The sequence below is a fragment of the Taudactylus pleione genome, unplaced genomic scaffold, assembly GCF_031769625.1.
Source record: "Taudactylus pleione unplaced genomic scaffold, aTauple2 ptg000519l, whole genome shotgun sequence".
Lineage (NCBI taxonomy): Eukaryota > Metazoa > Chordata > Amphibia > Anura > Myobatrachidae > Taudactylus > Taudactylus pleione.
Window position 1 is genome coordinate 2,274,093 of NW_028284921.1, and position 288,358 is coordinate 2,562,450.

The following is a 288,358-nucleotide window of genomic DNA, read 5'->3' on the forward strand; positions in this document are numbered from 1 at the left end:
TGTGCTGGGAAAGAGGTGAGGCCAGGGGTGCTGACTGTGCTGAGAAAGAGATGCATACTTAATAAGGCCAGATGTGCTGGATGAGGGGTACTGACTGTGCTGGGAAAGGGGGTACATAATGAGGCTAGGAGTGCAGTGCTGGATGAGGGTGCTGACTCTTCTGGAAAAGGGGTGCTGGAAAAGGCCAGATGTGCCTGGTGCTGGACGAAGGGTGCTGTGAGGTGGGCAGGGAAGGAGGCAGTATGTGGTGCTTTCAGGAGGGTCAGTATGTGCTACGAGGTGGGCAGTAACTGGATCAGTGTGTGATATATATATATATATATATATATCTATGCAGCTATATATCTGGGGAGAGATTTAATATATATGTTAAAATGGGAGCAAATGAATCGCAATTTTGCGTCCTCTGCCAGACACCTAAAGGAAGAAAGAAAAGTGAGGAACATCTAAGAGGTAAGTGAACATTGAGTATCATGTTTGAAGAGTTGGGGGAGAGTGTTTGTAGAGTGTAGTGTGGTGGGATTATCTGCTAGGGGGCACTAGACAAAATCTTGCCTAGGGCACCAAATTGGTTAGGGCTGGCTCTGACTATAAATGGAATTGACTTGATCTGTAATTTTTTTTTTTTTCGTATAAGCAAAAGAGTTCACGGCTCTCCTCCAATCAGCAAAGTTCTGGAGCAAAGGAAAAGAGACACGATTGTCAGGAGACGAGAGTTAGAAGTTTCCTACCAAAACACACTGAGAACACTTGATTGCTTTTAAAGAAAATACAATGTTCTCCTCTCTTTTTCCTATAATTGTCAAGAACACAAAATAGGAGGAGACACAAAAAATAAAATAAAGGAACAAAACGACCCCCCAACAACAGTTTATAACAGAAATAACCCAAAAGAGAAGGCACAGAAATATTCAGTGTCAGGATAGTGGTGACAACGTTTTATGGACACAGGATATAACAAGTTAAAGTTTTGCATAATTTAACTCAAATGTGAAAATGCAAATTCTATTAAAGCTAATACTACAGAACACACCAACACAGTCTTGTCCAGTGAGATTCAGGTCCTGAATGCCTTGTATAAGCCATGTTGTGTTCTATTTGGAGACAGTGATTAACAGTCACGTAATACAGTCCACAGGAAGTCCCTGAAGCGTTACCAAGGTGACAGAATTCTTACACACACACTTCACAGACTTGTAGTATACTTTGGACTGGTTTAGTGGCAGACTCTTACTGCTGGTAGGGCCCTTCAGTGTCCCAAGCCCTTGGCACAGCAACAAAACATTGAAGACACATTAACTCAACTATAACACTAAGGTTTCATTTTGTGGCTAACTATTTTCCTTTCGCAACTTTTTGTTTACTCAATTTTTTTTTCTTAGTCTTCATTTTTCATCAATCTCCAGACCCATCATGGGAGCCTCTGTTGAAAATCTCCTCTTGACATACTTGGTGGTCAATGATATCATAATAGGAGTGTCCGTTATGGAAGAACGTTCCCACTGCACGCCCTTGACGTGCATGTCCTACAGCATCGCTAAACACTTTGTTGATCTGCTCCTCAGATGGCATCCACCAATCAGGGTTTGACGTGCAGTGCATCCTAATAAACTCTGCCCAATAAACAGAACAAAAAATAAAGATATAATATTAGTAATTAATGAAGACCATTGTGACTTCTCTTGGTAAATTATGGTAATCCTTAAAATTTGACCTACTAAACAGTCTTATGGGGAGATTTATCATACCTTCTAAAGAGGACAAGTAGAGCGGCACCCAATCAGATCCTAGCTATCATTTATCTAGTGCAGTCTATAACATGATAGTCATAGAAACCAATCAGATGCTACCTAACACCTCTACTTGTCCTTGTTAGAAAGTCTGAATGAGCCTGATTTGCTCTTCTGATTGTATAATACATCTAATGATTACCTAGAATGACTATGGAGATCATATATGGCTGCAGAACAGGCAAACCGTACAGTTGCTGAGACTGCTGACATCATTTCATTGATTAGTGATACCACTAGCTACTAAAGAATCATGATTACATTCTACTATACAGACCTATATGAATGTGTACATATATTGTAGCAGGATATGGAAGTGCTTACATTTCAAAGATGGGGTACTGTATATTATCATATATGTCTAAAACAGAATAGAAACACATTATGGGTCACACACAAAACCAGGAATTCCGTGTGCTGGTCAGAATCTGAAGGCTACAGGGACTGCACCGCCCGCAGGCCTCTGTCCGCTAACACAGCCATCATTATTATTATCTTTTATTTATATGACGCCACAAGGGTTCTGCAGCGCCTTACAAAGTACAGAAACAAATGAGCACACAAGACAACAGTTATTAACAGTACAGACAATGCAGGAAAAGTACATGATTTATAAACAATGCTACATAACACCTAAATAAGCAACAGGGTGTCAGTAACACAGTTTTAGGTGCCATTGTAAATGAAAGTAAAAGTAAGGCAAGAAGAAGCACGTGAGGGAAGAGGGCCCTGCTCGCGAGAGCTTACATTCTAAAGGAGAGGGTCAGACAGAAAGGGGTGACACAGATGGGCTAGATAGTGAGGAAGGAGCATAGAGTAGTGGGTTAGGATGAGCGCTGGAAAGCATTGAGGAAGAAATGGGTCTTGAGAGCCCATTTGAAGATTAAGAACCAGGAAGCCAAGTGATGGAGGCATTTTGAGCGAAGGCCAGGGAGACTAAACATCACCACTAGTATCGGTATTTACACCTACCCCATACTAGTTGCTAGAAATAGGAGCGAAAAATGGCGTCCACACGGCATATGCATGATACAATAGGATGCAAACTCTGGCTACCCGCCTACAACACACCCACAAGATTGTTCTCTTTCACCCCAATCGTTGCCTAGTAACGCCCATTTTCAGACGGAGAGAAGCATCCGAGATCCGTCCAACTCACAATCACTTGGAAATACATACAGATGCGTATGCTCAGATGTGTATGTTCCCATGTGGTACATGCTTAGTTTGCTAATATATACTAGATGTGGGAGCTTTCGAACTTACGTGCAACTCAGAATGACTGTATTATGTATCGAGTGCCTGATTCAGAGTTGGATGCTATTGCACAGCTGCAGCAACTTTGTACGCAGCGGTCGTGCAACATTAAAAAGCTAAAAGAAAGCGTCTTGTGTAAATAGACGCCGTCTACCGGCTTCTGCGATCTGCTTCTGCGTGCGAGGATGCAGACATGGGATCACTCTGCTTGAACATTGACCATCTGCGTAACACTCAGGTTACTCGGGATAGGTGTGAAATTCACGCTTCGGGGCCAGTGGGGGTACTGCAACCACTGGAGCTGTACGTAACCCATCGGGTTTGCATACAACTCTGACCGGGCCCTTTGTGTGGTGTAATCTCTTGCTGAAGTAACTAGAATGGATGAAGCAGCTAAGCCTTAGGAAACACACTACCATATGAAGAACTGGGAAACATATTGTAATCCTTGGCCCCACCCCTCACCACAGGCAAAATATTCAACAGGTATAAATGTGTTCACACCACTAATGTACTAGAACTATCTTATGTAGATCCCACATAGTCAGTATGTACAGTGGTTATTTCCAGCAGACAGAATAGTGGTTACTACTGTAATGTTGGAGACTCACTATATAGACAATACAGCTATGCGCAGTACATGTACACAGTGGTGAGGCAATATTTAAGTGGTATATTTTATTACATTTACACAGCTAGGCTAAATGGCTAACTCTAATGTGAAATTGCTGACCTGGAACATCAGGGGCTTAAACGATAAGCTTAAAAGGGCTTTAGTATTGGAATACATTAAATACATTAAAAAACAGGTGCCTGACCTGATATGTCAGCAGGAAACATATTTACCAGGCAGCACGCAGTGGTCACTGTGTAGGGACAGAATGCCTCTTGCTTAGTGTTCTGTGGATGTAGCGATCCTCATATCTTATGGGACTATGGACATTATGCTTCATACAATGCACAGCTCTTTCCCTTTACTAGGTATTTGTGTGCCTCTTCTGTGTGATCTGTTGTGCAAGAGGACGTATCCTTTATTGTCCCGCAGGGTACCACCCACCCCAGCAGTGTGAATAGAATACTGGGTATACTTACTAGTCCTATGGGCCAGATTTAGTAACTCTGATGTTAAAGTAACTCTCAGATGATTGAAGATCTGCGCAGGAGTCGTACTGTGCATGTGCAAATCAGGTCCCGCGATGACGCTCGCAGTGCCCCAAAAGCCATAGCATGATTGACATGCTGCTGGCGTTTGGGAGCAGCGTTCCATAAAACGGGGTTGTCCGCCCCATTTCTGGGTGTGCTGAAGTCAGTGGCCTCGGCAGTGTGATTTCACTGGACATCCTAAGTAACCTGAGGGTTACTCAGATGTCTGATGTTCAAGCAAGTTATCCGATGGCTGCGTCATCTTCTAGACGGTGCTAGATAAATGATAAGTAGAAACTGATTGGTTGCTATGGGCAACATCTCCACTTCTAAAACGTCCACTTTAGTAAATATACCCTTGTAATGATTACACTGGCGTTAATGGATACATGGCAAACTGTGGACCTTACAAAAAGTAGTCACGTCCTTTTTTACATGCAATAGCAGTAGAGCCTTTTGCGACCTTGCTCAGACAATCTCCAATGGTGCACGTCCTTTCCAAAGGAGCTCCAATGAAAAAAGTTGGTCCCAGCACGAAGAACATGTTGTCACTTTGAGGGCCCAGACCCTTCTCAGTATACAACAATAAAACGGATCAATAATTTTGAGTTACACTCCAGGATTAAAATAATCTGATTAAAAAAAAAAAAGAACTATCATTCCAATAGACCACTGGGTTCCGTTTGCCCTACTGGAGGACCAGGGCATTCATAGGTCCCCACAATATAAAAATCTGATTATACCATGACAAAAAGCCAAGTTTAGTTCAAATACATGATTACAGAAAAGCTGCAGCCATTCTAAAATTACTTCTCTCAGGTGGTGATTCAGCACGGAATTGCAAAGCTGCTATTATGTTAAGCAGCATCTAAACATCTGCGAGATCCTTGGCCGGCTGAGTGACAGATGTTCAAAAGAGGCCAGGAAATCTCCATCTGCTGACAGAGATCCTGGCCTCTCCCCCCCTGCCAACGGTGGCACCACGCCTCTTTTTTGGAAACCGGAGACCATCACTGTCCCCAAATGACAGCAGGCTGCCAATCACTGACAGTCTGCTGCCGCTCTGTGTCCGATCACGCAGGACCCGTTCTGCACATGCACAGAACGGATCATGCACACGCGCAGTTTCTATCAAGAGTCTGCATTCAGCAGCGCACTACCGTAGACATTCCACAATTCTCCTTCTCTTAGAAAATGGATTGGGGTTTGTTATAGTCACCCTCCAATGTAAAAAGTAGAGTTATTTTTTAAGGTATAGTAAATGTAGGTGAGTCTCCATTTACACCATCTACACAAATGATGTAGTGCAAGTAAGACTATTAGCAGGATAGGGGTTAGGGATAACCGAATGATTAAAAGGAGAATTATGGTATACTTAACTTTGTTAACTCTCTTTCTTCGAAGTCCATAGGGTCCACAGGGAGACAATGGGGGTGTAGTTGGTGGATAGGAGGACCGGACACCAACAGGGTAAAGCTTTTGCTATCCCAGGATGCTCCGGTCTTTCCTCCCTATACCCCCCTATGGACTTTGAAGGAAGAGAGTTAACAAAGGTAAGTCTACCATAACTCCCCTTTTCTTCTTCAGGGTCCATAGGGCTCCACAGGGAGACAATGGGGATGTCTCAAAGAAGTTGTTCAAGGGCGGGGACGCTCCTGAGCTGAGAGGAGAATCCAGCATCCAAAGGAAGTATCCTGAGAGGCAAAGGTATCAAAGGCATAGAACCTAAGAAAGATGTGGACAGAAGACCACAAGGCCGCCTTGCATAGTTGTTCGGCTGCCCATGAGGGACCCACAGAGTGAGTAGAATGAACAGAGACAGTATCTGGCACAGGAAGGCCAGCCTGTGTGTATGCCATCTGGCCAGAGTCCGTTTGTTAGCTGGCCATCCCTTCTTATGCAATCCAAATAGGACAAACAGTGAATATGTTTTCCTAATGAAATAGTATGGTCCACGTAGATCCTCAGAGCATGGACCACATCCAAGGAGACCTCACCTGCCAAGAGGTCTGGTGATTGGAAGGCCGGAAATACAATTACCTCATTAAGGTGGAAACAAGAGACCACCTTGGGAAGGAAACCAGGGCACGTTCGAAGAACAGTCCTGTCCTGATGAAAGATCAGAAATGGGGAGCGACAGGAGAGCACCCCTAAATCCGACACCCTATGGGAAGACGCGATAGCCAGAAGAAAAAGAGTATTTGCAGTGAACTATTTGAAGTCTACTGATTCCAGGGGTTCAAACGAAGGGGCCTGAAGTGCTTGGAGAACCACTGACAATTCCCACGGAGCCACTGGAGGGACAAAGGGGGGTTGAATATGGAGGACACCCTGAAGGAACGTGTGAACATCCGGTAGTGGAGCAATTCTGCGCTGGAACCAGATGGACAGAGCAGAGACTTGCACTTTCAGAGAGGCCAGGTGGAGTCTGAGATCCAATCCTGCTTGAAGAAAGGCAAGGATTCTAGAAACTCGAACAACCTGAGAGTCAAAGCTTTTGGTAGCACATCACAGTAAGTGTTGTATGCCACATCCGGTGACAGATCTGGGCGGAGGCCGGCTTACGTGCTCTAAACATGGTCTGAACCACAGAGCAAGAAAACCCTTTCTACCTTAGGAGGGATGTCTCAAAAGCCACGCCATCAAAGACAGACGGGCCAGGTCCGGATGTAGACAGGGATCCTGAGACAACAGGTCTGGTCATTGAGGAAGTGGGAATGGAGCATCTATGGAGAGGCTCTGAAGATTGGAGTACCAATGGCATCTGGACCAAGCCGGAGCTACCAACAGGACAGTGCCCCCATCTTGCTTGAATTTCTGAAGGACCCGAGGAAGAAGGGAGACTGGAGGGAAGAGGTATGCCAGATGAAAGGTCCACTTCACTGACAAGGCATCTATGAAGGCTGCTTCGGGATCCCTTGTCCTGGACCTGTAGACCAGAAGCTTGTGGTTGTGTCGTAAGGCCATGAAGTCCACATCATGTAGGCCCCATTTGTCCACCAGGAGCCGAAAGACCACGGGGTGTAGCGACCACTCCCCGGCGTGCATGTCGTGACAGCTGAGGAAATCCATTTCCCAATTGAGAGTCCCCAGGATGAACACCGCGGTGATGACCAGGAGATGCTGCTCAGCCCATGTGAGAATGCATGACACTTCTGCCATTGCTGGCCGAATTCGAGTGCCTCCCTGGTGATTGAGGTAGGCCACCGCTGTGGCGTTGTCGGACTGTACTTGTACTGGCCTGCCCTGAAGTATGTCCTAAGCCTGAGTAAGGGCTCTGTAGATGGCTCAGAGTTCTAGGTTCTAGGACGTTGATTGGTAGGATCACCTCAGCGGGAGTCCAGCGTCCCTGGAAGGAGTGCTGGCCGGTCACTGTGCCCCACCCACAGAGGCTTGCATCCGTGGTGAGGAGCACCCATTCTGGGATCTAAAAGGGGCAATATTTGTTTAAGTAGGACATCTGTAACCACCAGATAGGGAAACTTCTGGAGACAGGACCATTGTCTGGGATATGATTAGATGGGGCAGCCCATTCCACCTGGAGAGGATTAGGTGTTGTAGGAGCCTGGAGTGGAACTGAGCAAACTCTACCATGTCAAAGGTGGACACCATGGACCCCAAGGTCTGCATTTCTGAGTGAATTGACACTCGGCGACTGTGGAAAAACCAGCAGTCTGAGCCTGAGAATCCAGAAGGGCTCCCAGATGTACCATAATTTGCGAAGGGGTCAGGGAAGACTTTTTCCAGTTGTGCCTGAAATTGAAAATGTTGTTGTAGGACAGCAAAACTTGTTCAGAGACTTGAGATTGAGGATAGGCCGATGAGACCCATTGGCCTTTTGAACCAAGAAAAGGGTGGAATAATAACCCTTCCCACACTGTGACGACAGGACTGGAATTATTACCCCTGAGTGCAGCAAGGACTGAATGGCCATTTGGAGGAGCAGATCTTTGCTCGGGTCTGATTGAGGGCCTGTGTAAAAGAACTGCTGGGGGGGCCGTCTCAGGAATGAGAGGGCATACCCGTGAGAGACCACTTCTTGTACCCAGGCGTCTGTTGTGGTCTGACACCAGAACTGGACAAACTGGGGGAGGCCCGCCCCATCAGGCTGAGGTTTGTCCTCAGATTTAGCAGCTGGACATCTATTAGCTCAGGCTTGCTTGGTCCTGGGCTTGGAGGCCTTTGTGGATGCCGACTGCCGAGGAAAAGACTGATCTTTAGCCTTTCCCTAGGGACGAAAGGACCTAAAGGATGACATCCAAGGCCTTGGTGAGGATGCTGAGGGGCAGGAAAGCCATCTTAGAAGCTGCCAAGGTAGCCACAATCTTCTCCAACTGTGGTCCAAACAGATTCTCCCCAGTGTAAGGCAGTGATTCCAAAGCTTTCTTAGAATTCGTGAATAATATATTCTTCCCTATAGAAATAAATCTCTGTGGAAGAACCTGTTAGGCAATGTAAAAATGTAACTGCATGCTTGGCTGTCCCAATATCCAGAAGGAAAAACAGCCAGCAGGGAGTGTCTTATATTGTAAAGCACTCACCGCTTCACCATGGATGGTTAATTGAAGTTCCAAGGAAATGTCCCATATAGTTCCTATTAAATGAGTGAAATCAAGCTGACTGTTATGAAAAGACACAACGTAGTTTGTTCCGGCAATGTTTGATACAAAGTAGCCACTTGCCGTCAATCGACTCCCCAATATGATCTGAGAGCTCTGGCAGGTATTTCAGCTGCGCTGGCTGCAGTATGGAGACACAGGGCCTGATTCAGAGCCGCTCGTAAGCGGACGCTCGTTCGCTCTGAGCGATGTTTGCCCAACTGCGCATGCGTACGGATTGTAATACGCATGCGCGAGCCAGTCAGTGCGGTCGAAAATCGTTTGTTCGCTAAATAGCGAATGCCTGCTATTTTGAGTGACAGAATGAGGCGTATGTGGGTGGTAACAGGGGAAGGTGCTTGAAAACGGGGAGTGGAGATCCGAACGCAGGCGTGCTTAAAGGTCAAAACGGGCGTTTTAAGGGTGTGCATAATTAATACAGCAGCGTCACTGACCACGTCACTGGGTTATTTTATAGCCAGAACTGCTCGCAAAATTGTGGTAGCAAAAACCAACCCCAAGAATAGCGAGCAGTTCATACCCTGGTCGATGTACTCGATTAATCTAATAAATAGCGGACATGACATAGGATGCGAGCGCCCAGGGGGCGTATTCTTTAAAAAAACGACCGCAAGTTTTGTTCGCTCATTCAGACATAGAGGCGTGAACAGACCGCAAAGAGCAAACGGTTAATTTGAATAGCCACCCCTATTTTCTGAACGAGCGAGCGCAAATAGCGTCCGGCTCTGAATCAGGCCCACAGTGTGCAGTACTCCGGTTCTCGTGCTGGTACTGTGACCGCTGGCCGTCAATACATTTATCAGGAGATCTGTGGACTCCAGCAGACTCTCAGCTGTAGGCACATGCGCAGGATGAGTGGGATGAATAGCGGCAATGTATGCATTCTTTCAGCCGCTAATTGCCGCTATTCATCCCACTCATCCTGCGCATGTGCCTACAGCTGAGAGTCAATTTAGACTGAAGCTCTTCATCCCCCCGAGGGGGACTCAGTGAGAGAGAAAGATTTGCGTCTTCTGTCACCCCAAATGATATTCAGAATCTGATAGCTGTGTAGACTGTGAGGATAGCACAGTACACTTAGCAGTTTTAATGAGTAAGAGTTTCTCACTCTGCAACAGTTGTTGAAAGGCTGTAGAAGTAGCCGCTAGACTCTGCACTGAGATAGAGAGCATGTCTACCCATGGAGGAGGCATAGGAGGTACTGGTATCGCTTGTACCTGTTGTGGCAACTCCAAGGGGGAACTACTGCAGGGACTGTTAGGCGGTCCGCAATTGTAGCCAACACCTGTGAAAAGGAAGCCCAGGGGGGTTCCTGAGCAGGGGCTGGAGGGGCTGACTGGCCTGGTGTAGTATAACAAGATACACATAGACCATCTTGAATGAAATCCTCCTGGGTTAAGCCTGCTGAACAGGACCTGCAAGAGAGCAGTATAGCTACCCTTGCCTTTGCTAGACATAGCTGCAGGATAGTATAGCACAAAATATGGCACTGAGCAGCGTGCAACCACACAGTATGTGACAGCCTTCACAAATACAAGTAGATGTGAAGTACAGTGAACCCCTATACACCGGTATTTCAGGGTTATTGTGAAAGAAAAAGGAAAAGGCATTAGCTGACAGAGTGAGAAAAACACAGACAGAAGCGCTAGTATAAGTCACATACAATGCAGAAATTAAATATACCTGCAATGGGCACTAATTTAAACTACACAGACCGCAGTGGCTGGTAGGAAACAGCGCTACATAACCTGGCTCCTATGAGAGGTATGTGAGGAGACTGGACCCAGCGTTTCTGCTATTGAAGAAAATAACCACTGCAGGTCTCTGAGGGGGCTGGGGTGAAGGAGGAGTAGCTCAGGGCGGCAAAACCGCAGTGGAATAGCACTCTGAGCTGGGTGAGGGGCCGCAGGGAGAGAGCTGACCTCCCCTAAGAAGACATTAACCACCGGTTCCCTGGCCTCTCGCACCAGTAACGTTAGCCCTGGTGGTCTAGTGGAGTCCCGGACAGACCGATATCCACATCAGCAACTCCGGCCTGTCTCCAGAGACTGGAGGTAAGACTGCACAATGACGTGGATTCCCGTGAAGGGAACCCATCTTACCTGTCCCCTGCAGTCCCGGCTGCGGTCTGAGGTCCTCCCGTGGAGCTTGCTAGCGTGGCCCCCCGGTGCCCCGCCGAAAGTACCAAGCCTATAGCTGGAGTTGCGGCGCCGTGGAGGGGTGATGGAGAAGCAGCACAGATGTCCCGAACACTGCCTAGAGCTGTTTGCTCTGTCTTGAAGTAAAAAGAAATAAAGTAAAACATAAAATAAAGTTTGGGCTGCTTAAAGCAGCTCCACTGTTCTAACGGTGATCCAGCTCCTGCTGGACACCAAGACAAACTGATTGCCTCAGGCTGTGGGCGGGTTATAGGGGGAAGAACCAAAGCATCCTGGAATAGCAAAAGCTTTTGCTATTGGTGTCCGGTCCTCCTATCCACCACCTACACCCCCATTGTCTCCCTGTGGAGCCCTGTGGACCCTGGATAAGAAAGTAATATTATAAAAATCCTGCAACTTACAAACATTACTTACAGCACATAATAATTTGTACTGTAACTATATAGCACTTTTTGGGTTCGATATGATTGGTTAACACTTATGCTGTCGATAGTCAAAACGTCGACAGCGTAATGTTGACGGGAAAATGACGACACTGTAGTAATGTTATCTAAAGCTTTTTCACTGTGTTGCATTATAACTGTAAACATGAGCATTGGGTTTATACTGTAGTTATAATGCCGGCACGGATAACATGCTGTGAATAAGATTACTATTGTTTCTGCATTCTCCTTTCGACATTACGATGTCGATATTTTAACTGTCAGCAACTTAAGTGTCGACTCTATAACTACCTCCCCACTTTTTGCCCGTCATCTGTTATCAATGTAAATAGCAGTGATAACAGATGAAGTTACAAAGCTATATAACAATATACACCAATACACGTGCTAGTGTCTCCGATAAGAGGCTGTCCCAGCAAAGACTCTATAGTAGCGGCTATAAGATGCACATACACTGACACCAATAACAGCTACAGTAGGGAGAAGAGTGCAGCCCTGACAGTGATGCATCTGACTATCCCTCTCTCCGGAAATGCTGTAATTATAGGTAAGACCTGCTAACACCATCTTCAGATGGCATTGGCTATTGGAGTTTGTTAACCTTCACCACTTCCATGGAGTACAATGGTGACAGCTGCTGTGATCGCTTTAGTACTGATCTCAGGTGCACAGGAGATACTGGAGAGTGAGCAGTAAACATCCAACTATATGACCGACACAATTCACCTTAATTAAAATGCAGTAATCAGATTGAATAAAATACTTTCCACAGAGCATTTTAAGTGTCGTAATTAACACTGTCTTTTATTTATCACCACTTTTGTGATTTTGATCCTGTAATTTAATAGAATACCTATAAGAAGTGCAACATTATGTATTTGTTTTTCTTTATGACCCACACAATCTGATAAGCAAAAGGTTAGAACATTATGAGAACCATAAATAATTATGTCTTAGTATGACTGTCTCAGGACAGAATAAATATGAATTCTATTATAATTAATACCAGTCATAATAGTCTTCCCGCATTGCCAGGAAAATCGGGCCACGTTCCCTACATGACATCTCTCCAACCAATTAGATCAAACAGGAGATCTTACTCTTTATAATACTATTATTCTGCTTTACAGTGAGCTGCGCCTCACATTTCAGTTTATTAGTTTATGCTTTGTAATCTCCACTGGTTTCATTTATATAGCTGTAACATCTGGCGGGGCTTTAAATAGTGATCAAAAATGGGGCATCTGTTAATCTGCATTTAAGGAATGATATGATTTGTTCAAATGATCATTGACTAAGGTTTGCATACTTTAATTAATGATCTCTTAGCTACCGCCTCTTTTCTAGCAAATGGATATTAAAATGATTCATTCAAATCACCCAGAGGCTATGAATAAAAACTCTCTTATAGTAAAATGAATGCAAATGCAGCATACAGGGAATGCACAACTTCCAATATGTTAATAAGTGAACAAAAAAAATTATATATATATAATGTATAACCCAGCTATCTCATACAGACACCAAGGGCCAAATGTAATAGGGTGAGAGTTTAGAAAATGTGAAAGTTTAGCAGTAAACTGTCACATTGGTCGAGTTTTATCTTCAAATGGGAAAACATCTGGATGAGAGTTTAAATCGTGAGAGTTCTTTGAGTTTAAAAACATGGAAGTATGCCTGTTCTCGGATTCTAATACATTGGCCGAGTTTAAAAAGTGTGACCGGTTACTGCTAAACTCTCACATTTTCTAAACTCTCAAACTTTTACATTTGGCTCCAAGTCTCCTGATGCCCTATCCTATAGGGAGCCTCTCATTCTCCCACATCCCCACACCGATGACCACCATGTTGGAAATTTCAGAGCACTAATATCCCCCAACTGCATCTTATATGTTATTCCCTAAGAACCATCTCTAATTCTACTCTTTTGAGGTCCACTCAATCTGCCTCTTCTATCCACTTATACATTGCCACCATTTATTGCTCCCTGGACTGATCTCTCAACTTCTACACCTGGCTCTGACCCCCTATAGCTCATCTTGGGGAACTTTAATATGCTGATCTACGATTTTGCCAACCATGCTACCTCCAAACTGCTCTCCCTGTCCTCCTTGATTGGCAGCTCCCAATTGATATCCTCTCTCCCTGGTCACTCCCTTGACACTGGTCACTCCTTTGACCTTGTGGTCCCTCATCTCTGCTCTGTTTCTGACATCAACTTATTTCACCCTCTCTCTGACCACCACCTACTCTCCATCCATACAACTGCCCCACTACACCCCCCACCCCCACCCGAGACCACTATTACTTGGCAAAATCTTAATGCCACTGAATCCACCATCTTCTCTTCCTCTCTAAAGTCTGTTATCTACCGCATTACTACCTTCACCTGCCCTGATCAAGCTACCTCCTTCTATGACTGTTACAATCAATCTTTGAGGCTCCACTCCTCAACCCTGATACTCTTTTTCTGATCCATGCTCTCGCTCTTCTCTCTCATCCTAAAGCTCCACTCTCTTACTCACTAAACAATTGTACTTCAAAGTCCTCATCTCCTCACAGACCTCCAACCCTTGTCACCCCTTTACTATATTAATCTCCCTCCTTTTCCCCCTCTATGCTCAATTCCTCCTCCTTCAGTGTGCTTGATTTTGCCCCCCACTTCACCTCCAAGACAGTCATCTGATATGACATCTTATCACTTCAAACCCCACACCCTATCCTCCTCCCCCTCTTTTGAGTGGTAGGTCATTGCATAACATAGCTCTGCTTGTGAATAGTGGATCTGCATGAATCTAACAGTAGTTATTTTAAGTTGTCTTAAAGGGGTTGGAGAGTGGCCTCCCACTGACTAAAATTATAGTGACTTACCTGATGGTCATGCCCACTATGGTGGCATGGAAATCTCCCTCTACATATTCTTTGTTTGCCCCTGCCTACCGAACTGTCCGCGTGCACATTAGGGGTGTGCACCGGCCACTTTTCGTGTTTTGTGTTTTGGATTTGGATCTGGATCTTTCTTCGTGTTTTGGATCTGGATTGGTTTTGCCAAAACCACCCTTCCGTGTTTTGGGTTCTGGGTTTTGGATCTGTATTTTTTTGGAAAAAAGCATCAAAACAGCTGAAATCACAGAATTTGTGGGTTTTCTGTTCCTATGCTATTATTAACCTCAATAACATTAATTTCCACTCATTTCCAGTCTATTCTGAACACCTCACAATATTGTTTTTAGGCCAAAAGGTTGCACCGAGGTAGCTGGATGACTATGCTAAGCGACACAAGTGGGCGGCACAAACACGTGGCCCATCTAGGAGTGACACTGCAGTGGCAGACAGGATGGCAGTTTGAAAAACTAGGCCCCAAACAGTACATAATGCAAAGAAAAAATAGAGATGCAAGATGAAATTGTCCTTGGGCCCTCCCACCCATTCTTATGTTGTATAAATAGGACATGCACACTTTAACACACCAATCATTTCAGCGCCAGGGTCTTCCACAGGACTGTGGCTGAAATGATTGGTTCGTTTGGGCCCCCACAAAACAAGCTTGCAATTAATCTGTCCCTGCACAAACTGGCTCTATGGAGGCAAGATGTCGCCCTCATCCTCCTCATCCACCGATTCCTCACCCTCTTCAGTGTTGTGTACATCCTCATCCTCACAGAGTATTAATTCACCACCACAGGTCCCTCTGTACTTTCTGGAGGCTGGTCTCCCAAGAAGAACTGATAATTAATTTTGATGAACATCATCTTCTCCACATTTAGTGGAAGCAACCTCCTATGCCTTTCGCTGACAAGGTTCCCGGCTGCACTAAACACTCTTTCGGAGTACACACTAGAGGGGGGGCAACTTAGGTAAAATAGAGCTAGTTTGTACAGGGGCCTCCAAATTGCCTCTTTTTCCTGCCAGTACAGGTACGGACTGTCTGACATGCCTTGTTTCCTGGCAGCCAAAGTTGCGGGAGAAAATGAAGAAGAAGCTGTTTACGTGTCACTTTCCGCTTCAGCTGACTGTGTTTTCACCAGCAGGTCTTTGCACCTCTGCAGGTTTGTGTCGGCCGGAAAGAGAGACACCACGTAGGCTTTAAACCTAGGATCAAGCACGGTGGTCAAAATGTAGTGGTCTGATTTCAACAGATTGACCACCCTCAAATCCTGGCAAAGCAAATGAAAGACTTCATCCACAAGTCCCACATACTGAGCGGAATCGCTCTGTCTTAGCTCCTCCGTCACTTTCTCCAGCTGCTTCTGCAAAAGCCTGATGAGGGGAATGACCTGACTCAAGCTGCCAGTGTCTGAACTGACTTCACATGTGGCAAGTTCGAAGGGCTGGAGAACCTTGCACAACACGGAAATCATTCTCCACTGAGCTTGAGTCAGGTTGTAACGCAGTGGAACTTAACCCTCTATATGCTTCAGAGGATGGAAGAGCAGCAAAAGGCCATTCAAGCCTTTACATCCACCTTTGCCTATGTTATAGGTGGATGTATAGGCTTGAATGGCCTTTTGCTGCTCCTCCATCCTCTGAAGCATATAGAGGGTTGAGTTCCACTGCGTTACAACCTCTTGCTTCAGGTGATGGCAGGGCAGGTTCAAGAGTGTTTGCTGGCGCTCCAGTCTTCGACACGTAGTCGCTGAATGGCGAAAGTGGGCAGAAATTTTTCGGGTCACCCAAAGCGTCTCCTGCACGCCCATATTGTTTTTCAGAAAATTCTGCACCACCAAATTTATTGTGTGAGCAAAACATGAGACGTGCTGGAATTTGCCCAGATGTAATGCCCGCATAATATTTGTTGGCGTTGTCATATTTCACAAATCCCCAGGAGAGTCTAAGTGGGGTAATCCATTGGGCGATGATTTCCCTCAGTTTCTCTAAGAGGTTGTCGGCGGTGTGCCTCTTACTGAAACCGGTGATACACAGTGTGTCTGCTTTGGAACGAGCTGGCGTTTCTGAGATGCTGCTACTGGTGACGCTGCTGTTGTTGTTGCATAAGGCGATACATGTACCCAGTGGGCTGTCATAGTCATATAGTCCTTAGTCTGCCCTGTTCGACTTGTCCACATGTCCGTGGTTAAGTGGACATTGGGTACAACCGCATTTTTTAGGACACTGAGGACACTTTTTCTGACGTCTCTGTACATTCTCGGTATCGCCTGCCTAGTGAAGTGGAATCTAGATGGGATTTGGTACCGGGGACACACTACCTCCATCAATTGTCTAAATCCCACTGCACTAATGGCGGATACCGGACGCACGTCTAAAGGCCCCCATACATCAGAGATTGATTGCAGCAATCGTGCTATTTGCAATCCATTGTGTATAAAAATCTTTCCCTTTTTCAATCGATTGCAGATTGCAGAATTGTCACAATCGATTGAAAAAGGGAAAGATTTTTATACACAATCGATTGCAAATTGCACGATTGCTGCAATCAATCTCTGATGTATGGGGGCCTTTACACCAACATAGCTGTCAAGGCCTCAGTTATCCACTTTGCTTCAGGATGAATGCTGTCGTACTTCATCCTCCTCGCTAAGGACTGTTGGAGGGTCAATTGCTTAGTAAAAGAAGTAGTGGTGTTCCTACTTCCTCTCTGGGATGATGAACGACTCCCAGCAGCAACAGCAGCAGCAGTAGGCGTAGCAATGCAGGATATCCCGAGGAATCCCGGATAGGAGAGTCAGTCATGCCAGTGACATGGCCTGCAGGACTACTTCCGATCCTGACTGAGGAGGAAATTGACGAGGAGGGAGTTGACGGTGTGATTTGCAGGCGCTTGGATACAACAGGACAAGGGGATTTAGGTGTCCCTGGACAGCTTACGGTCTTAGCCACAGTTTCTGAACTTGACGGTAACTTTTTATGAACGCGCTGCAGGTGACGTATAAGGGAGGATGTTCCTAGGTGGTTAACGTCTCTACCCCTACTTATTCCATCTTTACATATGGTACATATGGCAAGACAGTTGTCCGGAATTGAATAGAAATATTTCCAGACCAAAGAGGTGGAATGTTTGGTCTTCTGCCCAGGCATGACCGTGATGGGTTTTTTCATTCCACGGACAACTGTCTTTCCCTGGTGCCTGATTTAAACAAACCACATTACCATCAGAATCCTCCTCGACAACTTCTTCCTCAGCGCCAGTTACACCAATATCCTCATCTTGTTGTACTTCAACAGTGACATCTTCAATTTGAATATCTGCAAGTGGACTGTGGGTGCTCCTTCCAGCACTTGTAGAGGTCATGCAAATGGTGGAAAGACCCACCTCTTCCCATCCAGTGTTGGGAAGGTCAGGCATTGCAACCGTCGCCACACTTGGACTCTCCATGGGGATTTGTGAAATCTTAGAATTAGAAAGCACAGTTCTTTGCTGTGCTTTTGCCAGCTTAACTCATTTGATTTTTGTAGCGGAAGGAGGGCTTCCATCGTCATGTGAAACTGAACCACTAGTCATGAACATAGAGAAGGACCTTAGCCGTTCTTTGCCACTCCGTGTTGTAAATGGCATATTGGCAAGTTTACATTTCTCCTCAGACGATTTAAATTTATTTTTTAAGGTCATTTTCCTGAACTTTGCCATTTGAGATTTTATATGCCCTCTACTATGACATTGGGCATCGGCCTTGGCAGACAACGTTGATGGCATTTCATCATCTATGTCATGACTAGTGGCAGCAGCTTCAGCACTAGGAGTAAGTGGTTCTTGACCTTGCCCTATTTTATTTTTATCGGACAAATTTTTGTCCTCCATTTATGTTATATTGATGCACGTGCGGCTAAGGCGCACACAAACACAGAAAAAGATTTTTTTCTTTTTTTTTTGGAGCGCACTTTGGGGGTTACACCACCCTTCAACAGACGAGCTAGCCGGCCCTTGACCTATGACACAGGCGCACGCTTGGTGCTACTTTGTTGATGCACGTGCGGCTACAGCACACACAAGTCACAAACAGAAAAATAGATATTTTTTTTTTTCAGGCACTTTTTGGGTTACACCACCCTTCAACAGACAAGCTAGCCAGCCCTTTACTTATGACACAGGCGCACGCATGGCGCTACTTTGTTCATGCACGTGCGGCTACAGCACACACATATCAAAAACACAGAAAAATATATAATTTTTTTTTTGGAGCGCACTTTGGGGGTTACACCACCCTTCAACAGACGATCCAGCCGGCCCTTGACTTATGACACAGGCGCACGCTTGGTGCTACTTTGTTGATGCACGTGCGGCTACAGCGCACACAAGTCACAAACACAGAAAAAACACAAAACAATTTTTTTTCTGGCACTTTGGGGGTTACACCACCCTTCAACAGACGAGCCAGTGGGCCCTTTACTTATGACACAGGCGCACGCTTGGCACTACTTTGTTGATGCACGTGCGGCTACAGCACACACAAGTCACAAACACAGAAAAATAGATATTTTTTGGAGCGCACTTTAGGGGTTACACCACCCTTCAACAGATGAGCCAGCCGGCCCTTTACTTATGACACAGGCGCACGCTTGGCGCTACTTTGTTGATGCACGTGCGGCTACAGCACACACAAGTCACAAACAGAAAAATAGATTTTTTTTTTTTTCAGGCACTTTTTGGGTTACACCACCCTTCAACAGACAAGCTAGCCAGCCCTTTACTTATGACACAGGCGCACGCATGGCGCTACTTTGTTCATGCACGTGCGGCTACAGCACACACATATCAAAAACACAGAAAAATATATATATTTTTTTTTGGAGCGCACTTTGGGGGTTACACCACCCTTCAACAGACGATCCAGCCGCCCTTGACTTATGACACAGGCGCACGCTTGGTGCTACTTTGTTGATGCACGTGCGGCTACAGCGCACACAAGTCACAAACACAGAAAAAACACAAAACAATTTTTTTTCTGGCACTTTGGGGGTTACACCACCCTTCAACAAACGAGCCAGTGGGCCCTTTACTTATGACACAGGCGCACGCTTGGCGCTACTTTGTTGATGCACGTGCGGCTGCAGCACACACAAGTCACAAACACAGAAAAATATATATTTTTTGGAGCGCACTTTAGGGGTTACACCACCCTTCAACAGATGAGCCAGCCGGACCTTTACTTATGACACAGGCGCACGCTTGGCGCTACTTTGTTGATGCACGTGCGGCTACAGCACACACAAGTCACAAACACAGAAAAAGATATATTTTTTTCAGGCACTTTGGGGGTTACACCACCCTTCAACAGACGAGTCAGTCGGCCCTTTACTTATGACACAGGCGCACGCATGGCGCTACTTTGTTGATGCACGTGCGGCTACAGCACACACAAGTCAAACAGAAAAATATATTTTATTTTTTTTCAGGCACTTTTTGGGTTACACCACCCTTCAACAGACAAGCCAGCCAGCCCTTTACTTATGACACAGGCGCACGCATGGCGCTACTTTGTTCATGCATGTGCGGCTACAGCACACACATATCAAAAACACAGAAAAATATATAATTTTTTTTTTGGAGCGCACTTTGGGGGTTACACCACCGTTCAACAGACGAGCCAGCCGGCCCTTGACTTATGACTCAGGCGCACGCTTGGTGCTACTTAGTTGATGCACGTGCAGCTACAGCGCACACAAGTCACAAACACAGAAAAAACACAAAACAAATTTTTTTCTGGCACTTTGGGGGTTACACCACCCTTCAACAGACGAGCCAGCGGGCCCTTTACTTATGACACAGGCGCACGCTTGGCGCTACTTTGTTGATGCACATGCGGCTACAGCACACACAAGTCACAAACACAGACAAAGATATTTTTTTTGGAGCGCACTTTGGGGGTTACACCACCCTTCAACAGACGAGCCAGCCAGCCCTTTACTTATGACACAGGCGCACGCTTGGCGCTACTTTGTTGATGCACGTGCGGCTACAGCACACACAAGTCACAAACACAGAAAAATATATATATATTTTTTTTGGGAGCGTACTTTGGGGGTTACACCACCCTTCAACAGACGAGCCAGCCGGCCCTTTACTTATGACACAGGCGCACACTAGGCGCTACTTTGTTGATGCACATGCAGCTACAGCGCACACAAGACACAAACACAGAAAAAAAATAATAATTTTTTCAGGCACTTTGGGGGTTACACCACCGTTCAACAGACGAGTCAGTCGGCCCTTTACTTATGACACAGGCGCACGCATGGCGCTACTTTGTTGATGCACGTGCGGCTACAGCACACACAAGTCACAAACAGAAAAATATATTTATTTTTTTTTCAGGCACTTTTTGGGTTACATCACCCTTCAACAGACAAGCCAGCCAGCCCTTTACTTATGACACAGGCGCACGCATGGCGCTACTTTGTTCATGCACGTGCGGCTACAGCACACACATATCAAAAACACAGAAAAATATATATATATTTTTTTGGAGCGCACTTTTGGGGTTACACCACCCTTCAACAGACGAGCCAGCCGGCCCTTTACTTATGACACAGGCGCACACTAGGCGCTACTTTGTTGATGCACGTGTAGCTACAGCGCACACAACTCACAAACACAGAAAAAGATTTTTTTATTTTTTTTTCAGGCACTTTGGGGGTTACACCACCCTTCAACAGACTTCAAGACGAGCCAGCCGGCCCTTTACTAAGTTATGACACAGGCGAACACTTGGCGCTACTTTGTTGATGCATGTGCGGCTACAGCACACACAAGTCACAAACACAGAAATAGATTTTTTTTTTTTGGAGCGCACTTTGCGGGTTACACCACCCTTCAACAGACGAGCCAGCCGGCCCTTTACTTATGACACAGGAACAACGCTTGACGCTACTTTGTTGATGCACGTGCGGCTACAGCGCACACAAACAGAAAAATATTTTTTTTTGGCACTTGGGGGAAGCACCCCTGATGGACAGAGCACCCGCTGGCCAACACTACAGCACCCCTTTAGGAATACAGCCTTTATGGGACACTGCACAACACAGCCCAGCCAGCCCCTATGGACTTGGAGTGGACACAGCCCCTATGGACAACAGACTGCACAACACAGTCCAGCCAGCCCCTATGACAGCAGCACAACACAGCCCAGCCAGCCCCTATGGACTTTGGAGTGGACACAGCCCCTATGGACAACGGACTGCACAACACAGCCCAGTCAGCCCCTATGGACTTTGGAGTGGACACAGCCCCTATGGACGACAATAGCAGCACGACTCCCACCCTCCCTCTTTACTGTCTACAGCTGGAGTGAAAAATGGCGCAGACGCGGGGGACCTTTTACAGAATCCAAAACCCACGAGAATCCGACAGCGGGATGATGACGTTTTGCCTTGATTTCAGATCCGAGTCAGGCGGGAAAACTCGATCTTATCCCTACTGCACATGTACATGTACGTGTACAGAAGTGATGATAAAAAATTACATGTAAACTTACTACCTTCCAAGCAGTCCAGCTAGACTATACAACCTCTGTCGGTGTGTCATCCATACACAGTCCCCCTCTGGTGGCGTGTCACCCATGCACACTCCCCTTCTGGTGGCGTGTCACCCATGCACACTCCCCCTCTGGTGGCGTGTCACCCATGCACCCTCCTCTCTGGTGGCATGTCACCCATGCACACTCCCCTTCTAGTGGCGTGTCACCCATGCACACTCTCTCTTTGGTAGTGTGTCACCCATGCACAGTCCCCCTCTGGTGGCGTGTCACCCATGCACAGTCCCCCTCTGGTGGCGTGTCACCCATGCACACTCTCCCTCTGGTGGCATGTCACCCATGCACACTCCCCCTCTGGTGGCGTGTCACCCATGCACACTCTCCCTCTGGTGGCATGTCACCCATGCACACTCCCCCTCTGGTAGTGTGTCACCCATGCATCCTCCCTCTCTGGTGGCGTGTCACCCATGCACTCCCACTCTGGTGGCATGCTGTACACTGGTTGATACTGGACATACACTTAAGCAGTGGCGGCTCCAAAGGTGTGACTGCAGCGCAGTTCAAAATTTAAATAGGGTCCAGTCATACTGCAGTGTGCGGCTCTATCTATTCACACCGCTTATAAGGGCCGTAGCTAGGGTAGTGCGGCCGGTGACATCGCGCAGGGCACCACAGATCAGGGGGTGCTGTTTGGGCCTGTCACATTTCTGTTTATTATCATTCTCACTTGTAGCTTCCTCTTATTTCATCCCCAACATCTCCTGGCCTCCCCTATCTCTTCAATGGCCCTTCCCCATGAGGCCATTCCCCTTTTTTGGGTGCATTATGTCCCTTTGAAAAATGAGGGGGCGCCAATGCTCTTTCTGGCACAGGGCACCAAAAAGTCTAGTTACGGCTCTGCCTCTTACTATCTGTTTAGGTTTCCTTTCCTAGTTATTACTTATTACTGCAGGGTTCATCATACTCACCCTATATTGTTCATTACAGATACACAATTTATTTGTATCCTTTTCACATGCACAGAAAGAGCTGAAAGTAGTATACAAGATATTCAAACAGTATAATTGGAATTTACTATCTGTACATTAGAATATGTGTCTTGACAGTATGGGTCCATAAAGTAGGCAACTATTAGCACGCCAAAGTTTATTTTTTACGAAGGCGTGGGCCGCAGTGAAAATTTAAAACAGCACCCGCAGTCAGTGTAAAGCCCGGCGTGCCTTACAATGACTGCAGGTGACGTTTTACATTTTCTGCTGCATTCCGCCGGGAAGCAGCGTCATTCATTTAATAATTTATTTGTAGAAAAGTTATTTACTTATTTTTTTTATATATTTTATGCTGTCATTTATTAATTCAATATGAATCAACAGGTGATTACATTTTTTATTAAATTGGGTATATCACAAGCAGCACCCATCTCAATAGGACACACCCCTCTGAAAAAATCCCGGTGACGGGAAGAAACGCGTCAGGTACTCATTATCTTCTTTTCTCCAAAAACTCTCCATACAGCCGCAGCCCTTGCAGTCGCATATACCTGTATATGAAACTGGGATACCAGACTGGGTGATTCCCTGTTAGCTGATCATTGATCAGTGTGAATTGAGACCTGGCCATATTAACATTGGTATCCCAGCGAGAGGTTGAGCACCCCTACTTCTCACTAGTAGCGGAGCAACTTCGGCTCCATCGTTCTGCATTTTCTGACACCACACCCACATGCGTGAGAGACGCAGCAGCATCCAAACTGCAGTCGCGGCCAGTTGGCACATGCGTGAGAGACGCAGCAGCATCCAAACTGCAGTCCCGGCCAGTTGGCACATGCGTGAGAGACGCAGCAGCATCCAAACTGCAGTCCCGGCCAGTTGGCACATGCGTGAGAGACGCAGCAGCATCCAAACTGCAGTCCCGGCCAGTTGGCACATGCGTGAGAGACGCAGCAGCATCCAAACTGCAGACCTGGCCAGTTGGCACATGCGTGAGAGACGCAGCAGCATCCAAACTGCAGTCCCGGCCAGTTGGTGCATCTGATTACAGTGTTCTGAAGACGGGCACCGGGTTTTACATCCTGCATTCACCATTCTGGGAACCTTCTCATTCAGCATGTCAGGAGGCCCCAGTTACAGATCTATTTGGATGCCCTTTGGAATTCTGAGCATCAGCCGTATTTGGTCAGATCTCATTCATTCATGACTTTCACCACTATGTATACAAGTGTATCAAGCACTGATTCATTGTTGTTACTCATATGGGCTTAATAACGTTGACTACATAGTAGTCACTTGAATTACGGCTGCCTTTCTGCTCATTGCTCCAAAAAACATATACGCCATAGATTTCTCATATCAAAGGGTTCAAGGTTTTCAGCAGCATTTTATCACATTATGGGTTGAATTATTGCAGAACTATTGGATTTTCATTTTAGTGTTTTCAGCTATCATGATCTTTTAAATAGTTTTTTTTATTGTTTATTGCATTTGTATATATTCCTCCCTGCATTAGAACTGTTGCTGCAAGTTTCTGGTTATTGTTATATTACCATCTGTTATAAGGATTTGTTTTCTTTTTTTAAATCGTTTGACGTTGTTTTATTAGATTGTACACTATTTCAACATAATTACAGCAGTAATATTTTCATTCTTTAATAAGTTGGTATTGTTATTAAGGGAGTTGTTAAATACCGACAGTGGAACCCCGACGGACCTACATCTCGACTGGGGCTGGTAAGTAACCTAACCCGGGATTTCAATGCCTATCTTTAGTCCCCTGTCGCAGTGGCATCACAAGGGGTGTGCGGGCTGCACCTGGTATCACCCTACAAGAGGGTGACACCAAAATCCACACACTCATGCCCGCCGCCACACTTCTGCCTGCCAGGGCCGCCATCAGGAGAGGGGGACAGTCAGGATTACTGTCCCGGACACTTTGACACCTCCTTCCACCCGCCCGCCGCTCCCTCCACCGCCACCGCTACTACCTGTCCAGACAATCTGCCTTACTGGAGCCCTCTGTCCACCGTGAAAGAGCTGGGTGCCTGTCATTCCTCCTCTGCCTCTGTATAATAAAGTTTATTACCCAGCGCACGTGACGTCATGACGTCACACGCGCCGGATAATAAATTTTATTATACAGAGGTAGAGGGGAATTGACAGGCACCCAGCTCTTTCACGGTGGACAGCGGCACTGAAGAGAAGAGAGAGGAGCCGCAGTGACTATGGAGCAGCAGCCTGGAACAGAAGAAGGGTAAGACAGCATTGCATAAGGGGAACTGCATAATGGGCACTAATGGGGGCATTCCATAATGGGCTCTAATACAGGGGTCATTGAATAAGGGGCATTACTGGGAGCACTGCATAATGGACAGTACTGGGGGCACTGTGTAAGTGGCGCTATTACGGGGGCATTGCATAAGCAGCACTACTGGGGCACTGCATAAGGGGCATTACTGGGCGCATTGCATAATGGACTACTGGTGGCACTGCATAAGGGGCTCTAATACAGAGGGCATTGCATAATGGGGTCTTATACAGGGAGCATTGCAAAAGGGGCTCTTATACCCCCAGTGTATAATGGATACAACTGCAGTGGCATTGCATAAGGGGTTCTAATACAGGTGGCATTGCATAAGGGGCACTATACCGGGGGCACTACGTTGGTTTTCATTAATAATCACCCTTTCAAAATTCCATATAAGACTATTTTTTTTTCTTGTGGCTCACACTCTCTTAGACCTTGAATATTCGGCCCGGTTGGTATTTTGAGTTTGACATGCCTGGTACACACACACACTAAAATCTATAGATATACAGGGCCATAAGCAGAGGTGTGTGCGGCCACAGGGCTGGTTTGCCTGGGGTCGGTACTAGCCGTACCTGTAGTCTGCTGAAGACCGCACATCTGACTTAAGGTTTCTGTACTGTGTGGGAAGAGGGAGGGGACACTATTGCTGTGGGCATTGTATAAGGGGCACTACTACTGTGGGCATTGTGTAGAAGGGGCACTACTGTGGGCATTGTGTAAAAGAGGTCACTACTGTGTGTCGTAACATAAATAAGGGAAACTATGGTGTAATGTGCATCAGCAGCACTATGTGCAGTGTAATGTGAATAAGATTGTGCTACTGTGTGGCGGAATTTGAATTGGGGATAGTATTGTATGACCATGCCCCTTTCTTTTGAGATCACGCCCCTGTTTTGTGCCATGTGCCTTAGGCGCACGCTGTCCTTTTATTGATATATTGCCAAGGAAGGGAGGAGGGGGGTTCGTTCCACCTCTACGAACATTTTAAGCACTGCTACCAAGTCATAATGTCCGCCGGGTGCGCCCGGCATTCTGGGAGGGGCACAGTGTGACTGCTGGACTGGTAACGGGAAGAGTTTGTAGAGCTGCGCACCTTGGTCCCGATTTTTTATTTTGTTTGGTGGGGGGGGGGGTGTCACCATGCATTACAGCACCGGGTGACACCAACCCTAGTGACGCCTCCGTCCTGTAGGGCTGTCAGTGTCGGGATATCCCGCCCGCCGGTATCCTGACTGCATCATGTTAGTAAGCGCTTGCAAACTCACCTCTTTAATCAGCCATTTTCACAACCTCTTTCTACCTTATTACCACAACTGTACGCAGATGACTGAAATTTTATCTTCCTTCTATATTCAAAAAGCCCATGACTGGATCACATTGCCCCACCGAGCACTTTATTTTATTGCCTATTGGCTGCACCGATATGCACTAAGTCGCATTTAGCTACTTGAATCAAAAGTGTTTCACTATAGGTTATAAGGTTGCGAGCAGGGTCCTACTACCGCTCTGGCTTTTAATTCCCAGTCTGGTCTTATTGCCGTTTTTGTCTCCAATTGTAAAGTACTACAGATTATGGCCCTCATTCAGAGCCGTACGCTCTGAGCAGAGCGCACGCTCTGAATGAGGGCCGGGCTCCATTTTCATGGAGCGTCCTCCTGGACGCTCGTATAGCTGTGGGTCACCACCCACAGGCTATACGAGCGTGCTTTTTGATGGCCGCGATGGTCGAAACCATCGCAACCATCGAAATTGCGAGCCGGAGCCTGCGGATGAGGTTTTCAACCGCAAGCTCCGGAGTGATTTTGGCTCTATCAGAGCCAAAATCACTCCCACTGACATCACTAGTGATGTCAGTGGGCCGGCTTCTGACGGGAGGCGTTCCCGTGGGAACGCCCCCGTCAGGGAGGCACGCCCCCGGCACGCCCACCAAAGGGGGCGTGCTGTCAATCAACATTGACAGCACGCCCCCTTTGATCGGACACAACGAGCGAAGAACTTTCCTTCGCTCGTCGCGTCTGGCGCATGCGCACGACGGAGCTCCCTCCGTCGTGCGCATGCTCAGTGCATAACATCGACCCACTTGCGAGCGGACAGCCGCTCGCGAGTGGGTCTGAATCAGGCCCTATGTTAGCTCTACATACTGTAAATTTTGATTATAATAATAAATAATAATAATAATAATAGTAGTACAAAAATGTAAAAATAATTTTATTTAAACTTTCTCCAGTACAAGCCTTTATTAAACAGCAGGTGCATTTTTGGTTTAACTGATCATTGTGTGGTTTCAGTTATTCCTGTGGTTTCATAGACAGTTTCATATAACGACAATGACTATCCTGACAAAGTAAACTATCTACAATGTATAATCATGCTTCCGGTAAAAAAATGCAATGTCTCTTAGGAAACATATTACAAAGTTCCCTTTCTAACCTAACTTTCTTACAGTCAGTCATGACCATTGAGCACTTCCATATTGCTCCATGTAACAGGACAGTAGGAGGGATCTAGCCACAGCTGTAATCTTAGGCTGTTATCAGAAGCTTGTTAAGGGATACACAGCTTGTAATGGTGATTGATGTTTCCCTATCACACAAGAAAGTTTCTGTGCCCGTGCCACCATTGGGCAAGCAAGGTTTCTCATGTGACAGGGATACAACAATTTAATTGAAAGCTTTGTGTCGGGATTGTTTCAAGGGTAGAGATGAACCAAATCACTGCAAAATATCACACTAATCAAGTTTTATGACTGAATATGCCATTTCCCAGAGCTGACACAACCTATGGATAGAGCTGGGATGAAGATAATCAATTCATTCTTTTGTGTGGTATAGCTGGGATAGGCCTGGGAAAAATTCTGGGTCACATTCTGGCGAACAAATGCAGAATGAGGCAAATATTTGGTTTAACATGTTTCAAAATATCTCTAAAGGTGCATACACACACAACAATCTTTTGAACAATTATCGTTAACGATATCGTTTATCGTTCAATCGTTGAAAAAAATCGTTCACTTTCTGAGTGAAAACGATTATCGTTCATGCGCGTTCTCGTTTGTAGTTCAGTCAGATTGGCCAACTCAACGATTTTTATTAAGTTAATATGCAAAAATCGTTTGTAGTACAAAAAAATCGTTCATTACACTTTAAAAAATCTGACAGATAATCGTTCAGAAAATCGTTGGTAACAAAATCGATGTGTGTGTATGCAGCTTAAGTATTTAACGTGGTGGGCCCATCATTCAGTAAAGCTACACCAATGGATTAGCCAAACAAAGGTTGTTTTTTTTTGCAAATAATTTTTTTTCTAAATCTGTAAGTAGAATCATAATGATTCCAAGAAGCCCCTTTGACACAATAGTGTTCAGCTATCAGGCTAAAAATATTTGTTTCTCTCCAATGAGTACTGAACGATCGCATGCAGCCCCTTCTATGCATTGGCACGCCTGTGTTTTGCCAACCACTCCCCGTCACAACCCCCAAACGCTCACTTCCTGTTAACCACTTTACAATGGTCAGCGTAGTCACTGCGATCGCAGTCGAGTCTTCGCGCACTCGCACTGCGATGCATATGCAGAACGCAACAATCGGCCGATTGCGTGCATAATCGCAGTTGTAATCGCTAATGAATCAGGCCCATAGTTTAGGCTTCTGAGCAGAAAGTGTGTATTGTTTCTCTAAAAATGGAATTGACTAGGGGGTATATTTACTAAAGTGCAGGTTTGTAGAAGTGGAGTTGTTGGCCATAGCAACCAATCAGATTCTACTATCATTTATGTAGCACCTTCTAGAAGACAATAGCTAGAATCTGATTGGTTGCTATGGGCAACATCTTCACTTCTAAAAACCTACATAATAAATATACCCCTAGGGGTCTATGTACAAAGCCTTGGGGAGAGATAAAGTGGACGAAGATAAAGTACCAACCAATCAGCTCCTAACTGACATTTTTCAAACACAGCCTGTAAAGTGAGTTAGGAGCTAATTGGTTGGTACTTTATCTTCGTCCACTTTATCTCTCTCCAAAGTTTAGTACACAGACCCCTTAGGAAGAGGTTTATCAAACCTTCTATAGAGGACAAGTGGAGATGTTGTCCATAGTAACCAGATCAGGTTCTGGCGGCTATCATTTTACAGAATGTACTAGATCACATGATAGCTACAATCTGATTGGTTGCTATGGACAACACCTACACTTGGTCGCTTTAGAAGGTCTCATATTCACCCCCATAAACCCTACTGCACATAACAGTACCTTGCACAGTTTTCAGGGTACACAAAGCATGTACATGAAGTAAAGAAATAACGTAATAATAAAGCCCACACGTAAGCAATGAGCTTAGCAGGAAGCCTGTAGGAGAAAGCGAGAGAGTGACGCTGCTAAATATGAAATGGAGGAAGATGTACACTGAGTGAAAAGCTGCAGTACCTCTGAGACATGTAACTTTAACAGGATCCAGAGGGCGTCTTTCAGGACCAGAGTCTCCTGACTGCACTGACCTTTTCCTTTTCCCAAGGCCACATGAGTATTTAAGCTCATCTGTTGTGAAAACAAATCTTATGAGATATCTGAGAAGCCGCCTTCCATCTTTCTTGGAGGAGTTGACTGCCTCGTCCCATTGCTTACTAGTGATGAACACTGGGTAGTTGTTCAACAGCTGTTTGCTGCCCTGTAAAGTGAAAAACATATAAGAATTATTGACAGAGATGAAGGGAGGGAGAGAGAGAAAGCGAGAGGGAGAGAGAAAGCGAGAGAAAGAGAAGGCGAGAGAGTGAGACAGAGAAAGCAGGGAGAGAGGGCCTAATTCAGACCCGCTCGCGAGCGCTGAGCGCTCGCAAGCTTGTCGATGTTGCCCAAGTGCGCATGTGCACGACGGAGGCGGCTCCGTTGTGCGCATGCGCGTGACCCGAAATAACGACGGCCAAGCCGTCGTTATGGGTTTCGCACCAAAGGGGGCGTGCTGTCGATGGTGATTGACAGCACGCCCCTTTTGGTTGTCGAGCCAGGGGCGTGTCTGACCAGACGGAGGCGTTCCCATGGGAACGCCTACCGTCTGGGGCCGGCCCCGCTGACATCACTAGTGATGTCAGTGGGAGTGCTTTTGGCTCTGATAGAGCCAAAAGCACTCCAGGGCTTGCGGCAGCGAGACCCTACCGCAACCATCATTTTGGCTGCTCGCTATAGCTGTGGGTGGTCACTCACAGCTATGCGAGGGGCCAGGAGGCCGCTCCAAAAGGTAGGAGGGACGGCCCTGATTCAGAGCGAACGCTCTGTCAGAGCGTCCGGCTCTGAATCAGGGCCTGAGGGAAAGTGAGGGAGAGAGAGAGAAGCGAGGGAGAGAGAGAGAGTAAGTGAGGGAGAGAAAGGGAGGGAGGGAGAGAGAAACTGAAGGAGGAAGATAGAGGAACTAAACAACCTACACAGCAGTATACAATTGCTGGCACTGTCCGCGAAGTGCAGTGGGTACTTTTGAAACAATAAGGCTTCACGGCCAGTAACATCGGCAATTTTCCCCCGCACCATATAATTGTGCACAGGAAATTCGCCAATGTTGGGGTACTGTATTCTACCTCTTAGAACATTAAAATATATTAAATTCACCAAAGTCATGTTAAACAAGAAAAATGCTGATACTTTTAATGTGTTTTAAAAATTTGAAGAACTATTCACATGAGATTAATGCATCTTTTTACAATGTATTCTACACTTTAAAAAAAATGGGCGTGGCTATGAAATGACATATGTATTTGCTGTTTATTAGCTCTATTTATGGGATGTAGTTATTATACCAGCAGGCGGCATCCCGGTTGAAGAAATCCTGGCGCCGGAATGCCACTGCACGGCTAGAAGACTGGTGCTGGAATACCGGCAGGAGGTGACATCCCGACGCTGGAATCCCGACAGCTAGGACGCCGAACGTAAGTATAGCAGGGCTGGTTAGGACTTAGCCGTGGGGGGGGAGGGTTAGGTTTAGGCATTAAGGGCAGGGTTAGGTACCCCCAGGGTGGGTTTGGCACCAAGGGGGGACGGTTGGGTTAAGGCACTAATGGTGAGGGTTAGGATGGGGGGGGGGAAGGGTTAGTGTTAGCATGTAGAAACGGAGGGTTAGGGTTAGGGGGAGAAGGGTAAGTATCCTTACCCGACCCTTGTCGGGATCCTGAACATCGGAATGCCACTGTTGGTATATTATACCCATTCCTCTATTTATATACAGAGCTGTCAAACTGAAAGCATCCCTACTTAGGGCACACTGTAGCGAGTTCTAAGGCTCATAGGGGTCTACGGGGGTGATACAGCTTTGGACGGAATTGTAAAGCTGCACGCAAAAAGCTTTGCAAGTCCATCCTTGCTAATATGCAAATGCAGCAGGAGGTGTATGACACCCCCTGCTGCATTTGCGATCACAGCACTACGACCGAAGCTGAGGCTTACTCAGGCTGCCCGGCTTGCAAGGCCAGGAAACTGCATCCATGGACGCAGTCCCTGGCCTTGCCACTCCCGGAAAACGGGGCGACACGCCTCCATTTCTGGGAACGTCGGTAGTCCCCCCCTGCACCGCCCCTTAAATGCCTCTGCCTGTCAATCAGGCAGATGCATAGAAGGGGCTGCATGCGATCATTCAGTACCCGTTGTGCACATTCGCAGAATGGGTCTTGTGCTCACACGCAGATTCCTGATAATCAGGAATCTGTGTTTAGCATTGCACATATGTACAATGCTGAATCAGGCCCTATATCTCAATTAATATTTGCGGGATATAACAGTTGTTTTCTGGGTACCGCAAATATTAAGGATCCCCCAGATGTACCATGGAGGGATCACAGCAGATATTTTCCGATATCTGCCATGGTCCTTCCATTTCCAACTGCACATGCAGCCCCCATTCTGGAGCTTGGCATCCTCTCACTGATGTATGCACCACCAGACGACCACTCATGCGCAGTACACACACAGGACGCAATGCAGTCTGCTTCCAGCTCTTCATGGGACGGGCATTTCAATTTGCATGAAAATTTAATGTTGTGAATTTAGGCATAAGATCGTTATCATATCCACAAATAATATGAGGATTGTGATAGATATGCCCCATAATGAAGAGAAATTAGGACAACAAGTACTTTAGATTATGCCCTAGCCATTTATATAAATAAATAAAGTTACACATTTTGTCACCAGGTGGTAACAAAATCACATCACTTGAAATGCTAAGAACACAGGGTTAGTGTACAGTAGCACACGCAGGGGGGGTTTCTGAGTACCCAGAAACACCCCGACAGCCTCGAGATCAGACACCATGTTATTAAGCCCCGCCCCCCTCGCAGCAAAATGCTGCAAGACGCGGGTTAATAAAGAGGAGCCAATATGACACACTTCTATTAGAATCGGGTCATTTAGCTCTGCCCCCTCTCGATTGACCCGCGAATCGCGGCATTTTGCCGCTAGGGGAAGGAGCCTAATGACATGGTGCCACCCTGCCAGGTCCCGTCCCCACAGCTGCTGCAAGGTAAGTGTAATGTATGTGTGACATATGTATTTGTGTGTAAGGTATGTGTGACGTGTATACATACATGTATATGTGTATGTGTGCGTATATATGTATGTATGTGTATGTATATATGTGTGTGTGGAAACCCCCCTGGAAAAACCCTGCGTTTGCCTCTGGTGTAACAGACCTGTACATATATTTATAGAATTTTGAAAAATAATTCCACCACACTTGTGAATGTAATTATATCATGGAAAGTTTAATATGTGTCTACCAACTTTATCTATGTTCACGAATAACCAAACATGCAAATGTATATGTAATATCATCCATATGCAGTATGCTCCTTCTTATACTTTTCATTATAAGAAATATTTCCCATATATATGGGTTCCAGTCAATCTACATTAAGCAGATTGACAATTTCTAGATAGGCACCACATGGTAGACAGTCAATAGGTCGACAGCAACAAAAGGCCGACACACAAAATTTCAACATGGGTGAGCATAGACAGGTACAAAAGAAAGACAGGATCAAAAGGTCAACACTGAAATGGTCGACACAAAAATGTTTTCCTGTTTTTTAGTGTTAGGCAATAGGAGGGACAGTTAGGGTTAGGCATTTACCCCAACGGTTAGGGTTAGGCATTAGGAGGGAGGGTTAGGGTTAGGCATTAGGAGGGAGGGTTAGGCATTAGGATGGAGGGTTAGGCACCAAGGGGAGGATTAGGGGTACAAAACCCTCAAAAAATGTTTTGACCATTTTTGTGTCGACCTGTTGACCCTGTCAACCTTTTGTACCTGTTTATCTCAATCCATGTTGATCAATTGACTGTCTACCATGTGGGATATATCTTTTTCATGTAGATCTTTTATACCAAACCTATTATCCCGCTTTTGGGTAACAGAAGGAGAACTGTGCCTTTAATATCCAATTAAATTTCTGATAATACACTGTCCCTGCAAGTCCCTGATACATGTTTGATAATACACCGTCGCTGATACATGTGCTGTAATAAACTGTGCCTGCATGTTCCTGTACATGTCTAGTAATAAGCTGTGCCTGCATGTTCCTGTACATGTCTAGTAATAAGCTGTGCCTGCATGTTCCTGTACATGTCTAGTAATAAGCTGTGCCTGCATGTTCCTGTACATGTCTAGTAATAAGCTGTGCCTGCAAGTCCCTGTGACTGTCAGGTAATACACTGTCCCTGCAAGTCCCTGATACAAGTCTGATAATAATTATACAAAGGGTTGAAAATTTTACTGATAAGACAAAAAACACAGTATAATATTATTATAAGAGCAATGTGATATTAAAGCAATATAAATTTAAAACATATGCTCTGAAAAAACAAGGCAGTTTAACCATTGAATTAAAAAACTGTCAAACTTTATGAACACATGTTGCACATCAAATAAAATGCACAAGCAATTAATACTTGAAGATGCTTAAAATTGCAATACAGCCTAATTATATACTAATGAGCAAAGTATAATACTAAGGACAATAGACAAACCTGCATAAAAAGTATCCAAATCATCAAGATATAAACAATCACTAAATATTATGATGATCGAGGGTGGGATGTAGCAAGTAATAAAGTGTGGTAAAACCTCTGTTAACTGCAGTTTTCAGAGGATTACTGCAATACATATGGATCCAAATATGTATTAAAAAGGTCTGCAACTGATATTGAAGACAACCGCTACGGACCAATGGCACATAGGATTCTATGGAGCTGCGATGTTACCACATGCATCAAGCTCTGAAAAGTGGAACTTTCCACAGCTTATGCCCAATAGACTTCTTAAGCAGAAAAAACACTCCGTACCCAGTGGCTTACACATGTGCATTATGACTCCATGGGCAAAGTGCTCAGCAGCGTGAGGCAGACTCCGGGGAATAGAGTAGGGAGGCCTTGTTGGTGGGAGAACACAACCAGTTTGGCCCTCAAGATGTCCACCACCGACTAATGAGAGGCCCACCCGCTGGAAGACCATCTCAATCTTTCTTAACAGGTTACGTAGGGATAATAATGGTGTAAGGAGTTTGTTTGTATTCCTTGATTTTTAATCGCAGCACCAAAGATAAATGTGTTTCTAAAGATTTAAGAGGCAGAGATCCCATAAAATGGGTGACAGCAATGGGAATAATGGGCACACATGCCTCCTATCTTTTGTATATGAATTATGGAGCTGGAGTTGCCTGCAAGCTATAGAGTTACTGAAGGGTCAGTGCTGGGATTCCCATGTAGGCTCAAAGACCCCAAAACTCCAAATAAGGTGATCAGAAATGACCAGGCATCCCCTGCAATATTCATCCAGTCTAACAGAATTTTGCAAACATTTTAAGATTTGAATTGATCTGCAGAATAGGGAAATAACTGGTTGATGTAAGGGTCACAGTAATATGTTCTGGCAACATTGTGTTAAGTATTGTTCTTTTGTCCATAGTAAGATTAAATAGGTGTGTGAGATGCGGTATGAGAAGATATTGACATTTTTGTAGCATAAATGTTGAAGCCCATCTGGGACTTGGGGCCTGATTCAGACCCGGTCGCTAGAAGCATACGCTCCCTCCCAGCTTATACAAATTCGGAACACACCCAGCAAGGCAGGCGATCGCACGGCAAAGCATAAGCACACCCACTATGTCTTGGCGTGTGATCGCTTTGTGATTGCAGACGCCCACCAGCCTGTCTTAATAAGCCCACTTGCGCACTTCATCTCCAGGAAGAGTATGCAACCATCGGTACATCGGCTACCATCGGAAGCAAACGCAGTGTTTGTGGTTGCTTTACCCTACCGCAAGCACTGCGAGCAGTTCAGTGTAAAAATCAGCCAGGTGACGTGTACTATGACGCTGCCTATTAATTATGCACGCCTCTGAAACGGCGTTGAAACTCTCAGGCACGCCTGCGTTCGCACCTCCACTCCCCCGTTACTACTGGCCTGCCCCTGTCACCACCCACAAACGGTCTCTCCCGTCACTCATTCCACTGGGCTGTCTTTGCTGGGCGAGCGAGCATTTACCGATCGGTCGGACTAGTTCGCGCACGCACACTGTGATGCATACACATGCGTACATTTGCAAACATCGCCAGCAACAAGCATACGCTTGCTAGTGAACGGGTCTGAATCAGGCCCTTGGTTGATGTTCTTTAGTTCTTTTATAACTTTTGTTGTTTCCTTGGTGGAAAAAGAATCATCTAAAAGATATAGGGACCCAATTAACAACGATTCATAACCTCTTTAGCACCTGCTACAGGGGCTATATCATCCTTTCTGTATTTAACAAGTACAGAAAGGATGACACAACCCCTTTAGGCTGCCAGCAAATGACCGGAGGACCCCGCTGAAAAGGAGGACGTCGCTGGACCTCGCTAGAGGGGTAAGTAATGATGTATATCAGTGGCATATTCATTTGTATAATTGTGATACTAAACAAAATATGCCGCTGGTATTAAGAGTGGTATTCATGAAAGCTTGTAAAGAGATAAAATTGTGAGAGAAAGGACCAACCAATCTACTCTTACCTACCACTTTACAGGGCAGTTTTGAAAAATGATAGATAGATAGGAACTGATTGATTGGCTCTCTCCAAGCTTTCATGAATACCCCCCAAGGTTCGTTAATAAATGGGACCCATAGTTTTTTGCAAGCTATTCTACTAAAGGAGCACAACTTAAGATATTTATGAATCTCTGCCACATTGTATTCTATGCTGATAGAGCTTCCTATGTTGTATAGAGATTATTCAGTCTACATTTTCAAAGGCACCGGTTATACCTGACAAATCAAGATGGAAAAACAAACTGTTTACTTTAGATTAGACTATGTAGATAGTAAAGTTTTGTAAACTCATTTCTGGAATAGAAACTGTAACACAAGACTGAGAACAGTTAGGGGGAGTGAGAACACTTTAGAAGAGAAAGTGAAAATGAGAATCAATTAATTAGAGGGCAAGTGGCTGGAAATGTTGCCGACTAATGACATTCTTGTAATGATTTTCCTGTGTGTTTTTGAACAACATGTCACTGCTGTGGCAAAAATAAATATTAAGCAATTTACATGGTGTATGCAGAGTTCACCAGGAGCGTGACACCATAACCCCAATAATAAAGACAAAAAAGTAATTCAAAAGAGTTTAAACGTTACATAAACCGACTTGCAGAAAATTATCAGATTTAATATTTAAAGGGACATCTGTCTATGTTCTCTTTACTATTGTGGTGGATAACTTAAGTATATTTTATTTTACATTTAATGCACTGGACATCCTCCAAGAAAATGAATTTAAATAAAAATATGTATTCAACATTAATAATGATATTTACACAATATTTTATTATGTAATTGCAACAAAAAAAAATTATTAACAAAAAAAGGAAAAAAGGAAACTGAAATTTCCAAATGCAAATGTCACACCTAGAATCAACTCCAGACCTTTTACCTGCTTAATTGATAATGAAATAACGAGGGAATAGCCCACACCTGTCTATGAAATAGCTTTTGAGTTGATAGTCCCATTACTTTTGGCCCCTTAAAAAGTGGGAGGGACATATAGAAACCGTTGTAATTCCCTACACCGTTCACCTGATTTGGATGTAATTACCCTCAAATTAAATCTGAAAGTCAGCAGTTAAAGCACATCTTGTTTGTTTCATGTCAAAGCCATTGTGGTGGTGAATAGAGGCCAAAATATGAAAATTCTGTCAATGTCTCAATATTTATGCACCTGACTGTACATCCAGTAATCTCTATGTGTAAAACAAGTTAACAGTGGGCCTGATTCAGTGCCGCTCGTAAGCGGCCGTTCGTTCGCTCCGAGCGATGTTCGCACATCTGCGCATGCATATGGGTCGTAATGCGCATGCGCCAACCAGTCATTGCGGTCGGAAATCGTGTGTTCGCAAAATTGCGAGTGCCTGCTAATTTGAGTGACAGGATGAGGCATTTGTGGGTGGTAACAGGGGAAGGTGCTTGAAAACGGGGAGTGGAGATCCGAATGCAGGCGTGCCAAATGGTCAAAACGGGCGTTCTAAGGGTGTGCATAATTAACAAAGTAGCGTCATCGGCCACGTCACTTGGTTGTCTCTTAGCCTGAACTGTTCGCATGATTGCGGTAGGAAAATCCTACCACAAGCACTGCGAGCAGTTCAGACGCATTTCGATGTACTCGATTAATCTAATAAATAGCGGAGATGACGTATGATGCGAATGGCCAGGGGGCGTTTTTACAAAATAGCGAGCGCATATTTTGTTCGCTCGCTCAGACATAGAGGCGTCAACAGACCGCAAAGAGCGAGCGCTCTATTTAAATATCCATCCCCTTTTTCTGAACGAGCGAGCGCAAATAGCGTCCGGCTCTGAATCAGGCCCAGTGCCCACTAATGATTGTGTTAAATGCTCTCCTCCAATGTTTCAAATGCTAAGACAATACCACATAAAAAAAAATTGAATTGGCATCATCAGAGCAGTCAGTGTAATACAATGTCACTACGGGCCTGATTCAGAGATAGATGCGAATGCCGTCGCGAGTGAACTTCGGCTGCGCAAAATGGAAATGTCGCAGCCGGCTGGGTTTGTATCAAATCCAAGCAACTGTGTAAAAAGATGCAGCATTGGTGGCAGATCAGTCGGCAATTGGCCTTCTGAATAACCCTACGGTCGCGCAGAATGACTGCCGGAACTGAGGCGCTGGAGTCATTTTTACTGCGCATGGGATCGCAGTCGCAGGTTGAGACCAAAAACAATTGATACATGTCTGTATTTCAGGTGCCGCCCCCCCTCACATTATTGCCACCCACAAACGGTCTCTGCCTGTCAATCCTCATTGCGAGGAACAGCGACAATGAATCTTGATACACGCAGTGTGACTCAGGCGCATGGCAGATTACCGATAATCACTCAACTGCGTAAACATCGGCATTATGTCCACCTGTGAATCAGGCCATAAGTAAAGACAGGGTTAAAGAATGTTGACTACTCTAACAGGGCCTATGGACGGGATTCAGGGATGCGCGCAATGCCCGTCACTGCTGCGATCCTGTTTACAGGAGACTTACAAAAATATGCTAATGAATCAGCCGCCATCTTGTGCACATCACATACAAAAGCGGAAAACATTGGTCGCACACTGAACCTCTGGAGCAAGCTTATACTGTCTCCGAATATTCGTCTCATCTAAAACCCTGGGGCCTCTCCAGCTGTGTACACACTCACAGAGGCTCCTTAGAGCATGTCCAGAAAACTATCCCGACACCTGCGTTTATCTAACCACCGCCCGTCACTTCCTCCAAACGCTGACTACCTGTCACTCACTTTGCGAATAAATCCTCTCTGCGACCACCGTCGCTAACCAATGGCTGCGTGTGCGCAGTGTGGCTTTGGCGCGTGTACAGTAGCAAATAATAGCTCCATTGCGTCCATCTCTAAATCAGGCCTTATACGATGGTTTCTTCCACCAGTCCATATCACTTATTCTGCATATAGAAGTTTGCTTTACATCATTTATGAGTCTCTGTATTCCTTCAGGAAGGATCCCATAGTAAATTGATAAAGGCACATTGACTCTGAGCCTGGTATGAAGTCAGATTACCATCGACACATGCAGTGGCGGGCTGGGCCGGGGGGCAGGGTGCCATCTGCCCCCCGGGCCGGTACACTAGGGGAGGTTCCTATGCTTGCCTCCCGGCTGTCACTGTCAGCAGTGCAAGTAAGGAAGGTGCCGGCAGACAAACAGGCACTGGGGAAACTACTCGGGTGGTCCGGGGCTGCACCGCACCACCCGTCCTGGCGCAGAATTTTCAAAGTGTGCCGAATCCTAAAGCTGCCTGGAGGCTGTTCTCTCTGCTCGTGTAAGCGGTGGAACTACCGGATACAATGGAGGAGGGAGCCTCCATTGCTCCAGCCCCTGGAGGTATGTACTGCTGACTGCCGGAAGAAGGGAAGTCACGGACGGGAGGGCGGAGGGTTAGGGGACCACCTGCTGGGCCTGCATTAAATTGAGAGGTCAGTGCTTTCAGTGTGGTGTTGTATGGGCGGAGTGGCACTGATCTCAATGTAATGCAGACTCAGCAGGTGATCTCCCCCCGTGTGTTCTGTGTTAGGGGCGGGGGAATCTATGTGTGGGTGAAGCGCCGTGTGAGGGGTGGGGGGTCCTGAGTGAGTAGGGAGAGGGTTTGTGTGAGGAGGTTCTGAGAAAGGGGAAAGATCTTTGTGTGGTGCAGATCTGTATGGGTGCAGCACTGTATGTGTGAGATGAGGTGATCTTAGTGATTAGGGAGAGCTGTGTGTGGGGGGGGGTCTGAGAGTTGGAGGCTGTGTGTGATCGGGGGAGCTGAGTGAGTGGGCAGAGAACTGTATGGGGGAATATGAGTAAGTGGAGAGAGCTATGTGGTGGGGGGTCTGTGTGTGAGGAAGGGAGAGCTATAAGAGGGTGGGATCTGTGTGAGGAGGGGAGAGCTATATGAGGGGAAAGATCTGAGTGAGGGGCGTGAGCTGTGGGGGGGGGCGCTGTGTGAGGGATATATATATATAATGTTTGTATATATATATATATATAATGTATATATATATATATATATATATATATGTATACACACACACATATATATATATATATATTATATATATATACACACACATTAATATGGGGCCCCAAAGCAGCATTTTTATTAATTATCAGTTCCTAGTCTTGATAATTATAATTTCTTGTAACCAATATTGCACGTTTGTTTATTTAGAAATAGAGTGTGCTGCATTGCCGCGCCCCTTCCCTCCCCCTCAGTGTTTATACAGTAATGCCAGCGGGAGGGTGGGGGTGGGGTTTTCTATTGATGGTGCATTCTGACATTACCCTTTTGGGGCCAAGCTGCTAAATGTTTCACAATATGCTGAAAGAAAAGCCGGGGCCACTGGCTTGTGTTTGCCCCCCAGGCTGAAAGTTGCCAGCCAGCCCCTGGACACATGCAGTATTGATAAACCATCATCTTACAAATGTTCTTAAAAAGCTTAATAACTGCCAAGAGATCTTGTACTCAACAGAACAGATGGGCTCACTATCTAGCTGGATATAGGGCCTGATTCAGACCCGGTCGCTAGCAAGCGTCCGCTCGCTGCTGCCGATGTTCGCTAATCTGCGCATGCATCGCAGTGTGCGTGCACGAACTACTCATAGCGATCGGGACCCGCTTGCTCACCCTGCAAAGCCCAGTGTAATGAGTGACAGGAGAGGCCGTTCGTGGGTGGTAACAGGGGGATTCCAGTGAAAACGGGGGGGGGGGGTGTGAAGGTGCGAACGCAGGCATGCCTGTGTGTCTCAACGCCATTTCAGAGGCGTGCATAATTAACAGGCAGCGTCATAGTACACGTCACCAGCCTTTTTTTTACACTGAAATCCTCGCAGTCTTTGCAGTAGGGTAGAGGCAACCACAAGCGCTGCTATCGCTTCCAATGGTCCTCGATGTACCAATGTTTTATAACACTTCCTGGAGATGACATGCGCTAGTGGACGTTTCACCATACGTTAATGGGCGTCTGCATACACAAAGTGATCACTCGCCAAGACATAGTGGGCGTTATTATGCCTTGCCGTGCGATCGCCTGTCTTGACGTCACTTAGCTGAATTTGCATACGCAGGGAGCGAGCAGCCGCATCTAGCGAACGGGTCTGAATCAGGCCCATAGTTTGCTATATCTTCTACTCAGGTTCTCGGAAACAGAAAGCAGATCTCCATTCTGATCCAGTAACCACTTATCTCAAGTAACTTTTTTATCAAATAAGTTCTGTTATATTAGAGGGAATTCATCAATGGGAATCTAGATGTTATTTTAAAAAACAAGATTTACCTGTTGGGCTGAGTAAACACAATCGAATTTAATGTATTATGATAAATCATAAAATTAATGATAAATGAATAAGAATTGTGAAAATATAAGCTGTCCAGGGGGCGGGGCATCAGGTTGTCTGTACAGCTGGTCTTTCTATATATAATAATACATACCTTGTTAGCTGACAACTGTACCCTATACTTCTATAGCCTACCACCCGTCGTCCTAACTCTCCAGCCTCTGCTCTCCCTGGTATGCAGTCACCACGTCTCCATTCACTATGTCTCCGTTCACAATGTCAACAGCAGAAGGTTGAGTTTGATGATGTCAACATGGTGAAACAGTCGATATCATTAACATCAACACTTGCAAAGTGTCTTTGGAAATGTCGACATTGTCATAATGTCGACATTTCCACGAGGATTAGGGTTGCTGTTAGGGTTAGAGACAGAATTACAGAAAAACAGTATTTTAACAATGTCCACATAACATCAAGGTTGACATAATGATGTGTCATTGGGAATGTCTAACAAATATACCAAACCCTCTCTTCCCTACTCTTTTCCCTTTTGTATCCAGGTCTGTAACCGAGCAACTGGTGCTCACTGGTGAGCGGCTAAAGATACTGGATGCCTCCCAGCCCAGGTGATACAAATCTGGTCTCTAGGCACTGCCATCTGTGCCACAGTCATTGAGCAAATCTGACTACTCTGGTCCAGCTTACTGGCTGCTGTGAGTCCTGATCTGGCTGACTATTCCCTCGCTGCACTACACAAGGAGGCCCACTTTACTTACCACACATCCGTAATGTTTACCAAGACCGCAAAACCATCGGTACAATCGAGTACCATCACAGCCTCACGCACACTTGCACAAGCCCTGACCTTACTCAGAAATTGCCAACAACCACACACGCTATGAGGCCTCAGGCTGCGTAGGCCATCGCAGTGAATATTTTATGCACGTCCCTGCAACGGCGTTGAAATGCACTGGCACGTCTGCGTTCGGTTGACCACCCCACCATCACCACCCACAAACGGCATTTCCTGTCAATCACTTTGTGATGGGTCTGCGTAGTCACTGTGATCGCAGTCCTGATCACAATAGCTAGTTCGCGCATGCTCATGGCGATGCATACGCTTGCGAAGAACGTGACAATCGGCCAATTGCCTGCGTAATTGCAGTTGCATATCATAGTGAATCAGGCCTACAGTTCACAGTGCTTCCAATTGGGAGCAATTGGTAATATAAACTGAGGGCTGATGCAGAGCTGAACATACACTGTTTGCAGAGCGCCTCGTATGAATTTGCATTTTGCATGCTCCAAAAAATGGGCGCACCCCAGTGCGGGCAATGTAGAGTGGTATGCATTTTGATTGCATCTACACTAACAACTGAAGAGGCGGAATTTGGCAAAAGATGGGTCATTCTCACTTAGACAAAGATCAGTGGTGCAGTCCGCACAACTCCGAGCTATGCAGAGCCAGACCAAAGTACGTCTGTTTGGAGATTCACCTGTTAGTATAGGGCAGGTACATGTGAGCACTGATGACTAGTAGCAAACTGGCACATGCGCTACAATTACACATGTGGTCACATCTGAAAATGTATAGATGGGATGGGTATGGGATGCCAGCGGTCATAATCCTGACGCGTGTATCCCAACCAGGTTACAATCCCGACGCCTCCAGGCAAGCATGCCTAACCTAACCCCTAACCATACCCCTAACCCTTTCTCCCCACAGCCTAAACCAAGCCTCGCCCCCTTGTGCCTAAACCTAACCTTCCCCCATGCAGCCGAAACCTAATCCTCCCCCTAGTGCCTAACCCTCCCCCTAACCCCAGTACTTACCTTGGGGATCCCGGCGGTTGAGATGCCGGAGCCGGCATTCTGATAAGTGTCGGAATTCCGGCATCAGCATTCTGAACGCCGGAATCCCAGTGGTCGGGATTATGACCGCAGTCCATATAGATAGAAGATATTTATAATTATGACACTTCTTGAACCTCAAAACCATCATACGTTCTTATGCCTAATTGTGTTAAACATTTCCACACAACAGAATGTTGGCTCCAACCCTGCGACTGCAATGCACATATACATGTTCCCAGGACAGTCTATACGGAAACAAGCACACTATTACACTTACTATAAAACAATCACTGAAATGAACAAGTAATTGCTCATTCTAAGGGCTGACACATTTAAATTACATTTGCATTTTCTATAACAAAACCCAATGAGGTATAATGAACACCTCTGAGATAGACGTTATTTATAAATTGCACTTTAGCGGGTAGGAGCAAAAGTGTCAATAATCCAGTGACTGCGAACATCATTTAAATATAACCTGTAACCTTTCTATTCCTTTATTAACATGTCAGGAGCCTGGGATGTGTCTGAAAGAGTCGTCTTTATGACGGGTGACAACGGCACAATACATAGATGATGTTTTATCATTAGCTCCCTAAATTAGCATTGAGAAGTATAAAATTTGTCGCTCATTGTACAGTAAAAGTAAGAACAACAACAAAAAAAAGAGCTGCTCGAACAAACAGATCGTTAAACCATCTAAAAAGCTTGATGTAAATGCAAAGTATATTATTTAAGTTTGCAGCATTAAGCGAATGTCACAGTGTCAAGCTGCAATCTTTCTCACTTCATAATTTACACGAGCTGGAAAACTCTAGAGCTAACTAGAAGCATTGGAACTAATTACTTGAATTAGTACGACCCACATACCATTTATAGCGATGATCAGTCAGTAACACATCTACGCCACTGCATACATTTCCGCAGATTTAAGCTCATCATTGGTCATTTCATTTACTTAGCACATCACTAATACTCAGTCCATGGTCATTAAAGAACATAATGTAAAATGTTCTAAATGCCTGTAGAAATTGTATACGTTTAGAAATAAACTGATTCCCTGCATTCACTAAAAAATGTATCTGACATTAATTAACTGAGGTGAGGCTCTGCTTCGTTATTTCTCTATTATTGAATCAGACCGAATCAATTCCAGATGAAGCACATATTTCGATTTAATATACTTAAAGCGAAGAACTTGTTTACTGAGTTTTTAATGAGTTATAGACATTTGAGTGCATAAATAAAAGTCTAGATTTACTCCTATGGCAGCTGCAAACATGGCGGCGCGTCTGGACGCAGCGGCTGAAAACACTGCCAGACAGGATAGCACAAGCAGATTTCTCATAGCCTTTTTCATGTTTAGGATGTTGTAATACTGCTTGTTTTATTATATGTTGTGTGTCTTTATATGAGAATTTCATTGACATTCCATGGAGGTTGTTAGTGACAATAAATTATTATTATTATTATTATTATTATTAAAACATGCTGGGGCTGATGTAGGCTTGAAGACAATATAGGTCTAACATGAGGGCATACATTCTGTAGACAAATACGTTAATAGATACTCTAACAAATACGCTGAAAGTGTATGATATGCATGTATTTCCCGTGAACTGACCTCAGACTGTGGGAAATCCCCACTGTATAAATAGATGTGATCTGCCACTTCTACCTCATTCGCATTGCATCTTCGTAAGGTGCGAGTTCCCGCCTGACATTATATGATGGTTTCTTATTTTTAACCAATTAATTGACAATTTTTGTTTTGACAAAACCACAAAGAATTTTTTTTTTATTTAATAGAGTTTAAAAACTATTTTTAATTTATTTAAATATTTTATTTAAAAAAAAAAAAATATATATATATATAAAATATATCTACAGTAGGATGTGTTTTGCAACCACCCATCCCCCATGTCCATAGGCCCCCATTATAAAATATCTTCCCATCCCCCATTGGCAATAGACCTCTCAGTGACCATAAATTCATATAACAGTACCCCCCACACCCCCTTAGTAGTAAAAAAAAAGTCCCTTTTTTATAAACCAATGCCTCTTACACAAAGGAGACGATAACAACCACATAAAGAAAAAATAGGAATGAAAGATATTACCTTCAAAACTGCAAAATTAAACAAATCACCAATAGGGAATGGCTATTTTTTCATTATAAGGGATGCATTGGTTAGAAAACAGAGAAGGGAAATAAAAGGGTGAGAGGGTAACCTCTCAGCCCATGTGTATTTTTTTTAAACCAGTTTGAATGGAGTACTACAAACATGCTGGTATCAGTAGCACACCATATAAATTATTACTGCACCATGTAAAAATGCTGCAATATGACTTTAAGTCTAGTAATGAGCCCACACCCAAGGCAGGTGGATGAACAAGTGGTGCAGGGTGTGAAGCTGGGCAATGAATAACAGGAGTGGGGGGGTTAAAAAGTGCAATAAGGCTCACCCTGACCATGACCCCTTAGGTCATGTGGTAGCACTCCATTGTGGCATATGTACTTTTGTATTAATGGGGATTGGGTGTCTCACCTTGCTAGACCACTGATTTCTACTAGCTAGAATGATACTGAAAGTGCTTATGTATGCCCGGTCTTTTTGCTTGGCCTGAGCTCCAGAAATATCTTCCAAATTTGGCAATACGCTGAAGCAGAGGTTATGGCCAAACCACATAGAACACATAAGGGGGAGATGTATAAAACCTTCCACAGAGATAAAGTGGAGTCGTTGCTCATAGCAACCAATCAGCTGCTAGCTAATGATCTAGCACATGGTCTATAAAATGACAGTTAGAAGCTGACTGGTTGCTATGGGCAACTGCTCCACTTTGTCTCTCTTGAAGGGTTGCTACATCTCCCGCATAGGCCGTTGACTGCACACACAGGCTGACCACAGTCATCTGCCAATAGAATTTATAGGATTCATGTCCAAAAATGATTTAGGAGATTTAGCCAAGATCTTTCTCAGGCATTGGAGGGGGTGTATCAAACCTTCCAGAGAAATAAAAAGAAGTTGCCTATAGCAACCAATCAGCTTGTAACTGTCATTTATCTAGCGCAGTGTTTGAAATGCAAAAAGCTGATTGGTTGCTTTGGGCAACTACAGTACTCCACTATATCTCTCTCCAAGGCTTGATACTTCCCGTCCATCGTGTTAATCTCAGGACACACATGACAACAGATCGGTTTCCTTGTATAGTCAACATTATCACTGGGTGTGTAGCCAGCATTGAAGTCAAGCCATTTTAGATAACTTATCCTTCAAAGTTGGCAGAGATAAAAACAGAGATAAAAACAACTTATTTTAAATTTGAATAAACAAAAATGCTTCTCTCAATATAATATATGCATAAAATATGTAAAATAAAGCAATGAAACATGCTAAAAATAAATGAAAAGCATGAAAGCTAATGACAACACCACTGCTGCAGTGATGATATTTTAAGAACAATCTCTAGATAAACTGGTATCAATCAAAAGTTAATAGCATCACCTGATACACATAATTATAGGTACTTAACATCATTTGTGTGTATAATATTATACCCATTTTGCATAAATTCTAAGAAACTATATTTATGAGGAATAGGAATACAATGAACACGACATATAATACAGGGGCATAAAACATTCATGATAGTGATTAAAAGTAATTTGCTACTGTACTATATTGATTTGCCAAGATAATTAGCACACATTTGAATGAACTTGTAATAATGGGCATACATGTCACAAAACTCATAGAGCAAAGATTATGTTGTAGAAAAAAAAATATTTAGCTGTAAGTGTTATTCGGAGCTAAGGAAAATGTATTTGTCAGAATATAATTTCTCTAAAGGGTTTCAGAATAAAAGTGAGCATGTTCAACAGTATTAATTATGGTTTGTTTGGTTTAAAAAAAAAACATTAATAAGAATTTAGCAAATTCACAGATTTATCTTTTATGGTTTCATAAATGGATTAAACTCAAAATAGGTATTTTGAAAATAACTGAATAAATTGTTTCTTATCCTGTTTGAAAAGTTACACTACACGGCCACAAGTACGTGGATACTCTTCCTAATAATACTGCTTTTACACCTAAATCCTGGGTCTGACCCGAGATTTGGAACGTTCTAAGCTCTGAAAAGTGATAAACTGGAGAGTGATAAACCACCAGCCAATCAGCTCCCAACTGTCACCTTTCAAACAGCCTGTAACATGACAGTTGGGAGCTGAGTGGCTGCTCGTTTATCACTCTCCACTCTTTATCACTTTTCAGAGCTTAGTACATCTCCACAGTTCCAAAACGGGTCAGACCCAGGGCAGACCTTTTCTACTGCGGCGCCGATCCGGATTATTCCCGGATCGGCGCCGTTCACACTGCACACGGGTGCAGTGGAACACTTCTCCCGGCGATTGAAGATGACATCATCTCCAAGCGCCGAAAAATCCGGAAGTCCCCATGCTGTAAACGAGACCCGGGTCGAATGACCCGGGGTACTGGTTTATTCTGCAGGGTTTCACGGTTGTTCTCGTGTAAAACCCTGCATGTTACCTGGGTTGGATTCCCGGGTATCCAACCATGGCCCCTTTTATACCTAGGAGCAACACGGGTTAACCCTGCAATAACCCAGGTTTTAGCTCAGGTGTAAAAGGGGTATTAGTGTGTCTGGTCATTTCAGCCATACGCATTGGTAACAGGTGCATAAAATCAAGCATACAGACACGCAATCTCCATAGTCAAAAATTGGCAGAAGAATGAATAGTACTGAACTTTCTACATGGCACTGCCAGAGGATGACGCCTTCCGACAGATCAGTTCCTCAAATTATTGCCCTTTTAGATTTGTCCTGGTCAAACGTAAGTGCTGGTATTGTGGAATGTGTAATTGCGGAGGAGTGACAACAGCTCAGTTGGAAAATGGCAGGCTACATAAGCTCACAACTAAGCTCTGGAAAGTGATAAGCTACCAACCAATCAGCTCCTAACTGTCATTTTTCAAACATAGGGGTCTATTTACTAAGCTGTGTTAGGAGATAAAGTGAACGGTGATTAGGCACCAGCCAATCAGCTCCTAAATGCAATGTCACAGGCTGTGTTTTTAAAATGGCAGTTAAGAGCTGATTGGCTGGTACCTTATCACCGCTCAGTTTATCTCCTAACAGCTTAGTAAACAGACCCCACAGCCTGTAAGATGACAGTTAAGAGCTGAGTGGCTGCTAGTTTATCACTCTCCAATGTATCACTTTTCAGAGCTTAGTACATCTGGCCCGGAAAGAGATCGATGAGTGCTGAAGCATATAGGGCCTGATTCACTACCAATCGCAACTGCGATTGCAATAGTGATTACACACACAGTTCAAGTGCGATAGTATTCTAATCCATTGTGATCGCTATGCTGTCGCAGCATAACATAAGGACACCCAATTTACCTTACACACATCCGTTATGTTTAGCAAGACTGCGAAACCATCGGTACAATCGAGTACCATCGCAGCCTCACGTACACTTGCACAAGGTCAGACTTTACTCGGAAATTGCTAACCTCATCGCACGCTATGAGTCCTCAGGCTGCTTACGGTATCGCAGTGGCTAATTTATGCACGCCCATGCAACGGCGTTCAAACGCACTGGCACGCCTGCATTTCGCTGACCCCCCCTGTCTCCACCCCCAAATGGTACTTCCTGTCAATCACTCTGCGATGGGTCTACATAGTCACTGCGATTGCAGTGACTGGCTCGCGCATGCGCACTGTGATGCATACACATGCGCAGAACGCAACAATCGGCCAATTGTGTGCGTTATCACAGTTGCGATCGATTGTGAATCAGGCCCATAGTGCATAAAACTTGTCTGACTTTGGTCACAACTTTCACTATTAAGTTCCAAACTGCTTCTGGAAGTAAAGTCAGCACAACTACTGTTCACCAGGAGCTATATGTATTGAGTTTCCATAGCCAAGCAGTTGCACATAAGCATCAGATCACCAGGCCCAATGCCAAACTTCAGATGGAGACTTGCAGATGAATCCTGGTTTGGCGGATGCCAGGAGAAAGTTTCCTGTCTGAATGCACACTATCAACTCATTGGTGGAGGAGAACTAATGATCTGGTGCTTTGTCACAGGTTGGCCTGGGTACTTAGGATTTGATGTATCAAGCAGTGTAAGGAGTGGAGAAGCGGACCAGTGGAGAAGTTACCCACAGCAACCAATCAGCTTTGAGGTAACATTTATCAAGTACATTCTGTAAAATGATAGGTAGATACTGATTGGTTGCTATAGGCAAATTCTCCACTGGTCTGCTTCTCCACTCCTTACACTGCTTGATATATGAATGAAGCTCTTAGTTCCAGTACATGGAAATCGTAATGCTGCAGCATACAATGGCATTCTAGAGAACTGTGTGCTTACAACTTTTGGGGGTAACAGTTTGAGGAAGGCTCCTTTCCTGTTTCAGCCTGACGCAAAGCAGGGTCCATCAGAAAATGGTTTGCTGAGTTTGGTGTGGTGGAACTTGACTGGTCTGCACAGGACCCTGACCTCAGCCCATGTGGCTGAATGAATGCAAATCCCTGCAGCCATGTTCCAACATCTAGTAAGACTGGAGGTTTTTATAACAGTAAAAGGGAACCAACATCATATTATAGCCAATGGCTTTGTAAGAAAATATTCATAAATCACATATGTGTGAGATTTTGGAATGTCCACATACTTTTGGCCAAGCAGGGTGTGTAATGGCTTGGTCATATCATAATAAATAATAATAAAAAAAAGAAATACTGTTCTCATTGTAAATTGATTTCAATTATTTAAGTGGATCTTCCTTGTTACGGGCTAGGTGGTGCTAGTTTGCCACCTGTTCAGATTCTAGAGTATGGTATTCTCTCTACAGAATTAAAAAGATGTGTGACTGTTTATTTTCAGCTCTGTATAGGGTTTGACGAGGAGCAGATTAGAGGGCCCAGTGTGGGGAAGGTATACTGTATGTGTCCTGCAAGAGACAGGAAATCTGATAAGCCTACTTTAAGGGCATATTGTTCCTGAAATTGCTATCTTAGAACACTGTCTGGACACAAATATTTTTTTTTATTAGATTTTTTTTTATTACACTGCCCAAAGTGTTTTATTTCTTTTTATATCTGCTGGTGAATTTACCCCCTTATAGGAATACCCCTAAAATGTGGATTTATCTTACTGAATTACATACATCTCAACCACCACAATTTCAGCAGTTAATGCGAGCAATAAGCATTACTGAGTTTGAGTTCAAAGATCAACATTTGTTTGGAAACAATTTAATAATATTATAGAATGAAGCCACTCAGCTTGAACATGTTTGCCTTACATGAATTCAGCTCCCACGTTAAATCTCATCTAGAGATGGAGAATTTATTGGAAAGTTTGATCACCTCTTTGAAACATTCTAGAGCATCTCAATCACATTGGGGTCTATTCATGGAGCAGAGAAAAGTCCTGTTTTGCAGTAAACGGCTTTTTCGCTGCTTGGTGCAATTCACAGAGCGGGTTACAGTGGAGAAGTTCATTATTTCTCCAGCGGCACCCCCGCTCCGTGGCCTAATTGCATCACTATACTTTAGTATATGGAGTGCGATTCATTAAAGGACGGAAAGCTCTGCTTTCCGCTTGCCCTGTGTGTTCAGATTTGCCATCTCAGGATAGCGTAATCTGAACACCGTCACGAAGCGGGCAGGGAAGTTGCTTACTTCCATGTCTTCTGCCCGACACCCGATGCTGGCTCCGCCCCCTTGATGTCCCAGCAGCCACTGCAGCCTACCCTGAGCTCAGCCGCCGGTGCATTTGCAGCAAGGACCTGCCTTCGCCTCCCAGCTACTCACCCTGGACCGCAGCTGAAGACCGGATTGCCGGACCCCTGGATACTGGATCGTATCGCCGGATATATAAGTATACATGAATTGCTACTTAACAAAGCTATATGTCGCATGGAACCGATGCGATATATAGTGATAAGTAACAGTTCAGTTTTCATTTTCTTTATGAAAAGACCCCATTGTGTCCGATTTATAAATAGATCCAACTAGAAGGTACAGCTCTGCGTATTAGCAAAACCATGTTGTACAGCTCGTGGGATAGTATAATATAAAAAATACAGACAGATCTAGAATTGGGAGCCGTATCCTATCTCAGCTCTACAGTGAAGTTAAAATAAAAGTGGCAAGTATTTGCGTGAGACAGTATATCCCTGCATGCATAATAAGTAAAGATGGATTTCATCGCAATATAATTTCTATGGGTAAAAATTGACTCCATTTAGCTGGATTTGCTCTGCTCTCTAAGTGGGGCCTGTTGTGTTTACTTTATGTGTAAGATTTGTATTCCACACAGTGGGCCTGATTCAGAGCCGGACGCTCTGACAGAGCGCTCGCTCTGAATCAGGGCGTCTTTTTTTTTTATGGAGCGGCCTCCTGGCCGCTCGCAATGCTGTGGGCTCCGTCGTGCGCATGCACTCTGGGCCACCATCGACCCGGTTGTGAGCGCTCAACGCTTGCAACCGGGTCTGAATCAGGCCCTGTATGTCAACAAACTACAGTACATGTGGACAGGAGAATACCGATGAATCGCCATAATTGAGTCAAAATACAAAGCACACTGAACAATACTGTCCTTACTGCATGAATCCCAAATTTTACTCTCCTTTCCTTTTTCTCCGACGTGGTTATATAGAACAAAGAGAGATGATCATAGTATGATAACGTTTATAAACTTCTGGATAATTCATCCAGTGATTATAAGGAGCACTTGTGTTGGAAATTCCTCCACCTCATAGGAAATAGATTCCATTCAGATAGAAGGCCATTGTATTTGTGGACGGCACCTCCTGCCCGCATGTGAGGCCAGTAAAGTAAATCTGCGTTGGAAGACACAGACACTGGCCTCGGAACTCCCAGAAAGCAGGCCGTCACTCCGTTTTCTGGAAACGCAGGCAGCGTCTACCCGCCCCCAAATGGCCCCAGCTTGTCAATCATGCTGCAACTTGGGGGCACAGTGTGCGAGCTTGCAGGACTTGTGCTGTACATGTGCATTCCACCCACCATCAGGCCTTCGGGTTTGTGTACAACTATGAATCAGGCCCACAGCCTTTTAACAGCTGGGGGGCCAGGAAACAAATTAACCTGCCTCTGTCACCTTTATTTCGCCCTTATGGTGGGTACACACTATATAGATATATTGTAGATGATGGTTGTTCGTACACACTGAACAACTATCATCTGTGTCTGCCCGCAGGTCCCGGCGGCCAGGAGGCGTGTCCCGGCGGGCTGGGGGTGTCGGGGGCATGTCCCGTTGGGCGGGGGCCGTGTTTCGCCCCCCCTCCTTGTTGCTGCCGCTGTCCATACACACCTGCCGATGGACAGATATGTCTGCATATCGCATTGGATGTTCACCAACATATCGCGGGTACACACTGCCCGACGAGCAGCAGATACATTGGCCGATCAATTGATTGGCCAATGTATCTGTCAGTGTGTACCCAGCTTTAGACTGTCACTGATAATGGTTGCAGAGGCGTGAATGCCATTAAGAGACAAGATATGGAGGAAAACTGCCTACTATGCAATATCATTCATATCCTCTTGTAATATAATCAAAAAGGAATAGGGGGCCTATTCATCATCACTTCATTTTTACAAATGCAGGTGAAAATGAACATATTCACCTGCAATTGTAAAAATTAAATGTTCGGGCCATTCATCAAGCAGGTAAAGCAGGAGATATCACAGATATCACTCCGTCGCTCCGGGTCTCGCAACAAAGGGTCGTGCTGTCGATGTTGAGTGACAGCACGCCCCCTTTGGTGGGTGGGCCGGGGGAGTGGCTTCCCAAAAGGAGGTGTTCCCAGGTGAACGTCTCCGTCTGGGGCCGGCCCCACTGACATCACGACATCTTTCTGGGGCTTGCGGCAACGAGACCCTACCACAAGGGTCTCGTTGCAAGTCCGATGGTCGCGATGGATTGACCATCGCGACCATCTTCCTGGCCGCTCGCTATAGCTGTGGGTGGTCACCGACAGCTATGCGAGCAGCCAAGAGGCCGTTCCAAAAAAAAAAAATAGCCCGGCCCTGATTCAGAGCGAGCGCTCTGTCAGAGCGTCCGGCTCTGAATCAGGGCCAGAGTTCATCATTCAAGTACCATCTCGTGATATAATTCTCCTATGCTGCGTCTGAGGCCACAGTGTGTGACCTTACTAGCTTTGTCCTCTGCGATCAGCGAGGGATGATGATCTGACTGATTTTCCCCTTCTCATCCTGCAGGTAATCTATTGGGACCAGTCATCTGACATAGAAATAGCAGTCCTGTATGATTATACTGATTTCATAGGTATTTTGTTATTAATTATTATCTGCAAAAACCAGAGTGACTTAAGGTCTTGCAATTTAACTATTTTTTAACTCCTAGATACATGGGATGCTGTTTAGGGTCTGTCTGTTTGTATTAGAATTTTATGACTTGTATCTGGTGTGGGTGGGGTTATTGGGGGTTGGGGTGTAATCAGTGACTACACATGTATGCTTCACTATATACTCAGTAGGTTTCAGGCTGCAGGCCTGTTAGAAGGCTGCATTGGTTTTCATTTCAAAGTGGTTTTATATGCACAGCATAATTTAAAGAGTTAGACAAGAGTTAAACAGGAGGAAGACAGGAGGACATCATTTAAAAAAATAACTCTTTACAACTTAAAAAGGATCTTCTGAGCTTCTGGATACCCTGGAACTCAGCCACCAGCTTTCATTATAACCTGACCACACATTTTGCCAACAGCCTGCTTCAGCAATGCAAGCAACTACCAGGTGGATTGCTGCATTTTTAATTTTGGAATGTATGTTTGTTTGACCCTACACTGTATGTTATTCCTATACCACTATCAATTTATCTCTACACCACTGTAGTATCTACCATTTTGAAACACCTCATCTATAGGAATGCTTTATCCTTAATTTAAAGTCCTGCAACTTTAACAGCTTAAAACTCACTTTGTTTATTATATACTCTTGTAGTTGTGCCTTTACATCTAACACTGTTTTTCCTTCTATCTGATTTTTAGACATTTGAACTTTACTGTTCCTGTATCTCACTCTCATCACTACTACTGCTTTTTCCTCCACCCCTAATACCTCATCTATGCAATGTCTCTCTTTTCTTCTACTCCCCTCCTCACTCAGAAGCTACATAATACTTCCCTCTACCACCAGTTCCCATTTATTTTCTTCCTCCATTTTCTCCTATCCCTCCCTCCTCTCCTCTGTCTCCCTTCATCTAATCTAGTACTCTCCACCGCATCTCCCATAACTCATAAGCCCTGCACCCTCCCTTTTCTCCAAGTTACACCTCTTCTTCTCAACCGACACCACACTAAACCTCCACCTTGCCCTCCACCTGCTGTCACCCTTCCTCACTCAGAAGCCCACCACATACTCAGATTCTCCTCATCCCCCTGCTCTAAATCAATCTCAACCCCACACTACAGCAACCCTAACAAATTCCTTCTCTCTCCTCCCAACTCTGTCCCTCTCTCCTGTGGAATGCCAGTACTGTCTATAATCTACTGGTCCCTGTCCATTACGGCTTCATACTAAACTTCTTCAATCTCCTAGCCATCACCAAATCCGGGACTTACCCATCTGACACTTCTCCTGTAGCTATCTCCCTTGGGAGCATCACATTCTTTCACACTCCCTGGCCTGGAGGCTGACACAGTGTTTGTGTTGGGGTACTTCTATCATCTGGTCACTCCCACCAACTCTTACCTTCTAAACTCTCCACTTCATTATTTGCATTCAATGCTCATAAGTTGCCTTTTCCAACTTCCTCGAGTAGCTGCCTTTCCTCGTTCCCCTGGCCTTAGCTCAAAATTCCATGTTAACTTTGCTTCTTGGCTCCTAACCTTGAAATGGGCTCTCAAGATCCCTTTCTTCCTCAAAGCTTTCCAGCTCTCATCCTAACCCACTACTCCATGTTCCTTCCTCACAATCCAGCCCATCTGTGTCTCACCCCTGTTTGTCTGCCCCCTCCCCTTTAGAATGTAAGCTCTCACGAGCAGGGCCCTCTTCCCTCATGTGCTTCTCCCTCACTTACTCCTACTTTAATTTACAACAGCACCTATCCCTTGGTTGCTGACGCCATGCTGCTTATTTAAATGTTATGCAGCAATGTATAAATAGGGTATTTGTCCTGCGTTGTTTGTACTGTTAATAACTGTTTTTCTTGTGTGCTCACTTGTTTATGTACTTTGTAAGGCGCTGCTGGACCCTTGTGGCACCATATAAATAAAGGATAATAATAATAATACTAATACTGAGTTCACTATTCCAGTACCATCTCGTGACACCATCCTCCTGTGCTGTGTCTGAGGCCACAGTGTGCGTACTGAGTCCCTCATTCAAGTATCATCTCTTGATACCATTCTCCTGTGTCAGTGCTACGTCTAAAGGCAAAGTGTGTGTACTTAGTACATCATCCAAGTACCCGCTCATTATACCATCTCCTGTGCCAGCATTGCGACTGAAACCACTAGCTGTGCCCTCTGTACATCACTTCAGTACAATCCTCCAATATCTTTCTCCTGTGATTGCCCTGTGATAGTGTTCTTCCATTTTTTCTCACTTGTGCCGGATACCTGACCAAAGGGCCGCGACCTGCCTACTGGGTGCAGCTTAAGCCCAAATCCCGCATTGGAGGGGTCACTGGTGAACACCTCCAAGTAGGTTAGACTCCGCGCCTTTGGTCAGGTCTCGCCAACATCAGATACTGGTGGATGAGGAAGACACTAATCCAGGCCCCCTAGCTTTCTGTCCTCTCCTCAACCTGGGTCCACGTCTTCTAATCTCGTGGCGGAGAATCATCTTAGCCAGAGTGTGAGAGGAGCTGCACTGCGCCTGTGTCAGTCCGTTTCCGCGACGTCGGTTGCAGTGCCTGCATGATTGACATGCTGCTGGCACTGGGGGCAATGACAGGGAGCGTTCAAGTAAAACGGGGGAATATCGGCCCCATTTTCTGGGCGTGCCGAAGCCAGTGGCTGCGTCCAGTTTCCCTGGCCCCACAGTATGATTTTGCAGGACTTCCTGAGTAACCTGAGGGTTACTCACATGTCCGAGGTTCCCGCAGTTAATCTAATGTTACGACTTTGGACGCAGCAGCGGATCAGAGAACTGGCAGTGGGCATCTCGTACTTAAGACACCTCCTGCGTACAAAGAAGCAGCAGCTGTGCTATAGGGTCCATCTCTGAATCAGGCCTATTGCCGCCATGTATACGAGTTTCAAACTTGCATCTAAGTTGTAGCTCAGTTGTTAGTTATTTGCCAAATAACTAAAACAGAACAAACTAAACTAAAGCTGGTTACACACTAAACGATGTGTACCCAGCACGATATCGTTCGTGGCGGGACCCGGGACATGCATTCAGCAGCATGGCCCCCGCTGATGATATCGCCCAGTCGGACCTGCATGTAGCGAAATAGCGGTCACGCACTGGCCGATGTGCCCGATTTATCACATATCGTCTAGTGGGTACCCATCATAACAAACAACTAAAACAGGAGTAAAGTAAACTGCAGTGCAAACAGCCAGTGTAAAGTGCAAAAGAAAAAAAAGGAAAATCAAAATACAGAATATAAACATCAGATACAACCAAAACATTGCCGTCAGGAGGAGTGTACTAAGTACAAAATGTAAGATGCCAACTTCTGTATAAGGTAAAAAAAATAGCAGCTTTCCGATACTGGGATGATATAACTGATAAACAATCTGTAATAAAATAAGTGTTGCATTACTGAGTAGGCTGCTGTAACAAGCAATAAACAGATTCTTTGTTTAGCAGTATAAACAGCAAGAAGGTGCACAAATAACATTAAATGGGACTCCGTGGGGTAGGTAAAATGAGGGAAACAAATGTGCTCTTAGTATTTATTTCACTTAGAGATGACATATAAAAATACCATTAATGCTTAGTCAACACAAACCTTAAGTGCACTAACATTGGGGGCTATATTCCAACTAATTTACATATTGACACTAATTGCTATTGCAGTAACTAGAATGGTTCAAGCTATCAGACATGGCAAGAGCTTTCTCCGGCACTGGGCTGGTGTGACAGATGGATCACACACAGAAAGCAGGAGCTTATCCCCTTAGGGGCATGCTGGTGTTCAGAGCTCTAGTAGACTGAAAACGGACATAAGTAGAACGCAGGATCTCCATGCTTCTCCACTCCACGCTCACTTTTTATTAAATGCTGCATCCATTTTTATGTATAAATATCATATACTTAATTAGCGCTTCCAGCTTTAACTGAAGAAAACAGATATCCCGCTCCTGAGAGCTTTGCTTAGAAAAAAAAGCCTGAAATATAATTGCTAATCAGGGACACTCCATTCGCCTACCGGTACGCTAATCTTACACAGGAACCGTGTGCGCCTTACTAATATAGGGACAGCGCATCCGCATCTTGTTTCATCATCGCGGCTCATTGCAGTGGTATGACGGCCCTAGGGTCAAACCCAGGGACGTAACAAAGAACTCCCCCAAACAGGCTGGTGCCCCGCTTGGCTCGGATGTTACTGCAATTAGTGGTGATGATGAAACAATAAACGCATGTAATAATCTTGTAATGGAGAAGAGCATCAGGTAAGTAAGGGGTAGCAGGGAGGACTGGAACATTGCTAAAGTGCCAGGAAGGATTGTGGAAGGTCCCCCAATGCTGCCTGTGGGGGGACCCTGAACAATAGCTACAACTAACGATTACTTAGCTTCATACAGAGGTACCTATACACTGGAAATAGGGGACAGTATTTAAAAAGTAAAAAAAATATATACAAAGAAGAAATACGTATTGGTGATATAAAAATCAGCAAAACACCCTCCCATCACTTCCTGACACTTTGTTCCTATTAGCAGAGTATAGCGTAGTGCGTCTCAGGACATGACACATTGGCATAGTGACCAGGGAAGTACTAGTGCGCCTCAGCACGTGACACATTGGCAGAGTGACCAGGGAAGGACTAGTGCGTCTCAGCACGTGACACATTGGCAGAGTGACCAGGGAAGGACTAGTGCGTCTCAGCACGTGACACATTGGCAGAGTGACCAGGGAAGGACTAGTGCGCCTCAGCACGTGACACATTGGCAGAGTGACCAGGGAAGGACTAGTGCGCCTCAGCACGTGACACATTGGCAGAATGACCAGGGAAGGACTAGTGCGCCTCAGCACGTGACACATTGGCAGAGTGACCAGGGAAGGACTAGTGCGCCTCAGCACGTGACACATTGGCATAGTGACCAGGGAAGGACTAGTGCATCTCAGCACATGACACATTGGCATAGTGACCAGGGAAGGACTAGTGCGCCTCAGCAGTTGACACATTGGCAGAGTGACCAGGGAAGGACTAGTGCGTCTCAGCACGTGACACATTGGCAGAGTGACCAGGAAAGGACTAGTGCGTCTCAGCACGTGACACATTGGCAGAGTGACCAGGGAAGGACTAGTGCGTCTCAGCACGTGACACATTGGCAGAGTGACCAGGGAAGGACTAGTGCGTCTCAGGACATGACACATTGGCAGAGTGACCAGGAAAGGACTAGTGCGTCTCAGCACGTGACACATTGGCATAGTGACCAGGGAAGGACTAGTGCGTATCAGCACATGACACATTGGCAGAGTGACCAGGGAAGGATTAGTGCGTCTCAGCACGTGACACATTGGCATAGTGACCAGGGAAGTACTAGTGCGCCTCAGCACGTGACACATTGGCAGAGTGACCAGGGAAGTACTAGTGCGCCTCAGCACGTGACACATTGGCAGAGTGACCAGGGAAGTACTAGTGCGTCACAGCACATGACACATTGGCAGAATGACCAGGGAAGGACTAGTGCGTATCAGCACGTGACACATTAGCTTAGTGACCAGGGAAGGACTAATGCGTCTCAGCACGTGACATATTGGCAGAATGACCAGGGAAGGACTAGTGCGTCTCAGCACGTGACACATTGGCAGAGTGACCAGGGAAGGACTAGTGCGCCTCAGCACGTGACACATTGGCAGAGTGACCAGGGAAGGACTAGTGCGCCTCAGCACGTGACACATTGGCAGAGTGACCAGGGAAGGACTAGTGCGTCTCAGCACGTGACACATTGGCATAGTGACCAGGGAAGGACTAGTGCGTCTCAGCACGTGACACATTGGCATAGTGACCAGGGAAGGACTAGTGCGCCTCAGCACGTGACACATTGGCATAGTGACCAGGGAAGGACTAGTGCGTCTCAGCACGTGACACATTGGCAGAGTGACCAGGGAAGGACTAGTGCGTCTCAGCACGTGACAAATTGGCAGAGTGACCAGGGAAGTACTAGTGCGCCTCAGCACGTGACAAATTGGCAGAGTGACCAGGGAAGGACTAGTGCGTCTCAGCACGTGACACATTGGCAGAGTGACCAGGGAAGGACTAGTGCGTCTCAGCACGTGACACATTGGCAGAGTGACCAGGGAAGGACTAGTGCGCCTCAGCACGTGACACATTGGCCGAGTGACCAGGGAAGGACTAGTGCGCCTCAGCACGTGACACATTGGCAGAATGACCAGGGAAGGACTAGTGCGCCTCAGCACGTGACACATTGGCAGAGTGACCAGGGAAGGACTAGTGCGCCTCAGCACGTGACACATTGGCATAGTGACCAGGGAAGGACTAGTGCATCTCAGCACATGACACATTGGCATAGTGACCAGGGAAGGACTAGTGCGCCTCAGCAGTTGACACATTGGCAGAGTGACCAGGGAAGGACTAGTGCGTCTCAGCAGGTGACACATTGGCAGAATGACCAGGAAAGGACTAGTGCGTCTCAGCAGGTGACACATTGGCAGAATGACCAGGGAAGGACTAGTGCGTCTCAGCACGTGACACATTGGCAGAGTGACCAGGGAAGGACTAGTGCGTCTCAGCACGTGACACATTGGCAGAATGACCAGGGAAGGACTAGTGCGTATCAGCACGTGACACATTGACAGAATGACCAGGGAAGCACTTGTGCGTCTCAGCACGTGACACATTGGCATAGTGACCAGGGAAGGACTAGTGCGTCTCAGCACGTGACACATTGGCAGAATGACCAGGGAAGGACTAGTGCGTCTCAGCACGTGACACATTGGCATAGTGACCAGGGAAGGACTAGTGCGTCTCAGCACGTGACACATTGGCAGAATGACCAGGGAAGGACTAGTGCGTATCAGCACGTGACACATTGGCATAGTGACCAGGGAAGGACTAGTGCGTCTCAGCACATGACACATTGGCAGAATGACCAGGGAAGGACTAGTGCGTCTCAGCACGTGACACATTGGCATAGTGACCAGGGAAGGACTAGTGCGTCTCAGCACGTGACACATTGGCAGAATGACCAGGGAAGGACTAGTGCGTATCAGCACGTGACACATTGGCATAGTGACCAGGGAAGGACTAGTGCGTCTCAGCACATGACACATTGGCAGAGTGACCAGGAAAGGACTAGTGCGTCTCAGCACATGACACATTGGCAGAGTGACCAGGGAAGGACTAGTGCGTCTCAGCACGTGACACATTGGCAGAATGACCAGGGAAGGACTAGTGCGTCTCAGCACGTGACACATTGGCAGAATGACCAGGGAAGGACACTGGGGTAATAAATACTTCATTGTGTTTTGGAGACATTTCTATGGTAAATGGCATCTGGTTACTGAACGGTATATACACTTTATATTTAATCACATGGTTTGATTAATACACATTAATGCATAGTAAGCACCTTTATCAAATTTCATCGTTGCAATATACACACATACGTGTATGGTTCAATAAGTAAGGTAAGAAGACGTCTCACGTGTGTAATGTTCTCTATTTCATACTAATTTCCCACCAGGCAGAGCAGGTAGATCACTGCTTCCGCTCATGGCCATAAGACTGCGTCTCTTATCGGTCATACTGTCCCAACATCAGTTGTAAGATGGCGGGGCTGGCAAAAACGTGGTCAAACATTGAAATGTATAGTGTGATCAGATTTTTGCACCTAAACGGCACATCAGCAGCTGAAATTTATCACCAACTTGTCGAGGTATACGGTGATAACATCATGTCACGGAAACAGGTTTGGGTTTGGAGCACTGCCTTTGATAATGGCAGAACACACGTACAAGATGAGCAGCGATCCGGCCGGCCACCACAGATGACAATTTGTGCCGCATTGAAGGTCTGATTGCAGAGGACAGACGCATTGGAGTTAGTGATACTGCTGACAAACTGATTATCTCAGTGGGTACTGTGCGCAACATTGTTCATGAGCAAATGGGGTACAAGAAAAAGTGTTCATGTTGGGTACCAAAGCAACTCACAGAAGTTCACAAAACCAGTAGGATGGGATTGTGTATTGTGCGTTTGACGCTGTACCTTGATGAAAACGTGGGTGTATCATGTGACACGGGAGATGAAGCAAGCATCCATGACATGGAAACACGCATCATCCCCAGCGTCAAAGAAATGCAAAATAACTCCACTAGCAAAGAAGGTCATGGCGACCGTGTTTTGGGACCTCAAGGGTGTGCATCTTGTTGATTTCCTCACCAAGGAAGATGTTGTGAATAGGGGGCCTGATTCATCGCCATTCTGCTAATACGCACGCAACGCAGTTGCTAATATCAGCGGTGATATGTAAATAATTGCATTTGCTTTGCGATCGCAGCCTAACATCAGGGCGCCCACTTCCACTTACTCACATCCATATACTTTGGCAACATAGCTAAATAATCGGTAACATCGGACCCATGCGCACAATTAAGGCAGGACAGACCTCACTCAGGAATTACTTACTGCATGCTATGAGGCCACAGGCCTGTTGCCCTCACCACAAACATAGGCATATGCACAGTACTTACAATAAGAATAACACGGTGTCTCTGAACAAGCCTACCTGCTTGCTCCCCCCAGGTGTGAGACCCTGAGCAAAGCCCTGACACAGCTTATATGAGCCTCTTTCAGGTGCAATCACTAATCAGTCTGCTCTCAGGCAGCAAAGCCCATACCCAAAACTGCTCTGTGGATAGAGCCTTCCCTTCTCTCTCACATCCACACCCTTAGGACCCATTATCCGTCTTTTTCTTAAAGCCCAAAACTCGAATAAAGCAGATACAAACTTTTCCTGGGGGTTTAAAAAAAATCGGTGAGAAACCTTGGACAAATGTACACTTCATTTAGCACTTTACCAGTGCTTCTGTCACAGTAGTCAGTGCGATTGCAGTCTCGATCACAGTGGCCGGTTTGCGCACGAGCACTGTGATGCATACGCATGCGCAGAACGCAACAATCGGCCGACTGCGTGAGTATAAGCAACTGCGTTCCTTGCTGAATCAGGCCCAGGGTCCGCTATTTTGACACATTGAGCCGGTTGCAGAGAGCAATTAGTCGAAAGCAACCTTAGTTGCTGAGAACAGGCGTCGTATTGTTGCACGACCATTGTTGCGCTACCACTGGGAGGTACTGGACCATCTTTCCTAAAGCCCTGACCTGGCACAGAGTGACTTCCATCTCTTTGGACCACTGAAGAAGCACCTGGGTGGACGGCGATTCGTGAAGTTCCGCAAGCCGTCATGACTTGGCTTCAGGCACTTTACACTGATTTCTTCTATGCCGAGATAGATGCCTTGGTGTACTGTTGGAACAAAAGCTTAGAGAAGTATGGGAACTATGTGGAAAAATAATCTGTACCAAGGAAATACTATTGATTAAACGTATAAGTACAAGTTGAATAAGTTTAAGCAATGAGAGGTCTTGTTACCTTATTTAATGTACCTCCCTTGTATAAAACCAAAGACAGTACACTTGGAGTACACATGCCCTGGGTGTACAAAATGTTAAAAAGAGCTAAACAGGAGAGGTGCTGGTGGCAGTTAGTCCATACCTGGTACAGCATAACCAGGTTTTATGTTTATTTAACCAGGTACAACTAGGTGGCATAGAGAAAGAGGGATGAACAGGTACAATAACAATTCTGCAGCAGCATGGAGAATAAGGGTATTGCTGGGTGTTGTAGTGCGCCTAGCAGCAAGATGGTGTATGCCCCGGTGGGTAGTGGCGCTATGTTCCTTAGTAATAGCAGTAATGGCATAGGGTACTTGCGGTACTCTGCAGGGCTCATATGGCTGGGAGTATCAGAGGGCAACGATGAGGAGGAAAGACACGCCAAAGATACGTGCAGGCGCAGTAGCATAAATCAGAGATTAGGTAGACTGCTGAGGGGGGGTCCTAGAGACCACCAGCTCTGCTGCTCTATGGATATGAGGCAATGTCTGCCTGGGGCTCTGTTCCCTGGGACTTTGTCAACTGCTTTTGGATTCTGTCCCCTAACACTATTATATACTCCCGTATTTAAAATCAAAATATAAAGTAAGTATAACAATAAGTAGAGCATATAAAAGGAAATATATAGATCAGTGCCTTGGAGAAATATTTTAACTTTTGTTTAGTGCTGCAGATTCTCATTTTAAATCAGAAATAGGATGTGTTGGTACTGATCCACAAAGTATTGAGTACCGCGTTAGATTAAAACAATCATGCCATAATCTTTCCACAGATCATTAAAAATTAAAAACAGAAATAGTTTAATTTAAAAAGTATTCATGTACCGGCTACAACAGATGCACAGATCAAATATATTAGCCTCAAATATCATATAATTTGGACATTGAAGTAAGGAATTAGTGGATCGATTGTCAATTATTTTATAAATTAAAAGCCCCCTCACTCGGTGATGCGTTATGATAAATGTGTCACTCACTAATAACATTTCCCAAATATAAAAATGTAAGACCCTGATACTTGACCTCCCTATTGCCATTACTGTAAGGACTAGACGAAAAAACCCCAAGTGGCTGATTCCCTCGGACAGTATATACGGATTCTATTTAATTTTCACATATGTAATTTTGGTACGCAGGTACTGGATTACAATATTAATAGCACTGGATGTTCTGTCACACTCTTCTACACTATTGGTATTTTTTGTTTCCACATATACCATTCATATTCTTGTCTCCACCACCATACAGATAAGCTCTGTAAATTATATTTTAGGTGCACAATTATTTTTGTTTTTGAATATACACTTAATTTTGGTTTGGGATATAAACACTCATCACCTCCTGTAGACCACACTTGCCAACTCTCCCTCATTGTCAGGGAGACTCCCTGAAATAGCAGCAATCTTACTGTCTCCCTGAAGAGTCCAGCAATCTCCCTCATTTCACCTTACCCCCATTATGACACTGTTATATAAAAGAAAAAACAGAGATATATACATTCAAATGGGATCATTAGTATCATTTCCCTGCATTGGGTATAAGGCACAATGATCCCTATGGCTACATGTATATTCTGAGAAGTATCAGTGTGTTTTCATCAACAAATAGATCTTACTAACTGCTTTGGGGTTCATTTACATGTGGATGTAAGTCAATTTTAGGACACGCCTCTCAGATTTATCAGTACACGCCCACTTTACCGCCGCGCTCATAGGTGGTGCTTTAACAATCTCCCTGAAATGCTTTTTCAAAAGTAGGCAAGTATGCTGTAGACTGTCTACACTGACTGAACAGCAGGAACTTGGAGGAAGACAGACACAGAGACATAAATTATGAACTTTTTCTTGGGACATTGAAGAAACGTAACAGCCTATGGTTGTAGCACTAACTACTACCTTGTTATTAGCTTGTCCATCATATATCGCTTTTGCTAAACGTTATTGTGCATCCATGAGATCACTACAGTATATTAGTGAGCACTGACACAGGTGGGAGAATCACGTACAGTATAAACAGATCTGCTGCTCATGGAAGGAGATGCTATACATTTGCAGTTGTACAGTACAGTAAACCACTGGGGAAGCAGTGAAAGGGAGGGGGAGGGGGGAGGCTGTGACATTAGCATACTTTTTTTTTTTTAATAACTGCCGCTGCGTACTACTACACTCATTTAATGTACTGTACTTCATTTATATTTTGCAGTTATTTGCGTCAGAGTGCATAGACTTTGTTTTATTTATTTACTGAATGTCAATAGTCCACTTGCAGAGCATTCTAAAATTAACATTTTAAATATATACTGTATTGATAACAAAGTCAAATTCAAAATTATTCTTTAATACCCCTGTCAACAGGAATTGAACCCCAATTGACGGACATGTTAAGCATTCAACATACCACTAAGCCCCAGAAGACACACATACCATACATTCCACTAAGCCACAGGAGCCACACATACCATACCATACCTAGCACTAAGCCACAGGAGCCACACATACCATACCATACCATAATACCACTAAGCCACAGGAGCCACACATACCATACCATACCATACCTAGCACTAAGCCACAGGAGCCACACATACCATACCATACATACCACTAAGCCACAGGAGCCACACATACCATACCATACATACCACTAAGCCCCAGAAGACACACATACCATACATACCACTAAGCCACAGGAGCCACACATACCATACCATACCTACCACTAAGCCACAGGAGCCACACATACCATACCATACCATACATACCACTAAGCCACAGGAGCCACACATACCATACATACCACTAAGCCACAGGAACCACACATACCATACCATACCACTAAGCCACACATACCATACATACCACTAAGCCACAGGAGCCACACATACCATACCATACATACCACTATGCCACAGGAGCCACACATACCATACCATACATACCACTAAGCCACAGGAGCCACACATACCATACATACCACTAAGCCACAGGAGCCACACATACCATACATACCACTAAGCCACAGGAGCCACACATACCATACCATACATACCACTAAGCCACAGGAGCCACACATACCATACCATACATACCACTAAGCCACAGGAGCCACACATACCATACCATACATACCACTAAGCCACAGGAGCCACACATACCATACCATACATACCACTAAGCCACAGGAGCCACACATACCATACCATACATACCACTAAGCCACAGGAGCCACACATACCATACCATACATACCACTAAGCCACAGGAGCCACACATACCATACCATACATACCACTAAGCCACAGGAGCCACACATACCATACCATACATACCACTAAGCCACAGGAGCTGCACACCTCCCTTTCTGATGGACCTGATTATTCTCACTGTTATTGTATAGTGGCCTGTGCAATATGAGAAGTTTGTGCTTTGAATGTCTTTGGGCCAGCAATAAGATACTGTACTGAATGCTGTTAGAGGATATGTCCGCATTTAACTAGAGTACACATCTCATAATGACATCTCATTTTATTAAAGACTGTTCGCAAGACATATTAGCAGTCAAGTTTGCGACTTTTACGCAGAAACATCCCTCCTGTGCACTGCTACTAGGGTGATTGGTATGGTACTGTACATCTGCGACTTTATAGTGGTTACGTCCACGAGCAGTACGCGATTGGCACGCCTTTCGGGCTTGCTATACTGTAGAGCCACCTCCATTCACTGCTATTATATTCGGTTCTGTCGTTTTCATCAGTGGAGCACTGTCCACCCAGCGATTAAGCTGTGTATTGCACGTCGCGTCTAACTGCGCCTATCCACAGTATTTTCATAACGCGACTAAGACGCCTGTATGACGCACCCTGAGCAACAACGAGGAAGTGGTGGACATGTTTACATGATTTCCAGGGAGATGTACAGTATGCAAGTCACCCATGATATAGTCTATACAAAACCCAACATGATACAGAATATTCACTAAACATAATTATGATGTATTCTAAATGCTCAAATTTAATGAAAATGAATCAATATATAAATCAAAGACAATAAAAACAGATACAATTTTAATTTTATAACCAGAAGAAGAAAAATTATATTGTACAGTGGGGCAATATTAAAAATTAGGACATTTCAGGAGAGGAAAAATTCCAGGGACAAATCCTGAAAACCAGAACAAATGCCTGGAAGTTAGAGACCGTTAGTTATGACGTATTAGAAAATTCCAAATGTGCAGTTATAGGAGTTATTCAAACTCAGGCACAATTGAACAGTTTTTCTTTACGGCGCAGGTGCAATGACTCTGGGCCTGATTCAGAGGTGCTCGCTGTTTGCGAGCGGTCACTCTGAATCAGGGCGGATTTTTTTTTTCAAAAATCCACCTCCAGGCTGCTCGCATAGCTGTGGATGACGTTTTGTAGCGAGCCCCGGAGCAAGTAAAGTTCTCACTCGCTCCGGGGCTCGCACGTGCGCACTGGCTGACCATCGACCAGCTTGCGAGCGCTAGGCGCTCGCGAGCAGGTCTGAATCTCTGAATCAGGCCCCCTCTGCGCACAGAGCTGCATTTGAGGAGCGCAATCTCAGAAATGTCTTGAAAATATATTGGCCGATCCTGAGCGGTGACTGGATGGTCCCTCTTATGGGCCAGTTGCGGGCGTGTCGCTGAAGTGGTTGCGAACTCAGACGCATAACCGCTCACACTGGAGGCCGTACTGTGACAGACAATCTGCACCTAGCATGGAGCTGGTGCAAAGTACGATGGTGTAAGAAGACGCACCAAGCAGTATTTGTGCACCTAAAGTCACTCAATGTGGGCGTCTCAGTCCTTGCACATGCAGACGCACAGCTGTACACCAGGGAAGGGCTTGTAGCGGTATTTACATAAAGTCGCAGAAGCAATACCAGCAAAAGACGCACATACGGGCTCTGCAGTGTCTGAGTATCAGGCCCATAATCCTTAGGCAATGCCATGGAAGTTCTGTGAAAGGCATGGCCTTATGTCACTCGAGTAGGCTTGTCCCTAACGTCTGTGGTCATTGGAAATGCAGCTCAGGAATTGATTAAAGAACCATTGGCAGCTTAAATTTCCTGAACCAGTTCTGCTAATGGCACTATTCATACAAACAAGTAAAATGAATAGGAGAAATACATAGTACATGACTGCTTAATAAGAAATAAAATCAGGGAACTCATTCTTCCACTGATCACTCCTCCTCTGACAGCCTTGCTTATGTGTGCATTGCTTATTGATTGTACCTATGTATAAAATATACGTCTGAACTCTACAGCACCATTGATCTGCATAATCTATGCGACAGACTCCAAGATGAATTGAGTTGAAATGGATCTGACAATCCATACACTAGTAAGTAAGGATATTGCAAATGTACAGCTGCAACTAAATACAGTTTGTATTTAGTTTGATAAGGTTAGATGATCGCACACTAGATGCCTGGATTCCAGAGGCCACAAAGCAATCAATCAAACTTGCATGTCAAATTTTCAGTATTAGGATAATACTGTGTAAATTACAATCTGTGTTGAGTACAAAATAATAACAGAGAAAAATCATGCATGACTTCTTTTTCAGCACTGGCCAACAGTTTACATTGCTACCCAGAACCAGCTTAATGTGTACTCGGACTGGGAAGTCACCCAGGGGGCACCAGTGCAGTGTTCAGATCACCATGTGGCTTTTCAAATACAGTAAAAATTAAAATGCAGGTGTGCCGCCACTGGGATGGGTATGGGATGCCAGCGCTCGGGATCCCAGCGGTCACAACCCCAACACCAGCATCCAGACAGGGTTAGACTACCGACACTTGTCGGTCAGCATTTAACCCTCTCCCTACCCTAACCCTGCCTTCCCAGTGCCTGACCCTAACCTCCCCACCCTAGTGCCTAAACCTAACCTCACCCTCTCTGCACCCTAAACCTAACCCTCCCACCTTAGTGCCTAACCCTAACCCCTAAACCTAATGTTAACCCTCCCACTAACAGTGGCATTCTGAGCACCAGAATCCCTGCGGTCGGGATATTGACTGCACCCCCAGCCATTGACCAGGTGACTTTATGTTCTGTGTAAGTGCAACTGGAGAGGGGCTTATAGGTTATTTTTGCAATGCAGCCATGAGCACTAACCTAACCACTGACTCTCTCAACAGAAGTAGTGCATCTGCGGGAGCTGGAACTGGGGAGAAGGCAGAGCAGGCACTTCACATCCAAGCACCGTGCACAGTGGGCCACCTATCTACCAGAGTATACACTGGCTCCACTTCCCCTACAGAGTAAACTTCAAACTTCTTCCCACTCCCGTCTCCAAGACTTCTCCCGTGTTGTTCCCCAGCACTGGAATTCAAAACTCATCTCTTTATCAAGGCTTAGCAGCTCTCCACCTAAACCACACTTTTGTCCACGCACACCTACCCACTCTTTCTGTGTCACCCGTGTTTGACAATCCCTTTCCTATTGGTGATGCTCTCATGAGCAGGGCCCTCTTCCCTTGTGTACTCTTCCTCTCCTAACCTATGCCATCTTCTCTTCCCCCAATGTATTTTTTTTGCTATTATTTGCTCTGAACTTGTCTATTGTACTTATCAACTGGGGACCTCATTCAGCCAGCGCTGGTTTTCTATCAACAGCCATGTACAGATGTGTCCACATACATCTATCCTCTGTTGCGCTACAACTCGCGTTACACATAATGCGTTAGAGCCGTGTGACTTGGTAGCATCGATCATCTTTTCATGCGACTTTTTCCCATAAAATGTGTCTTATTCGCAAAACGATGCGAATAGGATGCATGAGCAGCTTATGTTGATTAAAATAATAAGCGGCCTGCCTATATTCTGTGTGCGACTGCGGTTATATCTGCATGCGAAATGCTATGTTACAGTGGCAGTAGCACACAGAATATAGGCATGCCCCATATCATTTTAATTAGCAGAAGACGCTTGTGCGTCCTAATCGCACCGCTTTAAGAATAAGATGGGAATCACGCCACATGGTGCAAAAAGGACAAGTGTATGAGGATACATCTGTACCCTTACCCCACAGGGAGGACGCTGGTGTAGAGAGCGATAGCCGTACTCCTACCCCAGGAAGATCACCCCCGGGGACGGCGCCATCACCGTGTATTATCCAGACCGGCGGGACGCCGCAGGTCTGAGGACTGTGACTCTCTTATACCCCCCACCCTCCTGTGATACATTCATTCTTAGCTATATCAATGAGCTTCACCCTGTATGTGGCATTCAAGACCTATTAGAGCACCAGTGCTACATGTTATCTAACGCTGACACACAACAACCCTAAAGGGATGAGTATATTTGGATTATTGAATGTATAGTGGCCACAGTGATTTGGCATCTTTTCATGAACAATTTCGATTCACCATCTGTCAACGTTATAAATATATATATTTTTATACTAATCAGTCATCTGCCATGTACACATCTTTAGCTCATGTGAATGGTCATATGCGGTCAGTGTGATCTGTCCGCAGAGTGTAAATACCACCCATCACAAGATCTCATCATCTTAAGTGTATGTTCTGGCACCTGATATATTGTTTATTACATTGTGTTATGTGTATATGAGTTGCTTACCTATCATTTTTAGTAAAGAATTATTTTTGACTGAGCCTGATTTATATTCCATTTCTCTGGACATATATTTATACATATTTAAGCATGGTTTGAAGCCACAGAGTTTTTCATTAGACTCTCGCTGGGCCGATCCACTCACCATACCATATAGGTTATTAAGGGTGTAGCGCCCCGACGGTACCTTTTAATTGTCATATATGATTTAAGAGAGTGGACTTCTCTTACGGCGGAGCAGTTCACATTTATATCAGTACGCATTCAAGCACAGGTTCTCCTTCTATATTGTAGAGAAATTGCCCATAGCAACCAATCAGCTGTGATTGGTTGTTATGGGGAACTTCCCCACTGGTCCACTTCTCCACTCTTTTCACTGCATGATGAATCAACCCCTAGGTCACTCCTATCGGACCTGTCTTTTGTCTTTTTACCCTGAACTAGAGCTTGTACATTTTCCTCAATTTTGCTAATGTTTTCCTCCATTGTGCTACTTTTTCCTCAATTCTATAATAATGTACTAGGTACTTAGTGGCACCAACACAGTAATCCTAAATCACAAAGTCTGTGGCATGTTAAACGGGGCTATTTTGTGCAATTTGAGGATAGGTGTATGATGCACTTAATAATTGATTTCGATGTCTGATCTGAAATAGATGCATTTTTTTTCCTTACATGATGCCAAAGGCACTTTTCGGGCTAACCTTCACTTGGTCTAGGAACAACCCTGATGCTGTCCATGTACTAAAGGATCCCTGGGCCAAGTGGCGGATCTTCCAACAGGGCGCCTAGAGGCATGGTCTCCAGCAGCCGCCCACTAAAAACCCCATCACTCCCACCAGCGACCCACTGTCATTCCATACCTAAAGCCTAGAGGTGAAGTACAGGAGGGGGCAGCAACGAAGTCGGTGGTGATACACTCTCCCACTGCGGGAGGTACTCTGGGGCATGTCCATTAGTATGGATAGACGGAGGAGAAAGTTGCGGCAGGGAGCCAAGCATGCACAGATCGGAGGTTGCACATCCACAAGCCACTACAGGTCCTAGTTCCTACCATTTATGGGAAGTAACAGAGGCAGCGCAGAGTGCGCCTCCAACAATCTGAATGTGGCTGTCCTTCCTTCCTCCCTCCTCAGCTCCCCCTGACAGCTGGTGCCCGGAGGCCAATGATTTCATTGCCCCTGGGACTTACGCCACTGCCTGGGCCTGTATCAGTATATAGCAAGCTAAGAGGCAAATAAGCAGAAACAATGATCAGAGATCTATAATTAGAAATAATGCTTTGGCCCCAGGAAACAGTCAGCTCCCTTGTATACCTATACCCTAAAAACAAATTTTAGTATGTGGTTTCACAAAGTGGCAAATGTCACTGACTTCATTTTAGGATTGGTAACATTATGAACTGTTCTTTGTGATCTGCTTAAATTGCAACACAAGCAAACAGTAAACAGGATTCAAGTTTGCACTGTCACTGGATTCTAATTGACTGTCATCCCTTATGATGATGAATTAGTGGGAGAGCAACATTTACAATACTGGACAAAGATAAATGTGGCAGATGCGGCTTCATCTCAGAAAATTCAAGGAGAAATAACCCTATCATCGTGTGTGGCGGAACATTTTAGTTCCAATCATGGTTACTACTGTGTGCGCACAACTTCACTCTGCCTCCCCAATGAACAAGTACGTACAGTAACTCAACAATGACTTAAGTTGAAGAAGCTCGATGGTCTCCACTCATCATGAGGCATCTGCAGTCTTCTTTGGCTTGTGTAAAGATCCAGTTCGCCATGAGAGCAGTGCCAAAGATCTGATGGATCCTCAATTAACATATCAAGTGATGTGAGAACTGGATACTTTGCAAAAAGTGCCTTCTCCCTTATGTCCCACATCTGAGACCTCTGGTGAGTGAGGAGATAACTAGTTCGTAAAGGAACAAATAGTAGAGCATTCTGTATATATTAAAACACAGACTAACAAGCTGAGATGGGAAACCGAGAGCAGTCTGTGATTTTTCTATTCATGCTTGTGTCATTTTTACAGGTAGATGGAACTTCTGTAACCTCTATGAAATTAGCCATTAAACTGAATCAACTGTACACAACTATTTGATCCGACTGCTACAGGTTATCACAGTAACACACTTTACGTAACAGGGAAAACGATGACTTTGTAAACCTAATTTCACATTCAGATATGTCTTACACATTAATCTTCTTTCCACTTTCATAGAAGCCCCAACTAACCACAACTCTGTGCTGCAGTTCCCCTTTAGACACCATTACACTGTATAACTCTTGGTATGAGGCTTCCTGCTTGCCTCTATTCCCAAATGACATCAAGAAGGATTCACTGATCCCGTCACACACTGTTCCTCTTTGTGTGATTGTCCTCAGAAAGTCACACAAACAGACAGGACACTAGCGATGTCCAAATGAGTCAAAACTGAACAACTCCAATCATATCTGGCCAGTTCAACAACCTCAAATCTGTTCTCAGTACTGAGATTGTTAGTATAGATTGTTCCTTTTGAGATGATTTCATATGATTGATATAAAGAATTTTCGATATTGGTTCTCACTGCCCCAGCTGCCATGTCCTCAAAAGGTGATCATCAAAAAACAAATTCACAATTCAAAGCAAGTTTGCAGTCAGAGAATTTACAGCAAACCACTCTAGAACAAATTCTAGCATCTCTACAGTTCTCTGCCTCCCACAAGATGGATTTGTTTCAGTATAAACATCTGAGCTCTAGAGGTAATTCTGTTGTGGAAACCACTTTATGTTTTCTGACTAGATGGTACTGGAGTCCAAGTGCAGCAATATGTTGATAAGGTTGCCCCTACTGATATAAGCTACTGGCTTTTTAATTTAAAAAAAAATACACCCATGTGAACGTTTCATTTCTTATTTATTACCAGTTATTTATATAGCGCACACATATTCCACAGAGCTTTACAGAGACTTCACATCAGCCCCTGCCCCAGTGGAGCTTACACTCTATATTCCCTACCACATGCTCACACACATACACACTAGGGTTAATTTTTGTAGGGAGCCAGTTTACCTACCAGTATATTTTTGGCGTGTGGGAGGAAGTCGGAGCACCCGGAGGAAACCCACGCAAGCACAGGGAGAATATACAAACTCCACACAGTTTGGACCGTAGTGGGAATGGAACCCACAACCTCAGTGCTGTGAGGCAGTAATGCTAACCATTACACTGAATGAAAACTAATAATTGTTAAACCACCTGAAAAATGGCACAAAAGCCATCATAGTAGTGTTTTAGAAAACCAATTCTCCTCAAATCTTAATTGGTTTAAAAGAATGGATCAATACATGGATGACAATACTCTTTCAGTGATTGATAGGTATTAGAAATTTATACCCACCTGGTATAATTGGCTGGAGTTTAAGGAATGGAGTGGTTCAATTAAACTGTTTTTTTTTAACCCACACCCCCTTTTTCTCTTAATGTACTTCCTGGCCATTTATTGTTAGGTTTATTGTTCTCTCAAAGGTAAAAATTGTACCAGTGGTTTTATCACTCCGGATGTTCAACCGCAAAGTCGACAATCAAAATGTCGACACCATAATGCTGACACTTTAGGGTTAGTGCTTAGGCTTAAAATTGGGTGTCGACATGATGTACTTGCCGATATTTTGAACATTTCGACATCATTGTATCCATATAACGACTGCCAACATTGTGATTGTCCACAAAAAATACCCAAATCATCTACCAATTATAATAACTAAAAACTTGAAAGGATGTCTCAGAGTACAGGGGACTTCATAATGCCTTATGTCTAGTCATTACCAGACACTACAGTAATAGTCAGAATATTCTCTTTTATTCGCAATATACATAACAGTGGAGGATTATCAGTGACTTACCTCTGAGGGTTGTTCTATTAATTGTGGAATAACCAGCTGGTTGTGATGGTGAAGTACAGTCTTCAAATAGTCTAACACTGTCTGGCAGGGCACTGCAAAGAATAGAGCGTTACATACACAATATACTACCAAAGTCATTAGTGAACATCTAAACCAACAAGTATAAAAAGACAATATACTTCCGAGACAAAACATTTTTTGCCACTATCATTGTCGGCTTCATATATTTTTCCTGAATAAAGTGTAAAATGTAACATAAGTTAGTAAAAGCCATTATAAGCTAAATGAGCCCCTTCCAGATGGTTAATGTTCTCAGACAGAGTAGTGTGAGTCACTCTTATATCTGACCTTAGCGGCACATTTCTGTGGATCCCAAGTAGCGGAAGTTTCTTGTAAGACCACCAAGAGATTCACAAACAATATCAATAATGCATTAGACTCGAATGTAGGAAAGTCAAAAAAGTACTAAAGTACCGCTATAACATACTCTCATTTAGGTCATATCTACAATACACATGTACACATTGTAAAGACATTTCACATGCCTCTGAATAACAATACAACATTGGATTTCCAATTAAATATGTATTTTACTAATAGACTGAGCTGTATTAACTTAATATATTTATTTTTAAACAGATCTATGATTTAAATAGATGGTATACAATTGGGAAGCCGGCTGCCTTAATACCGGCAGCCGGCTTCCCGACTGTCATATCCCGGCGAGGGTGAAATGCACCCCCGAGGGGACTTAGGGTTAGGCACCACCCCGGGGGACTTAGGTTTAGGCAGCAGGGAAGTGGGGGTTAGGGTTATGCACTTGGGGGGGAGGTTAGGGTTAGGCACCCCTAAGGAGGGTTAGGGGGTTAGGTTAGCCAGTACTTAACTATCGACGATCGGGATTTCCAGCGCTGTCGGGCTTCCGCTACCGGGAACTCTGCTTTGGTCGGCCAGGCGCTGCCGGGAATCGAACCGCCGGCCATACCGCTTCCCCTTAGATAACTATAAGCATGCAAGACAGGAGTTCAGTATAGACAGAAAAGAAGATGGCTTGGCGTGAGGTCACTTGAAATAGATAAGAGGGAGTAGATGTATAAAACATTGGAGATACAGGGGGAGATGTACTAAGCCTTGGAGAGAGATAAAGTGTAGGTAAAGGGGTCTATTCACTAAACCTTGGAGAGAGTTAAAATGGAGAAAGATAAGTCCCAGCCAATCAACTCCTGTCACTTTAAAGGCTGTGTTTGAAAAATTACAGTTAGGAGCTGATTGGTTGGTACTTTATCTCTCTCCACTTTGTCTCTCTTCAAAGCTTAATGCATAGACCCTAAAACCTCTCTCCACTTTATGGGCGAGATGCATCAATGAGAAAAATGCGGTCAAACCCCAAAAATGCAGATTTGACCACATTTCTCATATGCACCAAGCCCCGCTTGGTTGCAGTGGGTAACGCGCGTTACCCATAGAAGCCTATGGGCTCCAATCGGGAGTGAGTTCTGATCCCTCCCATCACCCACCACAGTATGCGGTGGGTCATAAACCCGGAAGTCCCTCCACCGCAAAGGGCCGCTCTTACCGACAGAGCGGTCCTATACGGTGATCATCATGCATACCGGCGTTACCAACCCTGGCATGCATGCGATGACCGGCAGAATGCATTGCATCGCCAGTTTAATGCATCATGCATCCCGCCCTTACTCTCTCCAAGTTTCATACATCTCCCCCTAGCATTGAATACACTCTATTTTCCTGCTTCAGATATAGTGCCGAATTCAATTAGAGGCGAAAAGCCAAAATATGCTGTCCTTTTCGCTAGTTTCGTGTTTTTGCCTGTTTTGGAACTGAATAGTGAGATAAGCGGGGACGCGCGTGGCGAAAACATTTTGTACAAACAAGCGAATGAGGCAAAATCAACGCGCTTTTCGACGACCTTGGCTTTTCGCGGCTAATTGAATTCGGCCCATAGAAGAAGGATGACAAAATGTATTTTAATGTATTGGTTTACAACATCATCATTGTTTACTATATCTCACATCTCCTAATAAGTCATACATGGGCAGCACTGTGGCAGTGACTAGCATTGTGCCCAGGGGACTGTATTTATGGAGTTTGCATGTTCTCCCCACTTAGTCAGTATTGAGCCATATCTAGGTCACCATTACATTAATGACCTGACAGGACTGTAAGATTCTGGTGCAATGTCTCAGTCAAATGTGGCTGCAGAGGGGAGGTGAATATGTGCCACTGTATATGGATATTGATAGTACACGGGCTAATAATCTGACATTTCGGTAACCACAGGATACACTCGTAGTGATTCTATAGACCTAGCAGAGCTGTGCTGGAGTTTATATTCTGATAAAATGACCATAATGGTCTATTAACTTAAAATAGACCAGTACTCCCTCTATCTATTTCAAGTGACCTCACGCCAAGCCATCTTCTTTTCTGTCTATACTGAACTCCTGTCTTGCATTCTTATAGTTATCTAAGGGGAATCGGTATGAAATACCGCCGGGTTCGATTCCCGGCAGCGCCTGGCCAACCAAAGCAGAGTTCCCGGCAGCGGAAGCTCGACAGCGCTGGAAATCCTGATCGTTGATAGGTAAGTACTGACTAACCTAACCTAACCCCCTAACAGGTGAAGTTAGGCCTTATTTCTGTGGTCAATAAAATCTAAGGTTTTGTATTTTATTCAAAAACATGTAGCAAATAGCAGACAATTTGGTGGTTAGATGAAGAGAACAGCCTTGGAAGTTGCAAAAGTACAATAAAATGGTGTATGATCTATTCTATTCTTAATAGATTCCGGAGTTAGTCTGGGGATATATTTCCCAAATTTGGAAATTACAGATGTGTCCTCCTACACCTTCGCTGTAATTGCGCTAAATAGCCCCACTTGACACACCACAGACCTTGTGACTCGCGGTGTCAATCATCTTTTTTCTTAAAATTTGTGTCTTTTTCGAACCACTAAAATGGCAAAAACAACAAAACTAAAATTGCAAGTGTACTCTGACAACTGGGACTGGCAGTGCCGACACTTCTGTAAGCAACTAAGTAATAAATCTGTGTAAAAAAGGTTTGTATATGAGCGTCCATGGATATTCCTCCCGCCATGTTTCAGTATGCTTAATCTGCTACTATACTTCAGTTGTACCAATTCCTTTATGACAAAAGTAGCATCACTGGTACACTGTGAGTGTCTTTGCATGTGGCTACAATGCAACTAATACCACAAACACATCGCAAAAATAACCTGGGATATTGCCGGTTGAAGCGGGTCGAGGTGCAGTGTGAACGCGCCACCAAAAAATTCTCAGGTCGAACAACCCAGGATTTCAACCCTGCAATCGAAAAAGCCGGGTTGAAGTGCAGTGTAAACAGGCCCTACCAGGGTTATCCAACCCAGGACTCAGCAAACACCACTTATTGGATGTTCCTGGGCCTCACTTGATGATGTCAGCAGCCAGACACACAGGCAGCACACTGCAGACAACAGCAGAGGCAGCATTCCGGCAGTCTGAAAGGTGTTAATACCACTACTGTCTTTACAGTGATGGATAATTGGAGTGATGAAGAAGTGAGCTGTACACTATGCTGCCAGAAGCTGCATCATGCTCTCACTGGCTGAATCAAATAGCAGTAAAGCACAAACACTCATGAACTCAGAGCTACACGATGGTAATCCATCAGCCATGATAACTGCAATGCTGTGAGCAGTCCCCACCCCTCCCTTGTGTTCCCTTTTGTGATCTTATAATTGTGAGCATGAAAAAGCCAATTTTTAATGACATTTACAGGGCTGACCCGGGTTCAGTGTGAACAGGGCCAACCCGGGAATAACCCACATCAAAGGTGCAGTGTGAAAGGGGTCTGACCCGGGTCGCAGCCGAATTGGACCAGTGTTCAAAATCCGGGTTTGCAATGTGAAAGGTGCAGTAAGATGCAATATTTAGGGAAAAAGTATGCTGCACTACCCATGGTGGGGTGTCAAAGTCACGCCAAGTATCTATGGAGAAAAGGTGCTAGGTGTATAAGGACACATCTGTATATAACCACCTATGGTTAGATATTTGGGGGTAAATTTACTAAAGGTCGATTTCAATTGATTTAATCGATTTAAAATCGATCTAAACGATCAACATCGAGCAGTTACAGGAAAAAACATATTGTCTTTCTTTCCAGGTGCTAAATTTACTAAAGGTCGTTTTTAATCGATTTCAAATCATTCTAAATTGATCAACATCGTTGTTGTGTTTCAGAGGCTAAACCACACATTTACTAACAGACGCTTTTTGATATTGATTTTTAAGTGTTAGTAAATGTGTGTTTAATAGTTAATATTAGAGTTGCATCTTTGTGCGCGCTGTCAAATTATAACTGGTTTAGGAGCTTACCTATTGTAATGTGTGTTATTGCCACAAACATTTCAACTTCTTATTAATGTCATTCTTTTTTTTAGAGCTATTTATTATGGGGTAGATATCAGAACATGGGTAAATCTTAAATATCTCAAATGGCTGTTTTGGGCGAATTTGTAGCTTAATAAATAAGGCCCTTATAACATTTAGGAACACAACCATGATCACACATTGCAAAAATAAAATTGTATGGTACATTATAATCTGTTGAAATCACATCTCTCTTCTCATACTCCCTCCTTCCCTAGTAACATAACAAATGTCTGTGCTTTATGCATTTGATGATCAATAGAGCATTGCAGTGTTATCAGAGGACAATATAATCTGCAATACTCTGCTCATCTCTCAGTTTACCAAGCTATGATCTGCATCTCAGGAAAACAATGAAACGAAAAAAGAACAGTAAAATAACAGCCCTGTAAATATCACATCAAGAAAATGATTTGAAATGTCAATAGACAACATTCTTTGAGTTAAATGCCAATCCATAAATACCCATAAGGGTCCAGCCTTCCGGGATGATCACTGTAATTACATAGGCAATTCTGGAAGATCTCACTAGGGCGCATTTAATAAGTGGCATTTAGTTGCAAAATTTGCACTGAACCACAACAACCAATCAACAATTAGCTTGTAATCACCTAGTGGAAGTTAGGCAATAAATAAAGTGCTTGACTGGTTTATGTGGTTCAGTACAAATATTTTCACCTAAATGCAAGTTTATAAATGAGTCTTACTGGATTTTGGAAAATGCATATCTCCAACATCTGGTCAAATTCAGACCTCAGAACCACTGTTTAGAGTCCTACTACTCTCTTAGGTAAGTCTTCTATAGCCATTTTTTTTAGTTCAAGATAATTTTATTCTCATCTGTTTTAAATCTGAAGTAAAAATCTAATTAAAATATTTATTTTATTAGGCATCTTTCCCACTACTGAAAGAGACAATACTGAGTTAACTGTGTTGACTGGGAGATGCCACAATAAACTCTACAGAAGTTGTGTAAATGTAATGACAATGAGAGTATTCAAATGTAATATAAAATCTGCTAACTATTAGGAACTTAAAAATGAGCCGCCTTTATTATAGATTAATGCTAGTCAAAAGTTGATTTGATGATCTATACGAGTCATCGATTGAGAAGTGGGAGAGACACTGTGGTGTGTGAATAAATATCCTTTGTAAAGCGCTGCATATTGTAGAGGTCGGTCTCTATCCCGACGCTGGAATCCCGACAAGGGAGTTAAGAAAGGCGTCGAAATACCGACGCCTATCTTAATCCCGACCCCGGAATCCAGGACGACGCGTGCCCGAACAAAGGTAAGCCGGGGCCCCCGTAGTGTTAGCCGCGGGGGGGGGGGGGGTTAGGTTTAGGTCAGTTAGCAGGGTTAGCGTTAGGTTTTGGGGGTGGGTTAGGGTCAGGCACCACTGCGGTGGGGGGTTAGGTTTAGGCACTAAGGGGGGGAGAGTTAGGGTTAGGCACGAAGGGGGGAGACTTAGGTTTAGGAACTAACGGGGAGGGTTAGGGTGCGAGGTGGGGAGGGTTAGGATACAAGAAGGGAGGATTAGGGGGAGAAGGGGGCATGGTAAGTATACTTACCTGACCCCTGTCGGGATACCAACCATCGGGATGCCGCTGTCGGTATTGTGACAGGAGGCATAACATCAGCCGGCATTACATACCCATTCCGTATAGGCACTATATACATAACTGCTAATAAATAAATATACAGAAATGTCACATACCCCCTTCAAATGAGGCAACTGGTTAAATCTTCATGTATTCATATTTACTTAAAACAAAAGGGACATGATAATTTATCATGATATGAGAAAAATCAGACAAGTGTAAAGTACCTGGTATACTTTCTAACTTTCTCCTGAGGTCCTCATTCTCCTGTTGTAAGCAAATGACCTCCTGTTCCAGTTCCTGACACCTGGGACAGTAACCCTCTTCATCGTCATCATCCTCCTCTGGAAGGGTGGAGGAAGACGGGTGTCCATGTGATTCAGAGGTTGCTGGGGACGCCCACCCACCAATCGTGTGCACTGGAGAAGACGAAAGAATATCCATGTCTGTCAAGTGACCATAGTCAGTTGAGGATGAGGTATTCCGAGCAGGAAAGCTTCCGGCCAAAAGGTAGTTTTGAAGAGAGTCTGTGAAGACCCTTAAAAAAGCTGAGGTCTGTCGCTTTTTTTGCAGGTACTGCATTTCTACGTCTGACTTGTCCGACGGTTGGTTGTGAAAGGCTTTACTAAGCTGGCATGGCTCTGACCTCTCACTGTAACCGTTATTTTCCTGCTTCACACAAGACACCAGAGACTGGGAGTGCTTGGAGTCCAAAAGCTTCCCCCCACAGTTCAATAGGTTGAGTACTCTGCTACATTGCTGGGCAAAAGCATCGAGAATCATTCGGCTCTCTGCAAAAACAGAAGACAAATAGTAACGCAAAGAAGTACAAAAGCATTAGACAAAACAAAACGAAAACAAAGACTAAATAGGACCCACTCCTTTATTAACTGACATAATTGCTCTTTATTCACTTTGATTAGAAACACATTATTTCACTGCAAAGTTAATTGCTTATGTTCTTATTGATTTGCATAATTAACAATGAGAAGTATTAATACCCTCTTTAAAAAAAAAAAAGTTAATTAGTGATTTTCCATCTTTATGTCATGTATTTATTATAAAGTAAAAACTCTGTTTTCTTTTCCTACTCAATGCTAGGATACTTTTTCATGAGCAAAATCGGTCAAAGGATAATCTAGTCAAAATTATAAGTGGAAACACACTACCCTAGGGAGCTGGGAGATAGTGGGAAACACTGACTGCTGATCCAGTCCTCTGGAAATCTGCTGCCAGGAGATACTAAATGAGGAGCAGAGATGTAACTAGACGTTGGTGCCCTGTGCCAGAAAGAGCATTGGTGCCCCCCCACACACACGCACAATTTTTCAAATAGAGACATAAGATGTGCACCCAAAAAAGGGCCATTGCCTCATGGGGAAGGGCCAGGGAAGAGATAGGGGAGGCCAGGAGATGCTGGGGATAAATAGGGACATAATATAGTGCACCTGAGAGAGGGCCATGGCCTCATGGGGATGGGCCAGGGAAGAGATAGGGGAGGCCAGGAGTTGCTGGGGATAAAAAAAGAGGAAGCTACAAGTGAGAATGATAATAAACAGAAATTTGACAGGCCCCAACAGGTCGCACCACCAGTCACTAATCCATCCAAAGCATAATTGGTAATGGTGCCCACTATTGGCCTGATACAGATCCGCATGCAAATGCCGATGCATACGTAGATTGAGCGATTGTTAGTCATTGCTCATTCGCAAAAGCTGCACTGCGCACACACAGCCATTTTTTGGAATTATGCTCACACAGAGGATTCACTCGCAAAGTGAATGACGGGTAGTCAGCGTTTGGGGGCGGCAACTGGGGGTGACTAGGCAAACGCAGGCGTGTCAGGATTGTTTGAGCTAGGTTCCATGGGGGTGCATAAATTAGCCATTGCGATCTCCTTTGCAGCATGGGAGTCCTCGGCATGTCAGGAGAGACACAGTGTTCGAGACACGTCAGACTTACTCAGAAGCTGCGTGGCAGCCCGAACTGCGTTGATGTTCAAAATGGTCACACTGTTGCACATTATCAAATAATATGAAAAAGCAGCAGTGGGTGCCCCTATGCTCGGGTAAGCGATCTGAATCAGGCCCTATATACTGATACATTTTCCGAAGATCCTAGTTCGAATCCCATTATCACTGTCTTGTGACCTTGGATAAGCTTCAAAACCAAAATGGGTAGGATACAGTGCAAAACGCTATTTGCTGATGCAGAGGGGCTCGATTAGAGCAAGTGTGCCCAGGTTTCTTTCAAAGCACAGGGGTTAACAAAGCAAGATGGTGGCATTTGCGCCAGTTTGTACCAGCCAATTGGAGGAGTTGGGCGTAATGAGGACCACGTGCAGAGAAGTCACACTGGTTTGTGCAATACGGGATATTTCAGTTTGCACTTTGCAGAGAAAGTTTGATTAAATAAATAGCATTTCAGGGTGTCTCTTGCTGTGGAGAGGAAATGAAAGCTATTCTCACGTTAGTTTTGCACCAGCTCTGAGCTGGTGGAGTTCAGGACTCCTATAATAGAATTAGTGGGATGCTTGATGCACATTCTAGTTGCAGTTAGCCAGAGAAGCATATTTGTAGGTGCACCTACTATGAAACAAAACTACACATGCAGTGAGTACAGTTCTAATGACCCTAACTTACATGATTGATGTAGCTATAATTGAGGAAAAGCCTGACAATATTTCCGCTGACAAATTGAAAAAAGTACTTAGGAAAAGGGGCAGTTCTAAAGCACACTTGGGTGTGGCATCTACACTATTGGACAACCCCTCTAGATTATCTCACGGGATGTGGTCAATATCCCGACCGCAGGGATTCTTAGTGCCAGAATCCTGACACTTGTCAGAATCCCAACACCGGCATACCGACCGCCAGAATCCCGGAGTAGCGGGGTTGGGGGGAGGATTAGCGGTAGGGTTAAGCACTAGGGGAAGGGTTAGGCATTAAGGGGGAGGGTTAGGCTAAGGGTGCAGGGAGGGGGAGGTTAGGTTTAGGCACTAGGGGGGGAGGCCAGGCTACCGAGGAGGAAGGGTCAGGGTAAGGAAAGAGTTAGAATACTGAACGACAAGTGTCTGTATTCTAACCCTGTCTGGATGTCGGCGTCGGGATTCTGACCGCAGGGATCCCGAGAGCCGGCATACCGTACCCATCCCCCCTGCACACCAAGCTACACTTACTGTTTTTCTTTCTGGTGAATGTAGACATGCAACTCTGTCCTAATAAATAAACGCAGTGATATACTGTAGAATTGTGTGTCTGGGAGAATCATTTGTCATTTTCCTTGGCACTTATGGTGGAAAGTGGGCTGTCACATGCGCTTACGGTGGTTGCACGCAATAGGGAAAAAAGCAATGGTCGCCCCGGGTGCACATCTACATCATAGCGAGACCGGTATTTGTCCATCCCTCCTATAGGGTTTCTCGCTTTGTGATTAAGAACTGTGTTATCTCATCATTCCCTTATAGGCCTATAGAAAAGCCCAGAGAACCAATTAGAAAGACATAAAACTGCTTTAAATCAGATAATTACTGTTGTAGACAATATTTCTATATCTAGCTGGTAATAGTGGTAGCCGTGATCCAATTCAGCTAGACACCATAATATAGACGTAATACAACTCATGCATAAAAACAGCTCATTACACACTGACACATCTGCCTTAAGCGCCAAATGTATAAAATATATGTGTATCTTTATCTCACAGACGTGTTTAGATGTAAAAGCATTTGCATGTAAATTTGTCAGACGTGTTGTATTGTTGAAGTAATTGCCTTTCCCTTGATTTCTATATTCTATATATACATCAGAAATATTATTCTGCATATAGAAGGGGTGGCTAGCATCTTTTCCAACAGAAATATAAATTGGGGGTGCAGTAATATACACCAATGAGAGGGCTTCACGTATTGTGTAGTTTAATATTAAGAGCTGGATTCAATTAGCGGCACTAATTATTGCTGGCTTGCGGCAGTGCCTGAGGCTATTCAATTGAATCTTAAGCCCGCAGGCTGCACTTAACGTGGATTTCTGTTCGTCCCCTTTTGAGGCTCAAACACAAATCTGCATTAAGTAGGGCTGTCTGCTTTTATCGCGGTTGCTGCAAATGCGTTAACCCATAACTCCAGGTACTTATCCTGGAATCTACGGGTTAACGCTGGTTAGCTGCGGATTTACCGTGTGAGGAAAAGGGACTTATGGGACTGTGTACAAAAAGATGAAGTGATCTCAGCGCTAAACGGTGTAACATAAAAGATTTAATATGTAAAAACAAAAATTTAATATATAAAAAATATGAGATATGGTAAGAACTTACCCTTGTTATCTCTATTTCTACGAAGTCCATAGGGTTCCACAGGATACCTTGGGGTATAGGTGTGACGTCAGTCGCTGGGCACCATAGAGTTAAGCTTTTCAGCCTCCCAGGATGCACTAGGGTCCCCCTCCTATACCCCGCCCCCGAGCCAAGGCACCTCAGTTAGTTATCAAGCCATAGGCCGGAGGAGGAGAAGGAAGAGAGAGAAAAAAGATCTGGACACATACAAGAATCACCAGAGGGAGACGGAAAACCGGTGACCAGAGCAAAGCCCATCTGCAGCACAGGTGCGACAGGGCGGGAGTCCTGTGGAACCCTATGGACTTCGTAGAAATAGAGATAACAAGGGTAAGTTCTTACCATATCTCATATTTTCTACTTCAGGGTCCATAGGGTATCCACAGGATACCTTGGGGATGTCCCAAAGCAGTATCCTTTAAGGGTGGGGACGCTCCTGTGCAGAAAGGAGAATCCGCCGCCCGAAGGAAGCATCCTGAGAGGCGAAGGTGTCAAACCTGTAATACCTCACGAAGGTATGGACAGAGGACCACGTAGCAGCCTTGCAGATCTGAACTGCCGAGGCACCACGTCGAGCTGCCCACGAAGGACCCACAGACCTAGTGGAATGAGCCTTCAGAGAAGGTGGGACCGGTAGGCCTTCATGAAGATAAGCTTCAGAAATAGCCATACGGATCCAGGCTGCCAAAGTTTGCTTTGAAGCAGGCCAACCCTTTTTACGGAAGCCATAGAGGACAAACAAAGCGTCCGACTTCCTAAACGAAGAAGTGCGGTCAACATAAGTCCTTAAGGCCCGCACAACATCCAAAGAGGCCTCACCCACGGAAAGACCCGGTGAGTTAAAAGCCGGAACAACTATTTCCTTGTTAACATGAAACTGGGAAACAACTTTGGGAAGAAACTCGGGCCGAGTGCGGAGCACTGCCCTGTTCCCATGAAAAACCAAGAAAGGGGGTCTACAAGAAAGAGCCCCTAACTCAGAAACACGTCTGGCCGAAGCAATGGCCAGAAGGAAAACAGTCTTAGCTGTTAGCCATTTAAGATCCACTGAGCCCAGTGGTTCAAACGGCGGTCCTTGGAGAGCCCTCAGGACCACAGCCAAATCCCAAGGCGCCACAGGTGGAACAAAGGGCGGCTGAATGCGGAGAACACCCTGCATAAAGGTGCGCACATCCGGGATTGTAGCAATCCTACGGTGAAACCAGACAGATAGGGCCGAAACCTGTACCTTCAAAGAAGCAAGGCGAAGCCCATGATCTAGTCCCGCTTGCAGGAAGGCGAGAATCCGAGACAGACGAAACTCCCGCGGTGCATAACCTCTCGGTCGACACCACTGGAAGAACGTATGCCACACGCGATGGTATATCCTCGCGGAAGACGGTTTCCGAGCTCGTAACATGGTACGCACCACAGAGCTGGAAAACCCCCGGGACCTCAGCATGGCCGTCTCAACAACCACGCCGTCAAAGACAGCCGAGTCAGGTCCGGGTGAAGGCAAGGACCCTGAGACAGAAGGTCCGGTCGTAGCGGCAACCGCAGAGGACTGTCCACGGACAGACCCTGAAGGTCTGAGAACCAGTGCCGTCTGGGCCACGCGGGAGCTATCAACAGGAGCGTCCCTCCTTCCTGTTTGAATTTCCGGATTACCCGTGGAAGAAGGGAGACCGGAGGGAACAGGTATGCGAACCGGAACGTCCACCGGACGGACAGAGCATCCACCAGAGACGCCCCTTCGTCTCTTGTGCGAGACCCGTACACCGGCAACTTGTTGTTGTGCCGGGACGCCATGAGGTCGATTTCTGGAAGACCCCACCTGTCCACCAGTAGTTGAAAAACGTCCGGGTGCAGGGACCATTCCCCCGGATGAACGTCTTGGCGACTTAGAAAGTCCGCCTCCCAATTGAGCACTCCCGGGATGAAGACCGCTGATATGGCCGGAAGATTGCGCTCCGCCCAAACCAGGATCCGAGAGACCTCTACGAGAGCCGCCCGACTGCGAGTTCCTCCTTGCCTGTTTATGTAGGCCACGGTGGTAGCGTTGTCCGACTGGACCTGCACCGGGCGACCCTGGAGAAACCGCTGTGCCTGCTGGAGAGCATTGAAGACCGCACGGAGTTCCAAGATATTTATTGGAAGCTCCGCTACTGTCGGCGTCCACCTGCCCTGGAACAAGTGTGGACCCGAAACTGCTCCCCAGCCCCGAAGACTGGCGTCCGTTGTCAACAGGACCCAATTTGGAACCCAGAACGGACGTCCCTTGTTGAGGTGGATCGTCTGTAACCACCACGCAAGGGACAGGTGAACCTCCGGGGTGAGCACAATCGTCTGGGACTTCAGAGACTGAGGCAGCCCGTTCCACTTGGACAGGATCAGGTGCTGCAGAGGTCTGGAGTGAAACTAGGCGTATTCCACCATGTCGAACACCGACACCATGGAGCCCAGTAACCTCATCGCCGAGTGTAAGGACACCCGGCGGCTGTGCAGGCAACTGCGCACCCTTGACTGTAAAGCAGAGATCTTGTCCTCCGTCACGAAGATCCTTTGCTGTCCCGAGTCCAATAAGGCTCCAAGATGCAGAATCCTCCGAGACGGGATTAGAGTGGACTTCTGCCAGTTGATTAGCCAGCCGTGCCGTTGCAGCAGTGCAATGGTCAGGTCCAAGTGGCGTAACAGGAGCTCTGGAGATCTTGTCACCAATAACAGGTCGTCCAAATACGGCAACATGCGGACTCCCTGCAGCCGCAGAGAAGCCGCCATGACCGCCATCACCTTGGTGAAAACACGTGGTGCTGTTGCCAGGCCAAAAGGTAACGCCCGAAACTGGAAGTGGTCGCTGCGGATTGCAAACCTGAGGAACTGTTGATGGCGCAAAAGAATAGGGACATGCAGGTAAGCGTCCTGTATGTCCAATGACACCATGTAGTCCCCAGGTTCCAGCGCCAGAATGATGGACCGTAGGGTCTCCATCCGAAACTTCGGGACCCGCAAAGACTTGTTGAGCGCTTTGAGGTTGAGAATCGGACGATATGACCCATTGGGTTTCTGTACCAAAAATAGATTTGAATAGAAACCCTGGCCCCTCTGGGAAAATGGAACAGGCACTATAACTCCAGCCTGGAGCATAGTGTGCAATACCTTCCGCAGCTCCGTAGCCTTGTTCCGGTCTGATGGTAGACCCGTGGTGAAGAAGCGAGCCGGGGGTCTGTGCCGGAAGGAGAGGGCGTATCCGTGGGAAACCACCTCCAGAACCCAAGTGTCTGTCGTAGTGGTCGACCAACACTGGGCGAACTGTAGCAGGCGGCCTCCCACCCTGGGATCCCCCAAAGGGAGGCCCGGACCGTCAGGCCGCAGGCTTGTCATCTGGCTTGGGGGCCGGACGTCTGGTACTCCATGCCTGCTTCCGGGGCTTGACCGATTTCTTAGGGCCAGCCTGTCGAGGAAACGACTGTGGTTTGGGCCTGCCCTGGGCCCTAGATGACCGAAAGGACGATGGTCCAGAACCAGAAGGAGCAGCGGCCGACGGGAGACAAGCAGATTTGGCTGCCGCCAGCGTGGCCACAATCTTATCCAGATCCGGACCGAAGAGAACTTCTCCGGTAAACGCCAACGCTTCCAGACCTTTCTTGGAATCTGCGTCTGCCTTCCAGGATCGCAGCCACAAGGTGCGACGAGCAGCTACCGCTGCTGAAGAAATTCTAGACACCAGAGTACTAATGTCTAGAGCCGCCTCGTTGATGTAGGTGGCCGAATCACGGAGATTGCCAATCAACTCTGCCTGTTCGGCCGGACAGTCGGATTCAAAAGAAGCCTCTAATGAATCCGCCCAGCGCTCCATCGCTCTGGCAACCCAGCAAATGGCCATAGCCGGCCGTGCTGCCCCCCCTGCAAGGGAATAAGCGGACTTCAGGCAGATTTCTACCTTGCGGTCCGTAGCATCCTTAAGGGAGGACATGGATGGCATCGGCAATGTGGCACTACGAACAAGACGGGTCACTTGAGAATCCACCTGTGGAGGGGATTCCCACTTAGCAAAATAATTATCCGCGAACGGATAAGCCACCGCCAGGCGTCTCTGCGGCTGGTATCGCTTGCCAGGCTGTTTCCACGCCTCCTCTAAATGGTCCACCAACTGACCCGAAAGAGGAAAGACTGTGGCATCGCCCTTCACATCTTTGAAAAAGGCATACTTAGATTTAGCCGCTGGGGGAACTTCGTCCTCAATCACCAAGGCTGTGCGGACCGCCCGAATAAGTCCAGGAATATATACTTTGGACTTAGCATCAGCGTCCTTAGTATGGAGAGGTTCCTGATCGTAAGGATCCAGAATCTCCCCATCATCAGACGTCCCTTCGTCATCCTCATAAGGAGCGGACAGAGACGCCACCGGCCTTTTATGAGGCCGCATCACAGACTCCCCTTGCAACACATCCGACAAGTGCTGTACAGAACTCGTCAGGGAGTTAACCCACGCTGGCTCCTGAGAACCCGGGAGCGGGAAATAGGGAGACTGTGGGGTACCACCAATTGTCGTGGGAACCCCTGCATGGGTGACGACACCACAGACTGCTGGGACAAACCCATCGGAGTAAACGCGGGCTGTGGAGCTAACTGGCCCACTAAAGCTGTTAACGCCTGAGAGAAACAAGCCCAGGGCGGCTCCTGTACCGGTGCTGTAACCGTAATAGGCCGCGCCATGGACAAACACTGCCGGCAAAGGCCCTCCGCGCTACCCTCCCCCTCCAACGGTACTTTGCACGTGGTACACTGTAGCCGGAGGGGAAAATCACTTTCAGACATGATGGCACCACGTATGTGACCTCTCTCACCAATTAAGTATTAAATAGGCGAGAGACCACCCTGCAGCACCGCACCGCAAGCGCTTTAGCAGAAAGAACAGGGACAGTAATAAAGCTGACAGTTTAGAGAAGAAAAGTTACAGGCAGCGCTAGCACAGTCACATACAATGCAGAGAAATAACAATTCCTGCACTAACAGCGCTGATCACTCAACTACACAGACACAGGGCCTGGTAGGACACAGCGCTGCATACACAGACCTGAGCCACAGCGGAGGAGAGGTATGCGGGGGGACCCAGACCACGATGCTTCCGTCCAGCGCTTCCAGCAGCGTTCACCATGCGTTCTGGAGAAGATGGCCGCCGAGGAGCAGAGAGGAGGCTGGCCTGGGGGAGGAGCGCTGCCACAGGACCAGTCGGCAGCATGCAGAGAGGGCTGTGTGCAGCGGGGGAGGCGCCGGCTGTGAGACAGGGAAGGCGCGCTCCCCTGGCATGCATTTAACCCCTGGGACGCCGCAGCGCTACCGCTCTGCTGCGGTCCGCTGTCCCAGGGGGTAGTGGAAAGCGCAGGTTGGTCGCCTGGCTCCACGCTGCAGCCAGTCCCCAGGGAGCCCCCTGCCTGGGGACTTAGGACCATGTGACCAGCGGGGACCCACCGCGGGACCCCGCTGCTTACCTTTGTCCCCCTTGGATCCGGCCATGGTCCGGAACATCTGGGGTCACCGCTAGCTGTGACCCCAGATGCTCACCAGCATCCCCGGTTCGGTACCGGCGTTCTGGTACCGGCGGGGGTGTAGGGAAGACAGCATGGACGTCAGGACTGACTGTCCATGCTGTACATCCAGATGTGCAGCCACAGCTGCACTGAAGAAAGCTTCAGGGGCTCTTCTAGCCCCCACTCCGACAGGTGCACCCGACGCCGGCCGGGCACCAAACTAAACTGAGGTGCCTTGGCTCGGGGGCGGGGTATAGGAGGGGGACCCTAGTGCATCCTGGGAGGCTGAAAAGCTTAACTCTATGGTGCCCAGCGACTGACGTCACACCTATACCCCAAGGTATCCTGTGGATACCCTATGGACCCTGAAGTAGAAAATTCAATTTCTTCATAAAAACATATATAAAGTGCATACATTACTTGAGTAAAAATGAGTAAGCATAAAAACATATGTAATTAGCTCAACCAGGCAGCATGAAATATATGAATAGTTCCTACCATAAGGAAGCTGTGAGTGTCACTCCAGGTCTAAAAAGCAGGGGCTCGGGATAACACCCTGTTTTTGGACACTCACAGGCAGAGTCCTTTTTAGTCCTTGTTTAGTCCTTGGCAGGATGAATAGCTGCACATCCAAACCGCCTGTGTTGGAATTTTATTTATTTTTGTATACTCAATCTCCTAATCTCTGCCCTCATATTCCCCGAATACCCATCCATAACTCTACCTTGTATTCTGTACTGCTAGGGTAATTGATAACACCAAAAAAGAATGCCCTTAAAAATGCAACTTGCAGAACACTCTTTCTATGGCCTTGTATCTTTTTATGCAGATTGTCCTAAAATACCCCAAAGATGAGAACAGGCCACATAATAATTATTAGGCACCTTGTAAAGAGAACGTATAATGTATTATTGTGCATTTCCCAAGGTTTTTTTTGTCTCACTAGTGTCAGCCTCTTACCACTTACAGTAGTTGTCATTCCATTTATACACCTGCTGTGATATAATGCGTTCTCTTTCTAGTTTTCAAAAACTATACTGAAAATAGTAACTTATTATCATTTGCTAAAAGTTCTGGATCTTCCAATTAAGTTTTTACTGCGCACAATTAAAAAAACTCATGAAAGTTTATGGCAATTATGAGTTGTAATCACTCAGTTATTTTATGACATAAATTTGCCAGGTTTAATGTAAGTAGAGTATTTGAGATTCAATATTAGTCTACCGTGGCAAATTAACAAAGTATTTTATGGTACTACAACCTATATTTAGACATTATTATTTTCTAGTGGGAATAAAGATTATTTGTTTTTGTTTTTTAAGGGAAACTATAAATTATATAGTGGCTATAAAATTCTTCTTCACATTTTATTTTCTTGTAAAAAAATAAAATTAATATATATGTGAATTCTTACCACTGATAAGCACAAAATACCAGGTGTTGTCCAATCTTAATTACAATTAAAAAAAAAAAAGTAAGTTATTGATGACTTAAATATTTATCACTTTTGCAAAATACACCGTGCTGCAAACAGAGGTCACAAAATTAATTGACTGATGTCCACTTGTGTACAATTAAAAGTATATCAAATTATTTCAAAATGAAAATGGATGTCTATAAGAGGTTCCCATTTGGTTAGTGCAAAGCAAAGAAAAGCTTCATCATAAAGATCAAATAATATTCAAGGCAAATCCAAGGAAAGGTTATTGAAAAGCACCAATCAGTGGAAAGATATAAAAAGACTTAAAACTTTGAATACTTCCTGGAGCACTGTCAAGCTCATAATAAATATATTACAATGGGAAGGCCACAAATCGCAGTCCTTAAATTCAGGTCCTCGGGATATGGTGCATGCAAAATCAAGAAAAATAATACAAAAATAGTGTAGCACTGTATCACTCCATAGTGTGTTCATATTTCTTTTATGTTCACCTTTAAGAGGTGGATAATGGACCTTGAAAGTTTTTTTAAAATGTACCTCTTCCGCAAAGGTATTACTAATATATGCTCATAAATAAAGATTAGATATGCAGATCATGATATAGGTTCAGATTCAGAGTAGTACGCAAACCCGATGGTTTTCCGTACTACTCCGATTATGAGAGACCTGCGTATGTACAGGATCTGTACTGTGTATGTGCATGTTTCCCACTGTGAGATCACTCACAGTTTCTCCATTCGCAGCATGAATGACATGCTGCGGCATTTGGGGGGCGGAACAAGGGCAGCGACTGGGACCGTTCTACACAACTGGGGCATGTCACCCCCGTTTTGTAAGCACGGCCAGGCCAGGGTCTGCATCTTCCGATGCAAACTTCCTGGCCTCAGCTACGAAGCTGGAAAGGGCAATCTGAGTGACTTCAGGATTACTCAGATTGCCGATGGTCTTGCAGGAGATCTGATGCTGCATCTTAGGATGCAGCATTCGGATCTGCAATTCAGTCAGGTGGTGTCCATTTACACCAGACGCCTCCTGCTGCATTATCATATTAGTTGTACAGTATCTGGATCCCGGCTCCAGAATCCCGACCGAAGAGAAGCAGCACATGGTGGGAGCAGCATGCAAAGTAAGGGAATGGAAGAAGGCTGGGGAATGGAGGAAGAGGAGCAGTGCATGGTGGAAGCAGCATGGAGAAGTAAGGTAGTGGGAGTTGGATGCAGAATGGAGGAAGAGGAGCAGCACATGGTGGGAGCTCATGGAGAAGGTAGTGGGAGTTGGATGCAGAATGGAGGAAGAGGAGCAGCACATGGTGGGAGCTCATGGAGAAGGTAGTGGGAGTTGGATGCAGAATGGAGGAAGAGGAGCAGCACATGGTGGGAGCTCATGGAGAAGTAAGGTAGTGGGAGTTGGATGCAGAATGGAGGAAGAGGAGCAGCACATGGTGGGAGCTCATGGAGAAGTAAGGTAGTAGGGGGCATGGAGGAAGAGAAGCAGCACATGGTGGGAGCAGTATAGAGAAGGGTGTGGGAGCAGGATAGAAAATGTAGGAAGAGGAGCAGCTTATGTTTGGAGCAGCATGGATAAGGGAATGGGAGCAGAATAGAGAATGGAGAAAGAGAAGCAGTGCATGGTGGGAGCAGCATGGAGAAGTAAGGGACTGGTAGCAGAATGGAGAATGGAGGAAGAGAAGCAGCACATGATGGGAGCAGTGTATAGAAGGGTATGGGAACAAGATAGAAATTATAGGAAGAGGAGCAGCTTATGGTTGGAGCAGCATGGATAATGGGATGGAGCGGCATTGAGAATGGAGGAAAAGAATCAGTGTATGATGGTAGCAGTGTGGAGAAGTAACGTATTACTGTGGAAGAGGAGCAGTGCATTTTGGGAGCAGCTGCACCTCTCTAGTAACTGCCCATGCTCCTGTGGCGCACCACCACTTCATTACTTAATGGCCCCTACCACTGCATTCTCCAGGTGAGCACTTCATGCCCCAGTCTTATTTTGCGGTCCATGTCAAGCTATGAAAAACAGCCTGAGTTGATTATTTTTTTTCCACCAAGGCATGGGCATCAGGATGTAACCATTCAGCCGTCAAGCCCAGATTCGTCAGCCAGACTGCCAGATAGTGAAGTGTGATTTACCACTCTAGAGCAGGGCTCGACAAAACCCGGGGGCCAGGTCGCCATGGCGACCAGATATGGTTGCCTGGCGACCAGATTTTTAGCAACCCCCGGGCCCTGTAGTGCAGACCACACTACAGAGTATAACAAACACACAGCCGCCAGCGGCGGCTGTATGTTTGCTATAGCAGCCGATGAGAGTCTGTCAGACTTCATTGGCTGCTGCGTCGTCCACGGAGTGAGCCAGCTGGAGTTCACTCATGAGCTCCGCCTTCCGGCACACCCCGCAGCAGGTTGGGAGAGACGTCATGACGTCTCTCCCATAGTGCAGAGCGGACAGCGGCGGTCGTCGGCAGGAGCGTGGATCAAGTAAGTTGCGTTTTCTTTTTTTTAAAGGGACACTGCATAGGGGGGGTGGCCGCTACTGGGGACACTGTGGTGGCACTGCATAGTTTGGGTGGCCACTACTGTGGGGGCACTGCATAGGTGGGGATAGCCTCTACTGGGGACACTGTATGGGGGGGCCACTACTGGGGCACTGTACAGGGTGAGGCCGCTACTAGGGGCAATGCATAGTGGGGGCTACCGGGGTCACTGCATAATGGGGACTACTATTGGAGGCACTGTATAGGGGGGACTACTAATGGGGCAATGCATAGTGGGGACCACTTCTGGGGGCACTGATTAAAGGGGCACTAGATAGGGGGACCACTACTGGGGGGCACAATATATGGGTACCACTACTGGGGGCACTGCATAGGGGGGGTGGCCGCTACTGGGGGCACTGCATGGGGGGGGTGGCTGCTACTGGGGGCACTGTACAGGGGGAGGGTGGCCACTACTGGGGCACTGTATAAGGGGGGGGTGTTACTAGGGAACTCTATAGGGGGGTGCTACTAAGGGCAATGCATAGTGGGGACTACTACTGGGGGCACTGCATAGGGGGACTACTACTGGGGGCACTGCAGAGGGGGGACTACTACTGGGGGCATTGCATAGGGGGACCACTACTGGGGGAACTGCATAGGGGTGCCCATAGCATATTCTTGCATCTGGGCCCACCACTCTCTAGTACTCCCACTGCAGACGGTGGCTTTGCTTGCCCGGGGTTTTTTGGCTGCGGAGGGGTGGTCTTTCTGGGGGTTGGTTGCCTGGAGAGGTGGGTTAGCTGCTCAATAATGTGGATGGGGGAGGGTGGTTTACCTGGGGTACCCCGTTAGTGGGGTGGCCATGGGGGTTGGTTGCCTGGGGCGTAGGTGCTCAGCAATGCTGCCCCGGGGGAAGTGCGGGGTCTGACTCCTACACTTTCATCCTGGCTCCTCGGTTTTAGAAAAATGTCAAGCCCTGCTCTAGGGATTGCTGGAAATCACCAGTGAGTGTTGCAACTAAGGGCAGATGAATGTAACTTATTATGTGCTTCAGCAGTTGGCGATCTTGTTCCGTGAGCTTGTATGGCTTACTGCTTTGCGGCTATGCTGGTGTTACACCTACACCATGACAGCACTTACAGGTAAATGAGGCAACTCTAGCCAGGCAGATAGCATGTGACAAAATGACTTGTTAAAAGGTGGCATCCTATGACAGTTACACATAGAAAGTTACTCAGGTCCTCAGACCCATTAAGCGCTAATGTTTGACTATGGAGATTGTATGGCTGTATGTTTGATTTTATGCAAGCAAAGGGTAGCCAATCATACTAATTGGAAGGGATGTCTACATACATAGCAAGGTCACAAAAATACAGTTTTGTTTTATTACTACTAACTAATAATTTTACACTTTTTATTGTTTTAAAAAAAAATACTGTCTACAACTATCTATGTAAGGGTAATTTGTAATACAGACAAATCCTTTGACTCTAGAGGGTTGAACATCATACACACACACACATATATATAAGTCCAACGTCCAGCACTCACATCAGACATCAATACAGCAAGGGGGTGCACATCAGCTGTTCCTCCTGGGTCCAGGGCTTTTCAGCAAATATATAATAAATGGAGATGGCACTCACCAGTATAATGCAGCTTATTTATTCCAGAGAAAAGTCATTAGTAGGCTTACATACAGGTAGCGACGTTTCGGTCCCCAAGTGGGCCTTTTTCAAGCATTCAAGCCTTTACTTGCATAGTGGCAAACGGGTATGACTCCCCACAGCGTGAGATCCTACTTACCTGGTGTCCGCCTCCCCCTTAAGTACCATTCTCACGGCGCTCTTGGCGCTCACACATCGCGTGCGTTCCACCCGGTGGAACGCATCACCCGGAAGTCGCACCACTTCCGGACATGTGATATCCAGCTGATAGTGCCGGACTAGTCCACACGCGGTGGAACGCATCACCCGGAAGTCACCTTGCTTCCAATCGGGTGTGCAGCATATGTAAAGAATATAGACTCAGACTATGATACAGGGCAGCTATTAGCCACGCCCTTTCAGCGCCACTGGGGCTAGCACTCACCAACACAAAGTGTCACCATACAAACATCCATAGAAAAAGATATAGTACATCAGATTTATTTAAAGTGGATAGCGTAGAGCACCGTGAGAAGTGGCAGTTCAAGGGGTTAGCGGACATCAGGCCCTTGTAATCCTTCTTCAGCATGTAATATAATAAACAAATACTACAATATACATAACAAACAAACATATAACATATATGGTAAAAAAGTAAGTAGAGAAGAAAAACCTACATATACATAATATATTTAGTGGAGTACTGTATTAGCCCAAAAAGATTTATTTTTATGAGGAACCCATATAGGGATTCCTCAAGAGATTCTTATACCACCTACTATAGAGTCAAAGGTCAATGTGGTAAAAAGGAACGAAGGGCATTGTGTTCATTCAATCCCCTAGGTGAGATCGTGTCCAATCGATATATCCAGCGTGCCTCCAATCTTCGTAGCATAAGCTCCCGATCACCTCCTCTTGGAGGGGGGGGGACCCAATCAATAAGTCGACATCTCAGGGCTGATAGCTGATGGTTGTTAATCTGCCAATGTCTGGCTACTGGTTTATCAGATGTGCCTGCTGCAATGGCTGCACGGATTGAACTTCTGTGATTCGCCATCCTATCTCGGAAGTTTCGGGTAGTGAGACCCACGTATGTAAGCCCACACGGACATGTAATCATATATATGACATGGTCCAGTGTACAATAAAGATTATGCAAGATTTTAATGGGTTTGCCACTATGTGGGTGTGGAAATGTCGCACCCGTCATCATCGAGCGACAGGTCACACAGTTGGGACATCTGAAGCAGCCCTTCCTGGTTGATTTCAACCAATTATCACTGGATACATCATCAGGTTGGCTGAGTGGGCGCATCAGAAGCTGTTTCAGATTAGGGCCCCGCCTATAGGCCATCATAGGTGGGTGCTGCATGTTCTTCTTTAGTGCGGGGTCAGATGCCAATATATTCCAATTCTGTCTAATCGATTTATTTATCTTATTAGACTTGTTGTCATATCTACTGGTGTAGCTCATCCTTTTGGGCTTGGTGTGTTCGTCAGCCACCGCATCGAGCGACAGGTCACACAGTTGGGACATCTGAAGCAGCCCTTCATAGAACACAGAGAGTAAGACGGACTGGTACATTAGATACAGTTGACTCCGCCTCATCCGCTACTGCCTCAGAAACTGAATATTCCGACAACATACCCCCCAGTGGTTTTTTAGGTGTAGGGACGGAGCTAGGGGAAGGACCCCCTACCCCAAGAGAAGGAGGCCGCACCCAAGGAGGGGTGGTTATAAGGAGAAACCGCCGCAGGAGACGGATTTAGATCTAATATTCAACCTCTCAGACCATCAACTGTCTGAGGCTGAGACCTCTTTATTGACCTTGGGTTTGAGCTTCGTCCCTACTCTATCTCACGACCCATTTGATTTTCAGGTGGATCATTATAGATTTGGGAGGAAGCTGCGTCTCAAAGAGTATTTCTCAGACGATTCCTCATGTCAAAGCGCAGAAATATGTCCATTTTAAAAACCTGGTAACTTTGATCCACAATCCACTAATGCGTCTATTAAGACCTTTTTGAGGATTACAGAGTGTGATATCATGAAAAATGACCAACAACACACATATGATAATCTAAGTAAGGAACAGCGCCTAGCCTTAAGATCACTGATGAATAATCATAATTTGGTAATACGCCCGGCAGACAAGGGTGGGGCAGTAGTACTGATGAATTGGGTGGACTATAATAAAGAGATACAACGTCAGTTAAAAGATATCACCACGTATGTTCCTTGCCTGGGTAACCCTATGAGTACCATCAAAAGGAAAGTAGATTTAGTCATCCAAAGAGCCATTGATCTTGGTTGGATAGATGATCTGATTAGCAATTATTTGATTGTTGAATACCCCAGGTGTCCGATTCTCTATACGGTACCTAAGGTCCATAAAACCTTACAGGACCCCCCGGGACGTCCAATCATCTCAGCTGTGGGCTCTATCCTCCAACCACTAGCCCAGTTTATAGACAGCTTCCTACAGCCTGTAGTACGCACAACCCCGAGTTACATCAAGGACACTGGTGATTTTTTGGCCAAAATTGGAGTGATTGATGGTATAGGAGATGGGACCCTTTTGGCCACATTAGATGTGACATCTCTATACACTGTCATCCCACATGAGGATGGTATGACGGTAGTACGTGACATACTCCATGATTCTGGACAGAAAAAACCACCTGTGGAATTTTTGTTGGAACTATTGGAGTTAGTACTGAGTGAGAACCATTTTGTATATGGAAAAAAATACTATAAGCAGTGTTCGGGGACAGCTATGGGCAGCAATTTGGCGCCCGCATATGCAAATACGTATCTGCATAACTATGAGAGTACCAACATCTTACCCAAATTTGGTCATGCCATCCTGCATTATAGTCGCTTCATTGATGATGTTTTTTTGATATGGAGTGACACAGAGGAAAGATTCTGGATGATGGTAAATGAACTTAATATACTATCTAGCCCAATTAGATTCACTGCTAACATCAATAAGGACCACATCGATTTTTTGGATGTGACTGTATATAAGAAAAATGGCAAACTCTGTACAACACTCTTTAGAAAAGAAACGGATCGTAATACGTTACTTTTTGCAACCAGCCAACACCCTCCAAGACTTAAGGAGAGTCTACCGATCTCACAGTTCCTTAGGGTCCTGAGACTAAACTCGGAGGAAGATGTTGCTGAGAGACAGATTTTGGATATGAAAAGGCGGTTCTTAGAACGTGGGTATACTATGTCCACTATCCAGAGATGCTTGTTAAAAGCAAGATCCAAATTTACAACCAGAGCGGTGGCTGACGAACACACCAAGCCCAAAAGGATGAGCTACACCAGTAGATATGACAACAAGTCTAATAAGATAAATAAATCGATTAGACAGAATTGGAATATATTGGCATCTGACCCCGCACTAAAGAAGAACATGCAGCACCCACCTATGATGGCCTATAGGCGGGGCCCTAATCTGAAACAGCTTCTGATGCGCCCACTCAGCCAACCTGATGATGTATCCAGTGATAATTGGTTGAAATCAACCAGGAAGGACTGCTTCAGATGTCCCAACTGTGTGACCTGTCGCTCGATGATGACGGGTGCGACATTTCCACACCCACATAGTGGCAAACCCATTAAAATCTTGCATAATCTCTATTGTACACTGGACCATGTCATATATATGATTACATGTCCGTGTGGGCTTAACATCCGTGGGTCTCACTACCCGAAAATTCCGAGATAGGATGGCGAATCACAGAAGTTCAATCCGTGCAGCCATTGCAGCAGGCACATCTGATAAACCAGTAGCCAGACATTGGCAGATTAACAACCATCAGCTATCAGCCCTGAGATGTCGACTTATTGATTGGGTCTCCCCCCCTCCAAGAGGAGGTGATCGGGAGCTTATGCTACGAAGATTGGAGGCACGCTGGATATATCGATTGGACACGATCTCACCTAGGGGATTGAATGAACACAATGCCCTTCGTTCCTATTTACCACATTGACCTTTGACTCTATAGTAGGTGGTATAAGAATCTCTTGAGGAATCCCTATATGGGTTCCTCATAAAAATAAATCTTTTTGGGCTAATACAGTACTCCACTAAATATATTATGTATATGTAGGTTTTTCTTCTCTACTTACTTTTTTACCATATATGTTATATGTTTGTTTGTTATGTATATTGTAGTATTTGTTTATTATATTACATGCTGAAGAAGGATTACAAGGGTCCTGATGTCCGCTAACCCCTTGAACTGCCACTTCTCACGGTGCTCTACGCTATCCACTTTAAATAAATCTGATGTACTATATCTTTTTCTATGGATGTTTGTATGGTGACACTTTGTGTTGGTGAGTGCTAGCCCCAGTGGCGCTGAAAGGGCGTGGCTAATAGCTGCCCTGTATCATAGTCTGAGTCTATATTCTTTACATATGCTGCACACCCGATTGGAAGCAAGGTGACTTCTGGGTGATGCGTTCCACCGCGTGTGGACTAGTCCGGCACTATCAGCTGGATATCACATGTCCGGAAGTGGTGCGACTTCCGGGTGATGCGTTCCACCGGGTGGAACGCACGCGATGTGTGAGCGCCAAGAGCGCCGTGAGAATGGTACTTAAGGGGGAGGCGGACACCAGGTAAGTAGGATCTCACGCTGTGGGGAGTCATACCCGTTTGCCACTATGCAAGTAAAGGCTTGAATGCTTGAAAAAGGCCCACTTGGGGACCGAAACGTCGCTACCTGTATGTAAGCCTACTAATGACTTTTCTCTGGAATAAATAAGCTGCATTATACTGGTGAGTGCCATCTCCATTTATTATATATATATATATATATATATATATATATATATATATATATATATATATACAGTCAGGTGCATAAATATTGGGACATTGATAGAATTTTCATATTTTGGCCTCTAGTCACCATCACAATGCTTTGAAATGAAACAAACAAGATGTGCTTTAACTGCAGACTTTCAGATTTAATTTGAGGGTAATTACATCCAAATCAGGTGAACAGTGTAGGAATTACAACAGTTTCTATATGTGCCTCCCACTTTTTAAGGGGCCAAAAGTAATGGGACTATCAACTTAAAAGCTATTTCATGGACAAGTGTGGGCTATTCCTTCATTATTTCATTATCAATTAAGCAGGTAAAAGGTCTGGAGTTGATTCTAGGTGTGACATTTGCATTTGGAATCAGTTGCTGTCGACTCTCAATATGAGATCCAAAGAGCTGTCACTATCAGTGAAGCAAGCCATCATTATACTGAAAAATCAAAACAAACCCATCAGAGAGATAGCAAAAACATTAGGTGTGGCCAAATCAACTGTTTGGAACATTCTTAAAAAGAATAACGAAGGAATAGCCCACACCTGTCCATGAAATCGCTTTTGAGTTGATAGTCCCATTACTTTTGGCCCCTTAAAAAGTGGGAGGCACATATAGAAACCGTTGTAATTCCTACACCGTTCACCTGATTTGGATGTAATTACCATCAAATTAAATCTGAAAGTCTGCAGTTAAAGCACATCTTGTTTGTTTCATTGTGGTGGTGAATAGAGGCCAAAATATGAAAATTCTGTCAATGTCCCAATATTTAAGCACCTGACTGTATATATATGTGGTGGGGATTATATCGGCCATCTACATCCCCACCACTTTCTCTAAGCATCCATGCATTTATTGAGATGTCTCCTATGACTGCAATCTAAAATGTCAATAGTCTATTTGGTGCAATTATTTTCTTAGAGCCTTCTATCATAATTATCATTCACACTTTTCTTTAAATGAACATGCTCTTCAAACGCTTTAGTGGAAAAATGTGCACTAAATGTCATTAGTAAACTATCACTGTTTGTTTTCAATAAACCTAGTCTGACTGTGAGTTCCTTGGGGCATGTAGGAAATATTCCATATGTCTCTTCAATGCCTGTCAACACCAACCATTTTATTTATTTTCTTGTCTTGCATACGTATTAATCTCAGTGCATTATTCATGTAAATGAGTACAATTTTGCGTACACAGTTACACTATATAACTAAATGTATATCTGAAAGGGACTGTGAAGAATCAAAAGCATAAAATATTTCAAGACTCTGGGAGTAAAAAGTGCAAAAATAAAATGCATTCACAATAGCTCTGTTATTAAACTTCAAAACAGTGTAGATCAGTGCTGTCCAAGCAATTCATGGGAAAAGACAGACATACAATACAAAACCATAAGGGGAAGAGCATATTATATTTGATGAAAGCCATTGTTGCCTTTCATCAAATTATTTATATGGTGTCATACCTTTCAACTGTCCATAGCACTGTACAGAGAAACAGTTACATAGAAAACTTAACCACTTAAATGTAAAAAGTACAAAACAAAAAAACAAACTTATATGGTGATAGTCTCATTCAATTAACTAATGCCCTGGGGTAGCCAGCTATAAAGGATCATTGACAGTGATCATGATTAGGGGCACACGCGGGCCAGGAATAGCGCAGTGAGAGAACAAAGGGGAGGAGGGCCCTACTCGTAAGAGCTTACAGCCTAGGGATGTCGGGGAACTGGGAAGTAAAACGTGGGTGGGAGGAGAGATTAGATACAAGAAAGTGAAGAGAGCGGAAAGGCTTTGATGAACAGGTGCAATTTAAGGGAGCATTTGCAGTGGTGCAGGTTGGAAAAGTCTGGGTGGCAAAATCAAGTGCACTAAAGGAAAAAGGAAGGGGAATGAGAGGGTTCAAGAAAAGGAAGTTGAAGACAGAAGAAACAGCAAGGGAATTGGGGCGGGAGAAGGGACTTGAAGGTGGCCAAGAGGCAGCAAGGGTTGGAGGTCTTTGGTGGAGAAGATTACTTTGAAGTAAGATTGTTTAGCAATCGAGACAGCAAAGCTATAGGATGAGAGAATTAACTTGAAGTGGAAGAAGTCGGTATAAGAGTGCATCTTCCTCGAATGGCAATCGACAGAGAGTGCTTTTTGAGGAAGCAGGTCAGAGTACAGTGCTAAACTTGGGAAGGGGACTGTAGAAGATTTTTGGTAACTGCTGGATACCAGAGTAAAGGACAGAAGTGAGGGAATAGTCATTGAAGGGGACATCTTGGCCAGGGCAGGTGAGGGTAATAATGGGGAGAGTTGGGAGTCTAGTGAAGAGAAGAAACTGGTGGAGACAAGGACATCAAGATTCCGCCTTGTAAGAGCAGTCTTAGAGGAGGGGAGAGGGTGAGGCAGAAGAAGAGTAGGAGGTGGTCAGAAAGAGGCAGGGGGAAATTGTTGAAGTCAGAAACAGTAAAAAGATGAGAGAAGACCAGGTCAAGAGAGTGACAATTGATGTGAGACAGGGAGTAGGAACTTTTGGAGAGACCAAATGAAGAGAAGAGGGAGACTAGAGTAGCAGGATTTTAGAGATCAGGAAGGGATACACTATGGGGTACATTTACTAAAGAGAGAGTTTTTAGAAGTGGAGATGTTGCCCATAGCAAACCAAATCGATTCTATTATTTTCTTGAAGGTTAAATGTTAAGTAGAATTTGATTGGTTGCTATGGGCAACATCTCCACTTCTAAAAAGATTCACTTTGGTAAATGTAGCCATACATGAACATGTATGGGGAAATGATGCAAGAGAGACATGGAATCCTAACCAGTAGTGGTGACTCCAAAATTGTATTACATTAGATTGACAGTAATATATATAGGCACTGGGAGTTGAAGGCATTGACATCACTATATTCATATATTTCAGGCAGAAAAGCAAAATAGTCAATAAGTGTAAAAAACGAAGTGGTAATTAGATGAGAGAGGCTGGATTGCAGTATCCAAACAAGGAATGTCCAGGCCATGCACAGAGCATGTGCATGAGCTGGAGAGTAATAGTACTCATAGAAGTGTTTGGAATGAAGTCCTCCACAAACAGTGCGAGTAAAACACAGTGGTGGGACAGTGGCAATGTAAACAAAGTGGTAAAACTACACTACAGCGATACAATACTGGAGAAATAGACTGGCAATCACAATCAAGTACCAGGCAAGAAGACACTACTAGTGGGGATATGTCAGAAGAGGAGAGGTGACAATGCCCAAATGAAGCATACAATAGTTAGCTAAGTGACAGAGGAAGCAATTAGTAAATAGGAGCATGAATGCAGGGCCGGCTTTAGGCATGTTCGACCAGTGCGGTCGAACAGGGGCGCCCCCTCTCAACATCCCGATTCAGTGGGACAGTCGCACTTTTCAGGCACTGTCCCGCTGTTCCACCTGTTGACCGATGTGTCCCAAGGGTTGTCGGAAGGTTGGGCCCCCCTCCGCAGCTGTGCTGAGGTGCCGGACCCTGGAGTAGCTGAATGCAGGGAGAGGGCTGGGGGAAGCCCAGCTAGTGACAGAGTGCTGGACTCGCCCCCAGCTTGACATTAAACGGGAGGCGCGCCATGTCAGCACGCCCCCAAATAAGGTAATTCAGCATAAATCAGAGTGGCTGATTGTAATTAGGTCACACCCCCATTTTCAGTTGCACGGTGGGACGACTACTACCCATGCTGCACAGGGCGTGGCTACCCCTGGAGCCAGCCCTGCATGAAGATGTAAAGCCTATTAATAAAAAATGGTGAAATAGATTAGTAGTCCATTACCTTTCCACACTATTTGCAGGCACAGGGTATGTAATACCCCTTTTACACCAGAGCAAAAACCTTGGTTTTTGCTTGGTCTACCCGGGTCGCTGCTCAGTGTAAAAGGGTCCCTGAAAAATAACTCGGGTCAAGTGACCCAGCAATCCAACCCAGGTAGCTACCAGGGTTGGACTCAGGATGGACCTGGGTAATGGTGCAGTGTGAACGGTGCGACCTGGGTCATGCCTAAAATGAGCTGATTGGTGGTTGTGGAGCAGTCACCTCCCACTTTTTATGACCTCACAGGTTTAGCAGGGCAGACCTGGGTTCAGTGTGAACAGGGCTGACCTGGGAGTAACCCAGATCGCAGGTGTAGTTTAAATGCAGTCTGACCTGGGTTGGAACCATGTCCAAAAACCCAGGTCAGACCCGGGTTTTTGGTGGAAAAGAGGTATAACTGACAGTCACGTCAGTTAACCTTCTGTTTTATACCCTTTTATTTTATTCCACACGTCTGCAGTCTATTCCTGTGTGTCTACTTTTGTTATCTGAAGCATTGCGATTACTGTAAGTCATATTAAATACCCTTTAATAGATTCTGCTGTTGTGGTTTTAAGTGTATTAATGTGCTAGGGAATGCTTTGTTATTTTGGTAACACTACATTTTAAGGCAGATATTGTCAAGATAACAATAGATCTGATTTCAGTAAATTAATATTGTGTGAGCGAACTGAAGACCGACCAACCATACTTTAACTTTGGGAAAACCAGTCTTAACGGTGGCTGAATAGGGTAAGTAAAGGTGAACATGGAATATTAAAGGGGAAATATTAATCATTACAGACAGGCCAGGTGGTTTGGAATTGATTAACCCTTGCACACCCACATGTCATATAGACTCAGGTGAGTCAGAGTAGTGGCAAATACAGTGGCATTCGATAGGCCAGCCGGGCGGGGGGGTGTAAAGTTTAGGGCTCCCGGGGGGGACTTAGGGTTAGGCACCCCCCCGGGAGGTTAGGGTTAGGCTAGGGGAAGGGAGGGTTAGGCACCCCCAGGGGGGACTTAGGGTTAGGCATCCCCCCGGGGGACTTAGGTTTAGGCGGCGGGGAAGGGGGGGTTAGGTTTAGGGTTATGCACTGGGAAGGTTAGGGTTAGGCGCCCCTAAGGAGGGTTAGGGTTAGGGGGGGAGGTTAGGTTAGCAAATACTTACCTTGGGACGATCGGGATTTTCAGCCATGTCGGCCAGCCGCTGTCGGGATGTGAACAGCCGGACCCAAGGGGTATATTTACTAATGTTTGGTTTTATTTTTCAATGTGATTTGACATTCGATATGCATTTGGTTTTGCCTTTGGAGATTTACTGAATGCAAAACCGAATGTCAAATCGCATATAAAACCGAATTCCTCTCAAATCCCATTAAGAATCGAACATCGACAAATCCCACATTTACTAATATTCTATTTGAAAAGGAACACCAAATCAAACTTCAAATCGAACTTCAAATCCCCAAAATAATAGACCTGCTGGCAATTTTAGCATGAGTAGGTGTGAATTACACAGAATCATGAACAGATCAGTGAGATCTGTACATGCATCTGTGTGTAAAAAGCATTAAAATTAAAAAAGAAAAAGACGTGGGGTCCCTCTCGAAAAGCACAACCGGCACAGGGCTTTTCAGAGCCAGTCCTGGTTTTGGAAAATATGGGGGACAAAAGACGTAGGGGTCCCCCGTATTTTCCAAAACCAGTACCGGACTCTTTCTAGTGGGGGTGTAATGCCATAGCCGGGGGTACCCAGGTTACCCTTTAACCGGGGCCCCCGGCCAAGGTATTATACCTGACCGCTAGTTTCAAAAGACTTGGATGTCTACATGGAGAAGAGGATGTGTACTGGGATTGTAGGTGAGTATGTGTGAGTGGGACTGTGATAAAGTTCTATTTTCACGTTGTGTTTCTTGTGTTTATTTTAATATTTATTTTGCAGATGAACTAGAGGTAACAGCAGGCCCTTAATGCCCCGCATGCTGGTACTTGTGGTTCTACAAGTACCAGCACGTGGGGGACGCTTGCTGGGACCTGTAGTTCTCCAGCAAAATACACTATTATCACATGTATTTTTTACACTACACTTTCACACAATCAACCCGGCACCCATCGGCCATTGGTGCCAGGGTAAGCCCCAGGCTATCAGCCCATGCCTGGGGTGCCACAGAGAGCAGGAACCCCTTTATTGGGGGTTTTCACACCTCCCCAGGTATACCCGGGCCTGTGCTGACCCAGTGAAAGGGTACCCCGGCTATGACAGTATACCCCCGCTGGCGAAAATGCGGGGGACCCCTACGTCTTTTGTCCCCTGTGTTTACAGGACCAGGACTGGCTCTGAAAAGCCTGGTGCTGGTTGTGCTTTTAGTTAACACTTTACACACTTTTTACACACAGAAACATGCACTGATCTCACTGATCTGTGCATGCATCTGTGTAGTTCACTCCAGCTCCTGCTAAAAATTCCAGCATGAAGCTTGTCTATTATTTTGGAGATTTTAAGTTCGATTTTGTGTTTGATTTGGACATGGGCATGCAAAATGCAGAAATCACTATTCAAAATCGAACCAAATCGACTTCGATTTAAAAAAGGCTTCCAAAATCAAATTTTAGTAAATGTGGGATTTTGACAGGGATGTCTACATTCGATTTGATTCGATTTCAGGTGAGCTAAATCGAATATAAAATTGAATGCTAAATCGAACTTTGATAAATATACCTCCATGTATGCATCTCTTGGCACAGTCACATCTGTGACTTTCTGCTAATGCCGCTACAAAGCCCTTCTCTGGTGTACATCTGCCCGAATGTGCAAGGACTGAGATGCCCAATTTGAGCATCTTCAGATGTGCCAATTGTGCTTGGTGCGTCTTTAGTCTCACCAGCGAAACTTGCACCAAACCTATGGCAGATGTAAAAAAATTGGGATACATCCGTGGTACATAGACACAAATGCAGATGAAAAACATGGCTCCACTGCATCCGAATCAGAATTAAGAGTGACCGAATGATTCCTCATCCAACACCATTAGGGTGATTGAGAGAAGGAAACATACTGCTGACATAATTGGGACTGCGGCCTTAGCCTCTCCCATCTGACAGCTGCTTATTGAACACGTTTTACAATGGCTACAAAAATCCATAAATCAATAGGAAGCAGCCTCTCCTTCAATGTGGCACACACAGAGGCTGGGTTAACATACTGCATGTACTGTAGCAGAGTTTTAACACTTAGCACTCTCATGCCATTATTACAGACATTGTCTTATTTAAAAAGGAAGCCACCACATCTTTGTCTAATTAGATTTATATATATATATATATATATATATATATATATATAGGTAAATTATATGGATTATGTTAAAGCGATTATCAAGGTTAACAATTAATCTCATTTTATTTAGATAATCTAATGTTAAACAGGGTCAAGGGCCTGAGTAGCGTGCAGCGTCGATGCACGCAGTTCGTCCCAACTATTAGCGCTCAGTGGGCGTTTGTGGGAGGTAACAGGGGTGTGGCTAAACAGTTGTGGGTGTGTCGCTGTAAGCAGCTGCGTCCAATGGCACGCAGCCTCTAACACAGGAGGCCGTGGTCAGATGGAGAAACTGCACCTGCCATAGGGTTCAATGGTGCGCCCGAGTGCGCATTGATGGTGCGTCATTCCCGGACGAAACTACACAGCAGAAAGGCGCTGCAAGTGGGCATCTCAGTAAGAATGTAAGCGGCCACGACCAAGTCTGTGTGCCACACCCAATCAACCCCCAAGTTAGGGATTTTGATAAGGGGGACTACAAATACTACATTAAGCATATAATGCTGCAAACATATGTGTGTGCTTGTATCATTCTCTGGAGAAGCTGATGATCACACAGTACTGCCTTGCAGCAGGGATACACAAGTGGAACACTTTTCCTGAATCTTCCATCACTGTACTGCCCCGCACTAAGGCCCTGATTCAGAGCCGGTCGCATAGCTGTGGGTGACCACCCACAGCTATAGCGAGCGGCCATGATGATGGTCACGATGGTCAAGACCATCGCGACCATTGGGCTTGCGACGGAGACCCTGTGGTAGGGTCTCGTTGCTGCAAGCCCCAGAGAGCTTTCGGCTCAAACAGAGCCGTAAGCTCTCCCACTGACATCACTTGTGATGTCAGTGGTGCCGCCCCCAGACGGTAGGCCTACTTATGGGAACGACTCCGTCTAGGCCGGCCACCCCCCCGGTCACTCAACATCGACAGTGCGCCCCCTTTGGTGCGAGACCCAGAGTGACGGATTGCCCCTCGCTATCCGGGTCTCGCGCATGCGCACTACGGAGCCAGCTCTGTCGTGCGCATTCGCTCTGGGCCACCATCGACCAGGTTGCGAGCGCTCAGCGCTTGCGACCGGGTCTGAATCAGGCCCTAAGTGTCTGACACATTTGGAGCACCCAGCATAACCAATACTCTATCTTCCAATAATCCAGTCAGATGTGATCTGAATAACTGAGTTTATTATTCGATAGAGGAACTTGCGTGGATGTACACAGATCGATGCGTATAAACAAGTGTGCACGTGTGTGTGCATGTGTGATGTGATGATATGAGTGATGATAAGTAATGGTAAAACTGTAAAAAACAATGAAAAACAATTACTATCTGTACATGGGAATGCAAGGCAAACATATACATAACATGGGATATGCAAACAACATGAAACATACAGTATGCAAATTATAGACTGCAGTGTCAAATAGTACAGCTAACATGCACTACATAACTGGCTAAGCAGATCTACAATATGATGGCAAGGTTGAAGCTTAGAACTCACCATCGGATGCTATACCAGGTTGAGCATATGTAATGATGACTGTCTGGGACCATGTGAAAAGGAAAATGGCTGCTTACAGCTCCTTTGGCCCAGAATGCATTGCTAGACTACTATGGAATGTTAAGAAGGACAAAATAGATCAGATTTAAACTGCTGCTGTCCTTACCACTAGGTGGGGCTGCTAATGTGAATTAGTGTAACATAACAAACCCTATGCTGAAGGCATGACAGTCCTCGTCTGGTATCGTTGATACCACAAATTTAAACTCTAAGTAGGTAACAATAAGAACAGTTCAGACACTGGTCTGAGAAACAACTTAGTCTCGCCTTGCTTACAGATCTTGACCTCGACCTTACGAACTTTTCCGTCCTTGCTCCGGAACGTTCTGGTGACAATACTCAAAGGCCACTCGTTATGTTGTGACTGACAATCTCTGACAAACACAATGTCACCAGGTTTTAGGTTGGGTTTGGCAACTTGCCACTTGGTCCTTGGCTGCAGGGTAGAGATATATTGTCTTTTCCACCTGTCCCAAAAGGTGTTTGCTAGGTTTTGAACTTGCCTCCACTGTCGTTTGATTAAGTCTTTGTTGGTGAACTCTCCAGAAGGAGCATAGATAGTCCCGGTCTTCTGAGTAAGAAGAGTAGCAGGAGTAAGTAGAAGCGGATTTTCTGGGTCATTAGAAACTGAAGTCAAAGGTCTAGCATTGACGATAGCTGAGACTGAAGCCATGAAAGTTGTTAAACTCTCGTGAGTAAATCTTGCAGTACCTACTTGTAGGAATATGGAATCAAGGATTTTGCGTATTATGCCAATTATCCTTTCCCATGTACCTCCCATATGAGAAGAATGAGGCGGGTTGAAAGTCCATGTACAACTTTGCTCACTGAGGTATCTCTCTACACCTTTAGTGTTGATGTTCGAGCAAATTTGTAGTTCTTTGGTTCCGTAAATATTTTGACAGTGATGCCAACCTATACATTCAGTCACTCTTAGAAATTTGGCATGTTTAAATGAACGGGCTATATGAATTAGGCAGTTAATTGCTCTAAGAAGTGATTTCCAAGTAGAGAATCTTTGGAATCTGTATGGCTCACGTTGACAATTTGAGATCATGGTATGGATCGTTGTCACAGCTAGCACTGCAGCACAAAGTTCTAGCCTGGGTATGGTATGCTCTGGAAGTGGTGCTAACTTCACTTTGCCCATTACAAACCCAATATGACACTGGCCTCTAATATCCACAGTTTTAAGATATGCAACAGCGGCAATTGCTTGGATTGAAGCATCAGAAAATACACATAGTCTCTGGTTTTGTACTTCTGTAGAAGGCACAGGAGCATATGAACGTGTAATATAAAGGTTGGTTAAGGTGGACAGAGAACTTTTTCACTCCTCCCACAAATCTCTTTTCTGAGGAGACAGTGGCGCGTCCCAGTCAGATGACTCGCTGGTTAGGTCTCTGAGCAAGGCTTTACCTTGGATAGTGACAGGAGCAGCAAATCCTAAGGGGTCATACAAGCTGTTTATAACAGACAAGACACCTCTGCAGGTATAGGGTCTTTCCTCACGGTTCACTTGGAAGGTAAAGGAGTCACATTTTAAGTCCCATAAGAGCCCAAGGCTCTTGGTGGAGATTCAGTTCCTAAATCTAAATCCCTTAAGTCACCGGTATGATCTTGAGAAGGGAAGGCTTCCATCACTCTTTTGCTGTTTGTGAAGCCTGAGATTAGCAGGCAAGCATTCCTGAGCTCTCTTGAGGAGGCTGATTGCTGTCTCATCCGTTGGCATAGATTTTAAACAGTCATCTACATAGAAATCTTTTTCCACAAATTGTCTAACATCAGAACCATACTCTAGCTCACCCTCTTGAGCTGAACGTCTGAGTCCGTAGATGACAACTGCAGGGGAAGGACTGTTACCAAAGATGTGTACCCTCATGCGGTACTCTGCAATATCTTTAGAGGGGTTGTTGTCTCTGAACCAAAGGAATCTTAGGAAATTCCTGTCACTTTCCCTCATGAGGAAGCAATGAACATTTGTTAAATGTCAGCTGTGAAGTCAATAGAGTCCTTACGGAAATGTATGAGTACTCCAAGGAGTTTGTTGTTAAGGTCTGGTCCTGTCAGGAGAACATCATTTAAGGAGATGCCTTCGAACTTGGCACTGGAATCAAACACGACTCTGATCTGACCTGGTTTCTTTGGGTGGTATACTCCAAACATTGGTAAGTACCAGTATTCATCTGTGTCTTCAGAATGGGAGCTATCTCAGCATGACCGTTCTCAAATATTTTGTCCATGAAAGAGAAGAAGTGATCTTTCATTTCTGGCTTCCTGTGGAAGTTGCGTTTTAGTGAAGAGAAGCATTTAAATACTTGTTCTCTGTTGTTAGGTAGGCGCCGTCTGTGTGTTTTAAAGGGTAGAGGTGCAACTCAGCTGTTGGCATCATCTTTGACTAGTCCCTTTTTCATTATTTCCAGGAATAGATTGTCCTCTATGGACATCGCGACTTGGTCATCCCTTTTTGTTCTTTGGAAGACTGTGCACCGCAAATGTTCATGGTAGCTGTCACAGATATGGTTGTCACTAGGAGAGTCTATGACAGTTCAGTGTGGTAGTTCCTTTATGAGGAAGTGATTGTGACATGGTTGAAATAGAGAAGGGCGGCCGTTTTCTAAAGTACAGGTAAGCATGCTGTTGACAGTAGCTGGTTTATGCACATTTCCAAGTCATACTTCTCCTATTATGACCCATCCTAGGTCTAATCTTTGAGCATAAGGAGCATTGTGTGGACCATTAATCTGACTTCTGGCTTTGTGAACTCGTAAAATATCTCTCCCAATTAGTAGAATTATCTGGGCTATTGGGTCCAGTTCTGGTATCAGATGTGCTATACGTTTCAAATGTGCATGATGGATAGCTGCGTCTGGTGTAGAGATTTCAGACCTATTATCAGGGATCTCATTGCATTCAGTGATAGTGGGTAAGGGAAGGCATGTCTTTCCGTCTATGGACTCGACTTGATAGCCGACTGCTCTCCTCCCCATTGTCTCGAAACTCCCCGCACAAGTCCTTAAGGAGTATGGAGTGCTGGGTCCTTTGATAATAAAGGTCTCAAAGAAGGTTGATCTGGCTAGGGACTTGTTACTTTGGTCGTCTAGGATTGCATAAAGCTTGACGGCTTTCTCTGGTTGGCCGTTGGGGTAGACTCTGACTAAACAGATTTTGGAGCAAGATTTACCACTAATAGTGTCTTTGCAGACTTCAATACATTGTGAAGTTATCTCTGGTATGACTGCAGTAGGAAAATTTGCTCTGCTGCATTCAAACCTAAATGTACACACTTAAGGTAGGAAACTGTCCCACATCTTTATTTTGTGCATTCATAGCGACATACACTGCAACCATCGTACACAACACTGCATGCGGCATTCTCCACATGGTCCCATATTGCGCCTGAAACAGAGTTGTACGCTAATGCTGCCGCAGCTGCAAATTTGTAGATGGCGGCTGTGCGAAAATATTCAAATGTCGCAGCTGGATGGATTAAGACGCCAACCTGCGGCTTCACAAATAAAAGCAAATGCATACAGAGACGCAGCATCGGTCACACATCAGTCAATTATCAGACTTCTGAGTAACTGTATGGTCTCGCAGACTGGCCGCGAGGAACTGAGACGCCGTAGCCATTCTTACTGTGTACGGGATCACAGTCGCCGGCTGAGACATGCCTTGAAAATGATCGAGACACGCGTGCATTTGAGTCACCCCTTACTGCTGACAAACGATCCCAGCCTGTCAGTTGCTTTGTGATTTACGGACCCATTTATCATTGATCGCTTTTGCAATGCGATCAGGGCATGTCAGTAACACCCATGATCGCATTGCAAAAAGCGATCCTATCGGCCGGATGTATCATCCGGGACATACAGGGACATGTCTCCGGAGAGCTGCCGGCCAGTGCAGGGGGTGATGCACAGTCCCATGGACTGCACATGCACATCCGCCACTGCCGGGGAGGGTTCCAGAGGATCCCTCCACCGGCTATTAGTGCGCGGTGTAGCCCATAGGCTACAGCATCTAAGGTCATCTTCAGATGGCGTTAGCTGCGGGGACCAATATCTGGAATGTATCGCATTCCGGATATTGGTAAATTTGGCAGCATCGCATCCTCCATAGAAACCTATGGGGGAGGCGGCTGCCAGCGGTGATGGAGGGATCACAGCAGGTCGCGGAGATACCTGCTGCGGTCCCTCCTTAATACATACGGGGGATACTTAGTATTTGAGGTAAACATCCCAAAAATGGGTGTTTTGGCGGATTATACCTCAAATACAGTTTGATAAATGGGCCCCTAAATCTCCCCTGCAAGCGACAGCGAATAAGAAACTTGACGCATTTGTAGATTACCGATAATCGCTCAACTGCGTAAACATCGGCACTGGATTAATCTCTGAAGCAGGACCAGAGTTTCCATAAATACAATTTAATCAACTCATTCACAGCCAAATCTCACCATCCATACATTACAGTATTAACTCGTACCTACAACAATTACCCTCATCTGCCAGGATAATGTGAACATTATCCAGTTTCTGACAAAGGGCCTGATTCAGACCCACTCGCAAGCGGCTGTCCGCTCGCAAGTGGGTCGATGTTGTGCACTGCGCATGCGCACGACGGTGGGAGCTCCGTCGTGCGCATGCGCCAGACGCGATGAGCGAAGGACTTTCCTTCGCTCGTTGTGTCTGATCAAAGGGGGCGTGCTGTCGATGTTGATTGACAGCACGCCCCCTTTGGTGGGCGTGCCGGGGGCGTGCCTCCCTGATGGGGGCGTTCCCAAGGGAACGCCTACCGTCAGAAGCCGGCCCACTGACATCACTAGTGATGTCAGTGGGAGTGATTTTGGCTCTGATAGAGCCAAAATCACTCCAGGCCTTGCGGTTGAAAAACTCAACCGCAGGCTCCGGCTCGCAGTGGCGATGGTCGCGATGGTCAAGACCATCGCGGCCATCAAACTGCACGCTCGTATAGGCTGTGTGTGGTGACCCACAGCTATGCGAGCGTCCAGGAGGATGCTCCATAATTATGGAGGGCGGCCCTCATTCAGAGCGTGCGCTCTGCTCAGAGCGTACGGCTCTGAATGAGGGCCAAAGATAGGTGAAGATACAGTGAAAAGGTATGTTCTACTAATGCATACTTGTAAATATTGTACATTTGCTGTATATACTGAATGATGAAATTATATTACATTCACAGGTTTGAAGTAAATTAAAATAAAAAAAATATTTGAAATGTTTTATTTTTTTTCTAGTGCGTTTTGCATGTCACTCACCATAATCATTTGGGAATTAAAGAGTATTTGCAAATCTATGCAGAAAAAAAAATCCCCAGTGGATTCTATTTTGAAAGAACATTACCATAGATATGATTAGTTACATGTCAGTTCTGGTGTTCTGTGAAGAGATTGAAAATTACTTTCTTGGAAATACAGATACAATGTTTCTACCCCATCCTTTGTGTAAAAGAATCAGATAAAAGAATTAACACATTGTATTTGTACTGGTGGTCCTTTTCATTGACATGGTCTGTAAAGCCGCGTATCCACTACGCGATGTTACTGAGCGATTGCACGATTACAACATCATAATCGTGCAAATTGCTCAGTAATCGTGCACAAATGGGGCACTAATATGTCGGAAACGACCTGCGATGCGCGCTCCCGCTGGTCGATTCTGACATCAATTATCTACTGAACATGCTGGTCAATCTGCCGATAACCACTAGAATGTCCATGTACAGAGATGATTGATGTGCCTACACTGAACGATCAATCGTTCAGTGTAGGCACTGCATTGTGCCTACACTGCATTGTCGTAATCGTACTGTTGTGCCGGTATCTGCTAGTGGATATGCAGGTTAAGATGAATGTATTTATATAAACGATTGTCCAGTCTCAAGTTTAGATACAGGGAGGAGAGGAGAGGGATGGGTGGATGGATGGATGAGATAGATAGATAGATAGATAGATAGATAGATAGATAGATAGATAGATAGATAGATAGATAGATATGAGATAGAAAGACACAGACAGACAGATAGATAGATAGATAGATAGATAGATAGATAGATAGATAGATAGATAGATAGATAGATAGATAGATAGATAGATAGATAGATAGATGTAATATGAGATACATAGAGACAAGAAACAGAGAGCGAGAGAGAGAGAAAGAAGATAGAGAAGATCTAGAGACAGAAGAAGGGTAAAAGACATAGGGCCTGATTCATTACGGATCACTATTGCGATCGCAGCTGCGATTACGCACGCAGGTCTGCTGCGAAAATATGCTAATGGCTGCAATCGCAAAGCTATTATAGAGATACCCAAAGCCAGTTATATAGATAGATAGATAGATAGATAGATAGATAGATAGATAGATAGACAGATAGATAGATAGATAGATAGATAGATAGATAGATAGATAGATAGATAGATAGATAGATATGAGATAGATAAATAGATAGAAGATATGAGATAAGCTGGCCGTGCACGCTACAATTATCGGGGCGATCCGCCCGATATCCGTGGATCACCCCGATAATTGCAGCGTGGGGGGGGCGACTGGAGGGTTAAATATTGCTCGGTCGGGCATGCCGGATTGTCCAGCATGCCCATCCGATGCGATATTTACCGGTAAACTGTCGGCCGCATCGGGCAGTGAATGCCCAGCCGCGGCCGACAGACAGATATTTCCTGTGTTCCTTCCCATGGAAGGAACAGGGAAATGTCTACTCCCCTGGGGGCGGAGCGCAGATGTCGGCTAATACACTGTGAGAGAAATCTCAGTGTATGCCGTGGACATCTGCGGCTGGCAGGCTGTCTGTCGGTCTGACAGACATTTTATCTGGCCGTGTATGCCCAGCTTTAGATAGATAGATAGATAGATAGATAGATAGATAGATAGATAGATAGATAGATAGATAGATAGATAGATAGATAGATAGATATGAGATAGATTGATAGATAGATAGATATGAGATAGAAAGACAGACAGACAGATAGATAGATGTAATATGAGATAAATAGAGACAAGAAACAGAGGGTCTAATTCAGATGCGCTCGCAAGCGGGTCGATGGTGCCCTAATGCGCATGCGCACGACGGAGGGAGCTCCATCGTGCGCATGCGCGAGACCCGCATAGCGACAGCCAAACTGTCACTATGGGTCTCGCACCAAAGGGGGCGTGCTGTCGATGGTGAGTGACAGCACGCCCCCTTTGGTGGGCGTGCCGGGCGCGTGGCTGCCCAGACGGAGACATTCCCATAGGAACGCCTACCGTCTGGGGCCGGCCCCACTGACATCACTAGTGATCTCAGTGGGAGTGCTTTTGGCTCTGATAGAGCCAAAAGCACTCCTGGGCTTGCGGCAGCGAGACCCTAGCGCAGGGTCTCGTCGCAAGCCCAATGGTCAAGATGGTCTTGACCATCGCGACCATCTTTTTGGCCGCTCGCATAAGCTGTGGGTGGTCACCCACAGCTATGCAAGTGGCCAGGAGGCCGCTCCATTTTTAGGTAGGAGGGCCCTGATTCAGAGCGAGCGCTCTGGTCAGAGCGTCCAGGTCTGAATCAGGCAGAGAGAGCGAGAGAGAAAGAAAGAAGATAGAGAAGATATAGAGACAGAAGAAGGGTAAAAGACATAGGGCCTGATTCATTACGGATCAATATTGTGATCGCAGCTGCGATTACGCATGCAGGTCTGCTGCGAAAATATGCTAATGGCTGCAATCGCAAAGCTATTATAGAGATGCCCAAAGGCAGTATAGAGACGCCCATTACCGCTTTCGCACATCCGTAATACTTTGCAATCTTACGTATACATTGGGAACATCGTGTAACATCGGCCCCCACGCACAATTACAACACACAAGACCTTACTCAGAAATTCCTAACCTCATCGCACACACTGAGTACACAAGCTGCGTATGATGTTGCACACCCAAGTAACGGCGTTCAAACTTATAGGCACGCCTTCATTTCTCCGACCACTCCCCTGTCACCACCTCCAAACGCTGACCTGACGTCACTCACTCTGCCATGGCTATGTATCTGTGTAGGTGATCGCAGAGTGATCGCAATGTTAACTCACGCACATTGCGATGCTTACACATGCGCGGTATGCAACAATCGGTCATCTGCGTGCGCTGTCGCAATAGAGATCCATGCTGAATCAGGCCCATAGATATTTACGGCTCTATTTATGAAATGGACGTTTTTTTGTTATAACCTATTTCCCACCAAAATCCCGGGTCTGACCCGGGATTTGGAACACAGTTCCAAGCCCGGTCAGACCTGAGATTTATCCTGTTCCTACTGCAGCACCGACCCGGGAAAATCCCGGGTCGGCGCTGTTCACACTGCACACGGGTGCAGGGCCAGCGCTTGGAGATAATGTCAACACGAACAGCTGCAAACTCCTGCTCTCCCCTGAACACCAGACCGGAGTGGATCGGTGACCAAGGGAGAGTGCCCCTTCGGTGGGGGGCGTCCTTTCCGGACAGCTGTCACCGGGGACACAGGCAGGGAGAGATTACAGCCTCCCCGTATGAAGTGGGGATGGGGTAAAAACCTCAACGGTCTGGACCATACAGTCCAGGCTGTAATCTCTGACAGCTTCCGAATTCATCCACTCAGCATGTTGTAAACGGGTCCCAGGTCATATGACCCGGGTTACCCGTTTACACTGAGCGAGACCCGGGTTATAAAAATCTTTCCCTTTTTCAATCGATTGCAGATTGCAGAGATGCCACAATCGATTGAAAAAGGTAAAGATTTTTTTTTTACACAATCGATTACAAATTGCACGATTGCTGCAATCACTTGCTGATGTATGGGGGCCTTTAGTCTTGCACTGGTCAGCTCAAAGCGCGTCCTATACTTAATTGCACATGTTTAGCACCTGCATGCTGCTTTTACAAGGAGAAACCCGTTTTCAGGCGAGTAATGTAATAAAACAGTTCACATGTGATTGGCATCAGCAATAAAGGGTGTTCTATTGTCCTCTTATTAAAATAAGCTGTAATAGTGGGTGAACCAAGCAATATTTTAGAACAAAGTAATAGTGATTTAATAAAAGACTTTTGCACAGTATCCCTCTTCAGAACTGCCTGTTTCTTCTCTTCTAGGTTTTGGAGGTGTCTCCAAAGAGCAGAGAATAGAGATGTACATTGAAATGCACTGGACAGATCATCCAGGCCTATCAGTACAAATCCAGGCCACTCACCCTGAGTGTTGAATAGCCTGTATTGTCATATTTGATCCTGTCACTCAGAGTTTATATTGAGTAGCAGTATCAGGCTGAGTCTAGCCCGACAAAATGCAAAAATGAGCAACTATGGGCTATTCTAAAACTTACAGGATGTCTGAATGGGCAGAACCAGGGCATTTGCACGTAGGCTAAGTTATCAGAGGACATGTCGTGGGCATGACAGCGGATTTGGGGGTTATTCTCAGTTGAGTTTACACAGAGATTCATCTGATTTTGGACAGATCTTTTGCATCAAAGATCTGGTTTGAGCAAATACATGCGGATAGTGATGGCAGGGACGGATTTTCCACTAGGCAACAAATGCACCTGCCTATGGGTACCAGGGGGCCCGTTGCCAGGGTTGTACAATGGCTATTACCTGGGGATTGCGAGTTCCGCCGAAAATGTCAGATGGTGCACTGGCTGGCTAAAGACTCCGGCAGGCGGAAGCTGTCTAATCACTGCGCTGACAGCAGCCTGACGGGTGCCGGCTCCAGGACCAGGGGAGAACGCTGGTTCTGCTGTGTTGTGTATGTGACTAGAGGTGGCGACGTGACATCATAGGTCACGTTGCCACACGCTGTCCCACCCACGTACACAGTGCAAATGCAACCAGTGCCGCCACAGGGACCGGATCACTGGTCCTGTGGATCATCATGGAGCTTCTCCTAAAACTTTCCCTGCAGCTCTGTTAGGTGAGCTCACTCAGGAGCTGATTCAGAGCCGCTCGCGAGATGCGATCGCTCGCACGATGTGTATGCAAATTGCGTAGGCAGTGCAATTGCACATCAATGCATTAGCACGCCCGGGAATTCTTAGAGCGCGATCACATAGTGTATGCAGACACCCACCAGCCTGTCTTAAGACGCCCACTTGTGCATGTCATGTCCAGGAAGTGTATGCATCCATCGGTACATCGGGTAACATCGGATGCGATCGCAGCACTTGAGGTTGACCATACCCTGCCGCAAGCACTGCGAGCACTTCAGTGTAAAACAAGCCAGGTGACATGTACTATGATGCTGTCTTTTAATTATGCACACCTCTAAAACGCTGTTGAGATGCTCAGGCACGCCTGCGTTTGCACCTCCACTCCCCTGTTTTTAATGGCCAGCCCCTGTTACCACCTACAAACGGCTTCCCCTGTCACTCACTCTGCTGGGATGTCTATGTGCAGCGAGCGAATGCATTGTGAACTTTCGCTAAGGTATGCACATGCGCACTGCATTACACACTGCATACCTTCGGCAGCAGCGAGAGTATACATCTTAGCAAGCGGGTCTGAATGAGCTCCTCAGTTTTCTGGGAGAGGTGGGTGCAATTAATTAATGTATGTTTTATATTTCTTCCTGTGGGGGCAATGTATTATTGCATGCTTTAGATTTTTTCTTGTGGGAGCAATGTATTTTTGTATGCTTTATATATATTTTTTTTCTTTGAGCAGTGTTAGGAGACAGAACCAAAAGTGATAAGGTGCCAGCCAATCAGCTCCTAACTGTCATCTCACAGGCTGTGTTTGAAAAATGACAGTTGGCAGCTGATTGGCTGGCACCTTATCACTTTTCACTCTGTCTCCTAACACTGGCTCCAATGGAGCAGGGCTGAAAGACATATACTATATCTGTACAGCGCTGCCTAAATTGGTGGCGCTATATAAATAATAACACAAATTATAACAACAAATAATAAATTTGCATATACACAAAAATACATTTTTACATCTAACAGTAGATAACCCATCTAGCTATGCGCGTACTGCATAATTTGTCAGATACAGATTTGGTTGGTGATCCTGTTATTAAACATTTAACTCTGGCATCTTAAAACCAGCATAAATAAAACACGCTCTGTTGTTTTTTTAATGTTACCCAAATACAGGTAGCAATTCCTCATATCGATCGATATTAGTCAAAAACCGTGCGTGTTTTCTGAATGATCAGTATATAAAAGATACATTGCTGCTATTTGTGATGGCAAACAAAAGCAATCATGACTGCCAAACACACACTATAGCAGGCAGCATCTCGGCTCTGCTAGACAGAAAGTAATTAGAATGCTTTTAATGTCCAAAAGAATGATGCTGATAGGCTGCCACAGATGTGTAGATTTATGAATATTTATATGGTGGTTTATAGCTGACACTTTTATCAGTTGAAGAAGATAAAATATCTGCCTGACTCAAAAGCTTGACAGTCAGGTTAATAAAATCTCATTAAAGAGAATGACCTATGCAATTATATAGGATTTATTGTAATTCATTTTTGATTGTGTTCTGCTTAAAGATGCAGTTTCTATTTCCTGGTGCCACATTTTGGTCGCACATCAAAATTCTCCTGCGTTTAACTCCAAGTTGTACTCGGGGAAGAGGAGCTATGAATAAATAGATGACTGCAGGTTTTTTGTTTTGATTTCTTTCTAACCAGCCTTGGTTACAAAATCTGCGGTAAAAATAATGAAACGACAATTGCATTTCGGTGTGCACGCGCCTCTTTAGCTAGGTACGCACCTTTGCGATCACTCTTTCGATGCAATGTTTCGATTGAATTAAGTCCCGGTTGGAAGTCCGGACCACAGTGCCAATACGCATGTACACACCTATACAATCATACTGGTGACCTTCGATACCAGACTGCCAAGATACAAAAAGAAAATTATTGTACCACCTACAAAGGCGGCACTGCTGCTGGTATAGAATAGCAAGAACGGCAGAAGGTGCGTACACACAATGCACTTTTGGGCCTTTATGGCCCTGTCGAAAAGGATGAATATTAAACAGCACATACAGATGTGTCCACATACATCTATCCTCCATGCACTACAAGACGCGTTACATATTACTATACGTGAGCACCATGCGACTAGCACTAAAAAAGGTTCGGCCATACGGCATGGCGCGACTGTAATATGCAATTCTTCAATTCGACCAGTCTTCATCCAACAAAACACGAATGAAGGTGTGTACACACTCTTGCAATACTGAAAGAATGGGTCAAAATCAAAAGAACGGCCCGACGATTGTATAGGTGTGTGCCCAGCCTTGTTAGACTGTTCTGTATTAAGTAATACAGTTTGTAAGCGTTACTTTGAGAATTCTGATGGAGGTAAGAACTGTGTACAAGCAAACTGGATTTTGGGGGTCACTGTGAAACCAGTGGTACCCAAACTCGGTCTGCCAAGGCACACCAACAGTCCAAGTTTTAAGGATATCCATGCTTGAGCAGAGGTTGCTTAACTAGAACCTCAGTTCATTTGATTTAACCATCTGTGCTAAAGTAGGGATATCCTTAAAATCTGTACAGTTAGGATGCCTGGAGGACAGAGGGGGCGATTCAGACCCGGACGCTAAGTTGCGCTCTCTTGCAGCCAAAAGTGGGCAGGTATGCAAATTCCACGATCGCACTGTCTGGTGTAAGGGCGCCCTCTATGTCTTAGAGAGCGACGGCAGAGCGAACGCACACCGGTCTAAAGTCTTCCACTTTTCTTTCTTATCACACGTCATTTCCAGGAAGTGTATGATTAATCAGAACCATCGAGAACCAATGGAGCAGCATGTAGCCCTTGAGGTAGAGCCTACCCCGCCGCAAGCTCTGCGATCACTGCAGGCTGAAATGCAACCAAGTGATGAGTACAATGACGCATCTTTGCTAATTATGGACACCCATTAAACTCCTGTACGTCCCGGCTGTCTAATGTCTCCTATCTCTGGCTGCATAAAGCTCCCCGGTAATAGGGTATATGTGTGGCTAGGGATTGCGGAGCGGCTTCAGAGGGATAGTGGTGTGACCACGAGGGGAGGGGGGTTCTGTCGTACTTTCTGACACCATTGTTTTATATGAAATGTGGTCCGTTATTACTGGAGGGTGGGGGGTGGAGCAGGAGAGCTGTGCAGAGCAGTGAGGGGGCCTCCATTTTACTATATCCATTCAACTGCGACCATTTTGTGGACTAGTATAGTGTGTATAACAGTTGCATAACACACAGCTGTGCGCCTTAATCACTCCTGTCAGTTTTTTGGGGGGACGGTGGTCTGGCTCCTACACTTTTATCCTGGCTGCTAGATTTTAGAAAAATTTGTCAAGCCCTGCCTTAACTAACAATGCAATTTGCCTTAAGCAGCCCGTATTGCGCAACCATTGCTTCATCCACACCCATTAAAGTTTTCAACTGGACCAGTCAACTACAAACAGAGGAGTCAGGAATTTTCCAGTATGACGTAATACATTGCCCAAATTCACTAGGAATTAGTGTAATCGCTGAGGAATGAGGGACTCCGAGCTGACAGGGTAAATACTGGTTCAGTCCACAATATGCCTGTCTCTACTGTGCGTTGGTGATGTAACCACTTTAAGTGAGGGGTTACTGCATCTCTCCCTACATCTGAGGTGTACAGATCAGGCTAGGGGATGTGGTAACATAATGGATGTTCGCTACGGAGGGGTCGTGCCTATTCTAGCAAGGCTGAACCCTTATCCCTCTCTAGTGGCCCTCCTACCATCCCTTCACTGTGACACACCAGTGGTAGCTGCGTGCAGTACCCATTCTCCTCTGTTCTGCTATAGCTTCAAAATGCCCAGGGACAATTCAGCCCGAACATAACAGCGGGACAGAGTCCTAAAATAGGGAATGTCTGCTAAAATCGTGACAGCTGGGTAGTATGTTACAGGAACTGTTTTTATTTTCAGTTTTTGTTTATGTGTCTACTATTTAAAAGCTTTGCCTTCTATAGTTATAGAACAGGGTAAATGCCATTACATTAAAGCAGTTGATAATGACCCCTCCATGGTGGTGCTAAACTGCCCATTAGTGATGGGTCACTAATGGTTTTCCTTATATGCATACTGTGGGTAGCATAGTGGTTAGCACCGTTACCTCAAAGCACCTGGGGTCATGAGTTCAATACCCAACCAGAGCCCCATCAGTTTGAAGTTTTCATGTTCTCCTCATGTTGGTGTGGGTTTCCTCTGGGCATTCCAGTTTCCTCCCACAGCCCAAAGATATACTGCTACGGTTAGTTGACTGCTGACTAAAAAATAAAACATACACCCTAGTGTATGTGCTTGTCAGGGAATTTAGACTGTAAGCTCCAAAGGGGGCAGGGACAGAGGTGAGTGTCAAAATATAATCTCTGCATAGTGCTGCACAATTTGTGGTGCTGTATGAATAAGTCCCAATTAGAAAACCTTGTAGTTCATAGTCTGCACTTGAAACTGTTTGCAGCAATTTCATTGCACAGATGATGACTAATTGTGGATATATCCTCATCACTATGGTCTCCCTGATCATCCCCACTCCACCAAGCATGCAGAGGATAAATGGCTGTTTTTGCAGAAGAAGCCAACATGCAGTGCAAATCTCTGCACAACAGCGTAAATGGGGTGGTGAGTGGATGCACAACAATCGGTGTGATGCCGCACAGACAAAACACATGTGAGAATGTATGCTTTATGTATATAGTGTCATGTGTTTGCACAGCATTGTACAACATTATGAGCTACACTTTTCACACTTCCCCTCCAGGAGAAGCAGACATTGGAAGTTGATAAGTGCTAGGTGAAGCTAATGTGGTTGTTATATGCAACTTCTCCACTCTTTAGGTTTGAAAAATTTACTCCAGGGGGTAAATTTACTAAAGTGAGCGTTTTTAGAAGTTGAGATGTTGCCCATAGCAACCAATCAGATTCTAGCTATTATCTTCTAGAAGGTGCTAGTTAAATGTTAAGTAGAATCTGATTGGTTGCTATGGGCAACATCTCCACTTCTAAAAACTCTCACCTTAGTATATTTACCCCCAGGTCTCTTGGTTTGTTAGAGGGATGCAGACAATGCCGGGGGACAAAATCCCAACAGCTGTGATCCCGACGGTGAGTATTTGTGTTAGGTTTAGGATTTAGGATTAGGCACTAGGGGGAGGGTTAGGGTAATGGAAAGGGGGGGAGGGGTTAGGGTCAGGCTGCGGGAGGGGTGGGTTAGGGTGTGGGAAAGGTTGGTTAGGGGTAGGGTTGGGGAAAAGGTTAGAATACTTATATGCATGCATCGGGATATCCACTGTCGGGATTACGCTGCCGGGATTCTGACCGCCGGCATTATCAGCGCCAGGATCGTGTACCCAACCCATTTTAAACACAGAAGCAAGTGTATCATACCTTAGCCAAGAGTTTCCCAAACTCCGTCATTAAAGTCCAGGTTTAAAGGGTATCCATGCTTAGCCCAGATGGTTAAATCAAATTGACTGAGGTGCTAATTAAGTAAAATGGGAATCTCTGCCTTATCCTACAAAAATGAAGCGCCCATAACATGATGTGAGTATAGTATTCTTTGGACTGTACATATACAGACCCCTTAGAGTCTCAAGACGAATAGCTTCCATTGCTGTATATGCATGCATCCCAATATGAGTAAAAGTACAACTGCACACTGAACATGTACACTGACTTGTAAAATTGTTTGGTTGATTTTAATATCAAACACCAAAATATGTACATACAATCGGGAAGATGTTCTAAGCCTTGAAAGTGGACAGTGATAAAGTACCAACCAATCAGCTCCTAACTGTCACTTTACAGGTTGTGTTTGAAAAATGACTGTTAGGGGATTATTGGTTGCTTATTGGTTGGTACTTTGGGCCTGATTCAGAGCCGGACGCTCTGACCAGAGCGCTCGCTCTGAATCAGGGCCCTCCTCCATGAAAATGGAGCGGCCTCCTGGCCACTCGTATAGCTGTGGGTGACCACCCACAGCATATGGGAGCGGCCAAAAAGATGGTCACGATGGTCTTGACCATCGCGACCATCGGACTTGCGACGGAGACCCTGCGGTAGGGTCTCCCTGCCACAAGCCCTAGAGTGATTTTGGCTCTATCAGAGCCAAAATCACTCCCACTGACATCACTAGTGATGTCAGTGGGGCCGGCTTCAGACGGTAGGCGTTCCCATGGGAACGCCTCCGTCTGGCCACCACGCCCCCGGCACGCCCACCAAAGGGGGCGTGCTGTCAATCACCATCGACAGCACGCCCCCTTTGGTGCGAGACCCGGAGCGATGGAAAGCCCGTCGCTCCCCGGGTCTCGCGCATGCGCACGACGGAGCTCCCTCCGTCGTGTGCATGCGCAGTGGGGAACATCGACCCACTTGCGAGCGTACTGCCGCTCGCGAGTGGGTCTGAATGACCCCCTTTATTCCCTATAGATTGTACACTTGCGAGCAGGGCCCTCTTACCTTTATGTCTGTCCTTTACAACCCAGTCTTGTTCTATTAATGTTGATTCAAATTGTAAAGTGCAACGGAATATGCTGCGTTATATAAGAAACTGTTAATAAATAAATAAATAAATCACTCTCCACTTTATCACTTTTCAAGGCTTAGTACATCTCACCCAAGATGAGGTAAATTGAGTTAGTTTGTATTCACTATTCAATGATTCTAGGTGCTCTTACATGTGTCAAGTAGCCAGGGATGATTCAAATATTAGGTAGAGAAATAGTTAGGAAGGGGTTCTCTAGTATGCTATTACAAGTATGCAGGACGGCAATCCATTTATTTTTGGTACAAAATCGATGAAAGAATTATAACAGTCAGGAGGATCAAGTGCAAAAAAAACTACAAAACATAATTTTTCAAGCTGTGAGCACGGATCAGATAATTGATGCAGTTCTGTTTGCGCTATTTGAGCAAGTGTCTCCTAATCCTGTACACAGGCATCCCCAACAAAGTATGTTTTCCAAATGTCCAATCAGAAGAGCAGGTATGGTCATTATTACTAGTTATCAAACTGAGAGTCCCACATATGCTACATGTTATTATGTATGTGTTACTAGTCTACAAGGAAACCTAGGGGTACTTGAAAACCAAAAAAAAGCACCATAAATGACAATCAATCACTTGTTCATGTTCCTGTGTCGCTGCTGTGTTTTTACACCTTCAAATTATGGTCATACTACCTGAATTCAACTGCTTGGGATAAATTCATTGCCATGAGAGCAAAAGTTTGATTTAGCATTGAAAGAAGATAAAACACTTTTTTACAAAAACTGTACAATATATGGCAGGCCTAGTCATTGGACAAATCATATAAAGGTGTCAATGCCGAGTTTAATGCATGCTGCACCCACATTACATGCATGGAGAAAAATGAGGATATTTGCCTGTATGCAGAGTTATACAATCAATACATACATAGCTCACCTCTGCATACACTTGCTTTCATAGCCTTGATCATTATTAGGGCCTCATTTATTAACGAGGTTTATCACCAAAACGAGTGATAAATGTCACTGTGTATGATAAATGGTGCTCCAGCCAATCAGCTCCCAACTATCAACTGTTAGAAAAATTACTGATGGGAGCTGATTGGCTGGAGCATCATTTATCATACACAGTGACATTTATCACTCGTTTTGGTGATAAAACTTACTAATACCCCTTTTCCACCTAAATTCCGGGTCTGACCCGGAGTTGGAACAAAGGGCCTGATTCAGAGTCGGACGCTATTTGCGGACGGTCGTTCTGAAAAAGGGGCCGGATATTTAAATTAAGCGCTCGCTCTTTGCGGTCTGTTGACGCCTCTATGTCTGAACGAGCGAACAAAACATGCGCTCGCTATTTTGAAAAAAACGCCCCCTGGCCGCTCGCATCATACGTCATCTCCGCTATTTATTAGATTAATCGAGTACATGGAACTGCTCGCTATTCTTGTGGTAGCATTTTCCTACCGCAATCATGCGAGCAGTTCAGACTAAAGGACAACCAAGTAACGTGGTCAATGACGCTTCTTTGTTAATTATGCACACCCTTAAAACGCCCGTTTTGACCATTTGGCACGCCTGCGTTCAGATCTCCACTCCCCGTTTTCAAGCACCTTCCCCTGTTACCACCCAAAAACGCCTCATCCTGTCACTCAAATTAGCAGGCATTCGCTATTTTGCGAGCACACGATTTCCGACTGCACTGACTGGTTTGCGCATGCGTATTACAACCCATACGCATGCGCAGATGTGCGAACATCGCTCGGAGCGAACAAGCGGCCGCTTACGAGCGGCTCTGAATCAGGCCCAAAGTTCCTATCCGGATCAGACCCGGAATTTTGACGGCGCCGACTCGGGATATTCCCGAGTCAGCACCGCTCACACCGCAGTCGGGTCTGCATAGACCCGGCTTTTGCGGAGTGAAAGTGGTCACTTGGAGATGACGTCATCTCCAAGCGTCACTGAAGCCGGACCAATCGGCCGGCTAGCAGCGCACTCCAGGTCATCGTGACCCGGAGTGCGCTGTTCTCACAAGCCCGTGTTAAACCCTGCTAGTTACCTGGGTTGGATTGCCGGGTCACTCGACCCGGCGATCCAACTCTCTCCCCTTTTACACCAGGGAGCTGCCCGGGTTAACCCTTCAAAAACCCGGGTTTTAGCTCCGGTGTAAAAGGGGTATAAATGGGGGCCTTAGTGCCCTATCCTTCGTACAAGAGATCTGTCTGTAAACAGATGTATATGCACGTACACTCAACTCTGTATAGCCTACAGTTCCATTGGCACGTCATCCCTAAACACCCTACGTGTCAACGCCCTAATACCAACTAGTTGCGCCCGTTTAGCAGAAATAGGAGATGTGATTGATTGGTTTGCGATCCAGCATTGCCGGAAGTTGCATACACTTGGCTCCCAAACATGCACATCCGCCAGATCCTAAACTCCTAGTAGTCTTCAAATGATAATACAGTCACTGTCAGATATGATAAGCAGTACATTGAACGTGTTCATTTGCAAATAATTATCATCGGATATACATTACAGTAGAATTGAAAACCTCCAGAAATATGACTTCATTAATTTAATAATTTCAATCCTGCAAAATAGTATCGAAAACATATATGCCTGCAAGAGACATCTCTTAATTAGTTCTCAATTTCTTAACCCAGCACATTGAATATACTTGGCAATCATCCTATGAAGGTTCTGCCTGACTTATGGTAAGAAGCAAGAATACCAAATGTTTATCATGTTAATTAGGTTTGGAAACGTCAACGAGCCAACTGGCTGGAATTTATTTGCAGCTTACAGTCAAGCAGAGTGTCCACTTTGTGTGGCCTGAATCTCCAGAAGAATAACAGAGTGGGCAATATCACTTATAAATTAGACCACGCATATACATATCTCTGCCTCAAGGATCTTGTCAGTTGTACTGTCAGATCATACATTAGGACCCTGTCAAAAACCGATGTGGATGATTGAATTGCTTGGCATCCTTTTTACATATAGCAGCTAAATCTAACCAAGGAATAAATGGTGAGGACCAAAATGCCTTTCTGCTACTGCTGGGACTTCTAATTAAATCAGGGGTGAGTGATCTCCAGCACATGTCGAATTACCCCAGACTTTTATGGTCCAGTATGTGACTACGCTTAGTACGACACAAGACAGAAGGCAATAATTGAGAGGCAAGCACTTATCTAGAATTAGGCACACATCCAAAATTGGCAAAATAAGTTCTCATCCTACAGAGAAGGGCCTTAAGTGTGCAAGTGGTGTAGTGTTACCTGGTAATGTAACAGTTAATGAGAATGACAGCTGATAATTTTAACAGCACAGTACTCAAACGATGGCGCATTATTGTGTGAACATAACAAAAGAACCTCCAACTGAATATTTTCCATCTCATTCCAACATTAATTATGTCATTATTCATAGGTCTGACTGATGTAATTGCTGAGACCCACCGTACAGTATATATCACTGCTCCACCAATTGTGCATTACAAGCATTGTACAAGCATTTATTGTGCATTACATATTAAAATGTAGCAGTAGTGTAACACATAAAAGCCTATGCGAATAGTAGAATGTAAGGAATGTGTGACACAGGTGACTTTGTAGTAGAGACAAAACAAAAATAACTGCATTGTCTTTTGCAATTCAACCTCAATGAAAATAAATCCAATATTACATTTAGCTCATTTTTGATGCAACCACCTCTTACTGATCTTTTCTCATAACAAACAAGGCGGTCTATGTACTAAGCATTGGAGAGAGATACAGTGGATGGAGATAAAGTACACACCAATCAACTCCTAACTGTCAGTTCAGGAGGCTGTGTTTGAAAAATAACAGGAGCTGTCCTCTTTATCTCTCTTCAAGGCTTAGTGCATAGCCCCAAGATCACTCTTTCGTGCAACAAATGACTGCAACTCTAGAGGAAGAACAGAATATACCTGTATTAGTTCATGGATTTTTATTTTTTTTGTTTACAAGTTTTGAAAAAGTTTTCATTGACACAATGTGTAAACACTACATGACTATGTGCTGGTGGTGTCTTTTTGTTTGTTTTTCTTTTAAGACTGAGATAAATGCCACCATTAAGAAAACTATCAGACTAGTTGTGTGAGTAATTTACTTGTGAATCCTTTTTGTATTTTAAATATACATTTTTAGTTTATCAGCAGCAACCCACATCCATCACTATCACACAACATTCCTATGAGTTATGCAGGATAGTGCACAGCACCAGCAGAACTTCCATAAAGTTCACAGCAAATTCAAAAGTAAAGTTGTTGCACGGATTCCAATGGAAAGTGCTCAGTGAATAGTATAAAATGATACAAATAGGCAATAGAGTGAGATATCACTATACAAGATATTGAATACACAGATAAATGATGTCACACAGCCAGCTCCACATAACTAATTGCAACAATTAAAAGTGGTAAAATAGGTGACCTCCTTAATGAAAGGGTAAAAACACCATGAATAACAAGAGGCTGGCTTTGGGGTGGGAGGTACCTACCTGTACTCAGATCAATGGTGCCCTCGCTTGCGGACTGGTGACAGAACCTGTTGGAGAAGCCCAGATGCCCAGCTGGGGCACCTCCCCTCTGCTGGCACTGGGAGGAGGTGGATGTGGCTGCCCTGATGGGCCCGTTCTGATAGGAGCTGTGCGCCTGCTGATAATGATGGTGCTGCTCACTGCTGCTGATGGAGGCTGCATGGTGCTGCTGCTGCCCGCCAGGTGCCCCCAGATGGGGCATCTCCACCATGGTGGGTCTCTCGTACCTCCTGCCCAGGGACCTCTTGCTGGGGAAGGTCTTTAAGACGCTATAGGGGCTCCTCTGCTTGTAGATTTTAGGGATGCAGGGCCCCTCCTCTGCTGGCTGCATCTCCTCCTCCATCTCTCCCTGGCTCCCCTTCCCTCCTCGGCTAGTCGTCTCCTTGTCGCGGCTGCTGTGGCGCTGCTGCTACTGCTGCTGCTGCTGCTGCTGAGCCGTGCAGGGGGGCCGGCGTGTGATTGACAGCCAGCCGCTCCAATGCCTGGAGGGAGAAGGGAGGTAAGGAGCAAGTGTTTAGGGTAATATTTGCTAATGATGATGGGGGGAAGAGGCGGGTCTTGCAGCTGCTGCCTTGGAGCTGCCTCTGGGTGCTGCTGCTTAGGTCCAGGTGCTGGAGGGGGTGAGACAGCACCCCAGGGTCACCCAGCCAGTGCTGGGCATCCCAAAGCTCAGATCACTTCATGCTGCCCCATGCTGTATTATTACAGTGTGCCCCTATACTAGGAGAGGAGCACTTGTCTGCCAGTGGCACTGTTCTTTTTTATTGTATCCTGTCAGACATTATATACAAAATAAAGTGTCATTTGTTTAAAAAAGAAAAACATGTGAAAGGCTATGGAAGAAAGGAGTATCTATCTGTCTGTCTGTCTGTCTATCTATCTATCTATCTATCTATCTATCTATCTATCTATCTATCTATCTATCTATCATCTATATACAGTCAAGTGCATAAATATTGGGACATTGACAGAATTTTCATATTTTGGCCTCTATTCACCACCACAATGGCTTTGAAAAGAAACAAACAAGATGTGCTTTAACTGCAGACTTTCACATTTAATTTGAGGGTAATTACATCCAAATCAGGTGAACCGTGTAGGAATTACAACGGTTTCTATATGTGCCTCCCACTTTTTAAGGGGCCAAAAGTAATGGGACAAACTAAACAATCCTAAATCTAACTTTCACTTTTTAATACTTTGTTGCAAATCCTTTGCAGGCAATTACAGCCTGAAGTCTGGAATGCATAGACATCACCAGACGCTGGGTTACATCCCTGGTGATGCTCTGCCAGGCCTCTACTGCAAATGTCTTCAGTTCCTGTTTGTTCTTGGGGCATTTTCCCTTCAGTTTTGTCTTCATCAAGTGAAATGCATGCTCAATCGGATTCAGGTCAGGGGATTGACTTGGCCATTGCATAACATTCCACTTTTTAGCCTTAAAAAACTCTTTGGTTGCTTTTGCAGTATGCTTCGGGTAATTGTCCATCTGCACTGTGAAGCACCGTCCAATGAGTTCTGAAGCATTTGACTGAATATGAGCATATAATATTGCCCGAAACACTTATTCATTCTGCTGCTTTTGTCAGCAGTCACATCATCAATAAATACAAGGGAACCAGTTCCTTTGGCAGCCATACATGCCCACGCCATGACACTACCACTACCATGCTTCACTGATGAGGTGGTATGTTTTGGATCACGAGCAGTTCCTTTCCTTCTCCATACTCTTCTCTTTCCATCACTCTGGTACAAGTTGATCTTTGTCTCATCTGTCCATAGGATGTTGTTCCAGAACTGTAATGGCTTTTTTAGATGTTGTTTGGCAAACTCTAATCTGGTCTTCCTGTTTTTGAGGCTCACCAATGGTTTACATCTTGTGGTGAACCCTCTATATTCACTCTTGTGAAGTCTTCTCGTGATTGTTGACTTTGACACATACACACCTACCTCCTGGAGAGTGTTCTTGATTTGGCCAACTGTTGTGAAGGGGTTTTTCTTCACCAGGGAAATAATTCTTCTGTCATCCACCACAGTTGTTTTCCGTGGTCTTCTGGGTCTTTTGGTGTTGCTGAGTTCTCCGGTGCGTTCTTTCTTTTTAAAAATGTTCCAAACAGTTGATTTGGCCACACCTAATGTTTTTGCTATCTCTCTGATGGGTTTGTTTTGATTTTTCAGCCTAATGATGGCTTGCTTCACTGATAGTGACAACTCTTTGGATCTCATATTGAGAGTTGACAGCAACTGATTCCAAATGCAAATGTCACACCTAGAATCAACTCCAGACCTTTTACCTGCTTAATTGATAATGAAATAACGGGGGAATAGCCCACACCTGTCCATGAAATAGCTTTTGAGTTGATAGTCCCATTACTTTTGGCAACTTAAAAAGTGGGAGGCACATATAGAAACCGTTGTAATTCCTACACGGTTCACCTGATTTGGATGTAATTACCCTCAAATTAAATGTGAAAGTCTGCAGTTAAAGCACATCTTGTTTGTTTCATTTCAAAGCCATTGTGGTGATGAATAGAGGCCAAAATATGAAAATTCTGTCAATGTCCCAATATTTATGCACCTGACTGTATCTATCTACATCTCATATCTATCTATCTATCTATCTATCTATCTATCTATCTATCTATCTATCTATCTATCTATCTATCTATCTCAGCTATCCATCTATCTTGCACATATTGTAGATATCTCCACAGTGTACAATACAGAATGTACTAACAAGGATAGGACACCACTAGTGCAATGTCACGTTGGCCCTAAACAGTTGTAAACTCAAACTTTTATTTTTAAAATGTATGAAGATCTGCAGTCATTCATTCTTCATGTACCTTGTAAATATTTTCTTTTAAATTATTTTATTTTACTAAAATAAATATTATTATTGGATGACATACAGTCTAGTAAAAAAAAAGATAATACGTGCCTTTGCATATGTGTATTGTCCACATCAGGACTTAGGGCCAGATTAAGAGATTTACATAAATCTTCAATGTTTTTTGTGTCTGCGCAGCAGCTGCACTGCGCAGGTGCTGATCTGGTCCTGTGACGTCGGTCGCAGTGCCCCAGAAGCCACAGCATGATTGACAGCATCGTGGAGCGATACAGAAAACGGTGGCACGCCAGCCTTGTTTTTTGGCCGTGCCTAAGCCAGTGGCTGTGTCCTCGAACGCAGCTACGCTGGCCCCGGCAGTGTGATTTTGCCAAACATCCTGAGTAACCCGAGGGCTGCTCAGATGTCCGATGTTCACTCAGTTGATCCGATGCTGCATCTTCGGACATAGCAGCAGATCAGAGAAACCTGCAGTGGGCGTCTATTTGCTTAAGAAGGCTCCTGCAGCTTTTGCATATTTTAGCACAGTCGTGTACAAAGTCTCTCGCTACCTGAGGAACAGGCAGCAGGCGAGTTGAGAGACACTATCATTACTGGCTGTAATTACTGTGCTAATTCTGTTGTTTGTGAGAGGGACGCTAGGTCACTACACTGTGAGAGAGGGAATCATTTTGTTTATTTACAGCCAGACAGGCTAAGCTTTTCTTTTATGTTTTATTTATCTTTATACTGCAAATAAAACTAGGCGCCTGATTCAGTCTTGTATGCAAACCTTATGGTTTGCGTACAAGTCCAATGGTGGTGGGACTGCGCATGTTCATAACCTGTACTGCGCATGTGCATAAAGGGTCTTGCGAGGTCGCTCACAGTGCCCTCTAAGCCATTCGGAGGTGGGACGGGGGTAGTGACGCTGTCCAGTCTACAAAACGTGGGCATGTCGCCCCCGTTTTGTAGGTGTGCTGAGGCCAGGGTCTGCATCTTTTGACGCAGATTTCCTGGCCCTAGCTGAGCAATTCCAGTGATCATTTGGAGTAAGCTGAGGCTTGCATCTTCAGACGCAGTACTCGGATCTGCGATGTCAGAAGGACTCGGATCTGCGATGTCGGAAGGAGGCGTCTTTTTTCTTGAGATGCCTCCTGCTAAATTACCATATTCTAGCATCGCTGCTGCGTTTAAAGATGCAGCAGCGATGCTTATAGCTTACAACTCTGTATCAGGCCCTAGCTGCGGATACTTGTACCCAGGCCCTGGACCGGTGTGCTTCTAAGTGGCTGCACCAGTCTACCCCAGGAAATGGCATCCTTACCCTGATCTTACCACACATGGGGGAGAAGGCAAGCAACTGCATTTACATTGCAGCCAGCAAAATCCTTGTGAAAAATATAAAGGGACAGACAGACAACCATATTTTTTTTTTTGCGATTGGAAAAGACTGTTATACTATGAAATCCATGGTGATGTCATCATCAGAGCTAACCTGAAAGACATAATTAAAATGCTGCTATAGGCTACAGTGGCTCAGCAGGAAGCTACCAGAGTGCAGCAATATTTCATTGTGGGGGCCTGGAGACAGCAATTCAATATCCAGCAACACCAGGACTAAGAGCCCTTGCAAAAGCTAGTAAAGCATCTGGCAGCACTGTCTGGAAATGCTCTCACGGATGACTCAACTAGCTCCAGCTCCATATGGGCCAGTCATCTTCTGCAAAAGACCACAAAAAGTGATGACGTTGCAGCCAATATAAACACTTTAATGAAAAACTGCTGAGAGGAAAAGTTGGCCTAAAAGTCAATGGGCAGGCCATTTAGCACCCTTCCTGTCAGGGGAACTGCAAAAAGCATACTTTGACTTGAACCTTGCTGATGCCAAAGACCAGTGTCAGATTTTACCTAGGGGCTGCATGGCAGCGCCCCCAGTAAAATCTGTCACCCGCAGTAACTGCCTAGCAGTGGAAGTGACTTCCCATTGGAAGCACTTCCTACTAATCACATGATGGATCGGCAGTGCCAGGGGGAGGTGTTTTCTCTCCTCTGGGACTGCTATAGCAAAGAGTGTTTCCCATGGGAAGCCACTCCCCAGCTATCATATCAGCCCTTGTCGGCTTCTAGAGACTGTAGCCGATGTAGCCCCTAGAAGCTGGCCAGCTTGTTAATTCGAGTGCATGCACTAGATCGCAATTCTGTGCATGCACACAATTACAACCCACCCACCACCCGGCCAGCCACGGCTGCTAAAGACTAAAATTAAAATCAACTCAAATTCTGACTTATTTAGGTGTCTGTTGGACAAAAATTAGGTAATTGTTTGGGATGTCAAGTGAATAAACTTCCCCACTCTCAAATGTAGGACCTCATCCATCTTACCAAGAAGTGGCTACTACCAGAGACTGTAACAGGACCAAAGATCTATAGTCAATGTCTGCAGCTCTACGCAAATGGGTGAGCCACGGGGACCCTAAAACAGGAGACCGGCTGGTGGAAATGGTAAGAGAGGTATGTGGCAGCAGAGGAACTATTAAGTCTCGAAACTTCAATCTCCAGTCACTTCTGGTAAGACTGTTCCAGGGGAAAAGGGTGCTTAGTGGTGAAATTAACTGAAAAATCCAGAGATGGTAAGCTCGGAAGCTGGTTATTGTCCAGCTGCCCCAGGAATGTTCCCATCTTGTAAAAGATGTAATAAAAATATGATCAGATGTTTTAGATGTGGTGACTTAGGCCATGTTGCCAATTGTCCGCTTACCTCTGAACCTATGCAATGTACTTATTCAATACTGCTTATGTGAATCACAGAGCTTTACTCAGCTAGCCTGCACTGGGGAGTCAGAATATGACGAATGCAGTAGTGGAGCGCAGTAGAAAATGTTGTTGAACCAGTTAACTGTATGTCTGATCTTGTAGTGAGAAAAGATATTTTTTGCCTCAGAACAGTTAAAAGACCATACTCTGGTAAAGGCTAGAGAGATTGTAAAAGTGGTTGATGGACAGGGGTGCCGAGAGGGGGGGGGGGGCGGGTACTAATTACCCGGGCCTGGGCTTGCTGGAAGGGTCCGGCACTGCTCCCTCTTGCGTCACAGCAGCCCAGCACATGCTGCTGTGTGCTGGTCTGCACTGGGAGACTGCTCGTGGGTGCTAAAGCAGCAGCCGGAGCAGTCTCCTATGCCTATGGGGGGAGCAATCACGCTGATCGCTCCCCCCATTGGCTGTGCGCTGGGTTGAGGGGCAAATAACGCCCCCTTCCCAGCGCGTGGCCTAAGGGGGCATGGCCACGCCTCCCGCTATTAGGCAACACCCCCTGTCACATGGGTCTGGCACGGCTGTTGGCAGCCCTGTTAATGTCTGATAGTAGAGTCTGTTAGTAGGTTGGCACACCCTGACATGGCAATCCATCAAGATTTGTTGTATCAATTGTCCAAAAAGGGAGAACGTATTGTGGAACAGTTGATAGTTCCTAAGGCATAAAAGAACGGTGTAGGACCTGGTCCTTGATCACATGACTGTAGAACATCTAGGGATAGAGAAGACCCCAGAGAATGTTGCAGCAGATTTTCTGGCCAGGAAGCAATAACATTGTGCAATACATCAACACAAGAGAATTGCCTGTGAATTAGTACATATCTTTAGCAGAGGGAGTACCTAAGGAAATCCTAACTGATCAGAGTACCCCATTTATGTCAAGAATCATGAAATAGTTGCCTGTTTAAAGTTACTGATCTAAGTACATCCTTGTATCAACCTCTGACGGTTCAGAGGAGATGTTTAATAAAACTTTAAAGAATATGATAAAGAAAGGTGTGATTAAATATGGAAAAGATTGGGATTATTTGTTACCCTATTTATTGCTGGCTATTAGAGAGGTTCCACAATCTTCCATGGGGTTCTTGCCTTTTTTTTTGCTGTATGGGAGACACCCAAAAGCATTGCTGGATATTGCAAAAGACACAAGAGAGGGCAACCCAGTCCTTATAAGATGGTTATTGAGCATGTTTCCTAGATGCAGGAAAGAATAGCTGCAGTGGTGCCGGTAGTGAGACCTCACTTGGAATAGTCACAACAAAGGGTGCACAGTCGAAATGCCCAATTACGCACCTTTGTTCCTGGGGACAGAGTGCTTATTTTGGTTCCCACTGTAGAAAGCAGATTCTTAGCCAAGTGGCAAGAGCCATTTGACATAATAAAAGGATGCTGGTTTTCTTTTTCTTTTAAGTAGGATATTGAAAATACATGAGAGAAATTATGCCACTCTTGAAAAAGTGGGTAATTATTATTATAAGGTGTACCAGCCTGTGAAAAGAAAGCCAGAAGATATCTGCCATGTAAATCTTATAAAACCTTAGAAAGATAAAGTAGCTCTGTCAAACTCCCCCCTACCCGTCCCCTCTGTAAGGCAGGATTGACAGCCAACCCAAAAAAGTGAGCTTAGGGATGGAAGAGGTGAAGTATCTTGGATACACCCATAGGCGTCTTTACAATGGGTGCAGGGTGTGCGGTGCACACGGGCCCCTGGGTCCAGGGGGGCCCACACCGCACCCACAGGTAATCATACTTACCTCTCCTCAGATTCCCGAAGTGCTGCTTCACAGCGCCGGACCGGCTCCGGGGACAGTGGCAGGTGGGGAGTTTAATTGGGGCAGTATACCTGTCAAACCGTAACACAGGTGTCCTAAGGCGAGCCCAGGGAGGACAAAAACCTCCCGTGGAGCAGAAGTGGCACAGGTCGCACTACCCTAGTTACTGCCCTGAGTATATGATGCTACTCCCTCAGCTGTGTGTTCTGTATTGTGTTCTTTCCATCTCTCATCTGTATGTCCTGCATTGTGTCTCCCTCTTCCTTCTCATCTGTGCCCATTATTGTGTTCTATACCCTTCTCCTCATCTGTATCCATTATTGTGGTCTCTCCCCCTCTTCGCATTTGTGTCCATTACTGTGTTCTCTCTCCCTCCTCCTCATTTGTGTCCATTATTGTGTTCTCTCTCCCTCCTCCTCATCTGTGTCCATTATTGTGTTCTCCCCCCTCCTCCTCCTCATCATCATCTGTGTCCATTATTGTATTCTCTCTCTCCCTCATCCTCCGCATTTGTGCCCATTATTGAGATCTATCCCCCTCCATATCTGTGCCCATTATTGTGTTTTCTCTCCCTCCTCCTCATCTGTGCCCATTATTGAGATCTATCTCCCTCCTCATCTGTGCCCATTATTGTCTTTTCTCTCCCTCCCCCTCATCTGTGTCCATTATTGTGTTCTATGCCCCTCCTCCTCATCTGTGTCTATTATTGTGTATTATAGTAAAGAAGAAATAATAAAACAATAAGGTAATACAGTGGGGCATATTCAATTGGGGGGAGAAAATCCTGCACCTTCGAGATTTTCCTGCAGGTGCGGGATTTTTGCAATTCAACCTTCTGCAGCACTTTCAGGTCTTCTGCTGCAGGGTGAGTATGTCAGTGTGTGTGAGTGTTTGTTAGTGTTTGTAAGTGTGTATGAGTGAGTGTATGAGTGTCGTGTGTGTGTGACCCCTGGTGTGTATGCCCCCCCCAGTGTCCTATATGCCCCCCGTAATGGGCGCTGGGAGAACTACATTGCCCAGCAGCCCTTGCTCCTTTCACCAGCCCCAGAAGCCTCCCAGCAGCTCCCGGGACTCCTAGCAGCCCCTCTTCAGTGAGAAGGTGGAGGGGAGGCCACCGGGAGCCGCGGAGATCCCTGGGCAGGTAAGTGTAAATTTTATTTTATTTGCATACGGCGCAGGGTTTTCAGAGCTGAAAACCACTTTTTTTTAATTGGATACCAGGGGTATCGGGAGCGCGCATACCCGCGGTAATCCAAAATTGGGCGCGAGGGGCGCAAGGTTTTTTCCTTGCTAAACCTCGCACTCAATTGAATATGCCCCAATATGAGGTATAGCTGAAATATACTACAAAACACATAGACAAATAAAAAAGGTAGCAGTATTGAAGAGGTCATACTCTAGCTCTAGTCTCTCGATACTCATTCCAGCCAAACCACCGTATCAAAGGTTGAAGAAGAATATGAGGATCCTGCCGTTTGAAACTCATAATGAGACTGAACATTTGATTCAATGGATTCTAAACTTGGGACATATGGGGATTGCCAGTGTTGAGCTATTAGAAGCTGTCACAATCCTGGCTAGTTTTTACCTTTTGAGACTTACCTCTGCCAGCTGCTCCATGGATCTGTGTTTGTAATTCCCCTGGGAGATCTGCTCTGGCTGAATCATGCTGGCTGTGACAACCCTGTGTGTGCAGACTGCTCTCCTCCCCACACTGATTAATCACCTGGACTCTGCCCTGTCTGTGAGCATTGCTAGTCTTAATTGGAATCACAGGTGTGGTCCTGTTTCTCAAGGGCTGCAGAGATGATTACTCCCTCTGCATGTTGTGCCTTGTTCCACTTTGAATGCCACTGCCAGACCACCTGTCTGTATCCACCAATCGCTACCATACTCTAGGTATATAGATCCTCCTCTAATAGCACTCAGTGCTTGAACATCTCATTACGTCCCATGGTGTACAACTTGTGCTATAGCTGTACCTCTGAGTACCAGTGTGTTCCAGGCTCCTGCTGGTTCCTAGACCAGTGCTATCTGTAAGCCTGCTGCATTCAGCTATCCACGCTACCAGTCTCTCACCCACGGCTCCCAGGCCGCACCAAGTAGCTTCCACGCTACCATCTCTCACCTACGGCTCCCAGGCCGCTCCAAGTAGCTTCCACACTACCATCTCTCACCCACGGCTCCCAGGCCACACCAAGTAGCTTCCACGCTACCATCTCTCACCTACGGCTCCCAGGCCGCACCAAGTAGCTTCCACGCTACCATCTCTCACCTACGGCTCCCAGGCCACTCCAAGTAGCTTCCACGTTACCATCTCCCACCCACGGCTCCCAGGCCACACCAAGTAGCTTCCACGCTACCATCTCTCACCTATGGCTCCCAGGCCGCTCCAAGTAGCTTCCACGCTACCATCTCTCACCTACGGCTCCCAGGTTGCTCCAAGTAGCTTCCACACTACCAGCTTCTCCACACGGCTCCCTGGCCACACCAAGTAGCTTCCACGCTACCATTTCTCACCCACGGCTATCCAGCCGCTCCACGTAGCCACCCAGCTACCAGCGTCTACCCACAGCTTCTGCAAATTCTGACTAACCGGCTAGATGATACTCAAATCTTACCTGAACCCCTAACTATCTTCCATCAACTGCTGGAACAGCTACAGGCTCTACTCAGCAAAATCTTTTGGATCATTCCTGAATTTCTTAGAGCTACCTCTGTCTCAACTAAAAACTCTGTCTTGGAATCTCTAAGAACCAAAGATTCTTCCATACCAAGTAAAGAGAGACATCGAAGTTACCCGCGCTCCAAGCTCTCTGTGGCTGAACGCCAGCGGTGTAAATATTTACATCTCTGTCACTATTGCGGAGCTTCTGACCACTTTATTAAAGACTGTTCCCTTTGCAATTCCAGCAGTGGTTACAGGTGTCAACGTCCCAATGCCTGTTCCCGTCCCGTCCCGGATTCTGCCTGTTCCGGTCCCGTCCCGGATTCTGCCTGTTCCGGTCCCAGCCCGGATTCTGCCTGTTCCGGTCCCATCCCGGATTCTGCCTGTTCCGGTCCCAGCCCGGATTCTGCCTGTTCTGGTCCCAGCCCAGATTCTGCCTGTTCTGGTCCCAGCCCGGATTCTGCCTGTTCCGGTCCCGTCCCGGATTCTGCCTGTTCCGGTCCCGTCCCGGATTCTGCCTGTTCCGGTCCCAGCCCGGATTCTGCCTGTTCCGGTCCCAGCCCGGATTCTGCCTGTTCCGGTCCCAGCTCGGATTCTGCCTGTTCCGGTCCCAGCCCGGATTCTGCCTGTTCCGGTAGGGGACTCCAGTTGGCAACCCCAGGAGGGGTCTCCAGAGTCTCAACCCCAGGAGGGTCCTCAAGTCTCGTAACCCAAGAAGGGGTTCTGAGTCACTCACCCCAGGAGGAAGTTTCTGTCCTTGCATCCCAAAAGGGGGGTTCATGTTCCATACCCCAAAAGGAAAAGTCGAGTCAGCTTCCCCAGAAGGGGATTTTGGGTCCCATACTCCAACAGGGAGGGTCAAGTTCTGTACTCCAGGAGGGGACCTTAAGTCTCTCACCCCAGGAGAGGGTTACAAGAATTATGCCCCAGGAGGGGGTCTCAAGTCTCGCACCCCAGTAGGGGGCCTCAAGTCTCGCACCCCAGGAGGGGGTCTCAAGTCTCGCACCCCAGGAGGGGTCTCAAGTCTCGCACCCCAGGAGGGGGTTTCAAGTCTCGCACCCCAGGAGGGGGTTTCAAGTCTCGCACCCCAGGAGGGGGTTTCAAGTCTCGCACCCCAATAGGGGGTCTCAAGTCTCGCACCCCAGGAGGGGGTCTCAAGTCTCGTACTCCAAGAGGGGGTTTCAAGTCTCGCACCCCAGCAAGGGGCCTCAAGTATTGCACCCCAGGAGGTGGTCTCAAGTCTCATGCCCCAGGAGTGGGTTCCAGTTCCCAGGGAGAAGTGTCATGTACTACTAATCCTGATCATGGCTCCTGTTCAGCATCTCCTGAAAATATCGTTCCAGAGGATGACAGTTCCTGTAGTCTGTTCTCAGCCTCGATTGTTGAAGCTGCTGTCTCTGGCTCCTCAGGACTCCTTCCAGTTCCTTTAATTAGTCCAAGTACCGAACAGCTATCAACTTTACAATCCTCGAACACACAAACTTCATCGTATACTCCAGGATGCATATACTTCGATGGGGACTTATCGCAATACTTTGCATTACTGAAGCATTATGCTGCAATCATGGAAGCAGATCCAGCTTGTGGTATCACTCCTACCAACTTTACTAAATACCTTTTTGCTTCCTTTAGAGGTAAGGCGTTGGACTGGGCCAACCCTTTCATCGAGTCAAAAGATCCTGAGCTACTAATTTTAAAAACTTTCAGTGAAGCTGTTATTAAAGAGTTTGCTCTTAAACCTGTCAAATAAAATTCTAGTGCAATTCTCAGTTCTGAAAATCAGTCCAAGCAGTCTGTTGGTTCTACTAAGGAATCATCCTCTGCTGAGTCCTCCACTTACCTGAAATCCGAACTAGGTCAAGTTTTCAAGGGCCAACGTGCTGAATTCGAAGCATCCAAGGAGAGTGGTGCTATAGAATCGGCATACCTGAACATGAGATGTGCGTCCACCTCCTTGTCCTCTTCATACTGCGGTACCTCCCAGAAAACCATAAAAAATGGTTATATTTCGCTTAGTTCCTCCCAGGAGTCCTATCATTGGTCAAGTCCTACTAAACCTTCCATTTTACCTTTAGATACTGACTCGGAGTCTGAACTCGATCCTGCATATGATAATTCTCCATTCCCTGAAAACCATATGTCATTTGACCCTGTCCTTTCCAGTCATATATTTCCATGGGAGTTACCAGAGGTCCCATGTCCGTTGGCTGGCACAAAACGTTCTCGCAGCAGAAAGAAGAATCGATGAAGGTCTTGAATCATCCCATTTGAAGAATTTCCGCTCCTGGTATCCCAATAAATGTAAGAATTTAGAAGACGTCTAAAGAGATGTTTCAAGAGAGATGGTGTCCCTATGTTTGAAGCTCCTGTAATGTCATGCTTGGAAGAAAGTTCTTCAGTTTCCGGGGTGTCTAATTTTTTCGTGTTCTCCTATGTATTTGTTTGGGTGTTCAGAGTCCACCCATGAAGAGGGGGGTACTGTCACAATCCTGGCTAGTTTTTACCTTTTGAGACTTACCACTGCCAGCTGCTCCATGGATCTGTGTTTGTAATTCCCCTGGGAGATCTGCTCTGACTGAATCATGCTGGCTGTGACAACCTTGTGTGTGCAGACTGCTCTCCTCCCCACACTGATTAATCACCTGGACTCTGCCCTGTCTGTGAGCATTGCTAGTCTTAATTGGAATCACAGGTGTGGTCCTGTTTCTCAAGGGCTGCAGAGTTGATTACTCCCTCTGCATGTTGTGCCTTGCTCCACTTTGAATGCCACTGCCAGACCACCTGTCTGTATCCACCAATCGCTGCCAGACTCTAGGTATACAGATCCTCCTCTAATAGCACTCAGTGCTTTAACATCTCATTACGTCCTGTGGTGTACAACTTGTGCTATAGCTGTACCTCTGAGTACCAGTGTGTCCCAGGCTCCTGCTGGTTCCTAGACCAGTGCTATCCGTAAGCCTGCTGCATTCAGCTATCCACGCTACCAGTCTCTCACCCACGGCTCCCAGGCCGCACCAAGTAGCTTCCACGCTACCATCTGTCACCTACGGCTCCCAGGCCACTCCAAGTAGCTTCCACGCTACCATCTCTCACCCACGGCTCCCAGGCCGCACCAAGTAGCTTCCACGCTACCATCTCTCACCTACGTCTCCCAGGCCGCACCAAGTAGATTCCACGCTACCATATCTCACCTACGGCTCCCAGGCCGCTCCAAGTAGCTTCCACGCTACCAGCTTCTCCACACGGCTCCCAGGCCGTATCAAGTAGCTTCCACGCTACCATTTCTCACCCACGGCTATTCAGCCGCTCCACGTAGCCACCCGGCTACCAGCGTCTACCCATGGCTATCCAGCTGCTCCACGTAACCACCCAGCTACCAGCGTCTACCCATGACTATCCAGCCGCTCCACGTAGCTACCCAGCTACCAGCGTCTAACCACGGCTATCCAGCCGCTCCACGTAGCCACCCAGCTACCAGCGTCTACCCACGGCTATCCAGCCGCTCCACGTAGCCACCCAGCTACCAGCGTCTACCCACGGCTATCTGGCCACTCCACGTAGCCACCCAGCTACCAGTGTCTACCCATGGCTATCCAGCCACTCCACGTAGCCACCCAGCTACCAACGTCTACCCATGACTTCCCAAGCCACAACAAGTAGCTTCCACGCTACCATCCATCTGCAAGCTCATCTACTGGTACCCCGACCAGCTCAATCAGCCTACCTGCTGGTCCCAGTCCGGTCCCTCCAAGTTCCTTCTGGTCTCACTCCAACGCTTCAAGTTTCCAGTTCCAGTCACTCATCACCAAAGGCAGTTTTCACTGCTACCCACTTCTTATATTAAAAGAGCTATTCATGTTATCCATGGTTCCAGTCCAGCCGGCCTCCAGTGTTTCCAGTTCATCACCTGAGACAGGTAACTCACTAGCACCAACTGTGACAGAAGCTTAGTTGCTATGGGAATGTGACCCATGATGTAACGATCATTATTAGGCAAGTCCCCGTGATATATGTGAAACAAGGCTAGTAGTGGGTGGAGGGTCATTGGAGTATTGAGAACTTTAGAGCAAATACCAAGGACCAAAGATTCAATATGTAAAAGGGAGCCCATGACCACAGTTACGCCAACGTAAATTGGAATGTGATGGACATTTTTTGTGTAGTAATACTGATGTTAAATATAACCAATCAAGCAATTTGTAGAACTGCTCCGAGTGAGAGATATATCTAGAAAATTGGAAACATGTCTGAAACACCAAGCGCCAATCCTTTTCAGAAACAGGACAAGATAAGTCAGTTTTTCATTTAAAATAATGGTGTTAATTTTGAAAAGTCTGAAGGAGTGATCAAGAGGTATACCACCATGTAATACAACCCCTACTATCTGCTTTACATAATTTGTCATACAGATATTTAGGGAAAGTCGACACTATGTGGGGATTGTGTTATACTAAATAACCAATGTCTACGTTGCAAATGTTTGTAAAATTCCCTAGGGGATAGGGAATATTGCATTTGAATGGGAATATGATATCAAAATACCCGATGATGAAACCTCAGCTAAAGTAAGCACACCCCTAGCGAGCCAAGATGCAAATGATAAATTTGGAATCAGGAGAGCTAGACCTTTAAGTGAGAGGTGAGTGGAAGGGAGGGAAAGATCCGCTGATCTAGAGGCCAACTTGAGCCATGCTTTATGGATAGTCAGAGCTGCAGTTGACCAAATAAATAACTGTAAATTAATGGATGGGGGCATCTATATGCTATCAGTTAAGGGGAATGGGGAGACCATGCCATGTTCCAAAAGGACCCACGTTTAAGGTTCTCTTTAACATACCACGCCCCAATTGAGAGCGTAAGATTTGCAAGTTGGTAGCTATGTAAATCCAGATATGCCAGGGAGAGACATGGTTTTCCTTGCTAATCTGGGTTTCTTGCCTTTTCAAATATATTTGATAAATGCCGCATGGAAATTTATTCAATAAGGAATTTGGTACCAGAATAGGAATAGTTCTGAATAAATATAACACCTTGGGCAATAAAACCATTTTTAATGCGACCCAATCATGAAACGTTCTGCATCATCCAGTCTGATAGCTATAAGATCTGAATAGAGGGGAGTAGTTGGCCATTATTAAATCTGTTATTCTAGGGGTTAATTGAATCCCCAAATATTTAAGGCTTCTATCCTGCCAGGCGTAGGAATTTTCTGAGCGCAAAGTGTAGATCTAGTCCGAAGTTAACAGGAAGGGCTTCTGATTTAGAACTATTCAATTTATATTATGATACCTTGGAAAAATCCTCCAAAACCGAATGCAAATGCAGATGAGCTTGGATTAATAAGAGTTGAAAGAACGTCATCTGCAAACAAGCACATTTTATATGTCCGTCCATAAACAGGTCCTTGAATAGAGGTTCTCATTCTAATGTCCTCGGCTAAAGGCTCAATAACTAGTGTGAAGACCAAACGGGATAAGGGGCAACCCTGGCATGTTCCATTCATTATTTGAAAAATGGGGGATAGCATGCCATTTACAAACACTCTGTCCGATGGTTCAGAATACAAAGCCAGAATAGAGGCCAGGGCTCTACCCTGTATTCCAAATTTATGTAAGACGGCATGGAGGTATCCCCAATGAGGTCTATCAAATGCCTTCTCCATATTCATCAACATCAGCAAAAGAGGTTTGTCGAATGCAGAGAAGGAATAAAGAAAGTCAATGACCCGTGTTATCCGGAGACTGTTGACCTTGAACGAATCCCACCTGGTCCTGATGGATAAGGGAGGGAAGTAGAGGATTAAGTCTATTCGCTATAAGTTATACATATATTTTTACATCAGTGTTGAGAAGGGCAATCGGACAATAGCTAGTACAGTAGAGTTTTTACCTGGTTTGGGAAATGCAACTATTCTCACCTCTAGCATTTCTTTAGGGAAGGAGCCACAGGATGAGGCTTCATTAAACTCCTGAGCCAGAATCGGGGTTAGGGAAGTCTTGAAACATTTATAGAAATTATTGATGTATCCATCAGGACCAGGGTCCTTATCTGTGGGAAGGTAGTCAATGACTGTCTCTATTTCTTCCTCAAACCACGGGCACTCAAGAGAGGGGAGTGTCTCTGCATCTAGTGAAGGTAAATTGACATCTTTTAAGAACTCATCTACCTCTGTCGGTGTCGGCTGTGGTACCAAAGAGTCATCCATTAGATTGTACAATTTAGAATAATAGATCGTGAAAGTTAGTGATCACTCTAATTCGAGCTTTGGGCAGTTTCCCTCTCAATTTTCTTGCAAGTAGACACCTGCCCTGTCACCCTGTACAAAGAATTTCTGTTTCAATTTGAACATAGCTTTACGAACCTCTTTCAAGGCCAAACTATTCCATCCCTCTCTTATCTTAAGAAGTTCACGATAAAGTTTACCATTGGACATGGATGATTTATGTTTAAAATCTAAGTCAGCCAAATGTTATTCTATGTCCGCCTGACGAGATATTGCCGCTTTGCGTAGGTGTGCTGCTGCCTGTATGGCTGAGCCCCGAACTACTGCCTTCGGGGAGCACCAAAAAGTAAACAGAGAAGTATTTTCAGGTTTGTTGGTCTCCAAATACAGGGATAGGGATTGGGAGATGGTCTGCTTAGCTTCTAGATCCAAAAGTAAATGGTCACCTAGACACCATGGGCTAGGAAGAATTCTAACGGATCTAAGATTCCAGTATAGGCTTAATGCCGCATTGTCAGACCACGTTACTGGCAGGATAGAAGCCTGTTTAATTTGTTGTAGGGTTGGAGAGTAGGAGCCATGAACATGAGAGTAGAAAGTATAATCTCTCCCAGTCAGGTTTTTAGCCTTCCAGACATTGTAGAGATCAGGGGCGTAACTACAACTTTGTGGGCCCCATAGCTACGGTACATTTTCAAAGGCCCCCCCCAACTCAGGTCTGAACCAGAGTGTATACATATATATACATGTATATACGTGTATATATACTGTATGGAGCATCCAACACAGTTTTTTCGTGAATAAACGGAAATGTCTTTTACTTTCAGCATAAAAATGGTGCAACACAAATGAACAGAAAATAACAAATGCCTAGCCACCATTCAGGGCACTGACTTACTTCTTCGCCCCTGACTAACCTTGGGCAGCTAGTCTGCAATTAAAGTCCAAAGTCTCTCAGTCTCACTCTCTGCTTCCTGCAGAGTAACACTGGGATAGTTAGCCTTGCCTGGCTTCTCAATTATCAGCTGTCCTGACACAGGCTCTGGCCTGGTCTTTAGCTGGCTGGCTGCCACAGTCACACAGTTGCAGCCTCAACTCACAGGCTTTTAGAGGTTTAGGGTTCTCCCTAAGTAGGTCCCCAGCTTCCTAGCCACCAGTGGCTTTTCAACACACACTGGTCTCCAACTGCAGTCCCACCTGGACTGTCTGACTGCTCCAGCCCCACCTGGGCTCTGTGCAAAGGGCAGCATCTCAATGTGTTCCCACAATCCTTTTCTTCTCTGCATGGGCGGATCTTCTGTCCCACACAAAATCTGTTGCTCACCAGCACCATCTCTGGTGATACTGTCACAAATCCCCCCAGCTCGAAACTCCTGGGTTGAGCGACATGGGATGAGGCATTTTCATGACAAAGTCCCTCTTCACTCTCCTCATGAGGGCACTCCACCACATCCACGGTCATATAAGCTCTTGTGCTCTTTGGGGGTCTATTCCTCCAGGTTCCAGAGTTTATTGTCCTCCTAACTTTTTTTCTCACTTTATGGTACCACTTGTACTTCTTGCCTTCTATATGATGCACCTGAGAGTCATTCTTGGATATATCAGGCTTTAAGAATTTGAGGTACTTCTTCCCAAAGTACCATACTTCATCAAAATCCAGCAAGTTATTTTTCTCAGAATCTTCTGGTTCATACAAAGAATGGCTTTTCCTTTTTTCTTTTTAACCAGATAAAGGTTTCTCTTGCTTAAACCTCTTAAAATCACACCTTTTGGCCAATTTCTGCTTGTCACATCTTTAACCTTCAGCTTTGAAGAACTATATTGGCTACTGACATCCTTCACTCTCAAATAATTTTCTTTCAAAGAGCCACCCTCATCCTGAGAATCACCAGCATCACAACTTCCGGACCTTGGCTTTATGTCAACAGACCTTGTACTATCACTGTCACTCTCAGTTTCCAGACTCTCATGTCCGCATAAGATACTTGAGTGTTTACTCCATTGATCCGCAGACTTTATCACACGGCTTTGATGACTATCTGCCACTTCATTAAGGCATAGATCTCTTAGATTTTCTTGTGCTCCCGCTTTTTGAGCCTTGAAAATATGATGAACTTCTACATGTTCCACCAGCACAGGTTGAAGTTCACTCTCCACAGAGGTCTTTATTTTCAAATACTATTTAGCTGGACTACTTGCTTTGTAATGTGAGCCCACTTCACTTCCCCATAGACAAATTCAGCAGCATTGCAAGTTCCATCTGCTTGCATGAAGGCATTGTTTCACATACATGAGTATTACTCTTCACAAGACTATCAGTATTAACTTTCTTTAAGGTTCTGCTTTCCACAGCAAAATGGTGTAATTTGGTCATGTTCACATCACTCTGATCACATGGAGACAACAAAGTCTCATCCATGGAAGCTATCAGCATATCTGTATAACTCTGTACACCCTGTACCTTTGCCTCACAGGTCATATAATCACCGTCTGTATACATAAGTTCTTTATAATCAACTTTAGACACAATTTGGTCATCTGGACCTGGCTCTCACTGAAAGCTGAAAGTCACTGCAAGGCATCTCATCCACTTATACAAGACAGACTTTTAGGGAATTTACCAACTTTGATACTTCTGTCCCTTCTTGTACACTGGTATCATTAATGAAGACATCTCTATGGTCCCACTACTGCTGAGAGACATCATCATTCTGGAACATCTTACTATGTTCCCACAATTCATTGTTTGTCTGCTCTCCATTACACAAGACACTTGACATTGGTAGCATATCACTGTACACGCCAGCCTTTTCAGGATCAACCTGTAATAATTGCTGCTTGTGTTTATATACGCCATTTTGGGCCCAGAATCCAATTTCATCCACTACCACGTAGAACGTATTCTGAGTTAAGAACAGCTGCTCTTCTAGCTGAGTAATTTTCGCCATGGCGCCTTCCAATTTGCTCTCTGACTGCAGGAGATTGCTCTCCTCACCTTTTGTACAGCTATTTCAGACTCTGCCATGCTTAACTTACATTGCAGTTCCAGTTCTCGGGTATTCCTTTCCATGTAGAAGTTTTGCAACTGGTTCTGTGTACTTAGCAGACATTTCTCAAGATTCTCACTCTCTTCTTGCAATTTCCAAGCCACGCCATGTGTACGGTTAAGTTTTTCCTCCAAAGATTCACTTTACTCTGCTGCTTTATGCAGACTTTCCTCCAAAAATAATTTCTTTCTGTCAGACATTCTGAAACTGCTTTGGCTGCAGCCAAGTTAAATTGGAGTATCTGTGTTTGTTCCTTAAAGCTTGCCTAAAGATGGACAACATCCATGTCCTTTGCACCACGCTCTTTCTGCAGCATCTGGAGACATTTCTCCCATTCTTCCTATCATTCACTGAGCTTTTCAGACAGAGAATTTCTTTCTAACTCACACTCTGCAAGTCTTGCTTTTGTGGAGACCACTAAAAAGTATTTTTCTTTCAACACCAGAGTCAGACCGGCCATTTTTACTTGTGTGGGCTCTGCATCACTCTGATGTCTCTGGACAATTCTTTCACTTCCCTTGCTGCAGAAGGACTGCACACTTTTGATACAATTCAACAATGTCTTGCTCTAATATGTAATTCTTTGCTAGCAGCACATAATTTTCACACTTTACCACAGACTTTAATGCTTCAGCCTCCTCAAAGCATTCAGACATAACCACTAATTTGAGGTCTGTCTCTTCAAGAGCTTTAAGTCTTTTTTTCTTCCTCCTGCACAAATGCTATTTTCAAACAAGGCACTATGTAACGTCTTGTCGAAGCTGGATTAGTGGCTGAGACGGAATATTGGCGTGCGTGACGCCATCTTGCGAATGGAAGCTAGACTCCATTTTAGAAACAAGAATCTGCAAGACGCCATTTTGCACCAGCGCCATTTTATGTTACAACTCACGAGCTAAGTACAGATAGCAATGTTTTTGATAATCTACCAAAAACAACTAGAAATGCAGCCCCTGAGAAAAGTAAATAGAATAGACAATGCACCAGGATACTGTGAGTGTTTTACATACAAATTGGGATTCCCTGTATGTAGGCAAGTATACAGTCAGGTCCATAAATATTGGGATATTGACAGAATTTTCAGATTTTGGCCTCTATTCACCACCACAATGGTTTCGAAATAAAACAAACAAGATGTGCTTTAACTGCAGACTTTCAGATTTAATTTGAGGGTAATTACATCCAAATCGGGTGAACGGTGTAGGAATTATAACAGTTTCAATATGTGCCTCCTACTTTTTAAGGGGCCAAAAGTAATGGGACTATCAACTCAAAAGCTATTTCATGTACAGGTGTGGGCTATTCCCTCATTATTTCATTATCAATTAAGCAGGTAAAAGGTCTGGAGTTGATTCTAGGTGTGACATTTGCATTTGGAATCAGTTGCTGTCAACTCTCAATATGAGATCCAAAGAACTGTCACTATCAGTGAAGCAAGCCATCATTAGGCTGAAAAATCAAAACAAACCCATCAGAGAGATAGCAAAAACATTAGGTGTGGCCAAATCAACTGTTTGGAGCATTCTTAAAAAGAAAGAACGCACCAGAGAGCTCAGCAACACCAAAAGACCCGGAAGACCACGGAAAACAACTGTGGTGGATGACAGAAGAATTATTTCCCTGGTGAAGAAAAACCCCTTCACAACAGTTGGCCAAATCAAGAACACTCTCCAGGAGGTAGATGTATATGTGTCAAAGTCAACAATCAAGAGAAGACTTCACAAGAGTGAATATAGAGGGTTCACCACAAGATGCAAACCATTGGTGAGCCACAAAAACAGGAAGACCAGATTAGAGTTTGCCAAACAACATTTAAAACAGCCATTACAGTTCTGGAACAACATCCTATGGACAGATGAGACAAAGATCAACTTGAACCAGAGTGATGGGAAGAGAAGGAAAGGAACTGCTCATGATCCAAAACATACCACCTCATCAGTGAAGCATGGTGGTGGTAGTGTCATGGCATGGGCATGTATGGCTGCCAATGGAACTGGTTCCCTTGTATTTATTGATGATGTGTCTGCTGACAAAAGCAGCAGAATGAATTCTGAAGTGTTTCGGGCAATATTATATACTCATATTCAGTCAAATGCTTCAGAACTCATGGGACGGCGCTTCACAGTGCAGATGGACAATGACCCGAAGCATACTGCAAAAGCAACCAAAGAGTTTTTTAAGGCTAAAAAAGTGGAATGTTATGCAATGGCCAAGTCAATCCCCTGACCTGAATCCGATTGAGCATGCATTTCACTTGATGAAGAGAAAACTGAAGGGAAAATGCCCCAAGAACAAGCAGGAACTGAATACATTTGCAGTAGAGGCCTGGCAGAGCATCACCAGGGATGAAACCCAGCGTCTGGTGATGTCTATACGTTCCAGACTTCAGGTTGTAATTGCCTGCAAAGGATTTGCAACAAAGTATTAAAAAGTGAAAGTTAGATTTAGGATTGTTTAGTTTGTCCCATTACTTTTGGCCCCTTAAAAAGTGGGAGGCACATATAGAAACCGTTGTAATTCCTACAACGTTCACCTGATTTGGATGTAATTACCCTCAAATTAAATCTGAAAGTCTGCAGTTAAATCACATCTTGTTTGTTTCATTTCAAAGCCATTGTGGTGGTGAATAGAGGCCAAAATATGAAAATTCTGTCAATGTCCCAATATTTATGGACCTGACTGTAGCTGTGGCAATTGTAATATAACCCATTGATCTACACAATTGAATTTGTCTGAATCCTAAACAGGTTTTAGTCCCACACCCAGACAGAATGGCCCCCGGCTTCACAGCTGGGGGTAACACATTTGCATTCCAGTTTGAAACTGTAAATAAGGAATGACATGTGTGTGTGTGTGTGTGTATATGTATATATATATGTGTGTATAGATATATGTGTACAGATATATATGTGTATTGAATCTCATGCATGAACACCGCACATTACGCACAGTTAAGCTACTAACATGACGCTCAGTAGCGAATGCACAATATCCTGCATCATGCGAACGCTGTTTATTACCTGCATGCGTGCACATCTGCCCCAAATCAGATAAACCTAACTAGCATCTTTACATCAAACCCCACATACTCACACATTACATATTCACATACAAGGTTCCATAAGCTTTAAGGTATAAGATTCAAGTATGCACATTTATTATAATTGCTAGGAAATAAAGATTATTTCGTAACTAAGGTTTTATATGTGATAAGTAAGCCATGTTTGGTATTGTACTGATGCGTACTCTCTCAACAGTATTCCGGTAATATCGGTGGAGAGATCGCAACATGTATTCTCAACTTATGGACCGCAGAGACTTCAAGCAACAAAATGTACATTATATGGCGGGAAACCAGAGACCACCAGTTGTTAGAGGCTGGACTGTGTCTATTTGAACCAACCTGTTAAATGCCTTGTAACATATGCCCTCTCCTTTATCCTTTAGGACCAATGGTATTAGCAACAAACTTCTCTATTGTGTTGTTTATTTCTGGGGGGTATAAATATGTGTGCTCTGACCCTGGGTTCCTAGTCTTCGTGCTGAAAGCTGATTGATGGGAGTTTCTTGCTGATGCCTACATCTGGACCAAAGAGCGCTGCGTATGTATAATTGTACTTGGGTCTCTATAATTTCTTTGCGCTAAGATTATATGAGGATCATAGCATGTAACTGCTGTACTTTTACTTGAATAATACTTTGTGCTTTGGAACCACAGGTTCTAGGTCTGGAGTCTTTATTTACTGTATGACTGCGTACGAAAATTAGCGTCATCCTTAGAGGTTTATAGGCAGGATATTAGAAGGTATAGGCAGGGGTATATAGAGGTTCAAAGACAGAATCCTTAGTCTTTTCAGTTTGCGCATGCAAAAGCTTCTCTTTTGTAGACTTGTCTTCTAAGTCACTTATCTGGTTACAGTAGAGTAAAAGGGTTTCACGCCAAACTTCACACAGAGAGTCAAATTTTGCTATGCTGATATAGTCCTCTCCTGGTGGACCTTGCACCATGCACTAACCACACTTACTGCCAGTTTTACTCTGCTTTGGCAATTTAAATGTCTCTTTCTCTGGAACATTACTCAGATCCCCAGCATTTTTATAGGAGTTATCACAGATGATTTCAAACAACTTTAAATCTCTTCCTTGTAACTTGTAACTTGCTTTATTTTCAGACTGCACACTCCAGTCCTGGATTTCCAACTCTCCAGCTTGAATAACTGTAGGCAACCTGCCTCTTCTGAGTGCTTGCTTCTTTTTCCCCATATTTATCCCCACACAGCATAAACACAGGAACAGCTTTGTTTTCACTATATCACACTTTGCCTTCAAAAGTATTTTCAATGCAGCAAAACATTTTTCTTCCTGTGGCACTACAATTACCAGCATATAAATGCAACAGAAATGTCCAGACCACATTTTTAACGACACCTTGACTTAATGAGCAGGTCATAGGCTTGAGCATTTCAGCAGGATTCCTTTAACCCTTCCAATGCTACAACAATTTAAATACGTTGCTTTTTCTTGCAAGGATTTTCATCATTTGTGAACATTTCTCTTCAGAGACACAATATATATTTCATAGCTGGCAGTCCCCAAACATTTGCACATCATAACGGTTTTCTATATATGCAGACAATACTCCAGCAACTTGTATAACACTTATTTCTCTTCCTCTCCAAAGACAAAAGTGTACACTGCAGCACTAGTGTATCTCATCTATGCAGATAATTCTTTTTAAGCAGTTCAACATGCGTTGCTTCCACTCACCACCTTGATGATCATTCCACAATGCAGGTGCAGTGAGCGTCAATATTTCCATTTAGGTTGCTGTAGTCCACCTTTTCTACACAGATCGAATTGCCCGCATTCTCCACCAAGTTGTAATATTGTGTGGTAATTAACTCGGTAGAAGTACAAATTTTACAGCATAGACGTTTTTAAGGAGGATCCAACACAGTTTTTTCGTGAATAAACGGAAATGCTCTATACTCAGCATAAAAATGGTGCAACATAAATGAAAAGAAAATAACAAATGCCAGCCCCCATTCAGGGCACAGTCTCACTTTTTTGCCCCTGACTAACATTGGGCAGAGAGTCTGCAAATAAAGTCCAAAGTCTCTCAATCTCACACTCTGCTTCCTGTAGAGTAACACTGGGATAGTTAGCCTGGCCTGGGTTGTCCTCTGGCTTCTCAATTATCAGCTGTCCTGACACAGGCTCCAGCCTGGTCATTAGCTGGCTGGCTGCCACAGCCTCACAGTTGCTGTCTCAACTCAGGTTTAGGGTTCTCCCTACCTCCTGTAGGTCTGAACCCCAGCTTCATAGCCACCAGTGGCTTCCCAGCATAAACTGGTCTCCGATTGCAGTCCCACCTGGGCTTTTCTTCTCTGTGTGGGCGGATCTCTCCTGCCCCACATAGAATTTGCTGCTCACCAGTGCCATCTTTGGTGAAACTGTCACAATATATATATGAATATACATATATATTACATTGTATAATATATATATTGTGATGGGATCACCAGAGATGGTGATAGTGAGCCATGGTTTCTGTGTGGGGCTGGAGGGATCTGCCCACACAGAGTACACAAACTAAGTTTTGCCACAACTAGGGGCTGCCTTGAGGAGTGAGCTCAGGTGAGGGCTAATGAGGCAGACCTACAGTCAGGCTGCATGTGGAATCAGCCCAAGGAGGACTGGCAGCTACAGAGCCCAGTGTGCCTGGAGGCCAGGGGTCCTGAGTCCAGCCCTGCAGGAAGCAGGGAGGACCGAAAAACTGAGACTGTACATTGAAGGACATTGAAGCAGCTAAGCTGTAGGCTAAGGAAGCCAGAGCCTATACCTCTAAGAGACAGGGGAGGCCACCAAGACTGACTGTGTTTTGTGTAGCTGTGGCAGCCAAGCCAGGCTGGAGCCAATGATAGACATGCAGAGAAGCAGGCAGAGACTTTATTTGCAAACTAACTGCCCAAAGGTAGTCAGTGGCAAAGAAGTGAGTCAGTGCCCTAAATGGGGGCTAGGCGTTTGTTGTTTTCTTTGTACACTATGCTGACAGTAAAGCACTTATCTTTCATTTATACCTGAAAAGATGTGTGGACCCTGATTTAGCAGCTTAGATACTGCATCACTGACATCCATCTACCAGCTAATTACCACAAGTCATGCGGACAATTCAATCTATGCAGAAAGTAGATTACTGCTGCTAAATGGAAATATGGATGCTCACTACACCTGCATGGTGAATGCTCGTCAAGGTGGTGAGTGTAAGCAATGCAAGTTGAACTGTATAAAGAGAATTGTCTACATAGATGAGATGCACTAGTGCTGCAGTGTACACTTTCTTCTTTGGAGAGGAAGAGAAATAAGTGTTACACAAATTGCTGGAATATTGTCTGCATATGTGTGGAAAACCATTATGACAAATATATGTGAATTTCCAGCTATGAAATATATATTGTCTGTGAAGAGAAATGTGCACAAATGTTGAAAGTTCCTGCTGTAGCATTGGAAAGTTTAAAGGAAAGTTTGGTCTATTCTGCTTAAATGCTCAAGCCTATGACCTCATTAAGTCAGGGTGTGGTGCTGAGAGAACAAAAATTCATTTTGAAAGGTTGTTAAAGAGACAGTGCTTGATATATGCTGGTAATTGTAGTGCCACATGAAGAAAAATGTTTTGCGGTGTTGAAAATGCTTTTGAAGGCAAAGTGTGATATAGTGAAAACAAAAGCAAGTTTTTTCTGTGTATTGTGTGACAAGAATTATGGGAAATAAAAAGAAATATGTTAAAGGCAGAAGGCCTGCTACAAAGGTTCAGTCTCAAGCTGGAGAGATGCAAATCCAGGACTGGAGTGTCCAGTCTGAAAGTAAAAGTCTGTTACAAGGAAATTATTTAAAGTTGCTTGAAATCCTCTGTGGTGACTCTTTTCAAAATGCTGGGGCTCTGAGCAATGTTCCAGAGAAAGAGACATTTAAATTGCAAAGGCAGAGTAAAACTGTCAGTGTGTGTAATAAGGTGCAAAGCCCACCAGGAGAGGACTATATCAGCATAGAAAAAAATTTACTCTCTGTGTGAAGTTTTACGTGGAACACTTTTACGCTATTGTGACCAGATAAGTGACTTAGAGGAAGCCTCAATGAAAGAGAAGCTTTTGTATGCGCAAATTGAATCAGACATTACAGAGTGAGTTGTCCTTTTGAAAATAGCATTTGAGCAGGAGGAAATAAAAAGACTTTTAGCTCTTAAAGAGACAGACCTCAAATTAGTGGTTGTGTCTGAACTCTTTGAGGAGGCTGAAGCATTAAAGTCTATGCTAGAGTATGAGAATAATGTGCTGCTAGCAAAGAATCAAGTAATAGAGCAAGATGTTGTTGAATTGCATCAAAAGTGTGTGGTACTTCAACAGGAAGAATTAAAAAAATGTGTCAAGGGACACCAAAGTGACGCAGCTCACTCACAAGGAAAAGTAGTGGATATAACTTTGATGTGAGAAGGAAAAGACTTTCTAGTGGTTTCCACAAAGACAAGACAAGTGTGAGTTAGAAAGAAATTCTGTCTGAGAAGCTCCTTGAATGTTTGGAAGAAAGGGAGAAGTGTCTCTAGATGCTGCAAAAAGAGTGTGATGCAAAGGACATGGAGGTTGTACATCTTGAGGCAAGCTTTAAGGAACAAGTACATCAATCTAACTTGGCTGTAGCCAAAGCAGTTGCAGATTGTCTGACAGAAAGAAATTTATTTCTGGAGTAAAGTCTGCATAAAACAGCAGAGCAAAGTGAATCTTCGGAGGAAAAACTTAACCAGGCACATGACGTGGCTTGGAATTTGCAAGAATAGGGTGAGAACCTGAAGAATTGTCTGCTAAGTACACTGAGCCAGTTGCAAAAATTCCAAATGGAAAGGATTCCAGAAGAACTGGAGTTGCAATATGAATTAAACATAGCAGAGTCTCAAATAGCTGAACAAAAGTTAAGACTTGCTGAATTTTAAGTTGTAGAGAGCAATCTTCTTCAGCCAGAGAGAAAGTTGGAAGGCGCCATGGTGAATATTGCCCAGCTGGAAGAGCAACTGTCTGCAGCTCAAAAAATGTTCCACATGGTAACGGGAAAAGCAGAAAAGCAGGGGAAGCTGAATGGCACTCTAAGATAGAATTCTGGACCCAAAATTATGTACAATGTATTCACTGAACCCAGTGTGATAGAAGTACATAAACACAAGCAGCAATGATTACAGGTTGATCCTGAAAAGGCTGGTGCGCAGAGTGATATGCTACTGGTGCAGAGCGTCTTGTGTAGCGGATGAGCAGTGAGATGCTTGAACCAAGTAAGATGTTCCAGAAGAATGATGTTTGTCAGCAGCAATTTGACAATGAAGATGTCCTCATTAAATGTCACAGTGTCCAAGAAGGGACAGGAGTATCAAAGTTGGGAAATTTTCTGAAAGACTCTCTTGCAAAAGGGGGTGAAGTACCTTGTAGTGTCTTTCAGATTACAGTGATAGCTGAGGCTGTGAAGTCCTCCCAAATGGTAACAGGTCCAGATTGCAAAAGTGTGTCTGCAGTTGATGATAAAGAAGTGACGTATACAGATGATGATCACAAATCCCATGAAGCAATGTACAGGATGTACAGAAGTCTACAGAGATGCTGATGGCTTACACATATGAGACTCAGTTATCGCCGTGTGATCAGTGGTGGATCCAGGAGGGTGCGATCAGGGTGATCACCCCCCCTAAATCAGGCACATTTTCCGTTCAGGCTACAGTGAGGCAAGCAGGCTGAGCATTACTTGCTGTGTGCAGCTGCAGCCAGGACTCTATACACCTACCGACAGGCTCCGGCCTGGCAGGAATCAGCACCACTAGAGAGAGGGATACAGGAGGTAAAGGGCATCAGCTGGAGAGCCGGAGCCACGATCCGGCACCCGCAAGATTGGAATAGCTGGAAACTCTGTCTACCTCCTGGCCGCAGCCGCGCTGTTACAGGGTATGACGAGTCTGTCATACCCAGTAAATGACTGCTGGAATGCTGATTGGTGGATGGTGCTGGCCATTCACCAATCACAGTGATGGGAGGTCTCCACACACTGATTGGTGGATGGCAGGAGCTATCCACCAATCACATTGCAAGAAACTCTTTAAGCATACCGATGGACAGAAGGAAGGATTTAATTAATAATTTGGGTCATCCCACACTAGATCTTAGGTGAGGTCTGTTTAATAAATATTCCTGACGACGGGGCCACACAAGCCTCGAAACGTTGAACTGTATTTTCAGTAAATAACTTTTTTGTACTAAGCCCTGTAGTGACGCACTGTGTTTTGATACCTTGTGTGACTATACACCCGGACATTTTATTACTTTTGTGTGTGAGCACCCAGGCCAAATACAGCAGAGAGGAGCATTGAGTGCCAAACCAGGAGAGTGTGTATATATATATATATATATATATATATATATATATATATATATATAAAATATATTATATATATATATATATATATATACATACATATATAAAATCTCCCCCCCCCCTAAATTAAGGTGACCCAATCACACAGTTTTACTGTGGAAAGCAGAACCTTAAAGAATGGTAATACTGACAGGCTTGTGAAGAGTAATACTCATGTATGTGAAACAATGCCTTCATGCAAGCAGGATGGAGCTTGCAATGCTGCTGAATTTGTCTGAGGGGAAGTGGAGTGGTCTCACATTATAAAGCTTGAAGCAAGTAGTCCAGCTAAACAGAATTTGAAAATAAGGAGAGTGAAATTCAATCTGTGCTGGTGGAACATGCGGAAGTTGTTCATCATATTTTCAGGTCCCAAAAAGTGGATGCAAAGGAAATCCAAGTGATATAGGCCTTATTGAAGTGGCAGATAACCATCAAAGCCATGAGATAAAGTTTGTGAATCAATGGAACAAAGAGTCAAGTATTTTACATGGACATGAGAGTCTGGAATCTAAAACCCCATCAAGTGAGTACTTGGCGATTCACAAAAACCTATAAAGTGCCATAAAGTGAGAAAAAAAGTTAGGAGGAAAATAAACTCTGGAACCTGGAGGATGAGACTGCCAGATGACAGACAAGTCTAGATGATGTGTGGGAATGTGGTGAAAGGCCCTAATGATAAGAATGAAGAGGGACTTTGCCATGAGAATGCCTCGTCCCATATCGCTGAACCCAGGGGTTGCAAGCTGGGGAGGGGCATATGTGACAGGATCACCAGAGATGGCGATAGTGAGCCATGGATTCTGTGTGGGGCTAGAGGGATCCGCCCACACAAAGTACACAAACTAAGTTTTGCCACAACTAGGGGCTGCCTTGTGGAGAGAGCTCAGGTGAGGGCTAACGAGGCAGACCTACAGTCAGGCTGCATGCGGAATCAGTCCAAGGAGGACTGGCAGCTACAGAGCCCAGTGTGCCGGGAGGCCAGGGGGCCTGAGTCCAGACCTGCAGGAGACAGGGAGACCAAAAAACTCAACTGTACATTGAAGAACATTGAAGCAGCTAAGCTGCAGGCTAAGGAAGCCAGAGCCTATACCTCTAAGAGACAGGAAAGGCTACCAAGACTGACTATGTTTTGTGTAGCTGTGGCAGCAAAGCCAGACTGGAGCTGACGATAGACCTGCAGAGAAGCAGGCAGAGACCTTATTTGCAGACTAGCTGCCCAAATGTAGTCAGGGGCGAATAAGTGAGTCAGTGCTCTAAATGGAGGCTAGGTATTTGTTGTTTTCTTTCTACACTGTGCTGACAGTAAAGCACTTATTCTTTTATTTATACCTGAAAAGATGTGTGGACCCTGATTGAGCACCTTAGACACTGCACCACTGACAAATATCTACCTGCTAAATACCCCAAGTCATTACAATATATGTTTAATGGGCATATTATATTTATAAATTATTATTTTCATGATGGTGGCAGCAGCACAGTTTTTCACTAACATCACAGACTGTCAATGCCTGTTTCTCAGACTTTACTCACTGAAGCAGCCACTGCCTTGTTAACTGATGGACGCTGCTCCTGCACCACACGAGTCCCTCCCAGTCCTCCTTGTCCGTCTCCCGGATAGGAGAGAGATTCGAAAGATCAAGACATCATCATCTCGCGAGAAAGCTAGCTCTGCAGACAGTGGGGGCGCGGAGGGTGGAAGGACAGTGTTAGTCAGTGACACAACAGTCCGCTCCCGCACCATGTTATAGTCCCCCAAAATTAAGATTAACTTTTTACTATAAGAGTGGGGCGTTACAAAATTTCCTTGTAAATTTATTTTGTTTGGAATTCAGAATCTGCACTACAGCTATCGTGACTGATCTTTCTTCTAAACGTTCGTTAAGGATCAAATACAGGCCTTCTTGGTTGTTCACATGTTTATCCATAACAAAGTTACAGGAACTAGACAAAAGGATAGCAACCTCTGCTTTTTTGCTAGCGCCATTTGACATATAACAGTGGGGATATTTAACATTTGATAATTAAGTGGGAGCATTCTGAATAAAATGAATATCTTGTAGAGCTACAATGTGGGCTCTAGGTCTAACAAAGCTACATAAAGCCAATTTTTTTTTGTTTGGTGAATTAAGGCCTTTAACATTAACCATTAAACAAATAATGTTTCGTTGATAATCATCAAAGTGGACAAGTGATGTGTACTGAAATAGCAACATGAGTACCCCCCAAAAAAAGGGAAATAATAATTGGCCCGAATGAAACGATACTAATGACTTTAGTATCCAAAAAAGGGGAGAAAACAAAAAGTGGGAAAGGTGCAAGAACAAAAAGAAATACATAAATAACTACCTAGAGGAGCTTTATGGGGCCACCTCCGAAGGCGGCACATTGGGGTAAGTGGAGGTAGCAATGGACCTCCATCACTCCAGTTGGAACTGAGAGAACATTAGAATTACAAACAATTAGCGTCGTCCAGAAGTATGCTGGAAACAAAACCTGATAGAACCGCAATAACAGCGAGTAGAAATAACAATACCAAGATATGTGCTTAAGCATAAGAGAGCAAAACATTAAGCAAAAAGCGAATATGAGAGAAAACAGTGACACAGGGTGAAGCGCCTAGCTGTGTCACTATGAATATATAAATGAATAACTAAACTAATAACAATCATAATAGATTACCAGTTAGCAATTTTGTATATGCGTAAGCTGACACAGAATACCAATAATGGTTTCTAAATAACCCATAGAGTATAATCATAAAAGCAAACAGTGCGGGTAATAAAATACAGTACTGGTTATATAATACCAATATATGTAAAATTTGAGAACTAAACAAAAGCATATCAAGTAGAGCTGCCCGCTGTGGACCAAATCCAACACCATCCGAGGGCTGCCTGGTACCTTAGAAGAAATGCCCTCTCAATTCTAAGATCTGTGTTAGAAAGTGACTTGGAAATGCCACGTATTTTGATGTTATTGTGCCGTGACCTTGCATGTTTTTTGTTCTACTCCTTCCAGCAGTTCACTTACCTTATCTCTTCATGTGCTCCTATGTCTTCTCGGTTCCTCCTTTCCATCACAAGCACTTTGGCATTAAGACAGCATTAAGACAGCAACTGCGACGTTGCCAGGTACTGGAGCAGGTTGGCGCAGACGGCTGTAACCGCAGGTCAGTGGAGGTTGGCCTTGGCGGCACCGAAAGGAATTGAAAAGCCTTTCACTACACCACGATTTGCTTTTATGCCTGTGACTTGGCGTATGGGTGTAATCACCAGGCAGACAGGAAATTCTTTTTTTTCCCGGTCAATATTATCTTCAGAGGAACCTTGTGCTGTAGGCCTATCTTCATGGGGGCCTAGAGCTACAGCTCCACCTGCCCCATTGTTAATTTGGCCCTGAGTAACCCCAGTTCACATATGCCAAAGTGCCTCACTGGTGAGGTGACTATGTGTGGGGCCCCCTGTTTGTTTGGACCCATGGGCAACTGCCTCAACTGCCCTATTGTTAATTCAGCACTGGTCAGGTTGAAACTAAAGCATCTAGTCTCCTTAATACCACTTACGGGGCTATGATTGAGCAATAATCACTTTAGTACACACTTGGCACTTTTTCCCCTCTGGTAGAATTCCCTGAGGAGACATGTAGGTGATCACTGAGTTGGCTCCTTTGCATCATTAGGCCCCACCACCCACAGCACAATGTATTGTGGTATCACAAAGGGGGAGTGGACAAAATTATGTGTATCATAGCACCCAGCATTAAGCCCATATCACTGGGATGTGGGTCGGATGCAGGAGAGTCACTTACTCTACCTGAAGTCTGTGGCCCAAAAAGTCTGAAGTCTCCCAGATATTCCAGGAACATAGGCAAGTATTCTTTCATTTATAATGCTACCATGTGGTGCATGCTTCTTTTTGCACTGTAAATATATAATACAATTCCTAATGTTGTTTTTAACTTCTTGGTTATGTTGACTGCACCTTGTGAATTGTCATTTAGGTATCATCTTTTCCCTGCAATGCTTTATAGGCCTACTTATTTTCCATGAGATTCCTGGCCTCCCTTGGTCCATCATTGGTGCAGATGTCTTTGAATGAAGGTTGAAAGAGCACCTTGTTTTAGTAGATTCATATTCCAGTTGGTTTGAAATAGATTATCTTCCCAAACTGACAAGTGCCACAGTAATCAACACTTTTCTGCACATGGCATAACTTGTAAGCTACTTACTGACAATGCCATGTTCCAGACTCTCACTAGTGAATGCATCATCTTACATGTCACCCACAGTCCACACTATTCACAGTCCAACAGACTAGCAGAAAGGGCAGTAAATTCTGCGAAGCAGCTGTTAGATAAATGTTATAGAGATGGTTCTGATGTGTTTATGATGCTCCAGAGATACTCAGAGAGATGGACTTCAATCTCTTGCTCAACACCGTTTGTCCAGGTGCATCATAATTCACAGCACTTTCTTTGGCACCAGATCTCTGAGAATTTCCAGGCCTAATCCACAATTCCAGGACTATGTTACTTAATCTCCCATTTTCTCAGTTTATGTTTGTTCTTTGTTGCACACTGTCCTTACATCTAACACCTGATAAACACAATCCTACATCCAGTCACCTGTTTCTTGATGTGTGAAAAGGGGATGTAAATGCTGTGATACTTTAATGTGGATAGTGGAAGTTGCATCACTGCCATCCACTTGTTATTCAGGAAGTGCCTTTGCGGCCATTGTACTAGCAGCATGACTGCAGCTAGTATAGACACACATCTGCAGCTCTCCAGAGTCTTGTGGTGATTTGCCCACAGACACTTACAGTCTATTCTGACACAAAGTATCAAGAGAGCAGCACGTGAAACATCTTTGCCTACCCTCATAGAATGTCCTACATTAATGAGAGTCCTCCTGTTACACAGAGAAAGTAGGCAATGATCCCAGAATTGTGCAGACCCTCAAAAATGCTGGGCATGTATGAGTCCAATGACATGGATGGAGGATTTCCCAGTAGTGAAATCTTTCCTATGAGTATATAAGGTGTCTATACAGATAAAGTTAATTGGATCCCAAGTTAAGCGCTTACTATACAGAGCAGATAATAGGTTCCTGGGAGTAAGAGTGGAAACTGGGACAATAAGAGTGCAGTTTGGACCATTCATTTGCAAATCCACCATGCTGCTTATTTTTAGCTGAGAGAAAACTCCACAAAGTTTAATTTCTCTAACCACATTATACTACCTCCTGAGATCCATGTTCAAAAGTAGCCATATGAATTGATTATTTTACCAAATTTTGAGGAGCATGTGAGGAGGACTGTGAGGCATGTGAGGTGATATGAGTTGCATTCAGGCAGATCTGAGAGACCTGCTGGAAGGTCTGAGTGGCATTTGGCGGAGACCTGAGAGCATGGGCATAACTACCATAAATGCATGGGGTGCAGCTGCTATGTGGCCCAGAATTGAGGAGGGCCCATCTTCCTTTTCAAAGTTACATGTGTTATATCAGAGGTTCCCAAACTCATCCTCAAGGCACCCTAACAGTCCAGGTTTTAAGGCTATCCATGGTTGAGCATAGATGGTTAAATAAAAAGTCTGAGGTACTAATTAAGTCACCTGTGCCTAAGCATGGTTATCCTTAAAACTTGGACTGTTAGGGTGCCTTGAGGACCGAGATTACGAACCTCTGTGTTGTATACATTTTTCACCATTGGTTGATACATAGGGGCCCTTAAAAACTTTTTCTATCAGGCCTTCAAATACCTAGTTACGTCCCTGACTGAGAGGTATATAGGGGTATGTGCGGAAGTCTGAGTGGTATGTGGGGACAAGTGGTATTGGTCATCTCACTGGGACACCATAGATATGAGATTGGTGGAGCTAGACACGCCCCCTGGGTGGAGCAGGACAACACCACCTCAGCAGCATGATGTGTTACAATCAGCACATTCATTTTACTGAATTGATCTATGTAAAATGTTTTTTTTATCAAAAGTAGGAAGGAATTACATGATAATGGAAATATGACAGACAAGGATAGATTTTATTATCGAGCTTTTATACAGTGGGAATAAACCTTTCTTTATTCAACACATTTCACTTTGATCCAAGCCTGCCCTCTGTGGTTACAGCTCATTCGTACCCTTATCTCTTAAGGTCATGCTGATTTAGTGCAAGAGCTTGCTAGAGAATACAGAACATAGCCCGCACTCAATGACTTTGACCATGAGGCTTAAGCACAGAAACAGCTAGAGCAAGTAGTGGTCCCTGATGAACCTATAATATCATTAGACTTCTGTCAACTAGTATATCATAAAGGGGCACCAGAACTCATTACTTTCAGATGGAGCTATCCAGAACAGTTTCCACATTCATTCTAATGACATACATAACAAAATTACCTCTTAGGAAAAAATTAATGAGCAGCTATTTCACAGTGCTTTCTTTTACTATGGAAAGTGGTCATTTGGGTGAGGAACGTGCTCAAGCTGTAGTGATCTCTGTTACTGTTTAATTATGGCATTTCCCAAGGAGTTGACACTCCAGATCATTAACCTTTTTGGAGACAACTGAAAAAATGTAAAGAACAAAAGTAACTTTCAGTCAATATTTTATTTGTAGTGAAAATATGTTAGATAAATAAATGTTATGGAACAAAATTTCAGTGCACAGTCTTTTACTTTTGTAGGTTAAGTACAGTATAAAGAAGCAACAACAGCTAAATGTAATTTGTGCCCAACATCCCATGCTCCCTATGCCAAGGACTTTTGTGATTTAGGAGAACTCACATAATCCAGATTTGCACTGTCTCTTAGGGACTCTGGGTGTGTGGTAGGTTTTGCAAACTGACCATTTAGTAAAGTCAAAAACATTGGGAAAACAACCTAAAACCTACCTATAGAACACTTTAGAACATCAGGCCAACAATCAATTTTTCCACATAGAGAAGAATAGGATCCGCAGATTTACTAATGGATGGTTCTACAACCAAACTCTAAACGATGGGAAACTTGTCCAAAGAATAGACCTGCCTGAGGCAGGCGAGTTTGGGAGAAGCACTGCACAGATCACTATGATCTCTGCAGGCTTTGTTAGGTTAAAGAGTTAACAAAGTGTTAAAATAAAAAAAATGCCTGGGCTGGTATTCTCCAATAACCAGCACCAGGCTCAGCCAGCCAGTGAGATAATGCCATATCAGGTAGACACACATTCAGGCCCGTCAAGAGCCACGCCGAACCCGGGTAAAAGGGGAAGTGGTCTAATCGCGGGAGGGGTGGCCATGCCCCTTAGGTAACAAAAAAGACGTTTTGCTACGGGGCTGGCGAGGGGGGGGGCAGTGAGCCCCCTCAGCACGGCGCATAAACAGTGGGGGGCGCGATCAGCTTGATCGCTCCCCCCACAGCAGGGGTATATCTATAATGGATGCAGGGTGAGCAGGGCACACAGGCCCCTGGGTCCAGGGGGCCCCTGCACTGCACACCCTGCACCCATAGTATACTTACCTCTCCGGAGTCCCACGCTGGCGCGGTGGGCCAGCGCTGTAAAAACGGCTGGAAAAACTCCACAGCGGCCATTTTCCCATCGTTTGCGCATGCGCGGTATAGGAAAAATGGCCGCCACGCCCATTTTCCTGGTGACTTGCGCATGCGCTATAGACTCCAGGCACACTCTAGTGCCCAGAGTCTATAAGTGCGGTGCTGGCTGAGCACAGCTCAGTTTGCTGCAGGCTACTGGAGGGAGAGGAGGGGGCCTGTGTCAGAGACTGCACATGCGCCCCCTCCTCTATAGAAACGCCCCTGCCCCACAGGCATAGGAGACTGCTGTGGCTGCTTCTTAGCAGCCGCGAGCAGTCTCCCAGTGCAGCCCAGCACACAGCAGCGTGTGCTGGGCTGCTGTGATGTAAGAGGGGGGGAGCGGTGCCGGACCTGGCCCCTCACCGGGCCCCTCCAGCAAGCTCGGTCTTGGATAAGTAGTACCTGCTCCCCCCCCTCTTGGCGCCCCTGATCACATTAACCATTCCCAAACTGGTCAGCCTAGGACTGGAATTTATTGGAAAGTGGGTACCCCTCCCATGGAACTACCAGCCTTGGGCTATTCCCCTCGTCCCTGGTTGGGGTGCATGTGGGGTTTATAGTAATAATATATTTAATAATATTGCTCATGACAGGTGGATTACAAGTCCAAGGCAGCCTGCCCCAGCATGCCCGTACCTGTGGATCAACAAATGCCAGCATGTCTGGACATTAAGGGCTCTATTTACTATGCTGTGTTAGGAGATAAAGTGAACGGTGATAAGGTACCAGCCAATCAGCTCCTAACTGCCATTTTTCAAACACAGCCTGTGACATGGCAGTTAGGAGCTGATTGGCTGGCACCTTATCACCGTTCACTTATATCCTAACACAGCTTAGTAAATAGACCCCTAAGATGCCCACTGGCACCTGTAGTCTGCCTTTAAAGAAAATATTAAAATAAACATGGTATGGGATGTAGAGACCGGCGTCCGTGATGCCATCGGTCTAAATGCCAACTGGGGAAGCCCGACAAGGGACTGAAGATAGGTAGAAATACCGACGCCTATCTTAATCCCGACGCTGGAATCCAGAAGGACGCCAGCCCAAACGAGGTAAGTCCAGGGCTCCCTTAGTGTTAGTCCCGGGGGGGGGGAGGGTTAGGTTTAGGTAGTACACTACAGTGCTAATGAGAAGTCACTTTAGGACACTGTCGTAGGAATGAATGGGGAAGCACTGATTGGCTGAGAGCAGACGGTTGCTATGGCAGTGTCCTCTATGAGCCAATCATATTAGATGGATTTAAGATCCTTTCAACACACACCTGGGTTTATATTTTGGCATATTTGCCTGTTATTTAAGTAGGCTGATCTATACATTAATTAAAGGTTTTTTACTGTGAGACCTATTTTGAGAGAACAGCTAAACGTAAAAATATGGTTGCAGTATCAAAATAAAGATCTTACCATGTAGAAGTGCCAGTCGAAGAGAAAAATTAGATTGGGGCAACTCTTCGGGCATGGCGGAGTGGCAAAGTTTCCACGAAAAGTAGTGTGTTATAATGACAGCTTTCCCACTAACATGATTGGACACACTAGATCACATGACTGTGCATTATTTCCCAATGGCCGCACTTCCCAGCGTAACTGCTCACCTGAACTACTTCCAAATGTCATATGACCATCTGTAAACAAATCCAACTGTAAACAACAGCATCACTCATACATACACTATTCACAGGAAAGTAGCACATCCCTGCCTCACTGAGAGCGGCACATCCCTGCCTCACTGACAGCGGCACATCCCTGCCTCACTGACAGCAGCACATCTCTGTTTCACTGAAAGACATACACATTTCTGTTGCATACTTACCTGAAACAGAATGTCTTCCCCGCAGCAAAAAAAAAAAACCGTAAGAGCCTTACTGGAAGGCGTGAGCGATCAATACGTCACAACTATATGTCTCAGAGAAAGAAAGAAGTGTATTCGCAACTTGAGTCTCATTCCAACAACAAGTGTTGGCTGCGTTAGGCTGGGAAGACAGAGGACGATGCTGAGAGACACAGGGGGAGGCTGATTGACACAGAGGGGGAGGCTGAGAGACAGAGAGGAGGAAGCTGAGAGACACAAAGGGGGAGCCTGAGAGACACAGAGGGGGAGGTTGAGAGACACAGGGTGAGTTGGAGGCTGACGGACTGACGGGGGGGATTGAGAGACACAGGGGGCCGGAGGCTGGAAAGACAAAAGGCTGGAGTGACAGGGCAGGGGGTAGGAAGCTGGATAGACAGGGGCACTAACATTCAAACCCTGTCTGAATACGAACTGAAAGATACAGCAATCCTTTGCCCAAAGAATTCCCACTCTTATGAGATCAACATCAAGATCATTGAACAACTTCCAGGTGAAGAGCACATTTTCAACAGTCTCGACATAGTTAAGACTGAAAGAGTGCGCTATCCAGTTGAATTTTTGCACACAATCAAGAAGAGTCAAGATGAGTGGACAAGATGAGTGGACAAGATGAGTGGACAAGATGAGTGGACTTCCACCTCACATTCTACGACTGAAAAAGGGTGCAGTCGTGATGCTCACCAGGAACCCGAACACAAGGAAAGGTTTAGTCAATGGAAATTTGGGGTCTGATTCAGATTTGGGAATAGAGAGAGAGATAGCACTTAACTGTGTACCTGGGCAAACCATATTGCAATGCAAGAGGTGTAAATACATAATTTTTTTTGTGTGTAGTGTAAATACTGGCTGCTTTTGCATGTAGCTCACAAATACTGCACAGCTTTATTATTACACTGCACTTTAGATGTCAGTTTGGACACGTCCCTCCCAAATCTAAATCTCTCTGCACATTTTAAATCTGCCCCACCTGCAGTGCAGCATGGTTTCACCAAGATAATCAGTTGAGAGATCTCTCTCTATTCCCAACTCTGAATCAGGCCCTTAGTGTGGAGAATATAAGGGGTCGTAGCACACCTAGCCACTAGTTCCGCTGAGTCCAAGCTGACCTTCCCTTTTACGCTCAAACGGATTACATTTCTGATCATATTGTCCTTTGCGTTGAAGTATAGAGATTCAGGAATTGCATTTTCATAAATAATGTTGTCTGTTTCTTTTGACACTCTATTTTGCTAGTGCCAGTAGAAATCTTGATATCCTTGCAATTGAATGTCAGTGTGATCAGGCGAGCCAGTGTGATTAGGCGAGGATATTCCTGCGTGATCTGGTGACGTGACCATGGTCCCCAGCCGACCGCATGTTATGATGTCAAGATGTCTTTTCCTCCCTGCCAGCCACAGCACACGGGCACTTTATACTTGGCATTGGTCTGGAAGGAGTATTCCTTCCCAGATCCAGACCACTGAGTCAAGAGAGACTGCACTGCTGAGCTGGCAGTTAACCAGGCTGTGACAGTAACAGTTACAGTCACAGTACAAACTGAGGGCCTGATTCATTACCGATCGCAGTTGCATGCAATTGGCTGATTGTTGTGTAGTTTGCATGCGTATGCATTGCAGTGCATGTGCATTAACCGGCCACTGCGATTGGGACTGCGATTGCAGTGACCATGCAGACCCATCGCAGAGTGATTGACTGAAAGTGCAGTTTGTGGGAGGTGATGGGGGGGTGGTCGGAGAAACGCAGGCGTGCCAGGGCTTGCTAAAATATTACAGATGTGTGTAAGGTAAAGTGGGCATCCTTATGTTGCGCTACAGCGGCACAGCAATGGATTAGCATACTATCTGTTATGTATCACGAGGAGAATTCACAGGACGTATTATCATTAGAGGTGTGAATCGATTGATAAGGAGGCTTTGAGAAGTCTGATGATAGAGAAGCTTGGAGGAATCAATTGATAAAGAAGTTTTGAGAATTCGATTTATGAGCAGTCAATTAATAAAGAAACTTTGAGGACTGGAGTGTACTTGACTGGAGTGTGGCCTGATGACCAAGTTGCAGCCTTGAGGACTGATATAAACTTGGCTGGTAGCAGCCTTGAGGGCTGAGGTATACTTGGCTGGTAGCAGCCATGAAGGCTGATGTGTACTTGGCTAGTTTCAGCCTTGAGGGCTGAGGTATACTTAGCTGGTAGCAGCCTTGAGGACTGATATAAACTTGGCTAGTTTCAGCCTTGAGGGCTGAGGTATACTTAGCTGGTAGCAGCCTTGAGGGCTGATGTGTACTTGGCTAGTTTCAGCCTTGAGGGCTGAGGTATACTTGATTGGTAGCAGCGTTGAGGGCTGATGCGTACTTGCTGGTAGCAGCCTTGGGGACTGATGTGTAGCAGGGAATCCACACAGACGCTGTAGTGCAGCAGAGACTGCTGTGATGTTAATAATAGGTAGTATACACAGACGCTGAAGTGCAGCAGGGACCGCTGTGGAGTACTAACAGAAAGTCCAAATAGACACTGAAGTGCGGTAGTGACTGCCATAATGTAACTAGCGGATAGTCCACATAGACGGCTGTGGAGTACTGGTTGAAAGTCCACACTGGCGCAGCAGTGCGACTGCTGTGGTGTTACTAGCAGATAGTCCGCACAGACACTGAAGTGCAGCAGAGACAGACACTGGACACGAGGAGCTGGAACACACAGGTACATGAACTTACTCACAGGAACCGGAAGCTATGTACTGAATGCTATAGCATCAGAGCAGAGGACCAGAGTAGGTAAAAAAGGAAAAAGATCCAATCGGTGCAGGGAGGAGGTAACGGAGCAATAAGGTATGAGGACCTCATGGAGTAGCAGACGGCGTTCTCGTCTCCTCGCAACAGGCGCAAGAGAACCGCCTGGAGTACTGATGTCAAACAAGACATTACGGCGGCTTGTGACACTATCACAGTTGAACTACGTGCGTAATTGCTATTGCAATCGCAGTTACAATCGGTAGTGATTCAGGCCCTGAATCAACACATTACACTGTATATTATATTGTCTGTTTGCTGGAGACTGCATCCGAGTCTGCTAGGTCCAGCTGAACCCTTTTTTTTGTTATTACTTGGACTTCTTGGCTCTGAGTCTAAAAGTTTTTTACAGAACTCTGAGTCTCGCAATTAATAATTATTAATTATGAAACCACAAAGTGCTGTGAAAAATACTATTTACTAAGCAGTGTTAGGAGACAGAGTGAAAGTGATAAGAAAGTGATAAGGTGCCAGCCAATCAGCTCCCAACTGTCATCTCACAGGCTGTGTTTGAAAAATGACAGTTGGGAGCTGATTGGCTGGCACCTTATCACTTTTCACTCTGTCTCCTAACACTGCTCTCTCCATTGTAGTTGATGGTGGGAACCGCAGAGTAAACGTTAATAACCCTGCGGCTCTCAATTGACTACAATGGAGGGAGCCGTTCATTGGCTGAGAGATGGGGGATGACCTCTCTCAGCCAATGAACGCTTAGCGGCGGGGTTTCCATGTTGAAATCCAGCCGCTAAGCTGTCATTCGGGAAGTACTGTTCTATAGAAGGGTACAAGTCGTGGGTCGCGATTTTCATTTTTTTTTTGTTGCCAAGTCCGTGATGCCTACTTTGGAATGAAGAGGACAGAACCTCGCATAGGAGATGGTGAGTATAGTTTTTTTTCACATGTCCCCTATGGACACTTTACCGGAGAAGTGGACCGATGCTACAGGGATACATAGATGAGTATGTGTACATGTGTGTGTGTATGTGTATGTACATGTGTGAGTGCATGTATGTTTAAGAAACTTATACTGTCACGGTGTGTGTGTCCTGTGTTTTTTTTAAACATTTTTTTACAGGTACTAGTGGGCCCTTAATGCCCTGCATGCTGGTACTTGTGGTTCTTCAAGTACCAGCATGCAGGGCAGGCTTGCTGCGACCTGCAGTTCTACTTATAAAGACAATGGGCCTGATTCAGAGCCGGACGCTCTGACCAGAGCGCTCACTCTGAATCAGGGCCCTCCTCCATTAAAATGGAGCGTCCTCCTGGATGCTCGTATAGCTGTGGGTCACCACCCACAGCATATACGAGCGTCCAAAAAGATGGTCGCGATGGTCTTGACCATCGCGACCATCGGACTTGCGAGGGAAACCCTGTGGTCGGGTTTCCCAGCCACAAGCCCTGGAGCGATTTTGGCTCTATCAGGGCCAAAATCACTCCCACTGACATCACTAGTGATGTCAGTGGGGCCGGCTTCAGATGGTAGGCGTTCCCATGGGAACGCCTCCGTCTGGCAGGCACGCCCCCGGCACGCCCACCAAAGGGGGCGTGCTGTCAATCAACATCGACAGCACGCCCCCTTTGGTGCGAGACCCCGGGCGATGGAAAGCCCGTCGCTCGCCGGGTCTCGCGCATGCGCACGACGGAGCTCCCTCCGTCGTGCGCATGCGCAGTGGGGAACATCGACCCACTTGCGAGCGTACTGCCGCTCGCGAGTGGGTCTGAATGACCCCCAATGTTTGCTATTATTTATTTGCACCACACCACCCAATCAACCCGCCACCAGGGGTGGTGAGGATAGCCCCGGGCTTTCAGCCTGGGCCTGTGATGCCCTGGAGAGGTGTACCCCTTTATTGGGGGGACTCCAGCTCTCCAGGGATCCCTGACTTGGGCTGACTAGCGGCCAGGGCTGATGCTGCTGCTGGGGGGCCCGGTGAAAGGGCTCCCCTGGCTGCGGCATCAGCCCCCGCTAGAAAAATTCCGGTGCTGTTTCTGGAAATACAGGGGAACCCTACTCATTTTTTCCCCTGTATTTCCCAGATCCAGGACCGGATCAGAGCCCAGCGCTGGTTGCGCAGAAAACGGTGGACCCCTACATCATTTATCCCCCATATTTTGGCAACCAGGGCTGGTTCTGACTAGCCTGGTGCTGGTTGGGCTTACATACGGGGTACCCCTACGTTGTTTGTCCCCTGTATGTTGCCCAGCTAGCACTCGGCCCCTAAAAGCCTGGGGCTGGTTGCTCTTTGGGCGGGGGGGGGGTGCACGGCTTTTTTTTTTAAACACTTTTTTTTTCACAGATGCACGGATGGTTCTCACTGAACCATCCCCGCATCTGTACTTATTTTATTACAGACAGATGCATGCATCACGGATCTACCCGTGCGTGTAGCAGTCTTTTTTTCTTCTTTAAATAAAGCTGGTCAGACGCAGGATGCATCGTATGCTGAAAAAACAGGGTACGATCAGCATACGAACACGACAGATAACATGGGCTGCAAATATGATCATAAGATCTGTTTATACGAGCTGCGGGAGCGCGCATCGGATCTTATCTTACTAATGACATACACGATTATCACAAGATACATCATATAACTCATCGAAAATCGGGTAATCGGACCAAAATCGTGCAGGTGTATGGCCAGCATTAGAGTGAGCAAAAGAGGGAGTGATAGAAGCAGAAAAATCAATCTTGGGAATGATCTTAAGCAAACTGGCCTTACCAAAATAGAAGGAGACGACGCCTACCATCCAGATCTCTAATCAAAGTCTTCAGAGCCTGCAAATGTTCATAATGTATAGAGAAGAGGCGTTTTTGGTAATCTGCACTCCCAAGTAGGTAAAACTCACTTTTGCCCAAGTGAAAGGCGTACTAGCATGCCAGCATGGGTGTGTAAATCCTGGTCTTAGGTGCATTGCAATTGATTTTTCTGGATTAATTTGGAGACCAGATATGTCACTAAAGTCCCAAAACAGGGACATTAAATGCTGTATGGAGGAGAAAGGATTACAAAGATAGAGCAGCACTTCATCAGCAAATGCCATCATTTTCATTTCCTGTTGACCCACCCAAATGCCCTGAACATCATGGGTCAAAGGATAGCCCAATTTATAATCATTTAAGAATGCCACCACCTAGGAGAAAGTGTCAGTTAACTGATAAACTGCGTACTGGCTTTCCTTATATAAATTTTGTTAAAGAGAATGGCATTATGGCATTGAAACTGTGTTATACTCAATGTACAGCGCTGTGTTTGCAATTGGCCTTGGTGGGGGGTCGGACATTACTGACCGTACTAAATCAAAGAAACACAAACCTACATCTCAGGCTTCTTTAGCATCTGGGAAGGTGACCAGTTTTCTTTATATCTGACAAAGCGGATAATGAGCCATATGAATTGGCTGCATGTGAGGAAACTATGACTTTCCATATTGTAAAGTATAATCATAGTTTTAATTCAATGAACATCATCACAGAAAATGAAAGGGAACTCTTTAGAAATAAGAGAGAAATTGTTTTTTAATGTTCTGGCACCATGCACAATGCAAGAAGCTGTTCCTGAACTGGAAGATATATGACTTGTATTGTTATGACAGACAGTTCAAATCATAAAGCCATGAAGTTAGTTCCTGTCCTTATTCGCTACTTCGTGCCAGGTGTAGGAATCATGGTGACAATTATCCACTTTACTAATCTTCAGGGAGAAACTTCTGACCTGATTATTATTTGATTATTGAAGTTCTGAACAAATACAAGCTGACAGATAAAAATGTCCTACAGATAAAAATGTCAGCATTATCTGCAGATGATACACACAGCAACTTTGGAGGAGTCCACCGCAGGGGAACAGGCAATGTTTTAGTAAAACTAAAATCCCATCTAAAAAGAAACATTTTTGGAATGGGGTGTGTTGCCAGTGATGTGTTTGAGGTAGAATCAATTGTATGCAAGTGTATATATATATATATATATACATATATATATTTACATATATATATATATATATATATATATATTAGGGGTGAGCGGGTTCGGATTTCTGAAATCCGAACCCCCCCGAGCCCCCCCGATCCGAGTCCGATCCGAGTCAGGCTCGACTTTTCCCGCCTGACTCGGATCTGAAATCGAGGCAAAACGTCATCATCCCGCCTTCCGAGTCTCGCGGGTTTTGGATCCTATATAAGGTACCCGCGTCGGCGCCATTTTCTCACTCGGCTGTGGACAGTGAAGAGGGAGGGTGGGAGTTAGGGCTGGCTGGGCTGTGTAGTGTAGTGTAGTGTAGTGCTGCTGTTGTCCACTACTTCAAAGTCCATAGGGGCTGGCTGTGTTGTGCTGTGCTGCTGTTGTTAATAGGGGCTGTGTCCACTACTTCAAAGTCCATAGGGGCTGGCTGGACTGTGTTGTGCAGTCAGTTCTCCATAGGGGCTGTGTCCACTCCAAAGTCCTGTGCAGTGTCCCAGTCCTAAAGGGGTGCTGTAGTGTTGTCCAGGGGGTGCTCTGTCCATCAGGGGTGCTCCCCCCAAGTGCTAAAAAAATAATATATTTTCTGTGTTTGTGAATTGTGTGCGCAGTAGCCGCACGTGCATCAACAAAGTAGTGCCAAGCGTGCGCCTGTGTCATAAGTAAAGGGCCGGCTGGCTTGACCGTTAAAGGGTGCTGTAACCCCCAAAGTACACTCCAGTCCAAACCAAAAAAAAAATATTTTCTGTGTTTGTGAATTGTGTGCGCAATAGTCGCACGTGCATCAACAAAGTAGTGCCAAGCGTGCGCCTGTGTCATAAGTAAAGGGCCGGCTGGCTTGACCGTTAAAGGGTGCTGTAACCCCCAAAGTACACTCCAGTCCAAACCAAAAAAAAAATTATTTTCTGTGTTTGTGAATTGTGTGCGCAGTAGCCGCACGTGCATCAACAAAGTAGTGCCAAGCGTGCGCCTGTGTCATAAGTAAAGGGCTGGCTGACTTGACCGTTAAAGGGTGCTGTAACCCCCAAAGTACACTCCAGTCCAAACCAAAAAAAAAATTATTTTCTGTTTGTGAATTGTGTGCGCAGTAGCTGCATGTGCATCAACAAAGTAGTGCCAAGCGTGCGCCTGTGTCATAAGTAAAGGGCCGGCTGGCTTGACCGTTAAAGGGTGCTGTAACCCCCAAAGTACACTCCAGTCCAAACCAAAAAAAAAATTATTTTCTGTGTTTGTGAATTGTGTGCGCAGTAGCCGCACGTGCATCAACAAAGTAGTGCCAAGCGTGCGCCTGTGTCATAAGTAAAGGGCTGGCTGGCTTGACCGTTAAAGGGTGCTGTAACCCCCAAAGTACACTCCAGTCCAAACCAAAAAAAAAATAATTTTCTGTGTTTGTGAATTGTGTGCGCAGTAGCCGCACGTGCATCAACAAAGTAGTGCCAAGCGTGCGCCTGTGTCATAAGTAAAGGGCCGGCTGGCTTGACCGTTAAAGGGTGCTGTAACCCCCAAAGTACACTCCAGTCCAAACCAAAAAAAAAATTATTTTCTGTGTTTGTGAATTGTGTGCGCAGTAGCCGCACGTGCATCAACAAAGTAGTGCCAAGCGTGCGCCTGTGTCATAAGTAAAGGGCCGGCTGGCTTGACCGTTAAAGGGTGCTGTAACCCCCAAAGTACACTCCAAACCAAAAAAATATATATTTTCTGTGTTTGTGACTTGTGTGCACTGTGGCTGCGCGTGCGCCTGTGCCCCATAAGTAAAGAGCCAGCTGGCTCATTTCTTAAAGGGTGGTGTAACCCCCAAAGTGCACTACTCTCCAGCAAAAATAAAAAAATATTTTCTGTGTTTGTGTGCGCTTTAGCCGCACGTATATATCAATATAACATAAATGGAGGACCAAACTTTCTCCGATAAAAATAAAATAGGGAAAGATCAAGAACCACTTCCTCCTAGTGCTATTGCTGCTGCTGCTGGGAGTTGTTCATCATCCCAGAGAGGAAGTAGGAACATCACTACTTTTACTAAACAATTGACCCTCCAACAGTCCCTAGCGATGAGGATGAAGTACGACAGCAGTCATCCTGAAGCAAAACGTATAACTGAGGCCTTGACTGCTATGTTGGTGTTAGACGTGCGTCCGGTATCCGCCATTAGTGCAGTGGGATTTAGACAATTGATGGAGGTAGTGTGTCCCCGGTTCCAAATCCCGTCTAGATTCCACGTGCATCCTCAAAGCAGCAGCGACAAGCGTGCGTCTGTCTGTTAAAGGGTGGTGACACCCTCAAAGTGTGCTACACAAACAATAAAAATATTGTTCTTTTTTTTTCGGTCTTTGTGAAATGTGTGGGCTGTAGCCGCACCTGCATCCTTAAAGCAGCAGCAACAAGCATGCGTCTGTCTGTTAAAGCATGGTGACACCCTCAAAGTGTGCTACACAAACAATTAAAATATTGTACTTTTTTTTCTGTCTTTTTGAAATGTGTGGGCTGTAGCCGCACCTGTATACTTAAAGCAGCAGCGACAAGCGTGCGTCTGTCTGTTAAAGGGTGGTGACACCCTCAAAGTGTGCTACACAAACAATAAAAATATTGTTCTTTTTTTTTCTGTCTTTGTGAATTGTGTGGGCTGTAGCCGCACTTGCATCCTCAAAGCAGCAGCGACAAGCGTGCGTCTGTCTGTTAAAGGGTGGTGTAACTCTCAAAGTGCTCCAAAAAATAAAAAACTATTTTTTTAATGTGTTTGTGACTTGTGTGCGATGTAGCCGCACTTGCATCCTCAAAGCAGCAGCGACAAGCGTGCGTCTGTCTGTTAAAGGGTGGTGACACCCTCAAAGTGTGCTACACAAACAATAAAAATATTCTTCTTCTTTTTTCTGTCTTTGTGAATTGTGTGGGCTGTAGCCGCACCTGCATCCTTAAAGCAGCAGCGACAAGCGTGCGTCTGTCTGTTAAAGGGTGGTGACACCCTCAAAGTGTGCTACACAAACAATTAAAATATTGTTCTTTTTTTTTGGTCTTTGTGAAATGTGTGGGCTGTAGCCGCACCTGCATCCTTAAAGCAGCAGCGACAAGCGTGCGTCTGTCTGTTAAAGGGTGGTGACACCCTCAAAGTGTGCTACACAAACAATAAAAATATTCTTCTTCTTTTTTCTGTCTTTGTGAATTGTGTGGGCTGTAGCCGCACTTGCATCCTCAAAGCAGCAGCGACAAGCGTGCGTCTGTCTGTTAAAGGGTGGTGTAACCCTCAAAGTGCACTCCACAAACAATAAAAATATTCTTTTTTTTTTTCTGTCTTTGTGAATTGTGTGGGCTGTAGCCGCACTTGCATCCTCAAAGCAGCAGCGACAAGCGTGCGTCTGTATGTTAAAGGGTGGTGTAACCCTCAAAGTGCGCTCCACAAACAATAAAAATATTCTTTTTTTTTTTCTGTCTTTGTGAATTGTGTGGGCTGTAGCCGCACTTGCATCCTCAAAGCAGCAGCGACAAGCGTGCGTCTGTCTGTTAAAGGATTACATCGGTGACAGCATCCAAGTAGGCATGTCAGACAGTCCGTACCTGTACTGGCAGGAAAAAGAAGCAATTTGGAGGTCCCTGTACAAACTGGCTCTATTTTACCTGAGTTGCCCCCCCTCCAGTGTGTACTCCGAAAGAGTGTTTAGTGCAGCCGGGAACCTTGTCAGCGAAAGGCGTAGGAGGTTGCTTCCACAAAATGTGGAGAAGATGATGTTCATAAAATGAATTATCAACTCTTCCAGGGAGACCAGCCTCCAGAACGTACAGAGGGACCTGTGGTTCCAGCGGGGACGAATTAATACTCTGTGAGGATGAGGATGTACACACTGAAGAGGGTGAGGAATCGGTGGATGAGGAGGATGAGGATGAGATCTTGCCTCCGTAGAGCCAGTTTGTGCAGGGACAGATTAATTGCCAGCTTGTTTTGTGGGGGCCCAAACGAACCAATCATTTCAGCCTGTGTGGCAGACCCTGGCGCTGAATGATTGGTTTGTTAAAGTGTGCATGTCCTGTTTATACAACATAAGGTAGGTGGAGGCCCAAGACAATTCCATCTTGCACCTCTTTTTTTCTTTGCATTATGTACAGTTTGGGGCCTAGTTTTTCAAACTGCCATCCTGTCTGCCACTGCAGTTTCACGCCTAGATGGGTCACGTGTTTGTGCTCCCCACTCGTGTCGCTTAGCATAGTCATCCAGCTACCTCGTGCAACCTTTTGGACATAAAAACACTATTGTGAGGTGTGAGGTGTTCAGAATAGACTGGAAATGAGTGGAAATTAAGGTTATTAGGTTAATAATAGCATAGGATCAGAAAAACCTACAAATTCTGTGATTTTTAGCAGTTTTTATGCTTTTTTTCAAAAAAATACAGATCCAAAACACAAAACCCAGAACCCAAAACAACGGAAGGGTGGTTTTGGCAAAACCAATCCAGATCAAAAACACGAAAGAAAGATCCAGATCCAAACCAAAACACAAACACGAAAAGTGGCCGGTGCACATCCCTAATAATATATATATATATATATATATTATATATATATTAGGGGTGAGCGGGTTCGGATTTCTGAAATCCGAACCCCCCGCAGCCCCCCCGATCCGAGTCCGATCCGAATCAGGCTCGACTTTTCCCGCCTGACTCGGATCTGAAATCGAGGCAAAACGTCATCATCCCGCCTTCCGAGTCTCGCGGGTTTTGGATCCTATATAAGGTACCCACGTCGGCGCCATTTTCTCACTCGGCTGTGGACAGTGAAGAGGAGGGTGGGAGTTAGGGCTTGTATGTAGTGTAGTGTAGTGCTGCTGTTGTCCACTACTTCAAAGTCCATAGGGGCTGGCTGTGTTGTGCTGTGCTGCTGTTGTTAATAGGGGCTGTGTCCACTACTTCAAAGTCCATAGGGCTGGCTGGACTGTGTTGTGCAGTCAGTTCTCCATAGGGGCTGTGTCCACTCCAAAGTCCTGTGCAGTGTCCCAGTCCTAAAGGAGTGCTGCAGTGTTGTCCCAGGGGGTGCTCTGTCCATCAGGGGTGCTCCCCCCAAGTGCTAAAAAAAATATATATTTTCTGTGTTTGTGAATTGTGTGCGCAGTAGCCGCACGTGCATCAACAAAGTAGTGCCAAGCGTGCGCCTGTGTCATAAGTAAAGGGCCGGCTGGCTTGGACCGTTAAGGGTGCTGTAACCCCCGAAAGTACACTCCAGTCCAAACAAAAAAAAAATTATTTTCTGTGTTTTGTGAATTGTGTGCGCAGTAGCCGCACGTGCATCAACAAAGTAGTGCCAAGCGTGCGCCTGTGTCATAAGTAAAGGGCGGCTGCGTTGACCGTTAAAGGGTGCTGTAACCCCCGAAAGTACACTCCAGTCCAAACCAAAAAAAAATTATTTTCTGTGTTTGTGAATTGTGTGCGCAGTAGCGCACGTGCATCAACAAAGTAGTGCCAAGCGTGCGCCTGTGTCTATAGTAAAGGCGCCGGCTGGCTTGACCGTTAAGGGTGCTGTAACCCCCCGAAAGTACACTCCAGTCCAAACCAAAAAAAAAATTATTTTCTGTGTTTGTGAATTGTGTGCGCAGTATCCGCACGTGCATCAACAAAGTAGTGCCAAGCGTGCGCCTGTGTCATAAGTAAAGGGCCGGCTGGCTTCACCGTTAAGGGTGCTGTAACCCCCGAAAGTACACTCCAGTCCAAACCAAAAAAAAATTATTTTCTGTGTTTGTGAATTGTGTGCGCAGTAGCCGCACGTGCATCAACAAAGTAGTGCCAAGCGTGCGCCTGTGTCATAAGTAAAGGGCCGGCTGCTTGACCGTTAAGGGTGCTGTAACCCCCGAAAGTACACTCCAGTCCAAACCAAAAAAAAAATTATTTTCCTGTGTTTGTGAATTGTGTGCGCAGTAGCCGCACGTGCATCAACAAAGTAGTGCCAAGCGTGCGCCTGTGTCACTAAGTAAAGGGCCGGCTGGCTTGACCGTTAAGGGTGCTGTAACCCCCGAAAGTACACTCCAGTCCAAACCAAAAAAAAAATTATTTTCTGTGTTTGTGAATGTGTGCGCAGTAGCCGCACGTGCATCAACAAAGTAGTGCCAAGCGTGCGCCTGTGTCATAAGTAAAGGGCCGGCTGGCTTGACCGTTAAGGTGCTGTAACCCCCGAAAGTACACTCAGTCCAAACCAAAAAAAAAATTATTTCTGTGTTTGTGAATTGTGTGCGCAGTAGCGCCACGTGCATCAACAAAGTAGTGCCAAGCGTGCGCCTGCGTCATAAGTAAAGGGCCGGCTGGCTTGACCGTTAAGGGTGCTGTAACCCCGAAAGTACACTCCAGTCAAACCAAAAAAAAAATTATTTTCTGTGTTTGTGAATTGTGTGCGCAGTAGCCGCACGTGCATCAACAAAGTAGTGCCAAGCGTGCGCCTGTGTCATAAGTAAAGGGCCGGCTGGCTTGACCGTTAAGGGTGCTGTAACCCCCGAAAGTACACTCCAGTCCAAACCAAAAAAAAAATTATTTTCTGTGTTTGTGAATTGTGTGCGCAGTAGCGCACGTGCATCAACAAAGTAGTGCCAAGCGTGCGCCTGTGTCATAAGTAAAGGCCGGCTGGCTTGACCGTTAAGGGTGCTGTAACCCCCGAAAGTACACTCCAGTCCAAACCAAAAAAAAAATTATTTTCTGTGTTTGTGAATTGTGTGCGCAGTATCCGCACGTGCATCAACAAAGTAGTGCCAAGCGTGCGCTGTGTCATAAGTAAAGGGCCGGCTGGCTTGACCGTTAAGGGTGCTGTAACCCCCGAAAGTACACTCAGTCCAAACCAAAAAAAAAATTATTTTCTGTGTTTGTGAATTGTGTGCGGCAGTAGCCGCACGTGCATCAACAAAGTAGTGTCAAGCGTGCGCCTGTGTCATAAGTAAAGGGCCGGCTGGCTTGACCGTTAAAGGGTGCTGTAACCCCCGAAAGTACACTCCAGTCCAAACCAAAAAAAAATTATTTTCTGTGTTTGTGAATTGTGTGCGCAGTAGCCGCACGTGCATCAACAAAGTAGTGCCAGCGTGCGCCTGTGTCATAAGTAAAGGCCGGCTGGCTTGACCGTTAAAGGGTGCTGTAACCCCCGAAAGTACACTCCAGTCCAAACCAAAAAAAAATTATTTTCTGTGTTTGTGAATTGTGTGCGCAGTAGCCGCACGTGCATCAACAAAGTAGTGCCAAGCGTGCGCCTGTGTCATAAGTAAAGGGCCGGCTGGCTTGACCGTTAAAGGGTGCTGTAACCCCCGAAAGTACACTCCAGTCCAAAGCCAAAAAAAAATTATTTTCTGTGTTTGTGAATTGTGTGCGCAGTAGCCGCACGTGCATCAACAAAGTAGTGCCAAGCGTGCGCCTGTGTCATAAGTAAAGGGCCGGCTGCTTGACCGTTAAGGGTGCTGTAACCCCCGAAAGTACACTCCAGTCCAAACCAAAAAAAAATTATTTTCTGTGTTTGTGAATTGTGTGCGCAGTAGCCGCACGTGCATCAACAAAGTAGTGCCAAGCGTGCGCCTGTGTCATAAGTAAAGGGCCGGCTGGCTTGACCGTTAAAGGGTGCTGTAACCCCCGAAAGTACACTCCAGTCCAAACCAAAAAAAAATTATTTTCTGTGTTTGTGAATTGTGTGCGCAGTAGCCGCACGTGCATCAACAAAGTAGTGCCAAGCGTGCGCCTGTGTCATAAGTAAAGGGCCGGCTGGCTTGACCGTTAAAGGGTGCTGTAACCCACAAAGTACACTCCAGTCCAAAACCAAAAAAAAATTTATTTTCTGTGTTTAGCCGCACGTATATATCAAATCGATATAACATAAATGGAGGACCAAACTTTCTCCGATAAAAATAAAATAGAGAAAGATCAAGAACCACTTCCTCCTAGTGCTGAAGCTGCTGCCACTAGTCATGACATAGACGATAACATGCCATCAACGTCGTCTGCCAAGGCCGATGCCCAATGTCATAGTAGAGGGCACATACAATCCAAATGGCAAAGTTCAGGAAAATGACCTTGAAAAAAGACATTTAAATCAGCTGAAGAGAAACGTAAACTTGCCAATATGCCATTTACGACACGGAGTGGCAAGGAACGGCTAAGGTCGATCCCTAGTATGTTATGACTAGTGGTTCAGCTTCACATGACGATGGAAGCCCTCCTCCCACTAAAAAAATCAAAAGAGTTAAGCTGGCAAAAGCACAGCGAAGAACTGTGCTTTCCTAAGAAGATATCACAAATCCCCAAGGAGAGTCCAAGTGTGGTGGTGGTTGCGATGCCTGACCTTCCCAGCACTGGACGGGAAGAGGTGGCTCTTTCCACCATTTGCACGCCCCCTGCAAGTGCTGAAAGGAGCACCCACAGTCCACTTGCTGATATGCAAATTGAAGATGTCCACTGTTGAAGTACAACAGGATGAGGATACTGGTGTAGCTGGCGCTGAGGAGGAAGTTGGCGAGGGGATTCTGATGGAGATGTGGTTTGTTTAAATCAGGCTCCGGGGGAGACAGTTGTTGTCCGTGGGATGAAAAAGCCCATCACGGTCATGCCTGGGCAGAAGACCAAAACATTCCACCTCTTTGGTCTGGCAATATTTTCTATCCAAATCCGGACAACAACTGTCTTGCCATATGTACCATATGTAAAGGTGAAATAAGTAGGGGTAGGGACGTCAACCACCTAGGAACATCCTCCCTTATACGGCACCTGCAGCGCGTTCATAAAAAGTTACTGTCAAGTTCAGAAACTTTGCTAAGACCGTAAGCAGTCAGGGCAGAACCTAAATCCTGTTGTCCTGTTGTATCCAAGCGGCCTGCAAACCACACCGTCAACTCCCCTCCTCGTCAATTTCCTCCTTAGTCCAGGATCGGAAGTAGTCCTGCAGGCCATGTCACTGGCATGACTGACTCTCCTATCCGGGATTCCTCTGGAGGATCCTGCATTGCTACGCCTACTGCTGCCGCTGCTGCTGTTGCTGCTGCTGGAGTCGTTCATCATCCCAGAGAGAAGTAGGAACACCACTACTTTTACTAAACAATTGACCCTCCAACAGTCCTTAGCGAGGAGGATGAAGTACGACAGCAGTCATCCTGAAGCAAAACGTATAACTGAGCGCTTGACTGCTATGTTGGTGTTAGACGTGCGTCCGGTATCCGCCATTAGTGCAGTGGGATTTAGACAATTGATGGAGGTAGTGTGTCCCCGGTTCCAAATCCCGTCTAGATTCCACTTCACTAGGCAGGCGATACCGAGGACTGTACAGAAACGTCAGAAAAAGTGTCCTCAGTGTCCTGAAAAAATGCCGTTGTACACAATGTCCACTTAACCGACTGGACAAGTGGACAGCGACTAGGAATGGAACGGGCAGACTAAGGACTATATGTGACTGTGACAGCCACTGGGTAGATGTATCACCTTACGCAGCAACAGCAGCAGCGTCACCAGTAGCAGCATCTCAGAAATGCCAGCTCGTTACAAGGCTGGCTACGCTGTGTATCACCGGTTTCAGTAAGAGGCACACCGCCGACAACCTCTTAGAGAAACTGAGGGAAATCATCGCCCCAGTGGCTTACCCCACTTAGACTCTCTGGGGATTTGTGATATCTGACAACGCCACCAATATTGTGCGGGCATTACATCTGGGCAAATTCCAGCACGTCCCATGTTTTGCTCACACAATAAACTTGGTGGTGCAGGAATTTTCTGAAAAGCGACAGGGGCGTGCAGGAGACGCTTTTGGGTGGCCCGAAAAATTTCTGGCCACTTTCGCCATTCAGCGACTGCGTGCCGAAGACTGGAGCGCCAGCAAACACTCTTGAACCTGCCCCGCCATCACCTGAAGCAAGAGGTTGTGGACGCGGTGGAACTCAACCCTCTATATGCTTCAGAGGATGGAGGAGCAGCAAAAGGCATACAAGCCTATACATCCACCTATGACATAGGCAAAGGAGGGGGTATGCACCTGACTCAAGCGCAGTGGAGAATGATTTCCGTGTTGTGCAAGGTTCTCCAGCCCTTCGAACTTGCCACACGTGAAGTCAGTTCAGACACTGCCAGCTTGAGTCAGGTCATTCCCCTCATCAGGCTTTTGCAGAAGCAGCTGGAGAAAGTGAAGGAGGAGCTAAGACGGAGCGATTCCGCTCGCATGTGGGACTTGTGGATGAAGCCCTTCATTCGCTTTGGCCAGGATTCCAGGGTGGTCAATCTGTTGAAATCAGACCACTACGTTTTGGCCACCGTGCTCGATCCTAGGTTTAAAGCCTATGTGGTGTCTCTCTTTCCGCCGACACAAGCCTGCAGAGGTGCAAAGACCTGCTGGTGAACACACTGTCAGCTGAAGCGGAACGTGACACGTCAACGGCTCCTTCTTCATTTTCTCCTGCAACTGGGGCTGCCAGGAAAAAACTTAGGTATCCTAAGCAACCCGCTGGCGGTGATGCAGGGCAGGCAGGACCAAGTTTGGACATCTGGTCCGGACTGAAGGACCTGGCACAATTTCTGACATGTCTACTGTCACTGCATATGATACTGTCACCATTGACAGAATGGTGGAGGATTACATCGGTGACAGCATCCAAGTAGGCATGGCAGACAGTCCATACCTGTACTGGCAGAAAAAGAGGCAATTTGGAGGCCCCTGTACAAACTGGCTCTATTTTACCTGAGTTGCCCCCCCTGCCAGTGTGTACTCCGAAAGAGTGTTTAGTGCAGCCGGGAACCTTGTCAGCGAAAGGCGTAGGAGGTTGCTTCCACAGAATGTGGAGAAGATGATGTTCATCAAAATGAATTAGTCAGCTCTTCCAGGGAGACCAGCCCTCCAGAACGTACAGAGGGACCTGTGGTGGTGGATTCAAGTGGGGACGAGTTAATACTTTGTGAGGATGAGGATGTACACACTGAAGAGGGTGAGGAATCGGTGGATGAGGAGGATGAGGATGACATCTTGCCTCCATAGAGCCAGTTTGTGCAGGGACACATTAATTGCCAGCTTGTTTTGTGGGGGCCCAAACGAACCAATCATTTCAGCCACAGTTGTGTGGCAGACCCTGGCGCTGAAATGATTGGTTTGTTAAAGTGTGCATGTCCTGTTTATACAACATAAGGTGGGTGGGAGGGCCCAAGGACAATTCCATCTTGCACCTCTTTTTTTTCTTTGCATTATGTACAGTTTGGGGCCTAGTTTTTCAAACTGCCATCCTGTCTGCCACTGCAGTTTCACGCCTAGATGGGTCACGTGTTTGTGCCGCCCCACTCGTGTCGCTTAGCATAGTCATCCAGCTACCTCGGTGCAACGTTTTGGACATAAAAACACTCTTGTGAGGTGTGAGGTGTTCAGAATAGACTGGAAATGAGTGGAAATTAGGTTATTGAGGTTAATAATAGCATAGGAGCAGAAAAACCTACAAATTCTGTGATTTTAGCTGTTTTTATGCTTTTTTAAAAAAAAATACAGATCCAAAACACAAAACCCAGAACCCAAAACACGGAAGGGTGGTTTTGGCAAAACCAATCCAGATCCAAAACACGAAGAAAGATCCAGATCCAAAACCAAAACACAAAACACACGAAAAGTGGCCGGTGCACACACCCCTAATATATATATATAAATCCTGTGGGGTGTATGTAAAAAAAATACACCATGCACGGCACTGCAGCATATATAAAGTGTATTAGTAAATGAGCATGTCAATGGCTCAGCAGCAACGTTTCTGGACCGCGCAGGGTCCTGTCCTCAGGTTGTCATGCACAAAAAATCACAATAGACCATATTATTCTTGTAGACTTGCAACACGAACAGTATAAATATATATATATATATTTATACTGGTCGTGCTGCAATTCTACAAGAATATTATGATTTTGCTGATATACAGTACAAAGATATGTTACAACATTAAAAAACAAGGTGGTTGTCGTCTCCAGCAATTGACAGGGCAATATCGATGTATTGTGCTTTGAAATCTTTCTTTCCCGAGCAACTTGTCCCAAAATCCTGAAAACTTCTTTGCATCCAACACTTAAATGTTGTGGCTTAGCTTCCTACAGTGCCAGCTCAAATGTTCACAATTGCATCAAACAATTAGAGAATGAGAAAAAAATGAACAGCATATGGAACCATTAGCCGTTCTCACTCCCCACTCCCGCACTGCTATAAAGCATTGCACGATGAGGGGGACTTAACCGAACAATATTTTCCTAGCCAGTGTGACGAGCTTTACGATGCCTGCATGAAGTATATTGAAAAGTGGGTAGCTCAAAATCCTACAGAGGAATTAGGCCATTTTTTATGGCTTGGCCTAACTACAAAGGCAAATATAAGTTGGTCTGGCGATAGACGTCTTTAGCAGTTGTTCAGCAAATTTCTTCTATTAATTTTGATGAAGAACAATATTTTGAACAGTATAAAATAGTTGAAAGGTGTATTCAATAAAATTGGGAGAAGTGGACTTCTAAATATCAGCAGCCAGTCTGTCCTTAGAAGAGAAATTGGTTAATCTTTTCAAAACATTGATTGAGGAAGGAATTAATGTTTTAGTGTTTTCAACTGTGGTGGAATTTCCATTCTCACTTCCTGCAACTAACACTTCAGTGGAACGTGTATTCTCACTTATGAACTCACTATGGACATATGGGAGAAACAGATTAGAGATTGATACAGTAGGAGCCAGTTTAAGATGGCTACACACCTAAACTTATACGTGTACCTATGGGTACACCTATACCCTCGGCCGACTACTGTTTAGGTGTATTTGCAGACGTTGCAGGAGCGTTAGTCAGTAAAAGTCTTATAATGCTCCTCGGTCGGGTTAAGGAAGTCGTGTCTTATGTGCTGTTTAATATCTATTGTACTAACCTCCTGATCCCATAGAAGCTCGTACACACTAAGGTATTTCTAGCACAGTGTGTATGGGGCTTGCAGGAGGTTTAGCAGGGCGATCAAGATGGGGACACAGTACTCTGCTGATCGGGAGTGTTTACCCAATCAGCTGAGTGATCGCAAAAGTGTGTATCCAGCTTAGTAGTGAAGACATATTTTGTAAAACTATCCTGTGTGCAGCTTTACCACAAGGTTCTTAAGAACAAAAAATAGCTGGAATAAATCGATGGTTCATGCAAATACACCTACTCTCAAAACTCTAAATATTTCTTTATTCATTCAGTAGATACATTTTTTTAATGGAAATACATATAGTCAGGTTAAATTGTGTTCTTTATTTGTGCTTTAAATGTCCAAACACCATAAAATTCTAGGTACAGCCTGTATTTTGCCTTCACGGCAATATCATTTCCATATTAACTGGTTTATGTGGTAGAGTGCGGTGCAGGTTGACTTCGCCAACAGTATCGCGGCGAGTTCTGCTGTGTTTAATATGTGAGAATTAATGTGTCACTGGATTTTATTTTTGAAATATAGCAACCCTGATCTGGCCTAACTTTACAGTTGTTAGATGCTGCCTAGATCATTGGTGAGAATTGGCCTCTGATCAGGGCCATAACTATGGGTGTGCAGTCGGTGCGGCTGCACAGAGTGCAGCGCTCTGTGGGCGGCACCGCCACTCACCCACGGCTATTTACATCTGGCTAGCAGGGTGCCTAGAATGACACCCTGCAGCCAGAATCTCTGCAGCAGTTCCGCCTGAACCATCCTTAGGATGCTTCAGATGTTCACACTGCTGTCCTCACAACTCCCCGGAGCATCCTGAGGATGCTCCGGACATTGCTGTAATCACCGGCGATTGTGTCCCCTCCGAATGACATCACACAGAGGGTGCGTGGTCTGCACCTGGAGCTCTAGTTACGGAGCTGGCTCTGATCATAAATACCCCCCAATACTTAAAAGTTTGTCACAAAAAGCCAGCAATACAATGGTGCATTTTCACTCCTAAGAATAAAACACAAAATATATTACTCCTAAAACAAATAAATATAGATAAATAAAACAAATCCTAAACAAAAAAATCTGTATGGATATCGATTTGCACCAGTTATCTATCAGTGACGGCTCCTGAATCTAGTAGCATCAGAAAAGGGTCCTTTAGAGTGTCTGAATTAGCCTGACAAGCAAAGCCATTACTACTGGTTGGACATTATGGCACTCACCAGGGAAGAGGGTCAAGGGGAACGTTACCTGACTCAGCCACCCACAAATTTTACCCCTCGTGGGCCCATGGTTATCCAACGCCATAGAAGGTTTTACACAAATTACCTTGCCTCCATGATGTTGTGGTCCAGACATGCAGCACGTGCGACGTCATGATGCTGCAACGTAGCTGAGTTTTAGTGCTATGACCTATTGCTGCAACTCATTGACCTATACCATTGTAAGACAGTGAGGACATACCTGCCATCATTCAGGGGCGGAACTTGTCTGCCAACGCCTGGAGGTAAAGTCCTCTCCTCTGCTGCGCCACCCCTACCCCAGAGTTACAGTGTAATCCCCCTTCAAAGTTGACCTAGTGATGCAGGGTGCGTAATGCACAATGTAAATAGCTATAATGCATTATGCTGCTGTAAGAGACTACAGATACCAGGCGCCCTCAGCTGTGGTCCCAGGTATTCTGGATGACTTTCTCACCTTCTAGGTGCCCCTGTCAAGTGGCACCTGGAGGCAAATGCTTACATTGACTCTGGGAGTTACACAACTGTCATCATTTATATACAGTAGTGTTGTTATGCTTGATATATTGAATTGCAGGATGGTAGTTCTACCATGCTTGAAATTATGACCATTGTCCTCATTTTTGTATTGTATATATTATTATTTATTTTTTCTTCTACACTGCGGTAATAGTGCATGTTTATTTACAGTGTCATTATGTTTGTATTAAATCCAATCTTCTTCTCCTCGTGGTGAGACTCAGTGGCAGAATATAACATATTTCCCTGTTAAATTGCCTCCTCTGGGTAGACTGCGAGACAAGCGTCACCTAAGTGAGAATTAGGCAGCCAGAAATAGGCTTCTCAGTTTTATGCTCTTAGTTAATAGGTGTACAGAGACCTGTCTCCTACTATTATAATAGATGTCATCCCGAACAGGGCTTTTGTAATACAACTGTGAAACAAAGATGTGTCTTACTTTAGCCAACGCTAAATAGAATGACATTTCTAATTATAATAGTTGACAGTCCTGTACATTAATTTAACTATAAAATGCATTGGTCAAAAGACAAAAACTACTAGATATGTCTGCAAGAGGAAAAGACAAGACAAAATCATTTCTTAAAAAATCAATGTGCTGTTAGTAAAACGTTGCCATGCATTACAGGGCAATCTCTCAGTAGCGGCATATCTATTGCAAGTTAATTACCAGAGAAAGGTATATTAGTATAAATGTTTTATAAGAATTACCACAGTGTTAAAGTGAGTTTAAATAAAAAACAAAAGCATGTTCTAGACTAGTACAGGGAACCTGCTTAGCCAAATGTTCTATTGTCAGAATGCAACAATCCCTATTTAATACTTCTGTGACCTTTATATTAAAGTAAATCCCATATGCCTCTGACTTCTCTAAACAGATTCAATTTACAAGAGAAGATTTTTTTTATCTGTTTAGAAATCATATTTATCTGATAAAATCTTGGAACAGCATGACTGTTTATTACAATTGGAACCTTAAAGGATTTGTCTAATTTTATATAACAATTCTATTTGCCCTTCCAGGGGCTACATTTTTTGCAGATGCCTACAAGTTGGTAGGTGCGTAGTGGATGTGAGCAAGGAGGTTAGTCCACACTTTTAATCGATACTAGAGTAGGTTTTATTGAAGATAACATCATACAGGCGATAGAAGAGAAACAACAGTCAATATGATGAGTACTGGGTTTCAAACCCTCTTGGGCTAAGTACTGTACAGCTGTACAGCACTGTGATGCTCCAATAACACAATGCAGACCCTTTTATAGATCCAAGTAAACAGGTCTCACATCTGCAGTCTAATTAGCCTGACCTTTAAGTTTTGGTGACTCAGAAATGAGATAGATTAGTAATACACAATAACACAGACTGTGGTCCTTTTTCCCTCTTTCATCCCTATTTCTCCCTCTCTCATTTTTCCTGCTCCTTTTAATTCAAACTGTAACTTATTGTTTTTTCCTTTCCTCTGTTTATTCGTCTCATCTTACCCCCACACCTTCTTCCTCCTACCATGCCCTATAATAAGAGGACCGCTCCCCACCCTTCTTACTCCTAGCCTCCCTTCCTAGCTACCTGTGGTGGTGAGTGTAGTTGTAGCTCCTGCCATTTCTGCGGAAGCTCTCTTTGCGGGTGATGGAGAGCATGCAGTCGTAAAAGTGCAGGCCCTATTTTTGCTCCCATTCTGGTGCAGCATGTACCTGCCATTCCCCTAGTGCCTGCTGTGCAACAGGCTCAAGGCACCTCTGTTTTTTTTTCTGTGACTTCTGTGCCAAGCCCATCACCTTTTCAGGGTGGATTTCTTTCATCTTTTTCTGTGTCCACTGCATTTTCCTCCTTCATTTCTCTACCCCTATCCTTCCTTCTTATTCTTGTCTCTTATTCCCTCTAGTCTGACCCCACCCCCTGGTTCATGCCCCCATTTCTCCTCTGTGATCGCTGAATCTGCTGCTGCATTGCCTGGGCCTGCAGGAGTCAAAGTTCTGGGGACTCTGTTTGACACTGATCTGTTTGACACTGATTCCTTTGGGTCCAGGTAAGCCGTCACACAGGACATCAATGTTTCCCAGGAGGGTGCACTACATAGGAGAGAGAATCTCCCTGCTTAAGGGGGTTCTGGGTGTTTTGCTTACAATGATGGTTCCAGTGGCACGGCGATGCATCCGGGGCCGATAAGTAAGGTGGTTTCTACCATGATTCTCTTCTAGTTGGCTAAATGGTTTGGCTGATATCCTCTGCTGGACGATGCCTGTTTTTTGTTGGATGGTTTTAGTTAAGGTTTTCTTTTGCCTGTTGCTGGTTCGTTGCATGTGGTGTTTGCTATGAATCTGCGTTTGGCCAGGGAGCTTCCCCTTGTGGTGAGACAGAAGTTGTTTTTCTGATGTGGCGTTGGGATTTCCCCACTCATGGTTGTACCCAAGAAGGTCCCTGGGAAGTATTGCTTAATACAACACCTGCCTTACTCACATGGGGGCTCCGTGAATGACGCAATTCCTTGCGCCCTTTGACAAGTTTCCTATCAGTTGTACAATGACAAGTTTCCTATCAGGTGTACATTGACAAGTTTCTTATCAGTTGTACAATGACAGGTTTCCTATCAGTTGTACGATGAAGTGCTAGATTTGATCAGGGCTTTGGCTGGGGGGCACAGATGGCAAAGCTGGTTATGGAATCTTCCTTTGTCTCCAGCCTTTGCAACTGGATTCCCTCCGTTTGATGGGTTTTAATTTGGATGGCCAGTTTTATGTTGATAAGTGCCTTCCCATGGGCTGCGCTATTTCTTGTGCCTACTTTGAAAAATTTAGTTATTTCCTGCATTGGTATATTCAGGCCTACACGGGCCATGCAGGGATTGTCCATTATCTGGACAATTTTTTGTTTGTGGGCCCATCTGATAGCGCTGTTTGTAAAGATGTTCTATTTTTGGCACAGTCCTTGTTTCAGGTCTTGGAAGTACCAGATGCCCAGGTCAAGATGGAAGGGACGATTTGTTGCTTGTGTTATTTGGGCATTGAGGTTGATACTTTGGTTGGTTGCAGCTGGCTGCCTGCTGACAATGTTTAGCGTCTGTTGGGGCTGTTTGAGTTCCATTAGGGTTCGGCTGCACCAGACTCAGGGCCTGATTCAGACCCGCTCGCAAGCGCATATCGCTCGCAAGGTGGTCAATGTTTGGCCCCTGTGCATCCGGCGTGCACATGCGCGAGCCCCAGCGGGCGACTGAAGTTCAGTCGCTCCGGGGCTCGCTACAAGACAGGGTGGCTGTCGATGTTGATTGACAGCTTGCCCCGTTTTGTAGGCGGGGAGGGTGGCTGCACAAACACAGGCGTTCCCTTAGGAATGCCTGCCATTTGTGGGCGGCCCTACTGACATCACTCGTGATGTCAGTAGTGGACTTCCTGCTCTATTAGGGCAGGAAGTCCACTCGGGCTTGCCGGAGCCGAGACCCTACCACAGGGTCTCCTCGCAAGCCCGATGGCTGCGATAATTGCGAACATCTCCAGCCCGCTCGCACAAGCTGTGGGTGGGCACCCACAGCTAATCGAGCAGGCAGGAAAAAAAAAATTAATATATCCCCACCCTGATTCAGAGCGAGCGCTCGCAAACAGCGAGCAGCTCTGAATCAGGCCCTCATTCGTTGCTTGGTTCTTTTACTTTTGCATGCCAATGGGGTGGGTGTTTTGCCATAAGCTAGAGTGGGTGATTGTGGTCATTTCTATCCCGTAGTTTAGTGTTAGGTTGTCTCAGGAGATCAAGGATGATTTGCGGGTGTGGCCTTTAATTTCGGTTGCTTTTGCCCTTGTGCCCTGTAGTCAGTTCTGAGTTGCAGCTGTTCACTGATGTGGCTGGCTCGACTAGTTTTGGGGTGTACCTTCAAGAGGAATAGTGTGCTGCTGCCTGGCCCCAGTCGTGGTTTGCGCAAGGTTTCCTCACCAACCTGCTATTGTTGGAACTTTTTCCGATAGTTGTTGCAGTGGAATTGTGGGCCGTTTTGTTGTTTGATCAAAATATTGCTTTTTGGTGTGACAATATGGGGGTGGTGCATGCAATTAATAATCATCATTCTTCTTCTCCTCCAAATCTGTGGCTGTTGAGGCAACTTGCTTTGAAATCTTTGTGGGCTAACATTGTTTTTAGGGCAAGGTATGTACCAGGGGTTGAGAACGTGGTGGCGGATGCACTGTCGTGTTTTCCAATTAGATAGATTTTGGGTTTTGGCCCAGAGGCCAATCTCATTGGGGTGACTTGTCCTTCTGTCTGGCAGATTGTCGAGCCGAATTAACAGGGCTGGCTTTGAGATCCCTGTCTACTTTGCAAGTTTATACGACTGCATGGCACGACTGGGAGACTTATCAGTTTACATATCTGCCTGCAGGTAAGTCTATAGAGCAATGTTTGGTTGAATTTGTTGGGGCCATTATCAGTGGGGCCAGTCTAAGGCAGCCATGTTCTCCTATCCGGCCATGATCCCCTTTTCCTCCCGGCTTCACGGAGGTTGTGACCCTACCAAATCTTTAGTACTGATCAAGGTGCTTAAAAGTTGGGCTAAGGAAGCTCTCCTTGTGGAGGATTATGTTAGGAACCGCAGCAGCGGATCATCTTGGTTGCAGGTCCCAGCCATATTAGGTGACTGGGATACTGCATCCATTCTTGATTCCAGTTCTGGCTGTTGCAGGCAGCTGTAATTTTCCTGTGTCCTGTGCCTGTCTGCCAGATTAGAAGTCTCCTCTGAGTCATCTTCTGTGGGTCCATCTGTTCACATGCTTGCTGTTGGGACTTCCCGGAGCAGTGACTGCTACAACCTAACTCTCTGCTGCCCGCAGCTTTTCCAAGGCTGCTCTGTGTCGTTCCTGTCACACCTTGGCCCTCAAGGCCACTCCGTGTTGTTCCTGTCACACCTCAGCCCTCAAGGCCGCATTGTGATGTTCTTGTTGCACCTCTGCCCTCAGGGCCACACCGTGTTGTTCCAGGCACACCTCGGCTCTCAAGGCCACTCCTTATTGTTCCTGTCGCACCTCAGCCCTCAATGCCACTCCATGATGTTCCTGTCACACATCGGCCCTTAAGGCTGCTACGTATTGTTCCTGTCACACCTTGGCCCTCAAGGGTGCATTGTGTTGTTCCTGCCACACCTCAGCCCTCAAGGCCGCACCGTGTTGTTCCTGTTGCAGCTCTGCCCTCAAGGCTGCTCCGTATTGTTCCTGTCACACCTTGGCCCTCAAGGCCGCTTTATATTGTTCCTGTCGCACCTTGGCCCTCAAGGCCACACCTCGGCCCTCAAGGGTGCATTGTGTTGTTCCTGTTGCACCTTGGTCCTCAAGGCCGCTCCGTGTTGTTCATGCCGCACCTTGGCCCTCAAGGCCACTCCATGTTGTTTCTGTCACACTTCGGTCCTCAAGGCTGCTCTGTGTTGTTCCTGTTGCACCTCGGCCCTCAAGGCTGCACCTCAGCCCTCAAGGGTGCACCCTGTTGTTCCTGTCGCACCTCTGCCCTCAAGGCCGCTGCATGTTGTTCCTGTCACACTTCGGCCCTCAAGGCCGCTCTGTATTGTTGCTGTCACACCTTGGCCCTCAAGGCCACACCTCGGCCCTCAAGGGTGCATTATGTTGTTCCTGTTGCACCTTGGCCCTCAAGGCCACACCGTGTTGTTCCTGTCACACCTTGGCCCTCAAGGCCGCTCCATGTTGTTTCTGTCACACCTCGGCCCTCAAGGCCGCTCCGTGTTGTTCCTGTCGCACCTCAGCCCTCAAGTCCGCACCTCAGCCCTCAAGGGTGCACCGTGTTGTTCCTGTCACACCTCTGCCCTCAAGGCCGCTCCGTGTTGTTCCTGCCACACTTCGGCCCTCATGGCCGCTCTATATTGTTGCTGTCGCACCTTGGCCCTCAAGGTCGCACCTCAGCCCTCAAGGGTGCACTGTGTTGTTCCTGTCGCACTTCGGCCCTCAAGACCGCACCGTCTTGTTCCTGTCACACCTTGGCCCTGAAGGCCGCTCCATGTTGTTTCTGTCACACCTTGGCCATCAAGGCCTCTCCGTGTTGTTCCTGTCACACCTCAGCCCTCAAGGTTGCATCATGTTGTTCCTGTTGCACCTCGGCCCTCAAGGCCACACCATGTTGTTCCTGTCACACCTCGGCCCTCAAGGCCACTTTGTGTTGTTCCTGTAGCACCTCAGCCCTCAAGGCCACATCGTGTTGTTCCCGTCACACCTCGCCACTCAAGTCCGCACTGTGTTGTTCCAGTTGCATCTCGGCCGCAGGGCTACACCTTGAACCTAGTCTGTTACTTCAGCCAGTACCCCAGCCACATTATAGTGTATTTCCTGTCTGTCCTGTTGTTGCCTGTAATGCAGCTCTTCTGCATCGGTTGTCTAGCTTGTCAAGTCCTAGCCTGTAAATCTGGCAATACCACAGTCCAGGTCATTCTTGCTCCACAGCTAGTATCCATTGTCTAGCCACTTCTTGCCTAATGACCTAGCTGCACCATAGGGCCTGATTCAGACCCAGTCACTAGATGCGTACGCTCGCTCCCAACGTATGCAAATTCGGAACACACCCAGCAAGGCAGGCGATTGCACGGCAAGACGCCCACCAGCCTGTCTTAAGATGCCTACTTGCGCACGTGATCTCCAGGAAGTGTATACAACCATTGGTACATCAGGTACCATCGGGAGCATTCACAGCGCTTGTGGTTGCCTTTACCCTATCGCAAGCACTGCGAACACTTCAGTGTAAAAAACAGTCAGCCAGATAACGTGTACTATGATGTTGCCTATTAATTATGCATGCCTCTGAAACGGCGTTGAAACACTCAGGCATGCCTGCATTCGCACTTTCACTCCCCCGTTACTACTGGCCTGCCCCTATTATCACCCATAAGCAGCCTCTCCTGTCACTCATATCACTGGGCTGTCTTTGCTGGGCGAGCGAGCGCTTCCCAGACGCTCTGACTAGTTCGCGCACGCGCACTGCGATGCATACGCATGCGCACTTTAGCAAACATCACCAGCAACGAGCGAACACTTGCTAGCAACCTACTAAGTCTTATGTTAGAGTTGATAAGCTTTAATTGTGTTTTTTCTTGACCCAAAAATGTTGTTTGCCCACTCGTTTTTGAATGGCTAGCATTCAGAAAGTGGGTGTGTGAAGGGATATTTTAATTTTCCATCCAGAGGAGGCCTTCATTCAACTGGCACATTTCTTATGGTCCACAAGCAGTTTTTTTGATTTTCTCCTTTACTTGGGTTCTCTTACTAACTTCTCCTTCTTTCAAAATGGTTGCTGTTTTGTTGGGCTTTTTTAATAGTGCTGTACTGGTGTTGGGAGTTCTGTTTTTCTTTTACCGCACTGTCTGTGCCTTCTGAGCAAGTGTGGGTGGTGGGCTATTAATGTATTTATTCGGCTAAGAGGCATGGGGTAGGTTGGCAGGTTCAGTTGTTTGGGGTTTGGGAGCTGCATTGGTCTGCCCTGTTTAACCTTGTGTTTCAAACGGAATGGTGCGGGGGGTGTCCGGGCTGGTTGGTGCTTCATCCAGGGGGCAATGATGTTGGCCAGTCAAAGGGCATTGACTTGTTCTTAAAGATGAAGGCTGATTTATTTTTAGACTCAATGGCCTGGAGTGAGTATCATTTGGTTTGAGATTATCTCTCGATATGTGTGGAGGGGTTCCAGAGACCCAGCTGCCTTGGATAAGGCTTGCTGGATGGTCAACATAACTATTTCTAGTTTTGTTTCCTGATCTGATGGTGGTTCAGCACCCCAAGTAGGTATATGGAATAAAGTTATACTTTAGACAATGTGTGTGTACTGTGATTTTTTAACTATTTATTTTAAAGTGGGAGTATGGGTGCCGGCCACCTGCTGGCACTTGTAGTTCCAATAGTGCCAAAGGGCAGGCATGCTGGCACCTGTAGTTCCATGGTAAAATACAATAGTTTCTCTTTTTTTACAATACTATTACGCCCGTACCTACTGCTCCAGAGGTGCAGGGAAGGGCCCCGGGCTTCAGCCTAAGCCTGGGTTTCAGGAGAGGGGCACCCCTTCTTGGGGGTCCCCACCTCCCCTGAGATCCCCGGCTTGGGCTGACCGGCTTGGAGTGTTAATGCTTTTGCCCTGGAGGCCCGGTGATAGGGTCTCCTGGCTGTGGCATTACACCCCAGTCGGTTTGGGTCCGGTGCTGGTTTTGAATATAGGGGGTTCCCTATGCATTTTCTTCCCCTATATTTAAAACCAGGACTGGCCCTGCAGCCAGGTGCTGGTTCCTAAATTATGGAGGAACCCTACATGTTTTTTTCCCAGTAATTTTAGGAACCAGAACTGGCTGAGCAGTGCGTGGCTGGTTATGCTTTTTAGGGGGGACCCGATGTCTTTTTTTTTAAAAGATGTAACCCTTTTTTTACAGGTAGACCACATCTCACTGATATGTGCAGGCTGCTTGTTTGGGAAAGTTAAGCAGAGAGAAGACACTGCAATCTCGGATGAGTAATCTCCTTCAAAACTTGCTACTCAGGGGAGATATCTTGAACTGCTTCACCATCGGCCAACTCACTTTCAGCTAAACTCACTTCTTAGTAAATTTGCGAGTTTAAAAACGGTATAATCACCAGAATTTCGGCGATGCAAAGCGAGTTTAAGAAAGATCAAACTCGAATCTTAGTAAATTTACCCCTTAGTCTTTGAAAATATAAGTTTTAATGAGCTAGTACCCTTTATGTATCTCTAGATCCTCTTAACCACTAACCAATGCTGTTTTCCCGGATTCAGTGAAAACTGACTAAGGCGGCTCACTGCATGTGTAATGTCCGGGCGACTTCCAACACCTGCATACATCAGACTCTCAACTGCATGTTGGTATAGGATAGTTCTCGCCTCTTCTATTTCAGATTCGGAAGTTGGTGACGTGCTTCTAATTAGTTTTGTCTTTTGTCGACAGGAGTATCTAGAGTAGTCTTTCTGTACATAGCAGACCTTTTAGAAAACCATGCTTGGGTTTTAACAAGCATGACAAACCTATACTGACCAAAAATGGATGATGGTCAAAATATATATAAAGGGTGAGCCAGTGATGGACATAAAATATATATTGGTGAGGGAAGGGGGTGAACGGCATAATATAAATAGTGGTGAGGGGAGCGGGCGATGGGCACAATATATATAGGTGAGGAGAGGGAGTGATGGGCATAATATATATAGGGGTGAAGGAGTGATGGACATAAAATATATACAGGGTGAGGGCAGTGAGTGATGGGCATAAAATATAAGGGGTGAGGGGAGGGGGTGATGGGCATAAAATACATATCTGGTCATTTAGTCACTATAGTCACTGCATTGTAGAAACAAGGGGGCGAGTTGCCTCATGGAGCTGCTGTGGAGAGGGGGCAGAGTACTTAGGGCCTGATTCTGTAAGGATTGTAATTGCAAAGCTGCACGCAGGCTATAGATATGTGATGTATGCACACAGGCAGCTTTGCAATTGCGATCCCTGCAGATATGGTAATGCAGCAGGAGGCATCACGCCCCCTGTGCATTACTTAACCGAGCTGTTGTTCAACGCAGCATTGGTTAATCTGAGTACCATTGGCCAGCTGCGGTGACCCGTAGGGTCCCACAGCCGGCCACCGAAGTTTAGAGGAAATGGCCAGGAAATCTCCGTCACCCGACGGAGATCCTGGCGTCTTCCCTCCCCCCAACGGCGGCTACACACTTGTTTCAGGTATTGGAGGCTGTCACCACCCCCTCCCCGCCCCCAAATGGCAGCAGACTGTCAATCACTGATAGTCTGCTGCCAGTTTGCAAGCAGACACGCAGACCAGTCCTGCACATGTGCAGAACAGGTCTGGCACCTACGCAGATTCCCAAACATAGAGAATCTGCGTTCAGCAGTGCACTAGCGTGCACTGCTGAATCAGGCCCTTAGAATGGGTTATAAAGACAAGGGAGAAGAAAGGGACAATTGTAAAGAAAGGAAAATAAAATAAATAGTTTAAAGATAAATAATGAATGTACAAAAAGCTATGATGTGAGGTCACTGTCTGAAAATGGGAGGAGCCAAGACTGTTAGTGGGATGAAAATAGAGTAGAGAGGGGTGAGTCAGGATTAATTCTTAAACCGCCCCGCCTAAAAGAAAAGTCTAGATCAGCCCCTGCATTTGTCGATGTTGCACCCGCTCTGCCCATGCCGCTCCCCCGACTAGAGGTATCTATGGCTGGGACATTGTCCTTTCTAACCAATGATTGCATTCCCCACACTCCTCTGGTCTGTTACAGTCTACAGCTGTAAATGGAAAACAAAAAAATTATTTTAATGCAGATTTTCTGTGATTTTTGCCATGGAATTTACACTAGTGATTTTATGAAGGTAAAGCCAAACTGGTTTGCTTTTTAAAACAATCAACAATTTAAATCCTGTGACAAAAATCTCTGAAAATAATCGCTGTTCATTACGTTTCTCAATAGAAGGTATTGTATTTCTAACAGTCCTGATACCATATAAACAGATTCTGGGCCTGATTCACAGGTGGGTGTAGTGTCAATGTCAAACGCAAGCGGCTGATGTTTTCAGTCTGCACATACATCCTGATGATTATCGTTGGGGACGCAGAGTGAATTTGGATACAAAAAGGTGGAATTTCAGTTGGCATTTGTGGATGATAACAGGGGGTTGGCTAGCCAGACGAAATCATGTTGCGGTCATAGACTGCAACTTTTTCTGCAGTGCACTGATGTCGGAGAATGTCAGGCAAACATTCTGCACCTCTATAGGACTTTTCCAATGTTCGATGATGCAACGGATGTGCATCTCTTTACGCAGTGGCGGATTAGCATTGCAACCAATGCACATCTCTGTAGGAAGTCGAAGTCACACTGTGTAAAGGAGCATTTACCTTGTTGAATCCATTTCTTCGACTACATAGGGGGCACAGGGGGGACAATGGGTATAGCATGGAGAGGAGAGTCTGGGCACCAAACAGTTTATTTTAATTACCGAGAAACCCAGGGCTCGCTCTCTCTTATAGCCCATCCACAGCCCACGGCCAGCCAGTTAAGTTAGCAAGTCCTCAGCAAGAAGCGCGGAAAAAGAGAGAAGAAAGAATGGCACACACACAGAACACACACAAAGGCAGGACATGTAGAAATCGGTATCACAGAAACTAAACCCCTCAAGCCAGGTGCATCAGGGTGAGTGCCTTTTTTTTCCACCACTAGGAGGCACAGGAAGGATGATGGGACATCCTAAATCTTTCTCCCTATGGGAGGGGACACTCCTAAGCTGCGCTAAAACCCTGTCGCCCACAGGCCAAAAATGCGGAGGTGAAGGTATCAAAGGCATAGAAACATATGAAAGTATGGGCAGAGGACCAGGTGGAAGCCTTACAAAGCCACTCTGCAATAGAGCCATGTTGAGCTGCCCACGAGGCTGCCACTGACCTAGTGGAATGAAGTTACCACAGCAGGGGCAGGAAGATCCACTACAGAGTAGGCATGGCAGATAATTAAGCGGAGCCACCTGGGCAATGTCTGTTTAGAACCCGGCCAGCCCTGATTGTGAAAATTATACAGGATAAAGAGAGAATTAGATGTGCAGAGATCTCTGGACCTGTCTACATAAATCCGGAGAACCCGCACTACATCCAGAGAGACTTCCTCCTGGCAAAGAAACCGGAACAATGAAAGCTGGTACCACAATTTCCTGGAACCAAGATATAACCTTGGCTAGGTAACCCAAGCGAGTCCCCAAGACAAGCCGATCCGAATGGAAGATCAGAAAAGGAGAGTGAAAGTTTGACACTTGCCGGGCCGATACAATGGCAAGTGAGAAGTCCATTTAAGCTAATGAACATCCTCCGTATTCAAGGGCTCAAAAGCAGCCAACTGGAGAGCCCAAAGAACCAATGTAGAGATTCCATGGAGCCACTGGAGGAACAAACAGCAGTCCATACATTCTGGAAAAGCGTAATCTACCTCTGAAAAAGTACAGGCAGGGTGGAGACATGCACTCTCAAAGAAGAAAGCCCAAGACCCATATCCAGACCTGCCTGCAAAAAAGAGAGGACTCTTGAGAACCGGAAGGACCTATGATTGAAATCTCTGGCCGAACACCACACAAAGTAGGTCCGCCAAACACGGTGAAAAATATTTGCCAAAGAAGGCTTCCAGGCATTAAGCTTAGTACGGATGACTCTCTTGGAAAACCCCTTTGCTCGTAGGACAGATGTCTCAAGAGCAAGCTCGTCAAAGTGAGATGGGCCAGATCCAGATGGAACCATTATGATTACCCTGGAAGCCAGAAGAGAGTGAACCAAATCCCTGAGACCTCTTTCTTTTCCTGGATCTGTTGGAAATCCAGTGGAATTTACTGCACTGGAGGATGCTTCTGAAAAGTCAGTACGTACCTCTGAGAGACTACACCACTGACCCAAGTTTGTCTTGGTTCCAATCCAAAATTCAGCAAAAAACAAAAGCCAGCCTCCTACACTGGAGTCCCCCAGGTGGAGGCCCGCTTCATCATGTGGCAGGCTTGTCAGCTGGATTGGTAGCTGGTAGCTGGACACTGGTAAATCAAGACTTTTTACCATGTGGCTTAAGGAACTCTGGAATCTTGATGACACCTGACCTCTGGCTTTTCCCTGTGGACGAAAGTAACAAAAGTTAGATGTTCTGCCCAAAGGCAGGAAGGCTGTCACTGTAGCAACAATCCTGTCCATCCCCTGACCAAAGAGGATGTTGCCAGACTATGAGTCACCTCTAATGCTTTCTTAGAATCAGTATCAGTTCACCAGGAACATAGCCAGAGGATTCTCCTGGCTGCAAAAGTACATGCCGACACCTTAGAGGTCAAGACCCCTGTGTCAATGGCCTCCTCACCCAGAAAAGAACCCGCCTCCTCAATATGCCCCAAAAGAAGCAATCATTTATTTTTGTTGGTACCAGAGCTGAGGTCAGCTTCCAATGCCTTGTTCAGCTGACAACAGCCTTGGCCACCCCAGCTGAAGCCAGGGCGGGGCATGCAATAGCCCCCCCATTGGTATAGGCTGTCTTAAGAAAAGTCTCCAGCTTCCTATCTATAGGACACCTAAGGGAAGCTGTATCAGGAATAGGAACAATGGAAGATCTAACAGGGTGAGCGATGTGGGCATCAACTGGAGGACGAGACTCCCACCTAGCCCGCTCTGCATACAGTAGCAGGTAGAAGGATGTAATGCACTTTGACAACTGGAAGCACCTACTAGGTTGAGACCATGCTTTCGTAAGGAGGTCCTCCAACTGCTCCATATAATGCAACTCAGTGGTCGCCTTTTCAGATGCTTAAAAATTGGGGCTTTGGACCTAGGAGTCAGAATCTTCCACCTGGAGTACCAATCTAACTGCCTTGATCAAAGCCTCAACATCAATTCTAGACACAGAAAGGTTTCCCCTTTGTAGACGATTGAGATAGTAGCATCATGCTTCAAGGACAACTCAGAATCTGAATTGCCTTCAGATAAGGGCAGAGAACTTCCCCTTCCAGAAGGCTTGCACTTGGAATAACCATCCCTATCGGAATCGGTATGAAATACCACCGGCCATGATTCCCGGCAGTGCCTGGCCGACAAAAGCAGAGTTCCCGGCAGCGGAAGCTCAACAGCACTGGAAATCCCGATCGTCGATAGGTAAGTACTTACTGAATTAACCTAACCCCCTAACCCTCCTTAGGGGTGCCTAGCCCTAACCTCCCACCCCAAGTGCCTAACCCTAACCCTCCCTCCCCCTAGCCTAACCCTAACCCTCCTGGGGGGGTGCCTAACCCTAACCCTCCCGGGGGGGTGCCTAACCCTAAGTCCCCCCCGGGTGCCCTAAACCTAACCCTCCCCCCTGCGGCTGTCCGTTCGCGGCGCCCGGCATCCCTTCGATCGGGATGCCGGGCGCCTGTCTCCCGGTGTCGGGAAAATGTCAGGCGTCTACATCTAGACGCCCGGCATTTCACCCTTGCCGGGATATCACAGTCGGGAAGCCGGCTGTCGGTATTAAGGCAGCCGGCTTCCTGATTGTATACCTCCCTATCTATTATCTGCTGGAAAGATGCTGACACCTGTGCCAACCCCTGTACTGACTGTGCAAATGACTGCATTCATGGAGGTTTTATAGTAGACAGCTGAGCAGTTTGGGTAGGCAAAATGTTAGTATCTGGGAGCACCCCTGTAGCTAGACTAGCAGGAGGAGATGTTCAGGGCACCACAAGCTTATCAACTAATTTAGACATTACCTGTGTCAATTCTAAAGCCCAAGCCGGTTCCAGACTAGACACCACGGCTGAAGGAGTCTCACTGTGTGTATCTGCGAAGCAACGGACACAAAAGGCAGCGTTGTCTGGGTTCTAGGGAAAAAGTATGTTAACACAGGTCCGACATGTGCGCAGCACAAGTGCATCTACCTCCTTGGGAGCTTTCATACTTGAGGCATTAATAAAAGCAAACCAGGGGTTACCCCACACACAAAAGCTGAAGCAGTGGGTATATATACTGTATATATATATATATATATATATATATATAAAATATAAGGGAGTACAATCAATGGTAAGCAGTTCCAATGCACCCAGTGCTCAAAGTGGTAATTTAGAGGTGGGGGTATGGAGATTGAATCTTCCCCCCCCCTATGGGCCCCTGCTTCCATATCATCCCATTGTACTTCTAACCCCCCCAAGCCCCCCCCTCACACTTCTCCCTGCCTGCTCCCCTCTCTCACACCCTGCCCTTACTGATTCCCTCTCTCTTTCACCCCCTATAATGGTTAGCCTGCCTCCCTCTGTCTGCCCCTCTCTCTATTCCCTCTCTCACACCCTCCCCTAATTCTCTCTTACCTGCGCTGCTGGAGTGGAGCCACCGGGATCCTCGGGTCTTCACTGCAGTTTATCTGGCGCCGCTGTGAGCCAATGAGAAGCTGCCATTTGGCAGCTTCTCATTGGCTGGCGGCTGCGAGCCCTGCGATTGGCTGGCGGCTGCGAGCCCTGCGATTGGCTGGCGGCCGCGAGTCCCGTGATTGGCTGGCGGCTGCGACCCTCGTGATTGGCTGGCAGCCGCCCGGTGAGTGGTGCTGACAGTGCAGCCGGGACCAGGTACTTTGTCCCGGCTACATGTCAGCGCCTCCACTGCCCCGATAGAGATGTGTCCCCTGCGGGACACATCTCTATACATTGCCGCTGCTGTTCCAGTGCTGGGATCCCATACTGGATCCCAGCGCTGGTGCATTCACTTCTGCATCTAAAATGAAGTGGGGCCGGGAAGTGGCGGTATGTCATACCGCCGTATACCGCCCCACTTCGACCACTGAATGCACCATAAATGGGCTGCACACAAAAGAGAAAGAGCACTGACCTGTGGGGTGTCTTAGTGTGACAGGTATACAGCAGCAGTGCACACACAGGTCCAAAGCACTTAACTCTCACAAGCATACAATACCACTCAATGCATTAGAATTAGGGATGTGCAGGCTCGGATTAGTTCAGATTTTCCCACCAAATTCGGATTTTTCCTGCCAAAAATCAGGTCTCAGAAAGAGTCAAAACGTCATCTTTCATGGACAAACATCATCTTCATGGACCTTTGTCCAGGAATGATGATGTTTGTCCATGAAAGATGACGTTTTGCCTCTTTCTGAGACCACATTTTTGGCGGGAAAAAAAAAAATCTGAATTTGGCGGGAAAATTAGAACTAATCCGAGGCTGCACATCCCTGATTAGAATAGTAGATAAATACTGCTCAACAATCCAGCAACAGAAGGAAGGAGTTTAACAATATAACCAGGCTACTAGGAGCAAGGAATTAGTGAAAATTAGTGCTGAGACAGGCAATGCATTTAAACTGGCTGCCCAGCTTTAATGAGGAGGTGGAGAGAGAAGAGCTGAACACCTGAGACAGGCTGTCGGCACTGAGGGAGCATGCTCAGGTGTGGAGAAGGGGCTAACAGGAGGAGCCTGCCTCTCCCTCTGGTATGGACCCCAGGTCAATCGTCGCCACTGCTAAAAGCAGTGTTCAATTCTAAATGCCCTGGTGGCCTAATGTACAGAGCAGGGACCCCTGGACTGGCACTTACATGCTTCCCTTGTGTCCAGCTGCGGCTGCGGTCTCCAGAAGGTGAGTGCAATCCTCTCTAGAACCCGTGGCGGAAGTCACAAACTCATTTGCTGGTGCTGCCTCCCCGGCACTGAGGTTGCTGTAACAGCAGTGGAGGCATCTTTCACTGCCCCTCTGAAGCAAAAAAAAAATAAATCACAGGGGACCACTTACAGGCAGTCCTTTTTGCAAAAAGTGCCTGCTCTTGCAGGCACCAAACTGAAACTTGCTAGTTCTGGGCTGGCAGCCAAGAATTCGGGAGAGGGATCCCTGGGCTGATGAGTAATTAAAATGAACTGTCTGCCCAGAATCTCCTCTCCAGGCAATACCCATCGTCTTCCCTGTGCCCCCATGTGGTGGAAGAAGAAAAAGTCACGGTTGCTGCTGAATTAGCGTACACCTCTACACTTGAGGTCTCCGTCCACAGGTTATGCTCTTATAGCTTAAGGGATACTCTTTTGCCGTTAAAGTAATTGATAATGTACTTTATGTGTCCTATGTTTATTTAAATGTTGTTACATTTGTGTGTTTCCGTGATGATGTGCATGATATTTTCTGGTAACTGGCGAGATATAATTGCAGCAACATGCAGACACTTTGAGATATGTAGCAGAAAACATTTTAGTTTGGATTGTGCCAGACAAAAAGCCAGATAGACAGGTTTGTATGGGACTATTCATCATTCTGACTCTTAGCAACATTCAGAGTTTCTCTGATTACCTATTCTGGTTTGAGTATAATAAATGTGTTAATCATTTTTCTTGTATTTGACAAAGACATTATTCAGTACAGAGCCGTTCTATTATTATACAACTAGTCATTTTAGCTGTGTGAAATACAGGAAGAAATGATGAACTGGAATAGGGAAATATATACATCTCATTAAAATATGTGTCTGACTCACTGTGCTTTATTTTACACTTACATTTTATTTATTTTCTCAGTGTTGCAAGCAAGAGACATTGCTATAAGAATACGGGACCACCCATTGCTTTAATTTATCAAAGCAGGTGCAAATAAACAAATAAAGACCCAGCAGTGCAAATCTCATTAGCACAGATATGTTTGCCATAATGTGCCCAATTTTACAGAAATCCACGTGGCTATGAGCATGAGGGCATATGTGGGGGTGCCAATGGTAGGAGTTGGATGGATCAGGGCATGCTTGAACAGGCTGAGGCAGAGGAGAGGGCCCGTGGGTGTAGGCTCCGAGGGGGGCCCACTTCTCTCTGGCAGCGCAGTAGACTTTAGCTTTGTACTGAGCATGCACAGATCTCCGGGAACATGGCGTCCGTGCCACGTTCCAGGAGACATCTCTATTGAGTATGCACGAAACACCTGGAAAATGGCTGCCGCACAATTTTCCCAGTGATTTTTGATGTTCTGCAGGGTCGACGTGGGATTCCGAAGAGGTAAGTATAATTATGGGTGCAGGGTGTGCAGTGTAGGCCACACTGCACACCCTGCACCCATTATAGATATGCCAATGTGAACAGGCATAGTTGCACCGATGATAGGCATAGTTAAATGAGCTTTTGTGCACCGAGAAGCCAGAGTTAGTGAATTATAAGCTGGGCTCAGCATTTTTATCATCACAAAGAACCTGATTTGGGGGCCTATTTATCAATTAATTTGTGGAATATCTCTAGTTTTCAGGGAATACTTGCAAATATCAAGTATCCACCAGATGTAATATGGAGGGACCACAGCAGATATCTACTGAGATCTCTCCATTTCCAACTGCAAACACAGCCCCAGGTGTCTATCTGGGTTTATATAAAGTTAGATTTACCAAGCTCCTAACTAACGCATCTGCAGATGGTGTTAGCCTATAGCAGCCTATGGGCTACTATAACAGGGATTCTTTCTCTGTGTCTCCTCATTAACTGATGCTCCGTCCGATGGCCTTTGCATGTGTAGTAACCCCACAGATCATAGATGCCGACATTCTGGCTGCCCCTTCCGGGTGCATAGAAAGAATCCACTTTGCATAAAACCAATTTAGGGCAACCAATTATATCCTTATTTATTAGTAGAACATCGGAGCTGATTCAGACCCACTCGCTAGGATGCGTTCACTCGTAGCTGGCCGATTATCGCTTTCTGTGCATGCGTACACATTGCAATGCGCGTGCGTGAACCGCTGCGAGACATCGGGAAGCATAGACAGCTCAGCTGAATGAGTGACAGGAGAAGCCATTTGTGGGTGGTAACAGGGGCAGGCTACTAGAAACGGGGGAGTGGAGATGTGAACACAGGCGTGCCTCAGTGTGTTAACGTCGTTTCAGAGGCATGCATAATTAACAGGCAGCGTTATTGTACACGTCACCTGGTTGAAATACCCACTGAAGTGATCGCAGTGCCTTGCGGAAGGGTATAGTCAACCTCAAGCGCTGCAATCGAGTCCGATGGTGCTCGATGTACCAATGGTTTCAAGCACTTCTAGGAGATGACGTGCGCAAGTGGGCGTCTTATGAATGGCTGGTGGGCGTCTGCATACACAAAGTGATCGCACGCCAAGACATAGTGGGCGTGCTAATGCCTTGCCATGCGATTGCATGCCTTGCTGGGCGTGCGCAGGATTTGCATACGCTGGGTGCGAGCGAACGCATCTAGCGAGCGGGTCTGAATGAGCTGCATAGTTCAATAGCCGGGAATCTCAGTCTCCAAATACTAACGCCAGGTATAGCATTTTACTCCACATCCCTTTTAACTTGATGTTAGTCACAGTATCCATACCACAAAGTCCCCAGATTATAGCGGTATTATAAAGCAAAGTCCTGAGAGGAATACTTTCATCTCCCTTGTTTAGATCTTACCGCTCCCTTATTTAGAGTCTGTACGAGCAGGGGTGTATTTAGGGATCCGAGCGCCCCTGGCAAACAAATGGACTGGCGCCCCCCAGAATTTCTGAATAATTATACTATACATTAAATAAGTACTTAAAATGATTCCCCAGCTATCCCCCTATGCAGTGCCCCCAGTAGTAGTCCCCACTATGCAGTGCCCCCAGTAGCGGCCGCCTCCCATACAGTACCTCCAGTAGTAGTCCCCCCTATACAGTGCCCCCAGTAGTAGTCCCCCCTATGCTGCATTGCCCCCAGTAGTAGTCCTCCTATGCATTGCCACCAGTAGTAGTCCCCCCTATGCTGCATTGCCCCCAGTAGTAGTCCCCCCTATATAGTACCCCCAGTAGTAGTCCCCCCTATGCATTGCCCCCCGCAGTAGTCCCCCTATGCTGCATTTCCCCCAGTAGTAGTCCCCCCTATTTGGTGCCCTCAGTAGTGGCCACCCCCCCATAAAGTGCCCCCAGTAGCGGCCACCAGCTATATAGTGCCTCCAATAGCGCCCCCTCCATTTATTGCCCCCAGTAGTGGCCACACACCCCATAAAGTGCCCCCAGTAGCAGCCACCAGCTATACAGTGCCTTATATAGTCCTTTCTATGCTGCATTGCCCCCAGTAGTAGTCCTCCCTATACAGTACCCCCAGTAGTAGTCCCCCCTATGCTGCATTGCTCCCAGTAGTAGTCCCCCCTATTTGGTGCCCCATTAGTGGCCACCTCCCCATAAAGTGCACCCAGTAGCGGCCACCAGCGATACAGTGACCCTAGTAGCAGCCCCCCCTATTTGGTGCACCCAGTAGTGCGGGGGAAGCCGGAAGACGAAGCTCATGAGTGAGCTCCAGCCGGCTCCCACTGTGCACTGTCTGACTCTCATTGGCTGGCTGCTATAACAAACACACAGCCACCGTTGGCAGCTATTTGTTTGTAAACTGTGTAGGGCAGACCACTCTCACTGTCTCCCCTACACTTGTGGTGCCTGGGGGATAAGGGGTGGGTGCACCGCCGCTAGTTCGGCCCCTGGGGTAGTCCACCCCTTGGCTGCTGGTGGCACTTCCGGACGGCGCCCCCCTTTGGCCGGCGCCCCTGGCGAGTATCATCCAGGCCAATGGGTAGATACGCCCCTGTGTACAAACTATGGGCCTGATTCAGAGCCGCTCGTAAGCGGCCTCTCGTTCACTCCGAGCGATGTTTGCCCAACTGCGCATGCGTACGGATCGTTATACGCATGTGTGAACCAGTCAGTGCGGTCGAAATTCATGTGCTTGCATAATACCGAATGCCTGATAATTTGAGTGACAGAATGAGGCGTATGTGGGAGGTAACAGGGGAAGGTGCTTGAAAACGGGGAGTGGAGATCAGAACGCAGGTGTGCTTAAAGGTCAAAACGGGCGTTTTATGGGTGTGCATAATTAAAACAGCAGCGTCATTGACCATGTCACTGGGTTATTTTATAGCCAGAACTGCTCACAAGATTGTGGCAGCAAAACCAACCACAAGAATAGCGAGCAGTTCATACGCTGGTCGATGTACTCAATTAATCTAATAAATAGCGGACATGACGCAGGATGCGAGCGGCCAGGGGGCGTATTTATCCAAAAAACGACCGCAAGTTTTGTTCGCTCGTTCAGACCTAGAGGCGTGAACAGACCGCAAAGAGCGAACGGTTGATTTGAATAGTCACCCCTAATTTCTGGACGAGCGAGCGCTAATTGCGTCCGGCTCTGAATCTGGCCCAATGTTATCCCCGCTCCCTCAGCTTGTGCAATGCAAGCAGGCGGTGTATAGCAGAGTCAATCTCCGGGAGGGAGTGTGCTGTGTAGTTACGCTCATGGCCATAGAAAGCCGACCCGGGTGAAGGGGAAGACGTGGACACATCCGCTCAGGAAAAAAAACCTATTTGCAGCGCCATGTGCGCAGAGGAGGGGTGCACTGTGAGCCCCTCAGCCCGGCACAAATCCGGGGGGGGGGGAGGTGGCGCGATCAGTGTGATCGCTCCCACCCACAGAGGAGTCTCCCACTGCAGCCCAGCACATAGGTAGGGGGGGGGGGATAGCGTCAGACCCCACAGCAAGCCTGGGTAATTAGTCCCCCCCCCCCCCTTGGCGCCCCTGTTTACGCTTCTCCGGCTAGTGGACAGAAGGATTAATCAGACGGCTATGAAGAGTTCTTTAGAACGGCAATAAGCAATACTCGGTAGGAGCAGAAATAAATAAATACAAAAGGAAGTATTTTAAATTAATTTTACTTTTGAATTGAAGTTTTTATGCGCCTGAATTATATTTGCTTTGGTTTTCTTATCAAAGCGTATCTCCCGGCAAGAGCTTATTGGTAAATTAAATTCCCGTGAAAATATGCCTTTTCATGGTGAGAAAAAATAATTGATCAAATCTGCATTAAAAATGCAGATTGTGGTAAGTATGCCCCATGGCACTTACAGACAGGTGGTGTTACTAGGCTCAACTCAGTTCTTTTATTGGGATTTTTTTTAAGCACTTTCCAGATGAACTTCGGTGGAAAAGCACCTTTTTAGGGGCACTTCCACCAGTGTGATAATTATGCCAGTCCAGGCATCATCTCATTGATTAACACAAAAATCGGACAAAATTGAGGGTTTTTTTTAAGAGAAAAATGAAAAAGCATAAATAAATGATTGCACAATGATGTGAAGGTCTTACTGTTTCCACCAAGTGCATGACCTAATGCATCTGCAAACTCTAAAATACAATCATGTTCCGCTTTTGTGGTGGTATTTACAAGAACAGGAAGATGTTGTTTACCTTAGAACATACTTACTGACCTTCTCCGGGAGGGGGCTACTAGGTCGGTGCAGCAGGGGGTGTGCGAGTGGCTTAAGTGGGCGGTGCGGGGGAGTGCCAGCGTGATTGCATCATCGCGGTCCTGGCCCAGCTTTACAATGCTGATATTTTTGGCATTGTAAAGCATGGGGCGGGGCTACAATGATGCAATTTAGCGTGAATCGCATCATCACTTGCTAAGTGGGTGGGGGTGAGGGGGGCTGAGGGGGGGAACAGGGGGGTGGTGGCCTTCCCGGGAGACTTGCCAACTCTTGTGGGAGGCTGGGAGCGGTACAAAATGAAGGCATGTCAGCCCCATATTGCAGGCATGCTGGGGCCAGGGTCTGCATCTTCAGATGCAGATTTCCTACCCCTGGCTGAGTAGTTCCTTTGCCCGAGCAATCTGAAGCCTATTCAAATGGGTGATGACTGCGGCATTGCGAATGATGGTTGCGATCTTTTGTCATCAGATGCCTCTTTCTGCATTATCATTGTGATACCCCATAAGGTAGTTTAAGGATGTGTTATGGTGTACTCGTACATTACTGAGTATGAGCGGGTCCTCCTGCACTGCTTTAGTTCTCTTTGGGTTCTTAGGGCCTGATTCAGATTTGTGAATAGAGTAAGATAGAGCAAGTAACTGTGTACCTGGACACACCATGTTGTAATGCAAGGGGTGCAAATATCTAAATTTTTTTACATGTAGGGCATACTTGCCTTCTCTCCTGCGGAAGCCTCCCAATTTTTCAGGCAGACCTCCGCACCTCAGGAGAGTAACCACTTCTACCACATTCTGCCCACTTCCTAGTGAAGTGGGCAGAATGGGGAAAATCTCACTGTGATTCCGCGATCCATCATTTGGCTCCCCCCCCCTATTCAAAAGTCCACGTTTCCTGGCATTTCCTCTCGAGGAGGCAGGGCTTAATCCAGCGATTGTACGGCTCCGCCCCCGTCACTGCCCACCTGCATCTAGGGATGGAGGGTCTCATTCAGACCCGGTCGCAAGCAACAATGTGCTTGCAACCGGGTCGATGGGTAGCCCTGCGCACTCTTTCGCTCCGGAGCTCGCTATAAAAGGGGCGGCTGTCGATGTTGATCGACAGCTCGCCCCGTTTTGTAAGCAGGCCGGGGGGGTGGTTTCCAAAACGGAGTCAAGGAATGCCTACCATTTTGTGGGCGGCCGCACTGACATCATCAGTGATGTCAGTGGGGAGCTTCCTGCTCCATCAGAGCAGAAAGCTCCCTGGGGCTTGCGGTTGCCGAGACCCAACCTTAGGGTCTCGTCACAAGCCCCGATGGTTGCGATGGTGATCACCATCGCGACCATTAACCTGGTTGGTCGTTAAGCTGTGGGTGGTAACCCACAGCTTAACTAACGACCAGGAGTCCGCACTTCAAAAATGAAGCGGCCGTCCTCATTCAGAGAGAGCAATCGCTTCTTGCGACCGCTTCTGAATGAGGGCCGGAGTCTTTTCCTGGACAGATGCAGAGCAGTGATGTATGCTTCCCCCAACTCCCCCCCCACCGCGGGACACTGCGGCCCGCGGGTGGGACAGCGGGACAGTCACAGAAAAATGGGACTATCCTGCTGAATGTGGGACAGTTGGGAGGTATCTATAGCTCCCTGGGTACCTGGCTGTTATGTCAACTTCAGACCAGTCAGCCCTCTTCCCCACCTCTGGGGTCTGCCTCTGCCCTGGTACTTAGGACTGCCTCCTTACTCTGCAGCAATGCCTCAGGGGTCTATGTATCAAGCAGTGAAAGCGTGGTGAAGTGGACCAGTGGAGATAGCAACTCATAGCAACCAATCAGCTTTGACGTAGCATTTATCAAGTACGGTCTATAAAATAATAGGTAGTAGCTGATTGGTTGCTATGGGCAACTTCTCCACTCATCCACATTTCACTGCTTCATACATAGACTTTACAGAGAGCAGAGCTGCACTGCATCCATCTTCCTCTCGGACCATTACCTTCGAGTCACCATGACCAACTCCTGCTCGCTTTAATTGTCACTTGTCTCACCATACGACGCTGCCCATGTGACCTGCTCCTGACCTCTTGAGCAGCTGCAGAGTCTGCTGGAAATTACGATCTCCCTGTGTAATGGCATCCACACATGCTGTAGTGCGCTGCACAGAGTCAGACGTAATACCTCGCATAGTGGGGTTTTACATGTATGTTAGCAAAGACGCAGCAGTGATGCTAACAGCGTCCATCTCTGAATCAGCCTCACTGTGTAATGATTTGCAGGTGTCTGAAACATAATTTTGTTCACTTTTCAATGTCTGAGACTTTTCTTCCAACAATGAAAGAGCAACGTGCTTATGTCACCTGGATACACACATGTCACCTGGATACACACATCACCTGGATACACACATGTCACCTGGATACACACATCACCTGGATACACACATGTCACCTGGATACACACGTCACCTGGATACACACATGGTAGCATTACAAAGTTACATTATAAAATGAGTATTTGTAGAATTTACTGTAGAGTTAACATTTCACAGCTCTGGGCCTGATTCACATGTGGTCCGAGAAGAGGCTGTGCAATACCGTTCTACAAATATGCTAACGCAGCAGGAGGTGTCTGTAGGGAATAGGCAGCTCCCAGAGCCGTATCTAGACTTTTTGGTACCCTGTGCCAGAGAGAGCATTGCCGCCCCCCCACCCCACTTCTAGTTTTTAAATAGGGACATAAGATAGTGCACCTGAAAAAGGGCCATGGCCTCATGGGGGAGGGCCAGAGAAGAGATAGGGGAGGCCAGGAGATGCTGGGGATAAGAGAAGAGGAAGCTACAAGTGAGAATGATAATAAACAGGAAAACTGACAGGCCCCAACAGCGCCCCCTGCCCTGTAGTGCCCTGTGCCATGGCACTGGTCGCACCACCCTAGTTATGGCCCTGGCACCTCCTTCATGCATCTGTGATTCGAGTGCAGCTTCCCTACATGATGCCTCGGATTACCATCACGATGGTTGCTGCTTTGGCCAGGCGGAAGCTTACCCAGCCTGGTTGGCTCCCGGCCGCTTGTGAGGCCAGGAAATCTGCATCCTGTGATGCAGACCCTGGCCACGGCACTCTCGGGAAACAGGGGCAACACACCCCCATTTCCAGGAATGCAGCCCGGTGCCTCCCCTTCCGTGCCCCCCAAACAGCTGCAGCCTGTCAGTCAGGTTATGGCTCAGGGGGTGCTGCGAGTGTGATTAGAGGACTCGTTCTGCACACAGGGCCGGCCCGCCCGTTACGTAAACTACACAGCTGCGTAGAGCGCCAACCAGCAGAAGACACTGTGGCATCATAGTCCTTCCCGAACCCTAGCACCACCACCGCCACACTCCCCCCACCCCCCCGGCAGCGACAGCCGCAGCTCACTCCGGAGCTCCGGCTCCCCCCCCCCCACGGGCACTATGGGAGAGACGTCATGACGTCTCTCCCACAGTTCCGATGAGTGGCAGACGCCGGAGCTCACACCGCGGGCACTATGGGAGAGACGTCCCATAGTTACGAGGAGCGGCGGATGGCAGCGGACGTAGGATCGGGGCTAAAGGTAAGCATTGTGGTTTTTTGTTTTATTTTCGTGTGGGCGTGGCACACTAACGGGGCATTACTACTGGGGGCACACTAACGGGGGCATTACTACTGGGGGCACACTAACAGGGGCATTATTACTGGGGGCACACTAACGGGGGCATTATTACTGGGGGCACACTAACGGGGCATTACTACTGAGGACACACTAACAGGGCATTACTACTGGGAGCACACTAACAGGGGCATTACTACTGGGGACACACTAACAGGGGGCATTACTACTGGGGGCACACTAACAGGGGACATTACTACTGGGGCACACTAACAGGGGCATTACTACTGGGGGCACACTGACAGGCATTACAACTGGGGGCCCACTTAGGAGGGGGCGTTACTACTGGGACACACTAACAGGGGCATTACTACTGGGGGTACACTAACAAGGGGGCATTACTACTGGGGGCACACTTACAGGGGACCACTACTGGGGGCACTATATAAAAGGCAATACTGGGGGTACTGCATAGGGGGGAACTACAACTTGGGCCACTATTTAAAGGCCACTGCATAAGGGGTACAACTATTGGGGGCACTGCATGGGGGGGACTATATAAGGGGGACTGCACAGGGGGGCCACTACCGGGGGCACTGCATAGGGGGGATCACTACTGGGGGCACTACTGGAGTCCAGCATAAGGGGGACCTCTCCTGGGGCACAAGGGGCACTGCATAGAGGGGACTACTACTGGGGGACTGTATAAGAGGGACCACTCCTGGGGCACAAGCTGTACTGAACAGGGGGACAACTACTGGGGGCACTGTATAAGGGACACTGCATAGGGGGGATCAATACTGGGGGCACTACTGGAGTCCTGCATAAGGGGGACCTCTCCTGGGGGAAGCGGTATGAAATACAATTCCCGGCAGTGACAGGCCGACAACAGCAGAGTTCCCGGCAGCGGAAGCCCGACAGCGCTGGAAATCCTGATCGTATAAACTAACCTAACCCCCTAACCCTAACCCTCCTTAGGGGTGCCTAACCCTAACCTCCCCCTAACCATAACCCCCCTTCCCCGCTGCCTAAACCTAAGTCCCCTGGAGGGGTGCCTAACCCTAAGTCCCCCTTGGGGGTGCCTAATCCTAACCCTCCCTCCCCCTAGCCTAACCCTAAGTCCCCCCCGGGAGCCCTAAACCTAACCCTCCCCCCCCACAGCTGTCCGCTCGCGGCGCCCGGCATCCAATCGATCGGGATGCCGAGCGCCTGTCTCCCGGCGTTGGGGAAATGTCAGGCGTCTACATCTAGACGCCCGGCATTTCATCCCTCGCCGGGATATGACAGTCGGGAAGCCGGCTGCCGGTATTAAGGCGGCCGGTTTCCGATTTTATACCCTCCTGGGGCACAAGGGGCACTGCCTATGGAGGACCACTACAGGGGGCACTGCATAGGGAAGACTACTCCTGTGGGCACTATATAAGTGGCACTACTGGGGGCATAAGTGGGACCACTCCTGGGGCACAAGGGGTACTGCACAGGGGGAACAACTACTAGGGGCACTGTATAAGGGGTACTGCATAGGGGGGGTCACTACTGGGGGCCTGCAGAAGGGCAACCACTACTGGGTGCAATGTATAAGGGGCACTACTTGGGGCCTGCATAAGAGGGACCACTACTGGGGGACATTGCAATACTCGGGGTACTGTATAAGGGGCACTACTGGGGAGACTGCATTAAGGTGCATATGGAATAGAAAGCACTGTTCCCAGAGTGACGAGAAAGGGGTGTGTGTCATGGTTATGGCTTTTTCCATGAGACCACGGCCCCTTAATTTGTTTGGGCACGCTCAACAATATGCCTGGGGGTGCCAAAAAATATACTCGATTGCCCAAAAAATTGGGCTACGGCCGGCCCTGTCTGCACAAACACAGAAGGACGCCCCACCATTGGTATTACGTACACATCTGAATCAGGCCCTCTGTTCGTCAACTAAACTGACTCTACAAGGTCAGTCATACAGTGTGTATTGTTAGGGTTATATTTACTAAAGGTCGATTTCAATCTATAAATATTTATGAAAATCGGTCAAAATCGATGTGTTTTTGGAGCTAAATCGCACATTTACTAATACTTAGTAAATGTGTGAATGGTTTAGCCTCGGTTTTTCCTCGACAGTGTTATTAGCGGTCCTGGACATAACAGCACATTTTTGCATTCACTCAGGGTAACGCATGCACCATAGGGGTTTTCTGAACTTTCACGCATGCACAGTAGCAAATAATCTCTTAACTACGTGAATATCAGCATTGCGTGCATTTAGCTTGCACCTCTGAATCAGGCCCTAAAAGTTTTTGGAGAATGAGTGCAGGTACCAATGCCACTAGTAATTAGTGGCTACAGTGTGGATGTTAGGGATGGCAGGACAGCTACTTTATAGAGCAGCTGTCCCAGCCCCAAGCAATTCCAAAGTGTTCTGATCGATTTGTATCTGCCACTGCAAATTGCAGATAGCCAGATCCATAGCCTGCATGGTCCCTGTAACCGGATGACCTCCCTCATCAGCCGATCACAGATTGGGTTTTGATACCCACTGGATCCTGGGGTATCAGGGATTCCCGCTTACCGCTTGTAACCGCCTCTCACTGACTCTGCCCACTGCGCAGTGGGCGTGTAACGATGCTGCCACCACCATACTCCTGCAACCGGCAATTGGAAACGCTTTTTACATACAACCAGAAACCTACCGCCGGCACCTGGAGCAGTTTCTGCTACGTAAGTGTCGACAAGCTGCGGCCGCACCTCCTGATTGGTGTCAGCTGATTCCTCACAATGGACCAGGCTCTGCATATGGTAGCTGGCACAGGGCTTGAGCTTGGAGATGCTGAGCTCAATCCAGAACAGCCAGAGAACGGAATAGTGTTTGGTGATATTCTGTTGTCGCAGGACACAGATGCAGTCGTAGTAAAGGCAAAGATGTTTATTGCTCAATAGTCTTAAAAAAGACTCTTCCCTCAGCTTTATGGGATTAATACATATAGATGTTACAGCAGTTTCTTGATGTCCAAAAAGATACACACAACCAGACTCACAGGCCTTGTATATATAGTCAGAACACATAATACAGCATGGTGAAATCCTCCCACAGTAGGTCTTGTATACCAATCAGACCATCTATACCAAATGTAATTACAACTCACATCCCACAGGAACTGGTAATTTACTTTCATCATTTGATACATTTATCACACAGTCAAAATATCTATGTAGGATAACCAGCAATAGTATTAGCATTCGTCTTCCTGCATTGTGCAGGAAATCATGAAAAACAAACAGTTTTTTCCCCAAAAGTGTAGACACACAAGAGACAATCTCAGGGATATTTCAAAGAAAGTTTTGGTCATTTCTCTCTTCACACCTTCCCACAGAAAACGGGATGCAGTCAGGAAGCTGACGGTCGAAATGCAGACCGCCGGCTTCACGACTATCAAAACCCGGTAGGGTACTAATGACGAGCGTTGAAATCCTGACACTTGTCATTAGACCTATGCCGGGAGCCCGATGCCCGGCATACCGAACGAAGGTAAGCCGGGCGCGGACAGCTGCAGGGGTGGAGGGTTAGCTTTTAGGGCTCCCAGGGGGATTTAGGCACCCTCCTGGGAGAGTTAGGCTAGGGAAAGGGGGAGTTGGGGTTAGGCACCCCCGGGGGGAGGTTAGGGATAGGCACCCCCCCGATAGACTTAGGTTTAGGCGGCAGAGATGGGGGGGTTAGGTTTAGGCATTTAGCGGGGGTTAGGGTAAGGCACTAGGGGGGAAGGTTAGGGTTAGGCATCCCTACGGGAGGGTTAGGGTTATGGGGGGCTAGGGTTAGCATTACTTACCTAAATCCGCTGTCGGGGACATCACCTCTGCCAGGCTTCCAGCGTTGGGATTTGACGGCCGGCGGTAATACATACTGATTCCCAGAAAACTACAATCCGAGTTGCAGCTGGAGTGCACTTCAAAGAAAGCTTTGTTAAACAGTAGTTTACTTAGATGCTCTAGCATCAAATAATTTAAATAATTAAGAAGTTCACCTGTGGCTTGCATTTCCACTTATACCACTTCCATTGTATACATCCATCAAGATATTTCTTCTTTCCTCTTTTTATATACCTTAATGATCACCACTATAGTGTGCATATAGAACACACTTATGACCAGGGCCGTAGAGAGTGCCGCCGGGCCCAGATAAAGAGGGGGCATGGCCAAATCGCGGGAGGCGTAGCCACGCCTCCTTGAGGGAAAAAAACCCACACACACTTTTGCAGCGCCGCGTAGCGCCGCTGTGTGCTGGGGAGGGGGTGCTGTGAGCCCCTCAGCCCAGCGCAAAGCCAGGGGGGCACGATCAGTGTGATCGCTCCCCCCCACAGCAGCCTCGAGCAATCTCCCACTGCATCCCAGCACACGATGTGTGCTGGGCTGCTGCGGGGGAAAGAGGAGGGAGGGGGGGGCGGCGCCGGACCCGGGCCCCCCCTGCGCGGCCCCTCTGGAAGTCCCGGGCAAATTGTACCCGCCCCCCTCCTTTCGGCGCCCCAGCTTAAGACTTCATCTCTGACAGACATTAGTGAGTTGAGGTATAGGAATATACAACATTCAAAAGAGCAGGTCACCTGTTGATATATGTATATATAATACATTACATACATTAGATCAATACTAACACACTACAGAAGTTACTTAAGCGCAGAACTTCCCACTGGTCCAGGGCCATAGCTAGAATAGTGCAGCCGATGCCATTGCACAGGGCACCACAGGTCAGGGGGCGCTGTTTGGATCTGTCAAATTTCTGTTTATTATCATTCTTGCTTGTAGCTTCCTCTTATTTCATCCCCAGCCTCTCCTATCTCTTCCCTGGCTCTTCCCATTGGGTGCATTATGTCCCTTTGAAAAATTAGGGGGGCGCCAATGCTCTTTCTGGCACAGGGCACCAAAATGTTTAGTTACGGCTCTGCACTGGTCGATTATTATCTCAATGAGGTTGGGTTAACCTTACAGGCACTGCAGCTTAGCTACACCCTCATAATTGGTGAGTGTAGGTACGCCACAACTGAGAGCATTGTTAAATAAAAGGTTTGACCACTACAATAGGTCAGGATAATTAACATATCACTTCCTATGTCAGGATGGCAATCCCCATTACAATAATATACTCTTAAGCCATATTCCTATAAGTGCATAGGGGGAGATGTATTAACGGCGACATCGCCATTGCGGTACATCCCCCCCGACTTCGCGTACATACCGCGGTTCATTACCGCGGTATGTACCAAGGATTTCGCAAAGGACAGCTCTCTTGATGAGAGCTGTCCTTTGCGATGCTGCCGGGCAGAGGGACTTCCGGGTTGAACACCCAGAAGTCCTTCTGCGCATGCGCAGAAGGCCGCGGGCTGCGGGGGCTCATGATCGGATCCCTCCCAGCCCCGAGCGTCGCGCTAAGAAGCCCATAGGCTTCTATTGGGTAACGCCACCTGAAGGTGGCGTTAACTAGCGTCGCGAAGCAGCAGAATGCAGCGCATTCTGCTGCTTAATACATTCGGGGAATGCGGTAAAACCCCCGAAAACTGCATTTTCGGGGGTTTTACCGCATTTTGCCGTTAATACATCTCCCCCCTAGTCTATTAAATATACTCTGTTTCATACACTAATGCATTGCAGATCAACTGCAGTGCTTTATAGCAATATATATATTTTTATACAGTTTATTATAAACCATGTGCAGTGTTTGTGCTTTTAAACTGTGTCCACACTGGGACTTTAACTCTTTCAATGCTGGTGGTACTGGGAGCTGCTCTCCCAGTCCACCAGCACTCTGCAGTACAAGTGCCTCTCCTAGCCCTGTAGTCTCAGACTGCTGGGGTTCTCCTAATTACCTGGTCACAGCGCTGGGGGTCCGGGGAGCTGGTTTTCCATGTCCCCCACCCCAGCATTCAGCCACATTCTGCCCATACTCCCCATTGCCGCGGCCGCCAGAGCGGGTACTGGTACACAGCATATAAGACAATAAAAGCACACTTATTAACACCTGGCGCCTAGCATCGGCTATACATTTACAATGGGCACCTAGCGCCTGTATTTTTCAAATATGGCACCGCAGTACAAGGGTCAACCACTTCAGTGCCATAGCCACCATTAACCATGAGCAGCTGTACACATGGTAGGGTGTCTGTCTGTAGCCTACAGAGGATGTTACAGGCAGCACTGCGGCAGCGATCCTGGTGCAAGTCCAGACACCCTGCTAGCCAGAAGCAAGGAAAAGGGGGGAGCAGCCCTGCGCTCACCCATAGTTACAGCCCGCAGTCACAATTTTACTTGTTAAAAATGTATTGGTCAGCCAACAAGTCTTCCCACAGTCTCAGGTAAATAGCTAAAATGGTTGAAACATGATGAACATTTCCAAATATCAGTCCTTGTAATAAAGAGAAATGTAGGGCTTTCTTTATTCCCAGGAGCCTAAGAAATGTGCACAACATACATTCTGTGCATTTCAAGAGGTCAGAAATCCTGATGATACTGCTTTTATATTGAAATTCCGGGTCTGACCCAGAGGTTGGAACAGGGGCCCTGATTCAGAGCCGGACGCTCTGACAGAGCGCTCGCTCTGAATCAGGGCCGTCCTGCTGAAATTTTAGAGCGGCCTCCTGGCCACTCGCATAGCTGTGGGTTACCACCCACAGCTATAGTGCGCGGCCAAAAAGATGGTCGTGATGGTCTCGTTGCCGCAAGCCCTGGAGTGCTTTTGGCTCTATCAGAGCCAAAAGCACTCCCACTGACATGAAATTTTAGAGTGGCCTCCTGGCCACTCACATAGCTGTGGGTTACCACCCACAGCTATAGCGCGCGGCCAAAAAGATGGTCGTGATGGTCTCGTTGCCGCAAGCCCTGGAGTGCTTTTGGCTCTATCAGAGCCAAAAGCACTCCCACTGACATCACTTGTGTTGTCAGTGGGGCCGGCCCCAGACGTAGGCGTTCCCATGGGAATGCCTCAGTCTGGGCAGCCATGCCCCCGGCACGCCCTCCACAGGGGGGTGTGCTGTCAATCACCATCGACAGCACGCCCCCTTTGTAGCGAGACCCGGAGCGACTGCTTCCCGTCGCTATCCGGGTCTCGCGCATGCGCATTGGGCAGACATGCTGGACAACCTGACGATGACGTCAGGTTCAGCATTTTTGCAGATGATTGATGTGCCTACACTGAACGACTGCTCGTTCAGTGTAGGCACATCCCAGACTGACAAATGACTGCACGATTACAATGTCGTAATCATGCAGTCTTTTGCCTGTCTTCTAGTAGATGGGCAGCATTAGAGATTTTACACCATCACCCAGGCTCTGTAACATTGTGACATTTCTCTGTTTGCAGTAATATTACACACCAGCAGATGGCATAAGAGTCACAGCACAATATTCAAATTACTGATTACTACATCAGGATATGAAGCCAGAAGAAAGCTTCAAATATTCATTTTTTTCCCCAACATTTTCTACAAAAACTACTAATTGTCCATTACTTTAATTGACTGCTAAGCTACTGTATTATCCCTTCCATATGTATGCTATATATAAGGGAATTTGTTTTTACCATATTTATTATTTTCCTTATTTAAGTACAAAATGTTATGGTTCTTATAAGCACCCACAGTCTTATTTTTGTATAAACAATATAATTTAAGCTTCAATTATTTCCTACTTTAATAAATGGGTAAGAAAAAACCCGTCCTCCACTACTACTACTACTACTTATAAACACTTCTATGTGCTGTAAATAAGGACTTTTCCATGGCCATGGTCAATATCTGGAATATATTGAACTACTCTATAAGACTTTTTCCTCCATCCCATTGGTAACTAAATTTTACCGCAATACAATGGTTCCACTTATGTATTAAAATGTTCTGTAGAAGTTATTGGAAATATTGGCTGTAGACCATGGACACAGCGGTCCTTATGCAACAAACTCCGAAAAGCGTAACTTATCAGAGCTTCTTCCCAATAAGCAATGCCCTCTATAGAAGGCGTTGCAAAAAGAAGTCTATAGACGCTTTACACAATGCTTCCCCAAAGGGGGATTTGACCCACACACGGGGTGGACTGGCCCACAGGGGTGCAGGGGAAATCCCCGGTGGGCCCCATTGCTTGGGGGCCCGCCTCCTCCTCTAGGTGTCATGTTCCAGACTGTGCACTGAATTATAAATTGTTACTGTATGAGAGCGTCAGTTACCTTGTGGAACAGAAACACTGATAAACTTTGTTTCTTTGTTTGCTGATATAAAAACTGCACCAAGGTTTGCCTAATAGTTAGACAAGCAACTGTGGTGACTGGCTACACCCCCTCTGGTGGATGGCCAAAACCTTTATGCATGGGCCCCTATCACTTTATTCCCCCGGTAGGCCCTTTATGGCTCAGTCCGACACTGCCCACGCATGCACAAAAGGACTTCTGGGTCATAAACCCGGAAGTCAGAACTTCGCCAGATTGCTCTAATTCGGGGGAGCATACTGGCATTATTAAACAGTATGCATGCAACAGGGGCGGAATGTTCACATAGTATATGTGATTCTTGATACATCCCACCCAGTAAACATTACTTAATTCCTGGTAAGTAAATTGGGCTGCAAGTTTATAAAAATCTCCTGTTCTCTTCCTCCTTTCTATCTTCCACATTTCTATCTTCCTGCAATTTACTCTCTATTTAATTATGCAATGTGAATGGTAGAGTTCAACATATTAATAGCAATGTGGATAATAGTCTTAGTACAAGGTCTACTTTGCCTGTATTAAACTTACTTAAACTTTGGAACTTGGAAGCAAATTTACTGTTTTTCATTTTACTTTCCATTATTAGTCCATGTACACTGCCATCTGCTGGCTTTGCTCTTTGTAAATGATAGTTGTATCAAGGCTTTTTTCTGTACAAATTGTTGATGTCATTCTGTGAAGCAGTGAGCTGTAACCTTTTCTCAACACTCCCACAAATAATGACAGTTTTTACATGTTTCTCCTCAAATATGTTTGTTTCAGCTTCATCATTCTTGTTCTTTTAGCCTCATTTATGCAGTAAGTAAATCCTGAGAGTACAGGAGTATTCACTTAATATTTCATATGTGCATACATAAAAAGCTACCCACTGAAAGTATCAGCCAAATTCTATTTACCGACACCTCCAAGGACCTATAAAAACATGCCGAGACATTCCTACTGGACTCAGGGCCCACTTGCTCTATTGGCAAATGCCTGAAGGGCCAATGGCCTGATGGGCCAACCGAGCCCGAAAGCCTGGCCAAGCAGCTACGCCTCCCAGCACTTTGCACGGCCAGCATGCAGAGAGATGCTGGTTCTGTTCTACAGCCACAGTCCATCCCTGACTGGATTTATAGCATAATCATAGTCCTGATAAATTCTGGAAGGATAATGGTTTAGGAATGTTCCTTGTTTAGTTTTGAGTATGATTCATATTTACTATCTTTCAAAGTTTTAAAATGTATTGAAATATATGGTTGTTGAGCTAGCACTAATCACCCTGTCCACAGCATGTTTTTAAAGGCTAAGATCTACCACGGCTCTATCCTAATTTGTTTGTATTAAACCCATTTTTTTTCCTTTCTCTGGGGTTAACAGTTCCATTTTCCTGTAAAAAGTTGATTAGCCCAGAAGCTCTATTTGGCTTGTCTGACGGTAGCGCCACCCTGCAGCCTGCTAACAGTTGAGAACTAAATTCTCTCCAGAGACATGTGGTAAGTCATTCATTTTGCCACATATTCCTGCCACATATCCATAGGAGTGCACATTCTCCTGATCTGATTACAACTGTCGCACTATAAGTTTGTAGTTGTCTCCATTGGACTTCTACAAGGGCCATGCACAAAAGGTAACTCAGACTGGGTGTAGGTATCAAGGGGGCCCAGTATGTAGGTCTAAGACAGGTTTCCCAACTGACTGAAGAAGACTGGCAATATCTCTTGACTGTCACATGGACTACTGCCCATTAGAATCTATGCACGACCTGCTCACGTGTTTTGTCTGCCCCGAATTGCCTCCCACACAAATAAAAATGTGCCATGTCTAATACCAGTGGAAAATGCATCTCTGGAATCACTGACTGTTCTATCCTCTCCCCTAGAAAGGTGCTAAATCAGTACAACAAGCAATATTTAACTCTAAATTATACTTTCTCCTTAACAGGCTGCAAAGTCTTCTCTACCACATTAACTCTTGTTACTGCTCTAAATGCCTTTTGCTGAGGTAGCATCACTAAGTTGGTCATGCATGAAATCCTGTAGGTGGAACTGTCCTAGTATTAGGTCACAGTCAGTGGCGTAACTAGGGTATTTGGAGCCCAGGGCAAATTTGAAAAGGGAGCCCTCCCCCCGATGGGCAAAAAAATGGGCATGGTCACTTAAAAATGGGGCATGTCAACATGACACACCCCTTTATTTTCACACTGAACATTCCTATCCATATGCACCTTAACCCCAGTAGTACCCCTTATACAGTACCCTCAGTATGCAGTTGTGGTCCCTCTTATGCAGGCCCATAGTAGTGCCCCTTATACAGTATCCCCAGTAGTGGTCCCCCTTATACAGCCCCCAATTAGTTCCCCTTACTCAGTACCCCCAGTAGTGGTCCCCCAAATGCAGTGCCCCATGTAGTGTTCCCCCTTATGCAGTGCCCCCAGTAGCAGTCCCAATAATGCAGTGCGCCCAGTAGCGGTATCCCCTTATGCAGTGCCCTTTATATGGTGCCCCCAGTAGTAGTCCCCCCCATGCAGTGCCCTTTATATAGTGCCCCCAGCAGTAGTCCCCCCCATGCAGTTTTCCCAGTAGTGATCCCTCCTATACAGTGTTGCGCCCTGTAGTGGCCCTTCCTATTATTGCCTCCAGTAGTGGTCCCCCGAGTGCAGTGCCTCTAGTAGTAGGCCCCTTTTTATAATGCCCCCAGTGGTAGTTCCCCCACCCCCAAGTAGTAGTCCCCAGTAGAGGTTCCCCCTCCCGATTAAGTGCCCCCAGTAGTAGCCCCCCCAGTAGAGGTCCTCCCAATAATGGTGCCCCCAGTAGTAGCCACCCCTCCCTCGTTGTGCCCCCACCCCCAGTAGAGGTACCCCCTGGTAGTAGCCACCCCCCTCCCGCATTGTGCCCCCAGTAGTGCAGATAGGTTAAAAAAAAAATATATATAAAAATATACTTACCTGAATCCACGCTGCTGCTGCACCGGTCCGCGACGCTGCTCCCGACGACGCCCGCCAGTCCTCCCGGGCTGGCGCGCTCAGCATTATGGGACAGACATCATGATGTCATGACGTCTGTCCCATTACCCCACTGCAGGAGCCGGACGGAAGCCCGGCTCTTGCAGTGGGTGCTGCAGCAACCAACGGCGCCCAGGGCACGCACCCCGCTCGCCCTGCCCTAGTTACTGCACTGGTCACAGTCCTCCTATGTTGCTTAAGTAAGCAGTGTTCAATCTATGGATTCTCCCAGCAAGACAGAACTGTGCCTCTGTCCACCGATGCTGTCCTCCAGAGGCAGACACTTCAGCTGTACCATGTATACATCAAACCCCCCTCCCCCGTTGTGCCCCCAGTAGTGCAGATAGGTAAAAAAAATATATATATATATATAAAAATATACTTACCTGAATCCACGCTGCTGCTGCTCTGGTCCGCGACGCCGCTCCCGCCGCCGCCAGTCCTCCCGGGCTGGCGCGCTCAGCATTATGGGACAGACGTCATGATGTCATGACGTCTGTCCCATTACCCACTGCAGGAGCTGGACGGAAGCCTGGCTCTTGCAGTGGGTGCTGCAGCAATCAATGAGAGTCTGAGAGTCTATCTGACTCTCATTGGCTGCTGTTTAACACACGCATCGCCGCCAGCGCTGGCGGCGATGCGTGTGTTATGCACAGCCTGAGCCCGCCTCCTAGTGCTATTGGGCAAGCGCTCAGGGGGAGGGAACGGGCTCAGGTGTGAAGCACAGGACCGGCGCTGGAAGCCTAGCGCCGGTCCTGTGTAAATGTGTAGCGCTGACCGCACTCATTGCGGTCGGCGCTACACTGGCTAACTAGGGTGGGCGGGCCGGTACCGTGGCCGGCAGCGCCCCCCGCGCCGCAGGTCCAACGGCGCCCAGGGCACGCACCCCGCTCGCCCTGCCCTAGTTACTACACTGGTCACAGTCCTCCTATGTTGCTTAAGTAAGCAGTGTTCAATCTATGGATTCTCCCAGCAAGACAGAACTGTGCCTCTGTCCACCGATGCTGTCCTCCAGAGGCAGATACTTCAGCTGTACCATGTATACATCAAACCCATTCCATAGAAAATCGTACAGTCACAACCTCAGGTAGCATGGTGTAGGCGAAAAGGGTGAGTTTACTTGCTGAGTATACTAAGGCCAACTATACTTTTCCATCCAGCTGTACAGCAAAGCAAAAGCAACCAATGAGTCCCTGATGCGGGACTTATAGTGCAATATCCTGGGTAAATCGGCCCAACACAAGACAAGATGTAGGCCATGAGCTACTGTGACAAAAGACATCGGGTGTGCAAGTGACTCAACCCTCACACTCATTGTGGTCTGGTTACTTCCTTTGCTGGCCATTCATCCTTTGTGGCACTCTCATAGAAGACGGCACTCAGGGAATACACCTACTGCTTATGGTGTGGCATGATCTTAGACAGAAATGGTTGTGGCTTAGACACATGTTGCACAGGGCTGTCTTAACAGCAGTGTGGGCCCTGGGCAAAGCAATACACTGGGGCCCCTACCCACCCATTCACTGGAAAAAAATTTAGATGGTCAATAAATTTAAACCCTCCTGCATGCCCATCAGACCTCCCACACATGCTCATCTGATATCATCTCATCATGCCCCTTACATGCCCATCAGGCTTACCAATAGGCTTATACCATATCATAGTATATCATTTCAGCAATAAGCCCAGTCATAGTGAGATTTTGTCGGGTTATAATTATAGGATTGCGCAGTCATTTGACTTATGCTACGCAGCTCAGCCGCAGCATAGCCCTTACCTTTTCAGTGCGGGTGGGTGCGCTTGTGGCCGGGTCGCCACCGCTGGGAGAGAGGCAGTGGCTCAGGCTGGCAGAGGAGTCTCCTGAGGAGGCTGAGACCGGCGGGACAGGTCCTCCAGGTCCGGAACTCAGTCTACGCGGCAGCGGCTGAGCGGCACACACAGCACCAGCCAGCAGCAGCTCTCAAGGCAAGGCAACGCCCAAACTGCCTGGCCTGGGCACAGCTGCAGCTGCTCGCGCATCAGCCAGTCAGCAGTCATCTCTCACACTCAGAGAGGCTCTGTCTGACAGGTGTGAAGCCGGCAGATGAAGTGAAACTGGGACTGAGGTGAGTACTCGTCACTGGAGGGGGAATGGGGGGGAGGTTAGATCGGAATACAGTGTAGCGGCGGCCAGCTTATAAAAATGTTACAAATTTACCAACTGCCCGTGCCTGCAGGGGGGCGGGTTGGCGGGCCTCTACAAGCTTCAGGCCCTTGGGCAACTGCCCAACAAGCCCAATGGAAGAGATGGCCCTGATGTTGCATAGCCTAAAATCTCTCCACAGCAATGGCAAGTTCCCCAAATATTTGTGTATTGCTCAGCAGGACCCATCTCTGCAGCCCTGAGTCCAGGCCAAGGGTGAATTTGGTAGAATCTTTATGATTTGCGTTGTCAGACTAGCTTCTGGTCAAAGCCATTTGTTACATTAGAGAGCTGCAATCTAGCCAGTTTTTTCTTTGTTGAGGGTTGCAGGTTGGGGATGCAGGGTAGCCGGGTAATGTAGTGTGTGCGGGGTAGTGTGCGTGGGGAGGGGGTTGCAGGGTAGCGGGGTAGTGTAGAGTGTGTGGGGTAGTGTGTGCAGGGAGGGGGTTGCAAGGTAGCGGGGTAGTGTAGTGTGTGCGGGGAGGGGGTTGCAGGGTAGCCGGGTAGTGCAGTGTGTGCGGGGAGGGGTTGCAGGGTAGCCGGGTAGTGCAGTGTGTGCGGGGTAGTGTGTGCGGGGAGGGGGTTGCAGGGTAGCGGGGTAGTGTAGTGTGTGCGGGGTAGTGTGTGCGGGGAGGGGGTTGCAGGGTAGCGGGGTAGTGTACTGTGTGCGGGGTAGAGTGTGCGGGGAGGGGGTTGCAGGTAAGCCGGGTAGTGTAGTGTGTGCGGGGAGGGGGTTGCAGGGTAGCCGGGTAGTGTAGTGTGTGCGGGGTAGTGTGTGCGGGGAGGGGGTTGCAGGGTAGCGGGGTAGTGTAGTGTGTGCGGGGAGGGGGTTGCAGGGTAGCGGGGTAGTGTAGTGTGTGCGGGGAGGGGGTTGCAGGGTAGCCGGGTAGTGTAGTGTGTGCGGGGAGGGTGTTGCAGGGTAGCGGGGTAGTGTAGTGTGTGCGGGGAGGGGGTTGCAGGGTAGCGGAGTAGTGTAGTGTGTGCGGGGAGGGGCTTGCAGGGTAGCTGGGTGGTGTAGTGTGTGCGGGGAGGGGGTTGCAGGGTAGCGGGGTAGTGTAGTGTGTGCGGGGTAGTGTGTGCGGGGAGGGGGTTGCAGGGTAGCGGGGTAGTGTACTGTGTGCGGGGTAGTGTGCGCGGGGAGGGGGTTGCAGGTAAGCCGGGTAGTGTAGTGTGTGCGGGGAGGGGGTTGCAGGGTAGCCGGGTAGTGTAGTGTGTGCGGGGTAGTGTGTGCGGGGAGGGGGTTGCAGGGTAGCGGGGTAGTGTAGTGTGTGCGGGGAGGGGGTTGCAGGGTAGCGGGGTAGTGCAGTGTGTGCGGGGAGGGGGTTGCAGGGTAGCTGGGTAGTGTAGTGTGTGCGGGGAGGGGGTTGCAGGGTAGCGGGGTAGTGTAGTGTGTGCGGGGAGGGGGTTGCAGGGTAACGGGGCAGTGTAGTGTGTGCGGGGAGGGGGTTGCAGGGTAGCTGGGTAGTGTAGTGTGTGCGGGGAGGGGGTTGCAGGGTAGCGGGGTAGTGTAGTGTGTGCGGGGTAGTGTGTGTGGGGAGGGGGTTGCAGGGTAGCGGGGTAGTGTAGTGTGTGCGGGGTAGTGTGTGCGGGGAGGGGGATGCAGGGTAGCGGGGTAGTGTAGTGTGTGCGGGGTAGTGTGTGTGGGGAGGGGATTGCAAGGTAGCGGGGTAGTGTAGTGTGTGTGGGGAGGGGGTTGCAGGGTAGCCGGGTAGTGCAGTGTGTGCGGGGAGGGGGTTGCAGGGTAGCCGGGTAGTGCAGTGTGTGCGGGGAGGGGGTTGCAGGGTAGCGGGGTAGTGTAGTGTGTGCGGGGTAGTGTGTGCGGGGAGGGGGTTGCAGGGTAGCGGGGTAGTGTACTGTGTGCGGGGTAGTGTGTGCGGGGAGGGGGTTGCAGGTAAGCCGGGTAGTGCAGTGTGTGCGGGGAGGGGGTTGCAGGGTAGCCGGGTAGTGTAGTGTGTGCGGGGTAGTGTGTGCGGGGAGGGGGTTGCAGGGTAGCGGGGTAGTGTAGTGTGTGTAGGGAGGGGGTTGCAGGGTAGCGGGGTAGTGTAGTGTGTGCGGGGAGGGGGTTGCAGGGTAGCGGGTGGTGTAGTGTGTGCGGGGAGGGGGTTGCAGGGTAGCGGGGTAGTGTAGTGTGTGCGGGGAGGGGGTTGCAGGGTAGCTGGGTAGTGTAGTGTGTGCGGGGAGGGGGTTGCAGGGTAGCGGGGTAGTGTAGTGTGTGCGGGGTAGTGTGTGTGGGTAGGGGGTTGCAGTGTAGCGGGGTAGTGTAGTGTGTGCGGGGTAGTGTGTGCGGGGAGGGGGTTGCAGGGTAGCGGGGTAGTGTAGTGTGTGCGGGGAGGGGGATGCAGGGTAGCCGGGTAGTGTAGTGTGTGCGGGGAGGGGGTTGCAGGGTAGCGGGGTAGTGTAGTGTGTGCGGGGAGGGGGTTGCAGGGTAGCGGGGTAGTGTAGTGTGTGCGGGGAGGGGGTTGCAGGGTAGCCGGGTAGTGTAGTGTGTGCGGGGAGGGGGTTGCAGGGTAGCGGGGTAGTGTAGTGTGTGCGGGGAGGGGGTTGCAGGGTAGCGGGGTAGTGTAGTGTGTGCGGGGAGGGGGTTGCAGGGTAGCCGGGTAGTGTAGTGTGTGCGGGGAGGGGGTTGCAGGGTAGCCGGGTAGTGTAGTGTGTGCAGGGAGGGGGTTGCAGGGTAGCGGGGTAGTGTAGTGCGTGCGGTGAGGGGGATGCAGGGTAGTGGGGTAGTGTAGTGTGTGCGGGGAGGGGGTTGCAGGGTAGCCGGGTAGTGTAGTGTGTGCGGGGAAGGGGTTGCAGGGTAGCGGGGTAGTGTAGTGTGTGCGGGGAGGGGGATGCAGGGTAGCCAGGTAGTGTAGTGTGTGCGGGGAGTGGGTTGCAGGGTAGCCGGGTAGTGTAGTGTGTGCGGGGAGGGGGTTGCAGGGTAGCGGGGTAGTGTAGTGTGTGCGGGGAGGGGGTTGCAGGGTAGCGGGGTAGTGTAGTGTGTGTGGGGAGGGGGTTGCAGGGTAGCTGGGTAGTGTAGTGTGTGCGGGGAGGGGGTTGCAGGGTAGCGGGGTAGTGTAGTGTGTGCGGGATAGTGTGTGTGGGGAGGGGGTTGCAGGGTAGCAGGGTAGTGTAGTGTGTGCGGGGTAGTGTGTGCGGGGAGGGGGTTGCAGGGTAGCGGGGTAGTGTGTGCGGGGAGGGGGATGCAGGGTAGCGGGGTAGTGTGTGCGGGGTAGTGTGTGCGGGGAGGGGGTTGCAGGGTAGCGGGGTAGTGTATTATGTGCGGGGTAGTGTGTGCGGGGAGGGGGATGCAGGGTAGCGGAGTAGTGTAGCGTGTGTGGGGTAGTGTGTGCGGGGAGGGGGTTAAAGGGTTGCGGGGTAGTGTAGTGTGTGCGGGGAGGGGGTTGCAGGGTAGCGGGGTAGTGTAGTGTGTGTGGGGTAGTGTGTGCGGGGAGGGGGATGCAGGGTAGCGGGGTAGTGTAGTGTGTGCGGGGAGGGGTTTGCAGGGTAGCGGGGTAATGTAGTGTGTGCGGGGTAGTGTGTGCGGGGAGGGGGATGCAGAGTAGCGGGGTAGTGTAGTGTGTGCGGGGAGGGGGTTGCAGGGTAGCGGGGTAATGTAGTGTGTGCGGGGTAGTGTGTGCGGGGAGGGGGATGCAGAGTAGCGGGGTAGTGTAGTGTGTGCGGGGAGGGGGTTGCAGGGTAGCGGGGTAATGTAGTGTGTGCGGGGAGGGGGTTGCAGGGTAGCGGGGTAGTGTAGTGTGCGGGGAGGGTTGTGAAGGCATAGTACATACCTGCCCTGTGCCTGCCTGGTCCCTGTCTCCCTGGAAGTTATCTGCGATGCTAGAGAGAAGAACCGGAGGAGAAAACAGCGCTGATACAGATGAGTAATTATTGACAAATTAAAATAATTGGAAACTTCCAATTGCTTAAGTAGTTATTAGGAGGGGTGCCGCCGGGGTCCTAGAACATTTCCTGACCATTTTTCCTAAAAGCATGGATTTTAGGAAAAATTGGTTGTGCTCTGGAGATCTGTGGCATCACAATGGGGGTGCGGACCGCACCCGGGTGCCACTCGACTGAGAGGTGACACCAAGTTGCTTGCTCCCCCTCAGTGACAGGAGTCGGGTGCAGCACTGTAGCATTAAGTGCAGCACTCGGCTCCTGTCACAGTGACGGAGTCGGCACTCCGCACCTCTGGCACCCCCCCCACTCCAGAGATGATAACCACAGGCCAGGGACGGGGTTCGGGTTGCAAGGCCACGCCCCATGTCCACGAGGCCATGCCCCTGCCTACGAGGCCACTCCCCTTTTTGGCATCAGGCTGCGTAGCCGTGCTCATGGCATCCCTCCCCGCACCAGGTGTCACCGCGAGAAGGGACGCCATTGCTGGAGATCCTAATACAAAACTCCCAGAGCTTAAAAACTGAAAAACCCTGCACCTAATTGAATAGCAAAGATCCCGCACCTGCAGGAAAAACCTCGTAGGTGCAGGATTTTTGCTATTCTCGCACCTAATTGAATACCTCCTAAATGTTGATGGTCCAATGCCTGTAGTTCATGTAAATCCATTTAGGTATCTGAGCTTCTCTGCACAAATAAGGTGCTAACATATCACATCAATTTTCCACTGGCCATTTATTCTCTTCCTGGGACTCTGGGCCTGATTCAGAGCTGGACGTTATTTGCGCTCGCTCGTTCAGAAAAGGGGCCGGCTATTTAAATTGAGCGCTCGCTCTTTGCAGTCTGTTGACGCCTCTATGTCTGAGCGAGCAAACGAAACATGCGCTCGCTATTTTGTAAAGACGCCCCCTGGCCGTTCGCATCATACGTCATCTACGCTATTTATTAGATTAATCGAGTACATCGAAAGGCGTCTGAACTGCTCACAGTGCTTGTGGTTGGATTTTCCTACCGCAATCATGCGAACAGTTCAGGCTAAGAAACAACCAAGTGACGTGGTCGATGACGCTGCTTTGTTAATTATGCACACCCTTAAAACGCCCGTTTTGACCGTTTGGCACGCCTGCGTTTGGATCTCCACTCCCCGTTTTCAAGCACCTTCCCCTGTTACCACCCACAAGCGCCTCATCCTGTCACTCAAATTAACAGGCACTCGCTATTTTGCGAGCACTAGATTTCCGACCGCAATGACTAGTTGGCGCATGCGCATTACGACCCATACGCATGCGCAGTTGTGCGAACATCGCTCGGAGCGAACGAGCGGCCGCTTACGAGCGGCTCTGAATCAGGCCCTCTGATTGCCCATTCATGTAGCTCCTATAGGGCTCTATTTATTAACATTGGGCCTGATTCAGAGCCGTACGCTATTTGCGTTCGTTCGTTCAAAAACAAGGGGTGGCTATTCAAATGATCCGTACGCACATTGCAGTCTGTTCACACCTCTAAGTCTGAACGAGCGTGCAAAACATACGCTCGTTTATTTGTTAAAAACGCCCCCTGGCCGCTCGCACCATACGTCATGTCCGCTATTTATTAGATTAATCGAGTACATCGACCAGCGTATGAACTGCTCGCTATTCTTGTGGTTGGTTTTTGCTACCACAAATTTGCGAGCAGTTCTGGCTATAAAATAACCCAGTGACGTGGTCAATGACGCTGCTGTATTAATTATGCACTCCCTTAAAACGCCCGTTTTGACCTTTAAGCACGCCTGCGATCGGATCTCCACTCCCCGTTTTCAAGCACCTTCCCCTGTTACCACCCACATACGCCTCATTCTGTCACTCAAAATAGCAGGCCCTCGCTATATTGCGTACCAACGATTTTCGGCCGCACTGACTGGTTCGCGCATGCGTACTAAAATCCGTACGCATGCGCAGATGTGCAAACATCGCTCGGAACGAGCGTACTGCCGCTAACGAGCGGCTCTGAATGAGGGCCATTATTTTTACTAAAATAAAGTGAAAAAGGGTGTTTTCACACCCTTTTCACATTATTTTAGTATCACCTATAGTTATTACAGGGCAATTGGAGTAGAATTCGTAAAATCACTTATTTTTAGTAAGCAGATCGCATTTCCCATAATTGTAATGGAAAATGTGATCCGACCAGAGTTACTAAAAATAAATTGTAAAAATATATATCGGGGAAAACCCTGTGATAATAACGCCACCTGGAGGTGACGTTATCCTAAGCCTCCCCTCTCCCCCTGGTTACCTGACTCCTGCTCTGCTCTAACGGGGAGAGCAGAGCCGGGAGTCGGTCCCAGTAATCAGCTGTGTGGTCTAAAAAGGCCGCAATCTGAATACTGTAAAAAAAAAAAATAATAATTTCCTTGCCTGACTCCAGGGACTGGTGATTGGGTCCTCCCTCCGGTCAGCTGGTCTCCCATAGTGCACTGCGGCCCGGTCATCAGGTGATCGGGTCCCAGTGCAGTATGGGATATCACCTGACCAGAGGACATGGAGGACATCACCGGAGGCCCGGATCATGCAGGTAAGTGTAATTAAGGGAGGGGGGTTGCGGGGGGAGGGGCTTATCACCAGGGGGCAGGGCTTACCGGTGGTGGGGGTAGCAGCGACGGCCAGTCGGTGCATGTGCGGGCACTTTGTTACGGTATTTTTTCCGTAAGTAGCGTGACCAGTGTGCTAATGGAATTCGCAGGGACAGAGGGCCTGATTCAGAGCCGAATGCTTTGACCAGAGCACTCACTCTGAATCAGGGCCCTCCTCCATGAAAATGGAGCATCCTCCTGGACGCTCGCATAGCTGTGGGTGACCACCCATAGCTTATGCGAGCGTCCATGATGATGGTCGTGATGGTCAAGACCATTGCGACCATCAGGCTTGCGACGGAGACCCTGCGGTAGGGTCTCGCTGCCGCAAGCCCTGTAGTGATTTTGGCTCTATCGGAGCAAAAATCACTCCCACTGACGTCACTACTGATGTCAGTGGGGTCGGCTTCAGACGGTAGGCGTTCCCATGGGAACGCCTCTGACTGGCAGCCACGCCCCCGGCACGCCCACCTAAGGGGGCGTGCTGTCAATCAACATCGACAGCACGCCCCCTTTGGTGCGATACCCGGAGCGACGGAGAACCCGTCGCTATCCGGGTCTCGCGCATGCGCACGACGGAGCTCCCTCTGTCGTGCGCATGTGCAGTGGGGCAACATCGACCTGCTTGCGAGCGTCCTGCGCTCGCGATCGGGTCTGAATGGCCCCCCGAGCTTTTTCGCAAGCTCTGTCCCTGCAAGGGATTTCTAGTAAATCCCTGTGACATTGCCTGAATTCGCACTGCGAATTCAGTCGTTAATATTACACTACAATCTGCATTCAATATGCGGATTGTAGTAAATAGAGCCCCTAGGGCTCTATTTATTTACATTATTTTTACTAAAATAAAGTGACAAAGGTTGTTTTCACACCCTTTTCACATTATTTTAGTATCACCTAAAGTTACTAAAGGGCAATTGGAGTAGAATTTGTAAAATTCTACTCCAAGCCCTAATTATCACTTATTTTTAGTAAGCAGATCGCATTTCCCATAATTGTAATGGGAAATGTGATCTGGCCAAAGTTACTAAAAATAAATTGTGAAAAAATACAGGGGAAAGCCTTGTGATATTAACACCACCTGGAGGTGGCGTTATCCAGGGTCTCCCCCGGTTACCGAACTCCTGCTCTGCTTTAAAAGGCAGAGCAGAGCCCGGAGGCGGCCCCAGTGATCAGCTGTGTGGTCTAACCAGACCGCAAGCTGATACACTGTAAAAAAAGAAAAAAAAAATTTGTAAAAAAAAATAAAAAGAGTCCAGGGACCGGAGATTGGGACAACGGTGATGTCCTCCCTCTGGTCAGCTGGTCTCCCATCCTGCACTGTGACCCGGCCATCAGCTGACCAGGTACCAGTGCAGGATGGGATGTCAGCTGACCAGAGCCATGGAGGACCTCGATCGCTGGAGGTAAGTGTAATTAAGGGAGAGGGGTCGCAGGGGGGAGGGGCTTAGTGGCGGCCGGTCGGGGCATGCGCGGACACTTGTCACTGTATTGTTTGCGAAAATACCGTGATAAGTGTGCGGAGGGGATTCACAGGGACATAGCTTTATTGCAAGCTCTGTCCCTGCAAGGGATTTTTAGTAAATCCCTGTGATATTGCCTGAATTCGCAATGCGAATTCAGTCGGTAATATCACACTACATTCTGCATTCAAAATGTGGATTGTAGTAAATAGAGCCCATAGGGTCTGATTCAGAGATGCATTAATGTTCATGGAGTTCAGCAATTTTTACCTACTACTTGTGCGCACATACATTACACAGAGTGTATGCACTAAGGCGCAGTTGCGAATGAGATGCACAGTATCAGAAATGTCTTGGAAAATTGCTGGGAGATGGCTGTTAAGACGTGCAAAAATTGTCCGTCTTATGGATGTGTTATGGGAGGGTCATGGGCGTGTTGCTAAAGTTTTTGCATACACATTTAAACCATCATTCCCATTTGAGGCCATACTCAGACGGAAAATCTCCACTTGCCATAAGGCTGGTGCAAATTTTGATAAAATGACCGATGGTGGCATCTAAAGACGCAGCAGGCAGTATTACAGAGTCTACAGATGCGGAAACCAGACATCTCAGTCCTAGCTCATTCATACACACGGATGTACACCATGGAAGGGCTTTGTAGCGGCATTTGCGTAAAGTCTCATAACCACTGCAGTAAGCAGTGGAGAGCTGCTCGGATGTTCCGGGCCGCTCTACACACTACAGGGTGCGTGCCTGGAGCGTTATTTGGATGCTCTGGGAAGCACTGAAGCAGCGCTTCTGGCCACAGGGTGTCATGCAAGGCACCGTACTAGCTAACTGCAGTGGCCATGGGGCAGCGACAGTGCCAGAGCCAGGCCCCTGTGCACACTCCCCTCCTTGCTGCCCTGCACATAACATAACTGACATTTCCAGTTGACACCTGCAGGAAAGAAGATTCCTATTACATTTTTAAAGGGGAAAACAACAGTATTTGTATTTAATTTATATTATGTTTGAATTTGAGCACAAATTTTATTAAAAATGTGATGCTCTCACTGATGGATCACGTTTTCCGACACTAATCTCTCTTGTCTATAGTATATTACTCTTCCTTATATTATATTGTGTAAAATAAGGAAATGCGACTTTAGCATTCACTACTGACTTGCAGTCACGCCACATCTACGCTATGTATTGTTACAGCTAATGTACACTAGGTATAAATACTACTGTTTATAAACTGGATGCAACTAGGGTTCTATATGCGAAATCGGTATGTAATGCCGCCGGATCTATGCCCGGCGGATGAAATACAGACGCCGGAAGGCCGAAGCATGAAGATCCCGACTCGGGCAGGTAAGTACCCTAAGCCTCCCCTCTCCCCCTCTAACCCTCCCTTAGTGGCGCCTAACCCTAAAACTCCTGGGGAAGTGCCTAACCCTAACCTCCCCCCGGTGGTGCCTAACCCTAAACCTCCCTCCCCCTAGCCTAACCCTAACCCTCCCCGGGGGTGCCTAACCCTAAGTCCCGCCGGGGGTTCCTACACCTAACCCCCCCCCCCCCGCGGCTACATGCTACGAATGATTCCCCGCTTACCTTCGTTCGGGATGCCGGCTGTCGGTATCTGGCTAAAGATAGGCGGGATTTAGACGCCTATCTTTAGTACCATGTCGGGTTTTCGGCGTCGGGATTCCGTCAGCCGGCATTACGAACGCCAGTAATTGAACTGCATCCCCTATATGCATAAGTTCATTTCTAAATATTCCTCCTAATATATTTGTCTGTCATCCACTTATACAGTCTGAGGGCAGAAAACAGCACAACACACCCTTTCTCCTCTGGTCTGTCTCAGTGTAAATTCTCCATGTGTCACACTGATTTAAGAAAATGAAACAGATGCAATGTTGGTTTTGTGATGGGCACACTGCCAGTCCACATCCTTCCTAAGTAGGAGAGATGTGGAAGTAGGGGTTCCGTGAGACATCCTCTGTGTAACCTCTCAGGGCTATTCTGCATTAACTTTCCTGAGGTCCTTCAATCCTGTCTCAGTTCGTCATCTGGCTTGTATTGGCTACGTGTTTCATAGGATGAATTACCAGGCCACTTTTCTTTCTGCTGTCTAGATCTTAACCCATGAAGCACAAACTACAGATTTCCAGGAGAAAATATCCAGGCGTGTATATTCTATTATATATTTTTTTAATCTACTTTTAAATATTTCAAACTTTACAGGATAATAGAAACAGTGCATGTAAACATTTGGGCGCGCCTGGTAACAATGGGCTCTATTTACTACAATCCGCATTTTGATTGCGGGTTATAGTGTGATATTACCGAGTGAATTCGCATTGCGAATTCAGGCAATATCACAGGGATTTACTATAAATCCCTTGCAGGGACAGAGCTTGCGATAAATCTCTGTCCCTGCGGACCCACCATCGCTGCTACCCCCCACCGACGCTAAGCCCCGCCCCCGGCATCCAAATGGTTACTGCCGGGGGATGCATAACGTATTTGGACGCGGAGAGAGACGATTGCAGTGGGTGTTCCTGGGTGGTAACAAGGGGTGGATAGCTAGATGCGGGCGTTTCGTGGTCAGCGGCTGCGTCTTTTTTTGTACTTGCACTGGCACCGGCAGCCATGTTCCAACGGACATTCTGAGCAACCATAGACCTGCTCTAATGTCCGATGCTGTGACCGATGTGTGTTTGTTGGTGCAAATTATTACCAAAGCGGCGATGCAGCCGGTGAGCATCTCTGTACGAATCCCATAGGCTTTAGCATTAGCATAAAGATGCAGTTGCAGCTGATTTACCAACCACCTCTGAATCAGGCCCTAATGCATACATCATACTTGTAGCAAAGGTTTCCTCCTGCAAATTCTATGTAGATCATTTTGGTTTAAGTGTGTAAGTACTCAGGGACAAATGTAGGATTGCAAGGGGGTGTGTGTGGGATTTCTCTATGTATGTATAGAAAAGCTTTGAGGGCGGGGCGGCTAACCCTGAAACATTGATCTTAATGTATATATTTGTGGTATATATATATATATATATATATATAAATTTATTTATATGGGATGTAGTTATGAGACAGGCGGCTGCGATGCCACCGGTCTAAATCCAGATGGGGGAAGCCAAACAAAGGACTTAAGATAGGCGTCGAAATACAGACGGACGGCTGCACAAATGAGGTCAATCCGGGACGCCCTTAGCATTAGCCACGCGGAGGGGGGTTCAGTTTACGTAGCGTAGCGGGGTTAGCGTTAGGTTTTTTTGGGGGAGGTTAGGGTTAGGCACTAAGGGGAGAGGGTTAGGTTTAGGCACAAAGGGGGGAGACTTATGTTAAGGCACTAACGGGGAGGGTTAGGCTTAGACTACAAGAAGGGAGGGTTAGGGGAGAAGGGGCAGGGTAAGTATACCTACCCGGCCCCTGTTGGGATATCAACCATCGGCATGCCGCTGTCGGTATTTTGATATCTAGCAAATTAGTAGCAAAACATCATAACCCTAAACTTCCCCCACTATAGCCTAACTCAAACCTCCCGCCCCCTGCAGCGTATCCCTAGTCTCTCCCTACTGTCTAACCCTAACCCTCACATCCTGCAGCCTATCCCTTATCTCTCCCTACTGTCTAACCCTAACCCTCACATCCTGCAGCCTATCCCTAATCTCTCCCTACTGTCTAACCCTAACCCTCGCATCCTGCATCCTATCCCTAATCTCTCCCTACTGTCTAACCCTAACCCTCGCATCCCGCATCCTATCCCTAATCTCTCCCTACTGTCTAACCCTAACCCTCACATCCTGCAGCCTATCCCTAATCTCTCCCTACTGTCTAACCCTAACCCTCGCATCCTGCAGCCTATCCCTAATCTCTCCCTACTGTCTAACCCTACCCCTCGCATCCTGCAGCCTATCCCTAATCTCTCCCTACTGTCTAACCCTACCCCTCGCATCCTGCAGCCTATCCCTAATCTCTCCCTACTGTCTAACCCTAACCCTCACATCCTGCAGCCTATCCCTAATCTCTCCCTACTGTCTAACCCTACCCCTCGCATCCTGCAGCCTATCCCTAATCTCTCCCTACTGTCTAACCCTACCCCTCGCATCCTGCATCCTATCCCTAATCTCTCCCTACTGTCTAACCCTACCCCTCGCATCCTGCAGCCTATCCCTAATCTATCCCTACTGTCTAACCCTACCCCTCGCATCCTGCAGCCTATCCCTAATCTATCCCTACTGTCTAACCCTACCCCTCGCATCCTGCAGCCTATTCCTAATCTCTCCCTACTGTCTAACCCTACCCCTCGCATCCTGCAGCCTATCCCTAATCTATCCCTACTGTCTAACCCTACCCCTCGCATCCTGCAGCCTATCCCTAATCTCTCCCTACTGTCTAACCCTACCCCTCGCATCCTGCAGCCTATCCCTAATCTCTCGATACTGTCTAACCCTAACCCTCACATCCTGCAGCCTATCCCTAATCTCTCCCTACTGTCTAACCGTAACCCTCACATCCTGCAGCCTATCCCTAATCTCTCCCTACTGTCTAACCCTAACCCTCACATCCTGCAGCCTATCCCTAATCTCTCCCTACTGTCTAACCCTAACATCTTGCAGCCTATCCCTAATCTCTCCCTACTGTCTAAACCTAACCCTCACATCTGCAGCCTATCCCTAATCTCTCCCTACTGTCTAACTCTCACATCCTGCAGCCTATCCCTAATCTCTCCCTACTGTCTAACCCTAACATCTTGCAGCCTATCCCTAATCTCTCCCTACTGTCTAACCCTAACCCTCACATCTGCAGCCTATCCCTAATCTCTCCCTACTGTCTAACCCTCACATCCTGCAGCCTATCCTTAATCTCTCCCTACTGTCTAACCTTAACCTTCGCATCCTGCAGCCTATCCTTAATCTCTCCCTACTGTCTAACCCTAACCCTCACATCCTGCAGCCTAATGACGACATTCTGAGAATGTTGCCATGTTGGCTGTTGACATTTTAGCAATGTCATCATCATAACTGTAGACATTGTGGTTTTGACAATGACACTATGAACGTCGACCAAATTACTTCATCCCCATACATTTGTGTTAAGCTTATGTTTTCTGCAACTCAAAATGATTTGATTATTATCTATTTATGAAAATATCTGTATGTACATTATTAGACAAGTTAAAGATATATTTGCAAATGATACTGTAGATTTCTAAAACATTTGGAAATATACAATATAAATAGCACATAGTTAAAGTTTTTGTCCCGTATGGTCATCACGTTCACATTCGTATTACATCCTACATCTAGGTAGACAACATTTTAGTGAAGCTAAATCTATCTGCCTGGTTCATTCTTGAATGTAGATGGAGACACGGGTATGTAAGCCATGAGGTAATGGCAGGCCCTTGTGATGCATGCCATCCAATCACTTTCTGAGATTATATGAAACATTGTAGAAGGGAGTAATTGTGAGAAAAAAAGGCCACCAACCAAACTAAGCAATGATGTCAAATATTCCTCTACAGAGGCCCAGGTCTGAGTAACAGCCCCTCAATCCAAAAATTAGAACATTCCCTATTAACTGCATAATCTGTCATCTGATGGAAAGGTAATAGGTAGTAGGTACATGCAGTTGCAAAATATAATAGAAGACTAGAAAGAGATTGGTTGGGAACTAGTACTAGGGGCTGTGGCCAAGTATGTAAGGCATGGTCTTGCTCTATAAGCTGCCGATGGCATGGGCTGTGTGTATGAATGGCTGTGCCACTTTTAATACTAACAGTGAGGATTATAGCATATACTCTATGACATTTTTTATAAATTAATTTAAATAACTTTATTCTACATATTTATTTACACATTTATGACTGTATTTGCATGTTATTTAATAATGCGCAGACATATATATATATATATATATATATATACAGTCAAGTGCATAAATATTGGGACATTGACAGAATTTTCATATTTTGGCCTCTATTCACCACCACAATGGCTTTGAAATGAAACAAACAAGATGTGCTTTAACTGCAGACTTTCAGATTTAATTTGAGGGTAATTACATCCAAATTAGGTGAACGGTGTAGGAATTATAACGGTTTCTATATGTGCCTCCCACTTTTTAAGGCGCCAAAAGTAATGGGACAAACTAAACAATCCTAAATCTAACTTTCACTTTTTAATACTTTGTTGCAAATCCTTTGCAGGCAATTACAGCCTGAAGTCTGGAACGCATAGACATCACCAAACGCTGGGTTTCATCCCTGGTGATGCTCTGCTAGGCCTCTACTGCAAATGTCTTCAGTTCCTGCTTGTTCTTGGGGCATTTTCCCTTCAGTTTTGTCTTCATCAAGTGAAATGCATGCTCAATCGGATTCAGGTCAGGGGATTGACTTGGCCATTGCATAACATTCCACTTTTTAGCCTTAAAAAACTCTTTGGTTGCTTTTGCAGTATGCTTCGGGTCATTGTCCATCTGCACTGTGAAGCGCCGTCCAATGGGTTCTGAAGCATTTGATTGAATATGAGCATATAATATTGCCCGAAACACTTCAGAATTCATTCTGCTGCTTTTGTCAGCAGTCACATCATCAATAAATGCAAGGGAACCAGTTCCATTGACAGCCATACATGCCCCCGCCATGACACTACCACCTGATGCTTCACTGATGAGGTGGTATGTTTTGGATCATGAGCACTTCCTTTCCTTCTCCATACTCTTCTCTTGCCATCACTCTGGTACAAGTTGATCTTTGTCTCATCTGTCAATAGGATGTTGTTCCAGAACTGTAATGGCTTTTTTAGATGTTGTTTGGCAAACTCTAATCTGGTCTTCCTGTTTTTGTGGCTCACCAATGGTTTACATCTTGTGGTGAACCCTCTATATTCACTCTTGTGAAGTCTTCTCTTGATTGTTGACTTTGAAACATATACACCTACCTCCTGGAGAGTGTTCTTGATTTGGCCAACTGTTGTGAAGGGGTTTTTCTTCACCAGGGAAATAATTCTTCTGTCATCCACCACAATTGTTTTCTGTGATCTTCCGGGTCTTTTGGTGTTGCTGAGCTCTCCAGTGTGTTCTTTCTTTTTAAGAATGTTCCAAACTGTTGATTTGGCCACACCTAATGTTTTTGCTATCTCTCTGATGGGTTTGTTTTGATTTTTCAGCCTAATGATGGCTTGCTTCACTGATAGTGACAGCTCTTTGGATCTCATATTGAGAGTCGACAGCAACTGATTCCAAATGCAAATGTCACACCTAGAATCAACTCCAGACCTTTTACCTGCTTAATTGATAATGAAATAATGAGGGAATAGCCCACACCTGTCCATGAAATAGCTTTTGAGTTGATAGTCCCATTACTTTTGGCCCCATTAAAAAGTGGGAGGCACATATAGAAACCATTGTAATTCCTACACCGTTCACCTGAGTTGGATGTAATTACCCTCAAATTAAATCTGAAAGACTGCAGTTAAAGCACATCTTGTTTGTTTCATCTCAAAAGCATTGTGGTGGTGAATAGAGGCCAAAATATGAAAAATCTGTCAATGTCCCAATATTTATGCACCTGACTGTGTATGTATATATATATACATATATATATATATATATATATATATATATATATATATATAAAATAAAAAAAATACTGTGGGGTATATGAATAATAATAATAATAATAAAAACTTACAGCAGTACTACTATTTGGGTTAAAATTTCCATCCTTTATGGTCTTAACATTAAGTTTTTATTAAACAAATGTAATTTAAAAAAAAATAACTAATTAACAAACAAAATGAAAATGATGAATGTTGTGTAACTGGTGGAGGAGGTGGATGTGTTGGAGGCTGAGGATCAGCAGAAAGACAAGGTTGAAGTTATAAATATAGGATCATCAGCCTGTGGAACCCCAAAACATAAATATTCTATAGTACAATTAATTTATTTTTTAAGTCTCACATTTTGTATGTCTGGCACGGTATGCACCTCACGACAAAATGTTACACAGTCTTTATAAGTGCACCCGATACTATAATTATTTTACATGAGGAAATATTCAATCAAGTTCATATTTTCTCCCAACACTAAATCACCCAAAAACTGTTTACTGAGCGTCTTCCAAAGATCTGTAACTTTGTGAGATACATAACATGCTTATAATTAATGAACTTTACAAACTGAATTAAGGCACCTGCAAAAGCATCCTTAGAAAATATAGGTCCTTGTGGACATATTTGTTTCCATTTTGCAACTTGTGCCATTATGAAAAAACATATTCATTATAAAATAATGCTGAAAGACAGAACATAGATGCATATGATGCAATAAACAAAACAATGTTGACCACATTACAAAGCATAAATTCTAATACACTGACACCATTGAAACAGCTGGAAGAACCCATATTGTTGCAATACAGTCTTTTGCTTCTTCTCATACAGGGCCCTATATACTACAATCCACATTAAAATGCAGATTATAGTGTGACATTTCCGACTGAATTCGCATTGCGAATTGAGGCAATATCACAGGGATTTATAAAAAATTCCTTGCAGGGACAAAGCTTGCGATAAAGCTCTGTCCCTGAGAATCCCCTCCGCGGCCATATCACTGTATTTTTTTGAAAAAATACAGTGACAAGCTGCCGTGTTTGCGCCAACCGTGCGCCACTACCCCCACCCTGTGCGATCGACCCACCCTGCGATCGGGTCTCCCCGGTGACCCCCCGTCATTTCACTTACCTAAGATGATGTTCTCCATGGCTCCGGTCAGCTGGTCTCCCATCCTGCACTGTGACTCAATCAGCTGACGGTCACAGTGCAGGATGGGAGACCAGCTGACCGGAGCCACGGAGGACATCACCGGAGCCCCGATCACAGGCCCTGGACTCAGGTAAGTTTTTTTTTTTTTTTATTTTTTTAGCAGGGATCAGCGTGTGGTCCCTGGGGCCGGCTTCGGGCTCTGCTCTGCCTGTTAGAGCAGAGCAGGAGTCCGGTAACCAGGGGAGACCCTGGATTATCACAGGGCTTCCCTCTGTATTTTTTCACATTTTATTTTTAGTAAATTCCAGGCAGATCGCATTTCCCATTACAATTATGGGAAATGCGATTTGCATACTAAAAATATGTGATAATTATGGCTTGGAGTAGAATTTTACATCTTCAGCTGACATCGAATGTGATTTTACAAATTCTACTCCAATTGCCCTTTAGTAACTTTAGGTGAAACAAAAATAATGTGAAAAGGGTGTGAAAACACCCTTTTTCACTTTATTTTAGTAAAACAAAATGTTAATAAATAGAGCCCACAGAGCTTCTGAACACATGGACAGCATAGCCAAAGGGAGAGTTCGTGTCTCATGGCTCTCCTCAGGCAATTAGGGACAATGACATACCCTATCGGAAGATAAATTGACCATCTGGAAACAGAAGATCATTTTGCTGGCCATGGTATTCTTACAATTTATGGTTGTTAGGGTTGTTTTTCACAATTGGTTAAAAAAATTTACTACTTTTATACAAAATCTGATTGCATTATGTTGCATCACAACAAAAAAGGGTGTCACACAAGACGCAATACTGGCATTGACGGTTACACAGTCGTCTATTGTAAAATATGAATGTACCTATACTATAGAGTAGACACATCTGCACACCATATACACCTCTCTCTCTCTCTCTCTCTCTCTCTCTCTCATAGAAGCTCTGCACACCATAAACATTATAAGCATTCCAATAGACATTATAAACAGGCTGTATGCCGCAAAGGCTGTTCGCACAAAGTGAATATTTCAAAGTGTAATTCGAATTCAAGCTAAATTTCCGCATTACACCGGTATTATTAGTTATATCTTCAGCTGACATCGAATGTGATTTGATTCTGCCTTCTCCTTGTCATCTACGGGTAATCAACACTGTTGGAGAGTGTTGCAACTAATGGCTGCTTTAAAAAAATAAAAAAAATTAAAAAAATTAAATATATATATATATATATATATATATATATAGATATATATGCTTAGGTAATTATCACTGCTGCAGTGCATTGCAACTAATGACTACTATATGCCGTAGTGGCTTTGTGCACAGTTTCGAAGTGCATATTTCAATGTGTAATTCGAATACAAGCAAAATTTCAGCATTACCCGGCATTAAACCAAAGGAAAACAGAAGAAGAACATGACCATTCTATCAGCCATCTCTGCTTCAGAAGGACAACTTTGAAACAACAATTGTGAGTTACTAACTCTCCAAAATGGGGGGTACAGTATATTTACTAAAGGGCGGGTTTATAGAAGTGGAGGTGTTGTCTATAGCAACCAATCAGATTCTAGGGGGTAAATTTACTAAGAATTGTGTCTGCCCGAGATTGCATTCCCATGAGAGTTTCCCCTGCTTTTAAACACAGAGATTTACTACAGGTAAACACGGGTGTAAAGTCATGATTTTCTCTGCAAAATACGTGTGAAAACGCAAACAGAAATAAATACATCATTGGCGAAACTCACATGTGCTTTCCATAGACAAGAATACAACACAGGTATTAATTAAGAATCGTGATTGCAAACACGGGTGTAAATTAAGCAAACTTGGTCCAAAACAGAAGTTTCAAACACACCACCTCACCAGCAGCCTGTTTAGCAGAAGTATACACAGATCTGTGAGCCGTGCATGCTTTTATGTGTAAATCAAGCTATAAAGTGTTAATTTTTTTTTTTAAAATGTTGTGGCATCCCCCCCAAAAGCATAACCAGCACCAGGTTCTGTGAGTCAGTCCTGGTTATAAAATACGGGGAAATAACTGCTTTTCACCAGCACTGGGCTCTTTAAGCCAGTGCTGGTTTAGGAAATACTGTATTTCGTTGAACCAGCTCCGGGCTCAACTAGCAAGGGGTAATGCCACAGCTGGGGGACACACTTGACAGATTCTACCAACCAAAGCATTAACCAGCCCCCAACTAGTCAGCCCAGGGATTCCTCGAGAAGTATATACCTCAGGCCTGGGCTGAAGCCCGGGGCCAATCAACAGCCAGCCCATTGCTTGGCTAAGAGACAGAGCACTCACCATCAATCAGTGGCCTGTTTCCATGGTAGCTCCAAGTGCAGGGATATTATCCTTTATTCTGCCCCCTATTCCCACCTCTATCCTCCCCCCTAGTCTCATACACCACCTCCTACCCTTCCCTCCTATGTCTCTCACCTTTCTGCTACCCTCCCCCACCTCTCCCATTACTCCATTAGCATTCACTTCTCTCCCAGCATGGTCCAGCTACCCCATCATTAAGACCTGCTCTGCTCCCGCCCTTCTCTCCTTGGCTCTTCTCATCTCCATCCACATCACACAAAACTCCCTCCCTGCCCACCACAAGTTTCCCTTCCTAGACCCGAAGCCTGCACCATCACTACACTCTCCCCATCACTTTCCTCCAAATGAATCTCACCTCAACGCTACAGCAACCCTGATAATCTCATCCACATCTATCCCATAAACTTGGCCCCCTCTCCTGTGCCCTCGGGAATGCCAGATCTTTCTGTAACAAACTTGTCCACGAACATTTCATCTCCTAAATCTTCTAGCCATCACCAAGACCTGGATTTCCGCCTCTGACACCACTTCTTCCGCAGCTCTCTCCTCTGGGGGCCTTACATTCTCTCACACACTACAGCCCGGAGGTTGCCATTGTGGTGGTGTTGGCGTCCTTGCAACAAACCTCCAAATCTGCAAAATGTACCACAACATTAACATAGTTAAAATGTATCTAATTAGTTGAGCTGCATTAAAAAAAAAACAATTTCCAACCTGCATATTGTACCCAAGTTCCAGTTCAAAGTGGTAGTAGGAAATGTATCCTCCAATTCAGCACAATGTTTCTTTATTAACTGTATTGTTACTTGGCTGAAACAAATGAGAGAGAGAGACTGCAATGATAAGTCTCCTTATAGTTTGTTTGCAGCTCAATGTTGCAGATGCCAACAGAGTATAAATCAACAGCGGTGATGTCATAGGTATTTTTCTTTTTTTCTTCTTTCCTATATATTCTATTACATTATTATTAACACAGAAGGAAGCATAGGCGTTTATGAGAGGAGAGGGTCTGTGTGCACTATCTAGGTGGGTAGGGTCGCTATAATGTTCCTTTAATCAGGGACATACGTAAATTGCACAAGGTCTGTGGCTGACTGATTTCAAATGTGCATTTATCCTGGTTTTATTCAGTCACAGAACCTATGTAATTCATGTGTGCCTGATCAAAGGCATATTATAGTAACGCTACGTGTGGGCCTCCTGGCACATGCACTGCGAAGACTGGCACTGTGCTAGAGAATATTGTGCCATTTACCCAGTGATTTGTGCAGCAGAGGTGGAAAGGTAAGTATAGTCTATGGGTGTAGTGTAAGCGACGTGGGGTACTGTGACGTAAGGGACCCGTGTGCACTGCATGCCCTACTCTCATTATAGATATGCCTCTTATTTAGAAGAAGGTGACATTAATTTAACAAGGTGATTTTATTTTGTGCCCACCACCAACAATATTACATCATTTTGTTAAGTTGAGCCTATGGACAGTTCATAGATTTTCCTTTGCAGGATAACAAAATATATACTCAGACAAAATACATACCATCTGGCTCCAGGTAAAGTTTTTTCATATAAATAAAAGTTCCAAGGAATGAAGAAATCTTTGTTTAAGCTGACCTTGCCCTTTGTGCATTCATCCGGAACAATATTGTCAGATTTCAATCTTAGCAACAAAACTCTCATGTCAAATACTCGACTTCAGTAAAATTCTGCTGTCAGAGCCACATGAAATAACTGTAACTAATAAAATAATAATGTTATTCAAAGATCCTACTTTCAAGGACCATCACATCGTTCATCATTCCCATAGGAACAAAACTTGGCAGAAGACATAGTGGGACAAGTGTGCTGCTTCCCTGGCGTGTTGGCTGGAGGTGTCAACATAGTGCATGTGACAGTCCCTTGAAATTTGACCCCAACAGTTGTGGTTGGGACCACAGCAATATATAATTCATTGACAAAAATGCTGTGCTCTGTGGAGCTAAAGTCAACAGAAAATCCTCATCAACATCTCTTTATCAAACAATATTTCAGGAGCATTCCTTTCACACCCAGCATTTACTAAAGACAACACTATAATATATATTAACCCTATGACAGCTGAGGTGTAAATCACACAGTAAATAACCATTGGCTGAACTTGTGTAGGCAATTCAGCGGTTCTAAAGCTGTGGTTCAATAAGTAAGGTAACAAGACCTCTCACGTGTGTAATGTTCTCTAGTTCATTCTAATTTCTCGCCAGGACAGAGCAGGTACACCACTGCTTCCCCTCACGGCCATTAGACTGCACCTCATATCAGTCATACTATCCCAACATCAGTTGTAATATGGCGGGGCTGGGGGAAACATGCTCACACATTGAAGTGCATAATGTGATCAGATTTCTGCATCTAAAGGGCACATCAGCAGCTGAAATTCATCGACAACTTGGCGAGGTGTATGGTGATAATGTCACATCATGGTGCACTGCCTTTTATAACAGCAGTTAGTGTTATTGTTGATGAACTGAACCTCTCAGTGGGTGCTGTGCACAACATCGTTCATGAGCAACTGGGGCACAGGAAAAAGTGTTCAGGCTGGGTACCAAAGCAACTCACAGTGTAGCCCCCCAATTGGTGTAGTAAAGGTATGTGAAAGTATTTTTCACTCTTACCAAGGTGAGTGGAATCCATTTCCTTCATTTGGGCTTCCATTGGTAAGTCAGAGAGGCCAGGAGGGTTAAACTGATACAGGTCACCACTTCAGGTTGCAATTAGAGATACAATTTACTGCAGAAAGCTAATAAAGGTTTAACAATGCTATAACAATATACAATGTTACCATTAATAAGTACACCTATAAATTACACTGTCAACAAAATTTATATTTTATTATATCGGAACAGTTTTATACCCCTTGTGTTTGAGGGAACAGCAAACAAAAAAACACTGTTGATACCAATGGTCACTTCAATGCATACACAAACACTTCAGGGACCAAATAATGCTTCATTTGTAAATTTCCTAAAAAATGTACAAAACTATAATAAAATATATTCTCACTAAGAAATGCCCTGACTTGTTCCTACCACTTATACTAGTACTTAACATATTACTATAATAATTATTTCCCAAAGATGCCTTACACTGTCTGGCCAGATACCCTTGCGTTGGTGCACATATTGATGGTTTATGCTCTCCTGGTGTATAGCTGAAGGAACAAAGCAGCTGCTTCTGGGCTACTAAAGAATGTACCTATTCCAATATCTAAATGGGGTGTTGATTATTATTATTATTATTATTATTATTATTATTATTATTATTATTATTATTTTCCTTTAATTAGATGGTGCCACAAAGGTTCTGCAGTGCCTTACAAAGTACATAAACAAATGAGCACACAAGAAAAGCAGTTATTAACAGTACAAACAATGCAGGACAAATACATGATTTATAAACATTGCTACATAACACTTAAATAAGCAGCAGGGTGTCAGCAACCAAGTATTAGGTGCTGTTGTAAAATAAAGTATAAGTAAGGGAAGGAGAAGCACGTGAGGGAAGAGGGCCCTGCTCATGAGAGCTTACATTCTAAAGGGGAGGGGCAGACAACCAGAGGTGACACAAATTGGCTGGATTGTGAGGAAGGAACATGGAGTATAGGGTTAGGATAAGAGCTGGAAAGCTTTGAGGAAGAAAGGGGTCTTGAGAGCCCATATGAACATTAGGAGCCAGGAAGCAAAGTTATCAAGGAATTTTGAGCTAAGGTCAGGAGGATGAAAGAAGACAGCTACTCAAAGAAGTTGGAAGAGGTGAATATCATGAGCATTGAATGGAAAGAATGAAATGGAGAGTTAGAAGGTAAGAGCTGGTGAGAGTGACCAGACAATAGAAGTACCCCAACACCAATACTGTGGCAACCTCCAGGCCAGAGAGTGTGAAAGAATGTGAGGCCCCCCAAAGGAGATAGCTGCAGAAGAAGTGGTGTCAGATGGGTAAATCCAGGATTTGGTGATGGCTAGGAGATTCAAGAAGTTGGAGATGAAGCTGTCATGGACGTGGACCAGTTAATTATAGACAGAACTGGCACAGGAGAGAGGGACAGAGTTAGGAGGAGAGAGAAGAAGGTGATTTTTAGGGTTGGTGTAGTGTGGGGTTAAGATTGATTTAGAGAAGGGAGATAAGGAGAGTGTGGGTATGTGGTGGGCTTCTGAATGAGGAAGGATGACAGCTGGTGGTGGGCAAGATGGAGGTTAAGTGTGGTGTGGGTGGAGGAGAAAAAGGAGGGTGCAGAGCTTAGTGGTGGTATAGCAGGACCATGGTGAAATAGGAGTAAATAATAATGGAGTTATGGGAGATGTGGTGGAGAGTACTAGATGGGAGTGGAAGGACGGGGAGGAGACTATGGAGGGAGGAAAGAGATGGGAACTGGTGGTACAGGAGATAATTATGTGGCTGCTGAGTGGGGGGGGAGCAGAAGAAAAGAGAGACATAGTGTAGATAAGGGAATTGGGAGAGAAACGGCAGTAGTAGTGATGAGAACGAGATATGGGAACAGTACAGTTAAAATGTCTAAAAATCAGATAAAAGGAAAAACAGTGCTGGTAGATGTAAAGGCACAACTACAGTATATAATAAACAAAATTATTTTGGAGCTGTTAAAGTTGCAGGAATTTAAATTTAGGATAAAGTATACTTAAAGATGTATAAGTGTTAAACAATGGTAGATACTACAGTGGTATAGAGATATGCACTAATGGATTTTCTGTTATGCTCTGCTGCTAGCGCTATTTCTGAGAGTTCTTATCGCTCTGCCTTAGGTTCATATGGCAGCAATAAGTGCCTTAGATGTTATCAAAATATTTTTTACACTTACTGTGTACTGCATCTCCAGCATCGCATTGCGTCCCCCAGGTGCCGATAACTCCTTTCTTCTGTCTTCACTGGTGTACTGCCTACAGGAAGTCCCTGCTGTCTGTTATTACCTAATGTCAATAAAGTTGGGTTTGAATTTAAAAAAACAATAGTGCACCTTTTTTTGTGTTTACTTCTAAGACACCGGAGGTCATGCATGCGTATTACTATGCAGCCGACTCAAGTGCAGCAGACTAACTAGTAGTTGCTTGCAATGCAGGGTGTTGGCAAAAGGTGTATCCAGATTATAATGAAAGCTGGGGGCTGAGTTGCAGGGTATCCAGAAGCTCAGAAGATCCTTTTCAATTGTTTACAAGTTGTAAAGAGCTATTTTCGAAATGTTGTCCTCCTGTGTTCCTTCTGTTTAACTCCTGTCTAACTCTTTAAATTATGCTGTGCATGTAATACCACTTAGAAAAAAAACACTTTGAAATAAAAACATATGCAGCCTTGTAATAGTTGATGTAAACTGTATGTTGTCAGACCTGTTTCTCATTGGCAGGAATCTGTGATCAGCACCACCAAAAGCTCAGACAGCTCTCCCTCTTCTGTGCAGTGTCTCAGCTGTCACTGAACAGGGCAGGGACAGCAACAGAGCTTTCCTGCAAAGAAGCTCTCTAACAGCTCTCCTGCAGTACAATACAGGAAGTCATGGTCTCCTGCAGCAGGACTTTGGCTTCCCTGCAGGGCACAAACACTGGCACTGGCTCCCCCTGACAAAATATGGCTGCCTCAGTAAGTCAGCACTGGCGCAGCTCTACCCTCTCAGGCTGTTACCTCAGGAGACTCAGCCTAACTGTCAGTGCTGGTCTCCTATCTATACCCTGCAGTCACATGATGGTCAGTTTCCCGCTGACTGCACATGCTGTTGTAACTGACAACTGCACTCTGCACACATGGCGTGGAGGTAAGAGATGGCCAATCCTAGGCTGAACCCTGACAATAACACCAGGCTTCATACACGCATGAGTTGTTATGGCGCTACCATTGGAATGTACTCAACCATCCTGCCTACAGTCCTGACCTGACACTGAGTGATTTCCATCTCTTTGGACCATTGAAGTAGCACCTTGGTGGAAGGTGATTCACAAACGACTGTGAAGTTCAGCAAGTCGTCATGTCCTGGCTTTAAGCGATTGACACTGATTTCTTCTATGCCAGGATAGATGCCTTGGTGTACAGTTGGAATAAATGCTTAGACAAGTATGGGGACTATGTGGAAAAATAATCTGTACCAAGGCCATACTATTAATTACAGGTATATGTACGAGTTGAATAAATTTACGCAATGAGAGGTCTCATTACCTTATTTATTGAACCGCCCTCATACTGCTAAATACTGTGTACAGACGTACAATATATAAAATTTAAAGGAAGTCAAGCAGGCCAAATATTTTAAACAGTTTCTTATACATTCATGAAAAAGTTCCAGTTTTCGTAATGAAATAATTAATTTGCTAATTATTTTGATGTTAACAGAAATTAGCAGTATCCCCAGTAACTGAAAATCTGCTAATGTCTTTCTCCATGCTATCCTGGAACTGCTCCTCTTCCCTTGTTTAGTAATATTCTCTATGGAGGGCATTTACAAAACACAAAACAGCAGGAGTGCTGTGCAAAATCTTCTTTGGATGCTCTGTATGCCTTTTACTTGCATAATACAAATTACATTTCCGCCAAAGCACAACATTTTGTAGAGCAAGATGGCTGTGTGTCTGCAGCAGCAGAAGTTTGGTTAGATTTGGTTAGATTTGGGAGGGTTGACTTTATTCCTCGTAAAGAACAAAATAGGCAGGTAGGGGTGCAGAGGGAGCGACAGCTGAAAAATAAGTGTCTATCAGGTTCCAGCACACTCACGCTTTTTTTATTTTCTTTTGCTATAATGGTGATGACCACGGTCAACGCAGCTTTCCATGGTGGGGGAGGGGCTGCCATTCTGCACAGTCCAGAAATCTGCAATCTGTCTGGAGGCTGCCTAATCGCAGATGGATTGTGTCAGGTAATCCCATGGCAGAGTATGGGCATCACTGTTGACATCCTGCTGATCCTCTCTGCTTCTCCAACAAGGGCCCACAGTCACCTCCTCTATAGAGATGGCCATCGGTGGGTTAACCATCATTAGTCACCATTGCTGATACCATTGGTGGTTAACCACGATGGTATGAAACCAACAATGGTGAACAATCAATGGTTTTCTCCAACTGATTGTCACACCTGCTCTCTTAATCATTGGGCAGTGAACAAAGAGCTGGGAGTGGGGCTTCTCGGGTTGCATTGGGGGTTGGAGCTATGCCCCATGTCCTGGCACCTGGAACAAAAATAACAAAACCATTGCAGGGCTCTATGCCATTGATAGTGGAGAACCTCTGGATCTCTGCAATCGATGGCAAAACCATCAGCAATCAGTGGTTAACCATTGATGGTAGTTTTCCATCCCTACTCATCTTTATTCCAACAACGGGTAGGCAGGACTGAAGTTGTGAGCTGCCTTCCTGGCTGGAACTTAAGGTCCAGATTTGGGCTAGGACTTAGATGCCTCAGTGCTGATTCAGAGTAAGTGCACTGTCCATCCAAGTTAGTTTAGTCTATCACTGTTGTTGAGTGCACCAACAGTCACTCTGACCTTGAGCTACACTGAAGAGGCGCACTACACATCAGAGGTGAAAGAGACTGTAGATGGGTTCACATACATACAAATCACCGACACCCTGCAATTTGGACATCACTGGATTCTACTTGATCAGGGTATGAGAGACCAGTTGAAATAGAGGAAGGGACTAGGAAACTTTTTTGTGCTTAGGGTTACCACCTTTCCAGGATTCATCTGGACAATCCAGAATTCTGCATTGCTGTCCAACATCCCATGGCTTGCTAATTCTGGGCGGATGGTGTCCAGAAATTGACTTATAAGGCCTCTGATGGGCTGTATAAAATGGAGGCAATATATATATATATATATATATATATATATATCACTGATATAAAATATGAAGTACTGCTTTGATTTACTGCACTTTTAAGGGGCAATTCAATTCTAAGTGATGTGTAGTCACCAACATCACTCAGAATTGCATTGCCTCCTTACAATATTAAGATGTTTTTTTTTAAACTTGCACCAACACCCCATCCTGACCCAATGTTGCAGTGACAGTCAAATCATACTCTAATATATACTGCTGGTGGACAAACTATGAGAAAAAAATTATATGGTCCACCAATCAAAATAATTGCCTCAATATTGAACTACAAGAAAAAAATAGATGCCCTTGCTGTATATACAGTAGATAGATGATGAATAGATACTATAGATGGAAAGACATCAGTGGTAAAATGCAAGCAGTCTGATAAACAGCGATTGTGATGTCAGTCAGTTTTGTTATAAAAGCCGCTGCTTGTTAAACTGATCATGTGATTAGCTTATAGCATAAACAGCTATTTTGATGTCAATCAGCTTTGGTATAAAAGTCACTGCTTGGTAGACTGATCATATGACAGGTTTACATAAAAAATCAGAGGGACTGAGAAAGGGAGTGTGGGATAGAGATTGGAAGGGAGAGAGGGAGGGGGTGTGGGAGGGAGGGATGGTGTTTTGGGATTTACGAATGGAGGGAGAAAGCATGGTAGGGAGAAAGGTAAAGTGGGCTAGAGGGATGGAGTTATTACAAAACAATATAAAGGTTACAGTAAATTGAAAATGCAGCCTGAATAGTGATCAATGATAGTACCACCCCAACTATCAAGACAGGTAACAAAAGCAATAGTAAGGGATGTTCACATAAATAACTGTTTGTCCAATATATACAAGATTACTGTCACACTCCAGAAGGAATATTACTTTGCTGATGTTGTAAGTAATATTCCTTTCCATTTACCATGAAGCTTGTATATCTACATCTAGATTGTTTGGTGTAGGTTGCCTTAGAGCCCAAGCATATTCCACATCTGTGGAAACCTTTGGAATTTGAGGCTGTAGTGCTTCTATAGGCTTCTTTGTAAACATGGTGTTAATTTCTTCCATTTGTTCATTGCATATACCCTCCTCTGTATAGTTTATTTTGACTCTCCTAAACTGTCCACACAGGATGTTTTCCAACCACTTATGATGAGGTTCACTGGTTTCCTTGATATATGAGTTGTCTGTGGGTTTTCTGTAGGTTCTAGAATTAATTTTATTTACTTTAATATATAAACTAAGATCCACAAAAATGAATTGTTTACTGATATAAATAAGTATTGTTCCTCAATCATTATATAGGTTATAACACATTTTTTTTTAGGTCACTTGCACCAGAAGGATAAGATGTAATTGATGAAACATTTCCAGATTATGCTGTTATTAGTACAGGGCTGTTCATTAAACACTTTTTCTTCCTCCCAGTTCGCCAATAAGATATTGGCTTATATTTTTTTTTATACCATCTACAATGAGATGTTTCTGGCTTTGAGGGAGCTCACTACTCGCCATAGCCTTTGCACTAGCAGTAATACCCTGGTTATGTGCAATTATAGTATACTGCGCTTTTACATCCGCCATTACTGAAAAGCAGTTATCACCAGTGGTGGCTCCAGAGGTCCAAAATTCAAATAGGGGAGCCAGACCTCTGGAGCCTCTGGAGCTGCCACTGGTTATCACTCCACTGTACCTTATCCAGAAGTTGTAACGTATCAATGCTATCTTTGAGGTGTATTTAGTTATCTATCCATAATGATAAATGCAAAGTTAGTGAATTGGTTCCTGTGATTATGGGTCGCCCTGGAGGATTTTGGCAATCCTTATGAGTCTTTGCAAGGATGTAAATAACAGGTGTAAATGGATTGTTAACTCTTAACTTATTTGCTACTGAGTAGTCAATAGTTCCATCTTTTAGATGTTTATTTACCAGGTCTTTTTTATGGTGGGGTCACTTCTCATTTTTTGGTACTGTAGCTGTCAACTTCTCTAAGTTGCTTTTAAATTAGCTGCCTACTTCTCCAAGTTGTTTTTACATTTTTGTTATATACTTGCTTCTATCCATTATCACTAGACCACCACCCTTATCCACTGGTTTTATTATTAGTAATTCATTCTTTTGTAGTTTTTTTTTACAGCTGTTTTTTCTTTTATCATAAAGTTATATTTAGTCTTTTGATATAACTTTTCAATTTCATTGGCGATACATTTACCTAACGTATCAATAAAACATAAAATTTGTCCTAACTTTTCCTCTCCTGAGTCATATCCCTGAGCTTCCTCAGATTAATTTATCTTAAAAAATGCACACTGCATTGACCACAGCAATCTCTCATTATCAACACTCAGACTTAAAGGCCCATTTATTAAGGATCGCATTTTGCAATGCGATCAGGGCATGCAGTACCGCCCATGATCGCATTGCAAAATGCGATCATACTGGCCGAATGTATGACCCGGCACATGCAGGGAGATGGGCTCCGTAAAGAGCCCATCCCTGCGATGTGGCCGGAGCGTATTCCGGGCTGCTGCGCATGCGCAGTCCCGTGGACTGCACATGAGCGGCGCCCATTGCCGGCGGAGGGATCTTCCAGATCCCTCCGCCGGCTGAAATGCAGGTAAGTGCCCATAGGACACAGCGGCTAACGCTATCTTCAGATAGCGTTAGCTGCTGGGGTCAATATCGGGAATGTTTCACATTCCCGATATTGATATATTTTGCAGCACCGCATCCCCCATAGAAACCAATGGGGGAAGCGGCTGCAGGCGGCAATGGAGGGATCGCAGCAGGTATCGGAGATAGCTGCTGCGGTCCCTCTTTCATACATCCGGGGGATACTAAGTATTTGAGGTAAACACCCGAAAACAGGTGTTTTCGGGGAATTTACCTCAAATGCACTTTGATAAATGGGCCCCTTAGATACACAATACCATTGCAGTGTCAACCTCGAGGTGTTTTTCGTTTGTGGTTGCCAAGTGACTTCACCCATATATTATTTGGTTTAGTTAGCAGGAATGTGTTTCTATGATTGAATCAAATATCCTGATATGTGTCTCTAGCAGTTTATTCAGCCAAGTGTATTGTTTGTTTGACAAATTGACTTTGAGTAATCAGAATACAATCCATTTTAGATACTGTGGGGTCTATTTACTAAGCTGTGTTAGGAGATAAAGTGAATGGTAATGCGGTACCAGCCAATCAGCTCCTAACTGCCATTTTTCAAACTTAGCCTGTGACATGGCAGTTAGGAGCTGATTGGCTGGTACCTTATCACCATTCACTTTATCTCCTAACACAGCTTAGTAAATAGACCCCTGTATATACTATGTTATGGAAACCATGGGTGCCTTGCACATTCAAACAATTTTTGTATTTTATGTTTTTGTTATATATTTTTTTGCTCACTGGAGTTCATGTTTAGGGACCCGTAAAGACTTTTTTTATAAAGTGTGTTCTATATTATGTGTAATAATTTCTGTGTAAAGCAAGTGAGTAAGGTATAATATAATTGTGGGCTTCAATCTCCTTCAGTATGCCACTACCCTTTTTTTTAAAGGTATATAAGGGGAGGACAGCTATGATACCACTCACACTTTGATAAAGACCGAATGCAGCTGAAACGTGTTGGAAGTTAAGAGTGGGTGCCCCAATACAGGTTTAAGTATATCCTACTGCCATTATTCCCGCGATCTCCACAGATGTAATAATGGCAGTAGGATATAGGATACATGCAGCACGTAGGATTGACTATGATTATGCTATAACTACCAATTATCTGGAATGGGCATTTTAAGCATTGAGCAATTATTTTTTATGAATTTTTTTATGTTTATTTCTATTGCGTGCTAGTATCTATTGCACAGGCCAGTTCACAAATAAAAAAAGATTTATGCAGTGTGGAGTGATTTCTGTTTTTACTACTTTGAGTGGATCAGTGATGCATCCAACAGGAGAAACCCATATAGACTAGAATGTAATGTGGCACGCATCAACTTCCAATTGACAGAACAGCGTCATTCATGATAAGTACACACGGAATTGTGGAAAGTGTGTAACCAGCCCCCCGGCCCCCACAGACAATCCTTAATTAATCCCTGCACCTCTACTTTCCTGTAAGAGATAGTAATGCACTAGTGCGTGCTCTCAAGATTTTCATATGAACCTTGAAATAAGCAGGTGGGATCGAATCGGGAGGAACGACGAGTGATTGGTACTAGGAGAATAAATGCATGCAAATTGTGTAAGTAGAACTACTAAGAGGTCGATGACAGCCAGCATATGACTTTTCAGCTGAACAGATATTCTTTAACAACAATTAAAGTGCATCGTGAAATCTACACCAATTATAATTTGAAGTGTATTGATCTTTTAAGTTAAGCTAAGAACACATGGTTTGGGTGATGCCTGTATGGAGTTACTGCTTGTGGATGGTTGCCATTTTTCAAATATTTGGAATATTTCTTGTCTCTATATTGAACACTTTTTTTAAAATCAAATAATTGAATATTGTGCATTGGATCAGAATAATTTAAAACATGTTTGCCTAAGTGTTTCTTGCTGCACTTAAGCTATATGGCCTTGATGATTATGTGCCAGGAAGGAGAAAGTGTGGATGGTAGGCAGTGTGTGAAGGAGTGAAAGTGGATGGGAGGGTAAGTTGGCAGGAGTGTGGAACGAATGGAGAGCGGGAGTGTGGATGTGAGGGAAGAATGAGTGTGGGAGGGATGTAGAAATAGAGAGAGGGCATGTGAGAGGAAGGAGGCTGGGAGTGTGGATGGGAGTGAGAGATTTAGAGATGGGATGAGGGCATGCAGGAGGGAAAGTGGGCCAGAGGTAGGGAGTGTGGAAGAAAAAGAAGGAGCGTGGGTACAATTCTGTCAATTAGGAAATGTATCTAGGGTCTCGTCATTACATGCTGTTAAATATATATTCAAATCCATTTGCATCCAAGCTTTCAATGTACTGTTTAATTTTTTCAAAATGTAATATTTAATTTTTTTAACAATAAAGATATTACAATTGGGTTTATGTAATTATTCTAAAGATTAACACCAACTTGTGAACACTCCTGTGTTGAGATTTATATACTGTAACTTTTAAAACCCATCTTTCATTTTTTTCTTTTTGATTTGTTTTTATTAAGACATTGTAGATAAGCTTATCATTCAAAAATACAAATCAAGCAGTGTTGATACAACAAAACATGAGCGACAAATATATGATTCATTAAAGTATTAGTGAATGTGGCCCTAAATGGACCAAAAGAACATACATAAATGTTTTTCACCCATCTTTAATTTTACAAGTAAATATTATCATTAAAATACATTGGCTTGAACTGAGAATTTTATATTAAGCATTAGAATTTTTGTTTTTTCAAATGTTTTAATTTATTATGATATTCCACCAAAAAAATCGTGAAATGCATTAAAAATACCATTTGCATGCTGGCGAAAGTCATTACTTAAATATATATGTATATATATATAAATATATATATATATATATATATATATATATATATATATACAGTCAGGTCCATAAATATTGGGACATTGACAGAATTTTCATATTTTGTCCTCTATTCACCACCACAATGGCTTTGAAATGAAACAAACAAGATGTGATTTAACTGCAGACTTTCAGATTTAATTTGAGGGTAATTACATCCAAATCGGGTGAACGGTGTAGGGATTACAACGGTCTCTATATGTGCCTCCCACTTTTTAAGGGGCCAAAAGTAATGGGACTATCAACTCAAAAGCTATTTCATGCACAGGTGTGGGCTATTCCCTCGTTATTTCATTATCAATTAAGCAGGTAAAAGGTCTGGAGTTGATTCTAGGTGTGACATTTGCATTTGGAATCAGTTGCTGTCGACTCTCAGTATGAGATCCAAAGAGCTGTCACTATCAGTGAAGCAAGCCATCATTAGGCTGAGAAATCAAAACAAACCCATCAGAGAGATAGCAAAAACATTAGGTGTGGCCAAATCAACTGTTTGGAACATTCTTAAAAAGAAAGAACGCACCGGAGAGCTCAGCAACACCAAAAGACCCAGAAGACCACGGAAAACAACTGTGGTGGATGACAGAAGAATTATTTCCCTGGTGAAGAAAAACCCCTTCACAACAGTTGGCCAAATCAAGAACACTCTCCAGGATGTAGGTGTATATGTGTCAAAGTCAACAATCAAGAGAAGACTTCACAAGAGTGAATATAGAGGGTTCACCACAAGATGCAATCATTGGTGAGCCACAAAAACAGGAAGACCAGATTAGAGTTTGCCAAACAACATCTAAAAAAGCCATTACAGTTCTGGAACAACATCCTATTGACAGATGAGACAAAGATCAACTTGTACCAGAGTGATGGGAAGAGAAGAAAAGGAAAGGAACTGCTCATGGTCCAAAACATACCACCTCATCAGTGAAGCATGGTGGTGGTAGTGTCATAGCGTGGGCATGTATGGCTGCCAATGGAACTGGTTCCCTTGTATTTATTGATGATGTGACTGCTGACAAAAGCAGCAGAATGAATTCTGAAGTGTTTCGGGCAATATTATATGCTCATATTCAGTCAAATTTTTCAGAACTCATTGGACGGCACTTCACAGTGCAGATGGACAATGACCCGAAGCATACTGCAAAAGCAACCAAAGAGTTTTTTAAGGCTAAAAAGTGGAATGTTATGCAATGGCCAAGTCAATCTCCTGACCTGAATCCGATTGAGCATGCATTTCACTTGATGAAGACAAAACTGAGGGGAAAATGCCCCAAGAACAAGGAGGAACTGAAGACATTTGCAGTAGAGGCCTGGCAGAGCATCACCAGGGATGAAACCCAGCGTCTGGTGATGTCTTTGCGTTCCAGACTTCAGGCTGTAATTGCCTGCAAAGGATTTGCAACAAAGTATTAAAAAGTGAAAGTTAGATTTAGGATTGTTTAGTTTGTCCCATTACTTTTGGCCCCTTAAAAAGTGGGAGGCACATAATGAAACTGTTGTAATTCCTACACCGTTCATCCGATTTGGATTTAATTACCCTCAAATTAAATCTGAAAGTCTGCAGCTAAATCACATCTTGTTTGTTTCATTTCAAAGCCATTGTGGTGGTGAATAGAGGACAAAATATGAAAATTCTCTCAATGTCCCAATATTTATGGACCTGACTGTATATATATATATATATATATATATATATATAAATATATATATATAATTTTAATCCAGGACACAAATACTAATGCACACAAATGCATACACATAGACAATCGCATGTGTATCCACAATGCGAACACATAGACGCTCTTATGCTTAAACACATACCCACGAACATAGCCTGTAACTATTTTAATATGAAGACGCACAACGCACATTAGTGTATGTAAGATAAAATGCACAAACACACAGGGCATAATTGCGTTGCGCACAATACATACACGCACCACAACATTTGCGCTGTGCTCAGATGCACAACGCATACTTATGTATTTCTGTAAATATCTCACTATTACTTATGCAAGCACATACAGAAAAGGTTTTATTAGACAATCATTATGGTATAAAGTGTGCATATATGATATTTAAGGTATACAACATGGTAGACATGGCATGTTTGGTACTATACTGACACCCTGTTTATTTTCAGATATTCGAATCTATCAGCGAGGGAGTCACATCTTGCGTTCAATGGTTATGGATTATAGGAAATTATTGGTTAGAATGTATACTCTGTATGTAGTGTCTTAAACCAGTTAAAGAGTTAAAGAAAGACAATGTAATCTCAAGACATTGTTGGAGAATTGGGACATACCCCTAGTGACAACATATGAACTGTCCTATGAACAACAGCGTACTACAAAGACCAAGAGCAAGAACCAATTGAATTATGTTTGTCTGTCAACATTGTTGTTATCATGATCTGTAGGGTATATAACCTGCGCACCGGTCCCAGCCATTCTCTTGGATGACCACAGACCTCAGGATTGACGACTGTATACTGGGACCGGTGCGCTTGCGTATGTATCAAGCTGTACCTTTTGTATTTAATTGTCTTTGCGCTAATTGTGATAGATCAAAGCGTGTAACTTACTTTTTGTTGCAAAAAGAACTGTTTTTGTTGCAAAAAGTCTGGAAAGCAATTATTTCTCTCTAGAGATTTAGGGGTATCAATAATACCCATCTGGCTTTTGTTACTGGAGTTAAGTTGGCCACACACTAGACCAACTTTCATCCAACCATCCAACTAGTTGGCTGGTTGGCATGAAAATCTGGTAACGAATGGGAGTAAATGATGATCAGCAATTTGCTCCTAAATGCCAGAAAACAGATGAAAATTGTTGTTCAGAAAAGTTTGAACAAATTGTTTAGATCAAACATTTAACAAACAACAGTTTTTGTCCATTTTCCAGCGTTAGGGAGCAAATTGCTGATTGTCATTTGCTTTCATACCTTACTAGATTTTCATTCCAACCAATCAAATAGTTGCATGGTTGGATGTAAGTTGGTCTATTGTGTGGCCAGCTTTAGTCTCTAGTCATATTACAATAAATAATCTACACTACTGCCATTCTGAAGCATAACACAAGCTTAGAACACCGACCATTTGGTGTGATAAGAAGCATGGCCTTATGGAATAAATACTTTAATAAAATGTACTTGGATGTGAGTCTGAGAAACGTTATAAATGGTGGTGGTATGAAGAGGAAACACAGTACATCTTTACAATTTTGTGCTAATGGTTGTTAATATCAGGCATTCAAAGAGCTTTATTAAAGCCTAATACAAGAGTCCATTACACTATTGTCAAACAGTACTTGTACATATGCTCAGCAGTGGGCAAGAATTGCAGTTATGATGGGCAGTTATCAGACCGATGAGCAGATTTGTAACACTGTTGTCAGTTGATACTCACAATACACGTGTATTCAGCAGATGGACTGATTCAGTATTACTGTCAGTCAGCAATGCCAGTACAATTTACCAGCTAACATGATCACTTTACAAATGCCTCTGTCAACAGCTGGTTTTTAAGGCTCATATGCATTTGGTCAAATAACATCATTTTGTTAATAGGGATTAACGAGTTATGCAGTTCTTTGTTTTGATTTTCCAATTTGGCATGAAATGCTATTTGCTAAACTACTACAGTCAGAGGCAGATGGACAGTGTGTCGGCCCCTTAGGACCGATACTCTGACCATAGATTACACTGAGGTCATAACAGCAAAGAAGTTTCTGGCTCTCAGACATGTAAACTCATTAATATTTTTAAAGGTATACATTTCAGTTCATTTCAATGTTTTCTTATTTCATATGAAAAGTATCCATGTTCCCAGTGAACCAAAATTCCTCTTTGTGTATATGATCAGTCAGACAAGCCCCTTGGGGAATAAAACAAAATATTAGCTAAGAACATTTGTCGTTAGATGTCAGTCAAAACTGTAACCTCAAATGTCTTTCACCCAAATTCAGACAGCAGCAGACAACATGGTAAAGCTACTATGAGTGATTTAAAGTTAATAGTCCTGAATTTATTATGGTTTTTTTAGATACAAATTTGTTTATAGAAACCTATTGTTTATTCCTTCTATGTCATTGTTTTCATATGTTTAGTAATTTATTTATTTGTCAGACTTAGGGGCAGATTCAATTGCCGTCCAAAATCCCAGCGGTGAGGGGAAAAGCTTTTCACTGAAATAGTTTTTTCCCCGCGCCGTAAAATCGGGGCTCATGCACGTAAAAACACACTGATTCCACGTAAACTGCGGAATCAATGTGTTTTTTCCTCGCGCGCGAGGCCGATTTTGTTGTTTTAATGAGGATTTTACCTCGCACCTCCATGAGCTGCGAGGTAAGGTCCGACTGCGGGGACTCGGGCGCTGGGTCTCAGGGACTCCCGCGCGAGGAATTCCTGGCAATTGAATTGATTCGGTGCAGCTAATTGAATCTGCCCCTTAGGTGCATAGTACAAAAAATAGCAACTAACTATTAATAAAATAGGACAATCACACGAGCTGCTAGACGGCAAGTGAAAAAAGACCAAACAAATGCCAGCACTGCACGTGATGTCTGTAAAATAATTTTTTTTTTAACATTAAATATAAAAGTATGGAGTTAATAAAATGGTAAGCATACACAGAAATGTAATGCCGTTACAGTGAAAACAAACATAGTTAAAATGTGCAGATGAGAATGACGTCTAATGTTAACTATGCATGTCAAAGGTAGTGGGCTATTTGTACGAATCAAAATAGTCAACCAGCCCTTCTAAATTGAGCCATTGGTGGTGGAAAGTGGTAATAATCCAAAAGATCCAGATGGAAATGGCAATGAGTATTTGTCCAGGTACAGTCTTTCCAATGGCGGCCAAGTTGTATATCCAGTCAGGAAAGTCTTATGTGCAATGACCTTGGTATTATTGCCTTTAGAATCCCAGCATTGGAGTCCTGGAAATATAGATACCAATAGTGTCCCTAAAAGTTCCAGTTGAAATGAACTGGTTGTAACAAAACAGATTAAGGATTTATTAGATTAGAGTGGCCTGGCTTTACCCACACCTATTGGAAGCTTAGTGGCACTATAATATCTATATTCCCAGGACTGCATTGCTATAGACCATGTGGATCTTGAAGGCAATATACACTTAGACTGTATAAGTGGACCCAATATGCAAGGTACAATTTTTTGTTACTCTCTGACACATATACGGTCAGAGACTATTAGCTAAAACAGATATACACAGACTGATTTGCATTGTAGGTATTATACATCTGTTATGTCTATTATAGAGATTTGAGCAACAATTCATTTAAGAGCCACGGTAATAGAGACCTGTTCTCTCCTCTGCATATTTCTCTATACATACAGAAGCTTTATTGTGCATTCTAAGGGGTAAATTTACTAAAGTGAGAGTTTTTAGAAGTGAGTTTTAAAAGTGATGTTGCCCATAGCAACCAATCAGCTTCTAGCTATTATCTTCTAGAAGGTGTTAGTTAAATGTTAAGTAGAATCTGATTGGTTGCTATGGGCAACATTACTTTTAAAACTCACTTCTAAAAACTCTCACTTAGTAAATTTACCCCTAAGTATCTTTTTAATTGATAAAATATATGGTTCAGCCAATATTCAATGTTAGAACTGTCTGATTAAGCAAATGCAGGGTTGGACTTGCCCAAGGGTAGTTCCCGATGGGTCCCACAGACTGAGGGCCCACACCCTATCCTAGGTGACAGGTTCCAGACTGTGCACTCAAATTATACATTGTTACTCTATTAGAGGATCCGCTACTGTAACTGGTGAAACAGGACTATGGATGAACATGGTTGCTTGGTTCGCTTCTAGAGAAACTACAACAAGATTCACCCTTTTGCCAATCAAAGTAGAAGGTCACAACACAACCTTGTTAGCATAATGAAGACAGCACCTGTCTGTGACTGTAATGGCATTGTAGCTCTGCATACATTCACTAACCTGCACTTAAGTCATCCTTAGTTGATTTTTTTCTCAATGGCATGCATTTTGCCTTTTCTAGGACCTAATGTAGTTCTCATTGAATTTTACACACTGACCAGTCATCACCTGAGTCCCCTATTACATGAACAGTACATTAATGTAGTATATATAGAGAGGATCATCATCATGTGCTTATTTAAACATATGTTACATTCATATCAGGGGCGTATCTATAATGGGTGCAGGGTGTGCGGGACACACGGGTCCCTGGGTCCAGGGGGGGCCCGCACCACATATTACCCTGCACACATATTATACTTACCTCTCCAGAGTCCCATGTCGGCGCCGGTGTCTGCGCTGTAAAAAAAATGGCTAGAAAATGGCCGCGGTAGCCATTATCCCATCGTTTGCGCATACGCAGCACAGGGAAAATGGACGCTGCTGTCACTTTCCTGGTGACCTGTTCATGCACTGTGGACTCTGGGCACAGAGCCCAGAGTCTATAAGTGTGGCGCTGGCCGCGCACTGCTCAGTGCGCTGTTGCCCGCCGGACGGAGAGGAGGGGGCCCGTGACGGAGACTGCACAAGGGCCCCATCCTCTCTAGATACCCCTGATTCATATACTACATTGCCAGGATGACGGCCGGATTAAGGTTTGTGGGGGCCACAGGCAGTGGCATCCCTCCCCTGGATGGCACTCGGTGCGGGCAGTTAAGTAGTGTGCACCGGTAAAATGGGGCGGGGCATCGCAGGTAGGGGGCATGGCCATGTGACCCAAACCCCTGTCTATTTGCAGCGCCGGCTCCCTCACTGTGTCAGGTGCCGAGTGCTGCATGTAATGCTACAGTGCAGCACCTAGCTCCTGTCACTGAGGGAGCTGCACATTAGTCCCCGCCTCTCTCAGCCAATGAACACCTCCCACCATTGAAGTCAATGGTAAGGAATGCAGGGTTACTAAAGGTGATCCTGCAGGTCTCACCATTGACTACAATGGTGGGAGCCATTCATTAGCTGAGAGAGGTGGGGGCTGACCTCTCTCAGCCAAAGGATGCTCAGACACAGCACTACAAAGGGTAATGCCGCGTCTGAGCCATTCATTCGAGAGGTAACATCCTTCAAGGATGTTACCTTGTTCATGGGTCGGATTTTTTATTTTTTTTGTTTTACCAAGACCAAGGGTGCCTACAGTGACAAGAGGACCAGTCCAGGTAATGTAGGTGAGTATGTGTGAGTGTGTATGTATGTATGTATTAAAACTATGCTGTCACAGTATGTGTGTATTGTGTTTATATAAACATTTCTATACAGGTGAACTACAGGTACCAGCGGGCCCTTAATGCCCCGCATGCTTGTACTTGTGGTTCTCCAAGTACCAACATGCGGGGGAGGCTTACTGGGACCTGCAGTTCTACTCATAAAGACAATGTTTTCACTTCTTTTTTTACACTACACTTAAACACTATCAACCTGGCACCCACCCTTTATTGGGGGGGTCTCCAGCTTCCCAGGGATCCACGGCCTGCACTGACTAGCGATCAGGGTTGATGCTGCGGCTTGGGGACTCGGTGAAAGGGCTCCCTGAGCTGTGTCATCAGCCCCCCACTAGAAAAAGTCCAGTGCTGGTTCTAGAAAATACAGGGGACCAGGAATGGATCACAGCGAAGTGCTGGTTGCGCAGAATATGGGGGACCCCTACATCATTTGTCCCCTGTATTTTGGCAACCAGGGCTTTTTCTGACTAGCCCGGTGCTGGTAGTGTTTATATACTGGGGAACCCTACATCGTTTGTCCCCTGTATGTTACACAACCAGCACTGAGTCACTAAAAGCCTGGGAATGGTTGCTCTTTGGGGGGAAGGGGGGTGCGCCATTTTTTTTTTTAAAACACTTTTTTTTTTTCACAGATGCACGGATGGTTCTCCCTCAACCATCCCTGCATCTATGTTTATTTTATTAAAGACAGATGCATGCATCACGGATCTCCCTCACCCGTGCGTGCATCAGTCTTTTTTTTAACAAATGACGCCACTCGGACGGTCATATGCATGATGCATCGCATGCGCAAATATACTGTACAAACTGCATACGATCACGATAAATATGATGGGCTGCACAACTGATCATACGTTACATATTAAGAGCTGCGGGAGCGCGCATCGGATCGTATTCCTACCTAAGTGCTACACGATATCAACACGATTCATCGTACGACGCGTAGAAAATCTGGCAATCAGCCCAAAATCACGCTAGTGTATGGCCAACATTAGCATTTAATAATCACATTAAAACATAATAGCGCAAAAGAAACCACATAAAGAGACAGACTTAACTGTTAAAGACCTATCAAATAATTAATTATCTATCTGGATCTGCTGGTTTCTGTGTCTACAATATCACACTTTGGATTATATCCCATTGATTATTTGTATTTGCATATATAATTCGTCTAGGCGATCATTAGTATATTGGTTGTATTAAGCCATTTTGATGTTATATACATCGATTAATTTGTTAGGTTCAATTAGTATACCTTATGATTTATTATTTTTCTCTCTCTATGTGTTTTTTTTGTGCTATTATGTTTTAATTGTCAAAAGATTTAAAATAATTGAAATAACGCTTTGGTTGTAATGCATCAGGTAAAATAACATATGTTTCCTACAGTGTTCACTTAACTTATTTTATCAATGCAGTCCCTAGAAGCCAGTGTCATGTAAATGCGTCGATCCCGGTGCCTGCCAGATCTGTTGACAAGGCGCTGGGACCCAGCCACCTGGACTAGCAGTAGCAGCCCCCTCCCAATGCTAGACGGTAGGAGCCGCTGCTGGTAATAATAATATGTAAATGTAAAATAATTTAGCATGCTCCATAGTCAATGCTTATCATTGTAATATGTGTTTTCAAATAAGGGTTGAACACTTTTCATTAGTTGATGTATTGAAAATTTAGAAAAAAAAACAAAAAACAACAATCCATATATTATATAGTTATAGTATAGAGCATATACTATGACTGTATAATATAAAGATAATTTTCCCTAAGATTCAGACTAGGGGTGAGCGGGTTCGGTTTTACTCGGTTCTTATCGCCACTTTACCGCAAATTTGGCTTGATTTTATTCGCTATCCAAAACACATGTTCGGCGATAGCCAATAAAAAGATCCGGGTAAAACCGAGTAAAACCGAACCCGCTCACCCCTAATTCAGACGCATTAATGTGAATTATTGTTAATATGTGTTTTTATATCATAAAGTACCATACTTGCATACATGATCCAATAGTTCTGTAAACTTTTATACAGATTTTCAAATTATTGTAATTTCAGAATATTTTTATTTCGCACTACGTACAGGAGGCAGAAATTTGTTAAAGTCCCACGGAGTAGCATTACACAAAACACCTGAAAAATGGCTGACGCGGGCATTTTCCCAGTGCACAGTAGGAAATCATCGGGAATATGGCTGCCGCACCATTTTACTCTTGTGCCCGGAGTCTACTGCTGCTGTCCATTCGTTGATGGCAGCCAGCCGGGGAGAGAGGAGCCCTGGTCAGGGAGTGAACACGGGCCCCCTTTTCTCTTAATACACCCCTGTTAGGTGTGTAAAATAATACATTTTAATTTCATTGAATGTAGGGAGATTTATTAATTAGTAGCCTCAAAGCACTACCCTATTAATTCTGTGTGTCAGCTCAATCAACAGTGGTGTGGTAGTGGGGTTCTGTCACATGTGTTTAAAGTTATAGCAATGGAATTGATTTTGAGTGCCTAATACTGCTTAAAAAGTGCAAATTCAATCCCAGACATAACAATTTGTTTAAATTGGTGGCTCCAGAGGTGGGGATGCAGCGCAATTCAAATTCAAATAGGGGAGCCACACCACACCAACTGCCTTTTCAAATGCTGCCAAAGATCACCGGTTGGGACTCACTGGCAGTTGGTGTAACTCCCCTATTTGAATCTTGGACTGTGCTGCAGCCCCACTTCTGGAGCCTCCACTGGTATACATTAATAATGTTGACATTCAGAATGTCAACACAAGAATGTCGACCTAGTGAGAACGTTGTCAATAGACTATTTTAGGATCAATTTGTGGTTAGGCTGTGATTAGGGTTATCGTTAGGATCTTCAATACTCAGAGCCGCTAGGGAAATCTGCACACTCACTGACTCTGGGGAGCACCACCAACCAACAACTATCTCTAATTATGCCAGGGATATCCTGCATTTGTCAACCAGAAGTGACACAGCTGACCACTTCTGGCCAGATGGATAGTGTCGGCGGGGAAGTACAAGACAATATAGAGTAAGAACAAAAAATTGGTAAAAGCCGGATTCAAAACAAGGAACGAATATTTGAGCTTATCTTATGTTTAAATCAGGAAGGTCCATGAAGACAAAATCACACAGGCCCAGTGCCTTTTGTCGAGTTAAAAGACTTCTTGAAGGGGATGTGTCTCCTTTGGAGTGTCCCAATATTTATACCCCACTAATGAGAGTAACAGATGACAGGCTGGACTCATTTGTGATGTCACTTTCGGGTTGTATCACTTTTTCATGAAATTAACTACAAATATTGTTTAATTGAAGTATATTTAGTACTTTATCCAGTTATGTGAAAACCACTCAGTAAATATCATAATTATTAATAGAAAAAACGTAACATGAATGAAAATACTGATGCTCATCCGTTGTCGCGAATGGCATAATTTCCACCCAAAGTTCATGTTTCTTATGTACATTGCCGCATGCAGTAGTATAACTACTGGAGACGATGGCCATCTTTCTTGATGTAGTCAATATCTTTGTTGATGTACATGCTCCTCTCGTGAGTGTAGATGGCGGCCATCTTTGATTAAGGAATATCTCATTGCGCATGTGTCCCATTGTATTTACAATTAGCTGTCATTACTTCTTTGGCCCGCAAGTGGAACGGAAACTCAGGAACAATCCATCAATGGTTATCATGGTTATCATGCTTCCATTTAGAGTACATTCTCTAGGAGGCGTCGGGCATTTTTCCAGAGATTTATTATATAGGCTTGTTGTAAGATTCATAATTGAATTCACTGGAGCACATCATGTGGAGGCAGCCATTTTAGATGTTTTATGGATATATCCTATATAGTAAAATATGCAGGTTAGAACATATATATATATATATATATATATATATAAATATGAAAAAGCGGGAAAATTGTGGAAATTAAAGAGTATCCCTTTTACATTGACTAAATAAAGGATAACCATATTGACAATATTGTGTCAGAATTTTAGTTATAAATATGGGTGTATTTAAAGCGGGGATATAAATTTTGTAATGCATATATGTGAAAAGAGATGATTATTCTTGGAATAAATATATTACCTATTCATAACATTTCTTGTTAGTAACAAGGAAGGAAAGCATATATATATTTATATAGCAAATGTGCTATACTAAATAAAATTTGAAGTAGAAGAAAGGAACTCAGAGCATATTAATTATACATAAAGTGTGGACTGATCTTATGTGACACAAACCTGGTGTTTGGTTATATAGTTTTTTCATTTGTATAATAACTTATATTTACTTATAGGTGACTGTAGTTTATCACTTTATCTTGTGCACTTTATTCACTAATGCACTTTAAATGGACAAATTAAGTTTTTACACAAATTGTTATATCTCAGATTGAATTTGCACCTTCTAAGCACTATTATAACCAATCTCACTCCTTGGAGAAAAGAGGAGAGCAATATCATGATTAATCACATATTCCATATAGAAAACAATGGTTATGTGGAATTTTACGAACAGGTCCCAGAGGTATCCTTCTGTGGTCCTATTAAAAATGTTTCTAAGTGGCTTGGTCAGGCTCTCATACACCATGCATTTACAGCTGGAGATATATTCCAAGCTAGAGAAACCACAACATCTTACAGGACTCAGAAACCATTTCAGCTCCAGTGAATATCCCTAATCCAATTTAATTATTTTCCAGTACTAACAACGTGCCCTGTAAATGATCACGGATGTGGATTGTATAAGTGAGTCAGCTTTCCTCTCTGACGCTCAACAATATGGGCTAATGAATCTTGTGTGGTCATCAAACACCATAGGGTGCTGTTGATTTTAATAGAGAAAGTTGATGCACCCGCTACCTCACATATTAACTTAAGGAATCTTTTCTTCTATCAAATGTAGGGGGGGGGGGTGTATGGGGAGTGGGGGGTTCCAGTGCCTTTGGTCTCAAGACATGTGGGGTATTTTACAAAAAAGAGAGGAAAACAAAACACTACGTGAGTCCAGAAACATACACTCTATTTGCTATATGTTCACCGATTCTTGAGTGTAATCGAGCTTTGGGTAATGTTGCACCGTTACCTGCAAGTGACTGCAGATTACATTGGTGGCTTTCAAACCTTCTGGTAGGTATACCTCAGGACACTCAGAAAGGGTTGCAGAAAAAACAACATATTATCTACTGTCGTGTATGGTGAATCGGACCAAATAAATCCCTCATACTCACCCTTTATAAATGTTTTATTTGCCTCGGACATTCATTTATAATATCAATGTCCGTTGTTTTAATAGTAATGGAAAAAAGTCATGTTATCTCATTAGAGAGATATATAAGGACTTAAATAATATAGAATTCTATGGTGTTACTAAAAGAAAAATACTGTCTACTTAGGAACGATCCTCCCAATTAAGAAGACATCATTAGTTCTACTGTATGTTATATAACATTTCAGACCAAATAATAGTAGGCTGTTGTCCATCACCAGGATTACAGATCAAAAGTTTGATGTGCTGAGAAACAAAAACTTCCCCTACAAGTGCAACTTTATCTCAAATATCTTAAGTTCCAGAAACTTTTACATATACTTAACTGCCCCACTCCCAGCTGCAGCTCTAGTGGTTGCCCCATGCAGTTGTTTACCAACTGCAATCTCTTGATTTTGACTTGTGATTGGTCTTCCCACTTATTCCTCCCAAATGTGGTACAATTTGTTGATATTCAGAATGTCAGTACCTGAATGTCAACATTGGCGGAATTTAAAAAGTATGTGATCTGCGTTAAGTTATAGCAGCTCCAATAAGATCTGACGCTAATATATGTAATAAATGGAGCTCTTGTAAAATGTGTAGTGATAAATGTGTACTATGAAATATAGAATATAAACAATGCTGATACACTAAAAATTTTTTTAAATAAAAACATGCATCGTGCACAGAAATATTTATAGCTCTTTGCAATTGTAAGGGAGCCGGGCAGCGGGGTTGCAGCTACAGTGTGTCTGGGAAGTGGTGCCTAAGCTTGATGGTGAAGACGCGGGCAGTATCTAGCTAACTTTCCATATTCCTACCTCTGTCTTCTGGCAGAGGCCACGACTTGACAGTTTTTTCAGTTGCTGGTTCGGTCCGGCCTTCCTTCCCCGCCAGCACTATCCGTCTGGCCAGAAGTGGTCAGCTGTGTCACTTCTGGTTGACAAATGCCGGAAATCCCTGGCATAATTAGAGATAGTTGTTGGGTTGGTGATGCTCCCCAGAGTCAGTGAGTGTGAATATTTCCCTAGCGGCTCTGAGTATTGATGATCCTAACCATAACCCTAATCACAGCCTAACGCTAAGCCTCAGGGCTGCAGCTAGGGTAGTGCGGCCGGTGCCATCGCACAGGGCACCACAGGTCAGGGGGCGCTGTTTGGGCCTGTCAAATTTCTGTTTATTATCATTCTTGCTTGTAGCTTCCTCTTATTTCATCCTCAGCATCTTCTGGCCTCTCCTATATCTTACCTGGCCCTTCCCCATGAAGCCATTGCCCTTTTTTGGGTGCATTCTGTCCGTTTGAAAAATGAGGGGGGCGCCAATGCTCTTTCTGGCACAGGGCACCAAAAAGTCTAGTTACGGCTCTGCTAAGCCTAACCCCAAAAGAATCCTAAAATAGTCTATTGACAACGTTCTCATTGACATTCTTGTGTTGACATTTTGAATGTCAACATTATTCATGTATACTAGGGATGTGCAGGCTCGGATAGGTTCGAGTTTGCACGTGGAGTTCGGATTTTTCCCTCCAAAAAAACGGAACTCAGAAAGAGGCAAAACGTCATCTTACATGGACGAACATCATCATTCCTGGACTTTTGTCCAGGAATGATGATGTTCGTCCATGTAAGATGACGTTTTGCCTCGTTCTGAGTTCCGTTTTTTTGGAGGGAAAAATCCGAACTCCACGTGCAAACTCGAACCTATCCGAGCCTGCACATCCCTAATGTATACCAGTGGAGGCTCCAGAGTTGGGGCTGCAGCACAGTCCAAGATTCGAATAGGGGAGCTACATGAACTGCCAGCGAGTCCCAACCGGTGATCTTTGACAGCGTTTGAAAAGGCAGTTGGTGTGGCTCCCCTATTTGAATCTTGGACTGTGCTGCAGCCCCACCTCTGGAGCCGCCACTGATGTACAGTATACCTCCCTCTCCCCTGGTTATAGAATGAACTATACTGGGAATGGAGGACCCTCTTATGCACCATCAAGGGGGAGGGGACAACGTATTAAAATCATTCACTACATTTTACAGTTGCTTTAAGTGAAGTTAAACATGAAGAAAATTAGAAAATCTCAAGAAAATGCTAATGTATCATTGACAGCAGTTAGAAGCTCCTCACTTACCAGTACATAGTTCATTCCATGTTGATCTGCATGCCTCAGGGATCTGGATTTTCTGCGACAAACAGCAATCATCTTACATACAGTAATTATTTACAAACACTAGGTGGCTCTAGAAACCAACATTGAACTCTTTTCCCCATTCAGCACAACTGTTGTCAGGAAATGTGACTTATATAACAAGTACCAGTTTCTTGTATATGGGTGTAGTTATGGTAGAATTTACATTTGCATAGTCACAGTTAGAGAATTATTTAGCATATTATGACAGCACCAAATGAAGTACAACCACTATTTGTGTGTTATTTCATTGTATAATTAAATAGGTATTGCATCCGACTCAGAGCACTGAACCAATCATCACTGTAAAAAAAACAAACCAATCATTTATATTGTTTATAAACATCCCTTTAATAAAACCAACTGCCATCCAAAATGATAAACTAAACACATAAAGCACATAATGATAGGTTAGCATTCACATGCAGTTCATCAATAAATATAAAGTATTTCTACAAGAAGATAAATAAAAACACTGAAATACACAATACAACTTTAGTAAAAGTCCTTTAAAATGATATATTCCAAAAGTACAGATCTAAGATGTTTGTGCATCCTCTAAAATGTATCAATCCTTAATTAATTAATTTACATTATTACAGAAATGTATAGAAATTGTAAATGTTAATAAAATCATCCACCTGACTGTATTAGTTGCCTTTTGTTTAAAATCAGTGAAAATGTTATGCAATCATGAATTATATAAATTGTTTATACTTATAATGTCGACAGTACAATGCTGACAGTAATGAGTTGACATTGTGGAAATGTCAACATCTAACATATTGGGGAGATGCATCAAGGCTTGGAGAGAGATATAACGTGGGGAGAGATAAAGCACCAATCAATCAGTCCTAATAGTCATTTTCTAAACACAGCCTGGAACATGACAGTTAGGAGCTGATTGGTTGGTACTTTAGCTCTCTCCAAGGATTGATACAGCTCCCCCATTGACATCTGCAAAAACTAGACATGTTCACAATATCGACATCAAAAAGAGAAGTGCCGGCATTAGGGTTAGGTTTAGGGTACTTACGGCTGGAATAGCCGCATTGCCATCCTGCAGATTGTCGATGTTGTTAGCATGTTAACATTTAATCAGTGCCGACATGCTCATTTTCATATTGACATGATGAATGTTGACAGTATATACCGAGCCCTCCTGAATGTTCTGTGTTTGGGTAACCTAATAATTGCCGGCCATTCTGTTGTGGTGAAGGGGTGTTATATAAAAGAAGGTTGAATGTATTGAGCCTGAGCTGAAAGATGAGGCTCATTCACAAACCAGATTAGCACTGTATGCAAAAGTATTGGGTTCTCTATACAGAACTTTACCAAATATTTTAATGATCATTGAAAATAATTATTTTCAAGTTGGATTACTAGTTTGACCTCTGATTTAACTTTAGTAGGTGTCCTGTAATAGAGGACAAAATAATGTACAACCACATTGGAATTTTCTCCCCCTAATGATGATAAAGGAATTTCTAAGATCAGAGTGAATCACACAGGAGTGTCTTAGTGTATGATTAATTATCACCATCCTAGAACCATCAAATATTCTTCAGGGATCGAAGAAACATCTAAAGTCAATATTATTGTTTCTGAGATTGTAAATGAGCAGAAACATCCAATGTACGTGAATAAATACTTATCTCTATGGTTAAGAACAAAAAGGGAAAACAAATCTAGACTTTCTCATACTCAGTAAAACTGATTCGAGTTTGCTGTCCCACCAGGGCCGGACTTGGAGTAAAAATAGGCCCTGGCATTTTAAAGCACACAGGCCCATTTTGGGGGTCAATCCTATTAGCTACGCTGATCTCGCTGGCGCGAGTCATCACGGCAGTGGCCGCACTTTACGGCAGCCTGGATTCGCCTAATATTGCTCACAGCCCCATAGGGCTCCGAGCAAAATTATGCAAATCCTGGCTTGGATTGTGAAGGGTGCGAGCTGTAGTGCCGTTGGCGGTGTTTAAACGCCATTGCAATGGCACATCGCACCCTTCGCTCCTAATAGGATTGACCCCTTGGTGTTAGCATCTGGTTCCTGTCACAGACTCCTCCCCTTACTATTCCTGACTCTTCCCACTACTTAGTCTATGCTTTTACACATATAATTAATATCAGAACAACATAAAAGTGTACATTATTCTCTGTATTAAAAAAACACACAACAGTGCACATCCTGCAAGGGATTTAAGCATGTGCCATAGTCAGACATTTGGGGCAAATATAATAGGGTGAGAGTTTAGAAAATGTGAAAGTTTAGCAGTAAAATTCTCACACTAATACACTAATCAAAACAGGAAACACCTGGATGAGAGTTTAAGGGGTCTATTTACTAAGCAGTGTTAGGAGACAAAGTGAAATAAGATAAGGGACCAGCCAATCAGCTCCCAACTGTCATTTTACAAACACAGCCTGTGACATGGCAATGAGGAGCTGATTGGCTGGTACCTTATCTCATTTCACTTTGTCTCCTAACAATGCTTAGTAAATAAAACCCTAAAGCTGGCCACACATCTAAAGATTATCTGTCCAACCAGCCAACTAGTTGATTGGTTGGAATGAAAATCTGGTAACATAAGGGAGTAAATGATGATCAGCAATTTGCTTCTAAATGCCAGAAAACAGATGAAAATGGTCGTTCGGACAAGTTTGTTAAATGTTTGATCTAAACAATTTGTTCAAACAACAGTTTTTGTCCATTTTCCGACATTGGGAGCAAATTGCTGATTGTCATTTGCTTTCATCCCTTACCAGATTTTCATTCCAACCAATCATCTAGTTGGCTGGTTGGACAGATAATCTTTAGATGTGTGGCCAGCTTAAGTCTTGAGAGTTGTTTGAGACTGAAAAACATGCAAGTTTGCATGTTCTGTGACTTTATTACATTGGTTGAGTTTAGAAAATGCGAGAGAAAACTCACATTTTAAACTCTCACCCCATTACATTTAGACCTTGGCATTTGGTTGGTTCGGTTAGGTAAAGCTGGCAATACATTGGTGTAAATCACACCCAAAGAAAGGGAAGGCATTTCCCAATTGACCAAGCACTAGTTTAGCAGTTGTAGAGTAATAGTGATCACTGTAGGTTTTTTTAGGGCGGGGGTGCTGAGCACAGAGAAGGACACATCTGTGCACATCAATGCAGAGCTGTTACTACTCATTTTGGTGCCCTGTGTACATAAAGAGCATTGGTGCCACTCTCCATAATAGAAGCACAGAGGGTGCTCACTAAAGGCGAGCACCGAAAAAAAAAACAGGTGTTGGCTCACTGGGAAGGGACGTGACCACACAATAGTACCCCCAATTCAAATTATGCCACTCACTAGTGCCCCTTTGTTAATTTACAACCAACAGTGGTGCCCTGATTGACGGTTAAAGGGAGGGTGATGACGGGGACACTGAGGGGGAGATACAGGGAGGGTGAGGGCAGGGTCACTGAAGGGAGTTACAGGGAGGGTGAGGACGGGGACACTGAGGGGGAGATACAGGGAGGGTGAGGGCAGGGACACTGAGGGGGAGATACAGGGAGGGTGATGGCAGGGACACTGAGGGGGAGATACAGGAAAGGTGAGGGCTGGGACACTGAGGGAGAGTTACAGGGAGGGTGAGGTCAGGGACACTGAGGGGGAGATACAGGGAGGGTGAGGGCAGGGACACTGAGGGGGAGATACAGGGAGGGTGAGGGCAGGGACACTGAGGGGGAGATACAGGGAGGGTGAGGGCAGGGACACTGAGGGGGAGATACAGGGAGGGTGAGGATGGGGACACTGAGGGGGGTTACAAGAAGGTTAAAGGCTGGGACACTGATTTGGAGTTACAGGGGGGTGAGGGCTGTGATACTGATTTGGGGTTACAGGAAGGGTGAGAGCTGGGACACTGAATTGGGGTTACACTATATATAGGTTATAGGGAGGGTGATGACAGGGACACTGAAGGGAGTTACAGTGAGGGTGAGGGCAGGGACACTGAGAGGTGGTTAAAGGGAGGGTGTGGATGGGGACACTGGGGGTTAAAGAGGGGTGAGGACAGGGACACTGAAAGTGAGAGTAAGGGCTGGGACGCTGAGGAGGAGATACAGAGAGGGTGAGGGCTGGGACACCGATTGGGGGTTACAGGGAGGGTGGGGGCTGTGACACTGAAGGGGGGTTACAGGGGAAGTGAGGGCTGGGGCACTGATTTGGGGTTACAGGTAAGGTGAGGGCTGGGGCACTGATTTGGAGTTACAGGGAGTGTTAGGTAAAGGACACTGAAAGGGAGTTACAGGGAGGGTGAGGGAAGGGACACTGAGGGTGGTTACAGGGAGGGTGAGGGAAGGGACACTGAGGGGGGTTACAGGGAGGGTGAGGGAAGGGACATTGAGCGGGTTTACAGGGAGGGTGAGGATGGGGACACTGATATGGGATTAAAGGGGGGTGAGGACAGGGACACTGAAAGGAGTTACAGGGAGGGTAAGGGCTGGGACACCGATTGGGGGTTACAGGGAGGATGGGGGCTGTGACACTGAAGGGGGGTTAAAAGGGAGCTGAGGGCTAAGGCACTGATTTGGGGTTACAGGGAAGGTGAGGGCTGGGACACTGATTTGGAGTTACAGGGAGTGTGAGGGAAAGGACACTGAGAGGGAGTTACAGGGAGGGGGGGCTGGGACACTGAGGGGGGTTACAGGGAGGGTGAGGAAGGGGACACTGATTGAGGGTTACAGGGAGGGTGAGGGAATGGACACTGAGGGGGGTTACAGGGTGGGGGCTGGGACACTGAGGGGGGATACAGGGAGGGTGGGGGCTGGGACACTAAGGGGAGCTTACAGGGAGGGTGAGGGCTGGGACACTAATTGGGGGTTATCGAGAGGGTGGGGGCTGGGACACTGAGGGGGAGATACAGTGATTATACATATAAAGCTGTCATTAGGGTAAAGAGCAACAGATTTAAAAAGTAAATAAGGTGCACACACTTACCTGAGTGTTTGGTAGTGCCCCCTCTCCTCTCCACTTCAGGGTCCAGGAGATGCAGCTGTCACATTGGGTCTCCTCCATGGTGCTGCTCCTCTTCAGCACTTTCAGTTTTCACACAAAGCAGGCAGTCAGACAGTACCTGTTACTAGAGGTCCCACTGGTCCTCTAGTGTCCACTGGCAGAACATGGCCAGTGGACACTAGAGGACTAGTAGGACCTCTAGTATCATTATTGTTCTTAATGTGAAATAAATGTCTTCTCTCTGCGGCGGCTATTTTGGGAAAGACATTTTGTATTGCATCCAAAAGGACGGCCAGACCAGCCCACTCGACCATCGGCCCTTCTGGCATTTGCCAGAAGTGCCCGATGGCCAGTCCAGCCCTGTGTCCCACTATAGCATTAGCTTGCTGATAAAATTATAGCACTTACATGTTATTTGTTGGTAACTCCAACACATCTATGAATGACATTTCATGTTTTTTAAACTTGTATGAAACTACAAAAAAATCACAGAAGAAAATCATATGAGATTGCATATGGGCAGCACGGTTGGTGCATACTTGCAAACTCTCCCTGATTGTCAGGGAGACTCCCTGAACTAGTAGCAATCTCCCTGACTGCCCGAAGAGTCTAGCAATCTCCCTGATTGTACCTTACCCCATTAAGAAGCTGTTATATACTTAAAATCAGAGATATACAGTATACATTCAAATGGTATAATTATTGTTATTTCCATGCATTGGTTATAAGGCACAATGGGCCTGATTCAGACCCGATCGCAAGCGCTGAGCCCTCGCAACCGGGTCGATGGTGGCCCAGAGTGCATGCGCACGACGGAGCCGGGTCCGTCGTGCGCATGCGCAAGACCCGGATAGCGACGGGCAATCCGTCGCTCCGGGTCTCACACCAAAGGGGGAGTGCTGTCGATGTTGACTGACAGCACGCCCCCTTTGGTGGGCGGGTTGGGGGGGTGGCTGCCAAGACGGAGGCGTTCTCATGGGAACGCCTACCATTTGGGGGCGGCCCCATTGACATCACAAGTGATGTCAGTGGGAGAGCTTTCGGCTCTGTCTGAGCCCGAAAGCTCTCTGAGGCTTGTGGCCACAAGACCCTACCACAAGGGTCTCGTCGCAAGCCCGATATTCGCGATGGTCTTGACCATCGCGACCATCATCCTGGCCGCTCGCATTAGTTGTGGGTGGCAACCCACAGCAATGCGAGCGGCCAGGAGGCCCTGATTCACAGCAAGCGCTATGTCAGAGCATCCGGCTCTGAATCAGGCCCTCTGATCCCTATGGCTACATGCATTTTCATATAAGGTTTCTCTTGGCCACTTATATGGAACTCCTTGTAAAACACAATACATGTGCAAGCCCTGAAAAGTATCTGTATGTTATCATCAACAAGTAGATCTTATTAACTGCTATGGGGCTCATTTACATTTCTATGAAAGTAAATTTTATAACACACCTCTCCGATGTAGCAGTACACGTCCACTTTACTACCACACTCATAGGTGATGCTTTCATAATCTCCCTGAAATGCTTTTTCAAAGTAGGCAAGTATGGGTTGGTGTAATTTTAGCATTACTGCCTCACAGTACTGAGGTTGTAGGTTCGAAGGTTTGAATCTCTGTGTGGAGTTTGTATATTCTCCCCGTGCTTGCATGGGTTTCCTCCGGGTACTCCGGTTTCCTCCCACAATCTAAAAATTAGAGATGCGCGGTTCGGGTTCCCAGACTCACAAGTCAAGTCACAAGTGGCTGTGCTGTTTGATCAATGTGTATAGAGGGTGCATGCTGCTGAATGCTGTGCTGTACTCTGCTGTATTGGCAGTGCTGTGTCCATAAGTAAGACATTCATGTGCATGTATAAGCCCTGTGACTCCACTACATGCTGTTTGAATAGATCTGCACCAGAGACATCAAAAAATGTAATGAAATCATTGTATTATTTATTTGTACTGTCTGGTGCGCTTAGTTCACGTGCATATATAAGCCCTGTGGCTCCAGTCCACGCAGGAATAGAGCTGCACCATCCAAACATAAATTAAATAATTGTATTGTTTGTAATGTTTGGTGTGCTTTGTTCAGGTGCATATAAAAGGCAAGCCGTGTGGCTCCAGTACACGCAGGAATAGAGCTGCGCCATCAAAAAAATAAATAAGATAATTGTACTGTTTGGTGCGCTTTGTTCACGTGCATATATATAAGCCCTGTGGCTCCAGTCCACGGTGAAATAGAGCTGTGACAAGAAAAAATTGTATTGTTTGTACTGTTTGGTGAGCTTTGTTTTGTTCATGTGCATATATAAGCCATGCAGTGACCTGCGAATTGAAAAATGGATAACGTTCCATTTAGAGAAGAGCAACCAAATACTGTCGCTGCAGCTGCTGCCACCAGTAATGATGACAACGCTAGTCCTTCAACGTTATCTACTAAAGACGATGCTTAAGAGCATAGAGGGTCTAAGTCAGGGCATCTAAAATCCCCCCAAAATATACAGTGCTAAAGAAAAAAACACATCTAATAAAAGTGAGGTGCAGAAAAACCTAAAATTGCCAACATGCCATTCACCACATGCAGTGGCAAGGAAAGACTGACTTTTTTATGAGTGGTGGTTCTGCAAGTGTCAATGAGGCATCTTCCTCTGCTTCTCATGACGATGCAAGACTTTATCACTCAGAGTGTAATGAGGATGTTGAGGATAAGGATATTGTTTCTGTAAGTCAGGCACCAGTGGAAGCAGCTCTTGGCCATGATAAGAGGAAGGCCATTGTCATGCCTGGGCATAGGACCAACTAATGCACCTCTTATGTGTGGATTTATTTTTACCCAAATCCTGACAATTGTGAAGCCATCTGTAGCATTTGTAAAACCACGGTAAGTAGAGGTAGGGACATTAACCATCTAGGAACCTCCTCCCTGATATATAATTTGCAGCAAACTCATGAAAAATTGTTGACATCAGAAACTGGTGCTAAAAAAATAACAATAAGCAGGCCAACATCAGCTAGCTCCCTTCTCTCAAGTTCAACTAGATCCCTGCACATGCAATCTGTAACTCCATACTCAATATCCACAATAATGATCAGAGGTAGTTATGCATCCAGTTTGTTAAGGCTAGGTGACTCCTCTCCTATCCAGGATTCCTCAGAAGAATCCTACAGTGCTAGTCCTGCTGCTGCTGGGGATGGATCCTCAGCCCAGAAGGTGACTTACTATTTAAAAAAAACAACTGACTGTAAAAACAATCTTTTGCAATGGGAAGAAAGTATGACAGCTCTCACCCAATCGCAAAATTGAATATGTTCGGGTGGGTCCGGTTCTTAGAGAACCGGACCCGCTCATCTCTAATTGTAAGCTTCACAGGGGGGGGGGGGTGGTTAGGAACTGATGTGAATGCACAAATATGCCCTGTAAAGTGCCGCAGAGTATATGTGCACTATATAAATAACTGGGTGAATGATACACTGGCTAGTGACAAGAACGGGGGCTTCCCATATTTAATATAGGGGTTCTGCTGCTGCAAAGTGATAGATGGATTGCTTTGGAGTAAAGAGAATAAATGGATTTCTTTGGCGTGAAGAGTTATAATTGGTATTTGTATTTCGAGGATTCACTGACTTCAGCACAATAAAACATAATAAAACATAATTTTTGCAGATAAAGTGAAATGTCCTTAAGTTAGTAAATGTAACGTGAATAAAAATTTTGTAGCACTGATTTACTGATTATTAATAGAAAACAAGTGAAAAAATAAACGTAAAACCTATGTGTAAGGGCGCAGGTTATGGTGTATTATTGGAAGTGCCCAAATTCAGTAATTTGTAAATCTACCCATCTACCCAAACATAATCATACAGATCATGCAGGGGCATTTCTAGAGAGAAGAGGGCCCATGTGTAGTCTCCGACACGGGCCCCCTCCTCTGTGCCTGGCGGCCGGCAGCGCACTGAGCTGTGCGCGGCCAGCGCCGGAGTTATAGATTCTGGGCACTAGAGTGCGCCCAGAGTCTATAGTGTATGCACAGGTAACCGGGAAAATGGCTGCGGTGGCCATTTTCCCTGTACTGCGCATGCGCAAATGACGGGAAAATGGCCGCCGTGGCCATTTTTCAGTGGTTTTACAGTGCCGGACGCCCACGCCGACGTGGGACTCCGGAGAGGTAAGTATTATTATGGGTGCAGGGTGTGCGGTGCGAGGCCCCCCTGGACCCAGGGGCCCGTGTTCCCCGCACACCCTGCACCCATTATAGATACGCCCCTGAGATCATGCAGCACACTTAAATACCAACTATTTCCAAGCATTCCCTCTTTAATTCTTTGTAAGGTTTTGGTCAGGCTAGCCACCAAAAACAAATAAAAACATAAAGAATATAGTAATTGCGGGGCCGCGGAGCAATAGCCCTGATTGCCCACCCCTAGAACCACCACTGGTTTTGGTAGGTATATGTAATAGGTTGCGATTTTGTAAAAAATCCAAGTTTAGCACTGAACTCGCATTTTTTACTCATTCGCAAATGTAATAGGGTGCAACTATAGTAAACTCGCATATTTTGGGCTTTACTATAACTCGCAAAAAACATCTCGCACTCAGATGTTTTCCCATTCTCTAGATAGAACTCGGGCAATGTAATAGAGTGCGAGTGCTTCACTCACACATATTACTGCCTAAGACCTTGCAAAAACAATAGACCAGCTTCAGCATAGCGAGTTTATCCTGAGCAGGTCAGAGAAACACAGAAACATACACATATTCATGAGATACGTGCATGTTTCTGTGTGTACTTATGAAAATACTTTTTTATTTAAAAAAAAAATGATGTGCACCCCCTCGCCAGAAACATAACCAGCCCCGGGCACTGTACAGTCTATGAGAAAACCAAAGGTATGTATCTGTACAATGTAAATGCCCAAACAGCAAGCACATATGTACATGTATACAAGAAGGGGCAGCGCTTATAGTCAACAACACAAGGGTACTAATAATAATTTATTACCATAAAAATCACAACAATTTCAAAATCAACTTTTACATACTGTATATAAACTCCCAGGAGTGGGGATCATAAAAAGTTGACAAAACACATACATTACCAAGAAATAAAAAAATATATAATGATAATAAAACATATTATGCATAAATAAGAACAAAATTAAAAATGAAAATAAGACAGCTCGTAACCAATGCTTTAAATTTATATGGCTCTTAATTCCACAGTGGATCACTGTCCCATATGGCCTAAATGTAATTCACTATAGCCCATGCATGGTTAATCCATATAGTGAAGTCCATAAAGAAGTTTACTGGCAACACCTGTATCCACAAATGTTCATATGAATCACTGAGTATCCAATAGTTGTAAAAGTCAATAGCCAGTCTATAGCTGCATAAAATCGTAAGTGAGATATAATAGCAGCCGGAGCCTCCAGACTCCCTGCCGATGTCCATACTCACAGTATTAGTTGTATCCGCTGCAACCAAAACTTCATAGAGGCCAGGTATCAGTGTACATATATTCAGTCCACTGTGGGGGATGTACTGCTGGAGCCTCGATGATCCGTGCTTGCTAATAGTAATGCAGAATTTCCCAAATGAGCTAACGCAACGCAAATCCGTGTGCAATAAAAGGTCAGGAGCAAACCACCCTCCGTGTTCTCAATGCATTTCTCTGCAACTTGAGCAGCTTTTTCAAGAGGCAGAAGTGTACAGCCTGTGGTGGTTTTTAAAATACAGGGGCCAAAATGCGTAGGGGGCCGCTATACTTTAAGTACCAGCACAGGGGTTTTCTGATCCGGTCCTGGTTGTGGAAAACAGTATCAGCATGCATGGCATTATGGGCCCGCTGGTACCTGTAGTTCAACTGCAAAAAAAAATATTAAAATAAAGAGAAGACACACCGTGAAAGTACAATTTTATTTAAACACACACACACTCACACTCACTGACACACATTTTATTATTATTATTATTATTATTATTATTATTATTATTATTATTATTATTATGGCGCCACAAGTGTTCCGCAGCACCTTACATAGCACATAAACAAATAATTTGACAACTGACTTACAGTACAAAATAGGACAAGGACATGGATAATATACATTGCTACATTAGTGACCATAACACCTAGATATGCAACAGAGCGTAAGCAACCAAGTGTTAGGTGCCCTGGTGGGGGGTAAGAAGTAGGTGAAAGTAAAGTAGGGAGAAGCACAAGAGGGTAGAGGCCCTGCTCGTAAGAGCTTACATTCTAAAGGGGAGGGGCAGACAAACAGGTGTGACACAGATGTGGTAAACAGGGAGGAAGGAGCATGTTGCAGCAACTTAGGATGGGAGCTGGAAGGCTTTGATGAAGTAGTGGGTTTTGAGAGCCCGTTCGAAGGATTGTAAAGAGGAGGAGAGTCTGATAGAGAGAGGGAGAGAGTTCCAAAGGTCGGAAGCAGAACGGGCAAAATCTTGGAGGCAGGAGTGGGAGGAAGTAATCAGTTGGTATGAGAGGCGGCTAGCATTAGTTGAGCGAAGGGGGCGGAAAGGAGAGTGGAGGGAAATGAGGTCAGAAATGTAAATGGGAGAGGAATGGGTGAGGGCTTTGTAAGCAAGTGTGAGAACTTTGAATTGGGTTCTAAAGGGGAAGGGGAGCCAGTGGAGGGCTTGTAGGAGAGGGGAGGCAGATATAGAGCATTTGGAGTGGTAGATGAGTTGAGCAGCAGCATTGAGGACAGACTGGAGAGGAGAGAGATGGGAGTTGGGGAGGCCAGATAGGAGAAGGTTACAGTAGTCCAATCTGGATATGACCAGTGAGTGTATGAGGGTTTTGGTGGCATCCTAAGTGAGAAAGGATCTAATCTTGGAAATATTTTTGAGATGGAAACGACAGGACTGTGAGAGGCTCTGGATATGTGGTTTGTAGGAGAGGGAGGAGTCCAGGATAACTCCAAGACAGCGCACTTTGGGGCTAGAAGAGATAGTTGTGCCATCAATTGTTAAAGAAATAGTAGGAAGTGAGGTTATGTTGGAGGGTGGGAAAATGATCAGCTAAGTCTTAGACATATTAAGTTTAATAACCACTGGGACATCCAGGAAGAAATAGCAGAGAGACAGTTGGAGATACGAGTGAGGAGAGAGGGGGAAGGGTCAGGGGAGGAAAGGTAGATTTGAGTATCATCAGCATAGAGATGATAATGGAGGTCAAAAGAGCTGATGAGTTCACCTAGAGAGGACGTATAGAGGGAGAATAGTAGAGGTCCAAGAACGGAACCTTGGGGAACACCTACTGTAAGAGGCTGTGG

At 45.5% G+C, this 288,358-nt stretch overlaps 1 protein-coding gene across 2 annotated transcripts; it reads right to left on the reverse strand.

Annotated features, from left to right (window-relative positions):
- Positions 1–917: 917 nt before the first annotated feature.
- BEND4 (BEN domain containing 4) lies at positions 918–131,232 on the reverse strand. Of its 2 annotated transcripts, none has more exons than XM_088450543.1 (5): positions 130,694–131,232; positions 80,966–81,529; positions 74,685–74,776; positions 29,570–29,810; positions 918–1,613 (listed from the first exon to the last, which is right to left on the reverse strand). In XM_088450543.1, exons 1-5 carry the CDS (start codon positions 131,073–131,075, stop codon positions 1,396–1,398), a joined length of 1,497 nt encoding a protein of 498 aa, XP_088306669.1. In that variant the 5' UTR covers positions 131,076–131,232; the 3' UTR covers positions 918–1,395. The 2 variants fall into 2 exon arrangements, with proteins under 2 accessions (XP_088306669.1, XP_088306670.1); XM_088450544.1 differs by having other exon boundaries at positions 1,522–1,613; positions 29,641–29,810.
- Between the last annotated feature and the right edge of the window lie 157,126 nt (positions 131,233–288,358).

Coding starts and splice junctions, on each gene's coding strand:
- BEND4 (XM_088450543.1), bottom strand. CDS start 131,075: ATGGAGGAGGAGATGCAGCCAGCAGAGGAGGGGCCCTGCATCCCTAAA. Junction 29,811..74,684: donor TAATAGAACAACCCTCAGAG/GTAAGTCACTGA, acceptor TTCACTTTACAG/GGCAGCAAACAGCTGTTGAA. Junction 1,614..29,569: donor TAAAGTTACATGTCTCAGAG/GTACTGCAGCTT, acceptor TTTATTGGGCAG/AGTTTATTAGGATGCACTGC.